Source organism: Ranitomeya imitator, chromosome 5 (assembly GCF_032444005.1).
Source record: "Ranitomeya imitator isolate aRanImi1 chromosome 5, aRanImi1.pri, whole genome shotgun sequence".
Taxonomy (NCBI): Eukaryota; Metazoa; Chordata; class Amphibia; order Anura; family Dendrobatidae; genus Ranitomeya; species Ranitomeya imitator.
Window position 1 is genome coordinate 72,033,833 of NC_091286.1, and position 288,358 is coordinate 72,322,190.

The 288,358-nt window shown below is 43.5% G+C and overlaps 4 protein-coding genes across 4 annotated transcripts; 3 read left to right on the forward strand and 1 right to left on the reverse strand.

The window, feature by feature from the left end:
• Positions 1 to 29,120: 29,120 nt before the first annotated feature.
• On the reverse strand, positions 29,121 to 226,951 carry SLX4IP (SLX4 interacting protein). Its single transcript, XM_069767899.1, has 8 exons — positions 226,883 to 226,951; positions 222,677 to 222,726; positions 165,692 to 165,781; positions 155,083 to 155,206; positions 78,409 to 78,486; positions 72,545 to 72,642; positions 30,953 to 31,059; positions 29,121 to 30,241 (listed from the first exon to the last, which is right to left on the reverse strand). Exons 2-8 carry the CDS (start codon positions 222,698 to 222,700, stop codon positions 29,563 to 29,565), a joined length of 1,200 nt encoding a protein of 399 aa, XP_069624000.1. The 5' UTR covers positions 222,701 to 222,726; positions 226,883 to 226,951; the 3' UTR covers positions 29,121 to 29,562.
• A 14,347-nt stretch (positions 226,952 to 241,298) lies between these two features.
• On the forward strand, positions 241,299 to 241,484 carry LOC138681350 (uncharacterized). Its single transcript, XM_069768790.1, has one exon. It carries the CDS (start codon positions 241,299 to 241,301, stop codon positions 241,482 to 241,484), a length of 186 nt encoding a protein of 61 aa, XP_069624891.1.
• Positions 241,485 to 244,753: 3,269 nt separating this feature from the next.
• Positions 244,754 to 245,057, forward strand: LOC138681351 (uncharacterized). The gene has a single exon (XM_069768791.1). It carries the CDS (start codon positions 244,754 to 244,756, stop codon positions 244,904 to 244,906), a length of 153 nt encoding a protein of 50 aa, XP_069624892.1. The 3' UTR covers positions 244,907 to 245,057.
• On the forward strand, positions 245,045 to 259,793 carry MKKS (MKKS centrosomal shuttling protein). Its single transcript, XM_069768788.1, has 4 exons — positions 245,045 to 246,085; positions 251,123 to 251,298; positions 251,938 to 252,048; positions 259,319 to 259,793. Exons 1-4 carry the CDS (start codon positions 245,095 to 245,097, stop codon positions 259,757 to 259,759), a joined length of 1,719 nt encoding a protein of 572 aa, XP_069624889.1. The 5' UTR covers positions 245,045 to 245,094; the 3' UTR covers positions 259,760 to 259,793.
• Positions 259,794 to 288,358: the final 28,565 nt, after the last annotated feature.

Genomic DNA, 288,358 nt, shown 5'->3' on the forward strand with positions numbered 1-288,358 from the left:
TCTGTGTGACAGCTCTCCAGCGACCAAACAGCGACGCTGCAGCGATCCGGATCGTTGTCGGTATCGCTGCAGCGTCGCTTAATGTGAAGGGGCCTTTATTTGGTCTGACATGCACTGTGAGCTGTGAGGTTTTGTATAGACAGGTGTTCGCCTTTACAAATCAAGTCCTATCAGTTTAATTAAACACAGCTGGACTCCAATGAAGGAGTAGAACCATCTCAAGGAGGATCACAAGGAAATGGACAGCATGTGACTTAAATATGAATGTCTGAGCAAAGGGTTTTAATACTTATGACCATGTGATATTTCAGTTTTTCTTTTTTAATTAATTTGCAAAAATATCTACATTTATGGGTTTTTTTCAGTCGAGAGGGCGCGCAGTGAACATTAATGAGAAAAAATTAACTTTTTGCATTTACTAAATGGCTGCAATGAAACAAAGAGTGAAAAATGTAATGGGGTCTGAATACTTTTCATACCCACTGTATATAATGGTGTTACCTGTCATTGTAATCCAGTCTGTGATGATAATGAGACTGCTGAAAAGTCTTTAATAGCCCCAATGTGGCCAGATTGAAAATTAAGAGCTCTATATATATATATATATATATATATATATATATATATATATATATATATATATATACACACACACACACACACAAATAACATGAACATAAAAAAAACAGATTTTACGTAATATAGAATTGATTAGTTAGACATTCCCTTTAAAGCTGAGTCTACGCTTCTAAATTATAACTTGTCAGTCAAAATACTACTGTCTTTTTTTTAGAACAAAATACCCAGGCTGGTCTGAATATAAAAAAGAAAAAAATATAGCCAAAGAGAGCAATATCTTCAAAGAGAGCAGTTCATTAATTTGTCATTTAGTCAAATTTCCTGCATTAATTTATAACAGATCATTATACATTACTAGACTTAATTTAATTAATGGTTGGAGAGGCTGTAGGGCTTGTTACATAATCTCCAGACAATGAGGTCTATCTGTAGGAGACCAGCAGAAACATCTGACCGTTTCCTCCTCACATATTATAAACTAACATATGGCCTTCATGGAAGAGTCATCAGAACAAAATCTCTCCTATATCCTCACAATAAAATTCAGAGTTAGACATAGGAAGAAGAACACCTAAACAAGCCTGATACATTTTGGAATGTTGACCGATGAGGTTAACATAGGACTCTTTGGCCATAATGATCAAAGTTTTTGAAAAAGCATTGAAAATCTGTGGCTAGTCCTCAAAATAGCAGAGAATGCAAGACAACCCAGGAATCTCACAGAACTGGATGAATTTTCTAAGGAAGAATGGATAAAAATCTCTCAAACAAGAATTGAAAGACGCTTTAATAGCTACAAAAATAATTTACAAACTGTGATATTTCCAAAAGGGGGTGCTACTAGGTACTAACCTTGGTGCCCAAACTTTTGCATTGGCCCATTTTCCTTTTTGTAATTTTTAATATGTAAAATATGAATATATATATATATATATATATATATATATATATATATATATATATATATATATATATTCTGCTTATAATATAAAGGAAATGTGTAGTCTTTAACGAAAAGCCTTTTAGAGATCATTTCATCTTCAACTTCCTTAGCTGTGCACAATAACAGTAATTTTGTGCCCAAACTTTGACTTGCCGCTGTAGACACAGTACATTCCACCGGGCATATATGCTTGAACTACGAAAAATTATACTCAGAAATACATGGCAAGCTACTCAGACTAAAATGGGTTGAAAAAAAAAAAAATTATCTTTCTACTTCATTTTGCCAGGTTGATGTAATATTGCATTTTTTGGACCACAGAAAATAACCATTTTCTCTTTTTAATGTATAGATCCAACTTGTAAAGTATGAAGCCAGCCTTACTTACCGGTATGACCATGGCGGTATTTATGTACCCCAGCTGAGGGGGTTTACCCACTATCTGTCTTTTTTTATTCATGAAATGTTTTCTTTATATTATATAATGATATAATAAGATGAGGATCATTAAAGAGGTTTTTTCATTTTTTCAAAATCCCTCTTGCCCTGGTGCAGATTGTTTTAAATAAAAATAAACTTTACTCACCCTTCCTGGGTCTAGCGCTCAGTCTCCACCGCTGCTCCCGATCTGTGTTATTGGCTGCAGTGCTAATGTCAAGTTGATAATTGGACTTCAGACTGAGTTGATGGCACAAGACATTAAAGTCACTTTCAACATGACTTCATCGTTGTAGACAATAACAGGGGAAGAGACTCAGCACTGGACCTGAGGAGGGTGACTAAAGTTGTCACGGGTGTCGATGCTGCAGGCGCTCTGCATCTAGCTGCAGAAGGACTCTGTTTGGCCTTGCAGACACCTTTAACTCTTTGACCCAGTGGCAACCTTTCTCCAGCACTAACTAACATACCTGGACCTGGGTGTTTATAGACTCACAGTCTCTGCTGGGAGTTGCTGGTGATATTTCCATTTCCCCCTGTTGAGGCTTGGAGCTATAGCAGTTGGCTATCTTCCTCTTTGGTGTTGCTGGAGGATGTCTGTGTTACATCTCTGAATCTACTCAAGATAAGTATTCCCTTTGTTCGTCTATCCCAGCTGTCTCTAGTGGTAGTGGGGATCAACTAGTGTGTACCCCATTATTCCCTAAGTAGGGTTTATCGCCATTGTCAGACAGGGATTAGGTTCCAGCTCGGCGATAGGTGCAAAACCTATATAGGGACGTTTAGGGCAGACAGGGTGACTTTAGATCTGCCAAGGGGTCTCCACTTCCCCCACCCTAGTGCTGGGTTCCCTTCCCCTCATCCCTTCCTGTTGCACTTAGTCTTTCTTACACTGTGCGTGACAAAATACATTTTTTTTGTTTTGTTTTTAAAAAGGTTATCAGGTGTTTTCCTAAACCAGAAAGCATGTTTAATGATAACACAATTGGTCTTGCCCCATTTTTTGGGTTGTGTGTATCCATTAAATCATATGCCAACAATATGGCAATCAACTCAATAATGGGAATAACCTTTTAGGTGTCTTATGTTATTACCTGGTACTTTTTTATGGCAGTCATGTAAAAAATGATTCAGGCAATCAATACCTTTAGATTTGACAGAATCTCTATGCTTAACACAAAGAAATAAATATGCGCGGCCACAACAGAAGCACAGGCAGGTGAGATTATATCCAGATTAAAGTACGTTTCTGGGAATAAGGACCACCTGCTGCATGTTTCATGTGGTTCTTCACTTACGGTAAGACAGAAGATGGTTCATTTACTGGCAAACACCTGCAGCATCCACTATACTGCCAGAAAAGCTGCCCAATATATACTGGAGATAGGAAATGCTCAACCTCAAATCAGTCTCCCACCCTACATATTGAAAGAACTGAAGTATTTTGATGCCACCTCTAAATAGATGGTTACGTTCTTTCAGTTACATCCATTGCTAAATCAATCATCCAGAGTTGGAGTCTCAACAGATTAACGTTACCACGAATGTCAGAAGAAGAGGACACATTTCCAGATGGTCAGTACAATTATCTGTCCTGCTAGCTCCATCCTGGTGGGATAGTGGTGCGGGGTTTTTCATGGGTTATGCAAGGAAATTGACTCTAAATAAAGGATTAATCTTTGGAAATGATTTCCCGACACATGTACAACAAGCACTTTTCGCATTAAAAAGTCGTATATGAATCTATACTAATCTATACTCGTCATCGATTGTTGGGTTTTGGTCATCACGATTGTACAAGTGTTTGCCAATTATTTTTTGAATTAGTTATTCAACCTAGTATTATTTATTATGCTTTGCTTATATAGCGCCATCATATTCCGTAGCATTTTATAGACATTATGGTTACTGTCCTGTTATGTTTGCTAATGACAGGTGTTATGAAGGCAATCCAGAAACACAGTGTGCTTAGCGATCAGAGCGCACACAGTGATCTGACAAATACCCAAAAATACAAGAACGAGCTCTGAGACGTGGAAACTCTGTAGACTGCACACCTGATCCTATCCTAAACACAACTAAAAGCGGCTGTGGATTGCGCCTAACAACTACCTAGGCAACTCGGCACAGCCTAAGAAACTAGCTAGCCTGAAGATAGAAAAATAGGCCTGACTTGCCCCAGAGAAATTCCCCAAAGGAAAAGGCAGCCCCCCACATATAATGACTGTGAGTAAGATGAAAAGACAAAACGTAGGAATGAAATAGATTCAGCAAAGTGGGGCCCGATATTCTAGGACAGAGCGAGGACAGTAAAGCGAACTTTGCAGTCTACAAAAAACCCTAAAGCAAAACCACGCAAAGGGGGCAAAAAAAACCCACCGTGCCGAACTAACGGCACGGCGGTACACCCTTTGCGTCTCAGAGCTTCCAGCAAAACAAAAGACAAGCTGGACAGAAAAAAAGCAACAAAAAAGCAAAAGGCACTTAGCTATACAGAGCAGCAGGTCACAGGAACAATCAGGAGAAGCTCAGATCCAACACTGAAACATTGACAAGGAGCAAGGATAGCAGCATCAGGCGGAGTTAAGTAATGAAGCAGTTAACGAGCTCACCAGAACACCTGAGGGAGGAAGCTCAGAAGCTGCAGTACCACTTGTGACCACAGGAGTGAATTCAGCCACAGAATTCACAACAGTACCCCCCCCTTGAGGAGGGGTCACCGAACCCTCACCAGAGCCCCCAGGCCGACCAGGATGAGCCGCATGAAAGGCACGAACAAGATCGGAAGCATGAACATCAGAGGCAAAAACCCAGGAATTATCTTCCTGAGCATAACCCTTCCATTTAACCAGATACTGGAGTTTCCGTCTAGAAACACGAGAATCCAAAATCTTCTCCACAATATACTCCAATTCCCCCTCCACCAAAACCGGGGCAGGAGGCTCAACAGATGGAACCATAGGTGCCACGTATCTCCGCAACAACGACCTATGGAATACATTATGTATGGAAAAGGAGTCTGAGAGGGTCAAACGAAAAGACACAGGATTGAGAACCTCAGAAATCCTATACGGACCAATAAAACGAGGTTTAAATTTAGGAGAGGAAACCTTCATAGGAATATGACGAGAAGATAACCAAACCAGATCCCCAACACGAAGTCGGGGACCCACACGGCGTCTGCGATTAGTGAAAAGTTGAGCTTTCTCCTGGGACAAGATCAAATTGTCCACTACCTGAGTCCAGATCTGCTGCAACCTATCCACCACAGAATCCACACCAGGACAGTCCGAAGACTCAACCTGTCCTGAAGAGAAACGAGGATGGAACCCAGAATTGCAAAAAAATGGAGAAACCAAGGTAGCCGAGCTGGCCCGATTATTAAGGGCGAACTCAGCCAACGGCAAAAAGGACACCCAATCATCCTGGTCTGCAGAAACAAAACATCTCAGATATGTTTCCAAGGTCTGATTGGTTCGTTCGGTCTGGCCATTAGTCTGAGGATGGAAAGCCGAGGAAAAGGATAGGTCAATGCCCATCCTACCACAAAAGGCTCGCCAAAACCTTGAAACAAACTGGGAACCTCTCTCAGAAACAATATTCTCAGGAATGCCATGCAACCGAACCACATGCTGAAAGAACAAAGGTACCAAATCAGAGGAGGAAGGCAATTTAGCCAAGGGCATCAGATGGACCATTTTAGAAAAGCGATCACAGACCACCCAAATGACTGACATCTTTTGAGAAATGGGAAGGTCAGAAATGAAATCCATCGAAATATGTGTCCAAGGCCTCTTTGGGACCGGCAAGGGCAAAAGCAACCCACTGGCACGAGAACAGCAGGGCTTAGCCCTAGCACAAATCCCACAGGACTGCACAAAAGTACGTACATCCCGTGACAGAGATGGCCACCAGAAGGATCTAGCCACTAACTCTCTGGTACCAAAGATTCCAGGATGACCAGCCAACACCGAACAATGAAGTTCAGAGATAAGTTTATTAGTCCACCTATCAGGGACGAACAGTTTCTCTGCTGGACAACGATCAGGTTTATTCGCCTGAAATTTTTGCAGCACCCGCCGCAAATCAGGGGAGATGGCAGACACAATGACTCCTTCCTTGAGGATACCCGCTGGCTCAGATAAACCCGGAGAGTCGGGCACAAAACTCCTAGACAGAGCATCCGCCTTCACATTTTTAGAGCCCGGAAGGTACGAAATCACAAAGTCGAAGCAGGCAAAAAATAACGACCAACGGGCCTGTCTAGGATTCAAGCGCTTGGCAGACTCGAGATAAGTCAAGTTCTTATGATCAGTCAATACCACCACGCGATGCTTAGCTCCTTCAAGCCAATGACGCCACTCCTCGAATGCCCACTTCATGGCCAGCAACTCTCGATTGCCCACATCATAATTACGCTCAGCGGGCGAAAACTTCCTGGAAAAGAAAGCACATGGTTTCATCACTGAGCAATCAGAACCTCTCTGTGACAAAACCGCCCCTGCTCCAATCTCAGAAGCATCAACCTCGACCTGGAACGGAAGAGAAACATCTGGCTGACACAACACAGGGGCAGAACAAAAACGACGCTTCAACTCCTGAAAAGCTTCCACAGCAGCAGAAGACCAATTAACCAAATCAGCACCCTTCTTGGTCAAATCGGTCAATGGTTTGGCAATGCTAGAAAAATTACAGATGAAGCGACGATAAAAATTAGCAAAGCCCAGGAACTTTTGCAGACTTTTCAGAGATGTCGGCTGAATCCAATCCTGGATGGCTTGGACCTTAACTGGATCCATCTCGATAGTAGAAGGGGTAAAGATGAACCCCAAAAATGAAACTTTCTGCACACCGAAGAGACACTTTGATCCCCTCACAAACAAAGAGTTAGCACGCAGGACCTGAAAAACCATTCTGACCTGCTTCACATGAGACTCCCAATCATCTGAGAAGATCAAAAATGTCATCCAAGTAAACAATCAGGAATTTATCCAGATACTCACGGAAGATGTCATGCATAAAAGACAAACACAGATGGAGCATTGGCAAGTCCGAACGGCATCACTAGATACTCAAAATGACCCTCGGGCGTATTGAATGCAGTTTTCCATTCATCTCCTTGCCTGATTCTCACCAGATTATACGCACCACGAAGATCTATCTTAGTGAACCAACTAGCCCCCTTAATCCGAGCAAACAAGTCAGATAACAATGGCAAGGGATACTGAAATTTAACAGTGATCTTATTAAGAAGGCGGTAATCAATACACGGTCTCAGCGAACCATCCTTCTTGGCTACAAAGAAGAACCCTGCTCCCAGTGGTGATGACGATGGGCGAATATGTCCCTTCTCCAGGGATTCCTTCACATAACTGCGCATAGCGGCGTGTTCGGGCACGGATAAATTAAATAATCGACCTTTAGGGAATTTACTACCAGGAATCAAATTGATAGCACAATCACAATCCCTATGCGGAGGTAGAGCATCGGACTTGGGCTCTTCAAATACATCCTGATAATCAGACAAGAACTCTGGGACCTCAGAAGGGGTGGATGACGAAATCGACAAAAATGGAACATCACCATGTACCCCCTGACAACCCCAGCTGGATACCGACATGGAATTCCAATCCAATACTGGATTATGGGTTTGTAGCCATGGCAACCCCAACACGACCACATCATGCAGATTATGCAACACCAGAAAGCGAATAACTTCCTGATGTGCAGGAGCCATGCACATGGTCAGCTGGGCCCAGTATTGAGGTTTATTCTTGGCCAAAGGTGTAGCATCAATTCCTCTCAATGGAATAGGACACCGCAAAGGCTCCAAGAAAAACCCACGTTTAGCATAATCCAAATCCATCAGATTCAGGGCAGCGCCCAAATCCACAAACGCCATGACAGAAAACGACGACAAAGAGCATATCAAGGTAATGGACAGAAGGAATTTGGACTGTACAGTACCAATGACGGCAGACCTAGCGGACCGCTTAGTGCGCTTAGGACAATCAGAAATAGCATGAGTGGAATCACCACAGTAGAAACACAGCCTATTCAGACGTCTGTATTCCTGCCGTTCAACTCTGGTCATAGTCCTATCGCACTGCATAGGCTCAGGTTTAACCTCAGGCAATACCGCCAAATGGTGCACAGATTTACGCTCGCGCAAGCGTCGACCGATCTGAATGGCCAAAGACAAAGACTCATTCAAACCAGCAGGCATAGGAAATCCCACCATGACATCCTTAAGAGCCTCAGAGAGACCCTTTCTGAACAAAGCTGCCAGCGCAGATTCATTCCACTGAGTGAGTACTGACCATTTCCTAAATTTCTGACAATATACTTCTATATCATCCTGACCCTGGCACAAAGCCAGCAAATTTTTCTCAGCCTGATCCACTGAATTAGGCTCATCGTACAGCAATCCGAGCGCCAGGAAAAACGCATCGACACTACTCAATGCAGGGTCTCCTGGCGCAAGAGAAAATGCCCAGTCTTGAGGGTCGCCGCGCAAAAAAGAAATAATAATCAAAACCTGTTGAATAGGATTACCAGAAGAATGAGGTTTCAAGGCCAGAAATAGCTTACAATTATTTTTGAAACTTAGAAACTTAGTTCTATCTCCAAAAAACAAATCAGGAATAGGAATTCTTGGTTCTAACATAGATTTCTGATCAATAGTATCTTGAATTTTTTGTACATTTATAACGAGATTATCCATTGAAGAGCACAGACCCTGAATATCCATGTCCACACCTGTGTCCAGAATCACCCAAATGTCTAGGGGAAAAAAAAAGTGAACACAGAGCAGAAAAAAAAAAAATGATGTCAGAACTTTTTCTTTCCCTCTATTGAGAATCATTAGTTAGGCTCCTTGTACTGTTATGTTTGCTAATGACAGGTGTTATGAAGGCAATCCAGAAACACAGTGTGCTTAGCGATCAGAGCGCCCACAGTGATCTGACAAATACCCAAAAATACAAGAACGAGCTCTGAGACGTGGAAACTCTGTAGACTGCACACCTGATCCTATCCTAAACACAACTAAAAGCGGCTGTGGATTGCGCCTAACAACTACCTAGGCAACTCGGCACAGCCTAAGAAACTAGCTAGCCTTAAGATAGAAAAATAGGCCTGACTTGCCCCAGAGAAATTCCCCAAAGGAAAAGGCAGCCCCCCACATATAATGACTGTGAGTAAGATGAAAAGACAAAACGTAGGGATGAAATAGATTCAGCAAAGTGGGGCCCGATATTCTAGGACAGAGCGAGGACAGTAAAGCGAACTTTGCAGTCTACAAAAAACCCTAAAGCAAAACCACGCAAAGGGGGCAAAAAAAAACCCACCGTGCCGAACTTACGGCACGGCGGTACACCCTTTGCGTCTCAGAGCTTCCAGCAAAACAAAAGACAAGCTGGACAGAAAAAAAGCAACAAAAAAGCAAAAAGCACTTAGCTATACAGAGCAGCAGGTCACAGGAACAATCAGGAGAAGCTCAGATCCAACACTGAAACATTGACAAGGAGCAAGGATAGCAGCATCAGGCGGAGTTAAGTAATGAAGCAGTTAACGAGCTCACCAGAACACCTGAGGGAGGAAGCTCAGAAGCTGCAGTACCACTTGTGACCACAGGAGTGAATTCAGCCACAGAATTCACAACACTGTCCCCATTGGGGATCACAATCTACATTCCCTATCAGTATGTCTTTGGAGAGTGGGAGGAAACCAGAGAACACGGAGGAAACCCACACAAACATGAGAAAACATGCAAACTACTTGCAGATGTTGACCTTGGTGAGATTTGAATCCTGAACCCTAGCGCTGCAAAGCAACAGTGCTAACCACTGAGCCACCATGCTGCCCAATAAGTAAGATCGCATAGCCAGAGGCAGAACTTGAAGCTTGCGGGACTTCCAACAGGATCCCCAACTATCACAGCTCTTTAATAGTAATGGTCTTCTCAGAAGGGCTTTAGGGAGCCACTTTAGGACCACACTAAGCTGCTGGGACAAGGTGCACCTGCAACCCCTTTGATCACTATAATAACAATATCTCTGTGCAGAATTAATTTCTTGGCCAATTTTCCAACTCTCAGTTCAGAATTTTGTCATAATGTATAAGAGAATGAAGCTGGATGGTTAAACTTGAGGCGGCATCTAAGTTCTGGACTTCTGACAAAGCTTCAGAATATTTATCAATACATTTGGAGCCTAACATCCATACAGTGCTCCAAGACAGATTGTATGGTGGTGATAATCTCCTCAAAGACACGACTGGTGCCTGAAAAAATAGATCCATAAGACATTTTACATTTGTATGCAGGGCAGAAATAAAGGACTGTGGAATCACCAATACAAAGTACTGTGTGAGATCCCCTTTCATCTCATAAAAAAAAAATATATATTGTCCAGTGATCCATCACCCATAGGTTCCCATGATAACAAAACGTGTGTGTAAAGCATAGCTTTTTTTGTGGATGGCTGTGACAGGTGTCTCTGACAGATTACATATATTGTCCATTAACAATCCATTTGCGTTCATGTAAAAAAAGAATTTACTGTACACATTTTTACTGGCTGATACAAGATTGTATTGACTTGGTATCATGACAAATTGTATTACTTTAAGAGGGTGGCCACTGCTCTTTTATAGATCTGTCCTCCAATCTGTCCTCAACTACTCTCCTGCCCGAGTAATCGATCACTATCCTCATTACTCCTCCACTTTTCTAATCCCTTTATTGGTGTTCAAATTTCCCAGCGTATCCAGTTCCAACTAACACTGACCTACAAAGCCGTCCATAACCTGTCTCCTCCATATATCTCTGAACTAATCTCCTGATATCTTCCCTCACGTAATCTCCGGTCCTCCCAAGACCTCCTTCTCTCCTCCACACTTATTCGTTCCTCACCCAACCGCCTCCAAGACTTCTCCCGAATATCCCCCATCCTCTGGAATTCTGTTCCCAAATACATCCGATTGTCCACCACATTGGGATCCTTCAGACGGAACCTGAAAACCCATCTCTTCAGAACAGCTGCAATGACCATGTTGCCACCTCAACACCATTGGAGCTAATGCAACCGCTGACCTGCTGTCTCCTCCCCCATCATCCTGTACAATGTAAGGCCACAAGAATATGGCCAACTTCCCTCTGTACCGGTCTATCATTGCTAGTTTGTCTACTGTAAGTGACATTTGTATTTTGACGTAACCCATTCTCATGTACAGCACCATGGAATCAATTGTGCTATATAGGTAATAATAATCCTTAGGAGAGGGAATCAATATCTGATCAGCTGCTACTGGCACCGGCCCAAAGTTCTCAGATACTGCCACTAGGAGAAGTTTGCTGCACACTGTACACACCGAAAACTCAATAATGCCCCAGTATGCAGTAAGCTCCCCCTAGTGGTGGCTGTAAGCAGACAGAATATTGTCATTTATTAGATGATATATTAAACAATCCGTATGAAAAATTGAACCTACAAATAGAACAATGGTGAACAGAAAAAAAAAAACAGAAAGTGCACAATACTTACAGAAAAAGCCAAACAAAATCATCTGCAGAATGCGTCTGCATTTAGATGGCATCTCTAGAACTTGCAGACACAACAGGGAGATGCTTAGTGTGCCATGCCTTGCCTTTTTCCCTCCTAGACCCCCTACTCTGGGTACATTTTGCCTGTTTTCAGCCGATGACCATGTAAGGGAGTCCATTTCTTGTATTACAAACCTGTCGTGTGTTTAGTTCTTGCAAAGAAACACATTGTCTGCTTCCCGAGGCTGACAACCAGGACCAGCTGGTTTCCATTTGCTGCCAAATATATTTTGTTACGTAGCGTCACGCCAAGAAAATTGACAACTTTTTTTTTTTATACAAAATATTATCCCAAAATTACAACAGACTGCAGGCGACATTTATTGCAACTCATCTAATTTTCCCCGGCAAGAGAATTGACAGCATCAGAAAGTGACTAATTCAGTTTAATCAGAAGAATGTCAAACCATGGGATTGACAATAGACGGCTCCAAAATTCTTATGAATCCCAGATTGCAGAAGGGCCGGATGGCAGAGCTTCAGTCCCAATCAGCGCACAATGGAGCCACGTTCTCAGAGCTCTCCTCTGACCGATGTAAAAAGATTACATTAAATCTAACACAAATATCTACACTTTATACAAATGGCTGGTATGGGTTAGTAATAAAATCCTTGGCCCAAAGGACAGGAAAGCAGGAACTCATCCTGGTGGATTTTTCCAAAAGGATACGATAAACCTTTAATTTGCTGTTCATACCTCTCTGGATTTGCACTATTGTGCAGTAATTAAAGGGGCTTTCTACCCCCTTCATGATATTCGTGTCCCGGATTGCACAAACTCTCCTTTGAATAAATTCTTTTCTTTTTTTACTTCTCTGATATGTTTTATATTATTTGACATGTATTTATTTTCACAAAAGACATGGCCGCAATTCTAGAGGATACATAATTAGAGGCAGATCGCAATCTTTTAAGAAGCAGTGGAAATAAAGAATGCCGCCATATGAGCCATGTAAATACGTTACATTGACATATCTTATAATAACTCCGGCACAAAGGAAAATCTGGAGGTGGACATTTCCAAAGTCACTGAAGAATAGAATCATTGAATCATAGAATGGTAGAGTTGAAAGGGACCTCCTGGGTCATGTTGGAAGTACAAAGTCACTGGGCCAGGGGTGGGCTGGGCCAGGGGTGGGCTGGGCCGGGGGGCAGAGGTGTGCTTTGATTTGTGTGAGACTTTAGGGAAAAAACAAGATAACGAAAAAAAGGTTCTGCTTTTTTTCTCCACATTTTCCAGCTCATCCTCCAGATTCATTCACAATAAACTTGCCAGTCCAGCAGGAGCATAAAATGCAGGTAGCTCCCAACAGCAGTGTAAAGCAAGGCGGTGGTGGGAGGTCTGTGCATCACGTTGACTTCTACTAAGTTTATTTTAATGAGTGTCTAACGGCAGGTTCTGGTGGTCCCTTCCTTACTTCAGGAGCACAGCTATGATTATCCTCCAGCACCTCCTGCTCATAGGAAGGGGAGCAAACCACAGAATATCTCTCACATATTCCTGAACAATGCCATGGTCCACACATGATGTGCTACACCACCAGGGATGTGCCCGTTAACCTTTCATTGCTTTTCACCTCCAGATATGCGCACAATAACCCCTTAACGTCTAGGGATCCAGTCATTAACCCGATTGTTAATGAAGAACTCCAGAATTGCTGGGAAATGATATAAGGAGTAAGGCCAAGTTCACACAGTCAGTATTTGTAAGCCAAAACCAGGAGTGGAACAATCAGATGAAAAGTATAAGGCTGTGTTTCCACGTACATGTTTGACGCTGCATACAGCTGCATCAAACCCGCAGCGTCCAGATGCTACAGTATAGTATAGGGGATTTCATGAAATCCCATCTCCACTATGCGTTGAGACGCAGGCGGCAGACCTGCGTAACCGGACATGCGACGCATCTTTCCAGACCGCAGCATGTCTATTTACGATACGGAGACGCTCAGTCCCCGCAGCGTAAATTTCCCAAAGACTATCATTAGATGCGGTAAAACCGCATCTATTTATTAGTCACATGCTTAATAACTGGAGAAATGCAGCTTGCTACGCATGTGTAATTTAAATAGTATCTTACCTTGTGACCTATGGAAGGTCGCGTCCACTGCAGTTCTCGAGATGACTGAGCTCACCGCGAGAACTGCCGTGCACGTGACCGCCGAGGTTATCTCCGGTCACTAGGCAAGTAAGTTCTCACGGTCAGCTGATCGTGAGAACTGCAGTGCAGGTGACCGTTAGAGAGTTATCACAGGCGGTCATGTACAAGCTTTGCTACATCTGGATGTCAGGCTGAGCCAGGCATCCAGATGTAGCAGAGCTGAACTCATCATGGGACACTAGTTATTTAGGACTACGTCCGAACAGGGAGTGTTTGTGTTGGTTTATTTATTTTATTTCTTTTTTGCAGGAGATCGAGTGCATCGCATGGATTAGCTGCATAATAAAAATGGGAAAACTATGTAGTGTTTTATTTCATTAAAAGACTTTATTCTGGCTGTGTCTTTATTTAACCTGTATCAACTATAGGATTAGTAATGGATAGGTGTCTTATTGACATGTCTCGATTACTAAGCCGGGCTTGATGTCACCTTACAATACAAAGGTGACATTAACCTCTCAACTATTACCCCACTTGCGACCGCTACAGGGCAAGTGGAAAGAGTGAGGCTAAGTGCCAGAATTGGCGCATCTTTGAGATGCGCCATTTCTGGGGTGGCTGAGAGCTGGTGTTTGTGGTCGGGGGAGGGGGGCAATATCCATGATCCCTTCCTAGGCTATGAATATCAGCCGCAGCTGTCTGCATAGCCTTTGCTGGTAATTAATTATAGGGGGACCCCACGTCATTTTTGGGGGATTCCCCTATTTTAAAAGCCAGTAAAGACTACATATGCAGCTGTGGGCTGATATTAATAGGCTGTAAACATCTGGCCCCAGTCGCTGGCTTTCCCTCTGCTGGATTGGAAAATTGTGTGGCATTATTTTTTTTAATTATTTATTTAAAAAAAAAAAAGGAAAGGACAGTCTCCCTGCTTTCAGGAACTTCCTGTGTGGCCGCTATCACACTTGCAAATGTGATATGAGAAACTTGTGCGAGTCTTTCGCATCAACACCCGGCACTGCCGCCGGCACTCGGGACTGTATTTCTATGCAGCCGCACACACCGGTCCGAGTGCCGACAACAGTGCTGGGTGTTGATGCGAGAGACTCGTGCGAGTTTCTCACATCACACTCGCAAGTGTGACCCCAGCCTGTCACGTACCTGCGGAAGTAGCACAAGATTCAACATACCGTATGTAAATTAGTAGACATGCATAGTAAGCTGCGTTCCTGCAGTTATTACGAATGTGACTAAGAATTAGATGCGGTTTTACCGCATCTAATCTTAGACTATGGGAAATTTACGATGCGGGGACTGAGCGTCTCCGCCTCGTAGACATGCTGCGGTCTGGAAAGACGCACCGCATGTCCGTTTACGCAGGTCTGCCGTCTGCATCTTTGAACGCATAGTGGAGATGAGATTACTTGAAATCCCATCCACTATGCTGTAACATCTAGACGCTGCGGATGTACGCAGTGTCCAACCCGCAGCGTTTACTGACCGTGTGCACATACCCTATCTGCAAACAGGAAATCACTTTTTTCCTTCCCAGAAACCAACTATCAATAAGTTTTATTTTAAGTGACAAAAAAACGCATGTAAAAAACGCATCAAAAACAAATGTCAAAGCCTGAGCAAATATTGAGCCAATCCTGACCGTGGAAACATACCCTAACACGTCACCACTTCTGGATTTATCACCCACTCCTGAGTTTGGCTAACAAATACTGATGTAAAATACTGACCAAATACTGAACGTGTGAACGTGGCCTTATACTCGCCTAACAAGTCACCTGCCATTCCCGTTTCAACGGTTCCTGTTCAGATCAGATAAAGGATGTGAGGCAATGACCGGAGTCATATGTGAGGGTCGCTATGTGTCCCCCTGGATGTGTAAAGAAGCATAGCAAGGCCATGGGAGCGCATTGCAGTTACAGGCCTGTGATTGCAATGCAGAATAAAAGTGAGTGCTAATCTTGGGCAAGCTATGTGTCCAAGGCAGATTTAGGAAAACTTGCCATGGGATTTTATTTTTGAAACAAACTACAGGAAGGTAGTGGGGTGGCCCATTTCTTCCCTCGGCCCGGGTTTTCCATGTGGCCTGCGGCCACAAGTTCTTTGGTAAAAACCCCTGCAGGAGAGTGTTGGGTGTGTCAGTTTTGGTATTGCAAGCGTGCAGAGCAGAAGGCTCTGCAGAGCTCAACCTGTGTGAGGCAACACAGGGCCAATCGGAGCCAAAAGGCCTGGCACGCTCAGCGTACACAGCAGTGCAATCGCCCACGACAAGTCATGGACTTTCTTTGTTTTACCGGCTGCGATGCAGAGGAACAGATTACTTTCTGTTTGTGGGTAGGCTGATCATTAAAAAAGACTTTACTTTGAACTTTTCCTGGGTCATTGCCTCATCACTTCAGTGTGGACACTGCTACACTACAGGGAGTATTGTGTTTTTTTTTGTTTTTTTTTATATTACATTACAGCATTCACTGTGGGTTTGTGCCCCAGATCATCAGAGATGTGCCTGGTTGCCTCTTAAGCCAACAGATCTCCTAAGTATTGACCAATAACTGACTGTTACTTTCTAGGGCTCAGTTCACACTTGTGTGAGTGACCAATGTCTTTAAAGAAACAAAAATTACTATATTGCTCTATTACTTACAAGGGTTTTCCTCAACTCTCTTTTATTTTACATATGGTCCGACTGTCCTTTTAAAGCAGTAAGTTGCTCACCTACCTGTGACTTTTTGCTTTGCTGACCAGAGAGATGGAAAACCTCTTTAGGGTATGTTCACACGTTCAGGATTTCCATCCTTTTTTTTTCAGGACTGTTTTTTTAAAAAACTGCAGCTCTTGGCAGAAAACGCAGGTCCTTTTTTTGGTCCTTTTTTTATGCGTTTTTTGATCCTTTTTTTTATGCACTTTTCTAACCCTAACCCTAACCCTACCCCTAAGCCTACCCCTAACCCTACCCCTAACCCTAACCCTACCCCTATTCTAACCTTAGTGAAAAAAAAAAAAAAATTCTTAATTTTTTTATTGTCCCTACCAATGGGGGTGACAAAGTGGGGGGGGTGTCATTTACTATTTTTTTATTTTGATCACTGAGATATAACCTATCTCAGTGATCAAAATGCACTTTGGAGCGAATCTGCCGGCCGGCAGATTCGGCGGGCGCACTGCGCATGCGCCCGCCATTTTGCAAGATGGCGGCGCCCAGGGAGAAGACGGCCGGACGGACACCGGGACGCCGGGTAAGTATAAGGGGGGGAGATTAGGGCACGGGGGGGCATCGGAGCACTGGGGGGGGGGCATCGGAGCACGGGGGGAGGGGCATCGGAGCACGGGGGGCGGGATCGGAGCACGGGGGGGCAGCCACACTCCGCCCACGCACTTCCGCCCGCTCCCCCGCACTTCCTGCTGCAGCGGTTCTGCACATCAAATCGCAGTAAAACCCGCAGATATATTTTTGATCTGCGGGTTTTACTGCGGTTTTGACCTCACAATGGAGGTCTATGGGTGCAGAACCGCTGCGGTTCAGGAAAAAGAAGTGACATGCTCCTTCTTTTTTGCCGCAGCTATTCTGCGCGGCTTTTTAAACGAAATTCCGGATCATGTGCACAGCAGTGACTGTTTTCCATAGGGTTACATTGTTATGTACCCTGCATGGAAAACAGCTGCGGAACCGCAGCGGCAAAACCGCTGCAGTTCCGCAGTAAAAAACGCACTGTGTGAACATGGCCTTAAATTGATTTCACTGACAATATGGCCTCATTCACATGTTCCTGGTCAGGAAAACCCAGTACTGGTGAGATCCGTGGTCCGTCCATATGTGACATCTGTGTATCTGTTTGCTGTCCATGTGTCATCAGCGTACCAGTGTCTGGGAACAGCAGTACAGTTTGCGCTGTTCCGAGGTGCCAGCTGATGAAGGCAGTTCTCAGCATTCTTGCTCGGTCTCCCTGTGATCAGCCTGCCCAGGCGACAATGATGGGAATTGTATTCAGCACCTGCTGTGTACATTCTGTGTAAAATTAAGAATTAAATTAAAAAAAATGGCTTGGGCTTCAGCAAAATTTTGATAACATGTTGATGTTGGTAGCCTGAAGGGGGGTAGGTGGGCAATATCTCTGTCCGCTTCCCAGGCTATTAAGATCAGCCCACAGCTGTCTCTTTAGCCTTTGCTGGTTTGAATTTATAGGGGACCCAACGTCATTGTTTTTCTGTGGTCACCCGTAAATTCACCAAGAAAGGCTAAGCAAACCCGTGAGCTGTTATTAATAGCCTGAACACCTTATGGTGTATTGTCTCTTGCCCCAGATTATTAACATTAGCTTTCCCTCTGCTGGTTATGAAAATTACACGGTAGCCCACATATTTTTTTTTAATTTAATTCTTAATTTTACACAGAATGTACACAGCGGACACTGATTACATCTCCTATGATTGACACCTGGTAGTGCTAATCAAAGGGAGACCAAAAGCTATAATGATGAGAATTGCCTTCAGCAGCTGGCATTTGGGAACAGCGCAAACTGTACTGCTTTTCCCAGGCACCGATACGTGTCCCGCTTATGACACACAGATGTCATGGGTCTGCACGGCTCGCATTTTGTCCGCGCCGCGCAAAAAAAAATTACATGTCTGCCATCATATTCCACAATAGTTTGCAGATATGGTCATCGTTGTCCTATTGGGGCTCACAATCTAAATTCCCTATCAGCATGGGAGAACATACAAACTCCTTGCAGATGTTGTCCTCAGTGGGATTTGAACCCAGGACCCCAGCAAAGCCACTGTGCTAACCACTGAGCCACTGTGCTGCCCCTTTTATTGATTAATCCTGAAATCAGGTTGCCGTTGTTTTTTTTTTCTTTTTCTGGGTCGAACAGTAAATAACACCAGCAGAGCTCACAAGTGACCATCAAGAGAAACAAAAACTGAGTGACTCCAGAGTGAATAGCACCTTAAAAAGTTATTTCATATATCAAGGTTATTTGGATTAGTTGTAATATTGGCTCATCAAAAAAACTAATGCCTCTAAAGGTTCCTTTTAAGTATTTAAAAAAAAAAAACAAACAAACAACAAAACCACAAAATTATATAGTGAAAAACAACCAAATAGAAAAAACAAAAATCTATTGCCGATCTGTGACCTCTAGTTGATACACAAACAGGGGTGCTAAGAGCCTGCATGACCCTAATTTGCCATGACTGAACCCCTGCCTGACAGCGGAGGTTGGCACCCTCTTGAAACGCAAATGGCGCCCCCACTCAAAGGCGGCTTGCCCTAAATTGCCTAGAAATCCCTATGATAGGGTAAACCGATACAAACATATCACAATAATTACCAAACCAACAGAAAATATATTACAGTCCAGGGAATAGGGATGTGGACCTAAAAGGTAATTAGCCACCGTGACAAAAATAACACTAGGTACCAAAGAAAAAAACAAAGACTAGATAGATGTCTTAATAGTGGTTAGTTTATTATAGTTTATTAAGAGGAGCCCAAGGAAGTGGGAGGGGGGTATATATTTCGTATCCTCACGGTGGCGCAGTGGTTAGCACAGCAGCCTTGCAGCGCTGGAGTCCTGGGTTCAAACCCCACCAAGGACAACATCTGCAAAGAGTTTGTATGTTCTCTCCGTGTTTGCGTGGGTTTCCTCCGGGTTCTCCGGTTTCCTCCCACATTCCAAAGACATACTGATAGGGAATTTAGATTGTGAGCCCAAACGGGGACAGTGATGATAATGTGTGCAAAACTGTAAAGCGCTGCGGAATATGTTAGCGCTATATAAAAATAAAGATTATTATTATTATTATCCCTATTTTCAAAGTCCTTTCCTGGCTGCGGAGGTTGGCACCCTATTCAGACTCAGTGGCGCCCCCACTCAACGAAGACTCACCCTTCGTAACCCTGTAACTTTCCCTTTATTTACTACCCATAATATGGGGATATGAAGAGGGGAAAAAATGGGTTCAAGTCAGTCTGTTCCCGGACTGTTGGTTGATAAACCCCTTATTCTCACTCAGCCACTATAAATTATTTTCTATAAGGCATTGTATGGTGCAATTCTCATAACTTACATATGGCAAACCTACAGTACAGTACTCATTATTGCTGCATAATCATAATGCTCAGTTGACTAGTGGCACATATACAAGGGTTAAGTCTTGACCCAATCCCAACAATATAGTGGTTAGTCTATAATGTCACAGACAAAACCACCCCTTGGAACTCATTGACTGCAAATCACTGCCACTGCGTATTTCCTATGCCAGCCCATACACATCATGCCTCTATTGCACTATGACCAAACAGATCAGCAATCTGATAATATCAATATAAAACTTAGCTTGAACATATTAGCTCAGCATCGCCTTGACGCGTTTCCCTCCCATGATGCAAGATCCTCAGGAGGCCCATGGTAACTTCAGTGTTCATTCAGAACATCATGGATGTAGATGACGCCTGGTTGCAGGTGTAAGTGAATGTGAATTCCTGGTGCCATTATATGGACACCGGGTTTGTTAGGCCAAATTACAGGGCCTTGGTCACATACATAGACAGTACTTCATGTCCACCGAGGGACCATAACCTGAGATGACAACGACCTGTTTATATCTAGAGGACATTTTGCACATAATGATTAGTATCTCTGCTCATTCATTATGCCTCAGCTATGACCTGCAGGTGCGTACAATTTGTACATTGCTCCATGCTCCCCCATATTAGCATATATCACAGTCAGGGTGATAATGAAGTCAAGAACATGCGGCACACACTATAATTATAGGATTACGTCCTGACTATTGTTTCCATAATACTCTATATAGGTATACAGAAATAGATATCTAACCATCAGCTGTTACATTAAAACCACTGCCAAGTGAAATAAATAACATTTATTATCTCGTGACAATGGCACCAGTCAATGGGTGGAATACATTAGAAAGCAAGAGAACAATCAATTCTCCCAGGTTAAAAAAGGGCAATATGGTAAGAAGACGAGTATGAGGAATGAAGGCTGACATGTGTGAAATGATCCCACAGAAGAACTAGTGTAACAAACTGATGAAAAAGCCAATGCTGGCTATGCCGAAAATGTAAAAAAAAAACATTGAGCCAGAGCATATGTTGGTATAAGTGCAATGTGCATTCAGACTGTGGCCATTTAACAAGCAGAACCTAAGATAAAAACAAAATGAGCAAATACCATGTAGGAAGAGAGAATAGTAATAGTGCATGTAAATAACACGGCGTACTTACGGTAGTTGTGTTGATAAACAATAATGTAAAAGCCATGCCACCATGACAAGATGTACCCCAATCGGGATGGTACATGAACAGTCTGGACCCAGATCCTCCTCTGCCCTTAACTATTTTTACATCTGCTGACTAGTGATGAGCGAGGGTGCCGGGATAAGGCGTTATAAGACATGCTCGTGCGCTAACCGGGTTCTTCGGTGTGTTCGAAAAATATGTGCGAGTCCCCGCGGTTGCATGTCTCACTGCTGTTCGACAGCTACAACACAAGCAGGGATTGTCTAGCAAACAGGCTATCCCTGCATGTGACCCGAAGACACTCAGCACCCAAGCTGACACATAATTAGGGTGAACTACAAGAGTTAGTTACTAAGGGGTAATGTTTCTCCCCGTGGAGAGTGACAAGCCAGGCCTGGCGTGTCAGAGTGAGGAGACTTAAATCACATGCATGTTCTTCTGAAAAATTAAATATGCAAATGTAGATTAGGCTCGTTAAAGGGTTGATATTGACATTTAGGATTGCTACTTCCAATAGGTGGCGCTAGAGTTCTAATCCTCTTCCTCTCTGACGAGGCAATTTGCATATCACACTTATTTTCACATTAACGGGAAGGCCAGGTGTGTGCGTCACTTATCCGGAAAAGAGATGGCATCAGGATGCACTTGTGGAAAAGTACAAGATGCCAAAGGTAATGTGATCTGGGCAATGTTCTGCTGAAAAACTTTGGGTCTTGACTTTTCTGGATGTCACTGTGACATGTACCACCCAGCCAAACATTGCTGCAAACCACGTACTTCTATTGATGGCAGCTGTATTCCCAAATGGCAGTGGCACCTTTCAACAGGATAATAGTGTTGCCGAATTGCAAAAATTTGCAAAAAAGAAAAAAAAGTATTCAAGGTGTTAACTTGCTGACAAATTTTCCAGATCAGAATCTTATTGAGCATTTTTGGGGTGTACTGGCAAAAGTAAGTGAAATAGGTCCGAACCATACAGGTTGGACAAATACTAATATACTGTAAGTCATTAACTTTCTTCGCTTCCTCCTCTCCAAAACACAATACTGCTGGTTAAATGTCCAGCTTATTCTGCTTTACGAACACAATCATAGCAGGCATGGGGGTAACAGATGGACGCATGAAATGATGTGCCTTCAGGACTGGTAACTATCGCTGCAGTTGAGAGGCAGATGTTGGCTGTGAAACACAGTCATTATCTGCCAGAAATGACGCAGGCTCGGTATCTGAGCCTGCATGAAAGACAGGAAGTTACAGGATCTGCTGCTATGTCGTCTTGCAAAGTCCAGATCTTGATGGGTCAGAGTTGTTTTAGAAGCACAAGGGGAATCAATAGTATTTAATATAAAGTATATACCGTATATATTTAAAAAAGAAGCTGGCCAAGATGCAAATTTTCTAATCAACCATATCTTGTCTGCTGCTATGACTTATCCAGTTACACCAATGCATATTTCTATGGATGTAGTAACTGAGTGATTTCAGGTACGTTCACGGTGTACTGTGCCGTAAGGCAAACCACACAAAGTGTCCTGAACTACATGGAAAGCCACCAGTGACAGACAGCAAGTAACACGGCGTCCGTACAGCAATAGTTGTCCTCGAATGACGTTTCGCATTTTACTAACTTTTAGCACAGAGGAAACTTTGATGTTAGACCCGTTTGGCTGCTTTGTCTTGGTAAAATGCTAAGTAAACAAGCGGTTATGTTGTGAATTTTAAGTTTCCACAAATACATTATAATATCTATACACACACACGTACATACATACAGCATGCTATATATTGCAAGAAAGAACAGAGATGTAATAAATGTTTATTTAAAAAAAAGTAAAAAACATAAAACAATAAGGCATCTGTCAGCAGACACAGCACTGCCCTGACCACGCAAGTCCATGGGTGTAGCCACCAAACATCCCATTCTCTGCTTGCCAAAGGTCAGGGGTGATCAAAGTGGGGCATGGCAAAGTAATTAAGCTGAATAGGTCATCCATCAGATCCACCAAAGCACAGGCATAACTTGAAGGTCCTCTATGTAACAAGGCGCCCCCATAATCACGTCATTTACATTTCTACTTTCTGCATATGGGCCAGTGGAACACTTTTTGGCCCACTCATCCTTCAGGGTACCGACTCTATGAGGATGTCCTCAATCAGGATCAATGAGCAGGCTTAATGTATAATGAAAAGTTATTCATTTTTCAATATACACCATGTTGAAGTTATGTATTTGATGCCAATGAAAAAATATCTTGTATTTTTTTTTACTTAAGCTACGTTCACATTTGCGGTGCGTCGGGCGCAACTGCGGCGACGCATGCGCCCCTATATTTAACATGGGGGGCGCATGGACATGCGTTTTGTTGCGTTTTGTGACGCATGCGTTTTTTGGGCGCAGAGGACGCTGCTTGTTGCATTTTTTTTGCGCTATAAAAAAGAACGCATGCGTCACAAAATGCAGCGTTTTGCATGCGTTTTTGTTTGCATTGTGCGGTGCGTCGCCGACGCAGCCACGCACAACGCAAATGTGAACGTAGCCTTACTGTATCTATTTTTGGCTAAAACACATTTCTGTAATAGGGTTTCAATAAAGATTTTATACCGCTTTACCTCTACAGCCTCTATGTATCCCAATACATAGACAAATCTCTAACGAAAAGCTTTGCACAAGGGCTAGGGTTACAAAATTCAAATTGTTATTAATAATAAATATAACAAATAATTTTCCATATATATATATACAAAATCATACAAAAGAAGTGAGACAAACCCCTGGTAAGGCACAAGGAGGGTACACCCAGAAAAGTATGTATAGCATCCAGTGTAATATGCATAATAGTTCCCAGTGCAAATGCAGCATACAATGATTTCATAGAATAGACGTAAGGGGACAGGCACATAAGATTACCTCAACAGGAGCTTTGGGGACCCACCACACCTGATGCGCGTTTTGCACTGAAATGCTTCATCAAATATACACCAGGGACCCACACACCGGACACGTGTTTCACACTGAAATGCTTTGTCCATGGGTCAACCCCGGGATGAAGCATTTCAGTACGAAACATCAGTCAGGTGTGGTGGGTCCCCAAAGCTCCTGGCGAGGTAATCTTATGTGCCTGTCACCTTACGTCTATTCTACAAAATCATTGTATGCTGCATTTGCACTGGACACTAATATGAATAGTACACTGGATGCTATATATGCCTTTATCTATTAGCCAGCCTCTCATTATTGACAACTCTGAAATTAATTATTATTTGGCTGACATCTGTATTAATTTAGACATCAGCACAGATGATGGGGCATGGTTTAGTGATTTTCTGACTCATGCATTATGGTCTCTTGTGAAATAACGTTTATTGTATGCATATAAGCAATCATTGAATATTGTTATTATATCCTGTTATACTCATGTTAATTTACATATGGACTTGTCCTGTGAATGGTGGACAATGCATTTACAATGATTAGAAGCAATTAATATTGCGGCAATATTCTGCTATTAAGCACAAACCCATTTTACTTATTCCGGGTGTATCCTCCTAGTGCCTTATCAGTGGGTTGTGTCAATTCTTTTGTATATATATGGAAAATTATTTTTTATATTTTTTTAATAATCAAAATTTGAATTGTATAACCTTGACCCTTGCGTAAAGCTTTTCTTTGGAGATTTGTATGTAGTTTGCTTTATGGCTTTATGTTTACAGGATAAATAGTGTGGTGTATCCAATACATAGACAGCACAATTAATTAACCCGTCAATAAGCTCGTCTGTAACCCTTATCTCTCTGCTCCTGAACTCTTCTAAGATGATTTAGAACTAGTTTTTGACTCAGAGAATAAAGTTAAGGGTCACAGACCCGGCCAATAGAGTGACCGTTCCACCACACTCATTCAGCAGTCAGCTATGTACTGTGATACAACGATGTAGAAGCCAACAGTCTGACATATTTTGTCAAAATTTGTTGAAAGGGTTGATATAGAAAAAAAACTTTTTTTTTCAAGCATCTTTTTTTTCGGGCATGTATGTGCTTAAAATACAAATTTGTGCTATATTCACCTTCCAGCACAGGCAGCTCCGAAAGTCATACCTACTCCATTCGGACCACTGCAGAGGTCATGTGACTGAGCAGCTGTCCTTTCGATTCCACATAGAGTGGGCATCGCTTCCGAAACCGGCCCAGACCACTGGAGCAGCAAGTGCTGGATCTGCAGGAGGGCTGGAAGGCGAGTCCTTTATTAGTTTAATCGCATACATGCCTGAAACATTTTTTATTTGTCATTCCCCCCTGTAAAGAGAACCTGTCGTGAGGATTGTCCACCTCAAACTAATGACATGTATGTACATGTGCTTACCTACTGATCAAACCCAAACATTGATTATAGAAATACGTTTAGCAGATTCTGAGAATTTCACACTAGAAGTAATATGCCAATGAGCCACAAGTTCTTCAAGGGTGGGACTTTGCATTTGCAGCACTCTTCCCTCGCTCCTTAGGCTAGGGTCACATTGCATTATGTAACCGCGTTTAATGGACTACGTTACTCTGCGGCATAATGCGGTGTAACGTAGTCCGTTAACGCCGCCATAGCCTGTAATGGCGAACGCATCGCTAGCGATGTGCCGTCATTTGAGAGACAGACCGCTAACGCTGCTTGCAGCGTTCGCGGTCCGTTCCTCTCTAGCGCAGATCGGGGATCTGCGCTAGCGGGATCGGCTAACGCGATCCCCTTTGGGACATTGTGTTAGCGCGGTCTGTAGCGCTATGCGCTAAACGGACTGCCCTAACGCAATGTGACCCTAGCCTTAGCCACTGAAACAAGAGTGACTAATCAGTTAGACATAAGAGGCAGGCGGAGGGCAAGGAATGGAGCGCAAAAGAGGGCAGGAGAGCTGCAAGTGTAAAGTCCCACCCCAGAAGAGCCTGAAGCTGACCGTTCAGAAGTGGATCTTGCCAAGGCAATCTCTTGAACACAGAGTCGATACAATATGTGACCCACATGGATATATTGCAGCAATTCACCAACAAATGAGAGCAATTTACCGATGGAGAGGTTATATTAGTGAGATACAATATGTACCAACCTCTCAGCTATTCGCTAATACAATGTCCCCCAGCTCCAGCCCACATGAGCCAGCAACAGAACAACATGTCTTCAGGATTTCCTTAGTATTTCCCAGATGTTATTTCTATCACTGGTGCAATACTAAGGAATTCCTGAAAACATGATCTGTTGGTGGCTTTTTTGGACTGGAGTTGGGGAACACTGTGCTAAAATATTAGACAGGTTTATTAGCCTTTGGATATAAACAAAAATGTTTATATTGACTGACAACAAAAGATCTTGAAAATGGCGATGACCTGAAACACAATATTAGACAGTTTTATAAACATCCATTACACAATAATTAATCTTCAGTTACAGAAATACCTATAATTCACATTAGTTGAGTAACTACATACAGTACATTACATACTTATACAGATCCCGGGTTACAGCCTAGAGCTACATTCACAATACTGCAAACTTAAAGAGATTTTTCTACAAACAAAAGTTAATTTTAATCAATAGGTCTTGGAACAACAATCATTTCCACAATTGGATGTGATTAAAAATAATGTTCCTGTGCTGAGATAATCTTATAAATGCGCCCCTGCTGTGTACTGTGTAATGGCCGTGTCTGACCGTACAGGAACATGGTCTGATCATACCACAGCTCCTGGGCAGGGGAGGAAGCAAAAGAGGATACAGACAGGACAGCACAGGATTGGAAATGATTCTTTCTTTGAAGTAAAACATAGTTAAAAACAGGCAGGGAAATACTTAAAAAAAAAAAGAATCAGCTGTGATCCCATGCTGTAATGTCTGTACATTTTTTTTGCTTCCCCCCTGCCCAGGAGCTGTGGTATGGTCAGACCATGTTCCTGTACGGTCAGACACGGCCATTACACAGTACACAGCAGGGGCACATTTATAAGATTATCTCAGCACAGGAACATTTTTTTTTAAATACATCCAGTTGTGGAAATTATTATTATTCTAAGATCTATGGATTAAAATGAACTTTTTTTTCATGGGAAAAACCACCTTAAGAGCCGAAATCTGCAAGAATGACTTGCTCGGTCACTGGCTGCAAAGAGCATATTAATATGCATATGAAAGAAAATGATTTTCTATATACATTGTGAAGCACTGTATGCTTTTTTCTAGGATTTTATTTCTTTTTTTTGTGCCTAACTCTGGTCTCTATCTGGGTAGTTGGGTCTGAGTTTTCGTCTATTGAAAGGTTTGCTGGATCAGTGCAGGGATGCTCGGCAGTTTTGTTACCCCGTGTACTCCCACCAAACCTGGCGAGGGTCATCATGCAATATGTGCTGTATTGGTCAGCTTAAGTAATATTATAGGTTGTGCCAGCTCTCTCATTTTAGTCTTTAGGCCTCAGTCACACATCAGGGTTTTTTTTTTACTTTTATGCCAAGAAGCACTCATTTTCATCAGTTCTGCATTACGTTTTTACCATTTATCCTGTGGGGAAAAAAAAAAACACAAAACTTACGGAGGATCCCCAAGCTTCTGCTAACATTAGTCAGTAAATAACGGAGGTCAGACAATGGCATCCGTGTACTGCCCGTTATTTCTCACACCCATTTCATACAAAAACTGGATGAAATTCAGACAGGTCTTCATTTTATGGTGGGTTTTTTCGCTTGGCAATATGTGAAAATGGCTACAGATTATAATGGGTACTTGTTCTATATGCAAAACAAAACAGAACGACTACATGACAATTATATACATGAATGGGGCCTTATACGAAGCAGTCAATCTGATTACAGAAAAAAATGGCTGCATTGTCCTACAGCACGAAGATATCGACTTCTTAATAGAATCCAGTAGAATTGTGAATGCAGCTCTGGAAGTGACTAAACGTAATGTGCATTTTATTTACATATAAATGTTAAAAAAAAATAAAATATATATATATATATATATATATATATACATAAACCAAGAAGATCTATTACAAAAAAGGAGGCTGTAAATAGTACCCTCGTCTATCTATACTCTAAGGGAGGAAAGTCAAGGTTTCTAACAATGTGACCAATTAGAAATGTTCATACACATAAGTAGTAATCTTGCTGTGGGTCAACCATTATATATAAAATAAAGGTTCGTCCATATTTGACTGACCAGTTGCAGACTTTCTTTGAAGATTTTGTTCTGTCAACGCTTACATCAATTTTTAGCTAATAAATGGCAAAAGCTGTGAAAATTCACAGCACAAATTAATAAACTGTATATTTTAACTCTGACGCATCGGACAATTTTTGCTGCGGATTTTCTCAAGGTTTCTCCACCTGGAAAATCCTCTGGCTATCCCCGTCCCATGTGTACATATCCTAAAGGGTTTTATACAATAAAGATCTGATGGTGAAAGTGAAACATGGGGCTGGGTGTAGCATTTTAACAGAGGAGGATCTGCGTAATGCTCATCCGGGTTGCCTAGTGTGAACATTTAAAAAGCGCCTTTCTATGTAGAAAAGTTCCAGTTCTATGACAAAGACATGGAATAGCACAGGGGAAGAATTTGAGCGAAGGGCATTTTGCATAGTTGGATCCTCTGGGGATCCATTTTGTAGGTATCGGGATCAATTTAGAATAAGTTTACACATACTGAAAAAATCAGCTCCAGAAGTTTGACACAAATCCACAATAAATGCGCATGTGTGATGTAGATTTTTCTGCAGAATCATTGCAGATTTATCTCTTGCTATAGTAAAAGGCGTAAAATCTGTGGTGAAAATCCGCAACAGAAATTGACACGCTTTGAATAAAAATATCTGTATCACATGTCATTTTCCGTTACCAAAAAGTCTGCCTGGTACAGTAATCTGCAGAGGATTTTACTTATGCAAACTCCATCCTGTGGACTTAAAGAGGTTGTCCACTTTTTTTTAGGATAGGTCATCAAATTCTGATCGACTGGTGTCCGACACGCAGCATCCCCGCCAATCAGCTGTTATCGGCAGCTGGAAGCACTCACTTACCGAGCTGCTCCACCTACTTCTAGTGGCCATGGCTGGGTACTGCACATCCGCCTCCAATTTGAATCAGTAGGAGGCAGATGTGCAGTGCCCTGTGGCGGCTACTGCAAGTAGATGGAGCAACTCGACAAGTGAGGCTGCTACTACTGATAACAGCTGATGGGGTGGCGGACAACGGCCGATCAGACATTGATGATCTATCCTAACCAAAGTGGTGGACAACCTCTTAAATTTTAACTCCTAACAAAAGGCCCCTGTACACATTAGACTAATGTAGAGTGTAGATGATATCGACACACATTAAGCCGACACTTTAATGTGTATGGGGGCGCCATTCAACTGATGTCGACTGGATATGTACGATTTTGGACTGCCAATCGCTTTGTTCTCCAGGAGATAAGCTCAGAGAGGTTTGTTGGAAGATTTTTCATAGAGAATGTACGGGCGTTTGGCCAAACAAGCGATTCTGTATATGGGAGATGGCTGTCGGTCAAGCGATCGTCTGAAGCATCACTCGGCCGACAGCCATCTAATGTGTACAGCCAGATCATGAAGCTCACTCAATGCAACTTTTTTGGCCTTTGGAGTTTTAATTTTCTAAGTTGGCCTTGTGTGGCCGTCGTATTCTCCTCGAGGTTTTTCTTTACAAGAGTGGCATTTGATGACTTGAGGAGCTTACTGGCATCAGTGACAGCCACATGATTAACTGATTGTTCTACTGTTTGTCTGGCATCACCTACAGAAAAGTCCTGAATACTAAGGCTCCTTAAAGCTAAAGGTACTAAAGGGTTTTCTATCGGCCTCATAAATGTATCATCCCTCAAGTCTGCTTTCTTACAGCTGAATGTCGAGCTCCTTTCCGAGCTGTGTCGTCTCCTCTTCTGTTGCATAATACTTGTTCGGAGGGATTGTTTTTGTTTTAACAGCGCTGACTCACAGATCCAGGAAAGAGCCTCGGTCGGGTCTTGTGTCTGTAACCACTCTGCAGATTGGGGTTTGTGCTGGCTGCTAGTCCTGCGGGGCTGTCTGCTATTAACATCATTTTCCACTTCGGCATCAGGAAGCTCCAAGTTGTTGCGAGTGGTATTTACGCAATCTTGAGCGTGATCCACACTCCTACACTGCGCTTCAAATGGGGTATTAATCTTGCTTCCTTTGTCAGAATCCGCTAGCCCAAGGCGAGGGCACGCTTTACAGTCCCTACCGGATTCAGGGCTGGAATCTTTTGTCTTTTTCGCTCTGTAATTTAGAAAACAAGGCTTGTTCTTCTCACTGCTCATGTAATTCATTACGAGTTTAATAGGCTCACAAAACATCCGTCCTGTAGAGCAACAAAGCTGCCATACAGACATCACCATGACAAGAAACATTGTTTGCGGGGAGGGAATGCTATCATACTTCATCCTCAACATGCACGGATATACATATATACATGTTTAGTCACTTGGCTATGGAGAGGTTCGCAGTGTGCCGGCTAAATTCGTTACAGATGTTAAGGTCAATATTGCTTACGAGGATCGAGTTTCGAGTTTCAGTGGAGGCTGAATAAAATATTATAGCATAAATAGGGCTTTTTTAGGAATTCATCCCAAAGCACTTAATGATATTACTCAACAGCCAGTGCCATAATTTACATTGCGTATAGGAATGAAGAAGAAGCCTCTAGAGGCCTAGCCCATCAATCTAGGTTATCGAGAGAGTACGTCACATGCCAAACTCTTACATATCCTGAAAGAGGAGCCATGCAAATGAGTGGCGTCAAGACGTGATGGTGGGGGGAAAGCATGACGTCATCTGAGAACAGCTGTCCCCGTCTAGTTCCCTTTATAGGACACAATGCAGCTTAGCATCGATCCCGTGCAGATTTGCCTGGCAAGCGTTAACTATGGTAGGCCCAAATTCAGACATCACCGTCACCTCATGATATCGTCACCTCAGAGGAGAGCTTACATGTTCTTCAGGGCGGCTTGCTTCTTCAGTGCGGAGGAGACGATGTTGTTTATTTCACATTTTCTGTGATCAGCAAAATATTCGGACGTTCCGCTGGAAGACTCCGTCTGCAAAATTGAAAAAGACAATAAAAACGGTAATAAAATTAGACATCTCGTTGGAAGCAGACCCAGGAAATTCTATATGACAAGATGAAAGTTCAGCTCGCTGCGTCCAAGACTCACAGATGTTGCTTGTTGCATTGTTCAAAACTGCAGAAGGATGGCCGCTTTTCAGGCCAATCCTGGTAGGGGTGAGGTAATACGCAGGCCTGATGCAAAAATGTCATGTATGCTAAGGGGGAGTTTTTAAATGACCATTGTGTTGTAGATTACATGACTGGAGGGGCACATGGGGCAACAATTTGCAGAAATAAAAATGTACTGCACTTTTTGTAGTATCTGCTTAAATGCCTGAGTTTTGTTGCAGATTTTGCAGTGTGCTAATTTCACAGATTTGACCGTATAGACTACAAAGGGTTAAATCTACGATTTAAAACCCTTCAAATTCGGCACCATAAATTGAAAATTTATACAGCACCTCTATTTCCAGGTTTTTTTTTATCTGCAGCATTTGGATGAGATCTGTTAAAATCTCATCTGTTTCGCTGTGGAGTTTCCCCCAATATATTTACTCCATATGAACATACCCCAAAAAGCCCCATGAGCAAATAACGCTCAGATAACAGAAGAAACTTCAAATATCTGATTTATTTATTTTTTTTAATTGATAGAAATCCAGCTTCTAAAAATTCCAGACTTTATTTGAAAAAGCTTTGAGAAAGAAGGTCGGAAGGGCGTTTGAAATGCGTTGCTCAATGCATAGATCACATGACACTTGTTTCCATGGGTTTTTTTTTTATTTTTTCAAATAAAGTCTGAAATTTTTAGAAGCTGGATTTCTATTGTATTTTTCTGCATATAGCCGCACATATCCCTGTTTCTTCACCCCACGGGCCGTTTAGGTGAGCCGGGTTATTTCTACTTACGGTATATCACTGGCCCATTTCTTAGTCCTTCGTTTGCGTTACATGATGTGTTCTTTTCAACATTAATGGTTTAGCAAAAATTATCCAGTTTGGTAATTTGTAAAATCTTGTTAAAAGTGGTATTAAACTTTGATGGAATGACTATTACAATTTGGGAAAACATTAATTTTGTACCAGTGTGTCGTAGGCCCCAAAGTAGGGCCTCCACCTACAGTATCATAGGCCTTTATTAGTAGTGGTCTTCTCATTTGGATCAAAGGAACTTTTGGTCCCCCCATAGACTCCAGTGTCGATTGCAACCCCCCACACCCACTATACTTATGCACCTGTTCTGTACTAACTCTTTTCAGTCCAATTATAGTTTCTGAACGCCGACAAAAGTTTCCATTTTTATAATAGACACTGGTTACAACAGCCATTCTTACTATAATGTGTCCTATACACAGAATGTAAAATCAAATTTGTGGCTCACTCTTTCTATGCATCAGGACTTGCCTAGTTTAAAGGGGGTTGTCGTGGATTAGACGAAAGACTGCAGTCACTCCATATGCCGACAGGCTTGTGAATCCTCTCACCACACACAGCGCGTGCTGTCAGTATTCTCCAGTGCCAGCGGTGAGACCACGTGGTCACGTAACCGGACGTATGCGATAGGTTTACGTCTGGCCACATTCCGATTAAACTTGCGTGGCCTCACTTAATGCAAATTCATCTAAAAGGAATGTGGCCGTCCGTATGCATATTGCGGTCACATGAGCAAACAAAGGTGATCTTTTTTTCTTCTCCTGTAAAGTCGGTTATGTTGATTTTTATTTATTTTTTGATTAAAAGAGGTGTGACCTTCGTACATCCGCGTGTTAAGCATTTTACACACTTGAGTTTCCATTCAGCTTTGGCAACTGCGGAGTTAAACTATAAGGCTCACATTTGGATGAGCACGGTTTGTGGTTGTTGGCTATACTTCCTCCATGGACCGCAGGAGATTTCATTTTGTCCACGCTAAAGAAGGGCATTACTGGAGAGTGTTTGTTTAGTGTGAGCCGAAAAAATACTACGAACGAAGCATCTAATTTCACCCGGAGACAGACAGACACTGGCTACATCGCAGATTTCAGTGTTGCAATAGTTTTATTAGCTTGCTCCACTTACTTGTTTACTTCAAAGAAACACGAAAAAAGCTTCACGGTCTCTGGGGCGTGTGTTACACAGGGCCACAAGCTTGTACTTCGGGTTAGTTGCTTCATTTGGGCTACACAACATATATGGATTGCCCGTGGAGGACACAACACAGACACTACCGTTTGTCTTTGCTGTATGTACAGAATTAAAGCTTTAACCCCTTAACGACTGCCAATATGCCTTAACCCCTTTACCCCCAAGGGTGGTTTGCACGTTAATGACCGGGCCAATTTTTACAATTCTGACCACTGTCCCTTTATGAGGTTATAACTCTGGAATGCTTCAACGGATCCTGATGATTCTGACATTGTTCTCTCGTCGTGACATATTGTACTTCATGATAGTGGTAAAATTTATTTGATAATACCTGCGTTTATTTGTGAAAAAAAAGGAAATTTGGTGAAAATTTTGCAAATTTTGCAATTTTCCAACTTTGAATTTTTATGCCCTTAAATCACAGAGATATGTCACACAAAATACTTAATAAGTAACATTTCCCACATGTCTACTTTACATCAGCATAATTATGGAACCAACATTTTTTTTTTGGTTAGGGAGTTATAAGGGTTAAAAGTAGACCAGCAATTTCTCATTTTTACAACACCATTGTTTTTAGGGACTACATCACATTTGAAGTCACTTTGAGGGGTCTATATGATAGAAAATACCCAAGTGTGACACCATTCTAAAAACTGCACCCCTCAAGGTGCTCCAAACCACATTCAAGAAGTTTATTAAATCTTCAGGTGTTACACAGGAATTTTTGGAATGATTAAAAAAAAATGAACATTTAATTTTTTTTCAAATTTTTTTTACTTCAGCTCCAATTTGTTTTATTTTACCAAGGGTAACAGGGGAAATTGGACCCCAAAAGTTGTTATGCAATTTGTCCTGAGAACGCTGATACCCCATATGTGGGGGTAAACCACTGTTTGGGTGCATGGGAGAGCTCGGAAGGGAAGGAGTGCCGTTTGACTTTTCAATGCAAAATTGACTGGAATTGAGATGGGACGCCATGTCGCGTTTGGAGAGCCCCTGATGTGCCTAAACATTGAAACTCCCCACAAGTGACACCATTTTGGAAACTAGACCCCCTAAGGAACTTCTCTAGATGTGTGGTGAGCACTTTGACCCACCAAGTGCTTCACAGAAGTTTATAATGCAGAGCCGTAAAAATAAAAAATCATATTATTTCCCAAAAATTATATTTTCGCCCCCAGTTTTGTATTTTCCCAAGGGTAACAGGAGAAATTGGACCCCAAAAGTTGTTGTCCAATGTGTCCTGAGTACGCTGATACCCTATATGTGGGGGGAACCACCGTTTGGGCGCATGGCAGAGCTCGGAAGGGAAGGAGCGCCTTTTGGAATGCAGACTTAGATGGATTGGTCTGCAGGCGTTACGTTGCATTTGCAGAGCCCCTGATGTATCTAAACAGTAGAAACCCCCCACAAGTGACTCCATAATGGAAACTAGACCCCCCAGGGAACTTATCTAGATGTGTTGTGAGAACTTTGAACCCCCAAGTGTTTCACTACAGTTAACGCAGAGCCGTGAAAATAAAAACCCTTTTTTTCCACAAAAATTATATTTTAGCCCCCAGCTTTGCATTTTCCCAAGGGTAACACGAGAAATTGGACCCCAAAAGTTGTTGTCCAATGTGTCCTGAGTACGCTGATACCCCATATGTTGAGGTAAACCCCTGTTTGGGTGCACGGGAGAGCTCGGAAGGGAAGGAGCACTGTTTTACTTTTTCAACGCAGAATTGGCTGGAATTGAGATCGGACGCCATGTCGCGTTTGGAGAGCCCCTGATGTGCCTAAACAGTGGAAGCCCCCCAATTATAGCTGAAACCCTAATCCAAACACACCCCTAACCCTAATCCCAACGGTAACCCTAACCACACCTCTAACCCAGACACAGCCCTAACCCTAATCCCAACCGTAAATGTAATCCAAACCCTAACATTACAAACCTAACCGACCAAACAGCGACGCTGCAGCGATCGACATCGTTGTCGGTATCGCTGCAGCGTCGCTTAGTGTGACGGTACCTTAAGTCAATAGCGCCCCCAAGCGCAGAGGGTATTTGAGAACCTAGAGAACATGATCAGGGCCAGTTTTTCTAGTCCTCTGTCACATGATCACCATTATTCACCGAATAATGGCAAAAAAAAGTGAAGTCCGATTTAAAAATAATTTCTCTCTCCTCTGACATGATCTAACATGTAACAGGAGAGAGAAATTATGTCCCAGGACTTGGTACTGGCTACGCCATCTACTGGCCCTCCTCCTCATTTTAAAGTAAGATGGTGGGCGTACGCGCAGTGCGGCTCCCGGCAACAGCGGGGAGTTTTTCTACTGGTCCCTGACTTTTGATCACTGTGGCCACAGTGATCAAAAGCCAAGTATTTGTCATTTACCCAACCCCCCACCCCCCTAAGGCAGATTAATTTTTTTTCTTTTTTTCTTTTATAATTTTTTTTTGTTTGCCATTATTTAGGATTAGGGTTGGGCTTATGGCTAGGGATGGGTTTAGGGTTGGGCTTAAGGTTAAGGGTGGGCATAAGGTTGTGCATTAGGGTTAGGGTTCATGCCAAAGTAAAAATTCTAAAAAAATGAAACAAAAGATTACTATTGTTACATTAGGTCAAATAGTGTTAGATTAGGTTAGGCTTACTATTGTTAGATTTGGCTTGGTTTTTTGTTAGGCATTCGTACAAATAAAAACAATGGCCCACATAACGTTTACCGCAGAGCAAGCATTCATCCTGCTTTGCTCCGGTAGTGAAACTGAATCTGCTTATGAAGCAGACAGTGACGACTCCTCTTCTTCCATGGGATCCCACAGCCTGATGGAAGTATAAACAGTCGTCACTGCTAAAGCATCAGAGGCAGGTCCATGTTCCGCAGTCCCCCCTCCATTGTGGTGTTCCGACAATGCATTTTCCCCTCAAATTCCGAGCTTTTTTCAGCACCTCTGTAATAAAATTAGATGTCACCCATTTTAGCCCATTTGAATTTTTCCACATTTTTGTTATCCCACAAGTCCTAGAATGAATTGCCCACCAAACCACTTTATATGCCTTACAATGAATTTCCCTAAAACCCATATCTTTTCATTCCCGTTCATGGATCCCCACAAATGTCCCTGAAAGAAAATTTTGGGCCTTACCCTCAACATGGGTTTAGTAAAACAAATCCACTCTATGTTTTTATTGGGCAACAGAATTTGTCCACAGCACCCCTTTTATTTGCAGTTGTCATGTCCTGAGCCCACTATGAATCCCTAATGAGATTCCTTCATTTTAGTGATAGTTCCCAAGCCCTCTCCCCCCAAAAATGACCCTATGATCGCCTTAACAAATTGAGCCCCCTAATTTTTCTCCTAAAAGATTCATTTCTAAATTCCTATTCCCCAGAGCAAAGTGTTGTAGTCGACGAGTCCCTCATGATTTTCAAGGGCCGTCTCTCATTCCGCCATTTTATTCCTTCCAAGCGCGCCAAAAACAGGTGTAAAAGTATTCAAAATGTGCATGAGCACAACCGGGTACACGTGCAACTTTCTAACTTATGAAGGTAGGGACCGCCAAATTATCCCACCAAACTGCCTCCAGACAATTGGCATCCTGAGTAAAATTGTCTAGAATCTAATGATGCCATTTCTTCACCAATGGTACGACTTATACACAGACAATTACTACAAAAACTAGTGCAATAAAACTTGAGGTGTGTTCCTCAGAACGTACAAAAAAGATGAATAAAAGTGACAGTGAAAAAAAGGCAAATTGTGTTTATTCAAACTTGTATTGCATCAACTGCATAAAAAATGGTGGAATAAAACGACTCGCCACCTTCCTAGATAAATACTTTAGAAGGTAAAATTGACAAATAGGACAATTATGGGGCTTTATGTTGCTCCTGAACCACACGGGCTCTGCAATTATGACAATCTATTCCAAATAGAGCCAAATTTGTGTTCCAAAACTAAAATTATGCCCCTTCTGTTTAAAGCTCTGCCCTTTGTCCAAACAGAACTTTTTGAAAGTGGGTAACAAATTGTGAGGTCCACTTTTGGGGGTGTCCCTTGCAAAAGTGAGAAATTTGGGGCTGAAGAAAGATTTTTGTGAAAAAAAAGAACTTTTTCAAAGTGACGACTTAATGTTATCAACTTCTGTATAGCACCTGTGGTTTCAAAATACTCACTATACCTCTGGATAAAATCCTTGAGGGATGCAGTTTCCAAAATGGGGTCAGTTTTGGGGGGCTACTGCTGTTAAGGCAACATAAGGACTTTGCAAATGCCGTCATCTCTTTCAGCCAAATTTGTGTTCCAAAATTCAAATACTGCTCCTTCCGCTCCGAGCCCTGCCGTCTGACCAAACAGAACTTTTTCACTACATGTGGGGCATTGCCACGCTCATAAAAAAGTGGGTAACAAACTGTGGGGTCCCTTTTTGGTGTTATCTCTTGCAAAAGTGAGAAATTTGGGGCTAAATCAAAATTTTAGAGGCAACCTTTACATTTATTTTTTTTTTTCATTCCACTTTGCATTAATTCCTGTGTAGCACTTTGAAGGTTCAAAACATTTCCTGAGAACAGTTTTGAAGTATTTGAAGGGTGCATTTTTTATTTAAAGGGTATCACTTTTGGGGAGTTCCCAATATATAGGTCCCTTAAAGTCCACTGAAATCTGAATAGGTCCCTAAAAAAAAAAAATCGGTTTTGTAAATTTGCCGACAAAAAGAGAAATTGCTGCTAAAGGTTTTAACCCCTTTAACATCCTACCCCCAAAAAATGACGTTTCAAAAATTGTGCTAATGTAAAGTAGACATGTGGGAAATGTTATTAACTATTTTGTGTGGTATAGCTATCTAATTTCTGGGCATAAAAATGTAAAAGTTTGAAAATTGAAACATTTTCTAAATTTTTTTGGTCAAATTTTCGATATTTTCATAAATCAACGCTAATCATATCGAACAAAATTTGTCACTAACAGGAATTACAATATGTCACAAAAAACGACAGAGATCCGTTCAAGCGTTCCAGAGTTATTACCACACAAAGTGACAGTGGTCAGACTTAAAAAAATTCGGCCTGGTCATTAAAATTGGCTCGGTCACTAAGGGGTTAAGACCATAAGTCTTGGCTCAATATGAAATTTACAGTTGTTGTACAGGAAATAACATATTGATGACCAACCTAAAGGTCATCAATACCTTAGTCATCAATATCCGATCATTAGTATTGAATCAGTGGGGTCCTATGTGTGACGCCCCCATAGATCTGCTGGCAGAGGGCGAATGTACAGTGTATGAGGCAGAACAGATCCATAGTGTTTACTAGCAGATCCCAGCTACTGCACTTCAGTTTCCATTCACTTGAATTGGAGCAGATCTGCAGTACCTGGCAGCAGCAATACACAGTGTACAGAGCCACGCCGCTCCAGCTCCATAGACTGTTTAAATAAGGCCGCTGGAGGAGCAAATAGCAGCTGATGGTGGGGGTGCTGGGTGTTGGACCCCCAAAGACCTGATATTAATGACCTATCCATAGAATAGGTCATCAATATGTTACTCTTAGTCAATAGTATTAAAGGGAATCCGTCAGCAGCATTTCACACCCCAAACTATTTATATCCACATGTAGCTCTTTCAACAAGTACAGTACCTTTCCATGGCCAGTCCTTTCCTGATCTAGTACTGAAACCTCTGCCACTCCAACTCTATTCCTCATCCATTTTCTCCTGCTTGAATGAAAGCCTCTATGCTGTGTGACTTCAGGCAAAGTAGCTGTCAGTCAAATAGAAGGAGGTGGTGCTGGGCAGGGAATAGAGCTGGAGTGACAGAGGCTTAAGATCGACCATAGTCCTTCAGCCTCATTTACATATCAATTCAAATGCTGATTTATCAGTAATGGAGGAACAGACTGACCATGTAAAGGTATTGTTGCACTTGTGGTTGAAATGTGCATATGAATAGTTTAGGAGGGTGGGGGATGAAATCCTGCTGACAGATTCCCTTTAATACACACTAGAGTATGTTCTCTCATGCAAAAGACTTGGGCAGATTATGCTAATGACCGTCGGCTTAAACTCTGTCTTTGAGTAGAGTGCCATTTGAGTGAGATCCGTTTCTCTCGGATGAGATAATCGCAGCACGGGTGTGGAGAAGATGGAGAACATAATTTCTCCATCTTCTTCATTGTCTCTGTTAGCGTACATTGGACTGCACTCGGATAACATCTGAGAGCAGTCGGATGTTTCACACACACGCACATGCCCAGACTTGTATGGATGAGTGTGATCCGACTATCGGAACCACTCACAGAATGCCGCGATTATTTTCTCATGCTGAGTCAGCAACATTCGGCCAAGTGCTCTCCGATAAAACATCAGATTGCACTCGGCTGTGTGTTACACCACTGTGATTGAGCCCTAACAGTGGTATTATACTTCTCCTTTATGTAGGCTGTGCCCTAGCCAGCCAGCCTAAAGCTAGCAGACATGAGATAACTGGCGACCATATATCAAATGTTAATGGTACTTGCACAGGTAGATGGTTTGTGGCTGATGTTCTACAGTGTATCTGGAGCAAAATCTTCCACAAATTAAATGCAAAATTTGTCAACAATCTGCCATTAATCTCTTATCCAATTAGCCAATTCAACACTACTGTGTATTTTCTGCAAGCAAAACCACTAAAAGTACCGTCACACTCAGCAACTTTGCAAAGAGAACAACAATCCGTGACGTTGCAGCGTCCTGGATAGCGATCTCGTTCTGTTTGACACGCAGCAGCGATCTGCTGTGCCATCGCTGGTCGGAGCTAGAAGGCCAGAACTTTATTTCGTCGCCAGGTCGGCGTGTATCGTCATGTTTGACATCAAAAGCAACGACGCCAGCAACGAGCATAGGGCCCCTAGATGTATGTCGGATCGGTACACTCCGGCTGTTTGACATGGAGCTAACAACCAGCGAGAACGATAAGTGAGTCGCCGTTACGTCACTGGATCGCTCCTGCATCGTTCTGGAGCTGCTGTGTTTGACGTCTCTACAGCGACCTAAACAGCGACGCTCCAGCGATCTAGTTTAGGTCGGCTCGTTGTCTATATCGCTGCAGCGTCGCTGAGTGAGACGGTACCTTAACAATACGCAGAGTACTTTTGCGTTAAAGATGACCATACACATTAGACAGAAGATCGGGTAATAGTTGAAAAGCCATTGAACAATCTGATGAACCATCATTACACCAAAGCAGCCAAACACATTAGTGAACAATCACCATCTCAGTTGTTCAAATTGGCCGATGCGTGTACAGTGACTCCATGTGACAGGTAATAGATCTTCCCCAGGAACATCAGAGGACATTCTTTAATGGAAAGGTGGATGTTGAACTATCATTTATGATATATCAGATGATAACGGTCTGTCAAATCATCCTTTGCTGATAAATTTCACCTGCCCAACAATTATGTTGGTTGAAATAGTCTGTTTCAATCAACTTTACACTAATTTACAAGGTCACTGCTAAGGTGCTCATATAACTTTGTTACATCTTGCTCTAGACCAGGGGTGGGGAACTTCAGGCCTCAGGGCCATTTACTGCCCTTGATGACCTTTCATCAGGCCCTCGAGCAGATTCTCAGGGACCGTATTCTTGGGCAGGGTCTTCTTGCTCTGTTAGCACACACAGGCAGCGTTCACTACTGAACACTGAAGGGCATGCAATGAAAGATTACGTCCTGAAACCAGTGCCAGAGTCAGGTTGCACTTTGTGGGTGGACTTTGTACGGCCCCCGAAGGATGGTATAAATATCCAAATGGTCATTGGCAGAAAAAAAAAAAAGATTCCCCACCCCTGCTCTAGACCCACTACGATCTGAATATGGAGACTGGAGTATGACCCTGCAAAACCACTTTGGAGGCAACCTACTTACCCCGAGAACATAGGATCGATCATATAGAAAACCAACTTACCCAATGGAGAGTTGGAAAGTCCTCATACACATAGGACAGTCGTCTGGTCGATGTCCAACATTTTCTCATATATATGACCACTTTTTGCTAAACTTTCTTTCATCTGGGGCAAAGATTCAGCTCATTGCTGTAGTGTAATATCTAAGTACCCAATGAAGGCAGAGTCTCTCGTTGGCAGCCCTTTTAGCACCTAGTCAGTGCCCTGTTCTCCTTCTTAGTTTCCTATTTTTCATTATTTCCCATGAAACATGCACCTACAGCAAATCTGGACAAGATCATATCACTTCTTTCAAAGGAGGATGGTAAGATTATCTCTTGAATCCTGTGTGAATCTTAGCAGATTTCTCACAATGAACTGCTTCTCTAGCGACAAAAAGCCAACAAAATTCTGAATGCAACCTCCTAAGGACCATGGTATTTTGACCACACGAGCCACAATTGGTTTTGTTGATGCAGCAATAACAAATTTTTATTAAACTTATTGTAATTGGGGATTGCAGAAAAATGTGGATGGTTGAATCCTTCGAACAAACAAACTGACAAATGATTGCACAGCCCCATTCTGGCCAATCACAGTCTTATGTGTATGGCCAAGTTGAAGGGTTTTCCGCCACACAGATTATTAAAGCATTGCAAAGTCTATCAGAAATAAAGAAACTTCATAATTTAGTTAAAATTCTGCTTGGTTCCTGAACTGTCACATGTGGTGATGTGACATCTGACTCTTTTCTACTACAGAGCAGAGATTTCCTGTCTGTGCTTTGAATGGCAGTGAACTCTTAGCAGTGATGTCATGGGGGCGTGGCTTGTGATCCAGAGCAAGATTACAGTGACTGGGGATGTGCACAGGAAGGAAGAGCACAGGCACAGGCTCAACACAGAGCAAGTAATCCTAATGTCAGCTAATGACAGTCGCCAGAGGGGCTGCTGCTGGACATTACAGAACGATGGATTACATTACATTACATGAATACATTGTCTTACTCATTGCTCCCCTACAGTACACTGAGCCTGTGCGGTGCCAGTGTCATTACCGGTAACATTATTGTCTGTGGGAGAGTCTCAGGATAGCACATAATAAATTAAATGGCAGGAAGGTTAGAACGAGGAAACTGTGTGCCCAGCGATTTATCCATCTTCAGACTGTACATGAGTCTCAAGATGGTGCTTTTTAGGCCCAGAGGGTGGAAGTGTGTGAAAATGAGGCAGATAGAGTTCTGCCTCTTGGAAAATGCAGTCTAGAAGGGCACAAAGGGATAACAATCTGCAAACAATAACCAACCACAAGGATGGCTGCAGGGGGCTCAAGGAGAGCCACGAGATGAAAATAACAGGCAACACAGTAGTTTAGGGACTCATTACAGGGCAGGCAATTCCTTTTTGTGACCCTTTACGGTATTGCTCTAACAGGCACTAATCTTAGCCAGGCCTTGGGGCAATACCTAGACCTCACTATTAGGCTCTGTTCACATTTCTGTTTTGACATTCCATTGGTTCTGTTTTAGGTACAGACCATTGGAATAAGTGATCTGCTGCATCAGTCATGGAAGTGAAAGCAGAAGGGCTCCATTGATTATTATGGCATCCATTTGGTGTCCCTCTTTTAGAATGGGGAAAAAAAGTCCTGCATGCAAAAATGTCATCCATTCTAAAAAGAGGAACCCAGACAGACCGCATAATAATCTACGGGGAGGCTTCTGCTTTCGTTGTCATACCTGATGCAACAGATCACTTATTCCATTTTTCTATTCCTAAAATAAAATAAAAGGGACAGTGACAATGTCTGAAAAGACAAGTTCTGCGCGATTATTGTGAATAATCGTAAGTAGGAACGTTCATTTCATGTCTAAACAACAAAACAAGCCCCCAATGAACGAGCAAAACTCCTGATGATCGGGAGAAACGATCTATTGGTTTGCACAAAAGGTCATCATTCTCGGCAGCGATTCGCCCTGTGTAAACAGGACGTACGCTGCCGAGAACACCGCAAGCCTTTGTGCACTGAACGATCCATTACTGATTGTAAAGTGCACATCTGACACAAACTCGGCCCGAGTAATCCGGTTATTAAACGGCCACCAAGCAGGTTGCCAGCAGGCCTTCATTTCATGGAGCTCATGGTGGTATAAGAAAGGAAATCCCCTCTAATTCTTTACAGTCCTTATATATTGTGGAGGCAACAAGCAAGTGATTTTATTGTAAAAAAAGGTAATATACATCCATTATATATTCACATATTTTTATTAAATAGAAAAATGGTGTTTGGGCAGAAAGAAAGTGATCTAGTAGTGAAATGGTTAAGTCCTGTGTACGCCGACCCCCAGACGCACTTCTGTAACCCAATAACCACTTCTGACACTTGTCTGACATGCCGCTCACCTCTTGTTCATTAGGACACAGGGGTGAATTCACCCAGAGCCTCGGCTAAAGCTGCAGCAGAGCCGCCTGCCAAGCTCCCACTGTGCCAGCATCTATGGTTACCGCATATTTACCAATAATTATAGGTGTCAATAGGGCTTTTCCTTTAATTAGGAAACTGTCCTGGAAACACTTTGCTTGTTATGTTGTCTTGAGGAAACCGATTATAAAAAAACGTACCATTGTTTTACAGGCTGCGTTACACATACTATAACCCGGTAATCCGATTATCGGCGTAATCATCTTATTATACATCAGACGTTACATTAAAGTGTTAAACACGTGCAACAGTTACTCCAAATGGTCCAAGAAAAGAAATATGTGATGAAAAAAAAAAGTGCAATATATTCACCAGTGTGATTCAATCCCATAAAGCCAAACTTTGCTCCTTTTTCCAAAATGGTCAATAATCTCCTAATTATTTGGGACAAAGACCGGCTAGAGCCTCACAAATAAATATGGTTTACTCAGAAATTAAGTGCCGGATCAGAAAACTTTGTAAACTTTGTACAGGGGGTCTGGGGGAAGCCGACAGGTTATAGGGGTTGGGTACCTATTTGTTTCACCCCACCTGGCGCTGCTTGATTGACAGGTCTCTCCTTGTGGATATGGGGAGAGACCCAAGAAGACCGTGGAGGCCGCCCAAAAGGATTAGTCAGTTCAGTCACCTTGTTCCAGGACCCCGGTTCAAAGTATGCTTTCTTTGAAACTCTGTGTTGTTTGAAGGGGACTCAAAGATATCTATGACTCTGACCCTTATCCAAGCAGGGAATAAGGTGCAATCTGTCAAAAGGAGATCCTGAGAGCTAGTAATGTCCTGTGATTACAGCAGCCTCAGCACAGACAGTCTCCATAGAGTATGGGTGCACAGTTTGTGGCCTGCGATGCCATTGTTCGAGACCTGCAATCTGGACAATAACATGTATTTTTTTATATAAGGCTACTTTCACACTAGCGTCGGAATCTCCCCGTCGCAATGCGTCGGGGAGAGATTCCGACGCTAGCGTTTAGCGCATTGCACAATGGAGGCAGCCGATGCATTTCTCCGGCGCATCCGCTGCCCCATTGTAAAGTGCGGGGAGGTGGGGGCGGAGTTCCGGCCGCGCATGCGCGGTCGGAAAAAGCGGTCCGTCAGGGGCAAAAAACGTTACATGTAGCGTTTTTTGCTCCCGACGGTCCGCAGAAGCACGACGCATCCGCACGACGCTCGACGGATGCGACGTGTGGCAATCCGTCGCAAATGCGTTGTCAGTACAAGTCTATGGGGAAAAAACGCATCCTGCAAGCACTTTTGCAGGATGCGTTTTTTCTGCAAAACGACGCATTGTGACGGATTGCAGAAAACGCTAGTGTGAAAGTAGCCTAAGAGAGAACATTGTACACAAGACTCTGTATGTGCTGAGTCTTACTAATGCTGTGCCATCTCTAAACTGGATGTTTTGACCATACATGTGAGCAACTGTTTGTTCACTGTATTTTTTATGGCAGTAGAGAAACTCATATTTATTTTAGAAACTAACAAATCACATTGGCCAAATCTACATGCACAGACTGATCTCGTCTAGAATGTGGACAAGGAAGGAGACCCTAATCTCCTAACCGATCAGTGAGAGACCTGGAAATTGAGCAGGGACAATATCAGACATTAAAGGAAACCTGTCACCCCCAAAATCCAAGATGAGATAAGCCCACCGGCATCAGGGGCTTATCTAGAGCATTCTGGAATGCTGTAGATAAGCCCCCGATGTAACCTGAAAGATGAGAAAAAGAGGTTAGATTATACTCACCTGGGCGGGCGGTCCAATCCGATGGGCGTCGCGGTCCGATCCGGCGCCTCCTATCTTCCATCAGATGACATCCTCTTCTGGTCTTCAAGCTGCGGCTCTGGCACAGGCATACTTTGTCTGCCTGTTAAGGGCAGCGCTAAGTACTGCAGTGCGCAGGTGCCGGGAAAGGTCAGAGAGGCCCAGCGCCTGCGCACTGCAGTACTTTGCTCTGCCCTCAACAGGGCAGACAAAGTACGCTTGTGCTGGAGCCGCAGCGTGAAGACCAGAATAGGACGTCATCTGATGATGATGGGAGGCCCCGGACCGGATGGCAACACCCATCAGCCCGAACCAGCAGCAGAACCGCCCCTGGGTGAGTATAATCTAACCTCTTTTACTCATCTTTTAGGATACATCGGGGCTTATCTACAGCATTCCAGAATCCTGTAGGTAAGCCCCTGATGACGGTAGGGTTACCTCACCCTTGATTTTCCCTTTAATGTCATATACATGCCAACAAGTATCTGATGGTGATACTCCTTTATGTTTCACTTTGACCTTTGGGAATAGCTCAATCCAATGATGCTAGTACCAGAACTACTGTATGATACAAGGTTGTTGCAGCAGATAAAAGGGCCTTTGAACATTGGCATTTTACGACATGTCAAAAAGAAATGTCATAGGGATTAATCATAATCTCTGTCTTCTTTAAAAAGAAAAAAACCCTCAGGGTTACTCTGGTAACCTTTGATAGGTTTTGACCACTGGTAGTTTTTTTAGGCTTGGCCGGCTCTCCAGGTAAAGTGGCACTACCAGTATTGGATCATACTAAGGGTAGGTTCACACGACCGTATTAAAAAATCATCGTTTCATGCAGAAAAATGGGACAATATTTTTCTAACTTGGCCTCCATGTGCAGTCCACATGGCATCCGTTTTTTTACAGCAGCAGCTATTGTTTACAGGACCATTTATGGTTTTCTATGTTACAGAATTCCAATGTAAAAATCGGATGCCATATTGTGTCTCCGTATGACATAGGATTTTTTTGCGCACCCGTAGATTTGAATGGTTGAGTCTCATCCGATTTACGGGAAGGAATGAGTGCATGCCGCGATTATTTTCACATGTAGATTTGGTCAGTGAAAAAATAATTGTTCGTCTGCATAGCTCTATTGAATAACAGAAAAAGGATATACCGCACTCCTGGTAGAGCGTCTCTGATGCTTTAGTAGGGTTCCAACCTGTAATCCAATAGTAGCAATAAACCTGGCACTCAGGATAGTTTGAACGCACATTAATTTATTTTTCAATTCACAAATTAACGTTTCGGTCTGTTCATCAGAACTGATTGGCGTGTGGGAACTGTCAGAGAACGGCACTGACAAGGGCAATCCGAGGACCTACTTTCTACAGTGATTCGGATTGCCCTCATCAGGGCCGTTCTCTGACAGTTCCCACAAGCCAATCAGTTCTGATCAAGGTGTAAACAGACCGAAACGCTAATTTGTAGATTTCCAAATAAATCTATTATACGTTCAAACTATCCTGAGTGTAACGCCTCCATCCGGTTCCCGATCCACTCCTCAGTCCTCACCTGCTGTCTCGAGCTTGGACGCCGCTCTCCAGGGGTTCACCTCCCATGTCCCACGCTGCCAGCTCCTGCTGCTGCTTACGGGATGCCACTAAGGGCGCGCGCACTCCCGGTTTCTTAAAGAAACAGCACACCATTTTCAAAGATACGTTTCGGCCAATGACTGAGTATCTCATACTATTTCAGGCACCTCTGCCCTTAGGGAGGTGCCTGAGCAACAAGTGCTTCCTGTTGCTAGTTCCCAGTGCCTGAGTGTTCTGCCCTGCTTGCACCTTGCTAATTCTCATTTGTTTTCCCAGTGCACCTACCGAGCCTTCCCTTGCCTATCTGGTCTATGCCTGTACCACCTGCCTCTCTCCGTGCCAGCTATCACCTGCTACCCGCTTGAGCCGCTTATCTCTTGCCTGATTCTCCGCTATCTGCAGTACCTGTCTCCCTGCCAGTTTGGCGGAGTCAGCTGCCACGTACCCGGGGTCTAACTGGAGGTAGCACCTTACATCCCGAAAAATTCCATTCCGGCCCTGTTTGAGGGGTCTTAATACGGGAGTCCGGGGTTTGCTTAGTCGCACTCCCTTCAGAGCCCCCTGGGTAGTGGTCCCGTGGTTTCACGAAAATTTCAATAAACGAATTGTGCACATCACCATCTGTGCCTCCGTTTCCATTAGTTACACCGAGTGCCAGGTTTATAGCTACTACCCCATTGAGTAAAATTGATTCGAGTGTGGTCCGGTATTTTTTAATGGATAGCACCATTAATACGGTAGTGTGCACGAACCCGAATACACCCTGTTGGTGTCCAGCTGCCGTGGAACATGGAATTCGGAAAAACTTACATCAGAAATCCCCTTTTGTGTATTTCTATAGTTGCCTTAAAGCTCATTGACAATGAGAAACCATAGCTGAATTTTTTTCCACATAACTTTGTAGGAGAAGGGAGGGGGAGATAAAAGAAGTAACCTGGTCTCAGCCCCCCTGCAGGCGAATACACATAACTCCATCCCTGACACCCGCACACGCTGTATCCCTGACACCTCACACCGCCACTGGCATGTCCCCGGAGACTGACGGCGGTGAACAGTGCATGGGAAGGCAGTGGTGGAAGGTGGTACTTCAGCTTCAAGTTGTGTTTTTTAGTGGAAGCAAAACATGATTTATGTGTGAAACATTTCTGAACATGCCCTATAAGTACAGTAGACTTTCCTCTCTGGCCACACCCTTAGAGTGCTGAATTTCGAGAACAATTAACACAGACCGTGAGTCAGGCTTTTGAACAGCTCTGTGGGAACCAAAGTCTCAGCTATGTGCAGTGATGTAAACTCCCTAAGGCTTCCACAGCCTACAAGACAACTCAGAGACAGACGGAAAGAAAAAAGATGAAGCGCGGCGTCCAGCGCCCCGGCGTCACGGGCTGCGCGCCCTTGTTTATCTGGAGCGCACATGTGGACTTTCCCTTCCACCGAGCAATGCATGAACGCGGGTACGAGAACCTAAACATGCTGAGGTATTCTATCAACAGTGGAAGAACAAAACCTTGCAACTAACAAGATGTCCTCTCCCCCGCCCCCTTCCTTAAATTAAAAGCACATTTCTTGGCATATTTACACTTTTGTGAAGACTGGCCGGGCACGGCCCATTACCAAGCTTTTCCAGCCCGTGGACTGTCACTTCTCATTAGCCACTCGGAGCGCTGATTCCTTATTTTTGACTGAGAAAACATGTGCTCTTGGGAAGGGTTAAGGCCCTGACATCCCTGAGGGAAGGGAGATTAGGAGAAATGAGAAGGTCTCCATGATACCGAGAAACTTCTAAGTGGTGTAAAAAGTCTGGGAGTCAATTATAGATGGTCTCAATAGATTGACGTATGACTGATACAGGAGACCGGACGAGTAAATCAGTGGCGTTGGCCTAGACGAGGCTTTATACACAACTGGCTGACACGTAAAGGGGATCTCTGCTTCTGTGCAAATAATACTTATCAACTTTCTAAGTAAAAATATCTATAACCTTCTAATTTACCGTGTATTGCAATTTCATTTTTAAGATATCTGATAATTAAATTCAGAGGCAGCAAACCTGTACGTAGACCCCTAAATACATCATACATGAGTAGAAACCGCTGTGCAGATATTCTCCTAGTTTGTTACAATGTGTCAGTCTGCAATCCAGGTTATTTGGCTTAAAGGGACTCTGTCCGCACAGAATGACTGGTGAAGTCCGGCCGCTCGGTGCTTCATGGTACGGCCAATCATTTACCTACACCATCACACCGGCTTGTGGTTCCTCCATCTCCACCCCCATCTCCTTTGATTGACAGCTCTGACTTCATAAAGCCAGAGATGGTGGAGATAAATGTAAACCAAGCAGGTGGAATGGTATAGTTAAATGATTGACCCCACCATGATCCACGGAGTGGCAGGACTCAGTTAGAACAGTCATTCTGTGCTCATAGAATGCTAGGGGTGGAAGGGAGCTCCGGGGTCGTCGTGTTCAACCCCCTTTTCTCAATGAAGGATTCACTAAACCATATCAGACAGATGTCTGTCCAGCCTCTCTTTGAAGGCTTCCATTGAAGGAGAACTCACTAATTTTTGTGGCAGCCATTTCCACGCATTGATCACCCTGTGCTGACAGAGACCTTTTAATTGTGTGGACGGGAAACAACTGTACTTGCACCGTGATCTAGAGGAGATCGGCCTATATAGCATATAAATGATAATATATAGTGTTTAAGCTATATTACATAAAAACAAAAATAGCCATCATTAAAAGTTTGGTAAAAATTGGGTTATTTTTTAAATAAAAAAAGAATATACGCTGACAGTGTCAAACAATATATGAAGTGTCAATCATCTCACTCCCCCAGCCACAGCGTAATCCAGCTGAGGAAGTGATCCCAGGATTGACTAGTCCCGAGTGTTACACGATCGTCTCGTATTATGGCCTGAGGCAAACTCTTTAGGACCGCCGTCCAGGTTCCCAGATGAGTCACGGTAATATCATCTCTTCTAATAGTCCTGAGCTAAAATATATGACAAGAGAGACCGGCAGCCATCGGAATGTCTGCACTGGCACCTACCAGGACAAAAATCTCATCAGTAGATTACAACACGCACGTAGCCTACAGAAAGAAATATCTTCATACCTGCAATTATAATACGCTTCTAGACAGCATAAATCATTTTTCAACTTTATACATTTAATGCATTGATCAATAAGTAACTAAGGGCCTGTGCACACGTTGCAGATTTCTCACTTCTTTTTTTTTTTCAACTCAGATTTCTCCCAAAACCTGAAGGGTTTCCGGACACCAGCAAAGTGAATGCGATTCCTGAAGTCTCAGGCACACGTTGCTTATTTGGGATTTGCAGACTTGGTGCAGATTTTTATCTGCTCTATGTCAATTCTTTCAGATTTCACCCATTATAATGAATGGGGGGAAATCAGCAGCAAAAAAAACACTTCAGAAACGAATAAAACATTTTCTCTGCCAAGAGATGTAGAAATGGTTCAGACATTTCTGCGCTAAATACTTTCCCTATGCACATACCCTAATCCTTAAAAAAAATCACCAATTACCACCTTGTTTGTCATACATTTTTGACCTTCCACTGATTTTATGAGAAAGAGATAATCAAATGGGGCCAAATCAGAACAAGGCGGATGGTCAACAACTACACAGCCAATTTCTTTGAGTTTTTGCAGGGCGATATGATACTTATGGGTTGGCACATTTTCTTGCAAAAACGGGTAGTGGACAACCCTTTCAACTTGTCTTAAAGGGAATCTGTCAGCAGGCTGGCGTGACTACATCTGAGAAAAGCATTATGTAGGGGTAGAGATCCTGATTCCAGTGATGTGTCGTTTACTGTGCTGCTTGGTGCAGTTTTGATAAACTCCCTGCTTTCTCTGATGTAGATGTAGCAGGGCAATGACTGCGGAGCTGCGTATAACCCCGCCCACAACCCCTGATTGGCAACTTCCTGTGTGCACTGTGGCAAGCTGCCAATCAGTGGTGGGGGCGGGGTTGCACAATTAGCTGAACTGTCTTGCATGTGACACCTAGTCCAGCAGTGATAATCTCCTGCTGATAAAACACTGATTATATTGGAACTACAGCAAGCTGCAGAGCAAGTGACACATCCCTGGTATCAGACTCTCAGTCTCTACATCATGACACGCTGAGATTAAATGGCAAAACCCTGCTGACAGTTTCCCTTTAATCACAATTTCAAAATGACAGAAGCTTTTCAGCTAAACTTAGCACAAGTATTATCAAAGTTAATGCTTGTTTCCACAACAATGGGATTTATTTTTGTCTGCCAAAAATACTCAAGGCCAACTATATCAATAGTGTATGTGTCACATGTGTTATAATCTACATGAGCTAATCCCCAATCCTTTATATATATATGCACTCATAGCATATCACTCTAGGGTTGATGGGGATGGGACAGGATCATCGACTAATCCTTAAAATGGCGATAAACTTAATGGCATTATACATAGAAATCACTCACAAAAGTCTGTGCCCCCAAGAGGCATCAAAAACAAATCCACGTTAAGTTAGAAAAGCCAATGATGGTGAGGTTCACATGTTGTGGATACGCTGCACTGACTTTCAAAAGCTAGTATACATTGTGAAGTCTGCAACGACACATCCAGCCCAAATCATGTGGAGCTTGCAAAAGTATTCACCCCCTTGGTTTTTTACCTATTTTGTTACATTACAATCTGTGTTCAGATATTTTTGAAATCCGATAAGTTAATGAAATGAGAAAAATATAGGTATAAATTAAATTTATGGATCAGATAGCAAAAAAATGGCAAGTGCATAAGTATTCACCCTTTTTGCTATGAAACCCCTAAAAATTTATGGAGCAACAATCCCCTTCATAAGGCTGCCGTCACACTCGCAGTATTTGGTCAGTATTTTACATCAGTATTTGTAGCCAAAACCAGGAGTGGAACAATTAGAGGAAAAGTATAATAGAAACATATGCACCACTTCTGCATTTATCACCCACTCCTGGTTTTGGCTTACAAATACTGGTGTAAAATACTGACCAAATACTGATAGTGTGACGGCAGCCTAAGTCACATGCTTAGTGAAAGGAAGTCCCCATGTGTCACATGGGCTGTCAGCATATACACTTTACCACGGGGCGTTTTTGCTGCTTTTTTGCTGCATTTTTTATGCTAATTTTCAGCTACTTTTTACAATACCAGCAAAGTGTATGTGATTTCAGAAATCTCATGCACACACATTGTTTTTTGTTTGATCAGTATTTTGTGCTTTGCTGCTTTTTTGCACATAGAGCATGTCACTTCTTTCAGCGATTTTGTTGCGTTTTTTCACCCATTGACTTGAATGGGTGTTGAAAAAAATGCAGCAAAATGCAGGTATCATTATTTGCTGCTAAAAATTCAAGGACATTAGCATGGACAAAGAGAAAAAAAATACGCATCAAAAAACGCACCAAAAACGCACCTAAACTGGCGTTTATGATGCAGCTTCTTTCCTGCCAAGAAGATCAGGTTTTGCTGCAGAAAAAAAAAACAGCACAAACGCCCTGTGTGAACTTACCCTTAAACTGATTAACATAATAATACCTGGGGTGAAAAAAAAAATCTGTCTTGTGGTTCTTGTGTAATCCATGTTAGAAGTTTTCAGCTAATGAGATTCTTGTGCTCTGGGTCGGGACTGTGGGCAGAGTCTTATTTTCCTGCTCTAAGCCAGAGAAACCAAGGAGAGACCTGCCCAAAAGCCCCGCAGAAGCACAAACATGTTCCTAATCATAGAGACAGAGAAAGACTGTTTGTGCTTCATGAAGCCTTACAACAAGAGGCACCACTAACCAAACAACACCATGAAGACCACGGATTATATCAGTGTTTTATCAGCAGGAGATTATCACTGCAGGACTAGGTGTCACATGCCTCCTGGTCACCCAGGCTCCAGCACTGACTAGCAGCTTTCTACCTCTCAATATATACAAAAGCTGCCAATCAGTAGTATGGGCAGGGTTATAAACAGCTTGGCATTCAGAGAACTGCAAGATTGCAGCAGCTAAAACAATGATTTTATCAAAACTGCAGAAAGCAGCCCAGCAAGTGATACATCACTGGAATCCGGGTCTCTGCCCCTACATTGCGATGCTCTCAGAATACATAGTGTAACACCCCAGGGTCCTGGTTGTTACAGTGGCATTGCTTTCCTCACAGGGAGAGTGATGTCACGCTTGGAAGCAAGGGAAGATCTCTTCTATCAGGTAAACACAAACATGCAACATGTCCGCACTCCAGGCCAGAAGGGGGAGCTCTGAATCCGGTTTTACGGGGAACTGCCCTTGATATATATTCTGGCTGGAGGGTAAGTGAGTGAGTAGTCTGTCAGGAGGACAGAGAAGAGAGCAGTCAGACAGTGAGTGTTGGAAGGACTGAAAGGGCCGTGCAGCCAGAGTTGCTGCAGCTCCTGGGGAAAGAGAGTTGAGAAAGAAGAACAACGTTTAGTGAGCGTGTAGGAGAGCGAAGCACAGGAGAGAGACACCTGGGGAGGATAGCTGTGACTGGGCTACCTCCCTGGCTGAGCGTAGATTCGGGTAGCCGGAAGACCGAGGTTGTGTCGGACTCTAGGATTACAAATCACCTGTCTGCCTTAATACCCAGGAGGCACAGTGGCACGTAGAGCCTGGGTCGTGATAGATACCCTGTAAAAAGGCTTGAGCCACCTGTCATATGGGTTTGTGTCCCACCTTTATCGAGGACAGAGAGGAACTGTGAGGACCTTGCCAGAAGCCATAGGCAGTAAGGGACTACAATACCACCACCATGCTATGAGGAAGGCTTTCATCTCCACCTGGTAGTGGGGACTCTGGATTTGCTTCCAAGCCGGCCGGACCCTGCCTGTACCTGTGATCTGGTGCCCTGGACTGTGGATACCTGAAGACTCTAGTAAACCAGGTAAAGAGACTGCAAACCTGTGTCCTCGTTCTTTACTGCCCCATTCACCATCTTCACCTATACACTGGGAGCCTGGGGACCCAACTTCACCTTTGGGAAGTTATACCATCTAGCTGCCATAACATCACCCCAGAGGACCCCTTTAAGCAGCGTCGGTCCCCACTGACCGAATACCACAGGTGGCGTAACGAACACAAACTATTCAAAAATCCCTTTAAAGACCTTTCGCCTTTAATTGGGCGCCCAGGGCCACGGACCGGGTCGCAGCCACCGTGACATCCCTTTTAGTACCGGACCTGGTACCGAGTACCCCACGGCCCTGGCGGGCGACTCACATAGCATAAACCTGGTTACAGATTCCCTTTAATATACGTAAAAATAAGATCCTGGTCAGAATTTAACTTAAAGGTTTGTGTCCGCATAACATCTCAGCCGCAGAGCTCCTGCGGCGGTAACAGCAGCGGGATTTAGCACTATGTACAGTGTTGCAGAAATTTGCAATGGATCTCATGCACTATGCTGTAAATGTGTTTTTCCCCAAAAGTGAATATACAAAAAAAAAATCCACTTTAACAATATAGGGATGTACCATAACACAGACTAAGTTAGCAATATTTTATACCTACAGCCTTTACAACAGGATCAGCACCCACCCTCCTGGGAAAAGGCTAATTCCAGGCAATTTACTAGTCCTTTAAATTACAAATGTCTGTGCACAAATGAATATTCATGCCATTAATGGCTACCTGTCCCTGGTGAGAGAAAATGGTCTCCACATGTACTTCTACATATAATTAGGACTTCTGGTAGCATTCATGCCAAAACATATGTCTCCAACTTCTGAATATTTCTTGGCACTTTCCAAATGAGTGTGGTTAGCAAGGGAAATCCAGATCGTCCTTCCCAGGGGGGAATAAGCAAACACCTCAAAACAAGGGGATCAACTACAGGAGGGAAACCATTTGTAGCAACCACCTGAGCTACAGAGAATCCGTGGGGGAATCAGATTGTGTTAGTCATACAGTCGTTATAGAATATATAAAGTCTTTTGATTGAGTGATTGATGAAGGATGGATGAAAAGATATATGTAGAATTTAAAGTGAATCTTCTCACCAGATTTCACAATTCTTACATTTCTTAGACCAGTTGCGACTGGTGTACTTATTTTGAAAATTTAATGTCAGAATGGCTGTATAATAATTTTTAAAAGTTTCCCTGCTTAATCATAAATTGAGCATTTCATGAATGCAGCTCGTCAGAGAATCGCAACTAGAGGTTGTATCTCAGATCCAGCTGTTGTATCATTGGAGCGAACAGCCCTCTGCTACCCCTATGGTCCGGACAATTATGTGATTGACCTAAGATCATCGGAGGAGGACTCAGACTGTTTCCAATAATAGAGCGATTATTGGGAAGCTAACAGTGAGCATATGGTATATAAAACTCTGATTCCAATGTATGGAATATACGTATATGTATATAGACACCTAATTTCTCGTAACGTATGGCTTTGGGGCGCGGTTTAAAGAACAAAAGGAACAGAACTATTACATTTTATATTTAATCCAAAACCCTCGAGGCAGTGTTTCTAAAAATTATACAAAAGAAGCGTACAAAACAATTCAGCATATACAGTTACGTAAAATAAAATGGATAAAACAAAAGAAACTTACTACACCGATCACAGATATGTTTCGGCCTAGTGAAGGAAGGCACTTTGGTTGAAGAATATCCAGTGGAGGGGATACAGAAGTGTATCTCTCTACAGGAACCAAGACCATATTTTGGCTTGACCTTTTATCCCCCTTCATACCCCCCTTAATAATTTCAGTTGGGAAAGCTTGTGAATTGTTCTCAGCCCCTCAGGATTTATTAAATTCTCAATCTACGTGATAACTTCATTCCGGATGGTCGCAGAGGTTCGAGATCACCGTCATATTTTTTATTGGGATTTTACCATTACCCAGAGATCAAACATGACATGGCTGGTGTCAGATATCTGGCCACTATTGATTTGGGGCTTACAGGCAGGTGTCACAGTTATGAAGAAATATGCATATTCTTTCCCTATTCACCCTGAAGCTCAAAATGTATGTCCCATGACTATCAGATTTATACAAACTCCAATTCTCATAATTTTCTTTAGAAAAAAGTCGAGTTGGCTATTGCAGCATTTCCCATTCAGTAAACCACAGTGTCACTTAAATTCAAAATGCATTTCCTGGGGACAAAGACAGTTCCACTTTGCTATTATGTGTAAAAACGGGTACCCTATTGCTGTCCTGCCCTTTGAATAGGGTTCTCCTGTTTCAACTACCTTTCCAAACTGAACTCTTTGTCTATGCACAAAAAACATCCCCGTTGGTACTGTGGTGGTATTTTGTCCCAACAGGAGCTCCTGCATGCTAATTAAGATTCCCTGCTCCTTTATGTCCATTGTACTAATCTGAGTCTAGGAGATTCAAACTGTCAGCTGTTTTCTTCCTCATTGGAAATCTGCTTGAGAGGGAAGGAGGGTGATAGCCCAGAGATTTTAGTATTTTCTATGACACAGATCATAAAAATTATTGAGCCATTCAGACATGTATTTCAAAAGTAAGTTCACCAACCTCATCAGGTCCAACTGATCTTTTTGATAATGTATGCCATTTGCACTGAGATATCTAGTGTCAGATCAGCTTTATTTCCGAGGTCGCTAACTTTTCTCATACAAAAAATGCACAAATGAACCAATTTGGATCAGTGTTTTAGATCACATTTTCATCATTTTTTGTGCATGAGAAGATTTTTTAAGCTTGTCCTTTCAAGCAAACAAGAAAATCGGACAGTATATTGTATCCGATGCTGTCTGTTTTTCTCACGCACCCTGTTGTGAATTCTGTTGTCAAGCTCCCTCCTGTGGTCATGAATGGTACTTCGGCTGGTTCTGTCCATGGGCTTCCTCTGGTGGTTGTGAGTGGGGCTGCGGCTTCTGAGTTTCCTTCCACAGGTGACAAGGTTAATTCGTTAGCTGGCTGCTCTATTTAACTCCACTTAGATCTTTGCTCCATGCCAACTGTCAATGTTCCAGTATTGGTCTAGTTCACTCCTGGATCGTTCTTGTGACCTGTCTTCCAAGCAGAAGCTATGTTCCTGCTTGTTTTTCTCTGGTTTGCTATTTTTCTGTCCAGCTTGCTATTTGATTGTTGTTTTGCTTGCTGGAAGCTCTGGGACGCAGAGGGAGCGCCTCCGCACCGTGTCATGATCCCAATGGCAGGGGATCACAAAAGGACAAGCACAAAAACAAAACAAGCTCTAGGGTGATGGAACCTGAGCTGACCCCGATCCTGAACCTAAACACACAACTAGCAGTAGCCGGGGAACGTGCCTACGATGATTCCTAGACGTCTCGCGCCAGCCGAAGGATTAACTTCCCCTATAAGAAGAAACACAGACCTCACTTGCCTCCAGAGAAACACCCCACAGAAATAGCAGCCCCCCACATGTAATAACGGTGAAATGAGAGGAAAGCACATACGTAGTTATGAAAATAGAATCAGCAAAAATGAGGCCCGCTAAAGCTAGATAGCAGAGGATACAAAAGTGAACTGCGCGGTCAGCGAAAAACCCTTCAAAAAACCATCCTGAAATTACTTGAACTCATGTGCCAACTCATGGAACATGAGGAGTAATTTCAGCCCACTAGAGCAACCAGCAGCAAGGAATCACATATCTGCAAGCTGGACTAAGACAAAAATTAAGCAAAACATGGAACAGGAAAATCAAAACTTAGCTTGTCCTGAAGATAACAGACGCAGGGAGCAGAGGTAAAAAGACACGCTGATTACATTGATAGCCGGCGAGGAAATGACAAAAAAGCCAAGTTAAATAGGAAACACCCATAACCTGATGGAACAGGTGGACACCAGAGACCGCAGAGAACACAAGTCACCCAGTACCATCAGTAACCACCAGAGGGAGCCCAAAAACAGAACTCACAACAGTACCCCCCCTTGAGGAGGGGTCACCGAACGATCACGAGAACCACCAGGGCGACCAGGATGAGCCCTATGAAAAGCATGGACCAAATCGGCAGCATGAACATCAGAGGCAATCACCCAAGAATTATCCTCCTGACCATAACCCTTCCACTTGACCAAATACTGGAGTTTCCGTCTGGAAACACGAGAATCCAAGATCTTCTCCACAACATACTCCAATTCACCCTCCACCAGCACCGGAGCAGGAGGCTCAAGCGAAGGAACGACAGGTACCTCATACTTCCGCAACAACGACCGATGGAACACATTATGAATAGCAAACGATGCCGGGAGATCCAAACGAAACGACACAGGGTTAAGAATTTCCAAGATCCTATAGGGACCGATGAACCGAGGCTTGAACTTAGCAGAAGAGACCTTCATAGGAACAAAACGAGAAGACAACCATACCAAGTCCCCAACAAGAAGTCGAGGACCCACGCGGCGACGGCGATTAGCAAACTGCTGAGCCCTCTCCTGGGACAACTTCAAATTGTCCACCACATGACTCCAAATCCGATGCAACCTATCCACCACCATGTCCACTCCAGGACAATCAGAAGGCTCCACCTGACCAGAGGAAAAACGAGGATGAAACCCCGAATTACAAAAGAAAGGAGAAACCAAGGTAGCAGAACTAGCCCGATTATTAAGGGCAAACTCGGCAAGCGGCAAAAAGGAAACCCAGTCATCTTGATCAGCAGAAACAAAACACCTTAAATAAGTTTCTAAAGTCTGATTAGTTCGTTCCGTCTGGCCATTCGTCTGGGGATGGAATGCAGACGAAAAGGACAAATCAATGCCCATCTTAGCACAGAACGTCCGCCAAAATCTAGACACAAACTGGGATCCCCTGTCAGAAACGATGTTCTCCGGAATGCCATGCAAACGGACCACGTTTTGAAAAAACAGAGGGACCAACTCAGAGGAGGAAGGTAACTTAGGCAAGGGTACCAGATGAACCATCTTAGAAAAGCGGTCACACACAACCCATATGACGGACATTTTTTGAGAGACAGGGAGATCCGAAATAAAGTCCATGGAAATCTGCGTCCAAGGCCTCTTCGGGATAGGCAAAGGTAACAACAATCCACTGGCCCGAGAACAGCAAGGCTTAGCCCGAGCGCAAACTCCACAAGACTGCACGAAAGAACGCACATCCCTCGACAAGGAAGGCCACCAAAAAGACCTGGCCACCAAGTCTCTAGTACCAAATATTCCAGGATGACCTGCCAACACAGAAGAATGGACCTCGGAGATGACTCTACTGGTCCAATTATCCGGAACAAACAGTCTTTCCGGCGGACAACGATCAGGTTTATCCGCCTGAAACTCCTGCAAAGCACGTCGCAAGTCTGGGGAGACAGCCGACAAAATCACCCCATCCCTAAGGATACCAGTGGGCTCAGAATTTCCAGGGGAGTCAGGCACAAAACTCCTAGAAAGAGCATCCGCCTTCACATTCTTTGAACCTGGCAGGTATGAAACCACAAAATTGAAACGGGAGAAAAACAGTGACCAACGAGCCTGTCTAGGATTCAGACGCTTGGCAGACTCAAGGTACATCAGATTTTTGTGATCAGTCAAGACCACCACACGATGTCTAGCACCCTCAAGCCAATGACGCCACTCCTCAAATGCCCACTTCATGGCCAAAAGCTCCCGATTACCAACATCATAATTCCGTTCAGCGGGCAAAAATTTTCTAGAAAAGAACGCACATGGCTTCATCACTGAGCCATCGGAGCTTCTCTGTGACAAAACCGCCCCCGCTCCGATCTCGGAAGCATCAACCTCAACCTGAAAAGGAAGCGACGTATCTGGCTGACGCAACACAGGAGCAGAAGAAAACCGGTGCTTAAGTTCCTGAAAGGCCTCCACAGCCGCAGGAGACCAATCAGTAACATCAGCACCCTTTTTAGTCAAATCCGTCAAAGGCTTAACAACACTAGAAAAATTAGTTATGAAGTGACGATAAAAATTAGCAAAGCCCAAGAACTTCTGTAGACTCTTAAGAGATGTAGGCTGCGTCCAGTCACAAATAGCCTGAACCTTGACGGGATCCATCTCAATAGTAGAAGGGGAAAAAATATACCCCAAAAAAGAAATCTTCTGGACTCCAAAGAGACATTTAGAACCCTTTACAAACAAAGAATTGGCCCGCAGGACCTGAAACACCTTCCTGACCTGCTGAACATGAGACTCCCAGTCATCAGAAAAAACCAAAACATCATCCAAATACACGATAATAAATTTATCCAGATATTCACGGAAAATATCGTGCATAAAAGACTGGAAGACAGAAGGAGCATTAGAAAGTCCAAAAGGCATCACCAAATACTCGAAATGGCCCTCAGGCGTATTAAATGCGGTTTTCCACTCATCACCCTGCCTTATCCGCACAAGATTATACGCACCCCGAAGATCAATCTTAGTGAACCATTTAGCCCCCCTAATGCGAGCGAACAAATCAGTCAACAATGGCAAAGGATACTGATATTTGACTGTAATCTTATTCAAAAGACGATAATCTATGCAAGGCCTCAAGGAACCATCTTTTTTGGCCACAAAAAAAAAACCTGCTCCCAAAGGGGACGAAGATGGACGGATATGTCCCTTTTCCAAGGACTCCTTAACATAATTCCGCATAGCAGTATGCTCTGGCACTGACAGATTGAACAAACGACCTTTAGGGAATTTACTGCCAGGAATCAAATCTATAGCACAATCGCAATCCCTGTGAGGAGGAAGCGAACTGAGCTTAGGCTCCTCAAAAACCTCCCGATAATCAGACAAAAATACCGGAACCTCAGAAGGAGTAGATGAAGCGATAGAAATCGGAGATGCATCAACATGAACCCCCTGACATCCCCAGCTTAACACAGACATTGTTTTCCAGTCCAGGACTGGGTTATGAGTTTGTAACCATGGCAGACCAAGCACTAAGACATCATGTAAATTATACAGTACCAGGAAGCGAATCACCTCCTGATGAACGGGAGTCATACGCATGGTCACTTGTGTCCAGTACTGAGGTTTATTCATAGCCAAAGGTGTAGAGTCAATTCCTTTCAAAGGAATAGGAACTTCCAGAGGTTCCAGACTAAACCAACAGCGATTGGCAAATGACCAATCCATAAGACTCAGGGCAGCGCCTGAATCCACATAGGCATCGACGGAAATGGATGATAATGAACAAATCAGCGTCACAGACAGAATGAACTTAAGGTACCTTCACACATAACGATATTGTTAACGATATCGTTGCTATTTGTGACGTAGCAACGATATCGTTAATGAAATCGTTATGTGTGACAGCGACCAACGATCAGGCCCCTGCTGGGAGATCGTTGGTCGCTGAATAAAGTCCAGAACTTTATTTCGTCGCTGGACTCCCTGGAGACATCGCTGGATCGGCGTGTGTGACACCGATCCAGCGATGTCTTCACTGGTAACCAGGGTAAACATCGGGTAACTAAGCGCAGGGCCGCGCTTAGTAACCCGATGTTTACCCTGGTTACCATGCTAAAAGTAAAAAAAACAAACACTACATACTTACCTACAGCCGTCTGTCCTCCAGCGCTGTGCTCTGCACTCCTCCTGTACTGGCTGTGAGCCGGAAAGCAGAGCGGTGACGTCACCGCTCTGCTTTCCGGCTCCCAGACAGTACAAGAGGAGAGCAGAGAAGCAGAGCGCAGCGCTGGAGGACAGACGGCTGTAGGTAAGTATCTAGTGTTTGTTTTTTTTTACTTTTAGCATGGTAACCAGGGTAAACATCGGGTTACTAAGCGCGGCCCTGCGCTTAGTTACCCGATGTTTACCCTGGTTACCGGCATCGTTGGTCGCTGGAGAGCGGTCTGTGTGACAGCTCTCCAGCGACCAAACAGCGACGCTGCAGCGATCCGAATCGTTGTCGGTATCGCTGCAGCGTCGCTAAATGTGAAGGGGCCTTTAGACTGTAAAGTACCAATGGCAACAGACTTATCAACTTTTTTTGTGCGTTTAGAGCATGCTGATATAACATGAGCTGAATCACCACAATAAAAACACAATCCATTTTTCCGCCTATAATTTTGCCGTTCACTTCTGGACTGAATTCTATCACATTGCATTATCTCAGGTGCCTGTTCAGAAGACACCGCCAAATGGTGCACAGGTTTGCGCTCCCGTAAACGCCGATCAATCTGAATAGCCATAGTCATGGACTCATTCAGACCTGTAGGCGCCGGGAACCCCACCATAACATCTTTAATGGCCTCAGAAAGGCCATCTCTGAATTTTGCAGCCAGAGCGCACTCATTCCACTGAGTAAGCACCGACCATTTCCGAAATTTCTGACAATATATTTCTGCTTCATCTTGCCCCTGAGAGAGAGCCAATAAAGCTTTTTCAGCCTGAATCTCTAGGTTAGATTCCTCATAGAGCAAACCCAATGCCAGAAAAAACGCATCCACATTGAGCAACGCAGGATCCCCTGGTGCCAATGCAAATGCCCAATTCTGAGGGTCACCCCGCAGGAAAGATATAACAATCTTGACCTGCTGAGCAGGGTCTCTAGAGGAGCGAGATTTCAAGGAAAGAAACAACTTGCAATTGTTCCTAAAATTCAGAAAACTAGATCTGTCTCCAGAAAAAACTCTGGGACAGGAATTCTAGGTTCAGACATAGGCGTATGTACAACAAAATCTTGTATATTTTGAACCTTAGCAGCAAGATTATTCAGGCTGGAAGCCAAACTCTGGACGTCCATGATAAACAGCTGAGGTCAGAGCCATTCAAGGATTAAGAGGAGGAAAGAAGCAGTCAAGCTGCAATTAAGGCTAGGCAGCAAACACTGAGGAGAAAAAAAAAAAAAAACTTCCTCAGACTACTTTTCCTCCTACTTCAGCCAAAATGATGACCAATTGTTTATGGCCGGCTATACTGTCATGATCCCAATGGCAGGGGATCACAAAAGGACAAGCACAAAAACAAAACAAGCTCTAGGGTGATGGAACCTGAGCTGACCGCGATCCTGAACCTAAACACACAACTAGCAGTAGCCGGGGAACGTGCCTACGATGATTCCTAGACGTCTCGCGCCAGCCGAAGGATTAACTTCCCCTATAAGAAGAAACACAGACCTCACTTGCCTCCAGAGAAACACCCCACAGAAATAGCAGCCCCCCACATGTAATAACGGTGAAATGAGAGGAAAGCACATACGTAGTTATGAAAATAGAATCAGCAAAAATGAGGCCCGCTAAAGCTAGATAGCAGAGGATACAAAAGTGAATTGCGCGGTCAGCGAAAAACCCTTCAAAAAACCATCCTGAAATTACTTGAACTCATGTGCCAACTCATGGAACATGAGGAGTAATTTCAGCCCACTAGAGCAACCAGCAGCAAGGAATCACATATCTGCAAGCTGGACTAAGACAAAAATTAAGCAAAACGTGGAACAGGAAAATCAAAACTTAGCTTGTCCTGAAGATAACAGACGCAGGGAGCAGAGGTAAAAAGACACGCTGATTACATTGATAGCCGGCGAGGAAATGACAAAAAAGCCAGGTTAAATAGGAAACACCCATAACCTGATGGAACAGGTGGACACCAGAGATCGCAGAGAACACAAGTCACCCAGTACCATCAGTAACCACCAGAGGGAGCCCAAAAACAGAACTCACAACAGCACCGTGAGTCGGTGCGGAGGGTCTTTTTGCGCCCTCTGTGTGGTCTTTTTGTAGTTTTTTGTGCTGACCGCAAAGCTGCCTTTCCTATCCTCTGTCTGTTCAGTAAGTCGGGCCTCACTTTGCTAAATCTATTTCATCTCTGTGTTTGTAATTTTCATCTTAACTCACAGTCATTATATGTGGGGGGCTGCCTGTTCCTTTGGGGAATTTCTCTGAGGCAAGGTAGGCTTTATTTTTCTATCTTTAGGGCTAGCTAGTTCTTTAGGCTGTGACGAGGCGCCTAGGGAGCGTCAGGAGCGCTCCACGGCTATTTCTAGTGTGTGTGATAGGATTAGGGATTGCGTTCAGCAGAGTTCCCACGTCTCAGAGCTCGTCCTATATTATTAGTAACTATCAGGTCATTCCGTGTGCTCTTAACCACCAGGTCCATTATTGTCCTGACCACCAGGTCATAACAGCACCCATAGACTTATAGTGGCGACTTTTATCAATGAGTTGGACATCTCTCAGTGTGTGGCTGTGGATCACTAGGTCCATATAAAACCACAAATATATGAACAGCACAATAGAACATTATGAGTATGAATTCTATCTGTGAAAAACGCAGATAAAACTGCAGTGCCCCAGAGATCTGGTCGTTGCAGTATGACACTTTGCCGCTAAGGGGAGTGATGGTACGTCTGATGGCACTGAAGGAATTCTACTGACCAGGTATCACCAGCACACATTACACTTCACACTCCGGCCACTAGGGAGAAAAAAAGGCTTTATTTATTGGGCCACTCCTCACACTGGTAAAACTAGGGGTTGGATAGGAAGTTAGTCAGAAGCTGACTGGGTTGGATTCAGGCAACATCCCGCGGCAGGGGGTGTTGCAGGGAGAAGATTCAGGGGGGGTGCCTGTCAGGCATGGGAACCTGGCAGGTACCTAGCGAACAGAACAGAACGTTACGGAACCGTGCCTGCACTACCATGCGGCGGTATCCTAAGAAAGAGACACAAAGCAAAGGATATTGTGGAACAGTGAGAAACGAGATCAGCACAAAGGAGATCCAGTATGAGTCATGCCCCGAGAACGGCAACATCCTACTGAGGCACGTAGCCGGAACACCGAGGAAGTAACTGACTCTATGCCTTACTTCAAACTCCGCAGGACAGTTAATTATAGGTTGGCTGTCTACCTTAAATTTCCTACGAAGACATAGGGGGCAACGCGTGGAGAGGGGCGTCTCTAGGGTCCCGGAAGAGCTCCGAGCCTTCCCGTCATACGGGTGCGTCCTAGCCATAACATACCTGGGGGACGAGAAACTAGTAACATCTGGAACGAAATAGAAAGAAAGAGAAAGAACTAGAAAGAACGAACGAACTAGAATAGAAGTTGTGAGGACTATACTGAATGCTCAGCAGGGTAGCACTACAACACACAAGCGCTTTTGGTAGGCAACGATTTCCACCTGCGAAGGGAACTCTGGATGTGCCATCGGACCGGCCGGTCTCAGACAGCCCTGTTAACTGTGCTCTGGATTGAGGATCCTGAAGTCTTCAGTAAAGAGACTGCAACCCTGTTTCCTCGTTATTGTCTGTATCTCACACCATCTCCATCCACCCTACTGGGAAGCCCTGGGGACATACTTCACCTGTGGGAAGTTATACCATCTAGCTGCCATTCCATCACCCCAGTGGACCCCACAGCAGCGTCGGTCACCCTGACCGAACACCACAGGTGGCGTCACGAAACCTTGACAGACTCCTATCACTTTTTATTGGACGCCCCTTAGCAGGGTCACGGACCGGGTCCAGCCACCGTGACAACCCCAGAACTGAGACAGAAAGGACCGGTACCGAGTAACCTGTGTCCCTGTGTCTGGGGAAGCTCCAAAAATTGGAAGTGAAAAACTGACATTTGAACAATTCCTCAGAGATCCGAATAAACACATTGGTTTGGCTCAACCCAGCACACAGGAGTTTTAAATAGGGAGACCTGAGTAAGGCCCCCATACACATCAGATGGTCATCCGTAGAGTTGATCGAATAGGTTTGGATTCAGTTGCAGAATCTAAATTTGCCATATTCGTGACATATTGGTATTCGGTCATTTCTACTCCCACTGACTCCAATGGTGTTCGGCTGGGAAATCGGAACCGAAGTTTGAAAAATTTGCTCAACTCTAGACATCCGGCCATGTCGAAATCCGTGTATTCAGCCGATTTCAATGTACATAAAGCCTGAAGATCACGTTATTTTATTTCTTTTTATTATACTCATTTATATGGCACAATAATTTCCGCAGCACTTTACAGAGATCATCACTGTCCCCATTGGGACTCTCTATCTATATTCCCTATCAATATGTTTTTGGAGTGTGGATGGAAACCAGAAAACCCGGATATAACCGAAGCAAAGATGGGAAGAACATACAAACTCCTTGTAGATGTTGTCCTTGGTGGGATGTGAACCCAGGACCCCAAATCAACAGTACTAACCACTGAGCCATCATGCTGCCCATGTGTCATGGTTCCTAACTGCTGGTTATCGGCACTCTGAAGACCTGGAGGACATCATCTCATCTATTAGGCAACTTGGATACTAGTTTATTCAGCAGAATTTACAAGGTTTTCCAAACTCTCGTGTCACTTATACTCATTGTCCAACGAATAAAGGGGTTTTCACTGCTCATACCAGTGCTGTTATGCAGACTTATAATATGTTTTCAATATCTTATGGCACTTTTTGGCCTATATTATTGTCCCTTAATAGTGATGAGCAAGTATACTCGTTGCTCGTGTTTTCCCGAGCACACTCGGGTGGTCTCCGAGTATTTATGACGGCTTGGAGATTTAGTTTTCATTGCGGCAGCTGAATGATTTACAACCATTAGCCAACTTGATTACATGTGGGGGTTCCCTATCAACTAGGCAACCCCCACATGTACTCAGCCTGGCTAGTAGCTGTAAATCATTCAACTGCCGCGATGAAAACGAAATCTCCGAACACTAACAAATACTCAGAGATCACCCGAGCGTGCTCATGAAAACCCGAGCAACGAGTATATTCGCTCATCACTATCCCTTAATCATCTATATATATATATAATTGTCTAAGGTCCATTTCCGTCTGTTTGTCTGTAACGGAAATCCCGCATCACTGATTGGTTGCGGCCGGCCGCAACCAATCAGCGATGTGGGATTTCGGAGAAGGGGTGTGGTCACCATCGTCACTGCCGGTGTACAGGAGAGAGGACCGGGAGAGTGTACCGACCAGGAGGGGACGTGGAGGCGTCTGGACAGTGCGTGTACCGACCTGGGTGAGCGAGGGAGGTGGGGAGGAAGCTGGGGACCGTGAGAGGGCAAAGAGGGGAGGGCAGAGGGGGCTGCGAGGACGCCGGCCTGTGACGACCTATTGTGTGCGGTCACCCGGAGTCCTGCGTGTGCGGAGAGCTGGGGCTCTGGGGAGAGGGAGCCAGGAACCCAACTCCCCCGCCGCATTGAACTATACCGGCGTCTGCCGGTACAGTTCAAATCAATGATGGAGGAGAGAGCATCACCTGACTCTCCCTCTCCCATTATTCCCTCTGCCTCTGACACTGCGGGTGCGCGATGACGTCATCGCGCACTCACTGTGTCCCAGGCAATGCAGCGGCAGCCACCGAGACAGGAGGAGGAAGCAGGGCGGGCACGAGGAGAGGTGAGGAGTGTGTTGTTTTTTTTACTGGACTGTGGGGCCATTCTCGGAGGGGGAGGGAGGAGTAGAGAGATGTGGGCAGTGCTGTATACTACCATGTGGGCTGTGCTGTATACTACCATGTGGGCTGTGCTGTATACTACTATGTGGGCTGTGCTGTATACTACTATGTGGGCTGTGCTGTATACTACTGTGTGGGCTGTGCTATATACTACTGTGTGGGCTGTGCTATATACTACTGTGTGGGCTGTGCTGTATACTACTGTGTGGGCTGTGCTGTATACTACTGTGTGGGCTGTGCTGTATATTACTGTGTGGGCTGTGCTGTATACTACTGTGGGCTGTGTTATCTACTACGCGGCCAGATAGAGCTATATTCCGTATATATCCATGTAGCTGCACAGCCTATATGTGTATGTATATATCTATATATATAATCGTCTAAGGGTCTACGCGTCTGTTTGTCTGTAACGGAAATCCTGTGTCGCTGATTGGTCGCGACCAATTAGCGACAGGCACAGTCTGGCCGCAAATTGGCCCCTCCCTACTCCCCTCCAGTCAGTGCTCCCTCCATACTCCCCTCCAGTCAGCGCCCCCCAGTAAGGCAATGTGTCGCCCCATCCCGGACCCCTGCGCCCCCGGTTACCCCCAGTTCGGGTTCATGTCGGCGTACACACGAGCTCTGGTCCCGGCCTGTGGTCCCGGCATGGCGGCTGAGGGTCTGGAGCTCAGGCCCCGCTGCCCCGGGATAGGGAGGTGGCGGGAGGCCGCTCGCAGGAGGAGAGGGGCGGCCGCACACAGCACAGCCATGCCGGGCTGAGATCACAGGCTTCCGGGACTGACGGCGAGGAAAGGACGGGCGGTGCCTCCAGAGCACAGCGACCCCTGCAGGCCAGAGGAAGGCGGCGTTGCAAACTGCACTATAGGCTGCCCGAACCCCTGACATCCTGCACCCCAAACCCCTAACATCCTGCACCCCGAACCCCCGACATCCTGTGACCAATCAGCGACAAGCGCAGTCCGCCCGCGAACTGACGCGGGATTTGAACCATGCTTCGCTGATTGGTTGCGCCCGGCCGGCCGCGACCAATCAGCGATATTGGCGCGGAATTTAACCCCCACTCACAGCACGACGTACATACATACATACATATTTTAGAATACCCAATGCGTTAGAATCGGGCCACCATCTAGTCTACTATATAATTGTCTAATTCTGTCTGTTTGTCTGTAATGGGTCGCTGATTGGTTGCGCCAGCCGCCCGCGACCAATCAGCGACAGGTGCAGTCCAGTCACGTTTACTGAACAAGTTCTGTCAGTCACAGTGCCATGTTGTTCAGTCACGTTTACTGAATAAGTTCTGTCAGTCACAGTGTGACGTAGTTCACTCACGTTTACTGAACACCTTCTGTCAGTCATAGTGCGACATAGTTCAGTCACGTTCATTGAACACGTTCTGTCAGTCAGAATATTCTAGAATACCTGATGCGTTAGAATCGCGCCACTATCTAGTGTAAAGATAAAGTTGTATAAACAAGCGCCAATGAATGGTTTACAGCTCTAAAAGCACGAACCTCCATGTAGCAATAACTGTATTTTTTTTTCATTCTTTCAATGGCATTTCTTTCTTCCAGGACCATCTGCTAACTGATGACAGCTTACATGAGAAGAAATAACATTGGCAAATGATAATTTCTAAGTCATCAAAAAGTCAACAACAAATAAGTGAATTCTCTAGTCTTACATTAATCACCCTGTGTGAAAGACTATTAAAGGGAATGGGTCATCAGAAAATCAGGTTTTTATTCTATTTTTTTTTATATCCCAATCTGTATTAACAAAAAACATACCGTATTACAATTAGAAATTCTCTCACTGGTCACTGGGGCTATTCTAGACTCAAACTTCTTTCAGAAAATGCACATGTACATCAGCAGCAATAGACTAACCCAGGCCCTATCTTGTAAATGAAAGCATCTAATGAGGGTGCAACATCACCTATGTTTGAGTCCCCGCAGCTGCAGGTCTCGCGGCTGTTTGACAGCAGCAACATATGCAGAGATTGCCTAACAAACATGGAATCCCTGCATGTGTTGCAGCTGTCGAACAGCCGCGGGGACTTCAATATATTATTACACTACATTATCCGAGCATGCTAACTCATCACTAAGGTTTATCATGAATATACAAGGCTACATTTATGACCCCTGTCTATGTAGACCCTTGGAACAGGTTTTCAATGATTTTAGAACAGTTTGGGACTAAACTGGCAGAACAGAAAAGCATCTCTGCCTTTAATTCTGCTCCTCTGTCTCCAGCACACCCCATGCATCTGTTGAGAACAGGCAGTGGATCTGGGCTCAGTAACGACCACTAGGAGCAATGAACCTCTCCGAAGAGGAGTCCACAGCCGGCTGTTGGGTGGTCACAATCTGTTCATCCTCCCTTTCTTCCAGGCGTACTTCATTTTTCCCTATAGAAATGGGAGGATGAGTGCGGTTTAAGACCTGGCTTGCAGCATGCAAGCATAGCAGAGAAAAATGATCAGTTTCCCCCAGGTCCATATCCACCCACGGCCAAGGATTCCTGCTGTAATTCCGCACGGCTGCTCTTGAAGTTCTCCATGGCAGGAGGCCACTGGTGTGTTTTTCAGTGATCATAGGATCCCATAAGGACTGATATGGTTACATATTTTTAAGGAAACCAACTGTGAATGTTCAAGGAGGAAATATCTCTGTGGCACGAGTCCAGCCTTATTCATGGAAAACACACAGGGCTCACTATAAATAAAGGTGATGACATAAACAATAGAACATTCAGATGGTCGATTTAGAAAAATATTTTCTTAACTAAATTTTTGCAAAGGAGGAAAGAAATGTAGGCGGAAAGCCATTTTGGAACAGAATTTGAGGACAATTTCATCTCTGGAAAGAGCACAGCTACCTTTTTAATTATTATTGCGTGTCAGAAGAGGTGACGCTGGCTTCTCTCCCATCCACAGTACTCGAATTGTGACTGGATTCTGCTTTTTCACATTCCAAAATTACACGAATAACCTCCACTTCCACAAGGCTAATGGTCTCTAGTACGTTTCTCCGTGTGATACCAAACCATAGTGAAAGAGTAGATGAAACGAGATAGACTTGTGACTGCTCTTTAGCTTTGTTTTATGCCATTTGTAATGGTACAAATGGTCCACAGTGGTTCTTCATTTTTAGGCTAGGACTACACGATGACATTGGTCATGGTACACATCATTGGCCAAAGACTGAACTATGGCAATATAAGGACTGGGAACATAGTCACAAGCAATTCACGCATTACTGCAACCATAACTGATCTGGATTTCTTATGACTGGCATGTTGCGGTTGTGGCAACTGATGGTCTTCCTTATGGAAAAACTATGGCCACTTCTAAAGAATAACCCTGCTGTATTCACATCACATAGTGTTTTGTCCATGGGCCTTCACCATATGAGAGTCTAAAAGGTATTGTTGATTTTTATTTAAGGGTTTATATCTTTTAAAGCACCTGTTCGCTTCTATCAGTCTCCCGCGAAAAGTGACCTGTCGCAAGCTCCATTGTTTCATGGAGCTGCACGGAGGTCATTTTCAATACATCTATATGAGAGCTTCATTCTGGCCTTGTTCTGACTCTCATAGACTTGCATTGAGAACTTGTGATGTAGCTTCTGACTTCGGTCCAGTCAGACGCTGTGCTAACCAAATGGCGTTGCTGGACTGGAGAGTAACTGAAAAACGGAAAAGACGCCGGAAGATGACTGTTACGTGTTACGGAACCACTCAGCACCCAGAATATGTTGTGCAGTTATATGTATGTATAATAGGTTCCATGTGAGATGCATGTCCCTAATGCATCAGCCCACAGGCTGCGCCCCTGGGCAGAGGGGACACGATAATCCCCTTTTGTCTGCCCCCCACCTTTTAATTCCCACAGTAAATATCGGCCGGCTCCGGCCACCTGCGGCTATTGTAATGTATGTCTGGCCTGCCGCTTTTCTATTGGCCTGCCCTCTGTATCTGTGTGATATATTCTGTGTCCTGTGAGTAAAGTGTTGTCAGACTGGAAATACGTGGAGAAGCAGTGATCTTTTATATGCGCCCATGTAACCAAGCAATTCCAGCCAGCGTCCTTCATTCAGACTCCAGCCAAAGCAGAGTGGACCTCCTGAAACACGGGGTGGTACTGAAAGAGGTACCCCAGCTTGGTAGACCCCGTTACAATGACTATATGCCCAGGGGGGCAGGGGGCTTATATTTAAAGAGTCACACCATTACTGGAAAAACACAAAATGCTGGAGTGGTGCTTTAAGGCTAGTTTAACACATCCATGAAACACAGACCATTTTCAGATTGGAAGACCGGGATGACTGCCGGCATATATAAGGCAGATAGCTCAGGTCAGGAGACCCGGAGATCAGGTCTAGTTTTCCAGTCTGAGAACAGTCCATGTTTCAAAGACGTGTGAAACTGGCCTGCAAGGTGAGCCTTTCCCTCATACAGGCATATCAACAGAAAAATAGAGAACTTATAACTCTCGAAATCAGACAGTGGAAAAATTGCTTGGTCCTAATAAGGGTTACCTTATGAATAAAACTCATGAGAAATTCACAGGATAGGTTATAAAGGTTTGACAGGTGGCGGTTCCAGCAGTCAGACCCCCACCGATCCCAAGAAAGTGCGGACCGCAAGTCCAAAATAAATGGAGCATTAGTATGCATACGTAATCACAACCTTCATAGACAATGAAAGAAGTACTCCCGTTGCACACTACAACTCTATTCAGACACGGAACATGGCACTGCCATTTTTGTGATGAATGGGGGTTCAAAAATCGATATCCTAATGGTCACTATCATTTATGCTGTGGGCAAGGTGGATAACCCTTTTAAGGTCCAAGGCACAAAGTAGTAAGGAGTTAAAATAGAAATGCAAACTAAAACAGTGCCCTTATAATTTTCTTTGGAGCTTGCCTTCCGTATAATTTGGACAGATTACTAGTAAATATTTTTCAGAGTAATTTTAACTCTGGGTCTACCATTCAAAGGTCTACTTCCAAAACCAATATATAGGCATTAGAATTTCCCCGTGTGTAATCTACATTCACATTCGGCGCCTCTTTGCAACATTATCTGTCCACCTAATCAATTGCATACAGGAAAATTTTCACATAGCTATGCCTAAATCCCGCAAATTTGCTTAAATCCTGTTAGAAGTAAAGATCCATGTGTGGTGGAGTCTCCAAAAGATCAAGGCTAGTTTAGTAATCACATACTCACCGTACTGGGAGGTTTAACGGTGTCAGCGGCCCACGTGTTGGAATGAGGTTCGAGTTGACTTACACAGACCACAAATCTGTCTGGAAACACATACAGCTCTGTACAAAGATAAAGATTGAAGAAATTATTTACTAGTTCAACAAGCTTAAATGTTCCACTCGCGTTCGGCAGTTTCCTATATATCCTATGTCTGACGTGTCTTTGTTTACACAAGTAGATTCTATGGTTTGATCATTTTTTTTGCCATTTCAAATACAAGATGGATCCATGTAAAAAATGTAAGAGATACTACATTGTCTCATCTACATAGACTGAAATTACGGCTTATGTTGAACATCTTATTAGGAGCTGTGGGCGAAGGGGCATTTACGTTGTTAGATAATTGTAAATGAGTGTTGTTAAAAGAAATTCTCACAGTTATCTTTTCGAATAAACAGGATGAAATGATCTTTTGTGCAGCATAAAAGATCATCGTTCTCGGTGGTGCATCGACCTGTGTAAACCTGAGAACCTTGGCAGCCTATGCAAATTGAGTGATCTATTATAGAAGGCTCAGAGCGCATTGTTTACTTGGGTCTGCCTGTGTAAACAGGTCACCAATCAGTAAATGTTTACCGATGGGCAGTCCTATCGTGCCACTGGTCAGACTCAAACTTTAAGATTCTGTAGTCTAGGAGAAAGGAGAGGGGGGTGGTTGAATAAAGGGTGTTAAACGGGGACTCAAGCCCTTGAAAAACATAGATGAGGGTACATTTATTGTTTTATAGCCTGACTACCCAAAATATTAATGACCTCTGTGCCTTTATAACTGGAGGAAAAGAAAGATTAGCTTACTGGATTAAGTTTTTAAAGATAGGAAATGAATGAGCCTGACAATTGTAATCAATTGCACACTAGATGACCTACAGGGTCTACCAGAAGAGGTGCCTATGGCATCACTGGCACTACTCGTTTTCAGATCCCACATGTCTGAACAGAGGAACTGGGGATAGAAAATGGTCCTGATACATTCCAACATTATGAGAAAAAGTAAAGACTAATCCATATTAGACTTAAAATTGTATGAACCCCTCAATGAAGGATTAAAGGTTAGGGCATACGTTCTACATATTTAGCGGTGGTTAGCTTGGGTGTTTAAAGTGTGAAAAGCATAATATGAAGGCAACTTCTTCAACACTCAATGAGAAACAATAAACTAGAGAAGTGCACAGTCACATTGGAAGGCAATGGTAGACTCTCTTGTGCTTCGAGAACATCTACATTCAATTAGGTCATCGCTCTACTGGATGAGGATCCCAACGGCGTACGACCCAGACCTGTATAAGCTGAATGCATTATTATCATTGCTGCATCATCATTTGATCATGAACGCCTCACAGAAGCCTGAGAAAAAAGACGATTCCCTTCGATAGCACCACCTAAAGTTGGTTTTGGGTTACACCTGACCAATAATGAGAACAATGCGGACTCGGGTTTCACAAGCTCGGAGCTTTGCTACAACATTAGTTAGATGCTGCTGTCCAGCTGATATATCCTGAAGGCTGAAATGTATCTCAGGTGAAACTCAGCAAGAAATAGCTAAAGTTTTTACTGTTGTCTCCGTAAGCCAAATATCATTACGTTACATATATGTCCATGTTGGCATTCTCATCTGTGGCCTGTCAAAACTGGTTCCCACCACATCTCATAAAAAACAATATCTCTGTCCCACGAAAAAATACAATTTATCAAATGTAATGGCATCTGTAGAGAGATTACATTACTGTAAGTTATTGTATGACAGTTCTGATATGACAGATGAGTGTAAAAATAACCAGCGAGAGCCGTATAATGTTTCACACACCAGTAAAGAATACCATTTATCAGCTACAAGTGGAAAGAACATGGACGACGCTAGATATTTATCGTGTGACAGTACATTGTAAGCGTTTCTACCAAGAGACCATTTTCATCGTTAGCATTTACAGAAGAAGCCATGTTTTTTTGGTTACCGCTGGAACCCTCGTCTGCTTCCAGAACAGGAGTGAAGAGGTTACTCTCACTTACTCTCATCATTTATTTCAAATGGAAGCTTAGAAAAATGATCACCGTGCACAAACCTCCCCATTGGGAATACCTCTTTAACACCTTTTATTTCCTATAAATATTAAATACTGTAAAGCAAATATAATTATTTGCCCCATCCAGATGTTCGTTTCGTATTAATATCATTATTAATGAACTAAATATACATTTCCGAACACCATTCCTAACAATATAAAGATCCATATAAAACAGCTGGAGAACTTCATAATTTGATATTTCAATGATCGGGGTAGAGGGCGACAAGGGCTGTTGTGGTTTTCTTATGTGAGAACAAAGGTATATTCAAGTTGAAACTCAACAAAACTATTCTTTTTTTTTTTCTGTGATATCTGCAAACAAATCTCCAATTAGTGGTTCTCATGCACCATTTCTGGCTCCTTGCCAACTCGGTGTGACCTCCCACTAGTTCCAAAAAACAAAAACCTCAAGAGATGAATTGGAATATAAGTGGGAGCGCATGTAGTGTGCAAGCGCATGTTCACACTGGCCACTAAACAGACAAAACCTAAGATAAAAACAAAATAAGTAAATACTCAGCAGTAAATAAATAGCAACAGTGCATGAAAATAATATAACGTACTTAGCAAACATAAAAAATAATTAAAAAAAAAACGTAAAAGCCATCCCATCACATACTGGTGACCCTATTCGGGATGGTCCTAATCTCGAACATTAAGGGTATGTGCACACGTACGGATTTTTAGCGTTTTTTTGCGGAATTTCGCTATAAAAACGCTATAATTCCGCATCAAAAACGCTAAAAATATGCATCCTATCATTTAGAATGCATTCCGGATTTTTTGTTCAGATGGATGCGTTTTTTTCCGCAAAAAAAACGCATTCCGCAAAAAAAATGGACATGCTCATTCTTTTTGCGGATTTTTTGCGGATTTCTAAGCCAAAATGACTTTCAGGAAAAAAAAAAAAATCCGCAAAAAATCCGCGCAAAAAACGCGCAAAAAAACGCGAAAAATCCGCGCGGAAAAAAAACGCGATTTTCTGCCAGAATTCTCCGGATTTTGTCAGGAAAAAAACCTGACGTGTGCACATAGCCTAAAACTTTACTATATGTCCTTTATCTTTAGTTTTGTCTGCTTAGTGGCCAGTGTTAACATGCACCTACAGTACAGACCGAAAGTTTGGACACACCTTCTCATTTAAAGATTTTTCTGCATTTTCATGACTATGAAAATTGTACATTCACACTGAAGGCATCAAAACTATGAATTAACACATGTGGAATTATATACTTAACAAAAAAGTGTGAAACAACTGAAATTATGTCTTATATTCTAGGTTCTTCAAAGTAGCCACCTTTTGCTTTGATGACTGCTTTGCACACTCTTGGCATTCTCTTGATGAGCTTCAAGAGGTAGTCACCGGGAATGGTTTTCACTTCACAGGTGTGCCCTGTCAGGTTTAATAAGTGGGATTTCTTGCCTTATAAATGGAGTTGGGACCATCAGTTGTGTTGTGCAGAAGTCTGGTGGATACGCAGCTGATAGTCCTACTGAATAGACTGTTAGAATTTGTATTATGGCAGGAAAAAAGCAGCTAAGTAAAGAAAAACAAGTGGCCATCATTACTTTAAGAAATGAAGGTCAGTCAGTCCGAAACATTGGGCAAACTTTGAAAGTGTCCCCAAGTACAGTGGCAAAAACCATCAAGCGCTACAAAGAAACTGGCTCACATGAGGACCGCCCCAGGAAAAGAAGACCAAGAGTCACCTCTGCTTCTGAGGATAAGTTTATACGAGTCACCAGCCTCAGAAATCGCAGTTTAACAGCAGCTCAGATTAGAGACCAGGTCAATGCCACACAGAGTTCTAGCAGCAGACACATCTCTACAACAACTGTTAAGAGGAGACTTTGTGCAGCAGGCCTTCATGGTAAAATAGCTGCTAGGAAACCACTGCTAAGGACAGGCAACAAGCAGAAGAGACTTGTTTGAGCTAAAGAACACAAGCAATGGACATTAGACCAGTGGAAATCTGTGCTGTGGTCTGAGGAGTCTAAATTTGAGATCTTTGGTTCCAACCACCGTGTCTTTGCACGACGCAGAAAAAGTGAACGGATGGACTCTACATGCCTGGTTCCCACCGTGAAGCATGGAGGAGGAGGTGTGATGGTGGGGGTGCTTTGCTGGTGACACTGTTGGGGATTTATTCAAAATTGAAGGCATACTAAACCAGCATGGCTACCACAGCATCTTGCAGCGGCATGCTATTCCATCCAGTTTGTGTTTAGTTTGACCATCATTTATTTTTCAACAGGACAATGACGCCAAACACACCTCCAGGCTGTATAAGGGCTATTTGACCAAGAAGGAGAGTGATGGGGTGCTACGCCAGATGACCTGGCCTCCACAGTCACCAGACCTGAACCCAATCGAGATGGTTTGGGGTGAGCTGGACCACAGAGTGAAGGCAAAAGGACCAACAAGTGCTAAACATCTCTGGGTACTCCTTCAAGATTGTTGGAAGATCTTTCCCGGTGACTACCTCTAGAAGCTCATCAAAAGAATGCCAAGAGTGTGCAAAGCAGTCATCAAACTAAAAGGTGGCTACTTTGAAGAACCTAGAATATAAGACATAGTTTCAGTTGTTTCACACTTTTTTGTTAAGTATATAATTCCACATATGTTAATTCATAGTTTGGTGCCTTCCGTGTGAATGTACAATTTTCATAGTCATGAAAATACAGAAAAATCTTTAAATGAGAAGGTGTGTCCAAACGTTTGGTCTGTACTGTACATGCTGCATTCACACCCACTAACATTCCAATTTATCTCTTTTCGTTTTTGTTTCAGGTTTTTTGCACTCTGTGCAAATAATGGTTTTGCCTCCATTTTCCTTGAGCTGGACATTACATTCATATAGTTCCCCATGGCTGGGTGTCCATTAGCCGGGTCTCGGTAATTCTCAGCTCTTATTCACACTACGTCATATGACACATGGTAAGGTTTTAATACTAGAGGTTAGAACCGTCCCGAGTATGGTCACCATGACGTGGTAGGATGGCTTTTACAGATTTTTTTTTTTATCAAAATGATGTTAACTAAGTACCCTATCTTATTTTCATGCACTATTGCTATTTATTTACTGCAGGGTATTTGCTCATTTAGTTTTTATCTTAGGTTTTGTTAGATCCCAAAACAGTAGAAATCCCAGGGAATCTAGGGCACCAGTGATAGTTCTTATTTAGAAATAAAGGTAGCATTTATTCCATCCTTAAAATCACATGCTGACAATACAAAAGTGAAGTAGACGATGCAACGTTTCGTTTAGGCATAATTATGTTTTCAAACACATTAACATTCGAGGCATTGAAGCTTCTTGGAACGTTCTTACAATATGGATGATCATTGGATAGGCTTCAATAGACGTATGAATGACTATAATTACGGTAATAATTATAACAGTTAGTATTAATAGTTAATTAATGGGGATAAATCCCCTGATCAGGACCCCCTGCTAATGGCCGTCTCACCCTGGAAGACATTATGGTATATCCATGCATTCTATAGATACGCTATTGATTTCATCATACACTGCTTAATGACTTGTTATTAAAAAATGAAACACCCCAAACTGAAAATTTTCATAGAAGACAAAAATATTTCAGATTTAAAAAAAAAATAAAATAAAATATTTTATTACTACTCTAGGTGAGAAAAAAATAATGATTACAAAATATGGGTCAGTGTGCACTCATCTTGGAATTTCGTGGAATTTCAGAGGCAGTAATAGCAAATCCATTAGTAGTACAATCATAACTTACCTCGATACTGATGTTGTGCCACACAGCGAAGATTTACCCATCTCTTAATAAAATAAGCTGCAATCCGCAACCGAGTTCCTAAAGAAAAAAAAAAAAATTATATTAAAATTCTGATACCTACATGTAATAGGCTGAGAACACAAAGCAGATGTTAAATCGACAGCTATTGTTAGAATGAATAGTGCACAAGACGTGGGATGAACGTATGAGGGAAATCCGGTACGCAGTGGACAAAACGCGGCAGAGGACAACACTTCATTCTGATTTAGAACTGCTCCTCCTGAGAACGGCATGACATTTAATATGTGGGTATCAGGTGCAATGTACTGAGGACTAGGCATAAAAATATGGAATAGTACATACGATTTTAAGAAAATACTTCGCCACCCCCGCTTCAAAAAAAAAAAAAAAATACAAATCTGTTACTATAAAGTCATGGCTACCAACTCATGAAGACTGGCATTTAGCATGTCTTGATGAAGTGTGCAAACTGCCTCTGCCTCTTCATCAACCCTTTAACAAGCCCTGTCACATGACAAAGGATAAAATCCAGACCCAGCACTCTATTTGCATACCCATGTTTCTGGGTGTTTGCCTCTTATCAGTGCAAAGCAAGAGGACTGATTTGGCCAGATGAGAGGCCTCTGATGGTAATCTAAGGAGTAATGTCTCTCCTTGTAGCGAGTGCCAAGACAGCGTAAAAAGACTTATAGGCCATGCAAGGCTCCTCTGGGAAATTAATGAGGTTGTCCATTACTTTTTCTGATCAGCCAGGGTCCGACACCCACGCTGATCAGCTGTTATCTGTGTCGGCGGCCGACGTCCAGAAATACTCAATTGCAGAGTTGCTCTTTCTACTTATAGTGTCCGCCGCAGGGTACGAAACATCCGCATCCTATTGATTTGAGAAGGAGGCAGACGTGCGGTACCAAGCCCTGGACACTACAAGTAGACTTCCTGCCACCGACATCAATAACATCTGATCAGCGGTGGTGCCGGGTGTCGTACCCCAGCTGATTAGATAATGATGATCTATTCTAAGAACAGGTCATCAGTGAAAAAGTAGTGGACAACTTTATGATACGTCATCAATTTAAAAGTAGTGGATAACTTCTGTAAATTTATAAATTGTCTCTTCAGAGAGGAAGAGGACTAGAGCTGTCATGTCACCTATTGAAAGTAGGAACGCCAAACTATTTGCAGAGACGTGTTTTACGGTGTTTTCCCCTCTTCTGTACAAAGCAAAACGTTCTGATTTGGCTGGATAACAAGTTTCTAAGGGATAATAACTCTCAGTGTGGAAATGGCGCTGGGCAGGAAATAGAGCTGGAGTGACAGAGGCTTCAGATCTACAAATAGCTCTTCAGCCTCATTTGCATATCAACTGAAACGCTGATTTTTCACTATTTGGCAAAAGGACTGACCATGTCACAGTATTGCTGGACTTGTCTTTGAAAGAGATGCATGCACATATGAATTGCTTTGGGTGAAAACCTGCTGATAAATTATCCTTTTACTTTTCTATTTTGTAAGCAGTGGTAGGGAAAGCAATGTGTGAAAGGACTATTTAACCCCTTCATGACCCAGCCTATTTTGACCTTAAAGACCTTGCCGTTTTTTGCAATTCTGACCAGTGTCCCTTTATGAGGTAATAACTCAGGAACGCTTCAACGGATCCTAGCGGTTCTGAGATTGTTTTTTCGTGACATATTGGGCTTCATGTTAGTGGTAAATTTAGGTCAATAAATTCTGCGTTTATTTGTGATAAAAACGGAAATTTGGCGAAAATTTTGAAAATTTCGCAATTTTCACATTTTGAATTTTTATTCTGTTAAACCAGAGAGATATGTGACACAAAATAGTTAATAAATAACATTTCCCACATGTTTACTTTACATCTGCACAATTTTGGAAACAAAATTTTTTTTTGTTAGGAAGTTATAAGGGTTAAAATTTGACCAGCGATTTGACATTTTTACAACGAAATTTACAAAACCATTTTTTTTAGGGACCACCTCACATTTGAAGTCAGTTTGAGGGGTCTATATGGCTGAAAATACCCAAAAGTGACACCATTCTAAAAACTGCACCCCTCAAAGTACTCAAAATCACGTTCAAGAAGTTTATTAACCCTTCAGGTGCTTCACAGCAGCAGAAGCAACATGGAAGGAAAAAATGAACATTTAACTTTTTAGTCACAAAAATTATCTTTGAGCAACAATTTTTTTATTTTCCCAATGGTAAAAGGAGAAACTGAACCACGAAAGTTGTTGTCCAATTTGTCCTGAGTACGCTGATACCTCATATGTGGGGGTAAACCACTGTTTGGGCGCACGGCAGGGCTTGGAAGGGAAGGAGCGCCATTTGACTTTTTGAATCAAAAATTGGCTCCACTCTTTAGCGGACACCATGTCACGTTTGGAGAGCCCCCGTGTGCCTAAAAATTGGAGCTCCCCCACAAGTGACCCCATTTTGGAAACTAGACGCCCCAAGGAACTTATCTAGATGCATAGTGAGCACTTTGAACCCCCAGGTGCTTCACAAATTGATCCGTAAAAATGAAAAAGTACTTTTTTTTTCACAAAAAAATTCTTTTAGCCTCAATTTTTTCATTTTCACATGGGCAACAGGATAAAATGGATCCTAAAATGTGTTGGGCAATTTCTCCTGAGTACACCGATACCTCACATGTGGGGGTAAACCACTGTTTGGGCACATGGTAAGGCTCGGAAGGGAAGGAGCGCCATTTGACTTTTTGAATGAAAAATTATTTCCATCGTTAGCGGACACCATGTCGCGTTTGGATAGCTCCTGTGTGCCTAAACATTGGCGCTCCCCCACAAGTGACCCCATTTTGGAAACTAGACCCCCCTAGGAACTATCTTAGATGCCTAGTGAGCACTTTAAACCCTCAGGTGCTTCACAAATTGATCTGTAAAAATGAAAAAGTACTTTTTTTTCACAAAAAAATTCTTTTTGCCTCAATTTTTTCATTTTCACATGGGCAGTAGGATAAAATGGATCATAAAATTTGTTGGGCAATTTCTCCTGAGTACGCCGATACCTCATATGTGGGGGTAAACCACTGTTTGGGCACTCGGCAGGGCTCGGAAGGGAAAGCGCGCCATTTGACTTTTTGAATGGAAAATTAGCTCCAATTGTTAGCGGACACCATGTCGCGTTTGGAGAGCCCCTGTGTGCCTAAACATTGGAGCTCCCCCACAAGTGACCCCATTTTGGAAACTAGACCCCCCAAGGAACTTATCTAGATGCATATTGAGCACTTTAAACCCCCAGGTGCTTCACAGAAGTTTATAACGCAGAGCCATGAAAATAAAAAATAATTTTTCTTTCCTCAAAAATGATTTTTTAGCCTAGAATTTCCTATTTTGCCAAGGGTAACAGGAGAAATTTGACCCCAAAAGTTGTTGTCCAGTTTCTCCTGAGTACGCTGATACCCCATATGTGGGGGTAAATCACTGTTTGGGCACATGCCGGGGCTCGGAAGTGAAGTAGTGACGTTTTGAAACGCAGACTTTGATGGAATGCTCTGTGGGTGTCACGTTGCGTTTGCAGAGCCCCTGATGTGGCTTAACAGTAGAAACCCCCCACAAGTGACCCCATTTTGGAAACTAGACCCCGAAAGGAACTTATCTAGATGTGTGGTGAGCACTTTGAACCCCCAAGTGCTTCATAGAAGTTTATAATGCAGAGCAATGAAAATAATAAATACGTTTTCTTTCCTCAAAAATAATTATTTAGCCCAGAATTTTTTAATTTTCCCAAGGGTAACAGGAGAAATTTGACCCCAATATTTGTTGTCCAGTTTCTCCTGAGTATGGTGATACCCCATATGTGGGGGTAAACCACTGTTTGGGCACACGTTGGGGCTCGGAAGTGAAGTAGTGACGTTTTGAAATGCAGACTTTGATGGAATGGTCTGCGGGCATCACGTTGCGTTTGCAGAGCCCCTGGTGTGCCTAAACAGTAGAAACCCCCCACAAGTGACCCCATTTTAGAAACTAGACCCCCCAAGGAACTTATCTAGATATGTGGTGATCACTTTGATCCCCCAAGTGCTTCACAGACGTTTACAACGCAGAGCCGTGAAAATAAAAAATCATTTTTCTTTCCTCAAAAATGATGTTTTAGCAAGCATTTTTTTAGATTCACAAGGGTAACAGGAGAAATTGGACCCCAGTAATTGTTGCGCAGTTTATCCTGAGTACACTGATACCCCATATGTGGGGGTAAACCACTGTTTGGGCACACGTCAGGGCTCGGAAGTGAGGGAGCACCATTTGACTTTTTGAATACGAGATTGGCTGGAATCAATGGTGGCGCCATGTTGCGTTTGGAGACCCCTGATGTGCCTAAACAGTGGTAACCCCTCAATTCTACCTCCAACACTAACCCCAACACACCCCTAACCCTAATCCCAACTGTAGCCATAACCCTAATCACAACCCTAACCACAACCCTAATTCTAACCCTAACCCTAAGGCTATGTGCCCACGTTGCGGATTCGTGTGAGATATTTCCGCACCATTTTTGAAAAATCCTGCGGATTTTCCGCGGATTTCCAGTGTTTTTTGTGCGGATTTCACCTGCGGATTCCTATTGAGGAACAGGTGTAAAACGCCGCGGAATCCGCACAAAGAATTGACATGCTGCGGAAAATACAACGCAGCGTTTCCGCGCGGTATTTTCTGCACCATGGGCACAGCGGATTTGGTTTTTCATATGTTTACATGGTACTGTAAACCTGATGGAATACTGCTGCGAATCCGCAGCGGCCAATCCGCAGCCAAATCCGCACCGTGTGCACATAGCCTAATTCTAAAGGTATGTGCACACTGCGGAAAACGCTGCAGATCCGCAGCAGTTTCCCATGAGTTTACAGTTCAATGTAGACCTATGGGAAACAAAAATCGCTGTACACATGCTGCGGAAAAACTGCACGGAAACGCAGCGGTTTACATTCCGCAGCATGTCACTTCTTTGTGCGGATTCCACAGCGGTTTTACAACTGCTCAAATAGAAAATCGCAATTGTAAAACCGCAGTGAAATGCGCAGAAAAAAACGCGGTAAATCCGCCATAAATCCGCAGCGGTTTAGCACTGCGGATTTATCAAATCCGCATAGGACCAGAATACGTGTGCACATACCGAAACCCTAACCCTAGCCCTAACCCTAGCCCTAACCCTAGCCCTAACCCTACCCCTAGCCCTAACCCTAGCCCTACCCCTAACCCTACCCCTAACCCTACCCCTAGCCCTAACCCTAGCCCTACCCCTAACCCTACCCCTAACCCTATTCTAACATTAGTGGAAAAAAAAAATTTCTTTATTTTTTTATTGTCCCTACCTATGGGGGTGACAAAGGGGGGGGGGGTCATTTATTATTTTTTTTATTTTGATCACTGAGATATAATCTATCTCAGTGATCAAAATGCACTTTGGAACGAACTGCGAATGCGCCCGCCATTTTGGAAGATGGCGGCGCCCAGGGAGAAGACGGACGGGACCCCGGCAGGATCGGTAAGTATGATGGGGTGGGGGGGACCACGGGGGGGGGGGGGGGGGGAATCGGAGCACGGGGGGGGGGAATCGGAGCGCGGCAGTCGTGGAACGGAGCACGGGGGCGTGGAACGGAGCACGGGGGGCTGGAACGGAGCACGGGGGGGTGGAACAGAGCACGGGGGGGTGGATCGGAATGCAGGGGGGGTGATTGGAGCACGGGGGGGTGATTGGAGCACGGGGGGAGCGGACAAGAGCACGGGGGGGAGCGGAGCACTGGATGGAGGGGAGCCGGAGCAGTGTACCGGCCAGATCGGGGGGCTGGGGGGGCGATCGGTGGGGTGGGGGCACATTAGTATTTCCAGCCATGGCCGATGATATTGCAGCATCGGCCATGGCTGGATTGTAATATTTCACCCGTTATAATAGGTGAAATATTACAAATCGCTCTGATTGGCAGTTTCACTTTCAACAGCCAATCAGAGCGATCGTAGCCACGAGGGGGTGAAGCCACCCCCCCTGGGCTAAACTACCACTCCCCCTGTCCCTGCAGATCGGGTGAAATGGGAGTTAACCCTTTCACCGGATCTGCAGGGACGCGATCTTTCCATGACGCCACATAGGCGTCATGGGTCGGATTGGCACCGACTTTCATGACGCCTACGTGGCGTCAAAGGTCGGGAAGGGGTTAAGGAGTAGCGCTTGAGATACACCGGACTCGCCCCCCGAAAAAGCTGCCGCAAAACTCAGGGTCGTTCAGGAGTCTGGCGTGCCACTAGGACTCTATACTTTTATGGTACCGTCACATTAAGCGACGCTGCAGCGATATAGACAACGAGCCGATCGCTGCAGCGTCACTGTTTAGGTCGCTAGGAGACGTCAAACACCGGCAACAGTTGAACGATGCAGGAGCGATTCAGTGACGTACTTATCGTTCTCACTGGTTGTTAGCTCCATGAAAAACCATTGCAGGCATCATTGCTTTTGCTGTCAAACATGACGAATCACGTCGACCTGGCGACCAAATAAAGTTCCGGACTTCAAGCTACGACCAGCGATGTCACAGCGGGATCCTGATCGCTGCTGCGTGTCAAACACAACGAGATCGCTATCCAGGACGCTGCAACGTCACAGATCGCTGTCGTTCTCGTTGGAAAATTGCTCAGTGTGAAGGTACCTTTATACCTTTATATATATAACCATGTTTCTCTTCTTGTTTGTGAGTATATGAAAATAAGTAATCCAGAGGTTACAGACTCCTGAGTTTCGCTGGCACAGCTTCTTCAGGGGTAAGTCTGCCATGTCTCAAGTGCCACAACTTCATACAAGACAGAAATATTTTCATATTTTTGTGTAATTATATTCACATGGCCATCACTGAGGTTACCTCGCTGTTGTGAATTCTGTTGTCGGGCTCCCTCCTGTAGTCATGAATGGTACTTCGGCTGATTCTGTCCATGGACTTCCTCTGGTGGGTGTTTCTGAGTTTCCTTCCACAGGTGACGAGGTTAATTCGTTAGCTGGCTGCTCTATTTAACTCCACTTAGATCTTTGCTCCATGCCACCTGTCTATGTTCCAGTATTGGTCTAGTTCACTCCTGGATCGTTCTTGTGACCTATCTTCCCAGCAGAAGCTAAGTTCCAGCTTGTATTTCTTTGGTTTGCTATTTTTCTGTCCAGCTTGCTATTTTTATTGTTGTCTTGCTTGCTGGAAGCTCTGGGACGCAGAGGGAGCGCTTCCGCACCGTGAGTCGGTGCGGAGGGTCTTTTTGCGCCCTCTGCGTGGTCTTTTTGTAGGTTTTTGTGCTGACCGCAAAGTAACCTTTCCTATCCTCGGTGTGTTCAGTAAGTCGGGCCTCACTTTGCTAAATCTATTTCATCTCTGTGTTTGTATTTTCATCTTTACTCACGGTCATTATATGTGGGGGGCTACCTTTTCCTTTGGGGAATTTCTCTGAGGCAAGGTAGGCTTTATTTTTCTATCTTCAGGGCTAGCTAGTTCCTTAGGCTGTGCCGAGTTGCATAGGGAGCGTTAGGCGCAATCCACGGCTATTTCTAGTGTGTTTGATAGGATTAGGGATTGCAGTCAGCAGAGTTCCCACGTCCCAGAGCTCGTCCTTTATTATCAGTAACTATCAGGTCATTCCGTGTGCTCTTAACCACCAGGTCCATTATTGTCCTGACCACCAGGTCATAACACCTCGCTCAGATTGATCTCCCGGCAGTCTCCTTTAGAGATTTTAATCAGCCGAGATCTAAATCTGTGCATGCACCACCACCGGCGCCATTTTATTGAAGACCGCCGGGAGGTCAATTTGCGCACTCACTGCCGGCGGCAAGGACAGAGCCAGCATGAAATTTCAAACTGGGGGCAGGCCATTCACAAAGGCAGTGACCTGCCATACAGACACCGGAGGCAGGCAGAGGGGCCGGAGCAGAAGCCAAAGACCCTACCCACAGTCCTGCCCATATGCACCTAAAGCTTATAACCCAAAAACTTCAAATGCAGATTAAAGAACAACCACCATAAGGATTTCTTCACTAAAAGTTATCTATTTAATCAGTCAGTATAACAGTGCCGTAATGGCCATGCCTTTATTTCATATTGCTAAATCACACCAACAGGTCCTCTTTAAGTGAATGTGGTGGACAACAATACCATTCACAGTCTATTGACAGGTGTGGTGCTGTTTCTCAAGGAGAGCAGCCATGTTTTTCTAATTCTTCACAACCCCATTAAGCATGTGCATTCCCCTAAGTGTTCTATGCGTCCCTTGATTGAGCATGGTAACTTTGAGGTTAGCAACTCTCATTTTGCAAGGTTCTTGATTCGAATGTGGCAAAAGACAACATCAGCATGAAGATTGCATGTTCTCTCCTTGTTCAAGTGGGTTTCTGGCTTCATCGTACATATCGCTAGATGGAAGAGTGTCAGGGAACTGAGTATGTCAAATAGAAAAAATGAGTTTCTCGTAAAGGCATTAAGATCGACATGAACTGCAGGACAATTGGGGAAATAGCAATGATGTCATGTGTACTCTAATTGACCAAGATGTTGAAGTTCAACCTGCTGGATCTTTCTGTCCCCGGAGAATCGGGAAGCCACCATACACACTTAACTGTCAGCTGATCCACAGAAATTGTCGGGTTCGGCCAACTGTTCTCCAATGTGTATTGGGGCTTTAGGTGTAGAGCGAGCAGCCTGACAGAGCAATGTGAACATTGGCCTTAACAAACAGCTGATTGGTGGTGGTGCCAAGAGTTGGGTGCCAACAACCCCTTGACCTCTGTGCTTGATTGATGGCTGCAGTGGGCATTTGGTTGGCCACAGCAGCAATCAATCAAGCACAGAGGGAGAAGGGTTGGGGAGCGTGCATTAAGGTACCGTCACACTTAGCGACGCTGCAGCGATACTGACAACGATCCGGATCGCTGCAGCGTCGCTGTTTGGTCGCTGGAGAGCTGTCACACAGACCGCTCTCCAGCGACCAACGATGCCGGTAACCAGGGTAAACATCAGGTAACTAAGCGCAGGGCCGCGCTTAGTAACCCGATGTTTACCCTGGTTACCATCCTAAAAGTAAAAAAAAACAAACAGTACATACTTACCTACCGCTGTCTGTCCTCCAGCGCTGTGCTCTGCACTCCTCCTGTACTGGCTGTGAGCACAGCGGCCGGAAAGCAGAGCGGTGACGTCACCGCTCTGCTTTCCGGCTGACCGACGCTCACAGCCAGTACAGGAGGAGTGGAGAGCACAGCGCCGGGGACAGACAGCGGTAGGTAAGTATGTACTGTTTGTTTTTTTTTACTTTTAGGATGGTAACCAGGGTAAACATCGGGTTACTAAGCGCGGCCCTGCGCTTAGTTACCCGATGTTTACCCTGGTTACCAGTGAAGACATCGCTGAATCGGTGTCTCACATGCCGATTCAGCGATGTCTGCGGGGAGTCCAGCGACCAAATAAAGTTCTGGACTTTCTTCCCCGACCAGCGACATCACAGCAGGGGCCTGATCGCTGCTGCCTGTCACACTGGACGATATCGCTAGCGAGGACGCTGCAACGTCACGGATCGCTAGCGATATCGTCTAGTGTGACGGTACCTTTACAGAGGCCAAAGAGCACTTCAGTGCTAGGATTCGCCTCCAGTGCAATTCCAGGACGACCAGGCACTTGAGGAAAATCAAGCTGTCATTTATTTGCAACTTATCAGTGTATTTAAGCAGCTCTTCCGTTCTCCTATTTACTCCTGCCTTCAGCACAGTCAAAACTGCTGACAGCTTCCCTTTTATAATTTGGTATACCAAATCCTGTTCTTCGCCCTTCCATGTAGACACCTTGACTGCATACACACCATGTTTAAACTTGTTCCCGATCTCGGCACGGCTCCAGTAATGTGTTTCAGGTTGATACATTACAAACATTTAATAAATCGGCAGCTTTCCGGTGTTGCTGTTTATTTATAGATTATATGATTAAGTACGTCTGAGGACCTGTGAATATATAGATGTTGTCCTTTCTTTATATAATAGCAAACTGTTTATTTTAGCATTAGTGGTTTTGATTCAAGTAGGATTCCCCGGCTAACTAATTTAAAAAGCGTACTTGACAGCTACTGCAAGCAGGATACACTTGTCTCATCGGAAATTCAACATACAATAGCCAATTACGGCATCTAGGTGGCCATGAAGAAAGGTTGATAGAAAACGTTGGCAACCAGTGAGATTGGCAACCAGTGAGATTGGCAACCAGTGGGAGTCACAGATTGAGATTTTTTTGTCATGTCACAAACTTGAGCAAATCTTCTTGACTGAGGTGAAGAACATCCTTCAGTTTTTCTCTTAAGCCTTCTTTAGGATAAAGCTTCAAATGCAATATTAGGACATTCTGTTAGGCTGGGTTCACACTGCGTTCCTCCAGTCCGTTAGACGGACTACGTTACACCGCGGCCTAACGCGGTGTCACGTAGTCCGCTAGCGCCGCCATTGACTCCAATGTCGGACGCATCGCTAGCGCACGCCCATAATGGGCGTGCGCTAGCCATGTGCCGCCATTGAGTGACAGACCCCGAGACGCGGGCTGCAGCGTTTCCGGGTTCATCACTGCTAGCGCAGATAGAGCTAGCAGATGCTCTATCTGCGCTAGCGATGTGCCAAAGTCGGCACTTGCGTTACAGCAGCCCGTTTAACGTATGTGTTGAACCGTTTAACGCAGTGTGAACCCACCCTAAAGGCTCATTTAGACATCTTTGCAAATCGGTCCTAGAACAGACCACAAAGTACGAACCGGGATGTGACAGCTTCAAGATTTCTATGAGGCGGTCATGCTCTGTTCAGGATCTATCCATTGCAGTCTAATAGCAGATCGATTTGCACAGATATCTGCATGAACCTTTAATCAGAAGTTCTTGACCAGATTCCTGGATTATTTTTTATTTGCATTGTTCAGTGATTTCACTTATTCCAGTTTCACACATTCAACATTCGCAAAAGCCTAATACATACCGATGAAACTATGGAGTTCATGTCAATCTGGAAATTGAAGTCCATATTTGGACCATGAATTTCGGACTTGTGAAACTGACCTTACAGTAATAATAAAGTAGATGTACAGTCATGGCCAGAAGTTTTGAGAATGACACCAAAATTATATTTTCACATGATCTGCTGCCCTCTGGTTCTTATTAGTGTTTGTCTGATGTTTATATCACATACAGAAATATAATTGCAATCATATTATGAGTACCAATAGGTTATATTGACAGTTAGAATGAGTTAATGCAGCAAGTCAATATTTGCAGTGTTGACCCTTCTTATTCAAGACCTCTGCAATTCTCCCTGGCATGCTCTCAATCAACTTCTGGACCAAATCCTGACTGATAGCAGTCCATTCTTGCATAATCAATGCTTGCATTTTGCCAGAATTTGTTGGTTTTTGTTTGTCCACCCGTCTCTTGATGATTGACCACAAGTTCTCAATGGGATTAAGATCTGGGGCGTTTCCAGGCCATGGACCCAAAATCTCTATGTTTTGTTCCATGAGCCATTTAGTTATCACCTTTGCTTTATGGCAAGGTGCTCCATCATGCTGGAAAAGGCATTGTTGGGCGCCAAACTGCTCTTGGACGGTTGGGAGAAGTTGCTCTTGGAGGACATTCTGGTACCATTCTTTATTCATGGCTGTGTTTTTAGGCAAGACTGTGAGTGAGCCGATTCCCTTGGCTGAGAAGCAACCCCACACATGAATGGTTTCAGGATTCTTTACAGTTGGCATGAGACAAGACTGGTGGTAGCGCTCACCTCTTCTTCTCCAAATAAGCTGTTTTCCAGATGTCCCAAAAAATCGAAAACGGGATTCATCAGAGAAAATGACTTTGCCCCAGTCCTCAGCAGTCCACTCCCTGTACCTTTTGCAGAATATCAGTCGGTCCCTGATGTTTTTTCTGGAGAGAAGTGGCTTCTTTGCTGCCCTCCTTGAAACCAGGCCTTGCTCAAAGAGTCTCCGCCTCACAGTGCGTGCAGTGAAACAGCTGAAACAGTTTTAAGATACGGTCCTGGCGCTTGCTGGTCTTTCTTAGGCGCCCTGGAGCCTTTTTGACAACAATGGAAGCTCTCTCCTTGAAGTTCTTGATGATGCGATAGATTGTTGACTGAGGTGCAATCTTTGTAGCTGCGATACTCTTCCCTGTTAGGCTATTTTTGTGCAGTGCAATGATGGCTGCATGTGTTTCTTTAGAGATAACCATGGTTAACTGAAGAGAAACAATGATACCAAGCACCAGCCTCCTTTTAAAGTGTCTAGTGATGTCATTCTTACTTAATCATGACTGATTGATCGCCAGCCCTGTCCTCATCAACACCAACACCTGTGTTAATGGATCAATCACTAAAACGATGTTAGCTGCTCCTTTTAAGGCAGGACTGCAATGATGTTGAAATGTGTTTTGGGGGTTAAAGTTCATTTTCTGGGCAAATATTGACTTTGCAAGTACAGTAATTGCTGTTAAGCTGATCACTCTGACATTCAGGAGTATATGCAAATTGCCATTAGAAAAAATGAAGCAGTAGACTTTGGAAAAATTAATATTTGTCTCATTCTCAAAACTTCTGGCCATGACTGTAGACAAGATGAGTAGCAAAAATCAGAATCAGTCCATTCCCTGTGCTGGCCCTCATTCCTCATTACCAGGGCCGAAGGCTTGAAAACATAGTACATCGACTCTACCATCAATTTTTAGGATAGTAGGGTGACTTGACCATTTGGACTTTGTACGCTTATAGTATTTGCTAAAGCTCCATTGTAGAGATTGGAAACCTTCCAAAGGATCATGCGAAAGTGCTCGGATAAGGTGCTATCCGGGCATTCTCAGGTGCTTACCGAGCGTCTTCGCCGGGCTCGAAAAATATGTTCCAGTCCCTGAGGCTGCATGTCTCACAGCTGTTTGACAGCCACAACACATGTAGGGATTTCCTGCTTGTTAGACAATCCCGGCAAGTGTTGCGGCTGTCTAACAGCCACGAGACATACAGCCGCAGGGACTTGAACATATTATCCGAGCCTGACGAAGACACTTAGCACATGGGGATGCTCGGATAACAACTTATCCAAGCAAGATCGCTCATCACTAATCTCAAACTGTGATGGCGTTGGGGCCAACTCATGTTTGGCCACACAACATCTATAACACTAGTAGCAGCCACATTGATTGTCTAAGGTTTGCCCTTGAATATAAATTTTATCTAATAATATTCATCTTCTTTTGGGATTATGATACAATCTACCAGATGCGTCAAACCATTTCCATCAGAAAGTTAACCCAGGTCATTGTGATTATGTCATTTTCATACAATTATGAAATAATGAAAAAAAGGCAAAAATTTCCCAAATCCCAGTCCAAAATCATATGTGCTGACAACAAAAAATATCTTTAAAATGATTGAGACAAAACCATAACATAAAACTAACATAAGTCTTGATTTATGGCCATTTCCTCTAATTGTGAAGCTCACGGTAAAAAGTGATTCATTGTCTGTGTATTCCGAAAAGAACAAAGAAGTGAGAGGAGCCTTTGCATGTGTGTAGACAGACATGGCTTTTCAGACAGTGCGAGGGCATCCAGACTTGGGATACAGCTCAGAGACCAAATGTCATAGTGCCGCCTTATGTCACACATTCAAACCCGGCATGGATAAAATGGCAACGCACTGTCAAAGCATCGGATTGTTTTATAGAAAACAAGATTCCTCTTGTGTCCACAATCTTGCATGGAATTAGAAGATTATGAATTGGCAAAGTAAAGAGGGGCACACAAAGAGGTCTTGGAAAAGAGCCGGACATCTAAGTTCCTCCAATTTCCCTACGGGAGGAAACGCCTACTAAATTATTAATGTGAGAACAGGTGAGCCTTGTTTCACTTATTCACATTTTGATATTTTCCATAGAAAAAGCTATTTAACCCATTAATGCCACAGCCATTTTTCAGCCTAAGAACTTAAACAATGTATTTGGTTTTGCATCCACAGCTTCAACATATTTGTTCGGTTAGCAGTATGAAATGTATTTATGTGGATGAGTGGTATATTCTAAAGGCAAAAATTTAATTTACACGTGAATTGGTATTTAATTTGTTTTAGTTTTTTTTAGAAGGGTGAAGAAAAGAATCTCATAGATCTGTTGTAATTTCTGAGATGGGAATACCCCATTAAAGGGGGTCTCATGTAAAACATATACTGTATAACTTCTCCAGGGTAGATGATAAAGGTTGGATTGCTAGGCCTTAAAATCAGTGAGGCCAAATTACCATGTAAATGAAGCTTAATGAGAATATTCAACCATTGCTGCATTAAAAAGTATCTACACTTTTTTTCTTCATTTAATTTATCCTACAGGCATTGCAAAGTTATTAGTTGTTATAATATACCGTATACTTTATTACCTTAACCCCTTAATGACCGCCAATACGTCTTTTAACTGACCTGAGATATAAGAGAATAGCCTCCCCATACAGATGACAATCCAGCATCTGTTGGTTTTACACTATAGCTGACAACTTGCTGTATCAGCTACGATCAGTATTTGCACCTTCTAAATCTGTTTAACCCCTTAGATGCTGCTGTCAATAGTGATTACATCATTATAAATGGTTAACAGAGTGTGGGGGCTTCTTCTTTATCCCAATTGGTGCCCTCAGATCATGATTTTGTTGTCCTGATGTTTGCGATGGCCATTCATGACCAAATAGTGGCCTTAGAGTCTGATGGCTGTAGTAATCTGTTTAGAAGTTAGCAACATTTAGGTGGTAAAAATACACATTTTCATTTCTGTCATGCCACTTTGCATTAATTCCTGTAAAGCACCTGAAGGGTTAATAAACTACCTGACAGCAGTTTTCAATATGTTTAGGGGTGCTGTTTTTAAAATGGTATCACGTTTGGGGGTTTCCCAATATATGGGACCCCTAAAGTCACTTCAAACATGGATAAGTCCCTAAAAAAAATAAATGTGGTAAATTTCTTTGAAAAAATGAAAAATTGCTGCTACATTTTTAAACCTCCTAAAATGCTAACAAAATGAAATAACATTTTACAAATGGTGCTGATGTAAAGCAGACATGTGGGAAATGTTATTTATTAATGGTTTGCTGTTGTATGACTATCTGGATTAAAGGGATAATCATTCAAATTCAGAAAATTGCTAATTTTTTAACATTTTTCTCAAATTTTTTATATTTTTTATAAATAAACACAAAAAATGTTGAACTAAATTTACCATTATCATAAAGTATAATGTGTCACGAAAAAACAATCTCAAAATCACTGGGATTTGTTGAAGCGTTGCAGAGTTATTACCACATAAAGTGACACTGGTCAGATTTCAAAAATTTGGCTCGGTCACTAAGGGGTTGATACTGCTCATTCTGTACCAAACACTGTGCTGCACTGCTCTTATAATGCTCAATTTATGCTTCTTTACAAGATACTTCCAACTGCTGCTTAGCAAGAATCCCGATAGAGCATCTGTGTACGGAACTTTCCCTCTGTAACCACGAGGAGAAACACAAGAAGCTCACAGATGAATGTCTTGTAAACCGAATGTTGGAATATACACTGTGTGCTCAATTACTAGACAGGGCGTATTTAGCCTATATTCATTTTTATGCAGATTTTCCAACTCCGTGCTCCATAAACCTGAATGCTTGCTGGAAGAAGCAGATCAGGTGATGTGTATTGGTGTAATGAGGAGGGTGAGGCCTAAGGATACAACACCCTTTACCAAGCTGTGCAGAATTATTAGGCAGCTTATTTTCATCAAGCAAAATCAGCCCCCAAAAAAAGAGTTTAATTTGACTCAAAAATTGCTACAAATCTTACAGAGCGACACAGAAGTCTTGAAATTGCTAAGATATTGGGGTGTGATTGCAAAACCATCAAAATTTTTGTTGAAAATAATCAAAAGGGTTGCAAAAACATGTTGAATAAAAAAGATGCACATTAATTGTCAAAGATTTGAGAAGAATCCTCCAGTGCTGTCATATTCCAGAAGTACAAGGTGTTCAGTGCTCAGAGACATGGCCGAGGTGAGGAGGCTGAAACCCGACCACTTTTTGGAAGTGCATTTGAACAGCAAGGTTGATTGCTGTTGAGGGGAACTAGGAAAAAAAAAAAAAAAAATCTCTATAAATCTTCAGCAGAGCGAGTGTGAGCGAGCTGAGTGTGACCAGAGCGTAAGTGTGGACGGCGGTAAGTGTGACTTGTGATTCAGTGAAGAGGTATTTGGAAAGCCTTTAACAAATACCTGTGTGAATTGGTGTGAGTTGCTGAATTGGGGGTAGCTATATTCATAAGGGTTAACTTAGGGTGGGGGCTCATAGTTAAGGGTTTATAAGGGGCAGCTGTTTGGGGCTCAAGTCCTTTTTGGAAGTGCATTTGAACAGCAAGGTTGATTGCTGTTGAGGGGAACTAGGAAAAAAAAAAAAAAATAAAATCTCTATAAATCTTCAGCAGAGCGAGTGTGAGCGAGCTGAGTGTGACCAGAGCGTAAGTGTGGACGGCGGTAAGTGTGACTTGTGATTCAGTGACTTTGGAGTCAGGGAGTTTTCAGGGGAGGAATTACTGAATTGCTGTCTGATTTTTATTAATACTTTGTATTTATTTATTTTTTTTATTGAACTGTTCTGTCTGGTGCAATCCCCATTAGGAAATGTGCTCCACGATTGTTAATGCCATCCAGTGCACATCTTGCCACATGTATGCAGTCCTTGAGCAGCCGATCGAGGGTGCATACTGCTGTGCGAGATGTGAGCACGTTGTGCATTTGGAAACCCAGATTCTGACTCTAAATGTGCAGCTGGCAACACTGAGATCCATAGACAACATGGAGAGGAGTCTTCTGCTCACGGAGCAGACGCTCAATGGGACAGATGAGGGGGGGGATGGTGGGATGGAGCTGCAGGACAATGAAGTAGCAAGCTGGGTGACAGTTAGGAAGCGGGGTAGAGGGAAGAGTGCCAGGGAGGCTAGTCCTGATCTGGAACACCCCAATAAGTTTGCTAAGTTGGCAGATGAGGGGGGTGCCAGTACAGGGGTAGCACTGCTGCAGCCAGGCATGTCCTCTGAAAGCCGGAGGAGTGACTGCTCCAGTAAGGAGGGAAATAGGAGAGCAGGGCAGGCCAGACAGGTGCTGGTAGTGGGCGACTCAATTATTAGGGGAACAGATAGGGCAATCTGTCACAAAGACAGGGATCGTCGAACGGTGTGCTGCCTACCTGGCGCTCGAGTCCGACACATCGCTGATCGGGTGGACAGATTATTGGGAGGGGCTGGTGAGGATCCAGCGGTCATGGTGCACATTGGCACTAATGACAAAGTTAGAGGTAGGTGGAAGGTCCTTAAAGATGATTTCAGGGAATTAGGCTGCAAGCTGAAAGCAAGGACCTCCAACGTGGTATTTTCCGAAATACTGCCGGTACCACGTGCCACGCCAGAGAGGCAACGGGAGATTAGGGAGGTTAATAAGTGGCTCAAGAATTGGTGTAGGAAAGAGGGGTTTGGGTTCCTGCAGAACTGGGCCAACTTCTCAGTTGGCTACAGGCTCTACGCTAGGGACGGGCTGCACCTCAATGGGGAGGGTGCAGCTGTGCTGGGGGAGAGAATGGCTAGAAGGTTGGAGGAGTGTTTAAACTAGGAATTGGGGGGGAGGGTATTCATTTTATAGGAGGGGAAGATAGTGCAGACAGAGTCCTGGGCACAAATAAGGAAGTTGGGGGTAGCGGTGGCATGGGGGGTGGGGTCAGAACAGTTAATAATTTAAGAAATAGAAGTACAGAGAGGAACATAAAGTGCATGTATACTAATGCCAGAAGCCTCGCCAACAAAATGGACGAATTAGAACTAATGTTGTTGGAGCATAATTATGACATGGTGGGGATATCTGAAACGTGGCTGGATGAGAGCCATGACTGGGCTGTTAACTTGCAGGGCTATAGCCTGTTCAGAAATGACCGTACAGATAAGCGAGGGGGAGGGGTGTGTCTATATGTAAAATCATCCTTAAAACCCATCCTGCGCGATAATATAGGTGGATTTAATGAAAATGTAGAATCCCTGTGGGTGGAGATAAGGGGAGGGGGAAAAAATAATAAATTACTGATAGGGATTTGTTATAAATCTCCAAAAATAATGGAAGCAATGGAGAATATCCTCGTAAAGCAAATAGATGAAGCTGCGACTCAAGGAGAAGTCATTATTATGGGGGACTTCAACTACCCTGAAATAGATTGGGGAACAGAAACCTGCAGTTCCAGCAAAGGTAATCGGTTTTTGACAATTATGAGAGACAATTACCTTTCACAACTGGTTCAGGACCCAACAAGAAGGGGGGCACTGCTAGACCTAATATTAACCAACAGGCCAGACCGCATATCAAATATAAGGGTTGGGGGTTACTTGGGAAATAGCGATCACAAAATAATAAGTTTTCATGTATCCTTTAAAAAGATGTGTAGTAGAGGGGTTACAAGGACACTAAACTTCAGGAGGGCAAATTTCCAACGGATGAGAGAGGATCTTGGTGCAATTAACTGGGACGATATCCTGAGACACAAAAATACACAGAGAAAATGGGAGACGTTTATTAGCATCCTGGATAGGACCTGTGCACAGTATATACCGTATGGGAATAAACATATTAGAAATAGGAGGAAACCAATATGGCTAAATAGAGCTGTAAGGGGCGCAATAAGGGACAAAAAGAAAGCATTTAGAGAATTAAAGGAAGTAGGTAGTGAGGAGGCATTAAATAAATACAGAAAATTAAATTCTGTAAAAAGCAAATCAAGGCAGCAAAGATTGAGACAGAGAGACTCATTGCCAGAGAGAGTAAAAATAATCCTAAAATATTCTTTAACTACATAAATAGTAAGAAACTAAAAAATGATAGTGTTGGCCCCCTTAAAAATAGTCTGGGTGAGATGGTGGATGAGGATGAGGAAAAAGCCAATATGCTAAATGACTTTTTTTCATCAGTATTTACACAAGAAAATCCCATGGCAGACAAAATGTCTAGTGATAAAAATTCCCAATTAAATGTCACCTGCTTAACCCAGCAGGAAGTGCGGCGGCGTCTAAAAATCACTAAAATTGACAAATCTCCGGGCCCGGATGGGATACACCCTCGAGTACTGCAGGAATTAAGTACAGTCATTGATAGACCATTATTTTTAATCTTTAAAGACTCCATAATAACAGGGTCTGTGCCACAGGACTGGCGTATAGCAAATGTGGTGCCAATATTCAAAAAGGGAACAAAAACTGAACTCGGAAACTATAGGCCAGTAAGCTTAACCTCTACTGTGGGTAAAATCCTGGAGGGCATTCTAAGGGACGCTATACTGGAGTATCTGAAGAGGAATAACCTCATGACCCAGTATCAGCACGGGTTTACTAGGGACCGTTCATGTCAGACTAATTTGATCAGTTTCTATGAAGAGGTAAGTTCCGGATTGGACCAAGGGAACCCAGTGGATGTAGTGTATATGGACTTTTCAAAAGCTTTTGATACGGTGCCACACAAAAGGTTGATACATAAAATGAGAATAATGGGGATAGGGGAAAATATGTGCAAGTGGGTTGAGAGCTGGCTCAGGGATAGGAAACAAAGGGTGGTTATTAATGGAGCACACTCGGACTGGGTAGCGGTTAGCAGTGGGGTACCACAGGGGTCAGTATTGGGCCCTCTTCTTTTTAACATATTTATTAATGACCTTGTAGGGGGCATTCAGAGTAGAATTTCAATATTTGCAGATGACACTAAACTCTGCAGGGTAATCAATACAGAGGAGGACAATTTTATATTACAGGATGATTTATGTAAACTAGAAGCTTGGGCTGATAAATGGCAAATGAGCTTTAATGGGGATAAATGTAAGGTCATGCACTTGGGTAGAAGTAATAAGATGTATAATTATGTGCTTAATTCTAAAACTCTGGGCAAAACCGTCAATGAAAAAGACCTGGGTGTATGGGTGGATGACAAACTTAAATTCAGTGGCCAGTGTCAGGCAGCTGCTACAAAGGCAAATAAAATAATGGGATGCATTAAAAGAGGCATAGATGCTCATGAGGAGAATATAATTTTACCTCTATACAAGTCACTAGTTCGACCACACTTAGAATACTGTGCACAGTTCTGGTCTCCGGTGTATAAGAAAGACATAGCTGAACTGGAGCGGGTGCAGAGAAGAGCGACCAAGGTTATTAGAGGACTGGGGGGTCTGCAATACCAAGATAGGTTATTACACTTGGGGCTATTTAGTTTGGAAAAACGAAGACTAAGGGGTGATCTCATTTTAATGTATAAATATATGAGGGGACAGTACAAAGACCTTTCTGATGATCTTTTTAATCATAGACCTGAAACAGGGACAAGGGGGCATCCTCTGCGGTTGGAGGAAAAAAGGTTTAAGCATAATAACAGACACGGATTCTTTACTGTAAGAGCAGTGAGACTATGGAACTCTCTGCCGTGTGATGTTGTAATGAGTGATTCATTACTTAAATTTAAGAGGGGACTGGATACCTTTCTGGAAAAGTATAATGTTACAGGGTATATACACTAGATTCCTTGATAGGGCGTTGATCCAGGGAACTAGTCTGATTGCCGTATGTGGAGTCGGGAAGGAATTTTTTTCCCCAATGTGGAGCTTACTCTTTGCACATGGGGTTTTTTTGCCTTCCTCTGGATCAACATGTTAGGGCATGTTAGGTTAGGCTATGGGTTGAACTAGATGGACATATAGTCTTCCTTCAACCTTAATAACTATGTAACTATATGTAACCACTGAACAAGAAGGGGAAACGTCAAGTCTAGGCCAAGAAATATCTGAAGACAGATTCTTCAAAGGCTTTATAGACTCAGGAGATAATATTGACTCTTGATGATGAGAGGAAAGTGATGGACCAGTTGGACGAAACTGTGGCTGGATTTAGTTGGGCGCAGACCTCCACTTTGACTAAGACACCAGCAATGTAGAGGTAGGGCACTGCTATGGGATGGTATTATTAAAAATGAGCTAGTTGGTCCTTATCAGTTTTAAGATGGACTCAAAATCAGCTTCCAAACCTACTGGTGCTTTTTAAAAGACACGTTCTTCAAGCAGTGGTACAGGAGAAAGTTAGCATCACTGAAGAAAAACTTTGATTTTTATGCAGGTCAATGGTTCATCCCATGCAACGAACTTCTCCACTGTTTGGATAGACAGGAAAGGACTTCAGGATGAAGGAATAATGACCCAGCACCTTCCTCATCTGACCTAAACCCTCCTGAGTCCTGAGAACTTGTGGACCCTTCTTAAATGAAGCATGAAGGAAAAAGTAATCTCTCTGACCTGTGTCTGGGAGGCTGTGGTTGGTGCTGGCCAAAAAGTGGATCAAGAGATTAAGAAACAGACAACCTCAATGGACGGAGCTTATGGCGGTTACTGATAAGAACAGTGGCTATATTAGGCACTATTCCTTTTTTAAATGTCAGAAATCTAATTTTGCTTTGAGTGGTTTGGTGATTATTCGCACTTTAACAGATGAAGAGAAACAATTGAGATGAGAAAAATTATGTTTTCCACTTACCGGTAGTTACATAATAATTCTGTACACTAATAATTGCAAAATAATTCAGCAAACAGATATTCTCCTAAGAAAGACAAAACCGCACTTTTACTTTCCTCAAAATTCAGGTTCAGATTAATTAATCTTTTGGATTTATGGCAGACTTGGCCCTCTCTTAGTTTATTTGAGATGTGTCGCTGCCATCAATTGCTAAAGGAGTTATTATTTTTTTTAATTAAAAGGAAGAATGTCCGACATTCACCTTCTGATCTGCGGTCTATGCTTTGGTGTGAATAAAGTACGGCTATAAGACATTTCCAAATCACTGCACTCTTGATTTCTTTACATTTTACACAGCATCCCAACTTTTTTTGGAATTGGGGTTGTACTTTAAAAGGCATCCTCACAAGATCACCTTGTGGCTTTACAGAGGTCCTCTGCCGAATTATTTTATATGTGATGGTTATCATAAAGTGACCTATTATACAAGGTTTATAGTCAACCGCAACTTTTCATGCCTGGAGCACTTTGGGCGTTGAGCTTAATGGTGCATGCAAGGTCACTATTTATCACATCCCTAATGGCGCTGAATACCTGTTATAGAAACTCCTACAATAAAAGGGTTTAGTTTACATCCATACTACAATAACTACTGCCATTACTGCAGCCAGGGAATTTTAATGACAGATGTACAATCTTTATCTACACTACAGAATAAATCCTCAAGAAACCTAAAGGTGCTGTCTAAGATTAGAAAAAAAAATGTCTGCTTTTCCCCTCACCCATGTCATGGGCTTATTATAGTTTTACAGCTCTGCTCCATTAAAAAGGCAGATCTTTTTTCTAATCTCACATAAACCCCTTAAAATCATAGCTGCAAGGATCCTAAAACAGGACGTATCCGAAAAGTTTAATCCCTTCTTGTATTCTAAAAGCAAGGGATCTTTAATTTAAGAATAAAAGGCGGAGACATGCTGGCATGTCAGTATGAGGAGACTTAAATGCCTTGCATGCTCCCCTGGGAAATTAAATATGCAAATTGTCTCTTCAGAGAAATAGAGGAATTTTATTCTAGTGTCACCTATTGAAAGTAGCAATCCTACAAGTCATTGCCGACCCTTTAATGAGACAATTGGCATATTTTATTGCCAATGGAGCATGGAAGGCGTTTAAGTCTCCTCACACTGCCATGCCAGACCTGGCATGTCACTCTCCTCAAGGAGAAACCTTACCCCTGAGATCCCAGTCTTAGCCCCTCACACAGCCAAATCATATCTCATACTTTGTATAGATGAGGGCCAATAGCCGAAACACCAGGTCAACAAATTGAGATTCTGATTTGCCTTTTATACTAAGTTATGCTTCACGGGTCGATAATGACTTGTAGGATTGCTACTTCCAATAGGTGACACTAGAGTTCTAGTCCTCATCTTCTCTGAAGAGACAATTTGCATATTTAATTTCCCAGAGGAGCATGCAAGGCTTTTAAGTCTCCTCATACTGGTGTGCCAGACCTGGCATGCCACTCTACACAAGGAGAAACCTTACCCCTTAGATATAGGATATATAGTACGCTCTGGATGCAGTCGAATACGGAGCCATAAAAATAAAACTTGTAAGCAAGACATTTTCCATATATATTCTATAGGTACAGAGCTATTTATTTTCCATGGGAATCAGCTGCCACAATTATCCTAGGGTCTGTTCACATATGTGAGACATCCGTATACAGTGGAAACTATGACGCGGTGACAGATTGGCTATACAATAAATCAGTACAGCACTTAATGGATCCCAATGACTTAGAATGAGGGATGAGTGAATACATTTGTAAGACCCACTCCAGTGGGCAGGTCAGCATTCTGTGGCCAATGGACAGGAGTCCTTCAAACAACCTCCCATTTGTCGACATCATGTCTCCTCTCCAGATTAGCCACCCTGGCATGATGTTGTGTGTGCCAGGCCGGCTAATAAAAAGAGGAGCGGTGGATGACGCTAGATAGGAGGACCTTCACAGTGCTCCTGTTTAGCAGCCATGACAATTTATCTGGCCGCAGAGCCATGGGAATGCGACTTGATTTGTTCATCTCTACTTCAAATTAAGTCTTTTAAGGTTTCCACAGTTATGATTGGAAGGAGAGCTCTATATCCAGTGATATTATTGCAGTCAAAAATTGTGGCTAGATTTTCAGAACCGCCAAAAAGAAAGATTAGTAGAGTTGAGCGAATTTGTTTGGATTTGGTTGCCGAATCTGAATTTGCCATATTCCGGCCATATTCGAACCTTATTCGTGCCGAATATAGGTTGATGATCGGTTCCGAACATATTTGGCAATTTCTACTCCCGTTGACTCTCAAAGCAATATTCGATGCCGATCGTATTCAGAAGAACCGAATCCGAACAAATTCACTCAACTCTAAAGATTAGGAATTTAGAAATACGATTATATGATATACTTCAGGGTGAGTGCCACGATAGTGAAGGAATCTCATTTGGGTCAATATAAAAATAATGTTACAGCCATGGCATGACATGAGTGATTATCTATGAAAGCAAAATGCAACCTGAGCTCGAGACAGACATGTTCTAGAAAAGGACTTGCTGAGTAGATTCATATACGGTATATTTTTGTTGTAAAAGATATGATCTACTCTTATCAATTCCTGTTCATTCTGAGTTTTGGAGTCCACTGGGTGGTCTTACCCGCTCAATCACCATTAGGACCACCCACAGGACTCCTAAGGCCAGAAGGGAACTGTAATTTAAACATTTACAATGAATTTTTTACCAAAAAGCTCCCCAATCCCTTACTCAGCTCCTACAGCCCTATAAATGCTGCGTAAAGCTCAGCCGACCCGTTCAATGCTCAAGGTCTCTTCAAAGTCTTATTAATAAAAGAGCTATCATATATATGATGGGATGGCCCAGCAGTATGACATATAATTAACAAATTTGCATTATGACATAATAGTGAAGTAGGTGCCCCAAAGCCAGGGGTCCAGTGTGTCACCACTGCAATCAATCACTGGCTGCAGGGGTCTTGCATGGACCATGCAGGAAAAGGAGAGAAGAACAGGAGTGTTACTGCCATAAGTACAGAGAAGCAGCAAGGAAAGCTATATGTGTGCTTTTTATTATTGTTAGAGCACATTTGTGTCCTGGGCAATCACTTTAATGTTATGGCAGATCAGTATATATACATAAACCTATGCAAAGCTAAAGGGAGGGAAATGTGAAGACTGTGAGGAATCAGACTCTGCAGAACTTCTTTATTCACAGATAATTAGTAAATGAGCAGCAAAGCTCCAGCTTGACATTTACAAATCTATTATAACGCCTCGGAAAAATCATCAATAAAAAGATTAGGTGCATGTTCTGTAACCAAAATTAATTTAATTTCCATGGTTCTACAAGCATTATGTAAAAGAGTTTGTTGGTTTAATCTCAGTTTTGGACACTTTTCAAACAGAAAAACAAGGCCCGTAATTCCAAGTAAAACAGCGTAACACTCCACGGACAGTTAGCTAAGAGAATACCACACTGCAGCTCTGATTGTGAAAACGCTGCGACTGCCAAAACTACAACACTTTGGGTGGGCAAGCAAGCTAAGTGAACTCAAGGAGTGACTATAAAAGGCTGATCACTTTCAGATGCTCTGGATGACGGGATTCACGGCCGTTCATGACTCACACAACCACGTACGTTGTAGGTAGGGATACACTTCAATGTATCTTATAATAATTGGGTTTAATTACGTGTAGGAAAGTGGGATCAGGCAATTGAAATTTGAATACTTGATATTTTTGTTTTCAGGGGAGATGAGCCACTGCCAGAGCCGTCTGGCCATGACTTTCTTTACTCCTCAGTGAGAACACATTAACACCCTGCAGAGTCAAGTATTCGTGGGGAGTTGTGAGAGGCAGCGGTCTATGCATGCGCTAAGCTGTCAGATGATCCTTGCACCTGAAAGGCTGGTAAGATAGTAGCATCAACAGACAGATTTCTGGCCATAATAAGGCCAAGATCAAGGTTGTAACGAGTCCATCGATGCTCATTCAAGGCCCTTTTACACAGTACAATGCAAAGTGTATGGGGACCAGACAATTCTTTATACAGTCATTCAGGTCTAATACAGCATGCATATGGCTGGCAGCACATCTTCTATACTGTGAGATGTGCTGCCGAAGAGTTTCAGGCTCATGTAAACAATCCAATCAGCTTAACCAGATACATACAGGGCCATTTTCCCCCATACAAGACCTAGCATATCTTTATACATAAAATCCATCAATGAACCAGCACTTAAACATTTGAATAAGTGGCTTAGTATTGCAGATTTCCTCTGTAACTGGGGCTGGCACATTTGTGACAGTTACAGAGTAAATTCAACTATTGAGCAACACTGTATAATCATCAAACTGATCTGGGGCTGCTGAGAGCTAGCAGCTTCTGCTGCCTACTAGAGCCTGGCGATGACATGAGCACTAGGATGAGAGGAGTAAGAAATGGTAGTGTTTCCTAAACTTCATCTATAGAGCAGGTTAAGAGCTCAGTACACAGCAATTAGGAAGACAGAGGCAGAAATAAACCATATCTGCCTTTTTTTATGCAGAATTCATCTGACAAATTGTGTCCACGCTGCTGCAGCTACACGATGTCACAGGGTTACCGCAACAGTTTGGAGCCAGAAGACTGCAGCATCTGATTGCTCCTACTGAAATACGCATTTTATACAATAGAAAAACAGAACCTAATATTTCGTACAGAAACCTTGGTTTGCAATTACGTCTCCTGTAGTTCTTGATCAAGTTTTCGCACACTGCAGCAGGGATTTTGGCCCACTACTCCGTTGTCCAGATCTTTCAGGTTTTGGGGTTGTGACTGGGAAACATTGAGTTTCAGCTCCCTCCAAAGATTTTTTTATTGTGTTCAGGTCTGGAGAACTTGAAATGCTTCTTACGGACCCACTGCTTAGTTGCCCTGGCTGTGTGTTTCAGCTCCAGACCCAGCCATGACCCATCTTCAATGCTCTTATTGAAGGAAGGAGGTTGTAGGTGAAAATCTCACCATACATTTTATTATTATTATTATTATTATTATTATACATTTTTATAGCGCCATTTATTCCATGGCGCTTTACATGTGAATACGAGGCAAATATAGACAAATACATTAAACATGAGCAGATAACAGGCACACGGGTACATAAGGAGGGAGGACCCTGCCCGCGAGGGCTCACAGTCTGCAGGGGATGGGTGAGGATACACTAGAAGAGGGTAGAGGTGGTTGTGCAGCGGTTCAGTAGGTTGAGGATCACTGCAGGCTGTAGGCTTGTCGGAAGAAGTGGGTCTTCAGGTTCTTTTTGAAGGTTTCTATGGTAGGCGAGAGTCTGATGTGTTGGGGTAGAGAGTTCCAGAGTATGGGGCAAGCACGGGAGAAGTCTTGGATGCGGTTGTGGGAAGAAGAGATGAGAGGGGAGTAGAGAAGGAGGTCTTGAGAGGATCGGAGGTTGCGTGTAGGTAGGTACCGGGAGACCATGTCACAGATGTATGGAGGAGAAAGGTTGTGGATGGCTTTGTATGTCATTGTGAGGGTTTTGAACTGGAGTCTCTGGGCGATAGGAAGCCAGTGAAGGGCTTGACATAGGGGAGAGGCTGGGGAATAGCGGGGAGACAGGTAGATTAGTCGGGCATAGTTGGTATAACCAACTATGCAAGAACATAGAAGACCCAACAAGGAAAAAACCCCCAATGCAAGGGAACAACACAACAATCCAATCCCCGAGACCCACAGACCCACATGCACGCGCCAGTCCCAAAAGGGAAAGAACATGACCCCATTCATCCTCCCTTCCTTCAATACGGTGCAGACGTCCTGTCCCCTTTGTGGAAAATCACCCCCAGAGTATGATGTTTCTCTCACAATGCTACACGGTTGGGACGGTGTTGTTGGGGTTGTACTCATTTTTCTTCTTTCTCAAACACGGAGTGGAGCCGATACCAAAAAGTTCTATTTTGGTCTCCTCTGATCACATGACCTTCTCCCATGCCTGCTCTGGATCATCCAGAGGGTCAATGGTGTACTTCAAACGGGTCTGGACATGTGCTGGTACAAGTAGGGGGACCTTGCGTGCAGGATTTGAATCCATGATGGCGTAGTGTGTTACTAACAGTAATGTTTGAGACTGTGATCCCAGCTCTCTTCAGGTCTCTGACTAGATCCTCCCGTGTTGTTCTGGACTGATTCCTGACCTTTCTCAGAATAATCCTTGCACCATGAGGCAAGATCTTGTATGGAGCCCCAGACCTAGGAAGATTGAGAGTCATCTTGTGTTTCTTCCATTTTCTAATAATTGTGCCAACAGTTTGTTGTCTTCTCACCAAGCTGCTTGACTATTGTCGTGTAGCCCAGCTTTGTGCAGGTCTACAATTTTGTCCGCAGTGTTCTTAGACAGCTCTTTGTCTTGACCACGGTGGAGAGGTTGGAGTGTGATTGATTGAGTGTGTGGACAGGTGTCTTTTATACAGGTAACAAGTTCAAACAGGTGCAATTAATACAGGTAATGAGTGTAGAGTAGGAGGGCTTCGTAAAGAAAAACTGGTCTCTGAGAGTCAGAATTCCCACTGTTTAATAAGTGATCAAAGACTTATTTCATGCAAGAAAATGCTATTTAGTTATTTAAAAATTAAATTTTCTGTTTTTTTTTGCTTTTAGATTCTGACCCTCACAGCTGAAGTGTAAAAATTACAGACATCTTCATTCTCTGTAGGTGGGAAAACTTGCAAAATCGGCAGTGTATCAAATACTTATTTTCCCGTATGTATGTATATATAAGTATTGTGGGCCTTTTTTGGGGACAAAGTACGGTATAAAATATCTCTAGTAAGGGACACATTTCACCAGGCATGTCCTTCACCCATTCCTCATGTAATCTCTCTGTACACAGCTTACTCCTTTCAGACACTTCGCTGTGGACAACAGATGGAGAACAGAAGACAGTTTTCCTTTATTAAAGCTTGTATTTATATGTTAGCATTGAATGTTTCAGAATGAGTAATCGTTTGTAGGGAGTGGTAATCTGCCCTGCTTGTTATAATTCACGCTCCCAGGACAGTGAGAGGAAATATCAGAGACTAAGTTTTTGCTGTAAAATTATCCAGCAACACTTGTTTTCCAGAGCAGTCACAGCCAAGCTGACTCGGTATTCCACATGGCTGCCAAATCGAGTCTGTGGTACGGTGTAGAGCAGTGGAAAGCCCTCTCCCACGGCTATTAGTGACCATTCATTTTGGAGCCTGGGAAAGTGCCTCTGAGCTCGCAGCTATCTGGAGTTGCCTGACAGGTGTCCTGCTTCTCACAAAATTCTGGCACCTGCTTAACCCTCTTGGAGCATAAAGTTAGGTCTTCCCAAAAGTTTGACCTTCTACGTCAGCCAATTTCTACTTCTACGACGTGGGCCTACTGACGCACCATCCACGTGGTCAGGTAGCAGAGCGTGTGCCCCAATAGGTACAATTACAAAGGCTATAACTAGATTGAAAGGGAACCTGACACTATGAAAATGCAGTCTAATCTGTAGGCACCGTGTTATGGAGCGGGAGGAGCGGAGCAGATTGATACATAGTTTTGTCAAAAAAGACTCCGTAAAACCTGTGATTTAATCATGTAATCCTCTGCTCTTTCTGGGATTTTCTGTCCAGTGGGCGGTCCTACCAGTGACTGACAGCGATCTCTGCCTGCACATTTATACAAGGAAAACTGTCAGTCACTGATAGGACCGCCCACTGGACCGAAAATCTGAGAAAGAGCAGAAGTTTAAATAACTTAAAGGGGTAGTCCAGAGGGCAAAGAAATTTCACGCTAAATTACTATCTATTTGATGCCGTAATCCAAACTAACTTCTAGTATGTTTAATGGCCTATAATACAGAAAATACCCAAAAAATGAAACCATTTTAAAAACTAGATCCCTCAAAGTGTTCAAAACTACATTCAAGAAGTTTATTAAACCTTTAAGTGCTTCACAGGAATTAAAGCAATGTGGAAGGACAAAATTAACATTTTGCTTTTGTTCCACAAAAAACTTGCTTTAGCCTCAAATGTAGCATTTTCACAAAAATGAGAAAGTGGACCCCAAAATTTGTTGCGTAATTTCTCCTCAACATGCGGATACCCAATATGTGGTGGAAAACTACTGTTTAGGTTCAAGCCAGGGCTCGGAAGTGAAGGCGCACCATTTGACTTTTGAAACACAAAATTGTCTGGAATCATTAGGAGACACCATGTCGCGTTCTCACAGCCCCTGATGTGCCTAAACAGTGGAAACCCCCATCAACTGACACCATTTTGGAAACTAGACCCATCAAGGAATTTATCTAGATGTGTGGTGAGCATCTTGAACCCCCAGGTACTTCCTAGAATTTTATGGCATTGAGCCGTGAAAATAAAAAAACTAATTTTTCCCACAAAAAAAATAGCTTTAGCCTCAAATATTTTATTTTCACTAGGGTAACAGGAGAATACGGAAACCAAAATTTGTTGCGCAATTGCTTCTGATGAAGCCCATACCCCCATATGTGGTGGAAAACTACTTTGGCCACAGGGCAGGGCTCAGAAGGGAAGGTGCACCATTTGACTTTTGGAGTGCATAAGTGGCTGGAATCGATAGAGGAGGTCATGTAGTGATTGCAGAGCCCCTAATGTGCCTGAACAGTAGAAACCCCCCACATGTGACCACATTTTAGAAACTATACCACTCAAGAAATTCACCTAGGTGATAAGTGAGCATTTTGAAACCTCAGGCAAGTCACAGAATTGTATAACATTGGGCTGAGTAAATGGAAAATTACTATGTTCTCCACTAAAATGTTGCATTTGCCCAAAGTTTTTACATTTTCAGAAGAGGTAATAGGAGAAAACGAACATTACAATATGTTAAGCAATTTCTCCTGAAGTCACACTGGAAGAGCCCCTAAGGTGCCAGCACAGCAGAACCCCCCATATGTGACCTTATTTTACAAACTACAGCTCTCAATGAATATATCTAAAGGTGCAACGATCTTATGAACACCACGGGTGTGTCATAGAATTTTATAGAACTGGGTGGTGAAAAAACAATAATTAAATTTTTACCACAAAAAAATTGTTTTAGCATCCAATTATACATTTTCACATGGGAAAATGGGTAAAAATGGCACCAAAATATGTGACACAATTTCAGCACAACGTGGCAATACCCCACATGTGGCTGTACAGTACGGCTTAGCCGCACGGGGAGACTCGAAAGAGAAGGAGCAATATTTGACTCTTGTAGAACAAATTATGGTAGAATAGTTTGCAGACTCCATAAACAGAGCTCCTAAGTCCCAAAAGAGGAAAATTCCACCCTCAAGTGACCACATTTTGCAAATTACACCACTCTGGGAATTTATCTACAGGTGTAGTGACAATTTTGAATTCATGGATATTTTCCAGAAACAAGGAGCAATAGTGTCCATACGTTGTAGTGCACAGTACATTGTGCCTGACTCGTGTCTGGAGACATAGACCCCATAAATGAAATGCCAAATATGTGGATACTAAGTGCACTTTAGGCACACTGTGGGGCTCAGAAGACAGGAGGCTGTTGTGAATTCTGTGGCAGAGTTCACTCCTGTGGTCACAAGTGGTACTTCGGCTGATTCTCTCTGGGATCTTCCGTTTGTGGAGGAAAGTGGTACTGCAGCTTCTGAGTTTCCTCCCTCAGGTGACCTGGTGAGCTCGTTAGCTTCTTCTCTACTTAACTCCACCTGATGCTTTGATCTATGCTTCCTGTCAATGTTTCAGTGTGGGACTTGTCTTTTCCCTGGATCATTCCTGTGGCCTGCTGCTCTGCAAAGCTAAGTTTTGCTTATGTTATTTTGTTGCTATTTTTCTGTCCAGCTTGCTTAATTGGTTTTTCTCGCCTGCTGGAAGCTCTGAGACGCAGAGGGACCACCTCCATACCGTTAGTCGGTGCGGAGGGTCTTTTTGTCCCCTCTGCGTGGTTTTTTATAGGTTTTTGTGCTGACCGCAAAGTTATCTTCCCTATCCTCGTTCTGTTCAGCTAGTCGGGCCTCACTTTGCTAAATCTGTTTCATCTCTATGTTTGTGTTTTCATCTTACTCACAGTCATTATATGTGAGGGGCTTCCTGTACTGTTATGAAAGGCAATTCAGAATCACAATGGACATGGAGGTCAGAGCACATACAGTGAACTGACAATAACCCAAAATAATAGAACGAGCTCTGAGACGTGGGAACTCTGCAGACCGCAATCCCTAAGCCTATCAAACCACAACTAAAGGTAGCCGTGGAGCGCTCCTGACCAGAACCTAGGCGCCTCGTCACAGCCTGAGAAACTAGCTAATCCTGAAGATAGAAAAATAAGCCTACCTTGCCTCAGAGAAATTCCCCAAAGGAAAAGGCAGCCCCCCACATATAATGACTGTGAGTAAGATGAAAACACAAACATAGAGATGAAACAGATTTAGCAAAGTGAGGCCCGACTAGCTGAACAGAACGAGGATAGGAAAGATAACTTTGCGGTCAGCACAAAAACCTATAAAAAACCACGCAGAGGGGACAAAAAGACCCTCCGCACCGACTAACGGTACGGAGGTGGTCCCTCTGCGTCTCAGAGCTTCCAGCAGGCGAGAAAAACCAATTAAGCAAGCTGGACAGAAAAATAGCAACAAAATAACATAAGCAAAACTTAGCTTTGCAGAGCAGCAGGCCACAGGAATGATCCAGGGAAAAAACAAGTCCCACACTGAAACATTGACAGGAAGCATAGATCAAAGCATCAGGTGGAGTTAAGTAGAGAAGAAGCTAACGAGCTCACCAGATCACCTGAGGGAGGAAACTCAGAAGCTGCAGTACCACTTTCCTCCACAAACGGAAGATCCCAGAGAGAATCAGCCGAAGTACCACTTGTGACCACAGGAGTGAACTCTGCCACAGAATTCACAACAGGAGGCATTAGGATTTGGGAGTGCAAAATTTGCTAGGTGAGGAGTAGTGACGAGCGAATATACTCGTTGCTCGAGATTTCCCGAGCACGCTCGGGTGTCCTCCGAGTATTTTTTTAGTGCTCGGAGATTTAGTTTTCATCGCTGCAGCTGAATGATTTACATCTGTTAGCCAGCATAAGTACATGTGGGGGTTGCCTGGTTGCTAGGGAATTCCCCACATGTAATCAGCTGGCTAACAGATGTAAATCATTCAGCTGCGGCAAGAAAAACTAAATCTCCGAGTACTAAAAAGTACTCGGAGGACACCCACGCGTGCTCAGGAAATCTCGAGCAACGAGTATAATCGCTCATCACTAGTGAGGAGCCGTTTTGCTTTTCTAGAGCCTTTGTGTACCACCAACGTTGAAGCCCCTGAAATATCCATTGAAAGATGATGGACCTGAGTGGGGACTTGTTTTCTTTGTGGATTGAGCTGAAGCTTTTATTGGGAAGATTTTACAACCAAACTTGGATAACGTTTATCCTGTTCTCTACGCTGATCACTTACATCAGGGTTTCTATCTAACTCTCCGAATTACGTGGTTCAGATGAAACCCCTGAGGGATCAATATTCACTAAATTGATGATACAGTTACTCTGGACTCCATCTGGCCTCTGTCCAGCAGTGATTTTCTTTTCAGAGGTGCACAAAACTGTGGACGACTGCACTTTTGTGCATGCCTAAAAAAAACGGACACCGCTAGATCATAGACCAGACGTCTTCAACAGTGTCTCCATCTGCCTCATTATAGGGAATCTTCTGCTGAGGGTTCCGTCTAAATCACGTTTTCAGAGATTTACATGGAAAACCTGGTGTAAGTGCTCAGTGTAGAGCACAGAATAAATGCGCGCCGAGCCTTACTGCGATCTTTGGGAGGCAGAATGAACAGCAGGTGAAGAATTGGATTTATTTTTACCATTTGATGACTTTATTCTTCGAGTCGGTGCAATTACAGCGATATCAGATTTATATCAGTTTTTTATGTTTTGCGTCTATCACACACTAGAAGATTTTTTTTTTTTTACTAAAACAAGCTTTTGTATCACCAAATTCTAAGAGCTATAATTTTTCTATATTTCTGCTGACAGTGATGTGAGGGATTGTTTTTTGCAGGATAAGTTGACGTTTTTATTGCTACCATGGTCTAACAGGCTTGGTGCAGCTGACAGACCTGGAAGTTGTCCTGACGACCTCAGGTTGCTGTGGCAACAATCAGGTCCTCTCGATGGCACTGTAAGGCCGCCAATTTTAAAGGAAGCGGGAGCCCTCTTCTAAATGTTGCGACCGATATCGATTTCAGTATTTAGTGGGTTAAATAGCCAGGGGTGGTGCGGGCACCGCTCCTGCCCGTGAGAGTGGGAGCTCAGCTATAACTTGCGCAGGGCTCTCAGTGGCGACTGCGTGGGCACAGCACCTGAGCCCGCATGATAGCCATGAAGTTCACATCATAGGTCGTGAACCCCAATCTCACCATGACAGTACACTTATGTCAAAGGTCACAAAGAGGTTAAAATAAGCTATACTAAATCTTTTCTGACAAAACTACTATTTATATCAATCACCCCAGCTTCTTCTGCTCTACCAAGGTGCCTGCAGATTGAACTACATTTTCATGTTTATGGTGACAGGATCCCTTTAAAACTTGTACGTCCATTTATATCTACTGCATTTTTGTTTCCTACTGAAGTTAACTGAAGAGCTCTAAAGCGATTTGGGCTTCTGTATGCTTTAAACCCGTAGCTCATAAAAAAGAATAATTCTTTATAGCTCATCATAATTCTTAAAACATTTGCCAAGATTTCTCAAGCAGGTCTATGCAAATATTAAAAATTTTTTTTAGATTGAAAGAAAACGTATACATTTTTACAATTGTGCATTAATGCTGGGTCAGTCGCCCAATTCTCTCTTTGTAATTAGAGTTGAGCGAATTTGATCGGGTCAGAGCTTATTCGGCAAGCTATAGTGCTTACTGAATAAGCTGCAGAGGGAACCTGATCGGCGCCGCAGCTACATGTGTCGTGGCTGTGACAGTCAGGGTTAGGGTTAGGGTTGGGGCTAGGGTTAGGGTTGGGGCTAGGGTTGGGGTTGGGGCTAGGGTTGGGGTTGGGGCTAGGGTTGGGGCGAGGGTTATGGCTTGGGTTGGGGCTAGGGTTAGGGCTTGGGTTGGGGCTAGGGTTTGGATTACATTTACGGTTGGGATTAGGGTTAGGGGTGTGTCAGGGTTAGGGGTGTGGTCAGAATTCTAAAAATTGGCCAGGTCATTAACATGCAAACCACCCTCGGGGCTTAAGGGGTTAATCTTTATTTTCAGTTTTGAGTTAATGAGAGTCTCGTGCTCCGGGGCGGCCTGGGGGGGTCTTCATGTGGTGCTCTGCTTAGATATTCATCTGTATGGCTGATGACAGGTCACTGATCCCTCACTGACCTGCCCTAGGTTACAGAATGAATATCTCTACATTCTGCAAGAAAAAAAACCCTTCTGCGGGTAGGGGCGGCTGTGTCACCTGCGCTGCAGCATAATTGCATGTTTACTGTGTTAATGAATGTGCTTGAGGTTATCCACAAGACAGATTTCATCAACCAAGGTATCATTGTAATCAGTATAACGGCGCTGACCTGACACTGTGTGTAGGTTACTGTGCATAATCCTGCTGACAGGTTCCCCTTCTGTCTAGACAGAGGACAATTACCGGATATTTATTTTCCTCAGTACATGGCAGCTATCTTGCTCTGCTCCTTTAGGACAGAGCTGTGTCAGTGACTGCATCTTATTTACAATGCCTACAATGAGTCTGTGGTAGTCTGAGCCACGCCCCCTTGATCATCATTGGTTGATTGCTATTTCCCACCCGCTGCTGCTATTGCTAATAAACACAAGTGCTTCAGAGGCTCGCCAACAAAACAGACAGAGGGCGAGTCGCTAAACCATCAGTGAGGAAAACACTATGATCAAGAATTTGCCATACAAATATACTGAGGACAATGCGTCTTAGAATTGTGGAGCTTCAAGGGCCACTTTAAACAAAAACTTATTCTTGCACAGCTTCTTTTTTTTGTCCTACAAAATATTAGATGCAAGAAGCAGTGGCATTTATCTTTTCAATTCATTCGTGTCCCACATTATTTACCTGGTATGTGTAATGTTTTGGCTCCTAATATGAGTCTTTCTCAAGTTTTAAAGTGGTCTTGTCATTTAGAAAAGACATTTTTGTGCACCACTTAGGGTATTCAGAGTTAATAGATGGGGGTCTCATGTTAAAGGAAATCTATCAGTACGATCAACCCTCCTATTTGGGCACGTAGGTCATAGAAAGTTTAATACAATTATCACAGGATAATGTTTTATTTCTGAGAAATCCATGTTTTTCTTAATAGATAAATGATCTGTTAAGATCTATGGGCCATACACAGATCTGGCTGAGAATCTAAGTCCATAGCTTATTTTGAAAAGGACGTGTTACCAGTGTGAGACATGTAATGACAGACAGTCTGCTCCCCTGATCTCACTGCAGAGTTGTGCCTGATTACAACTAACAGTACAGCAGAGTTGAAGCTTGTCTCATTACAAACACATCTGCAGCTTTCTTCTCACAGTGCTGTCAGCTCTGCTGTACTGCCCCTCACTCCACACTGGCTGCCTGTGAGATGGAAGCTGAAGTGCTGATGGGACAACTGTAGCTTCAGATGTGTTTGTAATAAGACAAAGTTCAGCTCTGCTGTACTACATTATATGTAATCACATTAATGTCTGTTCTACTCCAGGCACTTTGTAATCACACTCAGCTTGTCAGTGAAATCAGGAGAGAAGTCTGTCAGACATTTCATATCACACTGATAACACCCCCTTTCATTCAAAATAAGCTCTGGGGGAAGGTCTCAAAATCCCCTGTGAGAATAGCACAGTAGTGATCATATAGGACCACTACGTGTCACAAAGAGACTTTAGACCTACCGTTTTGGTTGGGGGTCTCAGCCGTCGGACCCCATTAATCATACAAATATCTATCCTGTAATGGGATGTCTATGTAATACACAGATATACAAAATCCTCCAAAAAAAGTCTCTTTGTTGCCACTTTGTGCTTCAAGTACTTAGTGAAGATTTGCAAAAAGGGACAGCACACTCCATGACCTCAGAAAACATTAAAAAGGGCATTCAAAATGAGGTTTTATTACAGACAAGCCCTCTTAAATATAACCCATGTGCTGGATTATCTGAATATTAGACAGGCATATCTATTCTCCATACATATAATACTAAAAAGTAACATTAATATCTAATACCAGGTTCACGGATGTCTACGAGGAATGCTCTCATAACAGCCAGTGTTTGATGTGCATACTTAACAAAAGCATTTCGTTTGGAATCTTAAGCTCTTAATAAAATGTGAAAGTGTGAGGTCATGACCCGCGGATCCCGGAGGACCTACCTATGTAACTGGAGGTAATAGTAGGTACAATACCCTTGAACGCAGGATGGCCCATATGTATACTGTAGTCTTTGTATATTTTGAAAAGGTTTTACACTGGAATTCCTATCTAATCTCACAGTAAACCAATAACATTGATGACTCCAGAAGTCGAGGTATGATGACTATTAATTAACAAAGCCCTTAAAAATACCTTGAAGTATGATACGCCTTGGGGGAGTTTGTGTCTATTACATAAAGAATGGGCAGGGACAGTTCAGACTCTCTGGTGTCCACCATATTTCCAGTTTAATGCATAGATAACGCTGTCAATCAGGAATATGAGGAAAATAAGGACACGCCTTCATCTACTCTACATCATTTAATCAGACTAGAAACCTTCCTTTCAGATTTTTAGTATTGGGACAAAACAGAAAAAAAAACATTAATGTGAACGATTACAGAAGTTCATGGTAATTGGAGAAGACCACCCCTTATCCAACCAGAGAACACGGGATCGTATTTCCATTGCCCACATATTACTTCCACAGGGAGATATTTTGATAACAATTTTTTTCCCCCCAATTTATGAAAGTACGGTAAGTCCAAAGACTCAATAAGTGGGAACTAAAGAAGGCAGAACGTAACGAAATTCAAATTTGGAAGATTCAGTAAAATGTGGCAGGACAATTCGATCAGCCTAGATTTACTCTAGCAAGAGCCCAATTGAGTTTGAAAGAAGTTGGTTTTGCTTTGAGGATTTTGATTAACCTCAATCCATAATAAATGGAGGATCAATAATGAAAATTAAAAATAATAAAATATTATACTCTCCCTAACCCTTCACCTGTCCTGCCACTGGAATGCCAAACTTGGTCCTCTGCTCGCTCCCATCTCACAGTGCTGACTCCTAACCCTCTGGCACATCTCACGCTGACTTGGTGCCATGGTCACCGGGCCGCAGAACAGGAGAGTGGAGTACAGTATTTTATTTGTGAACCCCTTTTGAGCAAAATAGCAGTTCCAATTTTTTTATTGTCATTGAATAGATTCACTTTGAATCATTTTGTGCATTTCTAGTATTGACCTTTTTAGGTTTGAGGACACAGACTTCTTAGGCCTAATTCATACGTTCGCATACGTTCATCTGTATTTGCATAGATGTGACATGGATGACATCTATTTGAAACGCTGATCACATCAATTGAATTGACAAATTTTGTCAGCAAATCTGACATGTGTCCATTTTTTTTCCTGGACCATTGATCCGAAAAAAACAAACAAACAAAGAAATGTGCAAACACCCAGACTATAATGCCCACATATAATAACCAAATCTGCACAAAAAGATTAATACTATTAATTACCAAAAATAGAAAAACATTTAAAGAGTACCCAATACAAAATATACCTATAAGTCATTCCCTAAATAAGAGTAAATGTCAATTTTTTATTATTATTATTAAATACAAATATATACACAACTACTTAAAGGGAATCGGTTACTTGATTTTTTGAAAACCTCATTTGAAAGCAACATGGTGTAGTAAAAGAGACTCCAATTCCAACGATGTATCACTCAGTTTACTGGGTGCAGTGCGTCTGACACAATCAGAGTTCTTAGATGCAGCATGAAGCGGAGCTGAGAAAGCTAACCCCGCACACACCAGGCTCTGTATGTACATTGTCTATTGGCAGTGAGCTGCTTATCACAGGAGGGCGTGTAGGCGAACAACTGCTCATGAGCCAGATAGCCACAGAAATGATAATGTTCTAGTGATAAAGACCTCTCAAGACCACCTTCTCTACTCCCCTCTCATCTCTTCTTCCCACAACCGCATCCAAGACTTCTCCCGTGCTTCCCCCATACTCTGGAACTCTCTACCCCAACACATCAGACTCTCGCCTACCATAGAAACCTTCAAAAAGAACCTGAAGACTCACTCTTCCGACAAGCCTACAGCCTGCAGTGATCCTGAAGTTACTGAACCACCGCACAACCTGCCCTACCCTCTCCTAGTGTTTCATCACCCACCCCCTGCAGACTGTGAGCCCTCGCGGGCAGGGTCCTCCCTCCTTATGTACCTGTGTGCCTTATTTGCTCATGTTTAATGTACTTGTCTATATTTGCCCCGTATTCACATGTAAAGCGCCATGGAATAAATGGCGCTATAAAAATGTATAATAATAATAATAATAATAATAAATCCTTTAATATAAGTCAACAACAGCACACAGCTTCATAAGTGATATATCGCTAAATTCAGTGATTCAATCACTGCGAGTGATGAGTGAATGTGCTCAGATAACGTCTTATCCATGCATGCTCGGGATTTATCCGAGCTTCTGGGCATGCACGTATATTATGTTCGAGTCTCTGCAGCTGCATGATTTGCAGTTGTTAGCCTGAACACATGTGGGGATTGCCTGTTTGTTAGGCAATCCTCACATGTGTTAAGGTTATCCAACAGCCGCAGGGACTGGAACATAATACACGAGCATGCCCAGACGTTCGGATAAAACCCAAGCATGCGCGGATAAGACGCTACCTGAGCACATTCGCTCATCACTAATCCCTGCCTCATGCGGTCCTCAGATTATCCCTACCTGCTGACAAATTCTCTTTAAAGAAAAAAGTTTAAAACACCCCATAAAAGCCAGAAAAAAAAGAGTTAGTGTGGTCAGTGGTAGATCACACAATTCCCTAATTTTTATTTTATTTTTTTTTAGCATTTTTTTCATCATTTTTTCATCATTTTTTTTTTTTTTATCAGAGTTTCATCAGTTTTTCTCGGATGAAAAACAAAGCGATGGAAGTTTCTCAGGCTTCTCATATCAAACAGCTGATGAAAAATAGACAGTACAAGGATGGCTTCAGAGTTCGGTCTGATTTTTTCATGGATCCATAGACTTGGATGCAGCATGGGTGAGACCGTCATGGCGAGGCGCCTCCAACAAAATTCTTAAAAAGTGACGAGTGATGTAACTTACGCCAGAAATCTACTCCAGTCCCTGACTGAAGTAACCTTTCTGGAGAAGTATATGGAGGTGCAGACCAGTGATATTACGCACCTAAATCATTATGTGGCACCTCTTACGCCATCCCACCTCTTCCTTATGACTGGCGTGTAGAACAGCTGTCCTAATGAATCTGGCCCTTAGCGTATCTGTAGTATCTGAATGTAGTGGGGATATTCATCTGTATACAGGGAGAAGCTACAAAAATGATTCCAATAGTCTCCCTAGGGCAGCGGTGCACCACTTTTATCAATTTGAGGGCCACATTATGAGACTGTACCACTCCCAAGGGCCACAATAAAATCTACTCATTCTCATTTCAGGGATACATTGACAGTACTGTATATTCCGCACATCTAATAAGCTGGGGTGCAACGTATGGAATTTTGTGGACAAAGGAGGCACTCTGTTCCTCTTTTAGGAGCTTAATAAAAATATGTCTCTTGATTCATGCTGCTCAAACCACGGGCAGCATGAATCAGAGGCTTGGCCGCACGACTACAGCGAGGTATATTTTTTCTCTGAATCACTCCAGAGTTTCAGATAAAATATAGCAAGAAGATTCGACCAGAGACTAGTCCATTGCCACCTCTGTTTGGTTTCCACCTGCACTCTCTAGGTGATGGACAGGCTTCTCGCTATGACATAGTGGTAAAACACCTGGAGTAATGCTGGGCTAAGCCGGCTGGGGACCATAGGGAGAGACAAGACTAGTCCGGATCTTCTAACTATATTTTTCCTGAGACACCAGAGCATTTCAAAGAAAAATATACCCGGCTGTGATATTGTAGCCAGGCTCTGATTCACGCTGTACGTGGTTTGGGCAACACGGGTTGAATGATAGGTTCTCTGCTAGAGATAAGGAGTAAGGGTTCCGTAACCCAAACTCGCACTCCCATCTCCAAGACTTCTCGAGCTGCATCAGTTCTCTGGAATACACTGCCATAGACAAAGCGTAACTCCCTGTGTCCACAGTTTTAAGTGGGCTCTAAAAATACATATTTTAGACAAGCCTATAACATCACATCATAATCTAACTTCTCGGTTCTCCCTTCCTGTATTTTCCACTTTCTATGATTAGTTTCCCACACTCCATGTACTTAGTAGAACTTTCTATCTAGACATATACTGATATCAGATGATGACCGGCTCGAAAAGCTTTACATTGATAACCTTATTATAAAAGATGACTGGACCATACAATACAAGCAAGTTTTATCTTTGTGTCCTGACATTTCCTTATAGATTGTAAGTTTATGAGCAGGCCATCACTCCTCTTGCTTGACTTGCTGAATTATGATTTACTCGGTAATGTATGATATTGTTTGTACATGTACTGTGTAGCACCGGCGTCCCTGCATGCTGCCCATCTCCCCCAGCAGGGATGCCAACTCACTCACTGCTGCTGTCCCCGTCCGGCTTTTCCTTCTTCCTTGTCCGCTGCTGCCTGAAATGCAAACACAGCGCGCAAATCCCCAGGCACTGTGCTTAGGGCGTGCGCTCCCCCCTCTTAAAGAAGCAACACGCGCAGTCCTAAAGTGTCCCCAGCCAATGGTGCCCGTGCAATGTTGTTAGTCTGTTCCTAAACACACTTGCTAATTCTAAGGTTCCAGTCTGCTAGTTCCCACTAGAGTCTGTCCGTCCCTAACCTTCTTGCCAGTACTTGCCTTGTCAGTCTGTGTATCAGCCGAACCTGCCTACACCAGTCGTGCCAGGTTGTATAGCAACCAGACCCGCCTGCACTTGCTGTGAAAAACTATCAGCCGGACCCACCTGCACCAGCCGTGCCATTCTGTATATCAGCTGGACTCGTCTGCATTTGCCGCGTCAACCCACATAATAGCCGTAGGCGCCAGCACCAGCCATGCCAGTCTGTATATTAGTCGGACTTGCCGTGCCAGCCATACCAGTCCACACCTGCCTGCATCAGCTGTTCTTTCCCTCTGGGCCGTTCCAGCTGCCAGTTCCTTGGGGGTCAGCTGCCGTGTGTCCTGGAGTAGCAACTGGTGTCCATCAGGAGCCAAGACTAAGCCACCATCAGAGGCTCTAGTGAAGGACTCACCTAGCCGTGTCCCTCCAGGCTCTCCTCGGACCACGGCACAGTGGTTCCACCACTCCCATTATAGTTTGTATTGTACTGTACAGGGCTGTATTGTACAGGGTGGACTGATCTAACCTTGCACAAGATCGACCTTCCTACAGATCGCTCATCCATCAAGTCGCCATGGCTCGAGATCGCGCCGAAGGCCGTTAAATAATAATAATCTGTAAGCGTCCAAACCCAATTGTGGAGATTTATAGAAACGACCATGCCATTCCCATTCTTCATAAATTTTAATGAAAAGGGCCACACAATAATGCATAACTATCTCTTCCTTTCTACCAGTACTGAACAACGAAGAGTCCAAAATATTAAGGGTGCCAATGGCCACAGCTCTATGTTTTGATATTATATTCTACAAAAAAAAATGTATATTTGCATTACTTTCAGAACTATAGAGACCGGTGTGTCCATGCATAATATATACGAGCCACATTTCCATCTGTGTGGAAGACTGAGATTAATAAAAGTGAGAAGAATAAAATATTAAGAGATTTATATTTGTAGGTCATTGTTTGATTTTACAGTGAATTTCCCTTTTTTATTTAGCAGAGAGAACATCCTGTGAAAAGCCTATATCTAAATGACACGTCACTCAGTGCTATCTGCTGGAATATAATTTCCTCAGGACATCCATATGCGGGAGAGTTATGGGTTCGGGGGACTTTTGCATTTATATGTGTGATAAGATAGTATTATTGAAACAGGGGTGGAGAGATAAAGAAAAGACTAAAGTTAATAACGAAGCGACTTCTCGTGTTCAGAACGTGAACTCTTTGATCCGAGCGATAGGCGCACAATGAGATCTCATCCATTGAAAAGTGGAGGACTGGACGAGGTCTCAGGTTCTCACACTTTGGCTGAAGCCAACACAATGCATGGAGGAAATTGTGCAGCAGAAAGGTCGCAACATTTCATTTCCAGGTCCCACTTCTGGTTGCAATTATGTAAATTCTTATTTTTTAATAATGGTCAGGTTTCACAAGGGCTTTGAGAAAAAAAAAAAGATATACTTTCTTGAGAATACTGCACTTATTGTGTAAGGATTTTAATAGCAATGATACAGAATTTGGAATCACGGGGACAATTTTTCAATCGACGGACTCACAAGTTATTAGTTATGTCTGCCGAAATGGAAAGAGGAAATCCAGCTTGTCACAATATTGACATGAACAACAAACTTTTCTTTTTCTTTAATGCCCTAGTGACTCGCACAAACTCCTTACTTTGGCTTCCAGTTGAACCTGTCAAGTCACAGCGTTCCATGTTAGCCGGAGAGAACGGCCAAGTCTTTAAATTTTTTTTTACATTTTTTTTATGAGAATTGTTTAACACCGATTTACACGTGTTGCAGCATGTGCAAGAGAACAGTGCTTGGTATTGAGAATTTTATTCAGCTTTTCCTATAAATTAAAGATTTAACTTTAATTCTTTCTATATTTACTTGTCTTCTTTGATACTCTTGAGCTGAAGACAAGTGAAAACTTTTGTTTCCCCCCAAACACTGACGCGATTCCAAAGCCGCAATATTTTAATGGGCTTACGTCTTTATAATGTTAACGGATGGAAAATAAAACACCCACAGATGTAATTGGACGTGCCGTAAAAACAAACAAAAGGAAGAAAAAGGAAAGGTTAATGAAATGTTTCTTCCACTACAAACTTTCACTAGATTCGCCATAATGAAGGGGAGTTCTCTGAAGACCTCCAAATCTATACAGGCCCTCGCATCACACCCAACAGATCATCAGAGGGGGATTAAACACATATTTCGCTATCCTGTGCCCATAGCTCTACTTTTTATCCACATACTATAAAACTCTGCATATAAATGTGCATTATAACTCCTAAAGTACAGTTAATTGTGTATTCGTGTATAGACCCACGGCGTAAATACGTGTTTTAAACTATCTGAGGTTTGCGGCTGTGAGTAGTTGAGTTTTATGTCACTTATTCTTGGGAACTGTGTCAAGTTTGTGCTCATATATGTTACTAATTAAAAGGTTATTCCTAAAGTCCTAAATTATTCCCTATCCATTTGGGTTATTCCCAAAATTGTAAGTTCACCACTATCCATAGGGAACATCAACGTGTGCGTTTTCTGTAACTGGCATTGACTACTTTGGTACATGATCATTTATTGACTGGTACATGTTTAGTGCTGAGTGAATATACTCGTTGCTCGGGTTTTCCCGAGCACGCTCGGGTGCCCTCTGAGTATTTGTTAGTGTTCGGAGATTAAGTTTTCATCGTCTCAGCTGCATGATTTACAGCTACTAGCCAGGCTGAGTACATGTGAAGGTTGCCTGGTTGCTAGGGAATCCCCATATGTAATCAGCCTGGCTAGTAGCTGTAAATCATTCAGCTGAGGCGATGAAAATTTAATCTCCGAACACTAACAAATACTCGGAGATCACCCGAGCGTGCTCAGGAAAACCCGAGCAACGAGTATACTCGCTCATCACTATACATGTTCAATTAAGATGGATTACTACCGTATTTTTCCGACCATAAGACACACTTTTTTTCCTCCGAATTTGGGAGGAAAGTGTGGGTGCGTCTTATGGTATGGATGTAGCATGTGGGGAGGGGGGCAGCAGTGAGTGGGATCGCACTGTTATCCCACTTCAGGATGTCTCGCTGCCCAGAATCACCACTGGGGAAACCATGTGGTCCCGATGATTAAGTGCAGTGAATATTCATTAGCGGCTCCCCGCCCACCTATCAGCTGTCAGCTGAGCAGTGAGCCGGAAGCAGCAAATGAATACTTCACTTAAGCAGGGACACACATGGCTTCTCCAGCACTGATTCCTGCAGCAGCTGGGGAGGTCTGAGTGTCCGGGGGAGGAGGAGGCAGCAGCAGCAGGGGCCAGAGGAGAGAGGAGATCGCTGCATACCTGCCTGCCATGCCTGGGTTGGATGTCAAGTACTGTGCACAAACAGGACCTGTTTGATGTCAGGAGTGGGCGGGCTGGAGCATCACATGGCAGCTCAGAACCCTCCCTCTTCTTGACATCATCACAGGTCCTTCAGGCTCTCCACTAGAATCTGCAGCTTCCTCATAACCTGTGCTGTGGAAAGGAAACGAGGGAAGGCTCTGTTTGCAGTCATGGGATGCTTTTACCTCACCACAGTGTGGCTGGCTGCCACATTTAAGAGGTTAGTCTTTACAAAACACAATAAAGCACTCTGCCACTCCTTTGGTGAACTATAACTCCCAGCATGTCATAGGATCTGCAGGACATGCTGGGAGTTATAGTTCTCCCATGGGATTTTAAAGCAGCACTCCAGTGTTATTTTGCAGTGCTGGAGTGGTGCTTTCAATATAAGCCCTGTGCCCCCATTCTTGTACTCACCCTCCAGCATCTTCATATAGTACTGTACAGACACCACACTGGCCCCGCAGCTTCCAACATAATAACATACTATTATATATAATAACACCACATATAATAGTATGTTATTTATGTTATTAAATATTTTACCACATTTTTTTGCTTCAAATATTTTTTTCCCCTATTTTCCACCTCTAAAACCTGGGTGCGCCTTATAGTCCGGTGCGTCTTATAGTCCGAAAAATACGGTATTTTTTTCTTAGTCATTACAGTACCATGTTCCATTGGCAGTTTTTTCAAGTACATTTTGAATGAGCTCCAACACTCACACGAGGATGAACAAACCAGGGAAAATGTTAAACCTGCACTTCACAATTTAATGTACAGACTAGGCAAATGTCTCACATGACCCAGATTTGTCCTTACCTGACCGAGGAGGTTGGCAACCTAAAATTAAAGGGAACCTGTCACCCCGTTTTTTCAGATTGAGCTATAAATACTGTTAAATAGGGCCTGCGCTGTGTGTTACTATAGTGTATGTAGTGTACCCTGATTCCCCATGTATGCTGAGAAATACATTACCAAAGTCGCCGTTTTCGCCTGTCAATCAGGCTGGTCTGGTCAGGTGGGCGTGTTCACAGCGCTCTTTTCTTCCCCAGCTTTCCGTTGGTGGCGTAGTGGTGTGCGCATGTCCAAGGTCCGAATTCCCTGCGCCCACGTGAAGACACAGCGCGCGATCTGCGCTGTCATCCCTTTCATCGGTGGGGGCGGCCATCTTCCTGGGGCCGCGCGTGCGCAGATGGAGTGCTCTGCTGCACGGGGCTTCAGGAAAATGGCCGCGGGATGCCGCGCGTGCGCACAAGAGATCGCGGCGGCCATTTTCCGAAAGCCGAGATGCAAACTCGGAAAAGTGCCGAGAAGGGGAACACGCAAACAAACTGCCGGCAAAGCAATAGAGAAAACCCCAAAACATCACTGCTCTAGAGGAGATCTGCATGGAGGAATGGGCCAACATATCACCAACAGTGTGTGCCAACCTTGTGCATAGTTAAATAAATAAGGCAGCACACTGCAGCGCTAGAACATACAAACTTGAAATACGAAATTTGAACTGCATTACTGCACTAGAAATATGAAAAATGAGAGCGTTTAGCGCATAAAAATGGCCAATTTTATGTGTACCTGGTAGCCACTTCACGGCATCTCTCTTATACCAGGTCCTACGCTTGCCTTACCTCGCTGAGAATAAACGTCTCCATCTGAATGGGTACATGTGAAACCTCTTCCTAGACTAAAATTCTCTCTCTCTATGGAGGGGTATTGGATCTTCTGTAATTAAAACACCTGTGGCTAGAAGGCGGAGTGCACGATCAGAAGGCTAGAGAATACATTTCAAAAACCTGACCTGCACATCCAAACATAGACTAAGTGTGAACAGGTGCTGAAAATTGGCCATTTTTATGCGCTAAACGCTCTCATTTTTCATATTTCTAGTGCAGTAATGCAGTTCAAATTTCGTATTTCAAGTTTGTATGTTCTAGCGCTGCAGTGTGCTGCCTTATTTATTTAACTATATACGAGTTGGCGACTCTAGGTTCAGCACCTGTTCACACTTCGCCAACCTTGTGCAGACTTACTGAAAACGTTTGACCTCTGTCATTGCTAACAAAGGATGTATAACAAAATATTGAGATTAACTTTAGTTAATGGCCAAATACTTATTTTCCACCATAATTTGCATAATAAATCTTGCCAAATCAGACAAGGTGAATTTCTGGATTTGTTTTCACATTTTCACTCTCATAGTTGTGGTCTACCTATGAAGTCAATTACAGGCCTCTCTCATCTTTTTAAGTGGGAGAACTCGCACAATTGGTGGCTGACTAAATACCATGTAAACCACGAACTCAAGTTAGAGCTCTACAGTAGCATGTAAAAGTTTGGGCACCTCTAGGTAAAATTACTATTAGTGTGAGAAGTTAAGAAAGTTGAAGATGAAGTGATCTCTAAAAGGCCTAAAATTAAAGATAACACATTTCCTTTGTGATTCAGGCAAAAAGAAAAGAGTAATTTTTTACATTTTAAACATTACAAAAAAGAAATTGGACAAATGCAAAAATTTGGGCACCCTTGGAGATGTGTGTACTCAGATAACTTTGACCAAAGTTTCAGACCTTAATTTGCCTGTTAGGGTTATGGCATGTTCACCATCATTGCTAGGAAAGGTCAGGTGATGCAAATTTCCCAGCTTTATAAAAACCCAGCCTCCTCTAACCTTGTGCCAAAAAACAGCAGCCATGGGTTGTTTGAAGCAGCTGCCTAGCAATCTGAAAATGAAGATGGTGGAGGCTCACCAAGCAGGAGAAGGCTATAAGAAGATATACCCTTTTTCTAGTTGCCCTTTCCTCAGTTCGAAATGTAATTAAGAAATGTCAGTTAACAAGAACAGTGGAAGTCAAGATAAGGTCTGGAAGACCAAACAAAATTTCAGTGAGAGCTGCTCATGGGATTGCTACAGAGGCAAATCAGAACTCCTGCTTGACTGCAAAAGACCTTCAGATAGATTTAGATTCTGGAAATGTGGTACATTGTTCTACTGTTTACAGATACCTGCACAAATGTGGCGTTCACGGAAGAGTCCTCAGAAGAAAACCTCTCCTGCATCCTCATGATATAATTCAGCATCAGAAGTATGCAAAAGAACATCTAATCAAGCATGATGCATTTTGAAAACAAATCCTGTGGATCAATGAGGTAATAATAGAACTCTATGGCCAAAATGATCAAAGGTATTTAGGTGTATCAATCATGCTTTGGGGTCATGTTGCAGCCAATGGCATGGTAACATTTCACAGGTAGAGGGAAGAATGGATTCAAAATCTGTGGCTAGACCTCAAAATAGCAGTGCCTGAAAAATGACCCAGGAATCTCACAGAACTGGAAGAATTTTCCAGGGAAGAATGGATAAAAAAATCCCTCAGACAAGAACTGAAAGACTCTTGGATGGCTACAAAAAACTGTTTACAAGCTGTGATACTTTCAAAAGGGGCGCTACTAGGTACTAACCAAACTTTGAATTGGCACATTTTTTTTTATATAATTTTTAACATACAGTATTTTTTTTTTTTTTACTAAAATACAAAAGAAATGTGTCATTTTTAACTTCAGCCCTTTTAGAGATCATTTCATCATCAACTTGATTAACTGTTCACAATAACTGTAACTTTGACAAGGGACACACAAACTTTTACATGCAAATGTATCATGCAAAGTAAAAGCCATATATAAAATCAAACCTGAAACACTGCCATTTTATCTGGACCAAAGCTCATTTAAAATGGACTGAGGCAAAATAGAAAGCTGTTCTGTAGTTGTTGGACAAATTATAATATGGAATGCTTTATGGAAATCACAGATGCTGTGGCCTGTGGACCCCAGAGGAGAGGGACCATCCAGCTTGTTATCAGTGTCCAGCTCAGAAGCCGGCATCTCGGAAGGCATGGGGCTGCATTAGTGCCTTTGGCATGGGCAGCTTACACATGAAAGGCATTAGCAATGCTGAGCTTTAGCTTTATAGAGGGTTTACAACATATGTTCCCATCCAGACACCATCTATATCACAGAAGAAGAATTCGGCTGAACCGGACGCCTGCAGTCCAGACCTTTCGTCAATGGAAAACATTTGTCACATGGAACAAAATGTCCGACAATGACCCAGTATTGAGGAGCAGCGAGAATCCTTCATCAGACAAGATGGGACAACACTCCTCTCCCAACACTAAAGCACTGGGTCTTCACTTTTCAGACCTGTACAGACTGGTATAAAAAGAAAGGATGCTACACAATGGCAGACATGGCCCGTCCCATCATTTTTGAGATGTGTCGCTGCCATCAATTTCTAAACGAGTTTCAAATCAAACTGAAAAATGTCCAACGCTCACCTTCTGATCTGTGATATGTTGTGTTGGGAGAGATTTCCAAATCATTGCATTTTACCCATCGGCCAAACTATTTTGGAATTGGGATTTTATTGTTTTAAAAAAAATTCTATTAGTAATGATTTGTTAAGAAAATGTTTAAAAAAAAAACTTGCCGAAGTCCAGGATTAGAAAAACATGGTGGCATCCTTTCAGAAGTAGCACCGCCCCTTACCATGGGTTGTGTCTGGTATTACAACTCAGCACCATTGAAGTGAATTCAGCCGAGTTGCAGTACCATACACAACCAATGCTAAGAGGTGGCGCTGTGTTATTCTAATCCTGGACATGCCCTTTGAGTTTCCCTTGAGCATTGTGAACAAACCTGCTAAACCTGTTATTTGCTAGACCTATGTAATATTGTATACTGCTAATAACAACTAAATGTATAGTAACCAGTGATGACAAGCGAAGGTGCTGGGATAAGGTGTTATCCGAGCATGCTCATGTGCAGGACGAGTGACTTTGGCGTGCTCGAATAATATATACGAGTCCCCGCGGCTGTTCGACAGCAGCAATACATGCAGAGCTTGCTTATCAGGCAATCCGTGTATGTGTAGCAGCTGTCGAGCATCTGTGAGACACGCAGCCACGGGGACCTGAACATAGTATTCGACCACGCCGAAGTCACTCGGCTAGCACACGAGCATGCTCAGATAACACCTTATCCCAGCACTTTGGCTCATCACTAATAGTAACCTGTAAGAAGATGCCATCTGGGCTTCTTAGGTCTTTTCAATCATATGAAGTGCACTAGACAGAGTTTCATTGTGGTTGTGAAGAAGCCACAGCATAAGCAGCTGCTGTTTAGTGGAAATGTACAATGAGGATACATTTCTGGTTCACACATTGCAGCTATGTAGTTAGGATTGGAGCCACACCACCATCTCCTCAATCTAGAACATTTGCTTATTATCTGTAATCCAGAAAACTCGCAGGATTAAATGCGCTCACTACACCGGATACAGAACCAGTTTTAATAGGAGAGAAACACCAGGTGACCTGGGAAGTGGCCTTTACAGAGGGGGCAGCACGGTGGCTCAGTGGTTAGCACTGTTGTGCTGGGGTTCTGGGTTCAAATCCCACCAAGGACAACATCTACAAGGAGTTTGTATGTTCTCCCTGTGTTTGCGTGGGTTTCCTCCAGGTTCTCAGGTTTCCTCCCACACTCCAAAGACATACTGATAGGGAATTTAGATTGTGAGCCCCGATGGGGACAGCGATGATAATGTGTGCAAACTGTAAAGCGCTGCGGAATATGTTAGCGCTATATAAAAATAAAGATTATTATTATAACTGGATGAGTTCATCCTCAACCAATCTATCTGCTAGAGAATCTTCACTTAACTTCTTGAGGACAAAGACATTTTTCTTTTTTTCCTCCCACTATTCCAAGAGCCATAACTTTTTTTACATTTTTTGTTTTTGCAGGGAAAGGGGAGGAGTATTTTGGAATGATACCATCCATTTTATCATGTGATGTACTGGAGAGCGGGAAAAAATAAATCTAAATTTGGCAAACTAGCAAAAAAAAAGCCCCACAATTCCGCAATAGCTTTTTGAATTTTTTTATTTATAGCGTTCATTTTATGGTAAAAATGGCCTGGCAAGGCCGGAGTCACACTACCGTATAATACGGACGAGTGCTATGCCATAAAAAAAAAAAAATCGCACTGCACTCTGACCGCTGTTAATCTATGGGGCAGCTCCTATCATCCGTTTTTTTTCTTGTCCGTATTATACGTGCGAGTGAAATTGCGGCATGCTGCGATTAGCAAGTCTCTGCCGAAATACGCTGACAATGAAAGTCTATGGGTGCGAGAAAAACTCGCACACCACACGGACCATCACTGTGACTTGCGAGAAATACGCACCGGTGTCCTTTAGGGTAAGTTCACACGGGGAATTTTTGCAGCGTTTTTTTTTGCTGCTTTTTTATGCTAATTTTCAGCTGCTTTTTCCATTACCAGCAAATAATAATAATAATCTTTATTTTTTTTATATAGCGCTAACAAATTCCGCAGCGCTTTACAGTTTTGCACACATTATCATCACTGTCCCCGATGGGGCTCACAATCTAGAATCCCTATCAGTATGTCTTTGGAATGTGGGAGGAAACCGGAGTGCCCGGAGGAAACCCACGCAAACACGGAGAGAACATACAAACTCTTTGCAGATGTTGTCCTTGGTGGGATTAGAACCCAGGACCCCAGCACTGCAAGGCTGCTGTGCTAACCACTGCGCCACCGTGCTGCCCTTAATATGAGATTTCAGAAATCTCATGCCCACACATTGGTTTTTGTGTGATCAGTATTTTGTGCTTTGCTGCGTTTTTTTGGACATGGAGCATGTCATTTCTTTCAGCATTTTCCACCCATTGACTTGAATGGATGGTGAAAAAACGCTGCAAATACGCAGGTTGACTTTTCTTGCAGCGTATTTGCTGCAGAAAACTCAAGGACTGCCGGAAGTGACCTCACACTCGGCTCTGCTACATCTAGATGACAGGCTGCATGATGCATTCATGCAGCCTTTCATCCAGCAGAGAGGGCCCAAACCTCATTCACTTGAATGGGGACCCGACATTACAATATTTGACACGTTGTCATATGCATGACAGCACGGCAAACACCACTTCTGATCAGCGGGAAAATCCTCCCTGCCGGTCAGAGAACCACGGTTCCCTCTCTGTCAGAAGACATCGGGAGCACTCTGCTGTGATCAGAGGTATAAACTTTACCTCCGGCCACTGGTGTCAGCTGATGGGACTACTGCTCTCATCATCTGACTCCTGCTAATGCTAATTACACAGAGAGCAGGAGCGGCGGATGGGAGTATTCATCTGCGGCTCCTGCGCTATAAAGAAATAATTTATTTAAAAAAACAACCCGGCCTGAGCTTCCCCCTGATTCTGATAAGCAGCCAGACAAAACTCACAGCTGAGGACTGCAACCCCCCAGCTGTCAGCTTCAGCAAGGCTAGTTATCAAGAATGGAGGGGTCCTCAAGCTTTTTTTTCTTCTATTATTTAAATAAATAATTTAAAAAAACAGCGTGGGGTCCCCCCTATTTTTGCCAGCCTTGCTAAAGCTCACAGCTGGGGGCTGGTATGCTCAGGCTGGTAAGGGGCCATTGATATTGGCCCCCCCCAGCCTAAAAACAGCAGCCTGCAGCTGCTCAGAAAAGGCACATCTATTAGATGTGCCAATTCTGGTGCTTTGCCCGGCTCTTCCCATTTGCCCTGCAGTGGTGGCAAGCAGGGTAATGAGGGGTTAATGTCACCTTCCTATTGTAATGTGATATTAAGCCGGCTTAGTAATGGAGAGTAGTGATGAGCGAATATACTCGTTACTCGAGATTTCCCAAGCACGCTCGGTCGGGGGTCCTCTGAAAAATTTTTAGTGCTCGGAGATTTAGTTTTCATCACCGCAGCTGAATGATTTACATCTGTTAGCCAGCATAAGTGCATGTGGGGGTTCCCTAGCAACCAGGCAACCCCCACATGTACTTATGCTGTCTATCAGATGTAAATCATCCAGCTGCGGCAAGAAAAACTAACTCAGACCTTATTGACAGTATAACTAAGCATGTAGCCTTGTAGGGGATATAGTCCCCTTAAATACCGTACCTTTAGTGTAAGACATTATTGAGCCTCTAAGCCCACAGACCACCATAACTGAGCTCAACAAGTTGGCCTGGTGTCACTAATATCATCCAGGTAAGTCTATAGTGAGGAAACCTGCAGTCTCCCATATCAATAGTTCAGGCACGCGCTGTGAGATTGTACAGCCTGGTGCACCCTACTGGTAGATTAATGAGTTCTGAAGGTAATTATACTGGTACCATGGATTAGGAAGATTGCAGAGTGGCGACAATTGGTTACCTAGTAATAAGCATGTCTGGATTAACATTAGCACCAATTACTACTATATAATGATTCACTATTACAACACTATTGTGATGTTACCTGAATGCTCATCTAATGTCACAAAGCTTGATACTTTTGGCATAATATATACCGGTAAGCCCTGGGAGTACTAGTGTGTAGTCACTGTGTGTGACTGTAGACTTGTAAATCCTCACAGCGCGTGCACTGCACACTAGGAGGATTCTCAAATGCTGGAGTCCGGTGGTCATGTAACGCAGGTTTGCGATTTACATATTTCCGGCCACATTACAACTAGACATGCTTAGACTCACTAAATCCACTAGCATTGAGTGTGGCAGCGCACGTCTAGTCGGCACATGACTGGACGTATGCAAATCACTTACTTGCGGTCACGCACCGCCGCTCCTGACACCGGAGAATCCTCAGAGCGTACAGTGCGCAGGCTGTGAGGGTTCAGGCCAAAGACCACAATGCAATAAAACTCTGCAAAACCACCTCATTGAGGTACCAATTCCATACCCAATTCCTTATTTCTGAATATTCTCATTTCACCTTTCTTGTATAAGATCAATTTCCAAAGTAATTTTAGATGTTCATCACAAGGATATTTTACTGGGGAAAAAAAGCTATTGCAACAAGATTTCTATTTAAAGGGGTTCCGCACTATTTTAGACATTGATGGCTTTCCCGTAAGGCTCATTCACACAACCGGATTATGAGTCCAAGTGCTGGCCATGAAAAAAAACAGACAGCACTCGGACCAATGCTATTCAATGGGGCACTGCAGATGAGTGATTTATTTTCACTGACTGAATCTGCAGGTGAATATTTTTTTTCACGATTTTCATCCGAAAATTGGATGAGGCCCACTCATTCAAGTCTATGGATGCAAGAAAAAAAAATAAGATACTGTACGGAACGAGTGTCTAGAATTCGATTTTTACAGATACATTACAATTCTGTAACATAAACTGTAAATGGTTTTATAAGTGACTAGCTGAAGAGCCCGGCGTTGCCTGGGCATAGTAAATATCTGTGGTTAGTTATAGCACCTCACTTCTCTTATTTTCCCATCACGCCTCTCATTTTCCCAATCACATCTTTCATTTTCCCCCTCACATCTCTCATTTTCTCCCTCACACCTCTCATTTTCTCCCTCACTCCTCTCATTCCCCCCTAACACTTGTCATTTCAACCTCACATCTGTCATTTTCCGATCACTCCACTATTTTCCCTCACTCCTCTCATTTTGCACTCACACCTTTTCATTTTCACCTCACACCTCTCATTTTCACCTCAGTATATACATGTTTGTCATCTCCCTTATATATAGTATACACCTGTATGTCATCTCCTGTATATAGTATATACCTGTATGTAATCTCCCCTGTATATAGTATATACCTGCTGTGTGTCATCTCCCCTGTATATAGCATATACCTGTATGTCATCTCCTTCTATATATAGCATATACCTGTATGTCATCTCCTCCTGTATATAGTACATACCTGTGTGTCATCTCCCCTGTATATAGTATATATCTGTGTGTAATCTCCTCCTGTATATAGTATATACCTGTATGTCATCTTCTATATATAGCATATACCTGTATGTTATCTCCTCCTGTATATACTATATACCTGTAGGTCATCTGCTCCTGTATATAGTATATACCTGTGTCATCTCCTCCTGTATATAGTATATACCTGTATGTCATCTCCTCCTCTATATAGTATATACTTGTGTGTCATCTCCCCTGTATATAGTATATACCTGTGTGTCATCTCCTCCTGTATTAGACCTCGTTCACACGTTATTTGCTCAGTATTTTTACCTCAGTATTTGTAAGCTAAATTGGCAGCCTGATAAATCCCCAGCCAACAGGAAGCCCTCCCCCTGGCAGTATATATTAGCTCACACATACACATAATAGACAGGTCATGTGACTGACAGCTGCCGTATTTCCTATATGGTACATTTGTTGCTCTTGTAGTTTTGTCTACTTATTAATCAGATTTTTATTTTTGAAGGATAATACCAGACTTGTGTGTGTTTTAGGGCGAGTTTCGTTTGTCAAGTTGTGTTTGTTGAGTTGCGTGTGGCGACATGCATGTAGCGACTTTTGTGAGATGAGTTTTGTGTGGCAACATGCGTGTAGCAACTTTTTGTGTGTCGAGTTGCATGTGACAGGTTAGTGTAGCAAGTTTTGTGCAGCAAGTTTTGCGCATGGCGAGTTTCGCGCGTGGCAAGTTTTATGTGTGGTGCCCTTTGAGTATGTGCAAGTTTTGTGTGAGGCAACTTTTGCATGTGTTGCAACTTTTGTGCATGTGGCAATTTTTCCGCGTGTGCAAGTTTTGCGTGTGGCGACTTTTCCATAAGGTGAGTTTTTCACTTGTGGCGAGTTTTGCAAGAGCCTAGTTTTTGCATGTGGCGAGTTCTTCGCGTGGCGAGTTTTGAGCGGCGACTTTTGTGTTTCGACTTTTATGTGGCGAGGTTGGTGTATTTGTGGTGAAATGTGTGCTGAGGGTAATATGTGTTCAAGCACGTGGTAGTGTGTGGCGATTTTGTGTGTGTGTTCATATCCCCGTGTGTGGTGAGTATCCCATGTCGGGGCCCCACCTTAGCAACTGTACGGTATATACTCTTTGGCGCCATCGCTCTCATTCTTAAAGTCCCCCTTGTTCACATCTGGCAGCTGTCAATTTGCCTCCTACACTTTTCCTTTAATTTTTTCCCATTATGTAGATAGGGGCAAAATTGTTTGGTGAATTGGAAAGCGCGGGGTTAATATTTCACCTCACAATATAGCCTATGACGCTCTCGGGGTCCAGACGTGTGACTGTGCAAAATTTTGTTGCTGTAGCTGCGACGCCTCCAACACTTTTCCTTTCACTTTTTTCCCCATTATGTAGATAGGGGCAAAATTGTTTGGTGAATTGGAACGCGCGGGGTTAAAATTTCGCTTCCCAACATAGCCTATGACGCTCTCGGGGTCCAGACGTGTGACTGTGCAAAATTTTGTGGCTGTAGCTGCGACGGTGCAGATGCCAATCCCGGACATACATACATACATACATACACACACACACACACATTCAGCTTTATATATTAGATTAATAGCTGCTGCATTTAAACAGATTGCACACGGATTACAAGTGAGAAATAAATTGTCCCACTTTTCTGGATAAAAATCGCACAAATTGTTTACACAGTCATGTGACCCCGTCCTTAATATAGGTAATTAAAGAAGCACTCCGCCTATCAAAGTTTTTATTTTCTATTGCAATCACTATATTATGTAGCTCTGTGTACTTACAATTGCTCATTTTGCATTTCTACCAAGCTAATATTCTCTTTGCTCTATGTAGAAAAAGGAAGTTACTTTTCCCTACATTTATCATCTCCCTCTTCAACTCCTGACCCAGCTGCTCCCTCCCCTTCCTGCCAGGGACTTTTGCAGCTACTTGTGACTCATGCAGGGAAAATTGATCTCCTGTTTCTACATAGAGCTTAGGAGGATTCAGCTTGTCAGTTTTTAATCACGTGATGTCATAGACCTAATGGAAAAGAGAAGAATTAGCTGGGTAGAAAGGCAAAAGGAGCAATTGTAAGTACACAGTGCCATATGATGACTGCAATATATTAAGAGCATAAGAGTCTTGATGGGAGGAGGAGGAGTGCTTCTTCAATATCAGATCAATGAGAGTTTGACAATCGGCTCGTCCACTTAGCAGCTGTTTACATCCGCCCGTCACTGGCGCTGTACACAGTGTAGGAAGCCAAAAGAGCACAGCTCCATACACCGAGTAGTGGCCGTTCTCGGGTACTGCAGCTCAGGATCGGAAAGGTTATCAATATCCCTTTTATTATCACAAATACCCCATTGTGGAGTCACAATCAGCTGCTCCCAACATAAAAGAAATAAAAGTGTACAGTTCTTTGATATAACATGTGCTGGACAATGTATATCAGGCTATCTAAAAGTTGAACGTCTAAGGCTAGTTTCACAATTGCGTTTAAAAACGAAGCGTTAAAAACGCAAACGCAGGTGGTGAAAAAAAGCATGTAAACACGTGCAAACGCTGCGTTTTTTAGACGCATGCGTTTTCTTATGCGGTGAAAAAAATGCGGCGTTTTGACGCGTTTACATGCATTTTTTCCTGCGTTTGCGTTTTTGAAACGCATGATGAGAAGTGTGTGACAGCTACCAATCATCAAAATCAACTAGAAAACCCACTATAAATAGAAATAGCTAGGGTTAGGGTTAGGATCCCTTTATCACCTTGATGGTGAGGGGTTAGGGTTAGGGTTTGGATCGCTAGGGTTAGGGTTTGGATCCCTAGGGTTAGGGTTAGGATCCCTAGGGTTAGGATCCCTTTATCACCTTGATGGTGAGGGGTTAGGTTTAGGATCCCTAGGGTTAGGGTTAGGGTTCGGATCCCTTTATCACCTTGATGGTGGGGGGTGGCTTATCAGTGTGTAGACTTGTTTTTTTCTATGGAAACGCATGCATTTAAAAACGCAACCAAACGCATGTGCTTAAAAACGCATGCGTTTACATAGACAGCAATACATTTTTTTTAAAAAACGCCTCTAGGAATTAATACATGTTGCATTTCTGCAACAAAACGCAAGCAGAGAAACAACGCATGCGTCGTCAAACGCGGCAAAACGCATACAAAAAAATGCATCCGTTTTTAATGTTAAATATAGGGAAAAAAAACGCATGCGTTTTTTTGCGCTAAAACGCAGCGCCAAAAAACGCAAATGTGAAACCAGCCTCAGACATCAATAAAATTAAAAAAATAATAAAATCCTCTTCTTTGCTCTCCGTGGTCCCTTTCCTTTCCCACTTACGTCATCCCTTGGCACAGTTTGTGTCAGTCTAGTTCACAACCCATTGGAAGATCTTCATTGAGAGGTTAATGTAGCTTGAAGGAGAATTCCTGAACGATGGGTATTGAATTCCAGTGTTAATAAATTCCTACGGGCAAATTCCTTGTAAAACAAAGAAAAATGCTTAAACCGGTTCATTATATTATATTTATACGTTTAATCGTTGATGTTGTCACAGTATTGTGTTTCCGTTTCGCTCCGGGCCGTACTGTAGCCAGGAATGACAGGAGCCTGAAGACTGTTCTCACCCCCGGAGAGGAGCGTCCCTGCTCCGCGGTCCCACACTCCCAGTATGTAACACTTCTGTGCGCTGAGTGAGCAGAGATCCCATTACCGGCTGAAGACCCAACGTGCTGCTTAATGGACTGATATCTGCATTAATACAGCAGAGTAAAGCTCACGCTACACAAACGGTTTTTGTGAGTTGCAATCATTTTTTTTTCAGTCCAACAGATGCCAATAGAATAGTTAATTAAAAAAAAAAGATGCATACATTTTACGTTTCTAAAGTGTACCGCCTCTCTAATTAAAATAAATATATAGCTCAATAAGAGGAAAGAAAAAATCTAATTCTTCAACACTAAAACATATCCAAAATAGGTAAAAGGGAATCTGTCAGTGGGCATTTGCCACCCAATCTGATGCAGAGACAGAGATCCCAATTCCAGTTATGTGTCACTTATTGGGCTTCTTGCTGCAGTTTTGATAAAATCACTGTTATCTGAAGCAGATCTACCAGTTCTCTAATAATAATAATAATAATAATCTTTAGTTCTCTAAATGTCAAGCGGTTTATAACCCCGCTCACACCATCGATTGGCAGCTTTCTGCCTATGCAGTGTATACAAAAGCTGCCAATCAGTGGTGGGGGTGTGGCTGGACTACCTGGCAGCAGGTTTACTAGCCCTCTAGTGATCTATGGCCCTACATTATGCTGCTCTCAAATTAGGCAGCAAAACCCGGTGACATATTATTATTTTTTTTTTTTAAAAGAAGGAGTACACTGATTTTTTCACTCCAGTAAAAAAAGAAATAGAATTACAACGCAACAGTTTAAAATATGAAAATAAAATACAAAAGCATTTTCTTATTAGCAAGGGTGTAAGAATTAAAAAGGCAACTTATGTGCCCCTGAAAAGCAGACGCTGGGCCCAGGTTGGCTGCGGAGAACCTGTACATCTGAAGCCTCTGGTGTTGGGAATTCATCAAAAAGGATGGAAAAGAAATGGGGGTCACCCAAGCACAGAGTTCTACTGTCCCAGATGGTTACTGGTGTGGTACTGGTAACCAGCATTACTGTATAAAGGGGCTCCATTATAATTCTGGCTATGGGGCCCTCATCAATATGTGCACCCTTCCTCTTATGGAATGAAGGAGGATGAATGAATGAGATGCACAGTGTGCACAGAGAAGAGAGCCAATACATGTCACCTCAGTCCAGCACTGCCATGTCAGTGGAATTCTGGACAAAACCTCAAAGTTCACAGCACAGGACTGAATTTTGATGCATCTGTTGAATTGATTCATTACTATGGAAACCAGTAATATTTTGGTGGAATTCACAAAGTAAAAGAGACTTTCATATTTTAAGAATGAATGACTAAATACTGAGAGATGACATTCACATTTAGATTTTCAGTCTCATTCTTGAGCAAAGCCTGTTTGTCTGTGATTATCTCTGTATTTCGCACCATCCATCTTCCCCTCTACTCTGACCATTTTCTCTGTCCCTGATGCCGAAAAAAAACCATCCCTACAACATGATGCTGCCACCACCATGTTTCACTATATGGATGGTGTTCTTGGGGTGATGAGCTGTGTTGGTTTGGTGACAAACGTAGCATTTACCATTGTGGCCAAACAGTTCAATTTTGGTCTCATCTGACCACAGCACCTTATTTGATCCCATAAATTTTATTTATGCCCATATTTTTTCCATTTCACCAACTCAGACTATTTAGTGCTGATGCGTCACACATAAATCGGATTATAAAAATATTTAAAAACAGGTTGTAATGTACTAAAATAGGTAAAAAGCCAAAGGAGTGAATACTTTCGCAAGCCACTGTACATATACACCTTTTGTCTCTGCCGAGCGTGCATGTGTTGTCAAAAAGGAGGGGAGAAGAGGCCGCTGCCAAACAAGGATTGGGCCTGTTGAAGTACATCTACCTGATCCTTCTTTTTACAGGCACATGTTGTCAAGGGAAAGCCAGGACTCTGCACACATTATTAGAAGGTTGATCAGTCCCACCGATACTGGAGAATTCATTACAGATTGGTTTGCAGTGTATGGCCACCCACAGCCTCATCAGTCCTGTGAACCAACAAATACTTTAGCATTCTGTACTACATTTATTGAGACCAGCAGCAAGTAGTAAGAGGGGCTTATTCTGCTGATGGCTCTTCCAAGAAATGGAAAGGGATTATTTTGGGAAATTTACAATATTTGAGGACAGAGTCTAAGCGATCTCTCTGAAGGCAAAGTGGGGAAGTACTGCCTGATCTACTGATTTCATACATCATCTAAAAAAAGAAGAAACTGCTGAATATAATAAATTGTCCCTACCATTGCCAAACCAGTTTCCTTCCCTATGATTTCTAGAAGTAATAGCAATATCAGTACTTGGAGAATTTAAAAAGCTTTATAAAGCAAAAATTAAAAAATCCTTGCAAATATCTGTGTAATAAGTAATTATCAGTTTTGAAAATGTTTCAGCTACGAATATAGTTTATAAAATAGTTTAGTATTTCCCATTGTAAAAAGGAAAGAAAGGTCCCGCCACAAACATTAAGGAAGGAAATTATCTCTGTAATTACGGTCAAAGCCTCCAACTAAGTTTTGGGTTTCAGACTCCACAGGTCTCTATAGGTTGTCTGAATGGCAGAAAGTCCCGAGTTAGGTCATGTGCATAACTAATGACCCAGATGCCTCGGGCAATGATGTGGAACAAATGTATCATATGTTCCAAAGCCTCCTTCATGCAGTTTACCAACAAGGCCGAACTGCTCCCTTGGGTTGATTATTATATCAAACACATCAAGAGTGTTCATTTCATCGGTAAGAAAAAAAAAAATGTTTATGGCTTTGTAGTCTGGTGCAAAGAAAGGGACCATCATCCCGTCTATTCTTTGAAATTGCAGCAACACCCGTCAATAGCAAGGTCAAAAATCAGAAAGACCTCGAGGAAATCTTATATAACTATAAAATAATAGACAGCAGTTTCACATTTCAGTTGTCGCATCTATAGAAGCCGTCTCCGCTTCCTAATTAGCTGCTCAAACGGACAAAATCTTCAACTGCGCTAATAAATAGGCAAGTCAAAAACACAAATAGATAATAGCAAGTACGGTATGTGCTGTCATATCACTGATCGTGTATTCGGACATACTGCATGCTTCTTATGGGTCAAGTTCTTCCAAAGTGGTTGGCCACTTTATTTCAATAAATGTGCTAAGAACATGACTTTGTGGCAAGCCTGTTTGTTCTCCCCTTGTTTTAGAGGGTTTCCTACGGGTCCTCCGGCTTCCTGCCACGCTCCAAAGATAAACTGATAGGGAACTTAGATTGTGAGCCCCAATGGAGTTAATGGCGCTGTATACCGGTAGGTGAGTCAAATAAATTCCCATATACACCGTCTCGTACCATTCAGAAGGAGAAATGTTCCTCATTAAACTACAGGTTCTTCTCCTGTACTTGTTAGTGCCACCTTCCTCACTGCACAGTTCTCCATACAATGGCTGCTCGTGGAGGAGCAGGTGACCAGGCCTGTCCATCAGCTTTCTCCATTACGAAAACACTTCACATGGGAAACTGTTTTTCCATTGGAAGAGGCTGATGGTCTGATAACATGCTCCTCCACCAGCAGCCATTGTATGGAGGAGAACGGTGTAGTCTGTGAGGATCCAAGTACAGGAGGAGATCATGTAATGCTTATACATTAGAAAGCGCCAAAAAAATCATGTCCCCAATATACAAAGCAGCATCACAATGATCAGTAGGAGAAGTACGCGAACACTGCCCAAGTGGCACAGTGACACCAGAGATGAAAGCTATATTGCCCATGTTACAGCTTTATCATTCCCCACACATATTAGAAATCTATCTATCTATCTATCTATCTATCTATCTATCTATCTATCTATCTATCCATCCCAATTCCACCTTACACAAAAAAATGTTTGGCTCAACTGAGGGATCTTGTGTTTATTCTGGTAGAGAATTATCTTCCCACTGGAGAAAAGGGTCTTACATTTGTATTTCAACCAGGGGGAGTTGGGAGGCCACCATACACAATAAAAGGTAGAACGAATGCGCCAAAATCAGCAGGTTCGGCTGACTCTAATATGCATGAGGACCTTAAGACTGAATTTAATGATCTCAGAGGGGTGAGAGATTGCGCGAGTCATGTTCTGAAACGGATTTTGTCACCACGAGAACTTGTCTTATCAGATACCCACAACCGGTATCTTTATGGTTGAGAATGTAGTCACATCTAATCAGGAAGATTAGGGAAATCATTCACAAATAAACTTTACCCAAACAAATTACCAGGAGAGAACGCTTTAAATTACTATGGCCCTAATAATAGTAAACTAATGAGGATAAGTACACAGCTAAACAAGAAAAGGAGAAAAATAAAGTGTGCAACACATGCTAAGAAATATACAGCTCTGGCAAAAATTAAGAGACCACTGCAACATTTTCAGTTTGTCTGATTTTTCTCTTTATAGGTATACTAGCTATTGAACCCTTTCTACGCCTGGGTGGCGAGCATTTATATTGGTATATGGTCTCCATCCTGGTATGTGCTGCTACCATCTTGCCCCCTCATCCTGTTATATGCTGCTCCCATCCTTCGCCCCCTTCCTGTCATGTGCAGCCCCCATCCTGCGCCCTCATCCTGTTTTGTGCGCCCCCATCCTGCACCTGCAGCACCCCAGGGGACCGGTTGCTGCAGTGATGTTGCTTATCCTTCGGGGACGGTAATGTCATGCTCAGAGGCAATGGAGTTCTCTTCACCAGGTAAGGCACACACATGCAACACATTCTGAATCCAGGCCTGAAGGGAGAGCTCAATACCCAGATTCAGGGGAGCTTCCCTAGGCTTTATGTATCCTGACCTGGAGGAGGCGCTAGTTAGTTGTTCAGAGACACTGAAGTAGAATTGAGTGCAGACAGAGAGGCCTGGCAGCCACGAGAGAGCTGCAGCCTCTGGAAGGAGAGATAACCTGGAAGGGTTGAATGTGGAGTAGCCAGAAGGGAAGGAGCACAGGAGCGGAAGAGAGCTCAGAGGGGAACTGTGACAGGTCACCCTCAGAGCTGAAGCGCAGTACCGAAAACAGGGAGCCCGAAGCTTTTGTGGGATCCTAGGACACAGAGCAGAACCAGAGGGCATGACACTACACGTTAACTGCCGGCACCATGCCTGAGACGCAGCAGCACCTGAGAAGCCCGGGGCATGTTAGAGTCCCTGTAAAACGGCTCAAGCTGCCCATCGTGCAGGTACCTGTCCCAGGACAGGGGGAAATTAGAGGACTCTGCAGGAATCTTCAGGCAGCAGGGAGCTCACCTTTAACAGCGCTAGTTGGAAAGGCTCATGGACCTCTACTGGAACAAGGGAACTCTCTATTGCCTCTGAGCTGGCTGGACCACGATCATCCGTGCCTGGTACCCTGGACTGTGGCCAGCAATATACAGTAAACCAGGTAAAGACTTACAATTTGTCTCCTCTATTTATACACCGGCACATATCATCTTAGCCACACACCATAGGACCCCTGGGGACCCCGCTTCACATGTGGAAAGTGTAACATCTGTGCTGCCGCAACATCCCCCAGGGGACCCCTTGAATGCAGCGTTGGTCCTACTACTGACTGAACTCCACAGGTGGCGTCATGACAAACTTTGAACATTTTCCCCTTTAATGTTGAGGCCCAGGGCCACGGACCGGGTTGCAGCCACCGTGACATCCCCCTTGCGACCGGACCCGGTACCGAGTACCCCACTGCCCTGCGGGCGACTCACACCCCCATGCTGTCATGTGCTGCTCCCATCCTGCACCCCAATTCTGGTATGTGCTGCCCCCATCCTGAGCCCTCATCCTGTCATGTGCTGCTCTCATCCTGCGCCCCCATCCTGTCATGTGCTGCTCCCATCCTGCACCCCATTCTGTAATGTGCTGCTCTCATCCTGCGCCCCCATCCTGTCATGTGCTGCTCCCATCCTGCGTCCCCATCTTAACATGTGCTGCTCTCATCCTGCGTACCCCATCCTGTCATGTGCTGCTCCCATCCTGCGCCCCCATTCTGTAATGTGCTGCACCCATCATGCGCCCCAATCCTATTATGTGGTGCACCCATCCTGCACCCCCATCTTAACATGTGCTGCTCTCATCCTTTGCCCCCATCCTGTCATGTGCTGCTCCCATCCTGCGCCCCCATCCTGTCATGCGCTGCTCCCATCCTGCACCCCCATCATGTCATGTGCTGCTCCCATCCTGGGTCCCCATCTGTCATGTGCTGCTCCCATCCATATGCCCTGTATCCTGCTCCATAAAGGTTGATGCATAAGCAGCTCCATAGCATAATATGCCCCATATGCTGCTCCATAAAGGTTGATGGCCCCCCATAAGAGGCTTCATAGCATAATATGCCCCATATGCTGCTCCATAAAGGTTGATAGCCCCCATAAGAAGCTCCATAGCATAGCAAACAGCAATAAAGGATAATATATTATGCAACCTGGGAAAATGAGGTCACAAAACAAATTATCAAACACGTAAAAACCCTAGATGGTGTCCACATATATGAACAATTGCAGGACTAGCTGCATAATTCAACAAGACAGAAACAAAGCACCAAAAAACATTTTTTATAGTCCAAAGAGGTAGAAAAAATATATAATTTATTTTTAATTGTATAGCAAATTAAATGCACGGCGCAGGGTTTGGAGTTCACTGACGGTATGTTTACTACCAATTCTCCCTTTTAGTGACATCTTTTTTCTTTTCTACTGATGTGTTAGCGCATATACTTTGATGGAAGCCCACTGTAGGCTATGATATGCTTTGACTGCATCTGATCTATATACTATTATTGGTGGAATTGGTTTGATATCTATGCATTTGATTGACTCCCTGTGCTGTTCAACTGCCCTGGTCTTTCTATATGCTGCTTTTTTGTGTGATTTTTCCTGCTATGCCTTTAATCTGTTTGCTATACAATTAATAATAAATTATATTTTTTATCTACCTCTTTGGACTATAAAAACTGCTTTTTGGTGCTTTGATTCTGTCCATAATATAGCAGTATGCTGCTGCGATTAACCCCTTCACCCCGAAGCCTGTTTTCACCTAAGTGACAGGGCCAATTTTTACAATTCTGACCACTGTCACTTTATGAGGTAATAACTCTGAAACGCTTCAACGGATCCTGGCGATTCTGACATTGTTTTCTCGTGACATATTGTACTTCATGATAGTGGTAAAATTTATTTGATATTAACTTCGTTTCTTTGTGAAAAAAACGGAAATTTGGCGAAAATTTTGAAAATTTTGCAATTTTCAAACTTTGAATTTTTATACCCTTGCATTAGAGACTCATATCGCACAAATTAGTTAATAAATAACAATTCCCACATGTCTACTTTACATCAGCAACATTTTGGAACCAATTTTTTTTTCCTTAGGGAGTTATAAGGGTTAAAAGTTAAACAGCGATTTCTCATTTTTTCAACAACTTTTATAAAACCATTTTTTGTAGGGACCACATCATATTTGAAGTCACTTTTAGAGGCTTATAGGATTTAAAATACCCAAAAGTGACACCATTCTAAAAACTATACCCCCCGAGGTACTCAAAACCACATTCAAGAAGTTTATTAACCCATCAGGTGCTTCACAGGAATTAACGGACTGTGGAAGGAAAAAAATAACATTTAACTTTTTTTTCCACATAATGATCTTTTAGCAACATTTTTTTTATTTTCACAAGGGTAAAAGAAGAAAATGGACCACGAAAGTTGTTGTGCAATTCCTTCTGAATACACTGATACCCCATATGTGGGAGAAAACCACTGTCTGGGCGCACGGCAGGGCTCGGAAGGGAAGGAGCGCCGTTTGACTATTTCAAACCAAAATTGGCTGGAATTGAGATCGGACACCATGTCCCGTTTGGAGAGCCCCTGATGTGCCTAAACAGTGGAAAACCGCCACAAGTGACCCCATTTTGGAAACTAGACCCTTCAAGGAACTTATCTAGCTATGTGATGAGCACCGTGAACCTCCAAGTGCCTCACCAAAAATTATAATGATGAGTCGTAAAAAAAAAATAGAACACATTTTTTCCACAAAAATGATCTTTAGCAAGGTTTTTTTTGTTTTCCCAAGGGTTATAGGACAAAATAGAAAGAAAAAAATGTTGTGCAATTTTTCACGAGTACGCCGATACCCCATATGTGGGGAAAAACCACTGTTTGTGCGCATGGCAGAGCTCGGAAGGGAAGGAGCACCATTTGGAATGCAGACTTAGATGGCTTGGTCTGCAGGCGTCACGTTGCATTTGCAGAGCCCCTGATGTACCTAAACAGTGGAAATCCTTCACAAGTGACCCCATTTTGAAAACTGGACCTCCCAAGGAATTTATTTAGATATGTGGTGAGCACCGTAAACCTCCAAGTGCCTCACTCCACAAGTGACCCCATTTTGAAAACTGGACCTCCCAAGGAATTTATTTAGATATGTGGTGAGCACCGTAAACCTCCAAGTGCCTCACTCCACAAGTGACCCCATTTTGAAAACTGGACCTCCCAAGGAATTTATTTAGATATGTGGTGAGCACCGTAAACCTCCAAGTGCCTCACTCCACAAGTGACACCATTTTGAAAACTGGACCTCCCAAGGAATTTATTTAGATATGTGGTGAGCACCGTAAACCTCCAAGTGCCTCACTCCACAAGTGACACCATTTTGAAAACTGGACCTACCAAGGAATTTATTTAGATATGTGGTGAGCACCGTAAACCTCCAAGTGCCTCACTCCACAAGTGACCCTATTTTGAAAACTGGACCTACCAAGGAATTTATTTAGATATGTGGTGAGCACCGTAAACCTCCAAGTGCCTCACTCCACAAGTGACCCCATGTTGGAAACTACACAGTGTGTTGTGTCAACAGGGTATAAACTAATTTTTATTAATTTGTGGACGTGTGGTATGCTTTGAAGCAATCCTTAATGCAAAGGCCAGGTTTCTCAGGGCAGGTTTCACAATGGTAAATTGTGTCCTTTCGGATTCCCCTCTTGGAACATACTCTACACCGTTTTTGTGATCGTCCTGTCCTCGCTGTTTGGGGAACCTGTCCTGGGAAATGTTGACCTTGGACAATACAGGCACTATCAGATTCAGAAGTACTGGGACCCTCACCTCTCTGAGTGCCAAACATTAGGGCCTTGATGACTACCTCCTGAAACTGAAGGAAGGTCCCCGTATTGCCTGCAGATCGGGACAGCACAAAAGCATTGTACAGTGCCATCTGTACAATGTGCACGGCCAATTTTTTGTACCATACGTAAGCTTTTCGCATGGCACTGTATGGTTGGAGGACCTGATCTGAGAGATCCACACCCCCCATGTACCGATTGTAATCCAGGATACAATCTGGCTTTGGGACTTGTGTTGTGGTCCCACGAACAGTGACAAGGGTGCTGTTGTCACGGTGTATGGTGGTCAGGATAAGGACATCCCTTTTGTCCTTATACTTGACCACCAGCATGTTGTCGCTGCATTTGGCTCTGCTTTCCCCTTTTCTCAGCGTTTGCCCAATTAGCGGCTTAGGGAGGCCTCGCTGATTTTTTCGCACGGTGCCACATGCAGCTGTACCTCTGGCAGAGAGGGCCTTGAAGAGTGGGATGCTGGTGTAAAAGTTGTCAATATAAAGGTGATAACCCTTATCCAGCAGTGGGTGCAGCAATTCCCACACAATTTTCCCACTCACCCCCAGGATGGGGGGGGCATTCAGGGGGGTTAATCTGGGTGTCCTTACCCTCGTAGACCCTAAATCTGTGGGTGTACCCTGAGGTACTCTCGCACAGTTTGTACAGCTTTATTCCGTACCTGGACCTCTTACTGGGCAGGTACTGTCGGAATTTTAGCCTCCCTTTGAAATGAACGAGAGATTCATCAATAGCGATGTCCCTCTGGGGTGTGTACGCCTCAGCAAATTTTCTGCTGAAGAGTTCAACCACTGGACGAATTTTATATAGACGATCAAAGTTTGGATCGTCTCGGGGAGGACACTGCGCATTATCACTGAAATGCAAAAATTTTTGGATCGCTTCAAATCGTGTCCTTTTCATGGCCATGCGAAATACCGGTGTACTGTAGAGAATGTCAGTACTCCAGTATTGCCGAAGCTTTGGCTTTTTGATTAGGCCCATATGCAGCACAATTCCCCAAAATGTCATCATCTCTGCTGCATTTACGGGGGTCCATCTGGCATAAGATGACGTGGGATTTTGGGTAAAAAATTGTTGGGCATACAGGTTCGTCTGGGTCACCATAATATTTATTATTTCATCACTGAAAAAGAATTTGAAGAAGTCAATTTCAGTGAGGCCAGTCGTGTCAAACTGGATTCCTGAGCTGCTGCTGAAATCCGGAATGACGGGCTGAAAATTTTCCGGGGGTGCAATCCATACGGGATCGATTGCTGCAGGAGTTGCCTGGGTCCTACGGCGCCGTGTTAGGGGTCTTTCCTCACCAGATGAGGAGGAGGAGGAGGAGGAGGAGGAATAGAGGAATGTGGGATCTTCCTCACTGGCTGAATCCGTGTCGGACGCAAGGATGGCGTAAGCCTCCTCTGGTGAATAGCGCCTTGTTGACGAATGGGCCATTTTTTTTTTCCCAAACCCTGGGTGTGTGTGTAAGTGGTGCTTTTACACGTGTAATGTGTGGGGCTTGTGTATAGGGTACTCTTTATTAAAACCAATCAGAGAGAAAAAACAAGTAGTGAGAAAAAATGTAGAAGAAACAAGAAAAAAAGATGAAAAGAAAAATCAATGTAAAAAAATAAGTTTGTATAAAAAAAAAAGTATAAATTTACCCTACGCAACTAAATATTTTTTTTACAAAAGAAAAGCGAACGCCACTAACACTGTGACGTACGCTCCCCTAATGCACTAGAGATAATCCGGCGATAGCAGATTTTTTTTATGCACAAGACGCTACCTCCCTACCTATAAAACTCAGTACGATTTTTTTTTCTTCTAAAAGATGATCGGTCGTCACTAACGCTGTGACGCTGGCTACACTAACACGCTACCACTAAACTACTCTGTACAAGACTACACTGTACAAGACTACACTGTACTAACTACTATTATATTTTTGTAAAAGAAAAAAAAAAATCGGACGTTGCTTAGACTGCAATGTCCGCTACACTAACTAAAAAAAAAAAGTCCTGTGGCGCAGTCTCTGATCAGCAGCGATACTGATCAGAGCGCTGCAGACACAGGAAGAGCATGAATGCTCTGCGCGGGACGCCGCGCACAGGAAAAAAAGCGCAAAAAAGTGCGCAAAAAATTGAATTGGAGGGGGGTACTTGAACAGGGATGGAGGGACGTCACCAAACACTGACGCCGGCTACGCTACCTTGTTACGTCTAAAACTACACTGTGCTAACTACAATTTTTTTTCTAAAAAAAAAAAAAAAACGGACGTCGCTTAGACTGCAATGTCCGCTACACTAACTAACCTAAAAAAAAAAGTCCTGTGGCGCAGTCTCTGATCAGCAGCGATACTGATCAGAGCGCTGCGGACACAGGAAGAGCACGAATGCTCTGCGCGGGACGCCGCGCACAGGAAAAAAAGCGCAAAAAAAGTGCGCAAAAAATTTCAATTGGAGGGTGGGGGAGGGAGGGGGTACTGGAACAGGGATGGGGGGATGGGAAAGGGGTGGGGGAGGTGCTGCTGCTGCTGTGATCACAGGAGTCACACAGCAGGCAGATGGCAGCAGAGAGCACACAGCACGGAGCACAAGCTGAAGCAGGAGCACAAGCTGGAGGCAGGAGATCCCAGGGAGGATCGCACTGGCCACCAATGGATTCCTTCACTAAGGTGACACAGAGGGGCTTAGACCACCGCTCTGCACGCCAAATCTGAGAGAAAGATGGCGTGCAGGGCGGTGATCGGTATTTTAAATTAACCCCTTTGGCGCTGATTGGCTAGAAGCTATTGTTCAGCCAATCAGCGCCATAGGGGTTAATCAGGTGAGGTGATGTGGCGATCACCCCACCTACAGTGACGGCTGTGATTGGTGCGACGTCACACAGCATCAATCACAGCCTGTCACATTTTTTTTTTTTTTGAAACTTTATTGTCACATCGCTGTGATTGGCTGGTCAGAATTGACCAGCCAATCACAGCGATCGCTGATGCGGGGGGGCGGTGCAGGCACCTGGGGCTGCGTGCAGGGATTGTCTGCTGTCAGGAACAGCAGACACCGGAACCCGATCACCGCGCGATGCCGCGCGGTGACCGGAAAATGGCGGCGCCGTACTAGTACTGCGGCTGGCACTTATGCAGTGCCGGCAGCGCAGTACTAGTACGGCGCATGGCGCGAAGGGGTTAAAAAAAAAAAAAAAAAGACACTCACCACTCTCGCTGGGCGCCGAGTGGCGGGGGCCTGAGTAGTGACTCTCCGCAAAGAGAAACAATACTTCTTGGATCCCGGTCAGACGCCTCTCAATCAGCCAAACTAGATCTCCACTTTGCACTGACGAGGGGCAGTACACTGAAACACAGTGTCTGCAAATTGAGATTCTGGTTTGGGTTTTATCCTAAGTCATGTGACAAAGCTCATTAAAGGGTCGATATTGACTGTTAGGATTTCTACTTCCAATAGGTGGCAAGAGAAGTTCTAGTCCTCTTCCTCTCTGAAGAGACAATTTGCATATTTCCCAGAGAAGGATTGCGACTAAGTCTCCTCACCTCGACATGCTTAACATGTCACTCTCCGCAAGGAGAAACGATACTTCATGGATCCCACTTTATGGCATGAAATAAGTATTTGATACAAATGAAAAACACAACCTTATATTTGGTACAGAAAACTTTGTTTTCAATTACAGACGTCAGACATTTCCTGTAGTTCTTGACCAAGTTTGCAAACCCTGCAACAGCGATTTTGGCACACTGCTCCATATAGATCATCTCCAAATCTTTCAGGTTTCTGGGCTGTCACTGGGCAACATTGAGTTTCAGCTCCCTCCAAAGATTTTCTATTGAGTTCAGGTCTGGAGACTGTCTAGGCCACTCTAGTACCTTGAAATGCTTATTGCGGAGCCACTTCTTAGTTGCCCTGGCTGTGTGTTTTGGGTCATTGTCACACTGGAAGACCCAGCCACAACCCATCTTCAATGATCTTACTGAGGGAAGGATGCTGTTGGCAAAAATCTTACGATACATGACCCCATCCATCCTCCCTTCAACAAGGTGAAGTCGTCCTGTCCCCTTTGCAGAAAAGCAGTTCCAAAGTATGATGTTTCCCTCACCATGTTTCACCATGTTGGCACAGTGTTCCAGGGGTTGTACTCATCCTTCTTATTCCTCCAAATACGGCGAGTGGAGTTGATATCAAAAAGTTCTATTTTGGTCTCATCTGACCACATGACCTTCTCCCATGCCTCCTCTGGAGCATCCAGATGGTCATTGGCGAACTTTAAACGGGCTTGGACATGTGCTGGTGTAAGAAGGGGGACCTTGTGTGCCCTGCAGGATTTTAATCCATGACAGCGTAGTGTGCTACTCACTGTAATGTTTGAGACTATAGTCCCATCTCTCCTCAGGTCATTGACCAGGTCCTCCCGTATAGTTCTGGGCTGATTCCTGACCTTTCTCAAAATCATCTTTACCCCACGAGGCGAGAACTTGCATGGAGCCCCAGACCAAGGAAGAGTGAAAGTGATCTTGTTTTTCTTCCATTTTCTAATAATTGTGCCAACAGTTGTTTCTTCTCTCCAAGCTGCTTGACTATTGTCCTGTAGCCCTTCCAGCCATGTGCATGTATACAATTTCGTCCCAGGTGTCCTTACACAGCTCTTTCGTCTTGGCCATGTTGGAGAGCTTGGAGTGTGATTTGTGCAGTCTATGGACAGGTGTCTTTCATACAGGTAAGGAGATCAAACGGGCAATTAATACAGGTACGACTGTAGAGTAGGAGGGCTTCTTAAAGAAAAACTAACAGGTCTGTGAGGGCCAGAATTCTTGCTGGTTTGTAGGTGATCAAATACTTATTTCATGCAATAAAATGCAATTCAATTACAGTATGTAAAAATCAAACAATGTGATTTTCTGGATTCAGTCTCTCACGGTTGAAGTGTACTTACAATAAAAATGACAGACCTCTCCATTCTTGGTAGGTGGGAAAACTTGCAAAATCAGCAGCGTATCAAATACTTACGGTATATTCCCCACTGTATATAATATGGCCCAGTGTGATGCCAAAACGATTCTAACAACAACAGTAATGTAGGACTCCGAGTATGAGAATGGTTGTCACATTTCTAATCCCAGCTTTTCTTTTTTTTTTACTAAATCTAAAATTACTATCTGCTGTTTTCAGCACAAAACGAGACAACAGACTAAGATCTTGACATAAATAGCCGTGCATCTATGTGAGAACAATAATGTATTTATATGAATCAGAATATTGTGCAATTGTAGAAAATGTGGGAAAAAAAATATTCTTCCCCTCAAATATCCACCGTGAATAATTAATTGTGTTTCTCACATTAACATTTAGCTTTTCTAGGAAAAACGCCTTCTCGTACCCACATACGTGGGAAGGTTTTATTTTCTCTGTAGTTTCATAAGACACTTAATGCAAAAGACCATAGAAATAGAAAAAGTTGCAATAATATAAGAAAATATTCCTTTCTTAAGAGCAGCTGAAGTGATTAGAATTTACTGGGAAAATGACGCATATATTACAGAGGATCATCAGGCCGTATTCAGGACCTCCCTCGCTCACACAAGGCACTTTACTGTACTTCGAAATCTCCCAGATATTACACCAATAACAGTACATACTTTAGTGTAAAGATTTTTTTTTTTTACATAGTGACTTATTTACATACATTTTTTTTTTTTTAACAAAGTATAAGGAAAAAAAAATCTACTGTAGTGGGCCATTTATATGGATACACTCATATGGAAATAACTCATGAAAGAATAAAGTTACGGTAAAATCAAGCACATCATTGTTTTTCTTGTGAAATTCTCAATAAGTTTGATGTGTCATATGACCCTCTTCCAATAGGAAAAAATATGCCCCGGAAGTGGTACTCCAGCAATGAGAATTTGCTTTTTGAAGTTGTGTCTGGTAGTGCATTTGGGTGTGACGGTGCACTTTTAGCTTCTCAGCCTCACATTGTATTCCCCACCTACCAGCACCCAGCCCTGACTGATTGACAGCTCATGTGCTCTGCTGCACAACCACTAACTTGTCAATCAGGGTCGCGGTTAGTTTGCGAATACAAAGCTGAGAAGCTTTAAGTGCATCGTCACACTAAATGCACTTCCAGACAGCTTCAAAACACGCTTTCTCGCTGCAAGTGCAGTGCTTTGGGGTCATAGAGGGATAATGGCTCATCTTTTAAAGGGCTATACGGTCAAATGAATGATTTGGTGGGGGCAGGTTCCCACTCGATACATAATGGCGCAATGCTTCAAACAGGTTGTGGCCCTTGTAGCCCCTTTTATTGCATCTCATGATTCGATTTGCCTGGCAGGCACGCTTCGTATTTTATGCAATTATATTCCAAGTTGTTTTCCTGGTGTCAGTCATCGCTATAATATTTCTTATCTTGACCAATAATCCGTAAAGAAGAATTCTCAGTATTTTTTTTCCCACTAAAAACTTTCCTAATTAGGTATGTGAGGTAGTGCAAACTTATTCAAATACTCACCAATCTCCATCTTCCCGGTTGCCAGCATTGCTCTGGTCCTCTTCTGGCCCACATGACCGCTCCACAGCTTTGCTAGGTAACACTGGGTGGAGCGATACTTATTTTCCCATGTTAGCCTATGCAAACTGGGACCTAAGGGGTAACGTTTGTCATTGTGAAGAGTGACATGCTAGGGCAGGAAGACTCATGAACCATGCAATGCTCCTATGGGACATTAAATATACAAGGAGGAAGTGGAGGAGGAGCATCACACGTCTTATAAGTCTCCTTACTCTGTCATTCTACAGTCATGGACAAAAATTTTGAGAATGAGACAAATATTAATTTCTCCAAAGTCTACTGCTTCATTTTTTCTAATGGCAATTTGCATATACTCCTGAATGTCAGAGTGATCAGCTTAACAGCAATTACTGTACTTGCAAAGTCAATATTTGCCCAGAAAATGAACTTTAACCCCCATAACACATTTCAACATCATTGCAGTCCTGCCTTAAAAGGAGCAGCTAACATCGTTTTAGCGATTGATCCATTAACACAGGTGTGGGTGTTGATGAGGACAGGGCTGGCGATCAATCAGTCATGATTAAGTAAGAATGACATCACTGGACACTTTAAAAGGAGGCTGGTGCTTGGTATCATTGTTTCTCTTCAGTTAACCATGGTTATCTCTAAAGAAACACGTGCAGCCATCATTGCACTGCACAAAAATGGCCTAACAGGGAAGAGTATCGCAGCTACAAAGATTGCACCTCAGTCAACAATCTATCGCATCATCAAGAACTTCAAGGAGAGAGCTTCCATTGTTGTCAAAAAGGCTCCAGGGCGCCCAAGAAAGACCAGCAAGCGCCAGGACCGTATCTTAAAACTGTTTCAGCTGCGGGATCGGACTACCAACAGTGCTGAGCTTGCTCAGGAATGGCAGCAGGTTGGTGTGAGTGCTTCTGCATGCACTGTGAGGCGGAGACTCTTTGAGCAAGGCCTGGTTTCAAGGAGGGCAGCAAAGAAGCCACTTCTCTCCAGAAAAAACATCAGGGACCGACTGATATTCTGCAAAAGGTACAGGGGGTGGACTGCTGAGGACTAGGGCAAAGTCATTTTCTCTGATGAATCCCCTTTTCGATTGTTTGGGACATCTGGAAAACAGCTTATTCGGAGAAGAGGTGAGCGCTACCACCAATCTTGTCTCATGCCAACTGTAAAGCATCCTGAAACCATTCATGTGTGGGGTTGCTTCTCAGCCAAGGGAATCGGCTCACTCACAGTCTTGCCTAAAAACACAGCCATGAATAAAGAATGGTACCAGAATGTCCTCCAAGAGCAACTTCTCCCAACCGTCCAAGAGCAGTTTGGCGCCCAACAATGCCTTTTCCAGCATGATGGAGCACCTTGCCATAAAGCAAAGGCGATAACTAAATGGCTCATGGAACAGAACATAGAGATTTTGGGTCCATGGCCTGGAAACTCCCCAGATCTTAATCCCATTGTGAACTTGTGGTCAATCATCAAGAGACGGGTGGACAAACAAAAACCAACAAATTCTGGCAAAATGCAAGCATTGATTATGCAAGAATGGACTGCTATCAGTCAGGATTTGGTCCAGAAGTTGATTGAGAGCATGCCAGGGAGAATTGCAGAGGTCTTGAAGAAGAAGGGTCAACACTGCAAATATTGACTTGCTGCATTAACTCATTCTAACTGTCAATATAACCTATTGGTACTCGTAATATGATTGCAATTATATTTCTGTATGTGATATAAACATCAGACAAACACTAATAAAACCAGAGGGCAGCAGATCATGTGAAAATATAATTTTGGTGTCATTCTCAAAATTTTTGGCCATGACTGTAAACAAGGAGAGACGTTACCCCTTAGACCCCAGTCAGAGTCCCCCAATACATCCAAATCGGATCTCATGCTTAGCACTGAGGAGGGGCAACAACCCTGAAACACAAGTCTACAAATTGATATTCTGGCTCTTATCCGAAGTCCGGTGTCAAGGCTCGTTAAAGGGTCGATATTAACTTTTAGGATTGCTAGTTCCTTTCTGAAAAGGCCATTTCCTCCTATGAAAACTTCCATTGAGAAGAGAGACTTCTGCTCCACACAAAAAACACTGTGTGAGCCGGTTAGTCTATTTTCCGGTCAAGTGGGTGAGAAGAGGACAGGAGCAGCACTGAAGACCAGAGAAGACTGCGATTGGTAAGTATTTTAATAGACTTGCAATACATCACATAATTAACAAGGAGTAGAGGAAAAAAATCAGCGACATCTTTAATGTGGTCCATTTATTTCTGATTTTCTATTATTTAGTAACTGAACATATTTTCTCATCAGTCCTTAAATTCTCATTTCATGTAATGCATTAAACACTTTGCAAAAAATAAAAATCACAATTTCCAGTACTCGGTGACCCAGGTGAAGGCAAGCACGTACCTTTCAGAAAGAGCGGGCTGGCTGGCGTGTATTCCTTGTGCTTCACTTGGCCTTGCTGCCTCCGGCTCTCAATATGCTGCGTCACTCTGGTATCGATTGTGTCTTTGAGTAACAGACAAACTTCCTGAGAAGCAAATCAATAAAGGTCTGATTTATACGTCTTACACCAGTAATGTGCTGCACGGAATTAAACAAGAAATGCCACGGTAAGGGCAACATATTTTACTGATACACATGGGGCTCGTTGGTGTCATTACGTCAATGTGCATTTATATATTTATTTGTTTCATTTTTAAAACTTTTATGCTTTCTGTTGCATTGTATTTTGCAATATTTGCTTTTAGTATATTATTTATGAGTTCTTTACACTGTTTCATTACTTAAAGGGATTGTCCAGTGAAGGTAATGTATGTTCATACACCCTACCAGGCCATATTGATATCTTATAAAGGGTGTTTCCATATCAGGATACTTCTCTAGGAGCCATAACCGAGAGCGTTTCTGCACAATCTGTTGTTTAGAGGATGTAAGCCTTGTTGTAGCAGACGGGCAGACACTCATTGGAAATGCTGTCTGGTTATACTACATCTTCCCAAATGCCTGACTGATCTGTTGGTTGAAATCAGCTGTTTTCTGGGGATGACTGACACAGGACAACCCCTTTAAATTATAAAATGTATGAGGTCAATGTAATACTTTTTCATTGATTACCTATCCTTAGGAAACGTTATCAGTGAGTGATCAGTCTGGGTCCGACACCCGGCACTCCTGCCAATCAGCTATTCTCAGTGTTGCCGGAACTGAACAACTGCGGAGCCGATCCATCCTCTGATATGAATATCAAAATTTCCAGCTTCATTTTAGTGACTGGTGTCAGTCACACACAATAACAAATACCTCCATATAGCAATCAGATATAAATCAAGAGGACAAATGGAAGCTTATTAAAAAGGTATAAATACAAACTTTATTAACAACAATACCATATTAAAAATCCAAGCAAACCGTCACCTAATGACAGATATACTCAAGTGACCTAACCAAAAACTAGGTGCCTCATGTCAGGCACAAAAAAGGTCAGGTAATACAGGGAAACATGCCTCACCTAGGTGCTGGTAGACCGCTGTACACACCCCGACGCGCGTTTCGCCGCTGTTCGCCTCGCTTTTTCAAGGGGAAGTACTTCATGTTTCCCTGTATTACCTGACCTTTTTTGTGCCTGACATGAGGCACCTAGTTTTTGGTTAGGTCACTTATCTATCTATATACTATACGTATGGCTTACCTTTAATAGGATTTATATTGCTGGGACATTTACCTGGGACATTTCTATGCCTGCACCTTTAAAACGTATAGAGTATATCTCAAGTTTTGTATATTATCTGTGTGCAGTGGACTTATTTGTCTGGTATCTTATGCAATTTGTTGTGTGTATTGCACTGTCATTAGGTGACGGTTTGCTTGGATTTTTAATATGGTATTGTTGTTAATAAAGTTTGTATTTATACCTTTTTAATAAGCTTCCATTTGTCCTCTTGATTTATATCCATCCTCTGATAGTGGCCGCCAGGGCAAAACCTCTGACTCCTCAATTTCCATTGCATCGACTCCGACTCCACCAAAATGGGCTCTGACTCCACAACTCCGACTCCACAGCCCTGGTGGCTGCAACAGGGTACTACACATCCGATACATTCAAATCATTAGGAGGCAGATGTGCAGTACCCTGCCGCAGCCATTATCAGAAGATGGAGCAGTTCCGCAATCAAGCAGTTCTGGCCGGCGGACGCCGAGAACGGCTAGTCGACTGGGGCACAGGGTGTCGGACCCCAACCAATCAGACATTAATGACCGATTCTAAGTATAGGTCACCAATGAAAAAGTAGTATACAACCTCTTTAATGAAAATATGTCTCATCTTTCCCTGTCTGCATATTTGTTTTGTACTTGCTCCTAAATATTTCCACGTTTTGGGAAGTGCCGACTTTCTGCTCATTACTGGAGAATACAAATGAGCACGAATCCTGAACTTACAATAAGCAACTGCAAAAAGGAAAAACCCACTTCACATGACTAAATATCAGGACAGATTTTGGCTAGGGGGCTTCATCTGCAGATACGACAGCCCTGCTGCATGGTTCATATCCACTCTAATAGGGGCAGTACCAATAAAGCCATAAAGTCTGGTTCAATTACTAGGTTACTGTTCACACTGAGGTTTTTAAAGGTATTTTCCACTTTGAGAAAAGTGGATCCCAAACACATACACTACCGTTCAAAAGTTTAGGGTCACCCACACAATCATGTGTTTTCCATGAAAACTCATACTTTTATTAGTCAAATGAGTTGCCAAATGAATTGAAAATCTAGTCTAGACATGGACAAGGTTCGAAAAAAAAGATTTTTATTTAAAATAATAATTTTCTCCTTCAAACTTTGCTTTTGTCAAAGAATGCCCTTCATACGGTCAAGCTGCTCCCACAACAGCTCAATGGGGTTGAGGTCCGGTGACTGCGCTGGCCACTCCATTACAGACAGAATACCAGCTGCCTGCTTCTTCCCTAAATAGTTCTTGCATAATTTGAAGGTGTGCTTTGGGTCATTGTCCTGTTGTAGGACAACAGCACCAATAGCAACCCCAGACCATCACATTACCTCCACCATGCTTGACAGATGGCGTCAGGCACTCTTCCAGCATCTTTTCAGTTGTTCTGCGTCTCACAAATGTTCTTCTGTGTGAACCAAACACCTCAAACTTGGATTCGTCTGTCCATAACACTTTTTTCCAAACTTCCTCTGTCCAATGTCTGTGTTCTTTTGCCCATATTAATATTTTCCTTTTATTAGCCAGTCTCAGATATGGCTTTTTCTCTGCCACTCTGCCCTGAAGGCCAGCATCCTGGAGTCGCCTCTTCACTGTAGAGGTTGACACTGGCGTTTTGCGTGTACTATTTAATGAAGCTGCCAGTTGAGGACCTGTGAGGCATCGATTTCTCAAACTACAGATTCTAATGTACTTGTCTTGTGGCTTAGTTGTGCAGCTGGGCCTCTCACTTCTGTTTCTACTCTGGTTAGAGCCTGTTTGTGCTCTCCTCTGAAGGGAGTAGTACACACCGTTGTAGGAAATCTACAGTTTCTTGGCAATTTCTCGCATGGAATAGCCTTCATTTCTAAGAACAAGAATAGACTGTCGAGTTTCACATGAAAGTTCTTCTTTTCTGGCCATTTTTAGAGTTTAATAGAACCAACAAATGTAATGCTCCAGATTATCAACTAGCTCAAAGGAAGGTCAGGTTTATAGCTTCTCTAATCAGCCAAACTGTTTTCAGCTGTGCTAACATACTTGCACAAGGGTTTTCAAGGGTATTCTAACCATCCATTAGCCTTCTAACACAGTTAGCAAACACAAAGTACCATAAGAACACTGGAATGATGGTTGTTGGAAATGGGCCTCTATACACCTATGAAGATATTGCATTACAAACCAGACATTTGCAGCCAGAATAGTCATTTACCACATTAACAATGTATAGAGTGTATTTCTGAATCATTTAATGTTAGCTTCATAGGAAAAAACTGTGTTTTTCTTTCAAAATATGGAAATTTCTAAGTGACCCTAAGGCTAGGTTCACATTACGTTATGTGAACCCATTAAACGGACTACGTTACACCGCGGCATAACGCGGTGTAACATAGTCCGTTAACGCCGCCATTGCTTGTAATGGCGAACGCATCGCTAGCGCACGCCTACATTGGGCGTGCGCTAACGATGTGCCGTCATTTGAGTGACGGACCTTGAACGCTGCTTGCAGCGTTCGCGGTCCGTTCCTCGCTAGCGCAGATCGGGCATCTGCGCTAGCAGGATCGGCAAACGCGATCCCATTTGGGACATTGCGTTAGCGCAGTCTGTAGCGCTATGCGCTAAGCGGACTGCCCTAACGTAATGTGAACCTAGCCTAAACTATTGAACGGTAGTGTATATTTAACACAACAAACTGAGCTATATATTTGAACACAAATCCCCTTCCCTGGTGCCATCTAAACAAAATTTAACTCACTACTGCAGCCAATCACTGACCTCGATGGCTAGTGCTGTCTATATTGACACAGCTTCTGAATTCAGTGATTGGCTACAGTGGTGATGAAATCTCTTGACGTGACATCACCGCTGCAGCCAAGCCACTGAGACTGGATCAGCAGTGGAGTGTCGAAAAGGGCAAATAGCAGGTCTATTATTTATGTCCCATACTGTATATAAAAAAAAATTGAGGTCTTCTTTTCTTAAAGTGTAAAACTCCTTACAGCTGAGTGAAGCTAGGGGATTTCAGCACGAGAACAGACGATCAGAAGATGCGCTGAGGACTGTACAGTGACATGGATGAGCTGGAGAGGTGAGCTGTGAATTGAGTATTCGTATCCGTATTATTTTATTTTTTACATATTACATTTATTATGTTATGGGATCCGGAATCCTTGAAAAGAATAAGGGACATTAACTTATCAAAGAATCATAATTCCCAGAAGAAAAAATAATACATAAGCAGGCAAATTCTAATTTTGCTCTATCTGCTCATCTCTAGTTGACAAGATTTTCCCCTTCAGCTTCCATGTAAATCTTTGGCGGTGTTTGAAGAAGGAGCATAAAAATCTGAGAAAATTAGTGAAGTTGAGGTCATGAAGGGGGCGAACAATTCGGAAACTGCTGCAGTCATTAAAAGTGACATTAGGTGTTGGATTGGGAGAAGACCCTTCTTATATTCGTTGCGTTTTGATATTTAGATGGTTCTTGATTCATTGGTTTATTACAAATAGCAAAATGTTTGTATATTTTAGTAATAAACCTAATTTGGAATGGGGGGCTGAATAATTTTCATTGCAAGTATCGTAAATCTCTTTCTGAAAGGCTCTTCTGAAAACACACGATCATTTGTTCATCTTGTAGAAGGTCCGGCTTTATTCCGATGACACAGTCTGCAGGATTCTTCGTTCCATATTTCTTGAATTATCATTCCATATGAAGACTTTTTTCGGTTGTCCCAATGGGCAATACACACGATGAGGCCGAGCTACTCGGCTCTTAAATCATATTACGGCGTCTGAAGAACCACCAATTATTGTGGCTAGCACCATTATAAAGCCACGGAAGACTTTGTTACTGGTGCTCTTGTCATCGTAGGGTCAAAATAAGAGTTTGCGGTAGACATTGAAAGGACTTTAGCACCTAATCATAAAACATGAACAAATCCTACATTCAGTAAAAGTGTTTGCTAATTCCCTTAAAACCAATAAAAGACGACAAATTGTAGGAAAACTGTGCACCTGTGTAAGGCTCGTAATTAGCCGACAGCTCCGAACGCCTCGTCTTATCTCAGACAAATTGACAGTTTAATACGGATTATGAGGTCCATGGAATTACGAGACTCAGGAGACAGCTGGAGGCAAGACGACAAATATCCCTCGAAATGGCTGATTTCATGTCTAGATTAGCCACGGAGTACTATGACCTTCTTCCCTATCCCAAGAAGTCATCTTCTCATACACCGTTCTCAGCACCTGTCTGTGCTCCAGGCTGCAGACACATTGTAAGGCTACTTTCACACATCAGGTTTTCAGTGTCAGGCTAAATCTGGCGAATGTTGGAAAAACTAGATCCGGCGCAGATTGTGAAAAACTGATGCGACGGATCCGTTTTTTTTATGGATCCGGTTAGCCTATCTAGATTATTGGATAAAAAAATTTTTGGAGCATGCTCAGTTTAAAAAACCGGATCAGGCCGCCGGATCCGCCTTTTTCCGGATGTGGAACCCATAGGCTTCCATTCTAGCAAACAGCCGGAAGCGCCGAATCCGGTGCTTCAGGCTTTTTCGCCGGAGACAAAAAACGTTGCTATGGATGTTTTTTCAAGAATCCGAAAGCAGCAGATTTGCCGGATCCGGCGAAAACCGGATGAAACGCAATGTCATCCGCTGCAATCCGGAACTAATACAAGTCTATGGTAAAAAAAAAACCTGATCCGGCGGCAACATTTGCCTGATCCGTTTTTTTGAAAATTAGCCGGATTTAGCCTGACACTGAAAACCTGATGTGTGAAAGTAGCCAAAGATGGCTGGGGTTTGCTGTGCAGAGTGCACTCCAAGACTTTGCTTTGTTTGTTTTGTGCCTTAGAGGGGTTTTCCCACTAACAAAGTTAATTTTCAAGTTGATTTTCATCAATAAATCTTTGAATAATAAGATACAGGAAAAAATATATCTTGGTACCGTGTTAGCCAGTAGATAGAAAAATATTTAGAATTGAGAGTCCTCAAGAGGACTCTCAATTCTAAATATGAATAATAAGAATAATTTCCTCAATTGGATGCGTTTTTAAAAAAATGTTCCTTTGATGAGATAATCTTATAAATGTGCCCCTGCTGTGTACTGTGTAATGGCCGTGTTTGACCGTACAGGGACATGGTCTGATCATAGCACAGCTCCTGGGCAGGGGGGAAGCCAAAGAGTATACAGACAGTACAGAAGGGGATCACAGCTGATTATTTTCGTGAGGTAAAACATTTCATTTTTAAAAAATGTTTTACCTCACAGAAAAATCCCCTTCTGTACTGTCTGTATACTCTTTGGCTTCCCCCCTGCCCAGGAGCTGTGCTATGATCAGACCATGTCCCTGTACACAGTACACAGCAGGGGCACATTTATAAGATTATCTCAGCACAGGAACATTATATGTAATCACATCCAATTGTGGAAATTATTATTATTTCAAAATCTACTGTCTTCCAAATGGAATGCAGGGCACGGGGAAAAAAGGACTTACATACCCAGGCAGAATTTTTGAAAAAAGAAGGACCTGTCCTCCCCAGGGAATGCAGGTCACAGTAAGAAGAAAGACCCATCCTACCAAGGGAATTGCAGGGTACAGAGAGAAGAAGGACCTGTCCTCCCCAGGGAATGTAGGGAACAGAGAGAAGGACCTGTCCTCCCCAGGGAATGTAGGGAACAGAGAGAAGAAGGACCTGTCCTTCCCAGGGAATGCAGTGCACAGAGAGAAGAAGGACCTGTCCTGCCCAGGGAATGCAGGGCACAGACAAGAAAGACCTGTCCTCCCCAGGGAATGCAAGGCACAGAGAAGCACCTGTCCTCCCCAGGGAATGCAGGGCACAGAGAAGAAGGACCTGTCCTCCCTAGGGAATGTGGGGAACAGAAAGAAGAAGGACCTGTCCTCCCCAGGGAATGCCGGGCACAGAGAGAAGAAGGACGTGCCCTCCCCAGGGAATGCTGGGCACAGAGAGAAGAAGGACGTGCCCTCCCCAGGGAATACAGGGCACAGAGAAGAAGGACCTGTCCTCCCTAGGGAATGCAGGGCACAGAGAAGAAGGACCTGTCCTCCCCAGGGAATGTAGGGAACAGAGAGAAGAAGGACCTGTCCTCCCCAGGGAATGTAGGGAACAGAGAGAAGGACCTGTCCTCCCTAGGGAATGTAGGGAACAGAGAGAAGAAGGACCTGTCCTCCCCAGGGAATGTAGGGAACATAGAGAAGGACCTGTCCTCCCCAGGGAATGTAGGGAACAGAGAGAAGAAGGACCTGTCCTCCCCAGGGAATGTAGGGAACAGAGAGAAGGACCTGTCCTCCCCAAGGGAATGGCAGGCACAGAGAGAAGAAGGACGTGCCCTCCCCAGGGAATGCCGGGCACAGAGAGAAGAAGGACGTGCCCTCCCTAGGGAATGTCGGGCACAGAGAGAAGAAGGATGTGCCCTCCCCAGGGAATGCCGGGCACAGAGAGCAGAAGGACGTGCCCTCCCCAGGGAATGCAGGGCACAGAGAGAAGAAGGACCCGTCCACAGGAGACTGGGGAAATGGGGAGGGGGCAGGAGAGCTTGAAGTGCAGTGTCTGCCCCTTGCACTTGTGATTAAAACTTAAAAGTTGAATTTCTTTACAGCTTCCAAATAAAATCTTGCAAGCAACGTATGGATGTAATAAGCATTAAAGGGCCTTAACACAAATGCCTTTAGTTAGGGGTCTACTATCCTGATGACAGGATCCCTTTAACATCTCAAATGGAGAAAAAAAAATTTGTGTTGTCGGGGATTTCAAATTATGATTTCAGCAGCAATCCAGTAGGGAACTACTTTTCATATCTATAATTTTTTTTTTTTTACAGATGACACAATATGGATATAAATAAGGCAGCACACTGCAGCGCTAAAACATGCAAACTTGAAAATACGAAATTTGAACTGCATTACTGCACTAGAAATATGAAAAATGAGAGCTTTTAGCGCATAAAAATGGCCAATTGTATGTGTACCTGGTAGCCTCTTTACGGCATCTCTCTTATACCAGGTCCTACGCTTGCCTTACCTCGCTGAGAATAAACGTCTCCATCTGAATGGGTACATGTGAAACCTCTTCTTAGACCAAAATTCTCTCTCTCTATGGAGGGGTATTGGACCTGCTGTAATTAAAACACCTGAAGCTAGGAGGCGGAGTGCACGATCAGAAGGCTAGAGAATACATTTCAAAAACCTGACCTGCACATCCAAACATAGACTAAGTGTGAACAGGTGCTGAACCCAGAGTCGCCAACTCGTATATAGTTAAGTAAATAGGGCAGCACACTGCAGCGCCAAAACATGCAAACTTGAAAACACGAAATTTGAACTGCATTACTGCACTAGAAATATGAAAAATGAGAGCCCCTCCACAGAGAGAGAGAATTTTGGTCTAAGAAGAGGTTTCACATGTACCCATTCAGATGGAGACGTATATTCTCAGCGAGGTAAGGCAAGCGTAGGACCTGGTATAAGAGAGATGCCGTAAAGAGGCTACCAGGTACACATAAAATTGGCCATTTTTATGCGCTAAAAGCTCTCATTTTTCATATTTCTAGTGCAGTAATGCAGTTCAAATTTCGTGTTTTCAAGTTTACATGTTTTGGCGCTGCAGTGTGCTGCCTTATTTACTTAACTATATACGAGTTGGCGACTCTGGGTTCAGCACCTGTTCACACTTAGTCTATGTTTGGATGTGCAGGTCAGGTTTTTGAAATACAATATGGATATAAAACAGTGGCTTCTATAGAAACTTAAAGCGTATTTGTTACCAGAATTCCCAGTGCAAACTGTGCACATTATTAAATAGACTTGATGAAGCGGTTATACTTATTTTCAAACTCCACTGCACAAAGGCTGCATAATCCGTCTCCTGTCTGATATTGAAATGTGCATATTATAAGTTCAGCCCTAGCTTTGTTGTTATGAAAGAGATTTTCAGAGTAAGTGTACTGGCCTCACCAGGTTTAGGTGATCTATTTACTAAATGTATGCAGTTTATATTTTAATATTAAGTGACATAGCTACTTTACATGGAACCGGTCATGTCCCAAAACACTACATGACCTGCAGCTATAGGTAAATAGCGCTAAAAATCCTGCTTGACTTACAGTCCGGCTTTAGGGAGAAAATGATTTTATATACTCTCTGTGGCCATTCGCTTACAGTCATAGGGGCGGAGCAGGGAGCGGTTACAGTCACCGCAGCTGTAATCCCGCCCCAGCACATTGATTGACAGCCTGCTCTGCACACACAAACAGCACACATGCGCTGCAGAGCAGTCTGTCAATCACAGTCCTGGGGAGTGATTACAGCTGTGGTGACTGTAACCGCTCCCTGCTCCGCCCCTATGACTGGAACCAAGCGGCTGCAGTGAGGATATAAGTTCATTTTCTTCCTGTAGACGCTGCTCCGGTAAGGCTGCCAGGAATGGTTTTAACACTATTTACCTATATATTACCATTATATCAGTAGGTAAATAGCACTTCGGAATGGGACAGGTTCCCTGTAAAAAAAAAGTCTTAATTCACTTATAATCAAACTTAAAGGGATAATCACCTCATCAGAATCCTATCCCAATATGTAATAATAATAATAACATTAGCAAGTACATCCAATTAGAAATGTAGTCTAGTTCTTTTGATTTGCTATGTCTCTTACTTCATGTGCAGGGCATTACTTAGGTTTCCATGATTACGACCACTCATATAGTGACAGTTAGTGGTCGTAATAATGGATATCTAAGGTACTGAACTGCCCTGCACACGGAGTAAGTGACGTAGTTAATCAGAAGAACTATACTACATTTGTAATTGGAGGTATTTGCCAATAGTATTGTTATTACACCTACTACATGCTGGGATAGGATCTTGGAGATGGGAATGCTATTAAATGGCGATTTGATCAAACCTTGGTAGTTTTTTTTTTTTTTTTAATTATTCCTAAAAATATGTATAAAATTAAATAAGGAAGATTTGACCTATAATTACATTATTTCTACATGAGCTACACAGCAGCTTAACAAATCAGCCAGTATAACCCAGACAGAGGAATAACGCACTTATAAGAAAAGGGCAGAATGAAAAAGTATAAAGTAGAGAAAAGTCATGAAATGAAGGGAAACAGAACACATGTCTAATAGTCCCCTCGGAGCTGTTAAAGGTTAGTTATAATTCACAGTAGTCTCAGCATAACAATGAAAATAAGATCTGAGCAGATCAGGCCAGCCCAATTTCTTCCCCGCAGCTACGGGCTTTTGAAGTAGGAATGGTTTTGTTGTACCTCCTTCTCATGGTCAGAAAACCAGCTGGAGTCTTTACTGGTGCCTTGAGGCAAAACATGAAGATCCACCAGAACAGCAAAGTTCCCACACTGCAAGACAAAAGATGAAATCCTTAGGATGTTGTAAGGCGTATGTACGGCACACAAAGAGGAAGCCACCATCTCCAGCCCCACCAAACTCCCGCCCCAGGAGGAGCACATCAAATTACAGGATTACTTGACCCACCGCTGGAAGCGCTACCTCACTTGTTTAGTGACCATTGCTCCGACTTGTCAATTAAACCCATAAAATTAAGGGGCAATGAGAAAACCCATTAACCAAGCGTGTAGTGCCCGCCGGCACGTGTGGGGTCACGGGTCCATGTGGGCAGATGATCCTTGGTTCGGCATTTGGCAACACAAAAATATATTAAGTAAAATTAAACTTAGAAATCTAAACATCCCAGGAAATATTCCATCTGAATATTGGATTTATTACATTTTATTCACTTTTTATTACATTTTCTTAAGGCAGCACAACTAGAGCTCATTATTACATCTTCTTAGGTCTACATTGTTATACCATGTGAGCCTGGCAGCCAATCAGCAGCAAGAGAAATGAGATCACAGCAGCCCAATAGTGTCTGCCAATTGGCTGCAAGGGCTCACGTGGCACAGCAACGTCACGCATGTCCCAGCGCCATCAGTGCTGGAACGGCGCCAGTGGAGGAGGGGGATCAGTGAGTGAAGGACAATATGGACTCATTGTAAGGGCTTGTGACCGTATTATCAGTCCGAATGCGATGTGATAAAACATTGACTCGCACTCAGACCAATGTTACTCTATGGGGCTGTACACAAGTCCAATTTTTTCCATGGACAGAGAGCCAATCCAGGGAAAAAATTGCAGCATGACCGAGTTTGTTGCAAAATTCGGATCGCACTTGGCTATGCAAGTCAATGAGTCCATGAGATGCAGCGGACTGCACTTGGATGACAGCTAAGTGCAGTCTGATTTACGTGGACTGACAGAATGCTCCTATAGACAGTAAATGTGCTAGGAGAATGTGGTGTAAAAACACCAAAAAGTTGCAAAAATTAAGGTGCAATTTGCCTAAAATGTACAACTTTTCAAACCTTTTAACGCCACAATTCTGGCATGAAAGGTTTGATGAACTTGGCCCCCTTGTGTTTGCCTACAATCTGTAGCCATGCATACACATACCGGTAAGTCTGCATAAAAGCTGTAGACATCAGCTAGCAAAGTTTTTGATTTTTTTTTCCAACTTTACCAAAGTTGATATTTTATTTATGTAGCGCCAACGCATTTCACTGTACAGAATTCGTTATCGCGCACATCAGTCCCCGTCCCCATTGGATCTCACATTGTAAATTCCAAATTAAACGGACGTTTTTTGGAGTAAGGAAGGAAAGTCTGGTGAAGTGAGAAGAGGGTACATATTCATTTTTTTCCATACATCACTTCCACATTCTTTCATTACAGAAGAAACCTGTCAATCTTACAAACAGGACATCATTGCTCGTGGGGGAAAAATAACATTCGCTTCATCACAGGTGAAATATATAAAGGACAACACACAAGTCGGCAGAGGAAAGTCAGTAATGTAACAGGGGTTTGCAAGTACGTTCCGGAATCAATTCCAACTCTAACATTCTTGTGGCTGCAGATCTCCTAGAAGCAACGTTCTCACACCAGAACTCCAAGCGTCAAACATTTCCTTCCACCGATCGAGCTAAGAAGATGAAACCATCAGCAAAAACAAGGATTGCGATTTGGATCGGACCTCGTGGACGAGCTGATCTTAAAAGGTTTTGTGAGCTAATTCCAAGCGCAATGGCCCTTACTGCGGAGATATTTGTCAACATGGCACATTAATTAAAGCAATTACATAGAGCGCAATGTTAGGCCTGTAATTAGCATTCTTCCATGAGAGAGCTTGTGGGAAGGACTGTTCAATGGCGACTTAAAGGAATTCGAAACCTAAAAATTAAGGTTTAAAGGTAAAGAAGAAAAATAGTGGCCCTAGCTAACTTTTTGTTAGGCCGATTTCACGAGTGGGTTTTACTTTTTCTCATGTGTGAAAAATGATCCACTTCTTTTTCATGTGCTCGATCCATTTTTGGTTTGTGTGGCGGTTTTTACAATGATTGTTGTATCCATTTTTCTCATATGAAGAAAATTCTTAGGTTCCCTTACCCATTAAGCCGTAAAACGAGGAAAGCGCAAGGATGGCATACGCATCATTGTTTTATTTCTCTCAAGGAACTATTGACTTGCCTTAGGGTGTTTGATCCAAAACACAAATCTAAGTAGGACATCCATTGTGACTAGTGATGAGCGAACGTGCTGGAATAAGGCATCCGAGCATGCTCGGGTGCTAACCGAGTGTCTTCGGCGTGCTGGAAAAATATGTTTGAGTCCCTGCGGCTGCATGTCTCACGGCTGTTTGACAGTCGCAACACATGCAGTGATTGCCTTAGGCCGGGATCACACATGCGAGAAACACGTCCATGTCTCACATGCGAAACCCAAGTTCTGGCGCCGGCACTTGGGAGCGGAGCGTGCGGCTGCATGTGTGATCCCGGCCTTAGAAATAGACAACCCCTGAGATATGCAGCCGCGGGGACTAGAACATGGTATTCAAGCAAAGGTTGTTATTTTCATCTGTACTATTGATTTTGGAAATAAAAGTTAAAATGATGGCTGTTTTTAAGTTCAAGAATAAATTGACAACGGACCCTTAACCAGTTGGGGATATTTCTGTACCCAGTCTGGCATTGTCCAATCAAAGCTGACAGTACCAGATTGTGTAGGGACGCACAGCTTTGCAAGGGGAATGGTAACACCCAATTGTTTATTCATACATTTCTAGGAGGAACAGCAGAGGTTCCAAGAAAAGATGTCCAAAAATTGAAATTTAATTGAGAATATGCGCATTTCATAAAATGGATATATGAAAAGACCCGAAAATAAGTACCAAATACAAGATGAAAAGGTTGTCCATCTTTGGCGACATAATCATTGTCGTACTCTTGCATTCACCAAAGTGCTCTTGGTATCCTTGGAATCTAGTTCCCCAAGAAGATACTAAGAGAAGATACTAAGAGAAGACGCTATTTACAAGAGGCTTGTAAAATCATGGGTTTCCCAATGAAAAATGATGAGAAAGGAGCAGAGACAAGAGCATTTTACATTTCAATGACTATATGAACAACAGAGTTTACGGTAATTATTTTACCAATTTACAAAAAGTGGGTGGACCTCAACGTAGGCGATTATTTCTGAAGACAGATACCTCTGCAAAGTATACAAAAGCTTCCAATGATTATGTACAACAGCTATTAAGCATCTTATGTGGTTTCACATATGGTACGAACAGTAAATTTCATTAAATTCTTAGTCTTCGAAATCTCACCGATAGGCCAGAAACGGGACTGGGTCACACCCCACCGAGGAATGGTAATCAATAGATATGGGACAGAGGGCTGAGCTGGAGAAAGGTGGTGGCTTCTGCGGTGGGATTTCTTTCTAGGAACGCCAAGATGAAGCTGTAGGATCCTGAGAAATAAATGCTGATGACAATACCAGATAAGGAATGAAACGCGCATAGTTTTTGGTAGATTTTTTTTGTAAGGATTATCGAGACTAACCACAAAACATATCACTCCTCATCACAGATTTCTTGCTCAAGACAAACTTTTTTTGTTCATTTACTAGAAGCATGCTACCCAGTACAATCTTCCAGGAGACTCCTATTAATCATCGAATTTAACCTTAACCCTAAAATCACCCCCTCGCCTTGCAGTCTGCTTTTACTAACAACTGTGAAAGAATTTGCTAAACAGATCACTGAGATCAAGAGTGCTCTAATAGGGGGCTTCCTAAATATTCTACCGTTACTTGTGACGGGTATGGTTGAAAAGTAGAAGCTCAGGAACCATAGCAGCTCAGACACGAAGTGGAGACCACGTAAGGTCACCGAGCACTGAGGAGCTAAGGTCAGAAAAGTCACCAATGTTCTGCTGACTCAATAATTGCAGGGTCCAAACCTTCTCTAGGACATGGCAGGTTCCGATCAGTGTAACAAGACATTGATGAGTGATTACCTCTCCAGACAAAATGACTGTGGCTGGGTAGTTAAACTATTCAGGAATTTACTTACAATGAAATTTCCTTTAGTTATTTCTTTTTCTTTTCCCAGAGAATCCTTTTAAAACTCCTTGAAGAGTAATGTGTAGCTGTCTCTATACTTTTGTCCATGTGTAGCACAGTACCAATTACACACATTTTCCTGTTATAATGTCGGTATTCATTGTTGATCAGTGCGTCTTAGTATATGTGTGTGATCTATGCTCATTGTTGTGGTGGTATTAATTACATGTCCAGCGAGGTGCTACCTAGGACCAATCACTTCTGCTAGGACTGATGTGTAAAGCCCAGGGACAAATGGCATGAGCTAACTCATCAGTCTAAGGGTACGTTCACATAGCGTTAGGGCAATCCATTTAACGGATCAGTTACTTAGCGGCACTAACGCAATGTAACGGATCCGTTACTTAGCGGCACTAACGCAATGTAACGGATCCCATAACGTGCCCATAGACTTACATTATCATAACGCATCCCAAAGCATGTCAAAATCGGCATGCGTTAGCGATGATGCGTTACTTTATGGAACAGCCTCTCAAACGCGGTTTACAGCGTTTTCGGGGGCGTTAGGTCTAACGCACAGCGAACGGACGCGTTCGCTGCGCATAGACCTCCATTGCCAACGCATGCTAACGCAATGGTACCATGCATTAGTGCATGCATTAGCGCGATTGTAGCAAAAAAGAGATTTTGGGCATCAGCGTTGGCACATCTCTTTAACGGATCCATTAAACGGATGGCACTAACGCGATGTGAACCTAGCCTAAGGCTACGGTCACACAAGTGTAATATATCCAAGAAAATCCAATCAATTATGCAAATGACACTCTGATCATAATCTGACCAGTTTCATCACAGTGTGAGAATAGTGTATTTCGATTCTCTAAGATGAGGAGAAAATGGAGAAAACATTTCTCCATCTTCTCCATTGTTAACACGACGGAGAGGAGCCAGAGGACCGCAGCGTCTGATTGCTCCTAGTCCTGCGTTGAAAAGAAGCACTTCCCCTTCTAATTAATCAATGCAAATTTCCTTGGCAGTGCAGGAGTTCATTTTCACTGTTGAGAGCTCTGGGCACTATGGCTCTCAGCTGTGCACTGTTAGTCACTCCTATCCCCTATATAATCTGGGTCCTGACCAACACACATCGTCAGAGCTAGCTTATGCTGCATGGCTGGGAGGATAGTAGCTGATGGTTATTGGAGGAGGCGATTGGTGGATTTATCTGTGACTGTTGCTTGGATTTGTGAGTGTGATAATTCCCTCTCTTCTCCTACTTTGGTTTTACACTATCCTCCAGTCTCCGACGCATACCTCTGTCATTTGTGTGTGAATATTAGTATGCTTGGTATTTTCCGTTTCCCCTGTTCGCATTACCTTGTTCGTCTGGTTAATGTAATACGGAACACTACTACTCCTATCTTCCCTGTGTGGGGAAAGGGTACGGATGGAGGGTGGATTCCGGAGATAAGTCAAGGTACGTGGCCCCAGCATCATCACCTTCAGTTAACCCGGGGAACAGGGCGAGCTAGGGCGCCTCCTAGCATTGGGGACAAGGAAGGAGCCCCCTGGTCCTGGGTCACCTGACAACAGAGTTGTGACACCGTGTGTCCTCTGAGTGCAGCCCGATGTTTCCCACACATACATTGACTTGCATGGCCAAGTGCAATACGAATATCGGATCAAACTTGGGCATACAGCAAAACTTTTCCTCAGACTGTCCAAGGAAACAAATGTGCACGGCCCCATAGAATAACACTGGTCTGCGTACGATCCGATATTTTGTCAGATCACACTCGGACCAATAATACAATCGTTTGCACAAGTCCTAAAATCGGGGCAGGAACAAGAGATGCAGAGAAAATAAAATTTGTCTAAAGGAGTGAAAAGCCCAAGAGAACGGTATTGCCGCATGGTCACACACTAATTTCCTGCAGTATTTCTAGAGACACAAAAGAGAATAGTAAAACCAAAAACACTCAGTTTGAAAAAATGTTGCAGTAATCCGCAAGTGCTAGTAAAAGATGTAAATAACAGGGTATTTGGTTGATACGTTTTTTGCAAAAAATGTATACTAAGCTGCTCTACCAATCTTCACGGTATACCCATATCAGAGCAGTCCTAACTAATGTATGCAATCCCTATCTGATGTATTTAAAAACCTGATCATCTGTATATTACCTGTGTGAACAGGGTTCAGAGAGGAAAAATCCATGTGTGCATACAGGGCAGAACAGCTTTTGTATTTCTAGAATACATTCTGCAAATACTCATGGAGTCTGTGAGAATAAAAATCCCTGCAAGGGATTATTGAAGGCAAGAATCCTCAGGGTTTTATGGAAGATAAGGTAGCGCTTTGTTGGTGTTTGGCCGACAGTCTAACGTGTATCGCGGCCCTGGACAGATGATAGTCGGCGAAGATGTTGCCCGGATTTGTCCAATTTCTGACTGCCAATCGCTTAGCACTCCTGGATATGCAACAACTGAGGGATTTAGATGCCGCCTTCCTATGTGAGAACCTAACTGATCAAACAAGACGCCCTGGACCTTTTTTGGTGAGCAGGGTGCTGTCATCACTGCGTTTAGTATCATCCTATACATAGAAAAAGAAATCCTTCGCCATTCATTAAGCAAACACGATGACATGTGAATGGATCTTCACAGCTAATTTGTGAAGTTTGTCATTCACAGCTGATAGTCTCTATGAGGACCTACATAACACTGCCTCTTATCGTAGCCGATGCAGTTCTATTCTAAGCAGCCATCTATCTCTGTTAGGCTTTGTGTTATTCCAAGTGCATATCTTATAGGTTCAGATTAGATTGCTCAGTAATGATCATTGTTATCGAGGTGACTCAATGTCTACTAGTACTGGAGAAATACCTGTGAACACCAATTTTTGTTCTAAAGCAATGTCCACAATTCTGCTCATCATAAATTTTACAGGGGTTTGAGTTAACTTTTTATAATGTGGCGCTCCCTTGCCAGAATTATGGAGGTACATTTTACAATTCTGGCCTTTTGTAGCCATCCCTGGGGGAATCAGATGAGGATATTGCATACAATTTAAATATTCTGTTATAAATTGTATTTAGCATTCTATTATAAATTGGGGAGAACCCCAAGTAAACCCTCACTAGAAGACCATCAAATTTAACTTTTATTTATATTAATGAAAATAAAGTACCGTATATAGAAAGGGTATAAAAGGTTTTGTCCCTAATAAGTCTCAAAATTCTGCAGTTATTTTATACAGTGTTCCTGCTAATTAATACCTATTAAGTGTATATAGCACCCACTATTAGTGATGAGCGAGTATACTCGTTGCTCGGGTTTTTCCCGAGTGTTTTGGCGTGCTCGGAGATTTTATTTTTGTCAATGCAGCTGCATGAGTTGCGGCTGCTAGACAGCCTGAATACATGTGAGAATTCCCTAACAAACAGGCAATCCGCACATATATTCAGGCTGTATAGCAGCCGCAAATCATGCAGCTGTGTCGACAAAAACTAAATCTTCGAGCACGCCAAAACACTCGGAGGACACCCGAACATACTCTGGAAAAAACGAGTAACGAGTATACTCACTCATCAGCACCCTGTATGTGAATACATATTAGCAAAATAGGGCAACCAATTTTATCACCAGCATCCTCCCAACAGGTTTCACCGTGCTCGCAGCATCATCAGGGCATGGGACAATTAATTAAGTCTATGTCCCATTCCCTGATGACACCTTTGGGGTCACTTTTCTATTGTCCGGTGACATCAAGCCATGGATTAGTAATGATGAGGTGTCTATAAGATACCTCTCCATTGCTAATCCTATAATTGTATAGTTAAAAAAAAAACACAGCATGTACAAAGTCTTGTTTTAAATAAAGACAAAACACACTTTTCTTTTTTTTATTAAAAAATAAAAACAGTTATACTCACCTAAAGCCCATTCCAATGAAGCCCTCGTCTCCTGTAATTAAACAAAAATAAAAAACAACAATATCCCTCACCTGTCCAACGTTCTGTCCCACACGGTAATCCATGTTTGGGGATAAATACAGTAGTTTCCAATGTGAATGGTGCCAAGATGCGACCGTCTAGGGCCTAGACTCTAGGCTGAGAACCACTGGAGAATGAGTTGCTGCAAGTGCAGAATCAGTGAACAGCGGTGACGTCATCAAGGTTACTGCAGGTCACTGAGGCTGCATTCCCAGCCGTGCTGAACTGCGGTGACCTCAGCACCATGAGAAAAAGTCAGCAAGTTCCCTGAAAATCACAGTGAAAAATTCCTTCCACAAGAAGCCATGTCCTTCTTATGAATGCCACAATCTCTTAATTGGGAGAACCACAAGAGAACAAAACATATAATGTGGTGGAAGCCATGCAAGTGCAAATTGCACTACAATTTAGGTACATTTAGCAGAGTAAATCTACACTCCCATGTTTTAAACAGAGTATAAACCACACTATAGCACATCTATTACTGGCAAGTAATCTCACCTTTGCTTTCCAATAAAATAGATTCTTGTGCCAGCCCAGGTATAGAATTTCCAGAGCTTCTGACACCAAGTATGCAAATACAAACCGTTTATTGTACTTGTAAAAAGCAGCTGGAGAGTTGGTGAAACTCAAATTCACCCGACTCAGTCCAGTGGACACAACTATAATCTCTGGCCATTGGACGGGAGCCCTGAGAACTGTCCCTTACAGGACAGCATCTGCAGCACTTGTTTTAATTAGCCAGCCTGGCGCAACATATGCATCATGCCACAATGATGGTGTTGAATCAGGCCGGCTATTCAAAAGAAAAGAGGTGAATGCCATCAGGTAAGGGGTGGTTCTCATCGATCAGGTCCAGCGACCAGAGATTACTGTAGTTGTCAATGGACCAGTTGGGCAAATTGGGTTTCTAGATGACTTATGACAAATTTAAAAAAACGTAATAAAACATAAACACAATGCGTTTCGGCTGTCTAGCCTTCATCAGGTACATGACCTGGATCCTTGATGCATCTGAGTGGAAGCGCCTTATATCCTAGTCTTCTGTTTCTTTGCTCTATATCTATCCAACATCCAATAAGAGATAAAATTTGTCAAAAATGTATTAGAAAATCTTTTACCTATGACTAAGGGTGCGTGGATGTCAGAATCGCGGCAGGTTTTTACATTCTTGGAATCAATGTTTTTAAAGATTTTCAAAATTTTTTTTACAAATTCTGTCTATTGTTGGATGGATGTGCCAATTTTCTTTTCTTCCTGCTCACAGTTCAATTACTTGGCTGAACTTCACCAGCGGGACCGGCACGGCACCCTCCATACAGATTCCAACCTCCGGTTAGGTGAGCTTCATATTGCCCTCTCTTCTTATTTTCTAAATAGTCTTCAATAACAAATGTTGATGCTGCAGAGTGTCTGTATGTAATTTACCTAGCGGAATGCTCTCCAAAAAAAAGGTTCAAATCTGTCGAAGCTCTTGGTCTTGTCAGCTTTGTCTTCTCCTCTTCCTCTTTCTCAGTGTTAGAGAGAGCAGGAAGGAAGGATCATACACCGCTGTGCAGTAGAGAGAAGGAAAAGAGTCTAACATTTTATGGAACGCAAAGAAAACAGGTTACAGACTGCATATCAGATGGTTGCAAATTGAAACCTGGAAAAAAGTGACCACTAGTGGAAGTCAGTACTGGCAGACTACAGTTTAAGTTCACTGCTAGCTCTTTTTTTCCCAGGTCAAGCATGTGAACTAAAACCCATCTTTCTCTAGCAAGTCTCTCTTTTCTTTGAAGTGAGCCTCCCCATGTGCTGTTTTTCCAGTCTGTATAGGGAAACAATGCCCACAGAGCACTTGCCCAAGATTATGAGATCAAGGGGCAGAAAGGCACGGGGCTTCTCCAAAATGCTGAGCAGCAGGACTGGCCTATTTACTAAGTGAAGAGAAGACCACCAGGGGCAGAATAAAAAACAGAGGAAGATGGCTTTGTAGACATATTTGAGCATATGCCAGTATGGTATCAGAAATTAGGAAAGTACTGGAAGTATTGAATAAAAAAAAACTTGTGACATGTACAGTATTTGTAAAATATTGGTTGGGATGTGCCTTTTGGGAAAAATTTTTTTGTTCCAATGTCATATAACCACCATTAAACAAATTTAATAAGATCCGAAAGCAAAAATAAACAGTAAACTAAAGACTATGGAACGGATGACATTTTACACAGCAGTTAACGAAAGGTTATTCTGATGCACAAAACCAATGAGGGCTCGTTGCTGAAATCTTTATGGAATAACAAATCATCGAGTAATAACTCAAATCATGTTAGAAGTCTAAATGGTGGAAAAACAAGTGCCAACGCAAGCAAGACTGAGCTCCTTAAATCAGCACTCTCTAATGAATGTGCGCCGTGTGACGGGGAAATGCAGAAATTCTATTTTTATTCCTAATCATTAAGCAAATAATTTCAGCCCCTTCTTAACTCAAGGTTCCCGATTACCTCCCTGGTCTACATCATTCTCAGTTCTCCAGTGCCTTAAACCGGTCCTTATCTTGTCTTCAGTTTCCCACTGTCAGATGCTATATTTTTCCAGTTCGACAGCAAAAGCAGAGATGAGAAATGTTGCTTAACACCTCCTTGCCCTTTGGCACTACTGTCACCTAAGGATTTCCTTTGACATAAGAATTTGTAAATTTATTTGCGATATGGCCGGTGCTGACAGCTATCGTAAATCACAAGGAAATCTCATCCTATAGAGTTCTGTTTTGCAATTAACCATGTCTATGTGCCATAAAACTCAACATTATCAGGCTGAGGAGCTTCATGACCCCAAATGACTCATACAATTAAAAAGAAGAGACAAAATATTGGGTACTTTTGCCAAGAAATCCATTCACGGGCATCATTCAACACATGTTGCATGATGGCATTGGAGAAGACGCTCAAGGTCGTCTTGCTTCCATGGTGAAGCTATGATCCCTTTGAAAGCTGCCAGCATAGATAACCATGTGTACAGTGCACTCATTGTCAATAAGACAAAGATAGAAATGAAGAAAAAAAACCTGTAATACAGTAGTGGAGCTTCAGCTATTCATCCTAGAATGCCTTTGATTCGTTCCTCTTCCTTTAGCTGAACAATGTTCTCTTGCTTGGGCGAAGTTCGGCCAAACGTGCTACGAAGAAAAGTAGAGGAATCACGGTGGAAGTCCCAGTTTGGATCCGAGCCAATATGGCAATTATTTTTCAAATGATTTATGTGGTAGTGTTTAGAAGGAAACATTGGGGAATTATGGAAATCACAGGATAGACCTGATAGGCAATTGATTAAAAAAAAATTAAAACAATTTTAAAACATCTCAATTCATTATCAAGTATGAATGTCACGAGCAGAAATCGACACACTAAGGGTATGTGCACACGTTGCGGATTTGGCTGCCGATTCACAGATTCACAGCAGTTTTCCATGAGTTTACAGTACCATGTAAACCTATGGAAAACAAAATCCGCAGTGCACATGCTGCGGAAAATACAGCGCGGAAACGCTGCGGTTTATTTTCTGCAGCATGTCAATTTTGGGTGGATTCCGCAGCGTTTTACACCTGCTCCATAATTGGAATCCACAGGTGTAAAAACGCATGTGAAAACAGCACAAAAACTGTAGTAAATTCACAGGTATCCCGCAAGTAAAACGCAACGTTTTACCTGCGGATTTTTCAGAACCTGCGTGGAAAAATCTGCACACGAATCCGCATCGTGTGCACATACCCTTAAACGCCTTGGCTGCTATCAATGAGGTTATTAAAAGTTGTCTGAGGACGTTCTGCCATGTTGAATATACTTGAGCTCGCAAATCAACAAGATCCACTGCTGGCAGCTTCCTTTGTACATACCAACTAATGATGTCCCAGATGTGCTTGATGGGACACAAGTCCAGAGATGCTGTAGGCCACGGTTTCATGTTTAGGCTACTCACAGTAGCATGAGCAGCACATGGCATGGAGTTTTTGTGTTTATAACCTACTCTGGAGACACTTTGGAGTAAAGGCTGCAACATTGGTTCCATGACCAAATTAAGATCACGCTGTTAGTGAACCTGGAATGAAGGTTACGGGGGGTCCGATTTCTGTACATTATGCCACCCCACACCAGGTTCACACTGAGCACATGTGATAGACGTGACAGAGTCTGGAGACGCTGTGGAGAGCAATCTGTTGCCTGCAACATCCTTCAGCATGACCGGTTTGGCAGTGGGTCAGTAATGGTGTGGGGTGGCATTTCTTTGGAAGGCAGCACAGCCCTCCATGTGCTCGCCAGAGGTAGCCTGACTGCCATTAAGTACCGAGATGAGATCCTCAGACCCCTTGTGAGACCATATGCTGGTGCGGATGGCCCTGGGTTCCTCCTAATGCAGGACAATGCCAGACCTCATGTGGCTGGAGTGTGTCAGCAGCTCCTGCAAGATGGAGGCAGTGAAGCTATGGAGTGGCCCACCCGATCCCCAGGCCTGAATCCGATTGAACACATCTGGGACATCATGTCTCGCACCATCCAACGTCATGTTGCACCACAGAGGAGTTGGCGGATGCTTTAGTCCAGGTCTGGTAGGAGATCACTCAGGAGACCATCCGCTGTCTCATCAGGAGCATGCCTAGGTGTTGTAGGGAGGTCATACAGGTGCGTGGAGGCCACACACACTACTGAGCATCATTTCCTTGTCTTGAGGCATTTCCACTGAAGTTGGATCAGCCTGTAAGTTCATTTTCCACTTTGATTTTGAGCATCACTCCAACTCCAGACCTCCGTGGGATATTAGTTGTGATTTACTTTCATCATTTTTAGGTTTTATTGTTCTCAACACATTCCACTATGTAATGAATAAAGATTTACAACTGCAATATTTCATTCAGTGATATCTAGGATGTGGGATTTTAGTGTTCCCTTTATTTTTTTGAGCAGTGTATTTATATCAGATCCTGTGGATATTCCATAAATGTGTAAAATGGAAATACTTATTTAAAGGAAACACTGGGTCTACTTATCTTAACACCTAGTCTGTATTTCAGCAGTCATCTTTCCTTATGAGTTATTAATAGTGATGAGCGAACGTGCTCGGATAATGTGTTACCAGAGTATCTTGGGCGTGCTTGGATAATATGTTCGAATCCCTGCGGCTGCATGTCTCGCATTTGTTAGACAGCCACAATACATGCGTGGATTGCCTAACAAACAAGCAGCCACAGGGACTCGAACATATTATTCGAGCATGCCCAATATACTTGGATAACACCCAAGCACGCTTAGACAATACCTTATCTGAACACACTCGCTCTTCACTAGTTATTAAATTTATGAAAATTTAAGAAAAATAAAAAATTTAAGAAAGAAATAACACAAATCTTAAAATAACACAGAAACCCAAGTACTGATTTGCAATAAATGACTGCTTTATCAAACAGTATATAATCTTGTTTTTCATGTTATGGCTAACATTTTACAGCTCCTTACATTACTGGAATTATTATAAGGTCCCTTGCCTAGTAACATTTCTCCTTATAGCTGAAAGATACTGATATTTTTTCCAGACTTGTTATACAGAAGCCAAAACCTTGTTGATACAGTTGTGTACCAAACTATGCTGGGCCCTCGTAATATGCTGATCGAGCAAGTGTAGAAAAATATATGTATATACATATATTTCTAAGTTCTGTAAGAAAGCCAGACTGTTTACATGCTCAAGTGGCTGGAGACATTACTGTGTGTGTGGTCGAACAACTGAATATCTCAGCTACGAAGCCGCTTGCCACATTTCAACTGCAGCAGCCGTAGTCGTGAAACTCTCCACATGAATGACAGCTCTGACAAGGCTGCTTCCTTAAATAGGAATTTCAGACAGACAGAATTAATAAAATATACTAAGAATGCCAGAGCACACAGAAAAAAAACTAATTGCCAGGAAGGGCTTTACCTATCTAGTACAACCATAAAATCTATGATATAGGCTCATGATCTCCAGGTCAGGTGTTCTCCAATGTTTCCTATTAAGTAGTATATGTCATTTAGGGAAGGTTCCTCCAGATCTGGTGTAACTATACATGTATAATATAGATCCATAAATTTCCCCAGGTCAAGTGTTTTCTTTCTTGTGAAACACCCGTTTGTGTATGTTGATGTACAGCAGGTCTACTAGGCCGTTGTTCTCCTTGTGTTAACTTCTGGTCCAGGCAATGCTCCCTGGGAAAAATGTAAGCAAATTATCACTCCTCCAGGAAGGAGAAAGTTAGCTCTCTAGTGCCACCTATTGGAAGAAGCCACCCTATAAAACAGTGTTTCCCAAACTCCGGTCCTCATGGCCTCCAACAGGTCATGTGCTCAGGATTTCCTTAGTATTCCATAAGAGATGGACATGTCATCAAAGCATGGGGAATTCTCTCACCTGTGCAACATTACGGAAATCCTAAAAACATGACCTCTTGGGGGTGGGGGGTGAGGACTGCAGGCTGTAAAACATTGCTGTAAAACAATGTGTAATCCTTTAAGGAACTAAACCGAAGTCTTTTCTAAAAGTCAAAAGTTCCTCCAAAATGTAAAATATTGCTGCTAAACTTTTAAACTGTCTAATGTCCTCCCCAAAAAATAAAGTAAATATGATAGCATTTGGAAAATTGCAATTATTGACTGTTCATTGTGTTATGACTATCTGGTATAAGAGCAGACACATTAAAAGCTTGAAAAACTACTTTTTCTTTTTTAAATCTTTGCAAATTTCTAGTTTGTTTAATAATTTCAAAACATCAATCTAAATGTCGTGGAAAAAAACAGCCTCAGGAGTATGGGCATACGTAAAGGCATTCCAAATATGTAAAGTGACACATGCCAGGTTTGAATGTTCCCGCATATAAACAGATTTTTGATCTCTTCAGTTCTGATGATTCTATAAAAATGTATAAAATATAGACAGAACGAGGTGGTATGTATGGACTCTGAACAAGGGATTACCTCCTCCCCACTGTTCCTGAGCCAAGCCACAACAAGGACCAGCTCCTTTGTGAACCCTCTGGGCACCGTTGCCAGCCCAAAGAAATGGGCTTTGAAGTAAAAAGTGATCTTGGTTGACTGAGAAGCAAAGAAATTAATGATGGGATGGAAAGATAGGTACATAAAGATAGGCGTCCTGAATGTCTATTGAGGACAGAAACTCTCCGGCCTCCATGGACGTCACAACTGACTGGAGAGACTCCAAGTGATGCAGCCGCACACATTTGTTCAGCCGTTGTAATCCAGAATCGGTCGTACTCAACCATCCTTCTTGGGAATGACAAATGGGATTAAGAAAAACACTCTGAAGTGTTCTGAAAGAGGAACCATCACGATTACACCTGCTTGAAGCAGGGAATCCATCGCTTAACCTCGAACTGGCCATTCTAATGGGGATACTGGGTAGACAAGATCTGAAAAAACAATCTTGTGGAAGAGCAACAAATTCTATTCTGTAGCCATAGGAGATGACCTCTATTGACTCAAAAATCACTGACTGCCATGCCTTCTTGAAGAGGAGAAGACGGCCACCACACAAACGGAATCCCCGAGTGCCGCCCATCAGATATTAACTCCTCTGCTGCCTCTGGAATCAGAGGGCTTACCACATGATCCGAGAGAACGCCCAGTGGGTGTAGATTTAAAGGATGATCTCCTTGACTTCTGGGAGACTCTGCGTCTGACTTGACGGCCGTAATCCTCCAGTGCTATAATCTGACGAAAGGGGCTGAACTCCAAAGCCCCCCATCTCTGAAATGGACAGACAAGTCTGGCTTAGGGAAGAAAGGTGCTTCTGCCAACTGTGGCATCAGCAATGATCTTGTCCAATTTAGTACCGAACAGGCAAAACCCCTGAAACGGTAAATTCGTAAGAGACTTCTTCAAGGCCAAATCTGCTCTCCAAACTTTGAGCCATAGAATGCTACGTATGGCCTCACAAATGATTGCCTCCTGGGCAGAACATTCACCAGCATTTAATGATGTTGAATGTAACTATCTGCCTCCCTGCACGATCTGATCCGCAATATCTGCCTACTCCACCTCCTGGGAAAAAGCCAGACTATTGTACTGTAAATGCTTCAGCCAAGCAGTACCTGACTTGGGTACCCGAGTAGTAGCAAGGCAGGGCAGAGGGCAAAGCATGCTGCTTCAAATGCGGACTCCATATGTCTGTCTGTGAGGTCTTGAAGTGTTGTAAATTCAGCTTTTGGGCTCCCTCCGGTGGTTGTAGAGGCTAATGCAGTTGTGCCTGGATTGCAGGAGTGGACATGTGTATCTACTAATTGCAGGACTGACTGGGGTATATAGCTTTGCAGGATCCTTTAGTCAGTGCCAGTTGTCCATTGTTCTTGAAGGATTCACTTCCCTGCTGGTCTCTCCAGTTTGCTGTGTTTTTCTACAAAGATAAGTCCTGGCTTTGTTTTTGCTGTCCACCTGCAGTGGACCTTATAGTTCTGTGCATTTTCATGTTTTTGTCTTGTCCAGCTTGGTCTGTGAAGGATGTTTTGCAGCCTAGCTATTTCTCTTGAGATGCAGATATACCCCCCATGTCTTTAGTCAGATGTGGTGATCCGTATTTTCTGCAGTGGATATTTTCTAGTGTTTTTATACTGACCGCATAGTACTCTGTTCTATTCTTTCTTTTTAGCTAGTATGGCCTCCTATGCTAAAATCTGATTTCATATCTGCGTATGTTTTTTCCCTCTCCTCTCACAGTCAATATTTGTGGGGGCTATCTATCCTTTGGGGATTTTCTCTGAGGCAAGATAGGTTTCCTGTTTTTGTCTTCAGGGGTAGTTAGATCTTAGGTTGTGCCGAGGGGTCTAGGGAGTGTTAGGTACCCCCCACGGCTACTTTTAGTTGCGCTGCTAGGTTCAGAATTTGCGGTCAGTACAGGGACCACCTTCTCCAGAGTACGTCTCATGCTCCTCCAAGGCCACCACATCATAACATTGAAGTGTTGCTACCTCAGCAAGACAAGCAAGATACAGGAGTATCTATCAAAGGCAGGGTGGATCAGGATGCCACTAATACGGCTGGAAATGGGTATAACACCTCCATACAACTGTTTTTGAAAACGTCTGTGAGGGTGTTCCAATGTCTTCGGTAGGACTTCCACAAACTCCTCTTGGTTCGAAAAAGATCTAGCCAAGTGGTTGCCTCCCCTAAAGAAACCTTTTTTAGTGGAGGTTGGGGAATCCTCTGACAATACCCTTGAGCTGGACATAGAGTCTGAGCGTTGGGGGGAGTGTACTTCCTGAGAGGGACAAAAGATAACCTGTGAGAAAGACCTGGAGGATGGGAGGTTTGACTTACTCGCAGCAGTGGCCATAACTCCCGGGCGGCAGCCGCTATTGGCAAACACTCCACAACAGTAACGAGCACCCTAGACACCCTGGTTAGTTTGGCTATCAATTGAGCTAGTACTCTCCGTGACTGTCGGTGGTACAGATTGTGCAATTACACCCTGCTACACTGAACATGATGACGAGGTATAGTCTGTAGGGGAGGAGCCAATATTCACTTAGAATGTATTACTAGAGGCAGACTACCCATGGTTCTCTGCAACCCCCAATGAAACGACCGAGAAAAACTATTGTCAACAGATGTATTTTTTGGTATCCAAAAACTGAGCTTGATGTAACTAATACAGGGCTGCCACTAGAAATTTCGGGGCCCCATACTGGCAAAATTTTCGGGGCCCCCTTGAGACTCCGCCCAGGCTCCACCCCAGCCCCGCCTCCACCCCTCAAACTGTCCACAGTCCCACCGCTCTCTCTTGGAAAAACTCCACTTCTCACCTATCACACATTAACAGTTCCCATCACCAGATCACACATATAGCCAGCAGCTTTTGTTTTGGCCAAAAGATTTTTTAAGCCGCCACCATAACACAGTAGACACTTTTGGCCGGGCCCTACTCTACTGTAACCTATTAAATATTTGTTAAAATATGCAATACAATTTAGGTATATTTTAATTTATATTTCAATTTTTAAAATGACCAATAATATCACATAGAAGGAACAAATACCACAACACCATGACCAGATGACATATTACCACCACAGTGATCGAATAATATCACATACAAAGAACAAATACCTCTACACCATGACCAGATGACATATTACCACCACAGTGATCGAATAATATCACATACAAAGAACAAATACCGCTACACCATGACAAGACCGCATATTACCACCACATAGTGACTGAATATTACAATTCTGATCAGTAATAAAAAAGCACCATACTATCACCATAAGTGCCATTATACACACAAGATCTGTACTTAGTATGCAGTGTCTGTGTACAGATAATACAGTGATCACTAGTGAAATTATACACAGGAGCTCTGTATACAGTATACAGTGTATAGTGTCAGTGTATAGGTAACACACTGACTCACCAGTGACGTCTCTAGGTGAAGTCCTTCATCTTTTATCCAGCACAGACCGCCATCATTTTATCCAGCCAGGACTTGTCTCTGCAGGAAATAACACAGTTATCTCGAGCTCTGCTTGTAGAATACATTACTTAATTTTTCCCAACTTCTGCATTACGCCACATGAAGAAAAAGAGGCGACATAGTATCACTCTACACAGTAACAGTGTATACTCAAAAAATAAAATACATCACTGCAGTAATAATATCCCTAAACTAGCCCCTATGGTAATAATATTCCCCATCCTGGCCACCGTGTGTCTCATTCCTGGCGTCAGCCATATGTTCTCCCATCCTGCCCTCATGAGTATCCATTCTGCCCCATGTGATCTCCCCATCCTGCCCCATATGATCGCCCCATGTGATCTCTCCATCCTGCCCCATCATCCTGCACGATCTGTCTCCAATTCTGACCCCAGTGTCTCCAATCATGCCCCATGTCTCCATTCTGCCCCCTATGTCTCCAATCATGCCCCCATGTCTGCAATCCTGCCACTTGTCTCCAATCATGCCCCCTGTGTCTCCAATCCTCCCCCATCTGTCTCCAGTCATGCCCCCATATCTTTCATCCTGCCCCATGTCTCCAATCATGCCCCGTATCTCCATTCTGCCCCGTGTCTCGCATTCTGCCCCAATGTCCAGCATTCTGCCCGTGTCCAGCATTCTGCCCCCGGGTCTCACAGTCTGCCTCTGTGTCCAGCATACTGCCCCTGTCACTGTGTCCAGCAGCATTCTGCCCCAGTGTGTGTCCACCAGCATTCTGCCCCAGTGTGTGTCCACCAGCATTCTGCCCCAGTGTGTGTCCACCAGCATTCTGCCCCAGTGTGTGTCCACCAGCATTCTGCCCCAGTGTGTGTCCACCAGCATTCTGCCCCAGTGTGTGTCCACCAGCATTCTGCCCCAGTGTGTGTCCACCAGCATTCTGCCCCAGTGTGTGTCCACCAGCATTCTGCCCCAGTGTGTGTCCACCAGCATTCTGCCCCAGTGTGTGTCCACCAGAATACTGCCCCCGTGTCCTGCATTCTGCCCCGGGCCTCACTGGATCGCCGCTCTCAAAGAAAAAAAAACACGAGTTCTTACCTGGCCATGCTCCTGCGCCGGGCGAAGCTCCCTCCAGGCTCCACGCAGGTGAAGACGCACTCGACGGGTCCGGCGGCTGACAATGACATCAGATGCCGGCGAGTGCGCACAGCGGCCCTACTCAGCTGCCAGCCTCCGACTGGCTGGCGGCTGTTAACTATTGACGTGCGGGCGCGGGCCCTCACGTCAATAGCGTGCCGCAGCGCCTGCAGGGGGGCCCGGTGAGCAGATGAGACGGGGCCCGATGCGGGCCCCCTCTGCCCACCGGGCCCCATATGCCAGTCATGGCTGTAATGCCCTGATGGCGGCCATGAACTAATATATGGGAAGCAATCCTTACAAGTAAGGATTTGTCGAATGCAGAGAACCCTTCTAAACAGATATTTCAGTTTATTGTGGACCTGTGGCTGATTTACTTAAAATGTTCCCAGGTATGTAATGTTATGAATGCTTTAAAAAGCTAACAATAGCCATAGACTGTCAAACTATCTATGCCCTAGGTCAAGTGCAGATAGAAAAGCAACCCATAAAATAGCAAGGTCTATCTTTTCCCAAGGAGCTGGGAAAAGCATCTCGGTATCAGGATAATGTCATCTGACATCTGAAGATAATAATTATCCCTGTTTAAAATTTAGTGAGCTGAAGAAGGCTTTGAGGCTTTAGAAAAATGCCTTAGCCCTTCTGACAGAGACAAATGGAAGCTGGTACTGATAACAATGCCTTTAAGAAAGTATGCATGGTATTTTTCAAGGTAGCAGCTTATAAAAACTCACACCACTATAACATTCAAGGATGATCTTCGCTACACATCAACGTCTAGTTTATCAGTCTTAGAAAAACACTCTGTACTATTACAATCATCACTAGTAACACAGTCACCTAAATGGTGTGTGTGTGTGTGTGTGTGTGTGTGTGTATGTGTGTGCGCGTGTGTGTGTGTGTGTGTGTGTGTGTGTGTGTGTGTGTGTGTGAGATTTCCAGATCATGACACTCTTCTTTCTTTACATTTTACAGAGCATCAACATAACTCCTTATAAAGATCCATGTACAATCATATGGATGCACTTAATGAGTCCCCTGAGGAAGCAGGGTGAAACGCACATTGAGATTCAGAACATGTGGGTCAGCCAACTTGTAAAGAAAGGTTAGCAACTATTCAGAGCACTGGCGGACACAGACCAAAAAGGCCCCTGTGCAAGAACAATATATGGGCACTTTGCAGCCCAAGAGCTCCTACAATACAAAATTGTACCTGCTTTGGAGGTAGAAATGAGCCCCCTCACTTCTTAGGCCCTTGTGCAGCCACACAGGTTGAAAAGTCGTAGTTACTCACCGATAACGGTGTTTTTCGGAGCCCATGACAGCACTACGGAGAGAGGGGATCCGCCCTTCAGGGACAGGAAACCTACAGATAAAAGGGCGGTACCTCTCCCTCGCATCAGTTGGTTTACAGAGCATCGGAGGACCTCCAGGTTAGTTTACAACAGAGAAAAAATCATATTACAACATTTCTTAAAAGAGGAACCCCGTGCCTATACTCAAACTATATACAGTATATAAATTATATGTAATTAAAGGTGCTCACCGCACACGTGATGGGAGGGAATAAGCGAGTGCTGTCATGGGCTCCGAGAAACACCGTAATCGGTGAGTAACTACGACTTTCTCGGTCTCCCATGACAGCACTACGGAGAGAATTGCAGAGACTAAGCTTAGGGAGGGACCACCGCCTCGAGAACCCTTCGTCCGAAGGTTAAGTCAGACACAGAGGCTAGATTTAATCTATAGTGTCTAAAAAAGGTCGATGGTGATGACCAGGTGGCCGCTTTACAGATTTGCTCTATTGATACCTCTGACCTCTCAGCCCATGAGGTAGCTACTGCTCTTGTGGAATGCGCTCTTATACCATCTGGGATCTCATTCCCCGAGGATGAATATGCCAAGACTATCGCCTCCTTTATCCACCTCGCCAAAGTACCCTTGGATGCCCGACATCCTTTTCTGGGACCCTGGAAACAGACAAACAGAGAGCCTTCCTTCCTATACTCTCTGGTGGAATCTAAGTATTGGATTAGGCACCTTCTGACGTCTAGATTATGGAAGTTTTGCTCTTTCTCATTTTTTGGGTTTGGACAAAAGGATGGCAGGGAGACTTCTTGTGACCTATGGAATTTTGATGCCACTTTTGGCAAATAGGCCGGGTCAGGTCTAAGAGTGACTCTATCATCTAATATTTTAGTGAAGGGTGGATTAGAGGATAAGGCTTGAATGTCACTTATTCTGCGTGCGGATGTTAACGCTACCAAGAGAATGGTTTTAAGTGATAGAGTTTTAATGGAAATCGTCTCTATGGGTTCGAATGGAGGACTCGTTAATGCTGAGAGGACTAAATTTAAGTCCCATGAGGGCACTTTCTGAGCGACTAATGGCTTTGATCTTGTCACCGCCTTAACAAATCTAATTATCCATGGGTTGGCCGCAATATTATAGTTATAGAGTGCTCCTAGAGCTGCTATTTGTACTTTAAGAGTACTAACCGACAACCCCTGTTCCAGACCTTTTTGTAGGAACTCCAGTATTTTGGGAATTGAGGGCCCATCTTGGACTTTTACTTTGGAGACGGACAGAAATTTTTTCCAAGTTTTCCCATATATTTTAGTAGTGATGGGTTTTCTACTTTTTAACAATGTGGTAACTAAGTTATCCGTGAAACCTCTTTCTTTTAATAGTCTCCGTTCAAAAACCAGGCTGTCAAATGTAAGTTCGATTCCTGTGGGTGGAAGATCGGCCCTTGATGTAGAAGGTCTGGTATATTCGGCAGGACCCATGGGTCCGAGACCGAAAGCATCCTCAGCCAGGAGAACCACGTCCTTTTTGGCCAGAACGGGGCTATGAGGATCATTTTCGTTTTGTCCTCTCTGACTTTCCGAATGACTGCCGGGATCAGAATAGTTGGAGGAAAGGCATAAGTTAATTTTTGAGTCCACGGAATCATAAAGGCATCTAGAGCCTGTGGATTCCCTATCGGGTTCAACGAGCAGAATTTTTTCACCTTTTTGTTTTTGTAATTGGCGAATAGATCTATTGTCGGTGCTCCCCACATTTTTGTGATCTGATCGTAGATGGAATGGTTTAGGGACCACTCTCCTTGTTTTAACAGCGATCGACTCAGGTAATCTGCTCTCTCGTTGTTTGAACCCTGAATGTGTAGCGCAGAGAGGGATAGTAGATTTTCTTCTGCAAGGTTGAAAATTTTGGCTGAACAACTCATGAGTGCCTGAGACCTTGTTCCTCCCTGGTGGTTTATATACGCTACAGTCACTTTGTTGTCCGAAAAAATTCGGACATGATGTCCCTGAATATAGGTCAGAAAAGAAAGAAGAGCCTGAAGCACTGCCCAAAGTTCTTTTTGGTTTGAGGATGCTGATATTTCCTGAACTGACCAGGTTCCCTGGGCCACTCTGTCCCCCATATGAGCCCCCCACCCTGTGGGACTCGCATCGGTTGTTATCACCCGGGATATTTGTGTCACCCAAGGAACTCCCTTTGATAAGTTTTGGCTCTCTGCCCACCAACGAAGGGAATGAATAACTGAGGAACTCAGGGTGATTTGACTTTCCAATTTGTCTTTTAGTATTGACTGCCATTCGAGTACGTGCCACTGAAGTTCTCTTGTGTGGAACTGTGCGAAGTGTATCGCTGGTAGGCATGAGGACAGAGAGCCTAGTAGTGACATTGCTCTCCTTAGAGTCATGGAAGGATGGTGAAAAGTTCGCGTTATCATGGCTAATATGTTGTCTTTTTTGGGGTTTGGAAGTCGGCATTCTTGTACTCGGGAGTCTAATGTCAGACCTAGGAACTCCTGTACTTGACAGGGTTCCAACTTTGATTTTTTTAAGTTTATGAGCCACCCCAAGTCCGTCAAGATAGTCATTACCCGGTCCCTCTGTTCTTTGCAACTTTGGGCCGAGTTGCTTACGATGAGAAAGTCGTCTAGGTAAGGGACTATTAATATATTTTGTTCCCTTATGTGGGCCATCATTTCCGCTATTACCTTCGTGAATATTCGAGGGGCTATAGAGATTCCGAACGGAAGAGCTCTGTACTGAAAAAATCTTAATTGTCCTTTTATGGGAACTGCCAATCTCAGGAATTTTTGAGACTGATTGTGGATGGGCACATGATAATATGCATCGGTTAGGTCTATCACGACCATGTAGCAATTCGGAAACAGGATTTTTATGGTGGACTTTATTGTTTCCATTTTGAATTTGTAATTTTTTACGTATTTGTTCAGGTTTTTTAGATTTATAATGGTCCGAAAGGACCCGTCGGGTTTTGGTACTAAAAAAAGAGGGGAGAAAAACCCTTCTCCTACTTCCTGAGGAGGGATTTCTTGAATTACAGATTTTTGCAGTAGGGAAATGATTTCTTTCTCTAAAGCTGCTTGTTCTGCCACTGAAGATCTTATTTTTGTTTCTATGTACTTCCGGGGAGGAAAAGAAATAAAATCTATTTTTAGACCGTACTGTATGATGTTTAGAATCCAGGTGTTGTTGGATATTTTCTCCCAGGCGGGAAGGAAAGATGTGAGTCTTCCCCCTACCGTAGGCACAATGTCATTTGGCGGGTTTTTTGTCACGAGAGGTGTTGCCAAAGAGGTAACCTCTATCCCTTCTCCTGCCTTCTTCCCATTTATTCTGCTCCCTGGGGGGTCTGCGGCGGAAAAATCTCCGATTCCGAAAGGACTGCCTGAATGGGGCTGGGCCCAAATTTGGAAACCCTTTCTTTTTGTCTCCTGCTTTTTGGAGAATGTCATCCAGGGTCTCTCCAAACAGAAAATTTCCTTCACACGGAATAGAACATAGCTTTAGCTTTGTCTGGAGATCCCCAGGCCAGCTTTTGAGCCATAAGGTTCTTCTGGCTGCGTTGGAGAGAGCAGCGGCCTTAGATGTTAACCGTACGGAGTCTGCCGAGGAGTCCGCCAGGAATGCTGCTGCTGCTCTGATTGCAGGGATAGAATCCAGTAATTTATTCCTGGGTAGCCCGTCTCTAATTTGACTCTCTAATTGATCGATCCATACCATCAGAGATCTGGAGGTGCAGGTGGCCGCAACAGTAGGCCTCAAGCTACCCCCAGCCGATTCCCATGCCCCTTTAAGAAATGTGTCTGCTTTTTTATCGAATGGGTCTCTGAGGGTACCCATGTCCTCGAACGGGAGCGCAAATTTTTTTGAGGCTTTTGCCACCGCTACATCCAACTTTGGTGCCTTATCCCAGGAAGTGGATGCGTCATCTTCGAAGGGATACTTTCTTTTAAGCGAGGGCACAGAAGAGTTTCTCCTATCAGGTTTTTCCCATTCTTTTTTAATTAGGGATTGGACATTGGGATTTAAAGGAAAGGTTTTCCGTTTTTTTGTCCCAAGCCACCAAACATAACGTCTTGGGCTGTTTTGTCAGGTTTAGGCTCCTCCACCCCCATAGTAGCCCTAACAGCTCTCACTAAGGCATCCACTTCCTCGAGAGGAAAACAATGTCGGCCTGAATCTTCCTCGGAGGAGGATAGGGAGGAGTCAGAATCGTCTGAATCTGCGTCTTCAGATGAGGATCGGACAGAGTGGGATTGTACTGTTTCCTTTACTTTATCTTTTCCTTTTTTGGAGGAAGATACAGCATTCTGAACCTCAGATCTAATAATATTTTTTAGCTCTGATGCAAAGTCGGGAGTCTCCTCACATAGCACACGCTGGATACAGGATTTACAAAGCTTTTTGTCCCAGGCTACTGGTAAAGCTTTGTCACAGATGGGGCAGGATTTGTTTTTCCTTTTCTCCAGCTTCTTCTTTCCCTATTAAGGGAGAAGAGGGAGCCTTATTATAATACATTCACGAAGATCAACTCACCATTCGGACGTGCAGGCAGGTACCGGTTCTGGAGGGGGCCCTGGGTCTGGAATGGAAGGTTCCCGAGGAGGTGAACTAGTCTTCGCAGCAGACCTGCTGCGCTGTGTAGAACGGCTGCTAGACCCACTCCTAGCGCTCTTAGGGTCTGTCTTCTTGTGGTGCTGCTGCCTAGGCTGCAGCTCCTGTGGATCGCTGTCCTCCATGATTTACAGGGAGATGGTGCGACAACTGTGTGTGCACCATCTCCCTATTTGTATTTGGCGCCACCTCCGGCGTTCCCCCGCACTTCCGGTCCTGCGTCACGTCCAGGGAGAAGAGAAGCTACCGCGCATGCGCGCGGCGATGACCCGGAAGTCCTGCATTTCCGGAGCGGCGGCCATCTTAGTACACCCGGAGCGTGCGCTTGTCGGCACAGAAGCTCCGGGTGATCCAGCGCCCCTTCCTCTCTCAGAATCGGCGGCGTTCTCCCTCCGCTCACCCTGAAGAACCCCTCGGTTCCAGCGGTGGCGGCTTCGGGAGCCGGACAAGCCGCGGCAGGAGCCTCCTCGCTGCCGGTACTCGACCGCCCGGTCCCGGTCCATCGGTCTTCATAACAGGTACCACCGGAAAGAGGTTCCCTGTTCAGGGACAGGAAACCAACTGATGTGAGGGAGAGGTACCGCCCTTTTATCTGTAGGTTTCCTGTCCCTGAAGGGCGGATCCCCTCTCTCCGTAGTGCTGTCATGGGAGACCGAGAAAAATATATTTGCTTTTGATTTAGAGGATTATGCACTTGCACTTTATTTTGACATCATTACATGCTGTAATTAATTAGTCTTTTTAGGCAGTTTATTCTTTTTTAACATTAGTATGTATATTTAATTATTATACACTTCACTAATATACATAGAAATGGTAAAATATATTGCTTTATCATCTTTCATGTTTTTGAGTCTGCCTTAGGCCGGGGTCACACTTAGAATAGGGAAATACGGTCCGTTTTTTACAGGTGTAATACGCAGAAATGTTCCCTAAACAGTGATCCGTATGTCATCCATAGGCAGGGTGTGGCTGCGTATTTTACGCATGTCATTCTAGGTATGTAATCCGTATGGCTCCGGTAATGCGTTTTTTTCTCGCAAACTTGCAAAATGGACATATAATGGATCCATGGGCTCAAATATTCCTGAAAACATATATACAGTCTATATATACAGTACAGACCAAAAGTTTGGACACACCTTCTCATTTAAAGATTTTTTCTGTATTTTCATGACTATGAAAATTGCACATTCACACTGAAGGCATCAAAACTATGAATTAACACATGTGGAATTATATACTTAACAAAAAAGTGTGAAACAACTGAAAATATGTCTTATATTCTAAGTTCTTCAAAGTAGCCACCTTTCGCTTTGATGACTGCTTTGCACACTCTTGGCATTCTCTTGATGAGCTTCAAGAGGTAGTCACCGGAAATGGTTTTCACTTCACAGGTGTGCCCTGTCAGGCTTAATAAATGAGATTTCTTGCCTTGTAAATGGGGTTGGGACCATCAGTTGTGTTGTGCAGGTGTCTGGTGGATATACAGCTGATAGTCCTACTGAATAGACTGTTAGAATTTGTATTATGGCAAGAAAAAAGCAGCTAAGTAAAGAAAAATGAGTGGCCATCATTACTTTAAGAAATGAAGGTCAGTCAGTCCAAAAAAATTGGAAAAATTTGAAAGTGTCCCCAAGTGTAGTGGCAAAAACCATCAAGCGCTACAAAGAAACTGGCTCACATGAGGACTGCCCCAGGAAAGGAAGACCAAGAGTCACCTCTGCTTCTGAGGATATGTTTATCCGAGCCACCAGCCTCAGAAATCGCAGGTTAACAGCAGCTCAGATTAGAGACCAGGTCAATGCCACACAGAGTTCTAGCAGCAGACACATCTCTACAACAACTGTTAAGAGGAGACTTTGTGCAGCAGGCCTTCATGGTAAAATAGCTGCTAGGAAACCACTGCTAAGGACAGTCAACAAGCAGAAGAGACTTGTTTGGGCTAAAGAACACAAGGAATGGACATTAGACCAGTGGAAATCTGTGCTTTGCTCTGATGAGTCCAAATGTGAGATCTTTGGTTCCAACCACCGTGTCTCTGTGCGACGAAGAAAAGGTGAACGGATGGACTCTACATGCCTGGTTCCAACCGTGAAGCATGGAGGAAGAGGTGTGATGGTGTGGGGGTGCTTTGCTGGTGACACTTTTGGGGATTTAAATATACAAAGAACACTGGTGCACTACTATTGCACAATCAAATTAAAAGGGGTGCAAAAAGAGTGTGGATACAACATATCAGCAAAAAAAGAGAGGAAAGAACCACTCTAAAACAATACACACCATTATATAAATATAAAGAAAAAGTAAACTTTTATTGATACACCAAATATAAAAACATTTTAAAATATTTGACCGAAACCCCCAAAATGATCCCGCCAGAGTAGTAAAGGTCAAAGAACATGCTTATCTTTATAAATATTTAAGTAATAAACATAATGCGTAATAACAATGTAACAAATGACCTCTTGCATAAATGCATAAAAAGCCAATCAACACCCCGGGGCTTTAAGAGATAAACAGCCACTGTTTGCACCAAAATTAGAGACAATACCACTGACGACGCCGTCCATGTAACGGTGACACGCATTGGGTTCTCCCCCACGCTGATCCTTGCCCTCTTGCCTCTCTCCTCCGTCTGCAGCACCTTTCATCTTGGCTGCGATACTTATGGTCTCTGCATTATATTGCTCTCATTGGGCTGCTGTAATTTACCATGATATCATGCTTACCTAAGCTTTTATCTATCTTCTTTTTTGTGGTCACATACCCTGGCACAATGCTTATTTAAGCCTCTTCTGCGCCATTTTTTCCTGCCATGCAGTTATATCGTTCTGCCATACAGGTACATTGCTCAAAATCGTTTTGTGTCTGTGGATATTATTGTTAGTGCATTTTGTGACCATTCTATCATCCTATTTTGGTATTGTCTCTAATTTTGGTACAAACAGTGGCTGTTTATCTCTTAAAGCCCTGGGGTGTTGATTGGCTTTTTATGCATTTATGCAAGAGGTCATTTGTTACATTGTTATTACGCATTATGTTTATTACTTAAATATTTATAAAGATAAGCATGTTCTTTGACCTTTACTACTTTGGCGGGATCATCTTGGGGGGTTCGGTCAAATATTTTTAAATGTTTTTATATTTGGTGTATCAATAAAAGTTTACCTTTTCTATATATTTATATAGTGGTGTGCATTACTGTTGGGGATTTATTCAAAATTGAAGGCATACTGAACCAGCATGGCTACCACAGCATCTTGCAGCAGCATGCTATTCCATCTGGTTTGCGTTCAGTTTGACCATCATTTATTTTTCAACAGGACAATGACCCCAAACACCTCCAGGCTGTGTAAGGGCTACTTGACCAAGAAGGAGAGTAATGGGGTGCTACGCCAGATGACCTGGCCTCCACAGTCACCAGACCTGAACCCAATCGAGATGGTTTGGGGTGAGCTGGACTGCAGACTGAAGGCAAAAGGGCCAACAAGTGCTAAGCATCTTTGGGAACTCCTTCAAGATTGTTGGAAGACCACTTCCTGTGACTACCTCTTGAAGCTCATCAAGAGAATGCCAAGAGTGAGCAAAGCAGTCATCAAATCAAGAACTTAGAATATAAGACATACCATATATACTCGAGTATAAGCCGACCCCCCTAATTTTGCCACAAAAAACTGGGAAAACTCAATGACTCGAGTACATGACTAGGGTGGGAAATGCAGCAGCTACCGGTAAATTTCAAAAGTAAAAATAGATACCAATAAAAGTAAAATTAATTGAGACATCACGTCATCGCGCCATCTGACCTGAGCGTCACTGCAGAAGACGCTGAAGACGGAGCGGTGGCTGGAACGAAGAGAGGTGAATATAGTGCAGCGCTGCGCTCCCCCTCCCCATTATACTCACCTTCTCCTGGCGCGAACCCTACAGGTCCCTGGTTCTCCCGGCGCCGCAGCTTCTTCCTGTATTGAGCGGTCACATGGTACCGCTAATTACAGTAATGAATATGTGGCTCCCCCCATGGGAGGTGGAGCCTCATTCATTACTGCAATGAGCGGTACCATGTGATCGCTCAGTACAGGAAGAAGCTGAGGCGCCGGGAGAACCAGGGACCTGCAGGGACCGTGCCAGGAGCGGGTGAGTATTATTAGACAGCCCCCGTTCCCCCTCACCTACTGACCCCTGGGTATGACTCGAGTATAAGCCGAGAGGGGGACTTTAATCCCCCAAAAAATGGGCTGAAAATCTCGGCTTATACTCGAGTATATACGGTAATTTGTTTTACACTTTTTTGTTAAGTATATAATTTCACATGTGTTAATTCATAGTTTTGATGCCTTCAGTGTGAATGTACAATTTTCATAGTCATGAAAATACAGAAAAATCTTTAAATGAGAAGCGGTGTCCAAACATTTGGCCTGTACTGTATACCTATACTATGTGTAGACCTTTATTCTATCTATTCTATTCTAACCTGTCAGTGTGATTTTACTGTACACCGCGCTGAATTGCCGGCTTTTCTATAGAACACCGCTGAGTATTTCTCCCAAGTCACACTGATGGTCCGTGTGTAATCCGTGTTTTTCTCAACCCCATAGACTTTCATTGGCGGATTTTTTGCGCAATACACTGACAAACGCAGCATGCTGCGATTTTCTCAGCCCGTAAAATACGGCTGCGAAATATATGGCAGATAGGAACTGCCTCATAGAGAATCATTGGTCCGTGTGCATTGCATTGTTTTTGCACCTCTCATACATCCGTATTCCTCTCTAGTGTGACGCCGGCCTTACATTTACTATTTATTTGGTATATACTATTCATGACACCACTGTGCATAAACTTTTATGAGCTGCTGTTACCTACAAATACTTTGCTTGTTGACTTTTTGTATCTTAATCTACTTCATTAACAAAAATTCGTTGGGAGATGTATGGCACCTTTTTGGCCCCCTTGGAAATTTCCCAATGGAGACCTTTTGTTGATTTCTCATTTTACACAGCATCCCAACTTTTTGGAAATTGAGGTTGTATGTGTATATTATATTATTATATTACAAAAAGATATATCTTTTTGTAACATGATCTATGGGGATTCAGAAGTTGGACTCCCGTGATCACATGAAGAATCCTTTGGCTTAGAACTGTATATAACTTAAAGGGGTCTAAACTGTAATATGTATAATATATATCTAAAAAAAATAAAGGGAACACTAAAATACCACATCCTGAATGAAATATTCCAGTTGCAAATTTTTATTCATTGCATAAGGTAATGTGATCAGAACCATAAAACATAACAATTATCAATGTAAATCAAAATGAATATCCCAAGGTGGTCTGGAGTTGGAATGATTCTCAAAATCAAAGTGGAAAATCAAATTATAGGTTGATCCAACTTCAGTGGAAATGCCTCATGACAAGGAAAAGATGCTTAGTATTGTGTGTGACCTCCACGTGCCTGTATAACCTCCCTACTGTACAACTCCTGGGCATGCTCCTGATGAGGCGGCGGATGGTCTCCTGAGAGATCTCCTCCCAGACCTGGACTAAAGCATCCGCCAACTCCTGGACAGTCTGTGGTGCAACATGACATTGGTGGATAGCGCGAGACATGATGTCCCAGATGTGTTCAATCAGATTCAGGCTTGGGGAACGGGTGGGTCACTCCATAGCTTCAATGCCTTCATCTTGCAGGAACTGCTGACACACTCCAGCCACATGAGGTCTGGCATTGTCCTGCATTAGGAGGAACCAAGGGCCAACTGCACGAGCATATGGTCTCACAAGGGGTCTGAGGATCTCATCTTGGCACCTAATGGCAGTCAGGCTAACTCTGGCGAGCACATGGAGGGCTGTGCAGCCCTCCAAAGAAATGCCACGTCACACCATTACTGATCCACTGCCAAACCGGTCATGCTGAAGGATGTTGCAGGCAGCAGATTGCTCTCCACGACATCTCCAGACTCTGCCACGTCTTTCACATGTGCTCAGTGTGAACCTGCTTTCATCTGTGAAGAGCTCAGGGCACCAGTGGCGAATTTGCCAATCCTGGTGCTCTGTGGCAAATGCCTAGCGCTCTACACGGTGTTGGGCTGTGAGCACAACCCCGATCTGTGGATGTTGGGCACACAGACCCTCCTCAAGTAGTCGATTTATAACCGTTTGTGCAGACGCATGCCCATTTGTGGCCTGCTGGAGGTCATTTTGCAGGGCTCTGGCAGTGCTCCTCCTGTTCCTCCTTGCACAAAGGCAGAGGTTGCGGTCCTGCTGCTGGGTTTTTGCCCTCCTACGGCCCCCTCCACATCTGCAGGTATTGGCCTGTCTCCTGGCAGCGCCTCCAGCCTCTGGACACTACGCTGACAGACACAGCAAACCTTCTTGCCACATCTCGCACTGATGTGCCATCCTGGATGAGCTGCACTACCTGACCCACTTGTGTGGGTTGTAGAGTCCGTCTCATGCTACCACGAGTGTGAAAGCACAACCAACATTCAAAAGTGACCAAAACATCAGCCAGAAAGCATTGGTACTGCGATGTGGTCTGTGGTCCCCACCTGCAGAACCACTCCTTTACTGAGGGTGTCTTGATAATTGCTAATAATTTCCATCTGTTGTCTATTCCATATGCAAAATAGCATGTGAAATTGATTGTCAATCAGTGCTGCTTCCTAAGTGGACAGTTTAATTTCACAGAAGTTTGATTTACTTGGAGTTATATTCTGCTGTTCAAGTGTTCCCTTTATTTTTTTGAGCAGTGTGTATGTATTATATATATATATATATATATATATATATATTCTGTATGTGAGAAGCGTGTGCATGAATTAGCAGTAACGAAGATCGCACCGCTGGGGCACCTATTATATGCTGCATACACACAGTATATGCCAGTGCCTAGAACAGTATACAGAATACACTTTCTTATGATTGATATATAATTAATATATAAAATACATTCACAGATACATAAATGTAAACAAGCAAAAGTCTGTACAGCAATAAAAACACTACAATAGCTAAATTGTAGCAAATATCCTACATATACGTAGAAAATGGTCGTATAACAACATTTAAATAGCTTAGAAACCAAACTCCCTTGTATTATATGGAATCAGTAAAATGTAATTCATCTAAAAGGCTTGGTGAATGCAGAAAGCCATAAAACTACACCATTAGATCATTTATAGGTGTTTCAAAGGGTTTTATAACGTGCAAGAGTTTTAAGGAATCTGTCGTTCCTTTTTTGTCACAATTGTCATCATATTAGCGGACATTAACCCTTCAGGTAACACTGATAAGGGCGCACATAAAACATCACTGTCCTCCAAGTGACTCTCAATTATCAGGTTTATAGATAAGCTAGGCCTTACATACCGGGGCCTTCATGCCTTCTTTGAGAACTAAGATGTAGCTGAAATCCACCACAAGAAAGTTACCAAAAGCCACAAAGTTGGCATTTTCAGCTAGGATAAAAAAAGTTTATAAACGATTCTCCAACCACTTACACAAGTTTAAAGGCAAACTGCAGCAATAAAACCTTCTATGTATAACGGGTCTCAAAAGTTCACTGAACACATGCGGAGCAGGCCCGCCACCGAAACAAAAGGGGCTATAGAAATAAATACAAATAAAACGGCTGAACATATGCAAGCCCTAGGTTTCTAATAGCCTTATTGTTTAGAGGCACTTTCTAAACTATAATCTTGAGAGGGATGATTTGATGGTGTGGCCCACCAGAGAAAATGATCGACAGCCCACATGCCAAACGCATAGAAAAAAAACGGTTCTACGTTGATAGAATTTCAATCTCAACTGATTTACCCCTGTGTAGACGAGACTATCATGTTATAGCCAGGGCAAACCAGTGGTGATTATACTCCCCTAGTGGGCAATTCTAATCCTGGGTTCAGACAAAAAAGAAAAAAATACTTACATCACTTCCCGGTCCTCTTCTTTCCACCGCCGTCACATCTCCGGCCTCCTGACTATAGGCTGCATCAAGGCAAGATATCACTGCGCATCATCAAGGTCGCAACCTTATAATGTGCAGTGTCACGGCCAGAAGTCCTGGTCTATAGTGAAGAGGCCAAAGATGAGATGTGCAACGATGGAAAGAAGAGGACTGGACCGTGGGCATTGAGGCGTCAGGATAGATAAGCAATAAGGTAAAGGCCCCGTCACACTTAGCGACGCTAAAGCGATCCCGACAACGATACGACCTGTCAGGGATCGTTGCTGCGTCGCTATGTGGTCGCTGGTGAGATGTCAAACAGTGCGATCTCCCCAACGACGCAGCAGCGATGCGGCGACCTGTAGCGACCTGTAGAACGATGCTATTTCATGATGATTCAATGGGACGTCCTGTCAACGAGGTCGTTGGTAAGGTGTCAAACACAGAGATGTGTGCTACCCAGCGGGACCTCAACGATCAAAAAATGGTCCAGGCCATTCCGACACGACCAGCGATCTCACAGCAGGGGCCTGATCGCTGCTACGTGTCACACATAGCGAGATAACTACTGAGATCGCTGTTGCGTCACAAAACTCGCTAGCGATCTCGCTAAGTGTGACGGGGCCTTAAGTGTTGGTAGAAGATAGAAGAAACTAATACTCACCTCTCAAACCGCCTCGCTGTCTGCCAACTGTTACTCTTCTCTCTGGCATCGTGCACCACATCTCTGGTCTGTCCATTACAGGCCAGGACTTCTGGCTGCGTCAAGGCCTCGGAGGTCACTTTGTATCATAAGAACATGGAGCACGTCTTGATGTCATTACGTTGTAAACTTACAACAGGCAGTCGTCTCCGAGACGTGGACAGACTCCTGTACTTTAGTGAAGAGGTCCGAGCTCTTAGATGGAAAAAAGACGAGCAGATGGCGGGCAGTGAGCATTGGCGTGGCCAGAGAAGTACAGATGAGGTATTAGTTTGTTTTCTTTTTTCAAACTTGCATACAAATTTGGGCTGCGAACAAACCGGCAGAACCTATCTAGTTTGTAACCCAGAGACTATATGAATGTGTTTTCTCCATGTGGAGGATATAAAAGGCCACGTGGGTATTAGTGTGAGTTGGTAGTGGGTCTGTGGTATCTGTCAGCCGAGGGCTCTAGAACGGAATATATATTTTTATTAATAAAATTTCTAAACTTGTCAACTTATCTAAATTCCTATGAAAGTTAATAAATTAACTAACCAATATGATTAATGGATATTTTTATTTTAATGGTAAAGTCAGTACATTCCTACCATTTCCAACTCCATCCAAAACTAGCTTCGACTCTACAGCCCTAGCCGGCAAACACCACCAATTTCTGTAGGACTAGCTGACTAAATTAGCTGTATTCTTGCCTCCTTACAGTTAAGGTCGGGGTAATGGAAGATCAAGCATTTTGAGTTCTAACGCCTCTTCCTTTTTTTTTACAGGGGAGATAGGCCACTGCCAGAGGTGTCTGACAGTGGCTTACCTAACTATCCAATTAAAGACACATTCATGCTCGGCCAAGCTAGAGTATAGGAGTTGAGAGGAAAAGCTGTCAGCCAACAACATTTAAAGGTGCATGGGCACCTATAGGCCACGTGCACACAATGACTATTTGGTCACTATTTTACGTCAATATTTGTAAGCCAAAACCAGGAGTGGGTAAAAAAAAATGCAGAAGTGGTGCACGTGTTTCCATTATACCTTTCCTCTGACTGTTCCACTCCTGGTTTTGGCTTACAAATACTGAGGTAAAAAAAAATCACCAATTACTCAACATGTACGAGACCTTAAAGCTAGGGCTTCTTGGAGTGGAGTTAAAGCTGTGGTAAGGTTAGTCATACCTTAAAGAGGTTGTCTACTACTTTTTAATTGATGACCTAGCCTTAGGACAGGTCATCAATGTTTGATCGGCCGGGTCCAACACACCCGCCGATCAGCTGTTCTCGAAAATGCTCACTTGTGGAGCTGGTGGTTTTCTGGTAGTGGCCGCCACAGGGTGTAATGAGACCAGGGGCTGCAAGGTTCTAGGAGACTCAGTCAGCCCTGTTATGTAGGTAGGAGACTGGGCTTAATTTACCAGACCCTGTAACAGGGAAAATCAACAATAAAAATATTAAATCAATATGTTCAAATGCTCCCCAAATGGTCTTTTAAGGGGGTACATTGGCACATTATGTAAAGTAAATGAAAAAAATTTTAGCCAAAAAAAAAAAACACCAATCTAAATTGGGTGCACAATTTAAAAATATTTTTTTTTCCTAGATGACAAAAATACACACATTTCCTATTTTTCTTTACATTTTTTCCTAATATCAGAAAAAAAATATAAAAAAATTACATAAAAATTAAGTCTTATGTACTATGAAAAAAATCTGTAAAAATAATTTATTAAATAAATCTGAAAATGTGCCTGGCCCGGTCCTGATCTGGTTAAAGGAAACGGTCTTTCAACATACTTTACATAAATCAATAGTTCATGTGAACATATGAAACTTTGTAATATGTCTTATCAGATAAATTTGCTTCCTTCCACACGTATCAAACACTTTTTCCTCCCCACTGGCCTCCTGAACGTGTCATCTACTGTGAAAAAACTACGCAAATCAGTCTTGCTCAGACAATATGACTATTAACATCCCGAGGCATCATGTGACACAGCTTGATATACTCTATGGGGAGGAGAGGAGGGAGGAGAAGAGAAAAACAGTGAGAAAATAGACAGAGGAAGACACAAACAGTGCGTAACATTTTAACAAGACTTTTACCTCAAGCCACAGCTAGATTCACATCCACACTGCTCAGTACTACTGCAAAATTTCCTCCATTCAGGGTTTGCTACTTTTCTCTATTCGTTAAATAAATGAACCAGCAGAAATCACTCATGTCTATGTGTACTTTCTATAAGAAACATCATAGCATCTAGTATCTGCCTACTATCTTAGAGTCAATTGCAAATCTGTCACACACAGTGCAGGAAAGACTAAGTGCAACACGATGTGATAAGGGGAAGGGAACCCAACACTAGGGAAGGGGGAATGGAGATCCCTAGGCAGATGTTATGTCACCCTGTCTGCCCTCAGCATCCCTATATAGGTTCCACACATATCGCCGAGCAGGATACTTAAACCCTGCCTGACCCTGGCGATGAGCCCTGCATTGGGAATGACAGGATGTACACTGGTCAATCCCCACTACCACTAAAGACAAAAGAGGACAGACAAACAAGGGGAACACTTAGCTTGAGTAGACTCAGAGAGAAACACAGACTTCCTACAGCAGCACCAAAATGGAAGATTTTGGAAGATAGCCGACTGCTATAGCTCCAAGCCTTAACAGGGAAATAAAAATATCACCGTCCACTCCCAGTGGCAAGCTGGGAGTTATAAACACCCCGGTCCAGGTGTGTCAACTAGAGCTGGGGGAAGTTTGCCACTGGTCCTAGAGTCAGAAGGACCAGGAAGAAGTCTGTAAAACAAACTGCTGAGACCTTCTGCAGTCAGATGCAGTGCAACGGTCTGCAGCCTCTGACACACCCGTGACAAAATCAGAGAAAGAATCCACAATGAGGGAAAAATGGAGAAAATGCTGTATACAATTCATATAATCGCCAGATACAGTGGTATTTGTCATGTACACAGGACAGCTTATTTTAAAAAGTTACATGAAAGTACAGTTACCCTATAAAAAAAAGCAAAGGTCGACAATGGTGAAGAAAAATGCAATTTCTACATTTCTATTTTAGGATCGTTTCAATGTGCAGTTTAAAAACCATTTTAAAAAAACCTTGAACTTGAAAAAAAAAAAAGATTTTTTTTTATTATTTTATACAATAAAAGGCCAATATGGTTAAAAAAATAAAGTACTGATACTTATTAAAAATGATAAAAAAACGTACCGTCATTTTTGTCCCCCCAAAAAAAACAAAGTAGAAATATTTTCAAAATGTTAAAAAATAAAACTGGCAACAGCAGTTTGACCAGGACATGCAAACACTCACTCTTTCCAATTGTACTGTGCAATTTTTTGGCCCAAACTCAATAGACCTATTACGGTAATTATTATTATTGCTATGACTTCATTATGTACATACAATGGGTCTTACAATAATTTTTTTTATTTTAAACCTGATGAAAATGATATTGACCTGGGGAATACACATATAATGTTCAGGCTGCTGGTCTTTTCTCCAGGTCTCTGAAACCCTGTGTGGGATTAGATGGTGCTACACATGTATTAATGGTGTACACAATTCTCCTGTTTCTTCACTATTAACAAGCTTCCTCACATGAAAGGTAGAAGTTTGCCTTCCATTAAGATACCGATGATAAAAAGCAAGTAATAAGATAGAGGCGACTGTAAATATCAGTGACAGGGCTGATAGTGGAGTCCATTTAAGGCTGTTAGTTTATCAAGACGTTGTCCTGATGAGTCCATCTAGTCACTCACGGGTAGAAGACTAAAGCCAACTCTAATCTATAGCGGAAAGAGAGAGGATGATGAGCAAATCTACATGAAGTTCTCACTATAGAAACTCCAAACTGATTGTTCTTAAAGCGTCTACTCAGACTAACCACACTAGTATTTCCACCCCCCATCCTGATGACCCGAAAGCATAAGAAACAATATTGACATCTTCTGTTGCATGCCGCATTATGGAGATATCCTCGTACAGAAGTATTGCTCCTTGTTGTGAATATCTTCAATATTTGGCACCCCACGATTTGTGACATTGGGGCTACGAGAACCTTCTTGAGCCGTACTGTCTATATATTCTAACTGCATTCAAATAACAATCATACAAATAAATTTGTATGAACTCAAAAATCACTTCCAAAAACTTGTCCCACAAACAACAAGGCCCTAAACTACTTTGTAAACGTGAAAACAAAAAAAAGTTGTGACTGATAAAATGTTGTAAGGCAGAAATAATTCTGTGGTCCTAAATGTCAAAACTGACTCCGGTCCTTAACTTTGTTCACCTTGCACTTGTCATCAGTCACTAATACCAGACCTATGCTAAGATTAGGAGGCATCTACAGTTAGGTCCAGAAATAATTTGGACAGTGGTCGTATCTTTGCGATTTTGACTCTGTGTGCCAATATTATGGATTTAAAATGAAACAAATGAGATGCAACCGGAGTGTAGTTTTTTTCACAACGTCTAATCAGTCATTTCTCTTTTTAAGGCCGATTAATGGTTGGCACCTTGTGGTGAACCCTCTGTATTTGCCCTCATGAAGTCTTCTCTTTATGGTAGACTTAGTGAAACACCTACATCTTGGAGAGTGTTCTTCACTTTGATGGATGTTGCAAAGGGGTTTTTCTTCACTATGGACAGAATCCTATTCACAGCAACAGCTTCAAACTAGAAATGCCACACCTGGAATCAGCTCCAGACCTTTTACCTGCTTAAATGATGATGCATCAACGAGGGAATAGCGCATGCAGACCATTCATAAGCTTTTGAATTAATTGTCTAATTACCTTTTCTCTCAATTAGGATGAGAATACCTGGAAATCAAAGTCGAGAGTCTGCACTTAGGGTACCGTCACACTATACGATTTACCAACGATCACGACCAGCGATACGACCTGGCCGTGATCGTTGGTAAGTCGTAGTGTGGTCGCTGGAGAGCTGTCACACAGACAGCTCTCCAGCGACCAACGATGCCGAGGTCCCCGGGTAACCAGGGTAAACATCGGGTTACTAAGCGCAGGACCGCGCTTAGTAACCCGATGTTTACCCTGGTTACCAGCGTAAAAAAACCCAAACAGTACATACTTACATTCCGGTGTCTGTCCCTTGCCGTCTGCTTCCCGCACTCACTGACTGCCGGCCGTAAAGTGAAAGCACAGCACAGCGGTGACGTCACCGCTGTGCTCTGCTTTCACTTTACGGCCGGCAGTCAGTGAGTGCGGGAAGCAGACGGCAAGGGACCTGACGGACACCGGAATGTAAGTATGTACTGTTTGGTTTTTTTTACATTTACACTGGTAACCAGGATAAACATCGGGTTACTAAGCGCGGTCCTGCGCTTAGTAACCCGATGTTTACCCTGGTTACAAGCGAACGCATCGCTAGATCGGTGTCACACACACCGATCCAGCGATGACAGCGGGAGATCCAGCGACGAAAGAAAGTTCCAAACGATCTGCTACGACGTACGATTCTCAGCAGGATCCCTGATCGCTGCTGCGTGTCAGACATCATCGTAACGATATCGCTGGAACGTCACGAATCGTACCGTCATAGCGACAAAAGTGCCACTGTGTGACGGTACCCTTAAACCCTATATTGATAATATATCTGTACCTTGAATATCTTTTGGTAAATGGTTAAAATACCAAAACTTGTGTCAGTATCCAGATATTTCTGGACCTAACTGTATGTGATATTTGTCTACAGTACATGTTTAAAGGAAAGCCATCACATGGAAAAAAAAAACTACTACCCTGTAGATATGGGCTAACCTGCAGATTAATAGCGTTGTGAACTTGCCTGGTGCGAACACTAACACCCCCGCTGTTAGGATGACATCAACTTCATTCCTCCCAGTAACCTTTGAGTTTCAGTCACAGTGGCGGCTCCAACGCGGGTTCAGTTTCAATCATCGCTCTGTGTATAGAGCGCAGCAGTTGTAACCGCGCCCGGCACTGACTGACAGCTAGCCCAGCATTAGAGGTGGCTCTCAGTCAGTGCCAGGGGCACGGTTGCAGCCACCGCTCATTATACACAGTGCAGTGACTGAACTCGGGTCGGCGCCGCCACCGTGACTCAAACCTGAACGTTAAGGTACCGTCACACTCAGCGACGCTGCAGCGATATAGACAACGAGCCGATCGCTGGTGCGTCGCTGTTTAGGTCGCTGTAGAGACGTCAAACACAGCAACTCCAGAACGATGCAGGAGCGATCCAGTGACGTAACGGCGACTCACTTATCGTTCTCGCTGGTTGTTAGCTCCATGTAAAACGTTGCTGGCATTGTTGCTTTTGATGTCAAACATGACGATACACGCCGACCTGATGACGAAATAAAGTTCTGGCCTTCTAGCTCCGACCAGCGATGGCACAGCGGGATCCTGATCGCTGCTGCGTGTCAAACACAACGAGATCGCTATCCAGGACGCTGCAACGTCACGGATCGTTGTCGTTCTCGTTGTAAAGTTGCTGAGTGTGAAGGTAGCTTTACCGGGAGGAATAAAGTTCAATTCCTCCCAGCAGTGGGGGTCTGAGTGCTGGCACATGGCAAGTTCAGAATTGAGGTTCAAAATTAACCCCACCTCCGTAGGTTTCATATGACAGGTTTCCTTTAATAAAAGTAAATTACCGTATCTCACCAAAAAAGCACCAAAAACGCATAGCTGCTTCATGTGGTGAAAAAAACGCCTAACCGTCAGGGACGCAGAGGGCTGTCATCCTGCAAACAGGAAATACACTATGAGAAGCAATTCAGAAACTGCTGTATTCTATTTAACCTGGAATAAAATGCATGAAACCACTTCTTGTCATAAGTCGGAGCCAGTGACCCACAGAATTGTAAATTTTGCTGTTGACTATCAGACTGCACGGTGAATTTTGAGGGTGAACGCTTGAGGTGACGCGTCTCCCCTGATCCTGCTAACAGTATGTACAACTGCTAACTACAATTTATCTCGGATTTACTTTCCAAATGTTTTCTACTTTTCACCACTTTTTAACAACTGACTGACATTATTTTATTAGCTACAAACTGGCTACTTGAGACACCGCGAGCCGGAGTACAACCTTCCATAAAAAAAAGAGACCCTGCATCACAAGTCACCAACTGAAACAAGACACTGCCCTGGAACTTTATGGTAACAGACACACACGCCGTCATTATCGTAAAAAATCACAACAGCGCTGGGTATAGGCAGGCAAGTAGATGTGCGCGTCATCGAGTAAAAGCCAACATCTCTCAGTAAGCCAGCGGATATTGGGATCAATACATTGTCCATGAAAAGTTCATGTTCTCAACGGGTAATCAAACTTTTTAAAAAAGTTTGGATATTTTATAGGCAGCATTTAGTAATGGCAGCATTTAGTAATGGGACTCAGAGTTCTGATACCCCTACCGGAAGCTAAAGAGAAAAGGAAGCATCGCTCAGGCAATCTCAATGCGCGAGCAGAACTATATACTCACTTTTCCTTTAGGGAATCTGTCAGCAGAATGAAGTAGGGACAGAGACCCTGATTCCAGTGATGTAGCACTTAGTTTGCTGGGTGCAGCAGTTGTGATAGAATCAATTTTCCATGCTGCAGATCTAGCAGAGCTCTGAATGCTGAGCCCTGTATAACCCGCACACATCACTGAGTGGCAGCTTTCTGTGTACATTGTATAGTGAAAGAGAGCTGCTAATCAGTGCTGGGGGTGGACTAGGAGGCACAAGGACAGTTGTCCCCTAGCATTAATCTCCTGCTGATAAAAAACTGATTGTATTAAAAACAGCAAGACACAGTCCAGTAAGTGACACATCCCTGGAATTCCTTTATAATTCCTTTATAATCTACGGAGTCTGAAGACATGGATTCCCACCAATCACACCTACTAAAAAGGAGCAGCCACATATCAAAACTGTTAAAAAGTTTGGTTACCCTTTTGTAAATGACAAATATTTGATGATCTGGAAGAGGGGGTGTAAATTCTTGGACTAAGTTAAAAAGATTCCCGGCTCTGTGATTCTGAGATCAACTCACTTCAGTTTTAGGGCTAATTCACACATGCGTATGAAAATATGGAAGTGTACTATAGCTGTTTTTTATTCCCTGCTGATTCTGTTTTTATTTCATTTTGTGTTCGGTCTTGTTTGATCATCTGTACTACTTTCATTTTATTGTTAATTCCTTAATTATTTTTGCTGTTTATATAATGTAAAAAATATGGATATAATACAAAAAAAAAGAAAAGAAAAAGAACAGTATTTATTAAATACAACCCATTTTTTGAATAAAGTAGTTCCCACATGTCCTCACCAGAACATGCGTATAGAAGAATGAAAATGCTAATGAAAACATTTTAATGTATTGGCCACAAAGTTACAATGAAAAAAAAAAAAGAATGGTATCACTACTGATAATGTGCAAGTCTGGATGAGCCCTTGCATGGTCATACATTTAGAAGTCTTGCATCAAAGGGAAGCGGCGCCCATGATGGTGCACTTGAAGTGGTGCAAAACTAAACGTTTGCCTTCAGTTTCATTGTATGTTTGGGCCAAGACAGTTCATGAAGTTTCTTCCCTCCTAAATATTACACCATCATCTGTGAGTGGGATTAATGAAAAGTGGAAGGAACCGCAGCAACTCAGCCATAAAGTTATAGACTGAGGTCACCAAGAGGTGAAGAGCAGACTTCTTAATGTCGTCAACATTTTGCTGACTCATCTTCAGAATCCAAATCTCACCTAGCATTAACTCCAGTATGAAAACTATATCCTCACCAAGAGCTCCATGGGGTGGGTTACCACGGCCGAGCTAATTCAAGCAGGCCTTACATCACCAAGCACGATACAAGTCGTTATCTAGAGTGGTGTAAAGCCACCAGTACTGGACTCTGATGGAGTGGAAACATGTTCTCTGGAGCAATGGATCACATTTCTCCATCTGGTAATTCTTTGGAGGAGTGGCCTTGGTAAATTCCAGATCAACTGCATGGCACTTCTTGGTGCCAACCATAAAATTTAGTGGAGGAGTGACAATGCGATGGGGTTGTTTCTCAGGGGTTGTCCATGGCTCTTAGTTCCAGTGAAGGGAAATCTTGATACTTCAAGACATTTTGGACAATTGTAACTTCCAGCTTTGGGGAATGGTTTGAGAAAGGCCCTGTTCTGTTCAAAGTCCATCAAGGCATGGTTGGGTGAGCTTTGTGTGGAAGGACTTGACCTCAACCTCATCCGACACCTATGAGATGAAATACAACAGAGCTTGCAACCCAGAACTTCTCATCCAACATCAGTGTCTGGCCTCACAAACGCTCTTCTCAGTATTATTACTATTATTGCTTAGCTTATACAGCGCCTTCATATTCCATAACGTTTAACATACAACATCATCTCTATCCCCATTAGGGCTCACAATCTAAATTCCCTATCAGTATGTGTTTGGAGTGTGGAAAGAAAGAAGAGAACCCGGAGGAAACCCACGCAAACGCAGGGAGAACATACAAACTCACTGAAGATGTTGTCCTTGGTGGGACTTGATCCAAGAACCAAACCAACAGTGTTAACCACTGAGCCACCGTGCTCTTTTGGATGAATTGCCAAAAATTCCCACAAACACCTACAAAATGTTGTCCAAAAACTTCCCAGAATAATGGAAGCTGTTGCACCTGCACAGTAGGGAGCCACATGAAAGGGAATCTGTCACTTCCGGGACATATATGACCTATTAATATGGGCATACAGGTAACAGAAATGTTACACTAGTCCTACCTGTATGCCTCATATTAATGGTCTTGATGCTGAGAAATGTTATATTCAGTCTTTATGTTAATGATTTCTTCCAGGCTCTGGGGCATGCGGTACCAGGAAGAAATCCCTGCCTCCTCTCCTCATTAAAATACTACATCCCTCCCATGCACATCAGTTACGCCCCTGGAATCCTGCGCCTTTGCCCTGCACTCCCTTAGAAATACATACCTTATGCTCCCTTCTGTGGGCACTGCATTCCGGGATCTTCTGCGCATGTGCCGACGAGTCAATGTGACCTCCAGTGTGTGCGTCGATAAGGTGCTCTCCCCACTTCCTGGCTGCATAGTCATAGCTAGGAACCATGTGTACATACGGATGACTATGCAGGGAGGATGTAAGGAGAGCACATTATCGGCGAGCACACCGGAGGTCACTGGAGCGCAAGGCGCCAGCGCCTGCGCAGAAGATCCCTGAATGCAGCACCCATAGATGGATGAGGTATGTATTTCTGAGACCGTGCAGGGCTCAGGTGCAGGATTCCATGGCCATAACTGATGCTGAAGGGAGGGGGTAGGATTACAATGAGGAGAGGAGGCAGGGATTTCTTCCAGGCACTGCACACCCTGGAGCCTGGAAGAAAGCAAAAGAGAAAGAATATAACATCTTTCCACAACAAGACCATTCATATGAGGCATACAGGTAGGACTAGTGTAACATTTCTATCACCTGTATGCCCATATTAATAGGTCACATACGTCCTGGGGCGGGGTGACAGATTCCCTTTAATGCCTATGGATTTATAAAAGTTGTTGTACGAGTACTGTGTGCAGGTGTCTCAATACTTTGGTCCATACAGTATATAGGATCATGACGTGTACAGGACAAATTCTCACCCTCCAAAAGAGAAGAAAAAAAAAACAACTAAGTTTCCATTCAGTGACAGAACATAGATCACGAAAACAGTAACAGAAATGGATGCACTGAGTAAATTGGACAACCTCAGAACATTTGCATGAAATTCTGACAGTCATTATCAGCTCATCAGCCGGGAGGTCGTTTCACTTGAGAATTACCGAACATGCAGCAAGAACATGACATCAATTCTGCCAAATTCCATGAATTCACTTTTGTAATGTTCCAAAAAAAGGACAATAGTCATTATCAGCGCATGAGGAAGCATTGTTACTAATTGTCAGACAACTAAAAATAAATGATTTTTGCACAAAATGGAGAAGTACGCAGTCACGTAAAACTGCAGAATCATTCTGTGCGTGTACATTTATTAATGTTAGCTCATGTTATGACTCCTAAATCATAAGACCTGTAAGCTCTACATGGTTTCCAAGGAGATGAAAAAGATAATTACTTTTTTTTTTTTTAACCTCTTTTCAGTTATGTTTTTTTCTTCCTTACTTATTTTACATTTTAATGTGCTGAAAAAAATACAGAAAAAAATCTTTATAGGGTATAATGAAAAGAAAAAGAAAAAAAAAATCAGTGACTGTTAACTGTTTTTTGGGGGGGTCAGTACTACAGCTACATCTTATTTATACTTTTTTAATGTTTTTTGGGGGAAAGCTGCAGTTTTTATTTGCACCGTTTTGAGATTACCTTCTGATCCCACTCTCAGCCCTGTATCCCCCACCGGTCTTGTGACCGCTGCAAACTTTTAATTTTCGTGGAGCATGTGCGTAATGAGTCAAGAGAGGGTTAATATACGGACTTGTTAAATCTTTTTTACGGACAGGGAAAGAAAAGAGCCTTATTTTTACGGACTAGAATTTCTGGACGGTTGGCAGCCCGGTCCTCAAAATCTATCCTCAAGACCATTGAAAGGACATGAGAATAGATTGGCTGGGGTCCAACACTCGGATGCCCCCGCTAACCAGCTATTGTCAGTGACAGCGGCTGGAACTGCGCCATGTTTTTTGTAGTGGCCATGGCTGGGTACTGCACATCCGTCTCTTATTCAAATCAATAGTCCAAAACAGATCAGTGGCATAACTAAGGCAGACACAAGCAGAGAAACCCCACTGATTATTATGGGGTTGGATGTGGGTTCTATTACATCTCAGTTTTTAGGATGGGAAAAAAAAGTTCTGCTTGATGCACTTTTTCTAAAATATTAGAAGGCGGCAGCACGTCAAGCCCACAAAAAAAAAATTAACGGAACTTCGACAGATACCTTAAGGCCGGGGTCACACTTCCGAGTGCAGTGCGAGAAACTCGTGCAAGTCTCTCACATCAATACCGGGACCGGAGCGTGCGGCTGCATGTATTTCTATGCCGTCCCGAGTGCCGACACCAGTGCCAGGTATTGATGCAAGTTTCTCGCATTGCACTCGCAAGTGTGACCCTGGCCTAAAAGTCAACAGCGCCCGTCTGCTTCCATTTACATCAGTGATTTAACTCATTGGATTTGGGCATGAATTACATTTTTCTGTTCCAAAAAAAAAAAACAAAGTGAAGGACATCCACTTTCCAGAAAAGTCAATTTTGGAAAGTACTTATAAATAAAAAAAAAAGACAATTCTGGAGAATATTTAGGACTCAATATTACTTTGCCTCCTAAAAATGTATGAATAAACTGACAGCTGGGCGATACCAGTTTTCAGTGTGTCCCTGCACAGTCTTACACTGTCCAACCAGTGCTGTGACCATCAGGCCACGTGCACACATTGAGGATTTGGTGAGTTTTTTACCTCAGTATTTATAAGCCAAAACCAGGAGTGGAACAATGAGAGGAAAAGTATAATAGAAACATATGCACCACTTCTGTAGTTATCACCCACTCCTGGTATTCGCTGACAAATTCTGAGGTAAAAAACTCACCAAATACTGAGAAGTTTAGATGTTTTTCCATGTTGGTGGTGTTTTCCACTAGTAGATGATATTATATCCCCTGGTTTTTCCTGGGCCCCCTCCTCAGTGATTTGCTGGCACACTGGCACATTACAGGACACAATGGATCGGCGCTGTGCACAAGACCCTCATTTATGAAGCCAAAGCTATTCATTTTTTACAGGCCCTTGTAAAACATGCCTTATAAAAACATGCTTCATTTGCTTGGAAATGCCCTGGAACGGACAGCAGTCACATAGATCCTGAGTGCTTAGGCCTCGCAGTAAGAGGGGAGCGGTTACAGGGTCTGTATGTCGCCGGCTGTATGGTGGTTACAGTCCGTGCAGGTTGTTCCCCACAGGAGCATGACTAAGTAAAATCCGTCATACATGATATAGACCACAGGAATGGACATTTCCCCATTCCTCATCTCTGAAATAAAGAGGTGGCCTTCCATCCTCATGCACACAGGTTGTATTAGACCGGTAGTATGGCACCCTATAGAAGTCTATGGGTTCATACTGTCCCTATGATTTCATACAAAGGCATTCAAAAATTAATTCTCATGGATTCATAAGTCGCCATAAATATTTTTCAGGAGAGTAAAACTATTTTTCTACATGAAATTCCCAAGCTGCAAGAAAAAGAAAACAAAATACCCCTGTGTTCTCCTCTTTTATCATTTTATAATAGATTTTCCTGAAAAGACAGCATAGTGGTTGTGACAGTACACAGAGGAAACCCCGCCAAAGACATGATTGCATTTATAGCGGAATTTTTATCCAGTAAGATGAGAACAGAGGGACACCACAGTGCCCCAGCGACTCAGCCGTGCCAGACACCACAGTGCCCCCAGCGACTCAGCCGTGCCAGACACCACAGTGCCCCCAGCGACTCAGCCGTGCCAGACACCACAGTGCCCCCAGCGACTCAGCCGTGCCAGACAGCACAGTGCCCCCAGCGACTCAGCCGTGCCAGACACCACAGTGCCCCCAGCGACTCAGCCGTGCCAGACAGCACAGTGCCCCCAGCGACTCAGCCGTGCCAGACACCACAGTGCCCCCAGCGACTCAGCCGTGCCAGACAGCACAGTGCCCCCAGCGACTCAGCCGTGCCAGACACCACAGTGCCCCCAGCGACTCAGCCGTGCCAGACACCACAGTGCCCCCAGCGACTCAGCCGTGCCAGACACCACAGTGCCCCCAGCGACTCAGCCGTGCCAGACACCACAGTGCCCCCAGCGACTCAGCCGTGCCAGACACCACAGTGCCCCAGCGACTCAGCCGTGCCAGACACCACAGTGCCCCCAGCGACTCAGCCGTGCCAGACACCACAGTGCCCCAGCGACTCAGCCGTGCCAGACACCACAGTGCCCCCAGCGACTCAGCCGTGCCAGACACCACAGTGCCCCAGCGACTCAGCCGTGCCAGACACCACAGTGCCCCCAGCGACTCAGCCGTGCCAGACACCACAGTGCCCCAGCGACTCAGCCGTGCCAGACACCACAGTGCCCCCAGCGACTCAGCCGTGCCAGACACCACAGTGCCCCAGCGACTCAGCCGTGCCAGACACCACAGTGCCCCCAGCGACTCAGCCGTGCCAGACACCACAGTGCCCCCAGCGACTCAGCCGTGCCAGACACCACAGTGCCCCCAGCGACTCGGCCGTGCCAGACACCACAGTGCCCCCAGCGACTCGGCCGTGCCAGACACCACAGTGCCCCCAGCGACTCAGCCGTGCCAGACACCACAGTGCCCCCAGCGACTCAGCCGTGCCAGACACCACAGTGCCCCCAGCGACTCGGCCGTGCCAGACAGCACAGTGCCCCCAGCGACTCAGCCGTGCCAGACACCACAGTGCCCCCAGCGACTCAGCCGTGCCAGACACCACAGTGCCCCCAGCGACTCAGCTGTGCCAGACACCACAGTGCCCCAGCGACTCAGCCGTGCCAGACACCACAGTGCCCCAGCGACTCAGCCGTGCCAGACAGCACAGTGCCCCCAGCGACTCAGCCGTGCCAGACACCACAGTGCCCCCAGGCCCCCAGCGACTCAGCCGTGCCAGACACCACAGTGCCCCCAGTGACTCGGCCGTGCCAGACAGCACAGTGCCCCCAGCGACTCAGCCGTGCCAGACACCACAGTGCCCCCAGCGACTCAGCCGTGCCAGACACCACAGTGCCCCAGCGACTCAGCCGTGCCAGACAGCACAGTGCCCCCAGCGACTCAGCCGTGCCAGACACCACAGTGCCCCCAGGCCCCCAGCGACTTGCTGAGCCAGACACCATAGTGCCCACGGCAACACGGCCGTGCCAGACACCACAGTGCCCCCAGCAACTGAGCCGTGCCAGACAGCACAGTGCCCCCAGCCACTCGGCCGTGCCAGACACCACAGTGCCCCCAGCGACTCAGCCGTGCCAGACAGCACAGTGCCCCCAGCGACTCAGCCGTGCCAGACAGCACAGTGCCCCCAGCGACTCGGCCGTGCCAAACACCACAGTGCCCCCAGCGACTCAGCCGTGCCAGACACCACAGTGCCCCCAGCGACTCAGCTGTGCCAGACACCACAGTGCCCCCAGCGACTGAGCCGTGCCAGACACCACAGTGCCCCCAGTGACTCAGCTGTGCCAGACAGCACAGTGCCCCCAGCGACTCAGCCGTGCCAGACAGCACAGTCCCCCCAGCGACTCGGTCGTGTCAGACAGCACAGTGCCCCCAGCGACTCGGCCGTGCCAGACAGCACAGTGCCCCCAGCGACTCGGCCGTGCCAGACACCACAGTGCCCCCAGCGACTCGGCCGTGCCAGACACCACAGTGCCCCCAGCGACTCGACCTTGCCAAACACCACAGTGCACCTGGCGACTCGGCCGTGCCAGACACCACAGTGCCCCCAGCGACTCAGCCGTGCCAGACAGCACAGTGCTCCCCGGCAACTCGGCCGTGCCAGACACCACAGTGCCCCCAGCGACTCAAGGGTGCCAGACAGCACAGTGCCCCCGCGACTTGTCCGAGCCAGACACCATAGTGCCCATGGCGACTCGGCCGCGCCAGACACCATAGTGCCCACGGCGACTCGGCCGCGCCAGACACCACAGTGCCCCCAGCGACTCGGCCGTGCCAGACAGCACAGTGCCCCCAGCGACTCGGCCGTGCCAGACAGCACAGTGCCCCCAGCGACTCAGCTGTGCCAGACACAACAGTGCCCCCAGCGACTCGGCCGTGCCAGACAGCACAGTGCCCCCAGCGACTCAGCCGTGCCAGACAGCACAGTGCCCCCAGCGACTCAGCCGTGCCAGACACCACAGTGCCCCCAGCGACTCGGCCGTGCCAGACAGCACAGTGCCCCCAGCGACTCGGCCGTGCCAGACAGCACAGTGCCCCCTCCCCCCACAGTATAAAGAGTAGTAGAATAGAAAAAACAGCTCAATAACTTGGGCACAGATGCCACTCTATAATGATACACCCCTGTGATGATCCAATTCCTCAGGGTAAAAGTCCAACTTTATTAAATGCTCAGTTTAAAGAAAAAAAAACACAGAATATCCACATCTGTTCCTTACCAGCGTGTCCAGATGATACTTTACTTCGGATACATATGACCAGTTTAGGAACTTTTCAATTCATATATCAGTAGGGAAACTTACAGGGGCTGATAGTGGGGGAACAGAAAAAAACTGCTCTGCTTTCAGGGAGCGTAGGGACATAAAAGTATGGGGGCGGTTTTACTTTCTTTTCACCATCCCAACCCCCCTGTACACAAGCATGCTCAAATTGGCCAAGTGTGCATGTACTTAAAATGGGGACAAGGGAACAAGTGGCTGAAAGAAACCTCTGACTGAGTCTTAAAGGATAAGGCACGCTGACAATCAAGATGTCCAATCCTTCTCTCTCTCTATCTGCTTTCTAGGGAGAGTGCGGACACCTCACACACAATCTGAGGCTGATATGGTCACGTTCAGTCAATGTTCATCTAGTACATGTGGCCACCTTCAGCCTGTCCTGAAATCATACCAATATCCTACAAACATGAGTATTCTGATCTGTGAGTCTCCTGCCATGACTCCGACATCACACATAGGTAATAATGTGATGGCCATGGTCTGCTGGGGAAACATGGGACCCACTACACCCAGATCACATAGTGAATGCGGCCATATTACTGCACGTGGCGTGATGCAACCGCAGCAGACAGTTGTGGAAAATCCAAACCTGCTGGAAAAGTCAACAGAAAGCAATATGAAACGTGCGACTGCGAGTTAGTGACTTTTTTTTTTTTAGTTTGTATTGCAAATCTTAAAATCACTCATCATCGCCAAATGGCACCTTAAAAATAATCCGGCAACTTTACTGCAAGTTGTAGGCGGATCTGGAAGCCATGAAGCCCTGGACTAAAAAGAAGTCTGAGAGATCCCCTCATACATGTTGTTATTAAAATACATATACTTTTGTAGTGAGCAGTTCAATAAGTGTTGAGACCCCCTGATAAAATGCGAGGACCCTGATCACAGTGGTAATAGAGGTCCTGCGCTGGTACTTTCCATGAGATATCAGTTCAGCATAACTCAATAGCTTCTTCTGGTGTAAGGACCCTGCTATTCTATAACCAGAGCCTGAGCTCAGCAAAGGGGGCGCCGAAATATAGATAAATACTGCCATCTAGTGGTTGTGCCTCACTACAGGTCCACTATCCCATCAGCCAAAAACAGCACTGTCCTCTGTGTAGTGTTCCTCCAGTGACTGGTTTGGGGACTTCGCCATATTCAGATGATCGCACTGATCATCAAAAGCAACAAACATGAGTATCGCTGAAATGGAGCGATGCAGCACAAAACAGAAATGGGGGAGCACAGGAATTTGTACAATCAACAGCACTCAATTTTTTCGAGCAAGTGATAGATCCTCTAAAATTTTCATCTAAAAACAACAACAAAAAAAAGACACCCTTAAAAAAAATCAACGAGAAAAAAGTAGAGGCTCTCATTATGTAGTGACACACAAATTACATTTTTTTTTTTTTAAACATGGGTTTTTTGTGCCAAAATGTAAAATAAAATTACATATCTGGCTTGTAACACCAATCTCATCAAGCACATTGGAATTGTGAAATGGATTTAGGCCCCTGTTTTTTCTATTAGAAAAACAAACAAACACTCTACCCCCCTAATCAATTCTCCCCTCTTTTCTTCAAGTGCTGCCCGGATCTCCATTCACTGGCTGTAATAATGTCCTATTTCTCACTTCTGTGGGCAGCAATTGGCTGCTATAGTCACATGTCCAGAAGAGACCAGCAGGGACCTGTGCAGCAGCACTGGAACAGGAGCAGCAGGGACCTGAGCTGCGCTGGAACAGGAGCAGCAGGGACCTGAGCAGCGCTGGAACAGGAGCAGCCCGGACCTGAGCTGCGCTGAGAAAGGAGCAGCAGGGACCTGAGATGCGCTAAAAAATGAGCAGCATAGACCTGAGCAGTGCTGGGAAAGGAGCAGCAGGGACCTGAGCAGCACTGGAAAAGGAGCAGCAGGGATCTGAGCAGCACTGGAACAGGAGCAGCAGGGACCTGAGCTGCGCTGGGAAAGGAGCAGCAGGGACCTGAGATGCGCTGGAACAGGAGCAGCAGAGACCTGAGCAGCGCTGGGAAAGGAGCAGCAGGGACCTGATCAGCACTGGAAAAGGAGCAGCAGAGACCTGAGCAGTGCTGGGAAAGGAGCAGCAGGGACCTGAGCAGCACTGGAAAAGGAGCAGCAGGGATCTGAGCAGCACTGGAACAGGAGCAGCAGGGACCTGAGCTGCGCTGGGAAAGGAGCAGCAGGGACCTGAGATGCGCTGGAACAGGAGCAGCAGAGACCTGAGCAGCGCTGGGAAAGGAGCAGCAGGGTCCTGATCAGCACTGGAAAAGGAGCAGCAGGGATCTGTGCAGCGCTGGCACAGGAGCAGCAGGGACCTGAGCAGCGCTGGAAAAGGAGCGGCAGGGACCTGAGCAGCACTAGAACAGGAGCAGCAGGGACCTGAGCAGTGACAGAAAAGGAGCAGCAGGGACCTGAGCAGCGCTGGAAAAGGAGCGGCAGGGACCTGAGCAGCACTAGAACAGGAGCAGCAGGGACCTGAGCAGTGACAGAAAAGGAGCAGCAGGGACCTGAGCAGCGCTGGAAAAGGAGCAGCAGGAACCTGAGCAGCGCTGGAAAAGGAGCAGCAGGGACCTGAGCAGCGCTGGAACAGGAGCAGCAGGGACCTGAGCAGCGCTAGAAAAGGAGCAGCAGGGACCTGAGCAGTGCTGGGAAAGGAGCAGCAGGGACCTGAGCAGCACTGGGAAAGGAGCAGCAGGGACCTGAGCAGCACTGGAAAAGGAGCAGCAGAGACCTGAGCAGCGCTGGGAAAGGAGCAGCAGGGACCTGAGCAGCGCTGGAAAAGGAGCAGAAGGGACCTGAGCAGCGCTGGGAAAGGAGCAGCAGGGACCTGAGCAGCACTGGAAAAGGAGCAGCAGGGACCTGAGCTGTGATGGAAAAGGAGCAGCAGGGACCTGAGCAGAACAAACAGGAGCAGCGGTGACCTGAGCAGCGCTGGAAAAGGAACAGCACGGACCTGAGCAACACTAGAAAAGGAGCAGCAGGGACCTGAGCAGCACTGGAACAGGAGCAGCGTTGACCTGAGAAGCTGGAAGATGAGCCGCGGGGACCTAAACAGCACTGGAAGATGAGCAGCCAGGACCTGAGCAGCGGTGAAAGATGAGCTGTGGGGACCTGAGCAGCGCTGAAAGATGAGCCGCGGGGACTTGAGCAGCGCTGGGAAAGGAGCAGCAGGGACCTGAGCAGCGCTGGAACAGGAGCAGCAGGGACATGAGCAGAACTGGAACAGGAGCAGCGGTGACCAGAGCAGAACTGGAACAGGAGCAGCGGTGACCAGAGCAGCGCTGGAAAAGTAACAGCGTTGACCTGAGTAGCGCTGGAAAAGGAACAGCACGGACCTGAGCAACACTAGAAGAGGAGCAGCAGGGACCTGAGCAGCATTGGAACAGGAGCAGCAGGGACCTGAGCAGCGCTAGAAAAGGAGAAGCAGGAACCTGAGCAGTGCTGGGAAAGGAGCAGCAGAGACCTGAGCAGCGCTGGGAAAGGAGCAGCAGGGACCTGAGCAGCGCTGGGAAAGGAGCAGCAGGGACCTGAGCAGCACTAAGAAAGGAGCAGCAGGGACCTGAGCAGCGCTGGGAAAGGAGCAGCAGGGACATGAGCAGCGCTGGGAAAGGAGCAGCAGGGACCTGAGCAGCACTAAGAAAGGAGCAGCAGGGACCTGAGCAGCGCTGGGAAAGGAGCAGCAGGGACATGAGCAGCACTGGAACAGGAGCAGCGTTGACCTGAGCAGCTGGAAGATGAGCCGCGGGGACCTAAACAGCACTGGAAGATGAGCAGCCAGGACCTGAGCAGCGCTGAAAGATGAGCTGTGGGGACCTGAGCAGCGCTGAAAGATGAGCCGTGGGGACTTGAGCAGCGCTGGGAAAGGAGCAGCAGGGACATGAGCAGAACTGGAACAGGAGCAGCGGTGACCAGAGCAGAACTGGAACAGGAGCAGCGGTGACCAGAGCAGCGCTGGAAAAGTAACAGCGTTGACCTGAGTAGCGCTGGAAAAGGAACAGCACGGACCTGAGCAACACTAGAAGAGGAGCAGCAGGGACCTGAGCAGCATTGGAACAGGAGCAGCAGGGACCTGAGCAGCGCTAGAAAAGGAGAAGCAGGAACCTGAGCAGTGCTGGGAAAGGAGCAGCAGAGACCTGAGCAGCGCTGGGAAAGGAGCAGCAGGGACCTGAGCAGCGCTGGGAAAGGAGCAGCAGGGACCTGAGCAGCACTAAGAAAGGAGCAGCAGGGACCTGAGCAGCGCTGGGAAAGGAGCAGCAGGGACATGAGCAGCGCTGGGAAAGGAGCAGCAGGGACCTGAGCAGCACTGGAACAGGAGCAGCGTTGACCTGAGCAGCTGGAAGATGAGCCGCGGGGACCTAAACAGCACTGGAAGATGAGCAGCCAGGACCTGAGCAGCGCTGAAAGATGAGCTGTGGGGACCTGAGCAGCGCTGAAAGATGAGCCGTGGGGACTTGAGCAGCGCTGGGAAAGGAGCAGCAGGGACCTGAGCAGCGCTGGAAAAGGAGCAGCAGGGACCTGAGCAGCGCTGGAAAAGCAGCAGCAGGGACCTGAGCAGAACTGGAACAGGAGCAGCGGTGACTAGAGCAGCCCTGGAAAAGTAACAGCGTTGATCTGAGCAGCGCTGGAAAAGGAGCAGCAGGGACCTGAGCAGCGCTGGGAAAGGAGCAGCAGGGACCTGAGCAGCGCTGGAAAAGGAGCAGCAGGGACCTGAGCTGCGCTGGGAAAGGAGCAGCAGGGACCTGAGCAGCGCTGGAAAAGTAACAGCGTTGACCTGAGTAGCGCTGGAAAAGGAACAGCACGGACCTGAGCAACACTAGAAGAGGAGCAGCAGGGACCTGAGCAGCATTGGAACAGGAGCAGCAGGGACCTGAGCAGCGCTAGAAAAGGAGAAGCAGGAACCTGAGCAGTGCTGGGAAAGGAGCAGCAGGGACCTGAGCAGCGCTAGAAAAGGAGCAGCAGAGACCTGAGCAGCGCTGGGAAAGGAGCAGCAGGGACCTGAGCAGCGCTGGGAAAGGAGCAGCAGGGACCTGAGCAGCACTAAGAAAGGAGCAGCAGGGACCTGAGCAGCGCTGGGAAAGGAGCAGCAGGAACCTGAGCAGCGCTGGGAAAGGAGCAGCAGGGGCCTGAGCAGCGCTGGAAAAGGAGCAGCAGGTACCTGAGCAGCGCTGGAACAGGAGCAGCAGGGACCTGAGCAGCGCTGGGAAAGGAGCAGCAGGGACATGAGCAGCGCTGGGAAAGGAGCACCAGGGACCTGAGCAGCGCTGGAAAAGGAGCAGCAGGGACCTGAGCAGCGCTGGAAAAGCAGCATCAGGGACCTGAGCAGAACTCGAACAGGAGCAGCGGTGACTAGAGCAGCCCTGGAAAAGTAACAGCGTTGATCTGAGCAGCGCTGGAAAAGGAACAGCACGGACCTGAGCACACTTCGTGGAAAATCCGCTGCGGAAACGCTGCGGTTTAAAAGAAGTAGCATGTCACTTCTTTTTTGTGAATCTGCAGCGTTTTTATACCCATTCCATTATAAAAAACTGCAGGGGTAAAAAACGCAGCAAATCCGCAATAAAATCCGCAATAAAACCGCAGCAAAAACGCACAAAAAATGTTGTGGAACCGCACAAAAAATGCGACAAATCCGCAGGTGCGTTTTCTGCCAGAAGAGGCAGAATCCGCACCAGAAATTCCTAAGCCTAATCCGCAACGTGTGCACATAGCCTGAATCCTATTCTTAGGATAGGGGGATAACTAACCGATAGTTGGAGATGCAGCCACTAGGACCCCTGTGAACCTGAGAACATGGCTCTGGAATGCGAGAAGCTACCTTGGATGTAAGTCAAGTAGCTTAGGTATCCATGGTTACGACCATTCATATAGTGAGTTAGTTGTTAGTGATCTTAACCATGGATACCTAATGTACTGAAATGCCTGCACTTGTGGTAAGCGACATAGCTCATCAGAAGAACTGTACAACATTTCTAATTGGAGGTATTTGATAATATTGTCATTATTACACCAACTACAAATTGGGATAGGATCTTGGAGATGAGAATACCCCTTTAAAGACACTGTGGACACATAGCCATTGGTTGTTATTTTAGCAGCTGAAGGGGTTGTCACACAGCTTTCCTGGCCTCCTGAAAAGTAAATGTGTTTACATCTACAGTCCTATGAAGCAATGCAGCCTTCAGGAGCGCCTTCTCTGACCTCTAAGAATAAAGCACTTCCAGAGAAAGATTTTGTTCCAAAATGTGAACCCCCCTGAAGAGGACATTATCTTTCTCTAAGATTCCTGTACGTAGAGGTTGATCAGATGACTCTTGATGACTATGGAGGATCTGTACATTAAACTTATGTATCACCACCAGGGCAAATCACACAATTCATAAAGTATTCACCCCCGGGGACAGATGTGGACAGAGATTCGTGTAATGATTAGTTCCTACCTTGACAACCAGTTTGGAAGACATCAGGTCACGCCGTCCAGATACGAGACCTGTAACGATCAGCAAAGAATGATATCGGTTACGGGAGGAGAAGTCATATTCCATGACTCTGCAGAACATGGCAGGACGAGCAGAGGACGCCAGAGGGGGATAATCACACATTGCCCCAGCTGGGCAGATACCAAGAGATACACCCATGGTCAAAATTGTTGGAACCCCTCGTTTAGTGACAGAAAACCCCACAATGGTCACAGAAATAACTTGAATCTAACAAAAGTAATAACAAATAAAAGATCTATGAAAATGATGAAATGAAAGTCAGACATTGCTTTTCAACCATGCTACCACAGAATTTTTAAAAATAAAACTCAAGAAATAGGCCTGGACAGAAATGATGGTACCCCTGCAAATAATGTGACATAAAGGAGATGTTAAATCACGTTGTGTCCACTAACGAGCATCACAGGTGTCTACAATCTTGGAATCAGTGAGTGGCCTGTATATAGGGCTACAGGTTCTCACTGTGCTGTTTGGTGACATGGTGTGTATCACACTCAACATGGACCAGAGGAAGCGAAGGAAAGAGTTGTCTCAGGAGATTAGAAAGAAAACTATAGACAAACATGTTAAAGGTAAAAGTTATAAGACCATCTCCAAGCAGCTTGATGTTCTTGTGACTACAGTTGCACATATTATTCAGAAATGTAAGATCCATAGGACTGTAGCCGACCTCCCTGGACGTGGCCGCAGGAGGAAAACTGATGATAAATCAAAGAGACGGATAATGCGAATGGTAACAAAAGAGCACAGAAAAACTTCTAAACAGATTAAAGGTGAACTTCAAGCTCAAGGAGCATCAGTGTCAGATCGCACATCCATCCTTGTATGAGCCAAAGTGGACTTCATGGGAGACGACCAAGGAGGACACCATTGTTGGAAAAAACTCATAAAAAAGCCAGGCTGGAATTTGCCAAACTTGACAAGCCACAAAGCTTCTGGGAGAATGTCCTATGGATAGATGATACAAAAATGGAACTTTTTAGCAAGGCACATCAGCTCTATGTTCACAGACGGAAAAATGAAGCATATCAAGAAAAGAACACTGTCCCTACTGTGAAACATGGAGGAGGCTCTGTTATGTTCGGGGGCTGCTTTGCTGGCACAGGGTGTCTAGAATCTGTGGCGGGTGCAATGAAATCTCAAGACTATCAAGGGATTCTAGAGAGAAATGTGCTGCCCACTGTCAGAAAGCTTGGGCTCAGTCGCAGGTCATGGGTCTTGTAACAGGATAATAACCCAAAACACACACAGCTAAAAACACCCAAGAATGGTTGAGAGGAAAACATTGGACTATTCCGAAGTGGCGTTCTATGAGCCCCGACCTAAATCCTATTGAGCATCTTTGGAAAAAAGCTGGAACATGCCGTCTGGAAAAGGCAACCTTCAAACACGAGACAACAGGAGCAGTTTGCTCTTGAGGAGCGGGCAAAATACCTGTGGAGAGGTGCAGAAGTCTCATTGACAGTTACAGGAATCGCTTGATTGCCTCAAAAGGTTGTGCAGCAAAATATTAAATTAAGGGAACCATCATTTCTGTCCAGGCCTATTTCATGAGTTTTACTTTTTATTTACATGCTGTGGAATCATGGTTGAAAAGCAATGTCTGAAGTTCATTTGTTCATTTTCATAGATTTTTTATTTATTATTACTTTTCTCAGATTCAAGTTCTGTGACCATTGTGGGTTTTTCTGTCATTAAACGAGAGGTACCAACTATTTTGACCAAGTGTGTAAGTATGTACTGATCCCCAGAGGACCCCTATCTCGCTGTGCTGTCACATTACGGTTTACTGATGCAATTTTACGGTAATAAATGGTGATTTGACAGCACTCATGCACAAACACTGCATGTATGTTACATATGTATATACCGTATACTGTATAGAGACCATTCAATATTTGCTCTAGGTTTTAAAGGTTATTCCTGTCTTAGAAAGCCATCCCCCTAACTACACCGCCAGGACCCCGACTGATCCGGATGGGCTCCACTGATCCTGGGAACAGGGCTCGGAGGTGCCCGTTGTCCAGGAGCGATGGCCGACCATGCGACCCCCACTCTATTTATTGCCACTGTGACTGTTGGAGGACGCCGATCACTGTGACGATCTCCAGCCGTCCCATATGCAATAAATATTGCGGTGACGCTCAAGTGCGGCTTTCGCTCCACTCAGATGGGACACTACAGAGCCCCCTCTCAGCATCGGTGGGGTCCCACTCTACAACCAATGGGCAGAGTGATGGTGGGCAGGTGGGACCCAGAAATCGGCACGGTACCCCTTATCCTGTGGGCAGGTGAAACATTTCTAAGATGGGAATATCCCTTTAAGGTGACAAATTGCCGCAGGTTTTAGTGGAAATTCATAGGCTGCGAATTTCGTTGCTTAAAGTTCTGTAATCGCCCATTTACGAGACACCACCCAATTCTCCTGAATGGAAGGGATATTCATGACAGCTGCAAAATCTGCAACGTGGGACTTGACCCTTACACTGCCAGTTAAGCACCAGAAGAAAATGCTGCAAAACGCAATGGAGTGGGGGCAGGGGATTTATTAAAGGTTTATTCCCCAAAACCAAGTTAGACCCTTTTTATAGGAAAGGGAATAACTTGCTGATCACTGTGGGTTCGACCACTGCTGGCTCCAATCAGCAGCAATGAGCCGGCAGGAGAGTGCACTGTCAGTGCACAGTGTGAGAATACCTGGAGTGCATACACCGGCGACATCACTTATGGGGTTGGTGCTGGTCTCTGCACACCGGGTATTCTGACAACGCACCCTGACAGCGCGCTTTCCTACCACCTCATTACTGCTGATCTGAGCCAGTGAGAGCACATTGTCAGTGCACGGTGTGAGAATACCTAGCGTGCATACACCGGCGACATCACTTATGGGGTTGGTGCTGGTCTCTGCACACCGGGTATTCTAACAACGCACCCTGACAGCGCGCTTTCCTACCACCTCATTACTGCTGATGTGAGCCAGTGAGAGCACATTGTCAGTGCACGGTGTGAGAATACCTAGCGTGCATACACCGGCGACATCACTTATGGGGTTGGTGCTGGTCTCTGCACACCGGGTATTCTAACAACGCACCCTGACAGCGTGCTTTCCTACCACCTCATTACTGCTGATCTGAGCCAGTGAGAGAGCGCACTGTCAGTGCACGGTGTGAGAATACCCGGCGTGCATACACCGGCGACATCACTTATGGGGTTGGTGCTGGTCTCTGAACACCGGGTATTCTGACAACGAACCCTGACAGTGTGCTTTCCTACTGCCTCATTACTGCTGATCTGAGCCAGTGCGAGAGCGCACTGTCAGTGCACGGTGTGAGAACACCCGGCGTTCATACACCGGCGACATCACTTGGGGGTTGGTGCTGGTCTCTGCACACCAGGTATTCTGACAACGCAGCCTGACAGCGTGCTTTCTTACCACCTCATTACTGCTGATCTGAGCCAGTGAGAGCGCACTGTCAGTGCACGGTGTAAGAATACCTAGCGTGCAGATACCAGTGACATCACGTACGGGAACGGTGGGTATTCTGACAACTAGCACTAAGAGTGTGCTCTGCTGCCAGCTTGTTAATGCTGATCTGAGCCAGTGAGAGAGCGCACTGTCACTGTGCACATTGCGCAGGAACTAGCCCAGCCCCGGAAACAATGGTCACTGATGACACTTCATTCCATTTCAGGGCGGAGGCTGCAGCTGTGACCATGGCACCTGCCCCCTGATGATACTTTTTTTCAGGGATTCTCAAACAAAGCATCATAAAAAAGTGAAAAAAATACAAATAAAAGAAGTTAGTGTAGTTACGGAAGGATAGGGAATTTTTAATTCATGAATATTAGAAAATAACTTAGATTATAGCACCAAATAGGTATTAAGGATGACTATTACTTTGTATGTCGGACCACCCCTTTAACCTCAGCCCCCTGTGCCATGCACCAGCTGCCTAATACAAATGAGCTGCAGTAAATTCAGCATGTATTACCTCGGAATGACCACCAGGTGGCAACATAACCCCCGGATTATATAACTGACCCGCTTTACTTTCTGGCTCGTACGGGCGAGTCTCACACAGTTCACTCTCCTGATAATCATAAAGAAGACGACAAACACTCATCTATTCTACAGCTAGTTGTTACCTCTCTCTGTCTATTATACTCGGGCGCCCATCTACAGGGATCAGACCACAAGGAGATCTGAAATCGGCGGCAAGGAAATGGACAAGGAAGGGCAACAGCTCGCTTTGAGCACTATGCATTGCCCAAATCAAATATGGCCGCTGAACTACGGCGGCTGTGGAGGGACAAAATGCAGAATGCGACCGCGAATGATAAAAGTATGATAGTGCAGTGTAAGGCAAAGTATGAGGCGTCATGTGATGTGAGCGAGAGCTTTGTATTTTTTTAAAGGTTGTTGAGCTCATTTAGATTTTTACCTCAAAAAATGGCAGCTGAATAAAAAAAAGAGGGTGTTATTATGATCCTTGGGGTCATAAATTGTGATTGTGAAAAGGGGATTATATGATGGCACAGCCACTTAACGGGGCATACAGGGAGATAGAATTTATGGATAGATGATAACTGTAGATCGATGGCTCTGAATGTTATCCGTGTGTCTTGGGCATGCTCGATCAATATGTTTGCATCCCTGCATCTGCATTATTCGCGGCTGTCAGACAGCTTCAACACGTGGGGATTCCCTAACAGGCAATCCCGCATGTGTTGCTGCTGTCGAACAGCAGACGCAAGGACCAGAACATAATATACGATAATACGAGCACACCCAAGATACACGGATAACACCCGAGCACACTCTCTCATCACCAATGCCCACTGATCGCCACAAAGGATCCCTTTAAATCCTGTTACCATACACTGGCAGTGCATTCAGCAGTCGGGAATGTACGCAGCCTCTCCATTCATTCTTTATAGGTGTCAGCTGGAAAAAGACAGGAATAAAAGGTGCCCTTTCTGGCGATAGTGTTTTCAAACTAGAATGCCCCTTTAAGGCCAGGGTTACACGGCAAGATGTGTCGCCCAGCAGTGAAATCACAGTGTTGGAAGCATCTAACGATTTAATATGGCGTCGCACTGTGGCAAACGTTACCAAATGTGTTGCATTTTCTGCTGCAAGTTGCAAACTTGCTGTAGACTTCAATGCAAATCACACACTGAGGTCACTTGGGTTTACTAGGGACCGTTCCTGTCAGACTAATCTGATCAGTTTCTATGAAGAGGTAAGTTCCGGACTGGACCAAGGGAACGCAGTGGACGTTGTGTATATGGACTTTTCAAAAGCTTTTGATACGGTGCCACACAAAAGGTTGATACATAAAATGAGAATAATGGGGATAGGGGAAAATATGTGTAAGTGGGTTGAGAGCTGGCTCAGGGATAGGAAACAAAGGGTGGTTATTAATGGAGCACACTCGGACTGGGTCACGGTTAGCAATGGGGTACCACAGGGGTCAGTATTGGGCCCTTTTCTTTTTAGCATATTTATTAATGACCTTGTAGGGGGCATGCAGAGTACAATTTCAATATTTGCAGATGACACTAAACCATACCTCCCAACTTTTGAAGCGGGGAAAGAGGGACAAAGTTAGCGGCGCGCAACGCGCGCCGCGGCAAATTTTAGGTCACGCCTCTGACCACACCCATTCACTAGTCACACCCATATCCACGTCTCAACTACACCCATTTAGCACTGCTGATCACACTGTTCATAAAGAATAATTATAAACAAAAAAATATGGCCACACAGTGCTCCATACTGTATAATGACCGCACATGATGCTCCATACTGTATAATTGCCGCACATAATGCTCCATACTGTATAATGACCGCACATAATGCTCCATACTGTATAATGACCGCACATGATGCTCCATACTGTATAATGGCCACACATGATGCTCCATACTGTATAATGGCCACACATGATGCTCCATACTGTATAATGGCCACACATGATGCTCAATACTGTATAATGGCCCCACATGATGCTCCATACTGTATAATGGCCACATATGATGCTCAATACCGTATAATGGCCCCACATGATGCTCCATACTGTATAATGGCCACACATGATGCTCCATACTGTATAATGGCCACACATGATGCTCCATACTGTATAATGGCCGCACATGATGCTCCATACTGTATAATGACCACACATGATGCTCCATACTGTATAATAACCGCACATGATGCTCCATACTGTATAATGGCCACACATGATGCTCCATACTGTATAATGACCACACATGATGCTCCATACTGTATAATGACCGCACATGATGCTCCATACTGTATAATGGCCACACATGATGCTCCATACTGTATAATGACCGCACATGATGCTCCATACTGTATAATGGTATATTGCCCATTGGCTCATGCACTTTATTGTTTGCTGCCGCTTGCAGTGTTTGGTTGCTTCACATATATGCACTATTTGCACATTAGATTGAGTACACTCCCATTATCGCAGATTTCTGCTTTTATCTGACACTTTTTTTCATAGTTGTGTTTCCTCTCATCTTTTGTATTTTTTATGGGCCATATTGACATGTTATAACGGACACAGGATTTACATATATGGACATCAGTTAACTACAGGCACTTATACATTTTTTTATATATAATTGTGATACATTTTTTTATATATATGCATTTTTTTGTTATTGTATGGTATAGTCTGAGTTTTATGTAATTAATAAAGCAATTTTTATGACCACATCCTTGCTTTGATTGTTTTTATGGGATTTTTTTCTATGTGGAGCTAGAAATTTCCTCTTCATTATATGTAGTGTCCCACTGCGATACTTACACACTGGATGTCCTTGGGGTAGTTTTATTTATTTATTTATTAATATATATTGATATATATATATATATATATATATTTTGGTTAATTTTTACCCTGTGTGCACTAGTGTGTTTTTTAATTGTTGTATATTTACTGTGTTCTGCACAGGCCATCCTTCTTGCTTCAGCATGGACTTTAAGACCAGGGAACAGTCCTGGCAGGGACAAGTGAATCTGGTATTTGGGGCCAGTGGTGGAAAAGATACTACCACTAATGGTCCACAATTTAATGACTTTTTCTATACTATTAAAAATCTGACACACAGGAGAACACGCTCATGGTGGAACCGGGCTTTTTTAGAAAACTATGTACAGCGGCACCTTATCCCCAGGGGTTTACGGATCCAAATAACACCATCATTCCCAGTTGAGGATAATGACTTTATAAATAAATGGGAAACCATATGTAACGAAACATCAATGAAATTAATGGGTCTACTAATACAATATAATGCAAAAACTCTGACTGATATTGATAAATTATTAGAGGAGACCTTTATCAAGGCGAAAGCACAACTGACAATCGACCAATTTGAGTCGATAGATCCTCAATTGGATAAACTGGTGGATCAGTGGGTAAAAGATATACAGACAAGACAAACCAGCAAATTAATAAGAGATCAGAGGGATATTGCCAATGGCAGAGTATATAGATGGCGGAAACCTCAGAGTAAAGAAGAACCCCGTGGAAGAACATTGTCTACAACATCAGATGTTACTAATGGTGATATTTCATGTGCCTCCTCCTCCGTCTCTGTATCCACTTCCATCAACTCTACACCAAAACGGAAACGTGAGCCTCGCTACATGCCGGCTAAGAAGAATTTCAGATATTCCCCTGACAACTATAGAGGCAACAATAAGGTAATCAATTTGAGCTCTCATTGTTTCTCTCAAACAGAGATGGCTGTGTTAAACAGGGGCCTAATGTTTTGTCCTGCAGCAAAGTTTGACAAATTTGCTGCGGTCAAAGATTTACATTTATTTGCCAGGAAACTTATTTTTAAACGGCATTTCCATAATGAAGATCTAACGAGACTATTTCCAACAGAGACGGAGCAGGAGGCACTGAATATCTTGGAAGAACTAGCACGGGAACACAGTGAAAGTGAGGACGGTAAGATTCCGAAATCAATACAAACATGCTCACGTAGATTTCCACCTTTATCCTCCTGCCCAACATTGGAGATATTTGTACAGACGGTGAGCAAGGAATTTGACAAAATCCCGTGTTACCCCAATATGGATAATCTTAGTTATGGGGAAAAACAGAGTTTGGTTAAATTGCAGGGGATGAGTGATATCTTAATAAAACCTGCAGATAAGGGTGGAAGTATAGTAATCTGGCCTAAAACACTTTATGAGGCGGAAGCATTTAAACAATTAAAAGTAGAGGTGTGTTATAAGAAATTAACGTTCAATCCTCTGGAAAAATTTGGTAAGGAACTGATGGGAATCTTGAAAGAAGCTAAGGAGAATGGAATAATTACCAAGGAATTGTTCTTGGCCTTACAGGTTACAGAACCAGTTATTCCCACGTTATATCTACTGCCCAAAGTACACAAAAATAGTGTTACACCACCGGGTAGACCTATAATATCTGGGTGTGGCAATTTCATGGAAAACATTAATAAATTTATTGACTTCAAATTGAAACCACTTGTCGAGGAGTTGCCCTCGTTTGTAAAGGATACGAATGATTTTTTAAAGAAAGTGGATGGACTCCACATCGACAATGACACATTACTTGTGTCTTGCGATGTGGAGTCATTATACACTAATATCCGCCACAATGATGGATTAAGGGCTATACGGTATTTTCTGGACACATCAATGATATCCACGAACATGAGCAACTTCATTCTGGAACTCCTCCAATTTTCTTTGTCACATAACTTTTTTATTTTTAAGGGGTCCCTCTACCTACAGCTCCAGGGTACCGCCATGGGCGCATCTTTTGCGCCTGCGTACGCAAATCTATTCCTGGGGCTGTGGGAGAGGGACCTCCTTGCATCTGACCTTATGGCATCAATGGAGCGCATCCCCTTGTGGGTGCGCTTCATTGATGACATCTTTTTTATTTGGCAGGGATCAAGAACACTGCTAGAGGAATTTATGGGTCAGCTCAATCAGAATTCTAATAATATACATCTAACTTTTAAATGTGACTCCAACTGTATTGAGTTCCTAGATGTGTATGTAAAACGTGGTGAGGATAATTTTTTGGTTACTGATTTATACAGGAAACCTACATCCGTCAATTCATTCCTTCATGCCACATCATCACACCCGAAAGCTATGATAAGATCCATACCGATTGGTCAATTTCTACGTCTTAGAAGAATATGCACTAATGAAGACGATTTTTTGAAACAATCAACTGATTTGAAAGCCAGATTTTTAGAACAGGGTTATAGCCACCGATCAATCAAAAAGGCCTTTAATAGAGCCAAATATACAACTCGACATCAGACATTATATTCTATGAAAACCAAGCCGTCAATCCAACCAACTAGATTTATCACTCAATTCCATGGCCAATCAGAATTAATGCGTCAGCTTCTCACAAAATCTTGGCCTATCCTCCAAGGTGACCCAATTTTAGCACAATATATTGGGGATCATCCCAATATAACATTCAGAAGATCACGTAACTTGAGGGACACCCTGGTTAGGAGCCACTACGTAGGAGATCCTAAACCATCGGTATCCTTTTTGAATAAAACCAAACCAATAATAGGATGCAGACCTTGTGGGAATTGTGTGGCCTGCCCGAACATTAAGAGGGCTCAAACATTTATGAATGCTAAAGGCACGGCCACATACAAAATTAAACACTCCATTACGTGTACAACAAAAGCAGTGATCTATTTTGCCCAATGTCCATGTGCTCTTATATATATAGGGATGACGACACGTCAATTGAAAGTTCGTACACGTGAGCATATTTTGGGTATCTTGGCTGCTAAAGATAATGAAGATATCAATTCTTTAAAAACAATACCCAAGCATTTTAAAGTACACCACAATTGTGATGCATCCCTTTTACAGGTATTTGGTATTGATAAAATCGTAGTTAATGAAAGGGGTGGTAAAATTAGCAAACCTCTGGCTAAACTTGAAACTAAATGGATATGGTTGTTAGATACTGTGGCCCCGAATGGCCTGAATGAGAACTTGAGCTTCGCCCCATTTTTAGAATAATCCATGAACGGTCCTTTTTGTTCTCTTGTTGTTGATTTTATATTTCTGCTTTTAATTCTTATGAGCTTATAATGCATATGTACACATATTATTTTTTTAGTCGTTTTAATTATAATTTTTTAATAATTTTAACACTTCAGTGGTTTTTGTATATACTTGATATTAATTCCATATGTTTTGTACCATAGGCTCCTGTTATATTGTTTGAGACTTACCTTCTTGAGTGATTTGGTCCTTTTTCCCTGGATGTCTGCGGATGGATCTTGTCCGCTGATTGCACTTGCTCCTTGCACGATATGTACTGGTGACTGACTTTTATATGGATGCGGACTCGTGCGGGGCATGGTGGGAGTGTCAAGCATCGCTGGAATACCTTTTTGTATAATATAATAAGTAGAATTAGGATTAGTATTCATTGTTATATATGTTTTTTCAATTTTTACATATATTTCATTTTTGGGATAGAATTACATATAATCACACATGCTCTTACAGTATTAATTTGTCTCACTTTTATTAGAATATATATATATAATTTTTCTATATACTTACACCATTTTAATACATTTTTTTGTATATAATTAATTATGTTATATGCCACTGTTAGGAGGCATATTACATCTGGAGCCCAGTGCGCATGAGTGCGCACGCGTGTATAACACGCTTGTCTTTTATTACGTCACATTAGGATTAGGATCCCATGGCGCATCCTCGGCGGTGCGCATGCGTGGCTAGGAGTCCGGCGGCCGTGTCGGGAGCGTCACTGTGGCCTTGGCAACGCCGGGAATTCACCCTGTGCGTCCGGTCACATGGCGTCTCTGGCATTGACTTCCGGGTATCCCGGCGGCGCATGCGCCGTTGATGCCGTAATGGCGGCTGCCATCGGTAACCCATTAAGATAGGACCATATATAAAGCCCCTGTTGTTGGTAGAATTATACACCCCCTGACGAAGGATTGTGCGTCCGAAACGCGCGTCGGGGTGCCCTGGATAGTGACTGGTGGTCCCTGGAATCGGATTTATATATATAGTAAGTGTCCCCTTATATTGCCCATTGGCTCATGCACTTTATTGTTTGCTGCCGCTTGCAGTGTTTGGTTGCTTCACATATATGCACTATTTGCACATTAGATTGAGTACACTCCCATTATCGCAGATTTCTGCTTTTATCTGACACTTTTTTTCATAGTTGTGTTTCCTCTCATCTTTTGTATTTTTTATGGGCCATATTGACATGTTATAACGGACACAGGATTTACATATATGGACATCAGTTAACTACAGGCACTTATACATTTTTTTATATATAATTGTGATACATTTTTTTATATATATGCATTTTTTTGTTATTGTATGGTATAGTCTGAGTTTTATGTAATTAATAAAGCAATTTTTATGACCACATCCTTGCTTTGATTGTTTTTATGGGATTTTTTTCTATGTGGAGCTAGAAATTTCCTCTTCATTATATGTAGTGTCCCACTGCGATACTTACACACTGGATGTCCTTGGGGTAGTTTTATTTATTTATTTATTAATATATATTGATATATATATATATATATATATATTTTGGTTAATTTTTACCCTGTGTGCACTAGTGTGTTTTTTAAATGATGCTCCATACTGTATAATGGCCACACATGATGCTCCATACTGTATAATGAGCACACATGATGCTCCATACTGTATAATGACCGCACATGATGCTCAATACCGTATAATGGCCACACATAGCTACTCCTACACACGCGGCTGCGCTCCGTACACTTTGCATACACGGCTCCACTCCATACATCTCAAACACACACGGCTCCGTTCCGTTCACCTCGTACACATTCAGCTCCGCTCCATACACCTCATACACACACGGCTCCGCTCCATACATCTCGTACACACGGCACTACGTACACCTCATACACACACCGCTCCGCTCCATACACATTGCAGAAGCTACTCCGCTCCATACACCTCGTACACACACGGCTCCGCTCTATACACATTGCACACACGGCTCTGCTCCGCACACCTCGTACACACGTGGCTCCACTCCATACACCTTTCACACTCTACTCTCAACCGAACACTTCTTACACGACTCCGCTCCGTACACCTCGTACACACGCGGCTGCGCTCCGTACACCTCATGCACACGGCTCCGTACACCCCTTACACACATGGGCTCTGCTACATCCACCCTGTAAACACCTCCTGACCTCACACATACGATGCCTTACCCTCCTCCGGCGCCATGGCAACCAGCAAAGTCCTGTACACGGAGGTCCTCCTCCCGAATCCGATCATGTGACCCCTAACTCCTCCCATCCTGTGACCTCATCACAGGTCCTGTGCACAGAGCAGCCATTATGTGCTGCTGTGCTGGCCGGGTGCAGGGAGCTCTCAGCTGACCGACCGGGTGATTCACATACCTCCCAACCAGTGCGGGACAATTAATGTCCCGCCCGGGATCGCGGGACTGACTGTCAAAATCAGGACAGTCCTGCTGGATCCGGGACGGTTGGGAGGTATGACTAAACTCTGCAGGGTAATCAATACAGATTGCAAGGGTGAATAAAGGGACTTTTTGCACAGAGTGCTGCTGCCAAACTGTGAAAACCAATGACAGTTTGCATCACACAGATGGGAGAGCTTCAGGGCTCAGCGCCTCACGTTGACTGGGCAGCTCACATGACTGACATCCCATCCAGCTCTGTTGCTTCTACTCATTTACTTCCACACAATCAAAATTGATGAGCTGAATCCAGGAAAGCGGCTGACCTCAGGTATTGAAGATCATCTATATGTGACCCCTTAGGGTACATTCAGATGGCAGATTTTAGTTGTGGAAAAAACTGAGATTAAACTTTAAACTGCTGGATGTGGACGAGCCCGATCCGAGCTTACCCTTCGTCATTTCCTAGAAGAAATGGTTTCAGTATGCGACATTTGACTTTTGAATCAGATTTCAAATCTGTTGTGGTAAAATCTGCTGGAAAATGCAACGAAATCTGCGCAGAAAAAAACCTCGACATCCCCTCACCATGGACCACAAGAGTGCTAACATCAATCCCCTCACCTGGTAGAGTATCACAGGTCCTTACAGAAATCCCTACCCGAGACAAAGTCACATAGTGACTCTGCTTCAATAAGATGACCGGCGACATAGCGACACTGCTTCAATAAGATGACAGGCGACATAGTGACGCTGCTTCAGTAAGATGACAGGTGACATAGGGAAGCTGCTTCAATAAGATGACCGGTGACATAGTGAAGCTGCTTCAATAGGGACAGGCGACATAGTGAAGCTGCTTCAATGAGATGACAGGTGACATAGGGAAGCTGCTTCAATAAGATGACCGGCGACATAGCGACACTGCTTCAATAAGATGACCGGCGACATAGCGACACTGCTTCAATAAGATAACAGGCGACATAGTGACGCTGCTTCAGTAAGATGACAGGTGACATAGGGAAGCTGCTTCAATAAGCAATAAGATGACCGGTGACATAGTGACGCTGCTTCAATAAGATGACAGGGGACATAGTGACGCTGCTTCAATAAGATGACAGGCGACATAGTGACGCTGCTTCAATAAGATGACAGGGGACATAGTGACGCTGCTTCAATAAGATGACAGGCGACATAGTGACGCTGCTTCAATAAGATGACAGGCGACATAGTGACGCTGCTTCAGTAAGATGACAGGCGACATAGTGACGCTGATTCAATAAGATGACGGGCGACATAGTGACGCTGCTTCAGTAAGATGACAGGTGACATAGTGACGCTGATTCAATAAGATGACAGGCGACATAGTGACGCTGCTTCAATAAGATGACAGGGGACATAGTGACGCTGCTTCAATGAGATGACAGGCGACATAGTGATGCTTCTTCAGTAAGATGACAGGCGACATAGTGACGCTGCTTCAGTAAGATGACAGGTGACATAGTGACGCTGATTCAATAAGATGACAGGCGACATAGTGACGCTGCTTCAATAAGATGACAGGGGACATAGTGACGCTGCTTCAATGAGATGACAGGCGACATAGTGACGCTGCTTCAATGAGATGACAGGCGACATAGTGACGCTGCTTCAGTAAGATGACAGGCGACATAGTGACGCTTCTTCAGTAAGATGACAGGCGACATACATAGTGACACTGCTTCAGTAAGATGACAGGCGACATAGTGACGCTGCTTCAGTAAGATGACAGGCGACATAGTGACGCTGCTTCAGTAAGATGACAGGCGACATAGTGAAGCTGTTTAGGAAACCAAGATGGAAAACCATGCGTTGTATGAACAGTAGCACAGCATTTATATTAGATCCAGTGGGAAGGGTATTGGGAGACATTTTTCACACAATTTTTAATATGGAAAATGTTCTTTCCACTCAAAAAACCCCCAAACCGTGACCATACCACCAGGGTCTGCACCAGCATAGCAGCATGTGCTTCCTGTGCATCAGTAAAACCAGTGGTCCCCAACTCCAGGCCTCGAGGGCCGCCAACAGTGCAGGTTTTCAGGATTTCCTTAGTATTGCGCAATACTAAGGAAATCCTGAAAACCTGCACTGTTGGCGGCCCTCGAGGCCTGGAGTTGGGGACCACTGAGTAAAACCATTAGGCTGCCGTCACAATAGCAGTATTTGGTCAGTATTTTACATCAGTATTTGTAAGCCAAAACCAGGAGTGGAACAAATAGAGGAAAAGTATAATAGAAACATATGCACCACTTCTGGATTTATCACCCACTCCTGATTTTGGCTTACAAATACTGAGGTAAAATACTGAACAAATACTGCTAGTGTGACCGCAGCCTTAGCACACACGTCCCAGACACGTACACAGATACACCACATGTCTGACATGGACTCCAATTACACAGAAGAAATACTTTTTTTCTTTTTACAATAGTTGGATTGGAAATCTGATATTGGCTTTGACTGATCATCCCACCAATCTGAAAAAAAATAATAGAAAGATTTCACGGGATTTGTGCAAAATCTAAATCATTTATTGAATCAGGAGTGAAAGCATAGGCAGAGATTTCCAGCATTACATAACGTTTGCCGGCGCCATAATCTTGTAGTACGCCGCCATGTTTTTGCAGCCCGTCTCCCTCTAGTTTTTTCCCACTCTCCTGAAGTAGCGCTTACAATAACAACCAATGGGAGGGCACGTATCATAGAATGTTACGAAACACAAGTGAGAGTCGCGCTCCTATTGGTGGAAGGTTGGCGGCGGGATTGCAGGCACAGAAGGTGACCTGTGCGCAGTGTGTTTCCGGTGCTGAACCTCCTGCGCCACAGCCGGCTGCTGTGTACGGTACAGGTGAGGCGGAGCTGCGGGGAATGGTGACATAACGTAAGACACTCGGTGGGAACCTGCAGCCGAGCACTGGTAATGGGGGTGTCACGTGGTGTGGAAAGGTGTAGCCTAGAACTCGCTACACATGTATCACTGTGGCTGCTCAGGCTCCAGGAGCGAATGATGTGAAAATAAAAATGGTAACAATGAAGCCGAACAGCTGGGAACACAACCAAGGTAGAAGAGCGCTTCCATCTAAGTGTGGAGGTGCGCGAGGCTGGTTGCCACGGGCAACAGTTCCGTTTTGGCATGAGTCTAGATTAGGGATGAGCGGACCGTAGTAGTCCCGGTTCTGTTACCGGAGCCGAGCTTGATTCCAAGGTTTGGTCATGGTGCCAGTACTGTTCCCGAACTCCAGGAACAGGAGCACAAGTAGGTAGCTAGATGGCACTTCTTCCCCCTCACCCCGACGCGCGTTTCCCCGACGCCCTCGGGTGCCAGCCGGCGCTGTGTCTGATCAAATGCAGACTATGCGAGCCCTAAATAAGCGCCTCTAAGGAGTCTTTTATTTTGTATCTATGCCAAACGAGCCCAAACTGTGTATTCTCATTACGAGAGAGAATTTCCATCCCATGTAGTGATTTAGTTTATTCCTGATTTGAAGTTTGAAAAAAAACCTGTTCCTACTTCTGCACGTGCTCTGTGCACATATAATCTTTTTAGACGCCAGGGCACTCACTGATTGTATCCAGGTGAAGCAGATTCGTGACACCGCAAGCGATCATTTTCCTGAAGTGGATTCACCAGGGTTTTTCTGCCATTTATTCAGCTGCCTCCGCTGCATTACATGCAAGTGTAGAAAGCTGGTGACTTCCCTGCTGAAGAAAGAGCTTATTTTAACCAGTTCAAGGCTTCCGATCCCTGAAGTGGTGAAAAGATGGAACATGAAAAAAGAGCTCACCGACCCAAAAAGAGGACTTGGAAATCCTCCAGAAATTTTTCAAAAAACGCCAGATTAAAGGCAGAGATGCTTACCTGCCTAGTACTCCAAAGGCACTATCAGGGTGCAGTGGGCCCGATTAAAGATGGCGGCTACACAAGTGCAGCAATACCGATGAAACAGCCACTCTCAACCTACCAATCCATGGAGGGGTGGCTATTTGGTATATTGGTGCACAAAAGATACAAATCTGTATACAGCATTAAGTACAGCATGCACTGTGCACATTAGGAGATGGTTGTGAGGTTTTTCTGTATATTTAAGTATTGGATGCTTGCTGCCTCCAGCCTGATCTTGCACTCCTCCCATTGACCTGCAGGTGACCGTAATCAGCTCTACCTGCCCATAAATTGTAGGCTTAGGCTACTTTCACACTAGCGTCGGAATCTCCCCGTCGCAATGCTTCGGGCAGAGATTCCGACGCTAGCGTTTAACGCACTGCACAGCAGAGGCAGCGGATGCATTTCTCCGGCGCCCCATTGTGAGGTGCGGGGAGGTGGGGGCGGAGTTCTGGCCGCGCATGCGCGGTCGGAAAAAGCGGTCCGTCAGGAGCAAAAAACGTTACATGTAGCGTTTTTTGCTCCCGACGGTCCGCCAAAGCACGACGCATCCATCGCACGACGGATGCGACGTGTGGCAATCCGTCGCAATGCGTCGTCAATACAAGTCTATGGGGAAAAAACGCATCCTGCAAGCACTTTTGCAGGATGCGTTTTTTCTGCAAAACGACGCATTGTGACGGATTGCAGTTAACGCTAGTGTGAAAGTAGCCTTAGCCTGGGAGTGACATGAGTGTCCATAAGGGCTCATACTCACCTGCGAGAAACTCGGATGAGTCTCGCATGTTAATACCCGGCGCTGCTGCCGCCACTCAGGAGCAGAGCGTGCAGCTTCATGTATTGCTATGCGGCCGCACGCTCCGATCTGAGTGCCAGCAGCAGCGCCGGGCATTAACATGCGAGGCTCATCCGAGTTTCTCGCAGGTGCGTATGAGCCCTTAGTTGTAGGTTGATAGCCCAAGAGAGGCATGTACGGTAGAGCAGGGGCCCATCAGAGGGAGGTCACCTTGCCTTGGTTGATGGGCGGGCATACATGAATCGGCCAATTTGTGCACTAAGAACCTTCATTTTTCATTCATAACCGTAAGTTTAAAAACATTTTTTTAAAAATATTTTTTTGAGTAGTAAACTCAAAATTGAATGTTTTGTTTTCTATAGATCTATCCATTTATCTGTATATAGATGTATATCTACCTATAGATCTATCAAATCTATCTGTGTGTAAACATTATTCTTCAACGGAGTATCTAAAAGAAGAGGTTGGACAATAGGTTGAACTAACATCACAATTATTTTTTTTTTTTTGTTAAATAATAGATCTTTATTTAGTCTACAAAAACGCATACAAATCCGCATGAAAAAAACACAAGAGTCCACATCAAATCCGCATGGATTTTTACCTGCATTTTCTGCCAAGAGATGCAGAAACTGCGCAGAAAATTCCACAGGCAAATCTGCAATGTGTGCACATACCCTAAATGCATTTATATATTTAAAATAACAAACGGAGCATATACCTTCCTGACGCTTTCATTGGTCTCAATGTTTTGGCTGCAGTGGTGCATCATGTTGACAGGTCACTTTACCGCTACAGCCAATCATTGAGCTCAGCGGAAGGCACAATTAATAACAGCATGTGGATATGTGAAAAAATACCACCCATCTCACCAAGGAAAGAGAAAACGGTATTGTGTGCGGAATAGAAGCTGTACTGATAAGAGCAATGAATACGGCCACATCCTGGGTGCACGCATACCCTATGTTCAGCCTATATAACTGTGAGGGTCAATCCCAAAAGAGAAAGTTCTGAAACTTGGATCAGGCAGCAAACAGCATTTCAGGGGTTTTGAAAGTGAATAATGAAATGAAGATTGCTGGCTGAAACTTTGTACCTGTGTACCTAACATATATCAAAAACATGTTTCATGTCAAGGATTTCCATAACCTTTTAGAGATCTAAATTTGACTTTTCTGTGGGCATTCTTGGTCTCGCTTGTACTCATACATGCGTCTTTCTCCAGGCCCTGCTGTGTTATTTCCGTTATTTTTGTAGCATTATTTTTCTTATATATATTTTTTGTTTTTGTGTAGATTGATCCAAGTGATGGGACTAAAATCAATATGGAAGAGCTACAAAGTTTTGATTGTTATGGGAACAAGTCTTGGAGTAATACACTGGGGCTGGATTAACATGCAGTCAAACCAAATATTTCATCCTGAGGGTCAAGGTCGACTACCATCCATTTTTCGGTTTCTTTCAAGAAAAGAAACGGATCCCAAAGACAAATAATGGTGTGATTGTGGTCCTTTAGGTAGGTGTCTATTCTATCCATCTGTATTTCCAGCTTTTACATACCATGCTCCAAAACTAAACATCAGGGCATTCGTTTGCACATTTGCTGTGTTTAAAATTGACAAATCTGTAATAAAGCTGCATGTGCATGGCCATATTACAGCTCATTATGGACAGACTTGGAAATGGGCACCCATAGAGTTATTTACTGTACCTGCACATACATATGAAGTTTTTTTATTCTGTCAATTAAATATGTGACATCAGCCTTATGTAAGATACTATTCTCATATTTGAGCATTAGTACTAGGAGAGAATAGTACTAGGAGAGAATAGCTCCGAACATGCGGCAGCACATGGTGAAGCCTCCTCCATACAACTCTGCCTTTTGCATGAGGCATCAAGTCATTCTGTTAAATTGTAAAAAATGTTTATTATGATTTGTTTATTGAAATCCAATTGACAATTTATCTGGCTCCCAGATCCGCTTACGAATTGTTGCCTCACTTTCACTCACTCCTTAAATGGGCTCTCCAGGAATGTAATAAAACTATCCCCATCCCATAACTCCATCGGCAACCTCTTCTAGTCACGTGTCAGGACAGGCTGCAATCTGAAGAAACACCGCTCCCGAGACCTGTGCCTCAACTGACAGAGGAGCTTTGTTGTAAACACACGTTCCTGCGTGAGAACAGGAGAAAAAAATAAATATCTACTCAGCTCATTGTGCACAGAGGACTGAGACTGGGGAAAAAGAACTTTTGTGATCAGCTAGTTGAGGAGAAGAATTACTTCTTCTGTCAAAGCCCTTATCCAGTAGGTGAGCTTATAATAGAGCTCCTCTGTCAGCTGAGGCACAAGTCTCAAAAGCTCTTTTTCTTAATACTACAGCCTGTCCTGACATGTTACTAGAATGGGCTGCCCCCTGTTGTTGATGTACGCACTAGGATGAATGACAAATCTATGTATAATACATAAATATTACTTTAAGCCTTTTTTTTTGGGGGGGGGGGTGCTTTGCTGTAAAGGAATACACAGCCCAGCAAAGGCACATGCCGGCAAAACGGAGACCAAAAGGACAGTTGGCTTCTTTCTAGTGGATGGGAATACTGGGAAAAACTCCTGATGTTTCCTTGACAAAGCGCACTTAACTTTAAAGGTGTAGTCAGACGGCCATATAAATCAGATTGCAATGACTGGCCGACTCTCCCGGCCCGAGCATAACAGCTTCATAGAAATATATGCAATTGTCGCTTGGGAGAGCCACCGGTCCAGTCTGTGCACTGCGTTCCGATCTCTATACGGCCTTCCGACTGTGCCCTTACTCTGCTTTTCCTATGTAGTCAACACACCTCATGGAAGCAAGAAATCACAGTAAACACAAATATAGAAAGTAGTAAATATCCATATACTGTGACTTATGTATCTTCTATAGACATAACAGCGGGATAAAGTCGCCAAACTTATATCGACCAAAGAAAAAACACACGACAAAGAAAATCCCAAAATATTTGAAATAATACATATAAATTTATTTAGAAAATCAGGTAAGATGACAAACAACTGGAATGGGAGGGAGAGTACAACCACATAACACATGTCAAAATAAGGACACCCACAGGACTCAAAAAATAATCATAGAGTTATATATAGGTAGCTCAGGACATACCTACTAGTAATATAGTACTACACTTCATAGTAGTAGGTATGTCCTGAGCTACCTATATATAACTCTATGATTATTTTTTGAGTCCTGTGGGTGTCCTTATTTTGACATGTGTTATGTGGTTGTACTCTCCCTCCCATTCCAGTTGTTTGTCATCTTTTACCTGATTTTCTAAATAAATTTATATGTATTATTTCAAATATTTTGGGATTTTCTTTGTCGTGTGTTTTTTCTTTGGTCGATATATTTTCCTATGTAGTGCCTATAATGTATACCTGCCTACATATTATCCTCGCCATACCAGCTGATGGCTAGAGGTTTTAGCCACTATTCTACAGGGCGCCCCATAGTACAGAAGGGGTTGTCTAGGTCTCAGCCTTGTAATTGTTATTCATTTAAGTTCACTAATTTTATAAAAGACCCCAGTAGTTGCTGGCATGCAATACTTTTCTTTCAAGGGATCTTCAAATCTATAAAATGTATGCATATCATTGACTTTTCCATCACTTTGATTGTTATGGATCCTGCGCTGACCTTGGAAATGAATCTGCCGCTGTTATAATAAAGTGCCTCAGCCCCTTTTACAGGTTTCTGTGGGGAGCAGCACCTTCCATTCTAGGGAATAGCCTGGTGTGCCGCTCTACAGAAAATGAGTGAACGTTCCATAGTGAAAGTCAGCTTTACATCTTGTATTTTTAGAATCATTGGGGTCCCAGAGATCAGATCTCCAGAATGCTTTATCCTAATGCTCATTGTACAAACTCCTTTAAAGCACCATTCCAGCGGTTTTTTTGTTTTTCAGCACTGGAGTGGCGCTTTACACGTAAGCACCTTGCCCCCATTCTTATACTTACCCTCTGGCAGCTTCAACTTTTACAGACGCTTCTCCAGTCCCTCAGCGCCGTTTTGTGAGCTCAGCTACTGGCTGGAAGTCAATGCAAGTCTGTGAGAGCCAGCACCGGTCTGTCATAGACTTGTATTGAAAACTTGCCTCCAGTTCGCTCCATGAAACCCTGGAGCATCCGTCAGGTCACTTTTCGCAGGACAGCGACGCTGGAAAAGGATGAAGACGGTAGGGGACTTAGGCTATGTACAGGCGTTGCGGATTTCTGTGCGGATTTTTCCGCTCAGTTTTTGAAAAATCCGCAGGTAAAAGGCACTACGTTTTACCTGCTCATTACCCGTGGATTTTCTATGGATTTACAGCATTTTTTGTGCCGATTTCACCTGCGTTTTACCACCTACGGATTCCTATAAATTATCAGGTGTTAAACGCTGCAGAATCCGCACAAAGAATTGACCTGCTGCAGAAAATGCAACGCAGCATTTCTGCGCGGTATTTTCCGCAGCATGTGTACTGTGTTTTCCATAGGTTTACATGGTACTGTAAACCGGATGGAAAACTGCTGCGAATCTGCAGGCAAATCCACAACATGTGCACATAGCCTTACTTGGCAAAAAAAACCTCTGCAGTAGTGCTTTAAACAAAATTTACAATAGTTTCCGTATTTCAGAATGAAATTGAATGTAATTGCCATTTCTTTTCTTTTCCCCCAGATTTTTTAAGATCTGCTCTCCTTGACCTGGAATCCGAGGTGCCATGAAGCAGAAATCATTTTTGCGGAGGAACTGGTTCTGGGTCGCTGGGATATCCTTTCTAGGCATTCACTTTGGGACATATTTTATTCAAAGAATTGCAAAGAGTTCTGCTAGAGAAACTGTGGCCATCAGAGATGCTAAAAGCAGCGACTGACCAGACTGCCCCCTTCACGACCGTGCCGCTGGATAACTCACAAGCCCCCAATGTTCGTGCTATCAGTGCTTGCCAGCGTACATCCGTCATGTCACACATTTCCCCCCTGTTGGTGTAAGATTAATAAATTATATGATTTTTAAATCCTAAACTGATTTAATTTTCTTGAGGAATAGGAATTTTACATAATGGAAAGAGTTGAACAGAAAAAGCAGTCGTCGTGTACAGCCGGGCCCCTAACCAGTGCATCGCTCAGGCAGGCAGTGAGTGTGATGCAGATGATGGTGGCATCCTGCTATGGCCCGTATGGAAGACTGAAGCAGATCCATAATGATAGTGGCGGGTACGTCACCACGACCTCACAGTCCGCTGCCTTACTCGGTGGGATTTCGGTCACTCATCCTGCACTACAGTTACTAGTCGCCTCCATCCGTAATCATACCTTCGCCTTCAGTGATTGTGGACTCTTTGCAGCAATTCTTTGTTGCAGCTTGATTGACAGGTGCCTGAGATTACCGGTCTCTACCCACAAGGTGGTTAAGGCACACCAGAGTCTTACGGACATGTGTTTGAGTTACCTGAAGTCGGAGGACTGTGCTTGCAAAATCAATGTGGATTTTACCCACAGCAAATTGCTGCTTGCCCTGACCCGCTCCGTGCTGTACAGCAAGCCGGCATGCATGATGACCAGAACAGAAGTAGATTATGTCAGTCTACTGATCGTTAAAGCTTTTCTCTACAAAGTACCCAACGTTTCCGCTACCAGTCACCTCTTAGGAAGAACCGTGGTCGTGGCTGTGGAAGGCGCAAGCGTTATGGACTCTGCCTTCATCCCTGGCGTGCTCATTGAGGCGCCAGCCTGCGGTTGGAGCAGAACGATGCCTTCCTCTAGACTGCCCCCAACCAACATTAAGTTAGCCTTGTTTTCCGGATCGTTATGTGGAGAATTTAGTGAAACAGGAGACGGCACAGTGGAAGTTATGGCTGGGGTAGATCCAGAAAAAGTCATGTTGGACCAGTTGCTAGATTTAGGACGACAGTTAGTGGATGATGATGTGCAAATACTTTTGTGTCAAAAAGTGATCCACCCGTCCCTGAAACAGTATCTGAAGGAGCACGATATCTGTGCCTTGGACAGATTAGGAGCAGCTCTGATGGAACCATTAAGTGAAATGACAGGTAATAACATAGTGGTGTACTATAAAATGACTTCCTACTGTAGTGCTTCCAGCTATCAAGGATTTCTGACGATGCCAGACATTACAGTATTGGTGTCCACTAATTATTCACAAGTTTTTCAAAACAAGATATACACTTTCAAAAATAATGATTTTATTTCTTTTTTTTTTTTTTTTTGGGGGGGGGGGGGGGATTGCATTAAATTAGTTGTACAAGATTGGAAAAACCTTGTCAAAAACCAGTGCCATTCATAGCCACAGATCTATGCTTGACTTCATGGGCAAACACCCTTCAAAGCCAGGCAAGCCTGCTGATAGACTAGCTTTAAAGAACATAAGCTACTATTTAAAACTTTGTTCACACATTGCTTTTTTCCCCCTTTTAATGTTTGGCTTAAAAATAGCCACGTATTTTTAGTCGATTTTGCATTTTTGATTATGGCCATCTTTCAAGTCCAGTAGCAAAGCCTGTAGTAAAATTGCCCGCAGAAATGCCATACAAATGGGAGGAGGGAAAATTTGTCTTAAGTTTTTTTTAAACGAAACCTGTCGGGAGATCCAGATGGGCTGCCCAAGCAACCGTAAACCTATATCAGCCACTGACTTGTAAAAGCGGACGGGGAAACACTGCTAGGCTGACTAGTCCAAGATGCAGTTCCCAGTCGACTCCTTGCTATCCCGCTTCTTTTGATTGACAGGTCTTTCGCTACACGCACATACAGGGGGAGACTTGCGATTTTAGAGCAATGGATTTGGGAGAAGCCACCAGGGTACTACATCTTGGACTAGTCATCCTAGATACATTGTTCCAGACAACTTTTAAAAATGTTTTCAGAGTAACACATACACATCTGCAATCATGTCGCCAGTGCCTGATTCTTCTGTCTGTGTTTGGCCAGAATGAGTCTGCGGTCAGGTGTTTTTTTTTTTTGTTTTTTTTAATCAGATAAATTTTTATTAAGGAAAACAATTATAACATATGACATCAAGCCATAATTCACATATAATCATATATTTTATGAACAAACTCTCCCCCCCCCCCTTTGAGACGCCCTTAATGCCTTCCTCATTTCCCGTCCAATATTCCTTCCCCAAGCCAAATACAATTGTATAGTATGAACATCATCTATAACATTATGCAACCTCCCCACAAATCTAATTCCATTCTATCCATGGCTGCCATAGCTTTTGAAATACATCGAGTTTATTTCTCTTAGTATAGATACTTTTTTCCAATAATATTATATGGTCCGCCTGCGTAAGAAAGTCTCGTCCAGTCGGAGGCTCCTCCCTGATCCAGAACTGAGCTATCAATTTCCTTGCTATGAATAACAGTCTAGCAATCGCCAGTTTAGCCATAGATACCGCTGCTATTTCTTCCACATAGCCTAATATACAGACCAAAGGGTCTCTGGGAATGACACACCTATATACCAATTCAATCCGATTCAATACAACTGTCCAGAAGGCGGACAATCTAGGGCAGTGCCACAGCATGTGTAACATGTCTGCCTGTTCCTGCGAACATCGTGGACACTCGGAATCAGACCTCAAACCCATCCTAAACAGTCTACCGGGAGTTCTGTAAGCTCTATGAATCACATATAATTTAGACATCCTCATAGAGATCTTAGGCACATATTCTAAAATAGATTCCCATCTATCATCATTTATCTCTCCCAATTCAGCTTCCCATTTCACTCTAGACTTGATGGGATGTTTGACTAGAAAGGTGAATAATAAATCTCTATACACTTCTGAAATTGCCCCCTTGTCCCGCTGTTCTCCAAAATGGAAGCCAGCGTGATATCTATCTGGATCTCAATAAGTTTTCTCCAACATTGCGACCGATACGCATGCTGGATTCTTTTATAATTATATAAATTTAAATGTGATAACTGGAATTCTGTTTGTAACTCCACGAATGACTTTAGTCCCCCTTGACCCATTAGCTGACCCATCTTTCTAATTCCTGCCTCTCTCCAGGGCCCAAATCCTTCCATTTGCTTAAATTCTTGTAAATTTATATTATCCCATATAGGAGAGTATTTGGTAAGGCCCGTGACACCCCTAATCTTTTTCCCATACCTTATGAATTAGGAGAACAGTAGGAAACAGAGAGCCCAGTTTTAAAAATTGCCCCACCTCCAAACTCTCACCCAGAGGCCATTTTCCAATCAAATATCTCAAACTACTTGGCGATTGCCCCTTTCCCATCTCCCCCCATCCTCCAATATGCTGCCCCCCCCCCCCCGCCTATATTAGTTCGCCAAACAGCGATTTAATTTTACGAAACCTACTCTGTGGAATCCAAATTGGAGAATTATGCAGTACATATAACAGCTGTGGCATCACAATCATCTTCCTTAAATTGATTGCTGTAGATTTGTTGGGCATAAATCCAGATTGATCTGGGTGGATTACGTTATCAATCCCATGGGTTAGTCTGTTGGCCAAGGCCTTTGCCAAATCTTTATATCCGCCATAAGGAGTGAGATTGGTCTGTAGGACTCCGGATTCAACAGATCCTTATCAGCTTTAGGAATGACCACAACAATGGCCACTCTCATAGATGTAGGTAATATTCCCCTCTCCGACGACTCATTAAATACTTTCTCCAATTTAGTTATTATTTCTTCACTAAAGGTTTTATACACCTCTGCCGGAATGCCGTCCGCTCCCGGGGCCTTATTATCCGCCAGTGCCACCCTCAGTTCCTCCGCTGCCATTGACCTATCCATCCATTCTCTATCTTCATCACCTAGTCTAGGAGGCTTAATCACACTCATATACCTGTCCATCTCCTCTTGACCTTTATGTGTCTTAGAGGAGTATAGCTCACTGTAAAATTGTTTAAATACATCCAAAATTTGATCCCCTTGTGTAACCACATTACCTTCCTTTGTTTTAATTGCGTACACATGCGAGGATTCCCGTTGTCCCGAAGCTACGACTGAGAGCAGGTGCCCCACTTTCTCACCTTCCGCATAGAATGCCTCGTTCTGAAATGCCCGCAGTCTCTCTGCCTTACGGATGTGAAGTTTATTAACCTCCGACTGGGCCACTCTCATGCGGGTCTGCCTAGCTTTTGAACACTGCGCACCCAATGCCTCCGCTGCCCTTAATTCCTCCATCACTGCTTTGTCTAGATTTTGAGACCTAGTTATATATCGAGATACTTCTCTGAATAAAATCCCTCTCAAAAACGCTTTCATAGTATCCCAAACTATATGACCCTCTGCACTACTTCGTTTATCCTAAAGAATTCACCCAGTTCCTCTCCTATCTTTCCCATATCCAACAACCGTAGCCAAAAGAAGTTAATTTTCCATCCCATACCTGCCAACCTCCCCTGTTCTCCCAATAGTAGAGATACCATCAGAGGACAATGATCCGATAGGACTCTGGGCAAATATTCCACTTCCTTCACCAAGTTATCCATCCCTTCATTTCCCAAAGCCACATCAATGGGAGACAAGGAACCATACGTCGCCGAGTAGCACGGGTAAGTGTAGTTCTCCATATTTCGAACTCTCCACAAGTCTATCCATCCAATTTCCCTCATGTAGTTTCCAAAAGGTGTCACATTTCCTTCCTCTCTGTTCCCTGTATGTTTGCCCTTATCCCAATGATCATTTGCAATATTATTCACGTCGCCTATTACAAGCAACGGGACCCCAGTCCATTTCCCCGATATGTCCAGAATTTCCTGTATCTTTTTTCCAGAAAACGGTGGAGGGATATATAAAGACACAATACATAATAATCTATTCAATATCTTACATACAATAAACACGTATTGCCCATCCTAGTCTATTATAACCTCCACTTCTTCATATGGAGTAGAAGTGTGGATTAATACCGACACTCCCCTAGCATAGGCTGAGTACGTCGCAGGTTCACCTGTTTGGTCCCAAGTATACCTGTATAATGCAATGCATTGTCCAAGTAATAATAGGAGTACTAATGTAGAAAACACTCCTACCACGACAACCCCTAAGCGCACTGCAGTCCTCGAAGGAAGGGTGTGAGAGCAATGGTGGGACACAGAGTCCTTCTTTTTGTCTAACTGCTTGGATTCTGTGATCTTAATTGGCCACACCATCTACGGGGTTACACCATTACATAGAATCATAGAATGGTAGAGATGGAAGGGTCATTGTGTCCAACCCCCTGCCTCATCTCAGATGTCTGTCAAGCCTCTTCCATGGAAGGAGAACTCACCACCTCTCGTGGCCGCCTGTTCCACTCATTGATCACCCTCACTGTCAATACGTTTTTTCTAATATCTAATCTGTGTCTCCTCCCATTCATTTTCATCCCATTGCTTCTAGTCTTTCCTTTTCAAAAGATAATAAAGATGATCCTTCTACAATGTGACAGCCCTTGAGATATTTGTAGACAGCTATTAAGTCTCCTCTCACTCTTCTTTTATGCAAGATAAACATTCCCAAATGCTGTAACCGTTCCTCACAGGACATGGTTGGCAGAACGGTCACCATTCTGGTCGCTCTTCTCTGAACTTGCTCCAGTTTGTTGATGTCTGGAGCATGTTCAGAGAGGACTGACAGGCTGGTGTAGGCTTTATAACCATGCCAGCAGCCCCTGTGGACCATGCTGATGTGATTAGCTAACATAGTATTGCCTTGAATGCATGCAATTTTATCTACCTTCCCGTTGCGCTAATAATTAGGTCTAGTTTTCATTGTCTTAATTGGTTTTGAGAGGTACTGGCTCTCCTTGCAGAAGTTCAGCTCATATATGGAGTTTCGCATGCAATGCTTCCTCCGGGGGGGAAAAAACGATGCAAATTAGCTCTGCTGCAGGGAGAGAACTCCCCAGTGCCCCCTACAGACGGCTCCCCTGTATGACAATGAAACGTGACTAGGGGTTTCACTGGGGTGGAGTGAAATATTTTACAATCCTCTGACTTGTACATGATTCAGGGAGTAACTGGTGCAGTAAATGTATACGTGGCACAATGTTGTGTCCGATTATGTGTTTTACACCATTGTCTTTTTTCCTCCTATTCTCACAGGGGCACAGCCTGTAGCTTCTCTCTGCCCGGTGTCCTCTGCTTCTTATGGCCGCCTCCAGCAGATCAGTAACGTGTCCTATGGTAATAAGCAGTACCTGCATCTTCTTCCCGACACTACAGCTGTGTGCAGTATTGTGCTCTGCAACCGGAATGAGACCTCCCTAAAAGAGCTTACGGTAACTCCATTACTAAGGGAACTAGAGGAGAACATATCCTTCTGATCCGGGTGGAACATATGAGGCAGAGTGATCAGGTCACCCCCTTGTCACATCACGCCATTGCACCAGGGCAGATCCCCAAGGGTGATTATTGATCAGTGGACCCTCCATTATCCCCAAAATGTCCTAAGATTGTGTAATATTTTACAAACCCTTTAAGCTAAGGATTCCTATAGGAATCTACCACTTTTAGTGGGGGGTGTCTAGGGAATAAAACTCTTTGTAAGGGGCTCAGAGTGGTGTTAAAAACAGTTGTATAAGTGATACCTTCACCTATTCCCTGCAGCTCTTGTTCTGATGGATTACCCGGTCTCGTCAGTCCCTACTGCCTGGTCCTATATCGGCACAACAGTGAGATCCTCATCAGCCTGTGATTGGCTGGTCGGCTTTTCAGGAGTGTCCAGATGGGATCAGGATGTAGCGGGCAGTGGGGTCAGGGTAACCTGCGAGTGATCAATGAGGGGATTGTCCCTCTTATTTATTTTTTTACATATTTTTTATCATCACGACGTCCCTATTAATTGATGTGCAATTTGCCTTTTGTAGTGAGGAACAGTTTCTCAATATCATCATTTTCCATTCATGTTCTCTTTCTAGCGAACGTGTCAGACGGCTGAACGCACTTTAAATCATCTTCTTAAAGAACCCTGGCTCCTGCTCGGTGGGGGATGCACTGAAGCACACGTGGCTGCTTACATCCGTTATCAGGTATATGGTTAGAAATGGAAGAACAGCTTATTACTAGTGATGAGCGAACATGCTCAGATGAGGTGTTATCTGAGCATGCTCGTGTGCTAATACAGTATTTTCAGCGTGTCCGAATAATATGTTCGAGTCCCCACGGCTGTATGTCTCACGGCTGTTCGACAGCTACAACACATGGAGGGATTGACTAACTAACAGGTAATCCCTCCATGTGTTGGGTCTGTCAAAACAGCAGTGATACATGCAGCAGCAGGGACTTGAATGTGTTTTTCGAGCACACCAAAGACACTCTGTTAGCACCTGAGCATGCTCAGATAACACCTTATCCCAGCACATTCACTCATCACTACTTATTACAATTTGGCGTGTTATTATAATGCTGAGTTGTCATTTAGTAGTTAAAGGGATTGTTTAGCTTTAGCCTAAATCTCTTTCATATACCTAATTAAGGCTTAACAAAAAGTAGTCCTCTGTTCAGGATCCTCATCTCTTGCATAGAGAGAGTGACTACAAACTGCGTCCATAGGGCTGAGCTCAGCAATTTATGTGCCAGAGCTGGACAGCACTGAAGACATTTTGGTGCACACAACTTATGCCCCCAGCTACAAAACTCTTTTGGTTCTGTATTGCTGTGTTTTTTTTCCATTACACTGTACAGGACTTATATAAAGTACTAGATGGTGGCCCGATTCTAACGAATCGGGTATTCTAAATTATGTATGTATATAGCAGCCACATAGTATATAGCACAGGCCACGACATATTCTTGAATACGTGATGCATTAGTACAGGCCACGCAGTCTATAACAGTGGCCACGCAGTCTATAACAGTGGCCACGCAGTCTATAACGCAGCCACGCAGTATATAACACAGCCCACGTAGTATACAGCAATGTGGGCACTATATGCGTGGTTAAAAAAGACTTAAAGTAAAAAAATAAACATATACTCACCTTCCGTAGGCCCCTTGTAGTCCTGTCGCCTGTGTGCGGTGCACGCAGCAGTTTCCGGTCCCAGGGTTGGTATGAGCGCAGGACCTGTGATGACGTCACGGTCACATGACCGTGACATCATGGAAGGTCCTTCTCGCATAGCATCCTTAGCACCGGAACCTGCCGCTTGCACTACCGAGGACAGCGCGCCATGTCGGAGGGTGAGAATAACCTTTTTTTTATTATTATTTGTAGCATTAGATCTTTTTACTATTGATGCTGCATACACAGCATCAATAGTAAAAAGTTGGTCACACAGGGTTAATAGCTGCGTTAATGGAGTGCGTTACACCGCGGCATAACACGGTCCGTTAACGCTGTCATTAACCCTGTGTGAGCGCTGACTGGAGTGGAGTATGGAGCGGGCACTGACTTCAGGGAGGAAGGAGCGGCCATTTTGCCGATGGACTGTGCCCTTCGCTAATTGGTTGTGACAATTGTTGTGGGCGTTTTGCCACGACCAATCAGTGACTTGGATTTCCATGACAGACAGAGGCCGCGACCAATGAATATGCGTGACAGACAGAAGGACAGACGGAAGTGACCCTTAGACAATTATATAGTAGATGGAAAATCGGTCCTGTCTTGTAATACTTGAAGGAAAGGTGCTACGATCTTTATTTTTGTATTATTCATTATATAATTATTAGTGATGAGCGAGTGTACTCGTTGCTCGGGTTTTCCTGGGCACGCTCGGGTGATCTCCGAGTATTTGTTAGTGTTCGGAGATTTAGTTTTCATCGTGCTAGCAGAATGATTTACAGCTATTAGCCAGGCTAAGTACATGTGGGGGTTGCCTGGTTGCTAGGGAATCCCCACATGTTATCAAGCTGGCTAGTAGCTGTAAATCATTCAGCTGAGGAGATGAAAACTAAATCTCCGAACACTAACAAATACTCGGAGATCACCTGAGCGTGCTCAGGAAACCCAAGCAACGAGTACACTCGCTCATCACTAATAATCAATTATTTATTATACAAAATTAAATTCACTGCTTTAATAGTTTTAAATTTATTAATATTTTCATCAGCCACAGGGAGCTGCCATTTGCATTTGGGGAGGTGTAAGTGTCTGAACACGACACTTTCACACCTCAAATACTTCAGTCCCTGGGCATAAGAGACTGTGGTCGCTCTTGTATTGTGGCTGCGTTAGCTGTGACCTGGGCATGCTCCCTGGGCTGTCCAGGGCACAGCTGTGGGAGGAGATCACAGACATTTTTGTGGAGCCCGGAGTGTATGCTGCTGGCTGCACGTTCCCCCTCTCATCGCACATGCTGCTCTTTGTGTGCAATGACAGCTGCTAGGGAGCAGAGGTCCTGGGTGAGGTGAGTATCATGATCAGCAGCCTGGGATTAGTAGTACATGACCAGATTGCTGATCACCACTATGACCGAAATGTAATAATCACCCTGATGTGCCCTGTTCTCTGACATAGCTCTGCTATGGAACTGTTACGCCTTAGAAAGAGGCATACACTGCCATAGCCGAGCTGTGTACGTAATGTCATCATTACACCCGACAAACAACTTGAATAAAAACAGGAGGGCACGTTACTTACATGGCATGCAGCATCTTCCATCCCTGTAAGCAGCGGTGTCTCTAGTGTCAGATCAGCCAGGTTGGGGGGAGCAGCAGTGCAAGATGAGAGCACTCATATCCAGCACACTCCAGGGAACCTGTGCAGCCCCTTTCCATCTCATTTTTCTGTGTTGGATATGAAGAAGGGGGATTTTGACAAATTATTGACCATTGCAGGTTAGAGAGTGTGTATTTTCCTATGTGTATGACCGTGCATGTGTATTTTCCTGTATGTATTAGCGTGCATGTCTATTTTTGCGTGCATGTGTGTGTGAATTTTTCTGTCTATTTTACTATGTATAGTAGAAGAGATCAGATGGTCATAGCTTCAAGTAAGAAATACAGTATAAAGTGGAAAGTTATCTAATCCCATCATGCACAATACTCCAAAGACCAGGGTGTGTAATCCCATCATGCGTGATATTCCCCAGACCGGTGTATTTTATCGCATGATGTGCGATATTCCTCAGTCCGGTGTATCTAATCCCTGAAGCCCTGCTCTGTGTAGCACAGGTGATCAGATGATCACAGCTTTTAGTCTCCCATGGAGACTATTGAAGCATGTAAAAAAATAAATAAAAATAAAAAGTTTTTAAAAACATAAAAAATATAAAAGTTTTTAAATCACCCTCCCCCCTTTTTGCCCCATTCAGAATCAATAAAAAAAAAACATATTTGGTATTGTTGCGTTCAGAATTTCTCGATCTATCAATATGTAAGAAGAATTCATCTGATTGGTAAACGGTGTAACAAGAAGAAAATCAAAAAGCCAGAATTACGTATTTTTGGTCGCCGTGACATTGCACTAAAATGCAATAAAGGTTGATCAAAAGATCGCATCTGCACCAAAAATGGAATTGATAAAATCATCAGTTGGGCACCCAAAAAAGTAAGCCCTCACCTAGTCCCATATCACAAAAAATGGAGATGCTACAGGTCTCGGAGAATTGTGCCATTTTATTTTTTACAAACTTTGGGGGTTTTTTTTCACCACTTAAATAAAAAGAACCTGACGATGTTTAGTGTCTGTGTACTCGTAATGACCTTGAGAATCAGTTTTAGCATTTAAAGGGCCACTGTCACCCCCTCCAGCCGTTATAAACTAAAAGAGCCACCTAGTGCAACAGTAATGCTGCATTCTAACAAGGTGGCTCTTTTAGTTTTTGGTGCATGTATTCCCAAAATAAAGGGTTTTATTACTTCTCCAAAATACCTGTCTTTTGCCAGGGAGGCAGGTCCTCACCCCCCTGCTTGAACCGCCATACACCGGTCTGGGGAGTATCATGCATGGTGGGATTAGATAACTTTCCACTTTATACTGTATTTCTTACTTGAAGCTATGACCATCTGATTCCTTCTACTATACATAGTAAAATACACATGTACGCTTATAGGAAAATAGACAGAAAAATTTACACACCACATGCACGCAAAAATAGACATGCACGCTAATACATACAGGAAAATACACATGCACGGTCATACACATAGGAAAATACACTCTCTAACCTGCAATGGTCAATAATTTGTCAAAATCCCCCTTCTTCATATCCAACACAGAAGAATGAGATGGGATAGTACGTCCGAGGTCAGAAGCCCCACTTTGATGCAGGGCTCCGCGGTGAGCCCGCATCAAAGCCGGGACATGTCAGCTGTTTTGAACAGCTGACATGTGCCCGTAATAGGCGTGGGCAGAATCGCGATCTGCCCGCACATATTAACTAGTTAAATGCCGCTGTCAAACGCAGACAGCGGCATTTAACTACCGCTGGCGGCCGGAAATGACGTCATCGCTGACCCCCGTCACATGATCGGGGGTCGGCGATGCGTCAGGATGGTAACCATAGAGGTCCTAGAGACCTCTATGGTTACTGATGAGCGGTGGCTGTGAGCGCCACCCTGTGGTCGGCGCTCACAGCACACCTGCATTTCTGCTACATAGCAGCGATCAGCAGATCGCTGCTATGTAGCAGAGGCGATCGAGTTGTGCCTGCTTCTAGCCTCCCATGGAGGCTATTGAAGCATGGCAAAAGTAAAAAAAAATGTGAAAAAAAAAAATATAAAAGTTTAAATCACCCCCCTTTCGCCCCAATCAAAATAAATCAATAAAAAAAAAATCAAATCTACACATATTTGGTATCGCTGCGTTCAGAATCGCCCGATCTATCAATTAAAAAAAAGCATTAACCTGATCGCTAAACGGCGTAGCGAGAAAAAAAATTGAAACGCCAGAATTACGTTTTTTTAGGTCGCCGTGACATTGCATTAAAATGCAATAACGGGCGATCAAGAGAACGTATCTGCACCAAAATGCTATCATTAAAAACGTCATCTCGGCACGCAAAAAATAAGCCCTCAACCGACCCCAGATCACGAAAAATGGAGACGCTACGAGTATCGGAAAATGGCACAATTTATTTTTTTTTTAGCAAAGTTTGGAATTTTTTTTCACCACTTAGCTAAAAAATAACCTAGTTATGTTAGGTGTCTATGAACTCGTACTGACCTGGAGAATCATAATGGCAGGTCAGTTTTAGCATTTAGTGAACCTAGCAAAAAAGCCAAACAAAAAACAAGTGTGGGACTGCACTTTTTTTGCAATTTCACCGCACTTGGAATTTTTTCCCCGTTTTCTAGTACACGACATGCTAAAACCAATGATGTCGTTCAAAAGTACAACTCGTCCCGCAAAAAATAAGCCCTCACATGGCCAAATTGACGGAAAAATAAAAAAGTTATGGCTCTGGGAAGGAGGGGAGTGAAAAACGAAAAATCCCAAGGTCATGAAGGGGTTAATGAACATGGTAAAAAAAAAAAAAAAAAACAATTGTGGAATTGCACTTTTTTCGGTTTCACCGCACTTTGAATTTTTTTCCTGTTTCCCTGTACATTATATGGTGAAACCAATGATGTTGTTCAAAAGTACAACGTGTCCCGCAAAAAACAAGCCCTCACATGGCCATATTAACAAAAAAAGCTAATATTTATGGCTCTGGGAAGGAGGGGAGCAAAAAACAAAAACTCAAAAATGGAAAAACCCAAGGTGGTAAAAGGGATGTTTGGTCTTCTGATGGTGTCAGAAGTCTCTGGTATTGCCGGTGAGAGCGAGCGATGTGATTTGCATACGATTAGACATGCTCAGCCTTACATACTTCGCTTGTAATGGGCGAGACAAAGCACGTCTAATCAGTGTGAGAATTTGGCCAAATAGTGTGAGCCCATCAACCATCGTCAAGGTGGTCTCATTAAAAAACTGATGAGTACCTGACCTCGCTGTCCAAATGTGAACACTTACCGAAGGCTAATGTCTGCATGCTTGGGTGAATATGGACACCTCTCTCCGCAAAGCCTACATATGGGTTGGCCGGAACCAAGTGTGAATAGATGTAATTAAAAACCAGATGGTGAAGGGAGGAGTGCTCAGTCAATAAGCTAACATAGAAATGACAGAAAAAAGACTGGCACATCCAAACTAGTGTGAATAGGTGCATACCAGGAGCAGCTACCTCCATATATAATATACAAAAAAAGGTTGCACTCTATCGTGCCAAAACACGTCAAATATGAAATACATGAAATATGAATTGCAAACTTGCTTTTTGAACATTAGGAACCCATATGTAGGCTTTGCGGAGAGAGGTGTCCATATTCACCCAAGCATACAGACATTAGCCTTCGGTAAGTGTTCACATTTGGACAGGGAGGTCAGGTACCCATCAGTTTTTTAATGAGACCACCTTGACGATGGTTGATGCGCTCACACTATTTGGCCAAATTCTGTGCTAAGCGTCTCAAAAAATATATTTTTTTTCCTAATGTTCAAAAAGCAAGTTTGCAATTCATATTTCATGTATTTCATATTTGACGTGTTTTGGCACGATAGAGTGCAACCTTTTTTTGTATATTATATATGGAGGTAGCTGCTCCTGGTATGCACCTATTCACACTAGTTTGGATGTGCCAGTCTTTTTTTCTGTCATTAATCAGTGTGAGTGTCACATGACCGCCTGCAGAAATACTGATGGCCATGTTATAAGGATTCAAACTTTTATCAGAAGACCAGACAACCCCTTCAGAAAGGAATCTGTCCTCCGAAACTGCAGGTTAAACTAAGTAAACCGTTCTATGGGGAACCTAGCCCTTATAGAGAAACTCATATTAGCTGTATACATTTCATTGCTTAAATTATTTTAAAAACTGGTTTTATTCCATATGACAATGAAGGGGCTTCGGTGCACCCTTGGTGTGGCCAACAGCTCAAGGCAGTGTTCTGCCCCCCTCAGTTTGCATGCTGAGTAGTCCCTTGACTCTGAACTGACAGCGCTCGCTTGGGTAAAGCCGACAGCTGCCTGATCCCTGACAGCAGCCGCCGCTCAGTACACGGATACACACAGAAGATTAACAATGGACTCAGAGAGGATCAGTTGTGTTCCCTTTATGGTCAGTGCTTCACAGAATACGGTAAGACCCCTGAGATTAACCTATTCTGTGCTGCACTTGTATCTGAGCCTCTGTTTAATTAGCATTTTACTCCCTGTAATTTCCCCTGTGGTGGCGCTGCAGGTTTCTGTAGAGATCACAGTGGATTGCTGGAGGTCCCATCTTGGAGACACTTGATGATCTCTACTGAGCTCCTTAGGTGTGAACATAACCTGGTTATTATCGTATATGAGGTAAATTTAGCATTTGTTATATTCCCAGGTTTCCAGTCTTCCCGGCAGCCATCTTGAAGAGCTGAGGTGCACAGCAGCTGAGTATAAGCTGGCGGCTGACTGCTTCTGCTCTGCACTGGAGGCCGCTGCTCGAAGTTTGGAACATGATGGCGGCGAAATCCTTACAGATTTCCAGGATGGACACGTCTGGTCTGTACCCCCTGAGGCCAGTGGTGGTGAATACGCAGGAGCTGGACATACGTGTGGCTGTCGGCTGCTCCACAACAAAGCTGATCTACAGTGGACTGTGCTCGGGAGCCCGTGTCCGCCATTCAGCCCCCGAACTCGCACAGAGGTCCCCCCAGTCTTACTAGCCGAAGAGGCTCTGATTTTAGATGGCTTCTCTGCAAAGTGTAATGGTATAAGGGTGGCTGTGGACACGGCGGGGCTCATTTTGGATCTGGCATATGTTGTTAAAGATACAAATTAATATAAAAAATTAAAACTGTTTTCATCCCATTCTATGAGAACAAATCCATGAGTGATCAATGAATCCACTTGCATCTGGACAAAGATCTACAGCTCCTTAAATCTACAGCTCCTTAAAGGGCTTTTCCAGCCTTGTGATATTGGGATAGGACACAGTTTCATATCGATGAGCGTCCAAGCACTCGGGTGCCCCTTGCTAACCTCCCAGGGGCAAATCTGTTTATTTTACATTTTCTCTTTACATGTTGCACTCCTGTTTTCTGACTAAAAAACATCTCTGCGAAAGTGATGTCGTCCTCTAAGCGAGAACACTAGTGATGAGCGAATATACTCGTTGCTCTGGTTTTCCCGAGCACGCTCAGGTGACCTCCGAGTATTTGCTAGTTTTCGGAGATTTAGTTTTCATTGCGGCAGCTGAATGATTTACAGCTTCTAGCCAGCCTGAATATATGTGGAGGTTGCCTGGTTGCTAGGGAATCCCCACATGTAATCAGGCTGGCTAGTAGCTGTAAATCATTCAGCTGCGGCGATGAAAACTAAATCTCCGAACACTAACAAATACTTGGAGACCACCCGAGCGTGCCTGGGAAAACCAGAGCAATGAGTATACGCGCTCATCACTAGAGAACACCTTTAAATAGCTCTGACATCCTACTATTTCTGTGTTAACAATCAAGTATTTTCCAAAATAATGGACAGAAAGCTAAGATGTCACCTGTCGAAAGTTTTATGATAATTTTTCATTACTATAAAAACCTGAAATCCAAATTTTCTGCTAGTAAGGGCAACGTAATACTGCTGTCTCTTAAAGGGAATATGTCATCAAAAAACAACCAATTGTTTAAACCAGAATTTTATCTTAATTGGACTTATTCTTATTTTTTGTGCTTTTATTTTCAGATTTCTTTATCACTATCTATACTACAAAAACTATACTCCCAGACACATTCCAACTAGATGGATGGAGCCGTGCTCACATATATACACATCAGCACCTGCACCACAGAATCCATCGCAGCTCGCCATGTGAGGACTCGCAAGTCTACAGTTACATAGTCTTGGGGATTTTTGCTGACCAAGGGGTCCGCAACAAATCAAGGTGACATGTTCAATATTGATTCAAGTTTTGGATAAAGATTGCCAATGCAAGTCTATGGACCTGTGAAAAAGTCGGACAGCACTCGGATGCCATCGTTTTTCATGGACTGGTTGAAAGGAGAAGCCTCTTAATTTTGATGAAACGCTGATGGTAAAAACTGAGACACTGACCAAACTGATGAAAATTGGAATATTTCTGCATTCAAGATAAATTACTGAATGAGGACTAAGTCAATTTTTTTTTGTTCTAATTTTGGCAAGTGTGGAATATGTAAGACCTCATTCAGACAACAGTAATTTTTCTTCTGCGCAAAAAAATGTAATCATGTTTTGTATTAGATTTTCATCAGTGACTGGTCAGTTTTTACCTTCAGAGTTTCATGAATTTTTTCTATATGCAAAATAACCTGATGGTAGTTTATCAATCTTCTATCAAACACGCAATGAAAAATGGATGGCATGTTTGTTTGTTTTTTTACTGACTTGCAATGGTGAGTTCATCTGTGACTTGGATCAAAATCAGGCATGTCTCCATGTTTTGGCGCGAACCTGTCAATCAAAAAAAAAAAAGGGGCATATGGACAGCCCCATAAACTGTAATGGATATGTGTTGTATCCGTAAAACACGGACATAACTAGCATGTAAAAACACTGACGCCTGAATGTGCTCTAAGCAGAAGTCCGTTATTAGGCTGAGTAACCAGAGTAAGATGTGCTAGATATTTTTTTTTTTTTTATTATTATTATTATTATAGAGATATGAAACATTAGTCAATTTTTTTAATACATTTAACATGAAAATGTTTATAAGAGAAACAAAAACAGTGAAATAATCCTTACAAACGTTAATACAGACTCATTTAAATAATTCTGATCATAACTAGGCAGTCACTAAAAAAAACTAGAAGTGCAGCAAAATTGATAAGATTTTGAAGGCTTCAGTGACGAGGAACAATTTAAAATATTACAGGGTTTTTACCCCCTTTCATTTATACTGAAGTTTACAAATACTCACTGATCCTATCTCGATTTGTGGGACATTTTCCGTTGGATAACTGGTGCAAGTCACTTTGTAAATTCTCCCGAGTCTTCAAAAGAAGAGAAGGTACGGATGGTAAGTCCAAAATTATAAATGAACGTTGGGGAAAAAAATATTGGCGCAGATTCGTTAACATTTTAAGGCAGCTATTAGGTGTCAATCCATAACAAAAATAAGGCATTCAAGCCAAACCCCATATGTGATACTCTTTCTACAGTGTGCTTACACATCTAAAAGAAACAGGTGTGGGACTACAAAGACCAGCTGAGTGCTACTCTTTCCACTCTAAAAAGTGATCAGGAAAGAAGATTTAGTTCACTTTTAGGGAGGTTTGCAGTGCAATGGGTAACATTTTCTGCACAAATTTGTAACTGCGTACGTTGCGAATTCTTATTATATAGTCTGAGTGGAGGCAGTTGTACTATTCACTTAGATTATAATGTCCATATACATGAAAGTCTACATTAGATACAGTTAAGTCCATATATATTTGGACAGAGATACCATTTTTCTAATTTTGCTTATAGACATTACCACAATGAATTTTAAACAAAACCATTCAGATGCAGTTGAAGATCAGACTTTCAGCTTTCATTTGAGGGTATCCATATTAAAATTGGATGAAAGGTTTAGGAGTTTCAGCTCCTTAACATGTGCCACACGGTTTTTAAAGGGACCAAAAGTAATTGGACAATTGACTCCAAGGCTTTTTCATGGACAGGTGTGGGCAATCCCTTCGTTATGTCATTCCCAATTAAGCAGATAAAAGGCCTGGAGTTGATTTGAGGTGTGGTGCTTGCATTTAGAAGGTTTTGCTGTGAAGTAAACATGCGGTCAAAGGAGCTCTCCGTACAGGTGAAACAAGCCATCCTTAAGCTGCGAAAACAGAAAAAAAACCATCCGAGAAATTGCTACAATATTAGGAGTGGCAAAATCTACAGTTTGGTACATCCTGAGAAAGAAAGAAAGCACTGGTGAACTCATCAATGCAAAAAGACCTGAGCGCCCACAGAAGACAACAATGGTGGATGATCACAGAATAATCTCCATGGTGAAGAGAAACCCCTTCACAACAGCCGACCAAGTGAACAACACTCTCCAGGAGGTCGGCGTATCAATATCCAAATCTACCATAAAGAGAAGACTGCATGAAAGTAAATACAGAGGGTTCACTGCACGGTGCAAGCCACTCATAAGCATCAAGAATAAAAAGGCTAGACTGGACTTTGCTAAAAAAACATCTAAAAAAGCCAGCACAGTTCTGGGAGAACATTCTTTGGACAGATGAAGCCAAGATCAACCTCTACCAGAATGATGGAAAGAGAAAAGTATGGTGAAGGTATGGTACAGCTCATGGTCCAAAGCATACCACATCATCTGTAAAACACGGCGGAGGCAGTGTGATGACTTGGGCATGCATGGCTGCCAGTGGCACTGGGTCACTAGTGTTTATTGATGATGTGACACAGGGCAGAAGCAGCCGAATGAATTCTGAGGTATTCAGAGACATTCTGTGTGCTCAGATCCAGCCAAATGCAGCCAAACTGATTGGTCGTCGTTTCACACTACAGATGGACAATGACCCAAAACATAAAGCCAAAGCAACCCAGGAGTTTATTAAAGCAAAGAAGTGGAATATTCTTGAATGGCCAAGTCAGTCACCTGATCTCAACCCAATTGAGCATGCATTTCACTTGTTAAAGATTAAACTTCAGACAGAAAGGCCCACAAACAAACAGCAACTGAAAACCACCGCAGTGAAGGCCTGGCATAGCATCAAAAAGGAGGAAACACAGCGTCTGGTGACGTCCATGAGTTCAAGACTTCAGGCAGTCATTGCCAACAAAGGGGTTTCAACCAAGTACTAGAAATTAACATTTTATTTAAAATTATTGAATCTGTCCAATTACTTTTGGTCCCCTTAAAAACAGGGTGGCACAGGTTAAGGAGCTGAAACTCCTAAACCCTTCATCCAATTTTAATGTGGATACCCTCAAATGAAAGCTGAAAGCCTGAACTCCAACTGCATCTGAATTGTTTTGCTTAAAATTCATTGTGGTAATGTCTATAACCAAAATTAGAAAAATGTTGTCTCTGTCCAAATATATATGGACTTAACTGTACGTATGAACATAACCCTCACAGTATATCGTATGTGATGCAGGCAACACTTTCACCTGACTAGTCCTGCTCCATCCATTTCCGAAGTCTTGAGTTTATGCAATGTCTTACCTGTTTGGGCAGGACTGAGCAAAGTGCAGATTAAGGGGCTGTATACACTGGCATCCTAAACCGCACAATTGCCCCCTCCCCGGGGTCTCAATTTCACTAGTTCCTGTATCCTCAGGATGCTGATACTAGTGAATACAACAATGGAGGAGAGAGCAGCTGGCTCCAACGTCCACCCTGTACAGTCGCTCAGCTCAACACCTCACTACATTGTTCCTGCTGCTGTTAGAGCAATACAAGGGAATGTGAATAGATGAGTATTTTTATTTTAATGTCAGTACTTGTGTGGGGTGTAATGTGGAGACCACCATTCTGTATGGGGGATTCTCGTTCATTGGGTGAAATGATTTCTCGTGCAGCGACAAAAGATCATTGTTCTCATCGGTGCATCTTCCTCGCGCTGTCAAGAAATATGGCGGCCTACGCACACTGCGCCATCTATGACAGGTCGTTCAGTGCACATTGTTTACCGCGCTCTGCCTGTGCCGTTTTCTGTCACCAGTTGGACTGTGTAATGGCCGCCAAGCCTTAGGGCTTATTCAGATACCAGTTTTTTACTCGTACAAGAATAACGGTCTGATCGTTCTGATCAGAGTGTGGTCCGAGTGTCATCGGTTCTTCTCATAACTATAGAAAAAAAAAATAGTTTCTCCACCTTCTCCCTTCTGACTGTGAAAATCGGACAGCATTTAGATGTCATCAGTGTGCAGTCTGTTGTTTTTTTGTTTTTTTTATGGACTCACAGACTTGCATTGCTCTCGGATCAAAATCGGACATGTCTCCGATATTTTCTGTGGTCCACTTGGTCCGAAGAAAAAAACGGACATGTGCACAGCCCCATAGAATATCATAGATGGCAGTACTATCTGTAAAAACCACGGATAGCACTCGTGAGAGAAAATCGGATGTGTGAACGAGCCTTTATTTCGACCCTTCTTCCTTTGTATCCCACGTTATACTATAATTTATAGCCAGAAACTTCCAAACATATACAGAAGGTGGCACCTCGGAGTCTTGTAACTTCTTACCTATTTACTGTGGATACATCGAATACCTTGTTCATTTTCAGGATGTTATACAAAATCTTCTGTACAGTTATTTTGGAATTGGGTGAGAAGAGTAATTTCGGTGCATTGGTGAAGACATTGCCATAGTGGCGGTCATGTCAGAGCCAACAATGGAACAAGCAGAGACCTGATTGTAGGGCAGGATAAAATCTGATCCTGTGGGTAGAGAATTTTGGAGAGAATCCTTTGCGGGATCCAAACAAAATGCAGTTTATTATACGTATGAGGCAAACTAACATTTGATTAAAAGCAAATACCATAAAGTGAAAAACAGGATGCCGGTAATGCCAAACTATTTCATATTCCAGTTTTGCCAAATGAGTTAAGATCAAGGATGAGCCATTTCTGCATCTGCAGTGACATAGGGCTTTTATTTTAAAGCATTTTTAACCTACAGTAATATTCAATAGAAAAAGAAATGATACTTCAGACCAAGAGCCAAACTTGGTGCAACAAAGAATAACAAACTAAACAATTCTATAAACAAAGCATCTACATTGTTGTGACTGATTTGTAACTTCTTTCCTAGCTAGAAATGAGTAGTTGGCCCAGGTTGTCTTTGAGATCCTCCAAGACGTACCGAGCCGTACTACATTTGTCTACACGTTAGAAGAGATGTATTTGTCTATGCCCATTTGGTGACAGGGATCCCGATCACTAAAATTGGAAGCGGGCCGGGAACCTTCTTGCTATGCCATGCTTTCATATTAAAGGGGTTGAACCAACTGAGCAAGTGATCACGTATCCACTGTATGTACAGTTCCAGTCTAAATCATTCAGCCCCATTGGAAATAAGGTTTATTAGCAACATTTAAAAACATTTTGTTGTTGGTAATAAACCAATGAAACAAGGTCAATGTAAATACCTTAGTTCATTCATCATAGCCAATGGCCGCCAGATCACTAATATTTTGGCGCTTAATTACCACAACCATCTTCTTCAAATCTTTCAAATCTCAACAAAGATTTTCTATAGGGTTCAAGTTAGACTCTGAGGTATGCTTGGACCATTGTTTGTTCCTCACAGAAGGCATGACATTTTCTTAAATTTCCTGATATTTGATGTAATCCATCTTGCCTTTCACAGGTTTCCAGTGCCAGAGTAAGCAAAGCAGCCCCAAAGCATCACTGAGCCACATCCACGCTTCACTGTAGGTATCACCAAGCCTTTGTCATGCTTCACTGTAGGCATCACTGAGCCCCTGCCATGCTTCAATGTAGGAATCACCAAGCAACCGCAATGCTTCACTGTAGGCATCACAAAGCCACTGCCATGCTCTTTGGTGGGCAACACCAAGCTGCCATCATGCTTCACTGTAGGCATCAACGAGCTACAGCCATGCTTCACTGTAGGCATCACCAGTCATCACTGTGCTTCGACACCACAAAACCACCACCATACTTGACTGTAGACTGGATGTTATTTTCAGTGTATGCTTAACTCTTTTTCCACCAGACATCTTTGATCCATAAGACTAAAAAGTTCCAGGTTTTTTTTAAATCGCCACAGAACAGAATTCTAAACCTGAATAAAGCAAATAAGCAAACACTAGTACAGCCACTAAAACTAATATCCAGAGGGCTACTAGGGGCTGGACAGGACCACCCAAGGTGCGGATAGGGCCGCGAAAATGGAACCAGGACAGCTGTGCAGGAATGACTAAATACCTACACTGATAGTGCAGTCGGCCCCTTACCAGATATAAAGTATAGGATGGTAAATGTAAAAATATAAAATGGGAACATACATATGTGGAGCTGGCGGACTTACCGGAACATGGATGCCGCAGCGGCAGCAGAATGGGCAAGCATGTAGTTCTACGGTGAGAAGCCCAGAACCTCGTGGATAGAATACCGTGCCGGCCAGCAAATCTGGAGGGGCTGCGGCGCTGAGCTGCACCGAGAGGAGGATCAATGAATGGATGCACGTGGGCGCTGTATCGGGAAGCCCTGAGGCGGGAAAGGGCTGAACGCGCAGGCGAACCTGCAGGGGAGCGGGCACAGAATCGCTGTGTGGTCGCTACGTAGAGCCAGGGAATGCCCCGGCCGGTGGCGTCCCTGGATACGAGCAGGGAGAAGATGGCCGACAGAAGACTCAGCGTGTGACGTCACAGCTACGGAGCGGTACTGGGACCAGAATTAACCAACGCGTTTCGGAGGCACTACGTCCTCCTTCGTCAGGGAACCCTGACACCCGGGGTATATGGCATCAGCACCGGCATGATGGGCGCCACTCCTTGCACCGCTGCGCTGCCGGACTCTCTATTGACACTCTGTCTTTTAGCTGCATTAGCGTTGCCGGGTGCTGCGGCGTCTCCGTGCTGCGACATACTGTGCCCCCTTAGTTAATCCGGACCCTTCCGGTCCTCCGCTTCCGTCGGGATAGTGTAGATTCGTTCCGCTGTGCAGCAGGATCGATTTTCCCGTCGCTCTGATGTCAGAGCGCTCAGCTTGGTGCCGCCCACAATGACATGCCCCCTGCTGCTCCCACCCACCGCGCTCTGTAATGGCGGATTCTGAAGTTTTTCAGTTAGACTGGGGCTCAGGTGATGGCGTAGCTCAATTAACAGTCTCGTGCCTAACGGTTATGAAGTGATTACCTCAGGGGATGGCGGCCATCTTTACTCCATTATAACCAATGGGGAAAAGTCACTTTCAATAGTTTTCAATGGGGAATGGATTTTTCTTTAATAAAGTCAATTTTCAAGATTTTTCATCCCAGTTTTCGGCTCCAATCACGGCACACAATACCCGGTATACGGGCTGGCTAGATCCTGTTCGTGACGCCAATTGTGACGCCCAGGAGACCGGGATACCCAGCACCGGACCAATGGAGTCTGTCTCTTGAGGGGGATGTCACGGGTGGCTTGACCCGGTGCTGTGGCCTCAGGCAATGCACAGTGTAAGGGGTATCATGAGGGGACAGGCACTTACTTGATCAGCAGCAGATTCTCCCAGCGGTGACGATCCCGATCCTGGATAGATGGCTATTGTCCAAATGAAAGACTGAGGCACTGAAACGTTTAACCAGTTTACTTTAACATAAAAGGATTTACAACCAGTCCTGTCACCGGAGTCTGTATGGGAACTCTGAGTTACTTTGACCCTGCCGGGGTCTTCGCCTCTTATTGTGCGCAATTTCTGTGTGGCCCTGCTGCTGTATGTGAACTGGCTGCCGGCCCAATCTGTCCCCTCCGGGTCCTGGTTTGATGGGCAACCCGAGTCCTTTTATCGGTTTACCCCCTCTGGGAGTACTGCTGAACTCTGTGTCTGTTGCTGCGTCCGGCCCTAGTGAAGCTGATATCACCTCACGTTTTTCCGGTTGCTGTATTATATATAATGAATACAGCCACGGATCCGGTATCCGCCTTTGCGCCTGTTCTGGGTAGTGATTAATGCTACCCGGTTCTCACAATGTCCTTTTTCTCTATCCCTCTTCTCCTCAGGCCGGTGATTTAGGCCTGGTAACAGTCACAGGGCTGTTAGAGATTCAACTGAATGACCTCTCACTATCAGCTCCTTGGCCCAACTGCCATTTCTTCTCTCAGACCAGAATGGATCAAGGGGAGTCTCTGGAGCTCCCCCTTCTGGCCGGAGGTGGTAGTGCAGTCTTGCTATTTTAGTATTTGCATTTACTGTCAGTAACTATTTTTGTGGCAAATACCCCTAGGGGTGCCACAGGGAACCCTGACGAAGGAGGACGTAGTGCCTCCGAAACGCGTTGGTTAATTCTGGTCCCAGTACCGCTCCGTAGCTGTGACGTCACACGCTGAGTCTTCTGTCGGCCATCTTCCCCCTGCTCGTATCCAGGGACGCCACCGGCCGGGGCATTCCCTGGCTCTACGTAGCGACCACACAGCGATTCTGTGCCCGCTCCCCTGCAGGTTCGCCTGCGCGTTCAGCCCTTTCCCGCCTCAGGGCTTCCCGGTACAGCGCCCACGTGCATCCATTCATTGATCCTCCTCTCGGTGCAGCTCAGCGCCGCAGCCCCTCCAGATTTGCTGGCCGGCACGGTATTCTATCCACGAGGTTCTGGGCTTCTCACCGTAGAACTACATGCTTGCCCATTCTGCTGCCGCTGCGGCATCCATGTTCCGGTAAGTCCGCCAGCTCCACATATGTATGTTCCCATTTTATATTTTTGCATTTACCATCCTATACTTTATATCTGGTAAGGGGCCGACTGCACTATCAGTGTAGGTATTTAGTCATTCCTGCACAGCTGTCCTGGTTCCATTTTCGCGGCCCTATCCGCACCTTGGGTGGTCTTGTCCAGCCCCTAGTAGCCCTCTGGATATTAGTTTTAGTGGCTGTACTAGTGTTTGCTTATTTGCTTTATTCATTTTTTATGTGGTTTTGGTCCCTTTATGCGCGGTTCAGCTGTAACTTTCATTGTGCATATTTCTATAGCAGGATTGGCACTTACCTGCCCTGACTCCAGCTGCTAGGGACCTTGGGGTTTGATATTAGCGCTTGTGTGTTTCCTTCTTTTAGAATTCTAAACCTTCTGTGGCTTATTTACATGGTTTTGAGACCGTTGAAGCCAACTTTACTTCTCCTTCGGGGTCAGTAAAGGTGAACATCTTGGACTACAGGAATGGAGAATTTTAACATTTAGCTTGCGCCTTACTATGCAAACTGAAAAGCCTGGTGCCATCTAATCTAGCTTCTAGTCCTTTGCAGCCTCTAACCATCGGCTGCCTCAGAAATCTGGTGACAGCCGGTGCTAGCCTCCTCTTTCTACTATGCCCAGGTAGTGTAGCAAGTGTTCCTTTCATTTTGAACTTGTTAACTCTGCTTCCAATTGTAGCTTTAGGAACATTCAATGCCCTTACTATCTTTCCAAAAATATTGTTTTCATAGAAAAATTCTATGAAACTCAGTTTTGTCAAAACTTGGGAAAGTCTACTTCTGTTCAGTGAGATATTGATTAAAATCGTACTTTTAAAAGTGGGAGGGATACTACTTACGTTGAGCACTGTATATACAAAATGCTCTGCACTACACTGTGACATGGCTGCAACTCTAAGGGGTTATTTTTTTCCCACTCAGTGTTGCACTCACCTTCCTTCAAAGTGAGCAGAAATCACACATCCCAGATTCACGATTTGCTACCACCACTTATTGAATATGGGCGATAAATCCTAACACCGCACACTGCTGTCTAGCATTCAAAGGGTTAAAGGAGTATTCTCATCTCCAGGATCCTATCCCAATATGTAGTAGGTGTAATAATAATATTAGCAAACACCTCCAGTTAGAAATGTAGTATAGTTTTTCTGATTTGCTATGTCACTTACCACATGTGCAGGGCATTGCATGAGCTTAGATATCCATGGTTACGACCAGTCATATAGTGACAGTTGTTAGTGGTCGTAACCATGGATACCTAAGCTACTGTAATGCCCTGCACATGGGGTAAGTGACAGAAGAACTATACTACATTTCGAACTGGAGGTATTTGCTATTATTATTATTACAGCTACTACATATTGGATAGGAACTTGGAGATGTGAATACCACGTTAAGCACTCTGGAAAGGGTTATGAATTATTTAGAGAATAAAAAAAACTGAACTTAATATATTTATGCTTTAATGGAAAAGCTACAACAAAAATACAAAGCAAAACAAAATAAGATAACCTACAAAAAACAAGGAAAACGGCTACAACAGAGATGCCTAATACTCTTCTTCATCCCTTATATCCTTACAACTCTGCCCGGCATGCAGCCATGATGCCCAGGATAAGCGCTCAAAGGCTATGTTTGAACAGAAGGAACGCTACAAAGTTCAGATTTGTTTGTGTCATCCCGAAGAACCTCTTTGTGTTTTTTGTTGTTAATAAGGATTAATACATAATAAAAAGAACGATGGTAGCAAGAAACCAAAAGAGATCTTAATCCCTTCCATGGATGGGAAAGAAAAAAAATAATTAAAATGTTGTGATACAGATTGGGGCTCCGGCTTGGCTTCTGTTTCTTCATCAGACGCAGAATTTCTTCTGTGTTCTATTATTCATCGGCAGTTGACAGAACAGAGACAAATGAGTAGATTTGCATTGGATTGTATGGAATGAAGCACCAATATTTCTCAGCTTCAGAAGGTGTAACTGGGTCATGAAGATCTTTTTCATTGCTTGAAATTCTTGACAGAGTTTCCTTCCAGCAGAGAATGAATTGAATACCAATGAGCGGAGTATAATCGGCAGGCAGAAGAAAGCGTCGTACGAACTGGCGAATATTTCTCCCTGTCATGTAGGTTGGACTGAAATATTACTGTCTAGACTGGACGGTCACGCGTCATCTCGTCTTCTGCTCATATGCTGCAGGTCTATGGGGTCTCTTATATTGGATGTGCAGACCGTGAGGCAGAAAGTTCTACAAAATCAATAGAATAATTATAGAATTTATCTTCTTTTATTTGGAGTTCGATGAAGAAATAAAATTCAATCCCACCGTTGTTTTTCAAGATTTTTTGTACTGTTCACTATAACATAACATAGTAACTTTATTATATGGTTCTTTATTAGTGATGAGCGAATATACTCGTTACTCGAGATTTCTCGAGCATGCTGAGGTGATCTCCGAGTATTTTTTAGTGCTTGGAGATTTAGTTTTTCTTGCCGCAGCTGAATGATTTACATCTGTTATCCAGCATAAGTACATGTGGGGGTTGCCTGGTTGAAGGGGAACCCCCACATGTACTTATGCTGGATAACAGATGTAAATCATTCAGCTGCGGCAAGAAAAACTAAATCTCTGAGCACTAAAAATACTCGGAGGACCCCCAAGCGTGCTCAGGAAATCTCGAGTAACGAGTATATTCGCTCATCACTATTCATTATGATTACAACAATTCCAACTATGAATGTTTTCTATTACGTTTGCAGATAGAGCACTGTGCAAAAGTTTTAGGCAGGTGGGGAAAAAAATGCTGCAAAGTATGCTTTCAAAAATGTAAATGTTAGGCTATGTTCACACGTGTTTTTGCTGCTTTTTTAATGGAACTGTTAAGCAGCATTTTACAGTACCAGCAAAAGCTATGAGGTTTCAGGAATCTCAAACACACACATTGTTTGCTTTTTCCTGAGTGAACTGCAGCAAAAAGCGATGAGTAAGTGAAAAGCGCAGGTATCTGTTTTGCAGGAAGTTCAAGAAGTTTTTTATGCACAAACTTCATCAGCATGCAAAAAAGAAAAATGTACTTGATAAAAAAAAAAAGCAGCAAAAACAAAGCAAAACCTGCGTTTTGTAAGTGGCTTCTTTACTGCCAAGAGAGCATCTTTTGCCTGCAGAAAATGCAACATGGGAACAGAACCTGAAAGGGAATCTGTCACCAGGTTTTTGCTACCTCATTTGAGAGCAGCATAATGCAGGAAAAGAGACCCTGAATCCAGCGATGTGTCACTTACTTTATCTTTCTGATTGTGGATTGGTGGAGTCCATACTCTTTATAAGTGAACATCAAAACCTTCTTTTGTGGTCCTCCGAAATCACTTTTGTTTTTGTCATGATAAACTTCCACAAACGTGTTGTAGATCTTTGTTTTTTTAAATAAAAAAGGTCGCCCACTTAAACCTGATTTTCATCCCGCTGATTAAAAACATCTGATTTTGATTTCACCTTCAAATAATCTGCTTGAGTTAAAGGTTTACATACATTTTTCACTCACAGGCGTGATATTGGACAGTTTTCTAATAGTCTAAAGTTTTTCACTCATTTGGTTGATTTCGTTCTCTTTATCTACTTTTAGGACTTGTTTGAAAATGTGATGCAGTTTTAGGTCAAATTTATGCAGAAATGTGGAAAATTGTGAACTGTTTAGAAATTTTTAAACATCACTGTAAGGACATATTCTGTTTAGATGTACCTTTTTCTTAGACCAACAGAGCTGTGTCTTTAAAATAACAGGACAAAATCTCATGGATCTGTATCCTAAAACTGAACGAAGATCGCAAGGACAGGACCATCAGCAAGGAGGAATGTTAATTTACACGCTGATCAGAGCAGTGGCCTGCAGTGTATGGATGCTAGATTCAGCGTCTGGAGCACCTTGGGCCCACCAGAGATAATCATTCTTGGGGCCCACTATGTAGCTACATAGAAATAAATACAAGACCACCAATTGTGCGGTAAAACACGCTAATATCAGGGTGTAATATAAGGTAGTACACATCTTAATTATGTAGCAAGGGTTGGGGTAGCCCTCTCATAGAATATAATGCAGCCCCCTCATAGAATATATTGCAGCCCTCATATAGAATAATGTAGCCCCCCTCATTACCCTCTCCACCACCTCCATCATTGTTCTCCCCCCTCCACCCCATCATTGCCCTTTCCACCACCTCCATCATTGCCTTCTCACCCACCACCCCATCATTGCCCTTTCCACCACCTCCATGATTGCCTTCTCCCCCCTACCCCCATCATTGCCCTTTCCACCTCCTCTATCAATGCTTTCTCCCCATCATTGCCTTTTCCACCACCTCCATGATTGCCTTCTCCCCCACCACGCCATCATTGTCCTTTCCACCTCCTTTATCATTGCTTTCTTTCCCACCACTCCCATCATTGCCCTCTCCCCCACCACCCCAATCATTGCTCTTTCCACCACCTCTATGAGGTGTCAGTGCCTGGGCCCACCGGAGAATTCTCCGGTGGGCCAGTCCTACCCTGGCTAGATGTATATGGGGTTAATTATACCAATGCCTCCATATATCTGCAATAGAAACGTGAATGTAGTGTGGCCAAGAGGTTACCAATATAGTACCAAAATGCAACATAATGTAAATCCCAAATTTGGAGGACATTGCGGGGCCCAAAGTGAAGAAATCTAAATAGGACTTCTTTTCTGTTTGCTTTTTCCACTCACGTGTTTTAAACTATGCTGATGAGATAAAACCACTGTATGGAATAATAAAAACGTGGAAATGTTCCTCATTACGGCCTCTGTGCTGGATGAAGTAAACATTCTAGAAAAAGCAATCTTACCCGCTGCTGATCTAGCTGCAGTAGCTGGGGAATAGCTCAGCAGTCATGAGTATTTTTCTATCACTTGACAAATGATGATACATATCATTGCTTGACCTTGAGCTTCAGGGCAGGCAAACCTCACCTAATTTACAGTAAGCAATACCAAGACATCACACGGCTGGGAAACAATCTACAAACCTTTCTTGATTAATGTATATTAAAGGAGAATTTTCTTAAATAATTTAGATATATTGACCTTAAATAGTTGAGATACCGAATGTATTTAAAGCATCTCACCACATTTAACAATGCAAACAGTATACATAATTAAATAGATTTTTTAGACCTGATATGATAGGTATAGTTGCAACGAACATCAATTTCCTTAATATTAAGAGCATTTTGAGTCCCGCCATAGAATAAAATTGCTCATGAGTCCTAGTATATTTATTCTTTGCCCACTAAGCCTGACTGTCAGCTGCAGCTTGTCCTGAGCAGTGTGAGATCTCAGCAGGGAATAAGAACACTGAGGAGCTGTCAATCAAGGTATGTGGACTATTAAGATTGAGTTAATCTTTTATAAAGTAGTATAAAGCCATTCTGACATGGATTAGTAATATTACATCTTTATTGGGTCTAAGGGGTTTATTTAGTAATGTATGCAGTTTGTATTGTGAAATCTGGTGACACATCCTCATTAAGGATCTGCTACATGCAATGTGTTGGATATCTGTTACAATTAATATTTTTTTTGCATCTCTGTGATCTTGATTGGTCAGTTGCTTTACACAGAATAACCCTCAAAATACTCCCAGCAGTAAGATCCTAAGGCCGTCTAACAGTGTACTTATGGCACACTTGTGCGCCCCGCTTCTGATAATGCCCACCAGCCAATAGCTGGGAGACATAAGATATTTAAGGCACCCTCCGCTATAATGAGGTGACTGAGCAACTTAGTGTTTACACGTCCATCTTAGCAGTAAGGTCCCTGTATCCATCCTGCCTGATCCTGACCCTGACCATGCTGTCTGAACCTCTTCCTAAACTTGTCCCTCCTGTACCCAGACCTGATCCTGACCTGCTTAGTCCACTCCTGTTCCGCTACCCTCTTCTGTCCAATCTGAACCAGAACCCGTGATCCCATACCAAGTTCGTCCTGCGTTCCTGAACCTTTCCAGTTTGTACCTGTTCCAATAGCCTCCCGCTAACGAGTTTCTGGCCAGCCTGATTCTTCGAGTCATTCCCTTTGGGGTCAGATGATGTGACTCTGGTGTCTGTCCTGGAGTGGTACCTGGCATCCACCTGTGGTCAAGTCTAACCGCACCATCAATGGCTCTAGTGAGGAACCAGGTGGTCACTTAGTTACACCCCTAGAGGCTCTCCCAGGTCCGTGGCACATTGGTTCCACAACCAGAAAAATGTAAAACCTGTCCATTTATAATGACCACGGAAAAGATAAAGATCCCCAATTCACATCAGGACTACAAGAGCCCAGGTACTTTCAGCTGCGTCACTCCTAATGTCGTGTACCTAATTATAAGTATCAAATGTCCATCTGGGGGTCTGTATGTGGGGGAGACAGGGCAAAAGCTTAGAACAAGGATCAATTCTCATTGCCACACAATTAAAGAAAAAAATTAGATCTGTGGCCAAATGGTAACTTAAAATCTCTGAGAGCGACAGAAGAGTCTGGGAGTACAAATTTATGATGATCTTTGACACATCCGTAACAGAAATGTATGTGTTGCATGGATTTAGGGCTTTTTAAACAATTAAAGAATGTGCTTCTCATTTGGGGCCTCATGACCCCGGACCAGACCTCAATCAGGGGAAAATAAAACTTTCAAACTCCTCATCTATGACCTGCTCCAAATGTTTCCCCCTCTCCCTCCCGTACTGATAGTTCTGCTTCACATCACTTGTCTTATTTACTGCATTATTCTTGGGTCCTGTTGTGTGTAAATTTGTGACTCTTCAGCTGAAAAAGGGGTCGGAGTGACTCTGAAATGCGTTGACAATGAACCAACATGGCTTGTCATATATTCGGCAGTGCAGGTTACCCCCATTACCCGTGGCATTTTTCAGTACTATTCCTTGGAAGCTGCCACGGTTGGAATCGATGCCATTTTTGTGGTTATGTCACACACAACCCTACAAGGTGAGCAAAACGACCCATTTATTCTCTTTAACCACTTGGATAAGACCCTATTGCACTTTTGCATCTTTTATTTAGAGATGGAAGAACGTACATAGCATCAGGACCGGGACAAATGGTAGGAAAAACCAGGCACATGGCTGGAGCGCCATTCAACTTCAATAGTATGTGGGAACAATATAATCAAGAACAAATGATATGCACTCCACCTCCCCACTTCATAGAGTATAATAGGAAGTTTAACATAACACCTCGCTATGCTGGAAGTCCACTACATTTTGACTTTTTTTATCCACAGTAGTTCAGGAGTCAGAGAGGTGGTGCATAAGTGGAGAAAGAAGCAGAATTCTCTGTTAAGATATTTTAAGAAGTTTCATTCATTATCATGTATGGATTGCTTTTTTTGTAGCCCCATCATATTCCACAGCACTTTACAGACATTGTCATCACTGTCCCCATTAGGGTCCTGCTGAGCAGAGGGGCTAATGCCAAGACAGTCCTTGGTAGTCCTTTTGAGTTGACAGATACAAAACATAACATTTACACTGGTGTTATCCTGCTTATCTTCTCTCCAGCAGTGCCATAGGACTCAGGATTGTCTGTTATAACTCTGCCCTCTAGTGGCAGAGAAAGAAAGATTTAATGTAAAAAGCTCTGCAGCAACTTATATCTATTTACTTATTTATTTTGCTTGTATAATGTGGTGTAGCTTGTGTATATCTGTGTTGCTGTCCCATTTCTGTTTTTTTTCCATCTTGATTTCTTCTTTCTCCTGATATTGTTCCTCTGGCTTTGTAGAATGGGTTCAGTGTCATCATAATATTCTTGATTTTTATCTACCAGAGGCCAGTAATAGATCTGTGAAATTGTTGCTGTCATCTGATGTATATAGCAGTCTCAATGTGTACTGTGTGATGTACTGTACTTTACGGACTATAAAATGCACTTTTTCCTCCAAAATTTTGGAGAAAAGTGGGCGGGTGTCTTATAGTCTGGAACTACCATATAGTGTGGCTGTGGATGAGGGTGGATGAGGGTGGGAGAGCGGCATCGGTGGGAGGCAGGAGCAGACTGCTGCAACTGACACATGATCCGGCTGTTAAAGAGAATGAATATTCACTGCTCCCCACGCCCATGGTTCCAGCAGTCTCAGTGCATCCTATGTAATATATACAGCAGTCTCAGTGCATCCTATGTAATATATACAGCGGTCTCAGTGTAGTCTATGGGATGTATACACAGCAGTCTCAGTGTATCCTATGTGATGTATACACAGCAGTCTTAGTGTATTCTATGTGATGTATACACAGCAGTCTCAGTGCATCCTATGTAATATATACAGCGGTCTCAGTGTATTCTATGGGATGTATACACAGCAGTCTCAGTGCATCCTATGTAATATATACAGCGGTCTCAGTGTATTCTATGGGATGTATACACAGCAGTCTCAGTGCATCCTATGTAATATATACAGTGGTCTCCGTGTATTCTATGGGATGTATACACAGCAGTCTCAGTGCATCCTATGTAATATATACAGCGGTCTCAGTGTATTCTATGGGATGTATACACAGCAGTCTTAGTGTATCCTATGTGATGTATACACAGCAGTCTCAGTGTATTCTATGTGATGTATACACAGCAGTCTCAGTGTATCCTATGTGATGTATACACAGCAGTCTCAGTGTATTCTATGTGATGTATACACAGCAGTCTCAGTGTATCCTATGTGATGTATACACAGCAGTCTCAGTGTATTCTATGTGATGTATACACAGCAGTCTCAGTGTATTCTATGTGATGTATACACAGCAGTCTCAGTGTATTCTATGTGATGTATACACAGCAGTCTCAGTGTATCCTATGTGATGTATACACAGCAGTCCCAGTGTATCCTATGTGATGTATACACAGCAGTCTCAGTGTATCCTATGTGATGTATACTGTAAGCTTTTAGTTGTGAAGATGCATTTCAATAAATACATTGAAAATTCCATTCCTCTTTCTCTTGCTTCAGCTGCTGCCCAGGGTCTATTCATGGCGCGCAGACTCCTGGGCATTGTGCTTATGGTGCGTGCTCATGCTCCCTCCAGCCTGCACCTGCCAGTGCCTATCTGCATACCAGCTATGCCCGTCAGCATCTGTGGTTCCTGTGTGCCTACTGTACTCTTCTACCGGGTTTATCCCTTGGGGACCAGCTGCCATGCGTCCGAGGTCTGTCCGGCAGTAGCACCTTGTGTCCATTGGTAACCGAGCCTAGGGGATCTAGTGAAGAGTCAGGTGCTCCCCTAGTCACACCCCTCCAGGTTCTCCTCGGACGATGGCACAGTGGTTCCACCACTCCAGGTTCTCCTCGGACGATCGCACAGTGGTTCCACCACTCCAGGTTCTCCTCGGACGATGGCACAGTGGTTCCACCCCTCCAGGTTCTCCTCGGACGATCGCACAGTGGTTCCACCACTCCAGGTTCTCCTCGGACGATGGCACAGTGGTTCCACCATTCCCGTCACATAAATGTTGGTTTAAACAAAATGTTGTTTTCTTATTATTAATGATGATGGCAAACCGCATTATTTCAGGAAGAAGTGAATGTGAGACAATACTAGAGAGTAATTACAGTACATCTAGGATACTTGGCATCAGTTCATATTTGTCCTTTACAGTAGGACACTAATCATAAAACATGATACATTAATTTTCAGGTGCTCCCACAGATGAACCTGCGCCTCATGCCTCTCCCCGAGAGCAACAGATCAATACGTGTCAAGTAAAAGCCTTCTCCATGACATTCTACGCTCGGATTCTTATCAGATCTGCTTAGCTTGGCTATATGGGATTTGTGGCCACGGCTAGGATGATAGGATGCATCTCTTATGGATAGTCAGCAGGTGCTGAATATATCTGCGCACTAAAGAAGCTGTGGATGAGATTCTGCTGTGACAAGCATTCCCCTCATATGGGACCCAAACACAGATCAAGCTGTTGTTACTTGAGAACCACCCTCTGTATTTTTTCTAGATTTTTCTATTGCTTTCTAGAAGTCTTTTTATGAAACACAATACATGCATCTGCTGTGTTCTCAGTATTGTAGTGTTATTGGTGGTTTTACATAGGACTGCCGATAAACCTACTAAATGTCATGAACCAACCAATCGCGATCTGTTATTTGCAAGAAAAAAATATTTGGGTGAAAACATCTTGAAAATAAGTGTCCTGTATCCGTATGTCGGAGTCTTTTTACAGCACAGTGAATAACAATTCTAGCTCTCGTCTTCTTTAGTCCTTACTGACAAATTCTTTCTGGTTCTTAGTGCCCAGGGCTGGAGATAACTGGGATGACATGATGTATTTCCTCCCATCATTTTTATGTATTCAGTTTATAGGTAACAATGATTTAATTGGAACCCACACCTGAAACGTTAACGGTAAAGAAACATAAATATTCGATTTCAGCAGCAGAATGAGTAATGAGAGATCGAGTCAAATGAAAATAATGAGAGGTGTGAAAAGTTGGGCTTGTTTAGATTAGAAAAAAAAATCCAGAGATCTCATCTCATGTGTGGTCAATACAAAGGACTGGCCCATGACTTATTCCTTCCAAGGACCTTATAAGGGACCATTCATTATGTCTCCAGAGAAGGTGATTCCTGCATATAAACAGGAAAGGGTTCTTTACAGTTAGAGCAGTCAGACTGTGGAAGAGGCAGTAAGGGCAGACACTATAACCGCTTTAAAAAAAAGAGCTGGATGCTTTTGTAATAATGAATGACATTGTGGGTTATAAATATAATATCCTACAAAAGAATTGTTTAATAAAGACAAAGTAATGAAATATATTGAGTAACGCTTTATTTGTCTTCACTTACTCTATCCTCGTCCTGAGTGGAACCTTTCCATATGTGTATGGCCATGAGTGGTCTTTCAGACTAGTATTGGGGACAGGCTGTTCAGCCACACAAGGATGGATTGGAACCCAGGCTTGAAATGAACACCTGTTGATATCACCTTTATATACTAGAAGCTTGAGGAACATCTGAAATTCAGTGGATCAACTATTTGTATGTGAATGCTATGACATAACGATCCTATTATTATACATTGACTTCTTTCCATAGCGCCACCAAGGGTTTTTCCCCGTTTTCTAGTTTCTTTTTTATGTAGAATGTAAGACCCCCAGCACATTCATGTTACTATCATAGAATCATAGAATGGTAGAGTTAGAAGGGACCTCCAGGGTCATCGTGTTAACCCCCCTGCCCAATGCAGGATCCACTAACCCATCTCAGACAGATATCTGTCCAACCTCTATTTGAAGACTTCCAATAAAGAACTCACCACTAGTGATGGGCGAGTGTGCTCGTTACTTGGGTTTTCTGAGCATGCTTGGGTGCTCTCCGAGTATTTATGGTGTGCTCGGAGATTATGTTTGAGTTACCGCAGCTCCATGATTTGCGACTGCTAGACAGCCTGAATACATGTGGGGATTCCCTAACAAACAGGCAACCCCCACATGTATTCAGGCTGTCTAGCAGCCACAAATCATGCAGCTGCGGTGACTTAAACATAATCTCCGAGCACACCATAAATACTCGGAGACCACCCGAGCATGCTCGGAAAACCCGAGTAACGAGTATGCTCGCTCATCACTAATCACTTGTTGTGGCCGCCTGTTCCACTCATTGATCACCCTCATTGTCAAAAAGTTTTTTCTGATATCTAATCTGTATCTTCTCCCTTTCAGTTTCATTCCATTGCTTGTGGTGTTTCCATGTGAAAATGAGAATAAGGATATTTGTAGACAGCTATTATACACATTTTACATTTTTTAATGAATAATAAAATAATAAAGTGGGAGGTTTTTAACATGTTTCTGCGGCTCCCCAGCTCATGGTCTGCGTCAGGCAGCTCCTACTGTTCACCTGGGTGGCAGATCATCGTGGTAACATGTCGCACACTTCCGAGATCATTCTTCTACACTCTGCATCGGTGCTGGACTCTGCTACATCACAGTGAGGGACCTGACATACTCAGCTCTGCTACGTTGCTGGGCTCTGCTGCATAAACAGTAAGTCTCCTGACATTCTCAACTTTGCTACATCGGTGAACTCTACTACATCGCTGCATAGTTTTCTCACCTATTAACTCTTCTGCGTCACTGATCTCTGCTACATTGCTACAGAGTCTCCTAATTTACCAGGCTCTGCTGCATTGCTGGGTTCTGCTACATCGATGCGTTTTATCTGCCGGCCATTTTTCTGACTCTGTTTCCTTCACTGATTCTCTGACTTTCCTTTATCCAATTTCTGACAAGCCATTACAGCCTCTATTGCTACAGGTTGTCCACCTCGCTGCTGCACCAACACCACCTGTCCGTGCTGCTCAAAAATCGCCCACGTGGTAGTTTGGGAATCCACTTCATCAGGTGAGACATAATAGTTTCTTCTTGTAAGTCTTTCATAAATGGTTGAATGATTTGTTAAGCTGGATTTACACACACTGACCCAATCAAAGCCATCTTGCAGATGAGACTGATCATCTGTATACCCACCTGTTGTGATCGCGCTACTATGCAGCCATTGTAACCAACATCCGCATCAATAAAGAGTGATACTGTCCCTCCCCCAAGGAACATATAAAAAGGTGGAAGTTACACAAATCTCACAGCTTTTTATCCCAGGCCATGCCTGAGGTTTATTCCAAGAAAATTCAGGACAGTCCTGGCAATTCGGAACAGTTGGCAAATACGATATATCTTCTCTACTCTCCATAATAGATTGCCTTTCAGAATTATTTATCTGGTACAATCACTGTCATTGGCAGCCTCCTCCAGCTTGACTGACAGCTCCTTTACTGTGTGAGTTAGAGCAGGCAAAGGAGCTGTCAGACAAGCCGGAGGAAACGCCGCTGGGCGAGGAATAGAGCTGGAGTGACAGAGGCTTGGAAACAGCTTCAACACAACAAAAACACTTCAGCTCATTTGCGTGTAGATTAAAACACTGATTTTTCAGGAACAGAAGAACGGACTGACCATATAAAGGTATTGCTGGACTTGTCTTTCAATGAGCTACATGTGACTATACATAGTTTGATCAGTGAAATCCTGCTGACAGATTCCCTTTAAGCCGTTTTCTAGCAGACGAGATATATTTCAGTCAGATAATCGATGACTTACACACAGAAGTTGATTCGTTGTTTGCATTTTCATTGAATACAGTGGGATTATTTTGTGAAAGTTTTTCTGCCCACAGCTTTTTATATGGCGCACTATCGTCACATAAATGTGATTCTTCATTTGTCTACGGAGAGATTTTGTATCTTGTTTCATACTTTTAATATATGCCATTCTATAAGGATTGATATTGGCCACTGCTCAGTAGACAATGGTATTATGTAGAGTCCCAATCTGGCAAAGCTTAGAATTATCCAATCCTCAGAGGAAGCTATAATATTACTCCACATATTTTACCTTGAAGATCCATGAATATAATAATGCGACTAGGATATGGAGTGATATTGGATTATCCAACTGGTAAATTAGTAAATCCATAGCTGTGAAATTGAACTCCAGAATATCCACATGTTCACAGCTCCAGTTTTAATTGAAGTTGGCCCAAGATTTAGATGTTCCACACGGGTCCTACAGCGGAAGGAAGGTACAGGCGGCAATTCATTTCCCCTGTGGGGTCACATTACGGGAAATGTCTTATCGGAAGGTCCAATGAATGGCTGACTGTGTAACTCATGAGCGCTGTGGATTCACCGGAGCTGGAGATTACCATACCGGTGGTAGAATGTCTACAAGATCTAATAGGGTACGTCAAATGGGTTAATTAATTACTATTCTTTACTTATACCTTAAAGGGGGTTAAGAAAATCAAAGAATTAGAAAATCATGTCTGCTTTGCTTCAAAAACATCAGCACACGTCAGTAGGTTTTACGTGGTATTGCACGTAACTATATGACAATGACACAAAAGATGTGATCATCTCATCCATCCACGAGCGCACAGGATCCCAAATCCAGCGAAAGGCAATCCATACTGGAAGAAGAAGAAAGCTGATCCAGCACTTCAAAAACACTAGATTTTATTCCGTCAGTAAAAACATAATTCAAGAGAAAATCCACACCCGTAAAATGGATAAATGTATTATGTTACGATTAAGAAGTATCACTTCGAAACACGTCAACCAGGACTTGGATATTTTCTCCTGGGACTTTCTCCTCGGATAATACATTTATCCATTTTGAGGATGTGGATTTTCTCTTGAATTATGTTTTTACTGATGGAAGGTGAATGGAACAAAATTTTGTATTTTTGAAGTGCTGGATCAACGTTCTTCTTCTAATGGACTGCGTAACTATATGGCTAACACCTTCTACAAACCTTATCCATATGCATCTGTAATACTAAGCAACTGCCTCTCCATGGGAGTTATTACTCTTCAAGGGGTTAACTAGTTTGGAAAATACATTCTTATATACTCTGTTAAGGGAATTTTGGTTAATAGAAATCCTTTGTTCAGGATTCTGTCCGATCCAAAAATAAGTCTCTTTTTCCTCGATAACCTGTCCTGTTCTGCATTACACCATCAGCTCAATGATTTTAGAGGAAAACTGAGTAATATTTAATTTTCTCTTTTGATGGTGGTGCTGGAAAATTGAACATTTATCGCCTGATTTCCCATAAACAAACTCTGATCTCATGATCACTGCGATTCAAGTGGAAGGCCACCTTGTGATTAACGTATTATCAAGGAAACCTTCTAATGGACACCACCTTTTAACAAATAAACCTTTGCACGTCAATTACACAATTTTGGATTGTCTGCAAATACTGAAAGTTATAGATGGAATATGTAACAGAATATTTTGTATCCAATAAGAAAAACCAAAACAACACACCGAGCGGCACTGTCTTCAACGGCTCATACAGTTAGGTCCATATATATTTGGACAAAGACAACATTTTTCTAATTTTGGTTATAGACATTACCACAATGAATTTTAAACAAAACAATTCAGATGCAGTTGAAGTTCAGACTTTCAGCTTTCATTTGAGGGTATCCACATTAAAATTGGATGAAGGGTTTAGGAGTTTCAGCTCCTTAACATGTACCACCATGTTTTTAAAGGGACCAAAAGTAATTGGACAGATTCAATAATTGTAAATAAAATGTTCATTTTTAGTACTTGGTTGAAAACCCTTTGTTGGCAATGACTGCCTGAAGTCTTGAACTCATGGACATCACCAGATGCTGTGTTTCCTCCTTTTTGATCCTCTGCCAGGCCTTCACTGCGGTGGTTTTCAGTTGCTGTTTGTTTGTGGGCCTTTCTGTCTGAAGTTTAGTCTTTAACAAGTGAAATGCTGCTCAATTGGGTTGAGATCAGGTGACTGACTTGGCCATTCAAGAATATTCCACTTCTTTGCTTTAATAAACTCCTGGGTTGCTTTGGCTTTATGTTTTGGGTCATTGTCCATCTGGGGTATTAAACGACGACCAATTAGTTTGGCTGCATTTGGCTGGATCTGAGCACACAGAATGTCTCTGAATACCTCAGAATTCATTTGGTCGCTTCTGTCCTGTGTCACATCATCAATAAACACTAGTGACCCAGTGCCAGTGGCAGCCATGCATGCCCAAGCCATCACACTGCCTCCGCCGTGTTTTACAGATAATGTGGTATGCTTTGGATCATGAGCTGTACCACGCCTTCGCCATACTTTTTTCTTTCCATCACTCTGGTAGAGGTTGATCTTGGTTTCATCTGTCCAAAGAATGTTCTTCCAGAACTGTGCTGGCTTTTTTAGATGTTTTTTTAGCAAAGTCCAGTCTAGCCTTTTTATTCTTGATGCTTATGAGTGGCTTGCACCGTGCAGTGAACCCTCTGTATTTACTTTCATGCAGTCTTCTCTTTATGGTAGATTTGGATATTGATACGCCTACCTCCTGGAGAGTGTTGTTCACTTGGTTGGCTGTTGTGAAGGGGTTTTTCTTCACCATGGAGATTATTCTGCGATCATCCACCACTGTTGTCTTCCGTGGGCGCCTAGGTCTTTTTGCATTGATGAGTTCACCAGTGCTTTCTTTCTTTCTCAGGATGTACCAAACTGTAGATTTTGCCACTCCTAATATTGTAGCAATTTCTCCGATGGGTTTTTTCTGTTTTCGCAGCTTAAGGATGGCTTGTTTCACCTGCATGGAGAGCTCCTTTGACCGCATGTTTACTACACAGCAAAACCTTCCAAATGCAAGCACCACACCTCAAATCAACTCCAGGCCTTTTATCTGCTTAATTGAGAATGACATAATGAAGGGATTGCCCACACCTGTCCATGAAATAGCCTTGGAGTCAATTGTCCAATTACTTTTGGTCCCTTTAAAAACAGGGTGGCACATGTTAAGGAGCTGAAACTCCTAAACCCTTCATCCAATTTTAACGTGGATACCCTCAAATGAAAGCTGAAAGTCTGAACTTCAACTGCATCTGAATTGTTTTGTTTAAAATTCATTGTGGTAATGTCTATAACCAAAATTAGAAAAATGTTGTCTCTGTCCAAATATATATGGACCTAACTGTATATACCATTTACAGGCTGTGTTTAAAGGTCCGACAATAAGAAGCACAACCCCACGAATACTGACTTCGGGTGCTCCTCAGAAAAAAGCCGTCTCTAATGCAATCCAAAAGATAAGAAAAAATGAGGGCACTCACCAGTCTTCACCGTGATTCAAACCTTTATTGGTAACATAAACTTGTTAAAAAATTCATAGCCGGAGTTGAATGAGCCGCAGCTCGTGTGAGCAGGGGAGAACCAGGACGACGATCGTTTCACACTGTGCTTGCGCTTCTACGGGTCAGTTTGTGGTAAGATCAGGCAGCGGAAATATAGTGCCGAATCCGACACCTCCCCCTCCACATTCCCTGAACCCTCCCACATCTTAAAATACAAATCATATAAAAGCACAATTAAAAACAATACAACAAGAATACAAAAAAATTGGATAACTACATATGGCTTTCAAATATTGCCCATTCTAATTGATTTATCAAACATACTAACAATGTTCCCATGGGAACCATAATAGTCAGATCTATATTATTTATTATTTTACCCAAAATCAATGGACTAACCTTTCACAAGAATATAGACATGTCGACTCTGTCGTTGAAGCCTAATGGTCCCATTGCATTACTATGCATGATCCATTTGGCCTCACACCTGAGGAGTAAATTATCCAAATCTCCCCCTCTTGCTGGTAAGTTCACTTTTTCAATACCTGCAAATGTTAAATTTTCTATCCTACCTCCATGTCGTTCTTTCATATGAGTAATCAGCCGAGGTACACCTTTGCCTGTTACTATCGATCTGCAATGTTCACAGAACCGCACATAATAATAATAATAATAATCTTTATTTATATAGCGCCAACATATTCCGCAGCGCTTTACAGTTTAACAGTTTCAAACACAAAAGTCATAAGTAACAACGTTAACAATACAATAATTAAAGCAAAATAAGACGACCCTGCTCGTGAGAGCTTCATATGAGTAATCAGCCGAGGTACACCTTTGCCTGTTACTATCGATCTGCAATGTTCACAGAACCGCACATACAATGGTCTTATTGTCTTTCCTATATAATAGTGTCTACAGGGACAAAAGATTACATAAACCACGTGACTGGTTTTACATGTAATAAAATCGTTAACCACATGTTCCACTGCTCCCATATGTAACACACGATCCGTAATGTGCTGTTTGCGGACAATGTTCGTACTGCAAACAGCACATTACGGATCGTGTGTTACATATGGGAGCAGTGGAACATGTGGTTAACGATTTTATTACATGTAAAACCAGTCACGTGGTTTATGTAATCTTTTGTCCCTGTAGACACTATTATATAGGAAAGACAATAAGACCATTGCATGTGCGGTTCCGTGAACATTGCAGATCGATAGTAACAGGCAAAGGTGTACCTCGGCTGATTACTCATATGAAAGAACGACATGGAGGTAGGATAGAAAATTTAACATTTGCAGGTATTGAAAAAGTGAACTTACCAGCCAGAGGGGGAGATTTGGATAATTTACTCCTCAGGTGTGAGGCCAAATGGATCATGCATAGTAATGCGATGGGACCATTAGGCTTCAACGACAGAGTCGACATGTCTATATTCTTGTGAAAGGTTAGTCCATTGATTTTGGGTAAAATAATAATATAGATCTGACTATTATGGTTCCCATGGGAACATTGTTAGTATGTTTGATAAATCAATTAGAACGGGCAATATTTGAAAGCCATATGTAGTTATCCAATTTTTTTGTATTCTTGTTGTATTGTTTTTAATTGGGCTTTTATATGATTTGTATTTTAAGATGTGGAAGGGTTCAGGGAATGTGGAGGGGGAGGTGTCGGATTCGGCACTATATTTCCGCTGCCTGATCTTACCACAAACTGACCCGTAGAAGCGCAAGCACAGCGCGAAACGATCGTTGTCCTGGTTCTCCCCTGCTCACACGAGCTGCGGCTCATTCAACTCCGGCTATGAATTTTTTAAGAAATTTTTTAACAAGTTTATGTTACCAATAAAGGTTTGAATCACGGTGAAGACTGGTGAGTGCCCTCATTTTTTCTTATCTTTTGGAGAATATTTTGTATATTGGGCTGTTATAATAAGCCATACCACCTTATATAATGTATAAATTCTGCTCAAATATGTATATAGCCCCTGTACAGTTAGGAAGCATAAGGGTTTGTGAATCACCGTCACCTGCTTTGGTGAAAATTAAAGTGAGAACAGATATCCTGGACAGGAACAGCAAGACAACCCCCTAAAATGGAATGGTTTTGATGGTTGTGACCAAAGACAGTTAGTTACTTTGTCATTATCTTTTCTCACCTATTCTGCTCTAGAGTTTTGCATTTTGTTAGTGACTTTGTCACTACTGATGACATTCAGGCTACACAAGAAGTCCAGCTCCTAAAGGATGACACATCCATACATGCTGTGACAAAAAGGTTTGCTGTGTTTA

What these genes read in the sequence shown, in the direction of transcription:
- LOC138681350 (XM_069768790.1), top strand. Translation starts at nt 241,299, where the DNA reads ATGGGACTAAAATCAATATGGAAGAGCTACAAAGTTTTGATTGTTATG.
- SLX4IP (XM_069767899.1), bottom strand. Translation starts at nt 222,700, where the DNA reads ATGTCTTCCAAACTGGTTGTCAAG. An exon ending in CTTCCAAACTGGTTGTCAAG is followed by an intron (nt 165,782 to 222,676) that starts GTAGGAACTAAT and finishes TTTGTCTTGCAG; the next exon opens with TGTGGGAACTTTGCTGTTCT. An exon ending in GGCACAACATCAGTATCGAG is followed by an intron (nt 72,643 to 78,408) that starts GTAAGTTATGAT and finishes ATCTTTGTACAG; the next exon opens with AGCTGTATGTGTTTCCAGAC.
- LOC138681351 (XM_069768791.1), top strand. Translation starts at nt 244,754, where the DNA reads ATGAAGCAGAAATCATTTTTGCGGAGGAACTGGTTCTGGGTCGCTGGG.
- MKKS (XM_069768788.1), top strand. Translation starts at nt 245,095, where the DNA reads ATGGAAAGAGTTGAACAGAAAAAGCAGTCGTCGTGTACAGCCGGGCCC. An exon ending in CCTCCCTAAAAGAGCTTACG is followed by an intron (nt 251,299 to 251,937) that starts GTAACTCCATTA and finishes TTCTCTTTCTAG; the next exon opens with CGAACGTGTCAGACGGCTGA. An exon ending in CTGCTTACATCCGTTATCAG is followed by an intron (nt 252,049 to 259,318) that starts GTATATGGTTAG and finishes TTATATTCCCAG; the next exon opens with GTTTCCAGTCTTCCCGGCAG.